At 37.5% G+C, this 241,218-nt stretch overlaps 1 long non-coding RNA gene across 1 annotated transcript; it reads left to right on the top strand.

Moving 5' to 3' along the window:
- Positions 1-18,113: 18,113 nt before the first annotated feature.
- LOC140850564 (uncharacterized) lies at positions 18,114-240,374 on the top strand. The gene is made up of 4 exons (XR_012133503.1): positions 18,114-18,348; positions 25,975-26,041; positions 194,628-194,749; positions 240,211-240,374. It is a non-coding gene; the product is annotated as an uncharacterized lncRNA (long non-coding RNA).
- Positions 240,375-241,218: the final 844 nt, after the last annotated feature.

Here is a 241,218-nt window from a genome sequence, read left to right as displayed (position 1 = left end):
GGCCTTTGCTTCCGAATGTCAGTATCAGCTCCCTTCTGATCAGGCATTGTCACTGTAGATTGTGTGGCATTAGTCCAGTTTAATAGAAGACAAAAGAAAAAATTAGAACACAAATAAATGACTTTGAAATACAGATATATTTTAGACACAGAAGATATCTATATATTTAATATGGAATCTGCTAATGCTTTCAAATCTTTCTCCCTACTATGTCTTCATTAAAATTGTATCATTCTTCCTACATACAAGGGTCCCTGTGATTTCTAAGTACTCATCCCCATAGCAGCATTTCAGTACAAAAGAAACTACAGAAATGGATTTAAAAGCGAAATGACATGTGACTATTAATTCTTTGTAGACACAGACATTTTTCTAGTACCACTTTTTTCCAAAACTAGCCATAGTGCTCAAACATTGATCCTTTTACCTTTTAGAGGTCTCTAGGTATTTCCTTGGATTACATTTATTTTTCTAAAGATAATACTCTTCAAATACAAACATGCCTTAGAATCAGAGTAACTGAATAAATTTGGATACTTGAGAGTAATGGACTTCTACTGATAATTATGCCAGGAAAACAAGTGTAAACCATAACTGTCCTAATCAAACTGGTATCTACAGTCACTTGTTGCTGTTCTTTTTACATTATTTCTTCTGAAGTTATACATTAAGGGTTTTTGTAACTGGCTATGAATGCAGCCTCAGAGTAAATTCTGATAATGACTTCTGTTAAGAATATCAGCTTAACTTTGCTTTGACCTCATCTGTTGGATATTTTCACGTTTCTGTGAGATAAATCAGGAGTCTGAATTTATGATATATTAAGACATTTCTAGTTGCAAGGGGGAAAACATCCTGTGAAAATTTACTTAGTAAAGGAGAAATTTAGAGGTAGTGTGGCAGTTTTAGGGTAGGAATGACCCAGATGCTCTAAAGATCCTGTTTCTTTGCAAATATATCTGTATTTTTTCATATATATATATAAATTACTTTTAACTGAAGAATATCTGATGAAAGACACATAAGTAAACTTCATGGCTGTGTGGTTCTGACTATGCTTATGGTTGAATTAAGAATTTAGAGAAAGAAAAATAAAGACTCTGAACCCATTTTAAGTGGCCCATGAGTTGGACTTTAAGTCTGAGGTACATTCACATAAGCAGAGGAGGAAAGAAGGCATTGCAGGTCATGAGAACAGCCTGAACAGACACAAAGAGACCATGAGGCCAATCTGGTTAACACAGAAGTTTACACTCTGAACTGAATGTTAGTGGATCCCCTGTCAATTCATATTTTAAAGCCCTAATCCCCCAAAGTGATGGTATTTAGAGGTCAGGCCTCTGGGAGGTAATAAGGTCATAAGGGTAGAGCCCTCATGAATGGGATTAGTGCACCCAAAAGAAGAGACAAAGAGAGATGATCTCTCAGCTGTGTAAGGATTCAACAAGAAGGCAGCCTTATGCAAATCAGGAAGGAGGGGTCTTACCAGACATCAAATCTGCTGGCTCTTTGATCTGAACTTCCCAGACTCCATAACTGTGAGAAATAAGAAAGCCTTAACTTTCTATTAACTGTTAGATGCCTGTACCTATATTATGAACTCTCATGCAAAATAGTGTAACAAAAATGAGAATCTGGTATGGAAAAATCATAACTATTGAGATCTAGTTTGGTGCTTAACTAATGCCATGGATCTGGATTTTATATATATAATAGTGGGTATGCTACTTAATTTCTTTAAATTACAGTGTTTATCTGTAAATGAGAGAAAAAAGCATACTATATTGATGTGAGAATTAAGTGAAATCTAAGTTAAAAATCCTAAGAACAGTACTTCAAGGCTATTAAGTGAAAATGATTTTCTTCCCTACTTTGACATTGTGCATCTACATTGCCGCCCATCAGTGTTGAAGCACATCACCGATCATCATCTAGAAATAGTACTTTAGAGTAATAGTGACTGTTATTTTTAACTGAACACTGATATAAAAATATGCATGATGAACATTATGCTTAAGATTTTATGTTTTCCATTATTTAATCCTTGTGACAACTCTGAGAAGGAAAATTCAGCACAGATTTATTTGTATTTGTATAGATTTTCCATGTGGTTATTCCTGGGATTATGGCCAGTAGTTTAGAGTCTGGACCAGTGAGTACATCTGCACTATGAAATAGAATTAAGTTCTTTTATGGAAAGAGATGCTGTTCCTCAGACCAAGTCAAAGAATATTAGGTGCATTCAGTGAAAGTCATACAGCAAGTTCAGAAAACATGCATTTATTCTCTTGGGAGGTGGTGATTGAGTGTGTTGGGGAGTGGGCTTCAGAAAACATTGACTGTGTCATTATTTGGTGGTGTAAGAAGAAAGAATTTATGTCAAAAAGCATTATGAGCCAGGAAATTTGGTCAACTATTTACAACACCTAGGTGACTAGCTTGAGTTTCTTCCTTTCTTTTTTTTCAATGATAAGCAATTTTTTAAATTTAAGGTATCACTGATCTTATGGAGATACCACATGAGCAACTTTGTGCTGTCAACATACATCCACATTATCAAGTCTGCCCCTCCCCATTGCAATCACTGTCCATCAGGGTAGAAAGATGCAAGAGAGTCATTACTTGTCTTCTCTGTGTTCTACTGCCTTCCCCATGACCTACCAGTATTGTGTATAGTAATCATAATGCCCCTTAAACTACTTCTCCCTCCCTCCCCCACACCTCCCCTTTGGTAACTGCTAGTCCCTTCTAGGAGTCTGTGAATCTGCTGCTGTTTTGTTCCTTCAGTTTTCCTTCGTTGTTATACTCCACATATGAGGGAAATCATTTGGTACTTGTCTTTCTCTACCTGGCTTAGTTCCCTGAACATAATACCCTCTAGCTCCATTCATGTTGTTGCAAATGGTAGGATTTTTTTTTCTTATGGCTGAATAATATTCCATTGTATATATGTATCACTTCTTTATCCATTCATCTACTGATGGTCACTTAGGTTGCTTCCATATCTTGGTTATTGTAAATAATGCTGTGATAAACATAGGGGTGTATATGTCTTTTTGAATCTGAGAACTTGTTTTCTTTGGGTAAATTCCTAGGAGTGGAATTCCTGGGTCAAATGGTATTTCTATTTTTAGTTTTTGAGGAACCTCCATATTGCTTTCCACAATCGTTGAACTAATTTACATTCCCACGAACAGTGTAGGAGGGTTCCCCTTTCTCCGCATCCTTGTCAGCATTTGTTGTTGTTTGTCTTTTGGATGTTGGCCATCCTAACAGGTATGAGGTGATATCTCATTGTGGTTTTAATTTTCATTTTCCTGATAATTAGTGATGTGGAGCATCTTTTCATGTGCCTGTTGGCCATCTGAATTTCTTCTTTGGAGAAGTATCTGTTCATATCCTCCACCCATTTTTTATAGGATGATTTGCTTTTTAGGTGTTGAGGCACATGAGTTCTTTATGTATTTTGGATGTTAACCCTTGTCAGATACGTCATTTACAAATATATTCTGTCTTACTGTAGGATGCCTTTTGGTTCCACTGATGGTGTCCTTTGCTGTACAGAAACTTTTTAGCATGATGTAGTCCCATTTGTTCATTTTTTACTTTGTTTCCCTTGTCCAAGGAGATGTGTTCAGGAAGAAGTTGCTCATGTTTATATTCAAGAGATTTCTGCCTATGTTTTCTTCTAAGAGGTTTATGGTTTCATGACTTATACTCAGGTCTTCGATCAATTTTGAGTTTACTTTTGTGTATGGGGTTAGACAATAATCCAGTTTCATTCTCTTGCATGTAAATGTCCAGTTTTGCCAACACCAGTTGTTGAAGAGGCTGTCATTTCCCCATTGTATGTCCATGGCTCCTTTATCATATACTAATTGACCATATTTGCTTGGGTTTATATCACGGCTCTCTAGTCTGTTACATTGGTCTATGGGTCTGTCTGTTATTGTGCCAGTACCAAATTGTCTTGATTACTGTGGCTTTGTAGTAGAGCTTGAAGTCAGTGAGCATAATCCCCCTAGCTTTATTCTTCCTTCTCAGGATTGCTTTGGCTGTTTGTGGTCTTTTTGGATTCCATATGAATTTTAGAACTATTCACTCTACTTCACTGAAGAATGCTGTTGGTATTTTGATAGGGATTGCATTGAATCTATAGATTTCTTTAGGCAGGATGGCCATTTTGACAATATTAATTCTTCCTAACCATGAGCACGGGATCTATTTCCATTTATTATTGTCTTCTTTAATTTCTCCCATGATTGTCTTGTAGTTTTCAGGATATAGTTCTTTCACCTTCTTGGTATTTTATTCCTAGGTATTTTATTCTTTTTTGTTACAATAGTGAATGGAATTCATTTCCTGATTTCTCTTTCTGCTAGTTTATCATTAGTATACAGGAGTGCAACAGAGTTCTGTGAATTAATTTTGTATCCTGCAATATTGTTGAATTCAGTTATTAGTTCTAGTAGTTCTGGGGTAGATTCTTTAGGGTTTTTATGTACAATTTCATATCATCTGCAAACAGTGACAGTTTAACTTGCTCCTTACCAATCTGGATGCCTTTGCTTTCTTTGTGTTGTCTGACTGCCATGGCTAGGACCTCCAGTACTATGTTGAATAAAAGTAGGGAGAGTGGGCATCCTTGTCCTGTTCCCAATCTTAGAGAAAAAGTTTTTGGCTTTTCACTGTTAAGTATGATGTTAGCTGTGGGTTTGTCATATATGACCTTTATTATGCTGAGTTACTTATCCTCTATACCCATTTTTTTGAGAGTTTTTTATCATGAATGGATGTTGAATTTTGTTAAATGCTTTTACAGTATCTATTGAGATAACATGTGATTTTTGTCCTTTTTATTTATGTGTTATATGAAGTTGAGAGATTTTTGAATATTGTCCCATCTGTGCATCTCTGGAATAAATCCCACTAGATCATGAGAGATGATCTTTTTGATGTATTCAGTTTGCTTTATTGAGTATTTTTGCATCTGTGTTCATCAGGAATGTTGGTCTGTAATTTTCTTTTTTTGTGGTGTCTTTGCCTGGTTTTGCTATTAGAGTGATGCTGGCCTCATAGAATAAGATTAGAAGAATTCCCTCCTCTTTTGCTTTTTGGAAAAGTTTAAGGAATATGGGTATTGGTATTCTCTCAATGTTTGATAGAGTTCATCAGTGTGGTCATCTGGTACAGGAGTTTTATTTAGATAACTTTTGATTACCATTTCAATTTCATTGCTGGTAATTGGTCTGTTCAGATTTTCTGTTTTTCCCTGGGACAGTCTTGGATGGTTGTATTTTTCAAGAAAATTTCTTCTATGTTATCCAATTTGTTAGCATATAATTTTTCATAGTATTCTCTAATAATTCTATGTGTTTCTGCAATGTCCATAGTAATTTTTCTTTTTTCATTTCTGAGGCTGTTTATGTGTGCACTCTTTTTTTATTGTTAATAAGTCTGCTATTTTGTTTATTTTCTCAAAGAACCAGCTCCTGGTTTCATTAATTCTTTCTCCTGTTTTTTTTTCTTTTCAATTTTATTTATTTCTGCTCCAATCTTTATTATTTCCATCCTTCTACTGACTGTGGGTCTCATTTGTTCTTTTTCTAGTTTCATTAATTGTGAGTTTAGACTGTTTGGGATTATTCTTTCTTGAAATAAGCCTGTTTTACTATACACTTTCCTCTTACAACTGTCTTCACTGCATCCCACAGGTTTTGGGATGTTGAGTTGTTTTCATTTGTCTCCATATATTGTTTGATCTCTGTTTTTATTTGGTCATTGATCCATTGATTATTTAGGAGCATGTTGTTAAGCCTAATGTGTTTGTGGGCTTTTTTGGTTTTTTTGCATAATTTATTTCTAGTTTCAGACCTCTGGTCTGAGAAGCTGGTTGGCACAAGTTCAATCTTTTTTAATTTATTGAGGCTCTTTTTGTGGCCTAGTATGTAATCTATTCTTGAAAATGTTCCATGGACACGAGAAGAATGTGTATCCTGCTTCTTTTGGTTGCAGAGTTCTGTAGATGTCTGTTAGGCCCATCTGCTCTAATGTGTTGTTTAGTGCCTCTGTGTCCTTACTACTTTTCTTTCTGGTGATCTGTCCTTCAGTTTGAGTGAAGTGTTGAAGTGTTCTAGAATTAATGCATTGCATTCTATTTCCCCTTTTAATTGTTAGTATTTGTTTCACATATGTAGGTGCTCCCGTGTTGGAAGCATAGATATTTATAATGGTTACATCTTCTTGTTGGATTGACCCCTTTATCATTATGTAATGTTCTTCTTTGTCTCTTGTGACTTTCTTTGTTTTGAAGTCTATTTTGTCAAACAAAATTACTGCAACTCCTGCTTTTTTCTCCCTATTAGTTGCATGAAATATATTTTTCCATCCATTTACTGTTAGTCTGTGCATATCTTTGATTTGAAGTGAGTCTCTTGTAGGCAGCATATAGATGGATCTTGCTTTTTTATCCATTCTGTAACTTAGTTTCTTTTGACTGGTACATTCAGCCCACTTACTTTAGGGTGATTATCAGTAGATATGTATTTATTGCCATTGCAGGCTTTAGATTCTTGGTTACCAAAGGTTCAAGGGCAGATTCTTTACTATCTAACAGTCTAACTTAACTCACTTATTATGGTATTACAAACACAATCGAAAGGTTCTTTTTTTTCCCCTCCCTTCTTTTTCTTCCTCCTCCACTCTACATGTTATATGTCATATTCTGTGTTCTTTTTCTATCCCTTGACTGACTTTTGGGGTATCTGATTTAGTTTTGTATTTGCTTAGTAATTAATTAGTCTACTCCCTTTACTGTGGTTTTATTTTCTCTGGTGACAGGTATTTAGCCTTAGGAGCACTTCCATCTAGACAATACACTGTAGATATGGTTTGTGGGAGGTAAATTCCCTCAACTTTTGCTTACCTGGAAATTGTTTAATCCCTGCTTCAAATTTAAATGATAATTTTGCTGGTTATTCTTGGTTGGAGGCCCTTCTGTTTCATTGCATCATTGCATTAAATATATCATGCTACTCCCTTCTGGCCTGTAAGGTCTCTGCTGAGAAGTCTGCTGATAATCTGATTGGGTTTCTTTTATAAGTGATCTTTTTTCTCTTTGGCTTCTTTCAATACTCTGTCCTTGTTCTTGATCTTTGACATTTTAATTATTACATGTCTTGGGGTTGTCTTCCTAGGGTTCCTTGTGTTGGGAGATCTCTACTTCCATGACCTAAGAGACTATTTCCTTCCCCTGACTGGGGAAGATTTCAGCAATTATTTCCTCAAAGAGACTTTCTATCCCTTTTTCTCTTTCTTCTTCTTCTGGTACCCCTATTTTGCAAATATTGTTCCATTTGGATTGATCAGACAGTTCTCCTATTATTCTTTCATTCCTAGAGATACTTTATTGTCTTTGTGCTTCAGCTTCTCTGTTTTCCTGTTCTTTAATTTCTGTTTCATTTACCATCTCCTCTACCTCATCTAATCTACTTTTAAATCCCTCCATTGTATGTTTCATTTCAGATCCTGTATTTTTCAAAGTTTCTCCCTCTTTCTTGATATCCTCCCTGAGATCTTGAATATTTTTCTGTAGCTCCATGAGCATGTTTATGATTTTTATTTTGAAATCTTTATCAAGAAGATTGGTGATTTCAGTTTCACTTAGCCCTTTTTCTGGCATCTTCTGTTGTATATTTGTTTGTACAAAATTTTTTGTCATTTCATTTTCTAGTGATTCCTGTGGAATAATAACTTTGGGTAGGCATCACCCTCTAGTGCCCCAAATCTCTACTCTCTGGAGCTGCTGAGCACCTGTAACTACGCTGGGGTTGCAGGTGAGCAGAACTAGTGCCTGCTGGGAGGAAAGAGCTCTTGCCTTCCTGTTTTAGCTCCTGCCTATACTACCTGGTCCATGGGCCAAGCACACAGGGAATAGCCTCTGTGCTATACCCCTGTAGCTGCTGTAGGCAGGGCCACACTCTGGCTGGCCTGGCATGATGGCTGGGGCAGCAGATGTGCCAGACTGGTGCCTGCCAGAAGAATGCAGGCTCCATACTTCAGGAGGGGGTCCTCAGGGCTGCATTGCCAGCCAAATGGGTGGAGCACCTTAAGTTACTAAGAGTTACAAACCTCCTGGGCTGAGTTTGCTGGGATGGTTCTCTGTGTAATATTTGTCCCTTTAGTACCCCTTTCACTGTTGGGAAGTCTTTCAAAGTGGCCACATTTCTTTTGTACTGGGGGGCCTGTTTTGCATACCTGTTCTCCATAAGCAGCTTGAATCTCAGTGTCTCTGAGTATTCTGCCTGTCTTTGCTTTCCAACCCCTCTAATCTCCAGAGCACCATATAATGTGGTTTCATGCTCTCTGAGCAGATCTCCAGGGTTGAGTGTTCAGCAGTCTTGGTCTTTCACTCCCTCCCTGCTCTGTTTCTCTTCCTCTCCCCTGTGAGCTGGGGTAGGGGGAGGGCATGGGTCCTGCTGGATGGAAATTTTGCTACTTTATACCCTTTTCTTGGAGGTCTTCTCTTTTCCCCAGATGCAGGCAGTCTATTCTGCAGTCTTCAGGTCACACTTTCAGGATTAGTTGTATTTGCTGTATTTTCATGTAATATTTGGTTTTGGGATGAAGCTTCTGACTCACTTCTCACACTGCCATCTTTTTCACTTCAGTTTCTTATTGTAACAGATATTAAGTTTTTTCATATGCATAATACAAGAAGGTTGCTCTAGATAAATGATTCCCCAATCTGGCTGTATATTATAATCATCTGCTAAGTGTTAAAAAAAATGATGTGTAGGCTTTAGCAAAATTATTAAATCACAATCTCTGTATGATGGTGGCTGGTCATGGATAGTCAGGTTTCAGAACTACTGAGAAGGATGGTTTAAAGATATATATTTTAGGTCTAAGATTCTTAGTACAAGATATCTGTGGGAAAACATGAAAAGACCAGCATATCTTTTATCACTTGAAAATCAATGGAAATAATTCAATTCAAATAGAGTTAATGACAGCCTGATTATTTTGTGTAACTATGTATGATGCTAATACCAATCTGGTGAAACTTTTTGTGGTTCTTGATAGATAATTCTTAATGACCTAAACATGGGTCTACTAGGAGATTTGTTGAACCCATTCACTCAATAAATATTTACAGAATGGCTACTGTGTGTGTTTCCCTATTGGGCTCTGTATTGTAATCAGAAATAGTAATTTATTATAATTCTACTTGCAAGAAATTTGCATTCTCTTTAGTAAGAATTAGCTATGATCATAAGAGAGGTGTTTTACAGGGAGATCCAAACCAGAGGTGTTAGGAAATGTTTCATGAAGTAAGTTGTTATTGCCTCAACGTATATGCCCAAATTCATATGTTGAAACCCTTACTCTGGTTGTGATGGTATTTGGTGACAGGGTCTTTGGTAGGTAATTAGGGTTAGATCAAGTCATAAAAGCAAACTCCCTTGTTGAGATTAGTGCCCTTAGAATTATGACTCACTCTCCTGGAATGTGCAAAAACAGGAGGTCATGTGAACTCAGAGCATGATGATGTCCACCTATAAGTCAGGAGAAGAGGCCTCAGGATGAAACCCACTTTGCTGGTACTGTGACCTTAGACTTTCCATCCTCCAGAGCTATGAGAAATAAATGTCTGTTATTTAAGAAGTCAATGGTATTTTGCTATGTTATCCCCAAAAGACTAATACAAAAGTGGTATTTGAATTGAACATTAAAAAAACGGTTGGGGACCACATGCACATATGGGACTCAGGACTAGGGTAGACAGGCTCACACAATAATGCTGAGTAACAGAACTTTCACATCTGCCTGACTTATCATGTAAGTTCTGTTAGAGCAGGAAGGTCATCTTTCTGTCTTGTTCATTCTTATAACCTCAGCACTTAAAAGACCTAGCTCATAATAGACCATCAATATTTATTTCATAAAAAATGAAAATAATGCATGGGAAATGGAAGCTTTGGTCTCCCACCGTGTTTTAAAGTAGATAGGAGCCAGGAGTGGACAGTTTGTCTTCTGCCTAATTATGTCAATATAACTTTTGTGGAGTGATAAATAGTCCAACATATGAAATAGGATGGACTACCAAAATAAAAGTATACATTAACTTACATTTTAGAAAAAAAAATCTTAAAAAACAAATATTCCCTTCTTATGGTTTTGGCCTTCCCTGTAAAAGACGATGTGCCAGTGGCATGCATTTGAGCTTCCTAAGACCCATATCTATAAACAAATCAGGAGATATTTACATAAAACTTTGACATTTCAGCCCCACACAGAATGTTTCTGAAAGAAGATACCCATTTGCTCAGTATTTTTAGAATGTTTAATATGTGTGAACCCCTACTGGGTTTGTAAGTATGTAAATGAGAAAGTAGTAAGTATGTCTTCTCTTGTCATTAAGTTACAGATATTACCAATAATAATGTGTCTTGGAAGATATATTCAAATATTTTATTACCATCATGATAATGATGATGTTGGTGTTTGCCATAGTTAATATTGGAGGTCATCTTGACTGGGCCACAAGGTACTCAGCTATTTTGTCCAACTTTATTCATGGAGGTTACTTTCTTTTAGATTAACATTTAAAAGATAGACTGAGTAGAGCAGATTGCCCTACTTAATGTGGGAGGACCTCCGCCAACTAGCTGAAGGTCTGTACAGAATAAAATGTCTTATCCTTCCTTAAATAATAAATCTTCTTGCCTGAATGCCTTTGAATTGGGACATTGCCATTTCCCCGCCCTTAGACTCAAACTGAAATAGCTCCTTTAGGTCTTGAGCCCCCACCAGTCTTTGGACGACACCGTTGGCACTCCTGTTCTCAGGCCTTCACACTCAGAGTAGAGCTGTTTTCTTGTATCCCCAGCTGGTCAACTCGCCCTGCAGATCTTGGGACTTGCCAGACCCCATCAGTGCATGAACCAATTCCTTATAATAAATCTTTCTCTCTCCCCCTCCCCATGTGTGTGTGTGTATACACACACATACATGTATACATACATATGTACATGTGTTTATATGGTATACATTTATATACAGATGTGTGTATATATGTGTGCATGTGTATCTTGTCCTGTTTCTCTGAAGGACCTTGATCAGTGATGATGATGGTGATTATGTGTTTTTCAGTAACCCCTTGGTGTGAAGTTTGAGGTAAAAACAAAAAATGAAGAAAAGTATTGTTTTTCCCTGAATTTTTCTGAGCTGAAAATACTTAATCTGAATATAAGTGTACCAATGTCTACACTTGGGTCTCTAAGAGCTGGGTCTCTAAGAGCTGACCAAGGTTCAGGATTCTTTTCTGTTAATACAATAGGGCAATCCTAAGTGTAGACATTGGTACACTTATATTCAGATTAAGTATTTGCAGAGGTCAATTTTTTCTCAATTGCAGATGATTAATGTACATAAATAGGGGTTCTTCAGTGTTGGGGGTATTCTTCCTTGGGGACAGGGATAAAAAGAAGAGGGTATTCAGGCTGAATTATGTCTAAGAACTCATTCTAACTATGACATACATTTATGTAGCTTGTGGAAAAGGTAGAGTAATATAAATCTTTGAGTTGATTACAAGTAAAGAAAAAAAATTTTTTTCCCTGAGATTCTGACATGGATTCTGTGCTCATGTGCCTGTAATAACAGATGTTATTTATTGAGTCTTCAGCACCAAGCACCATATCTCATTTAGCTGTCACAGTACCCCTAATGCTCTCTGGCTTATATTCCATCACCATTCCAAAGGTGAGAAAATAGAGGCCCAGGAAGGTTAAGTAACTTATTTTAAGTCACATGGTGGTGATTAGTTTAAATGCAGGCTTGCCCTATAGCCTCTGCCTTTAATATGGAGAAATGTCTTATTAGAAAATACAATTATGTTATCAGAAACTGTTACCATAATACAAGTTCTGCTTATCTCTGAGCACATTACTCACTTCAAATCCTTTCTTTTAGTTGGACATGGCCATTTGACAGAGTTCTGAACAGTGGTATGTGAGCAAAGTGATATAAAAGACTTTTGAAAACTAGCTCATAAAATAGCCTCTGAAGTATGGTGTTCACCTTCTTATCATTCTGTGGTTGGTGGGAATCCAGACAAGTGCTAAGAAAATCTTGAAAGCCACATCTATCAATCTTGGCCCCTAAGTGACTGTGGAGGAGGTTCCCACCACTAACCTGCTCAGTTGCCCAATACTGTTATGCGAACATAAATGTTGATTTTATTCAATCCTTCATATACTTGGATGTCTATATTTTCATACCATGTATTCTATTTTAATACTATGTTCCTGGTTTGAGATTTTAATGGGCAGTTCACTCACCTCCTCTGTCTAGGCCTCATTTCCCTTCCTGAGGTGTCTATGATGTGCTCTCCCCATCTCCATCTTGAGAAGATGATGAGACTCAGTGTATCTTTGGGATGATCCAGGGTGCCACGGACACAGCCCATTGGGAGCCACCACTCAGCTTTATCCTCAGCTCCTTGGAGCAGCCAAAGCAAAAGATCCTGTGCTGGCTGTTTGGTCAAAATAGTTATTTCCTGGAGGATGTTGGCTATCACATCTCCTCAGGTGGCTGTGTTCAGGTGAAAGCATTCCGGCACTTTGAACAGTGCAGACTTGTAGTCATTATTTAAAAATGACAGGAAGATCATTACCATCCCCCTCCACCTGCAACATACCAGCAATTAATAAAATGTGTGGGAAATGAGTACAAATATTCTTGCTTGGGAAATCAGGAGTAAGCGTCGTGAGGTATTACCTTACCACCAGCAGTTAGTGGTAACTTTGAATGTGGACAGTTTCTGGCTTCCTGGAATTCATCATAGCCCAACAGCTACAATCTCTTTTCACACTTCTCAATTTCAAAGGCCAGTTTTGGATGCCACTCTCAGAGAATCAATGAAAATTATAACATTGAGATGTTAACCAGTACATGTGCATTCCTAATAAGAATGATTATTGCAGAGAGTTGAGCTGAATGTTTGCAGGGGTAATCTTGACTCTCATGTACATCTTATACAATCCTTTTACAAATAAAAGGAAATGGAGGCACAGAGGTTAAACACAATAAATGAAAGAATGGGATGTCAACCAGGGAGGTTTTGATTACGGAGCGCACACCCTTAATCTCCGTGTCTTTTTTACCACCTGTCAAGGATGCTGCGAATAGTAAAGCACTGGAGAACACCTGTCCGTCCCTTATACATCTTCATTTCTACAAAGAACGTGGTTCTTAGCAGGCAGCCCCAAATTTGTGTGTGACTCTTCACCTTTACACAGTTATTGATTCTGCTCTCCAATTCACTTGAATTGGTTCTTACAGACTGAGGGATGTTGTGAAGGGGTTTTGAAACTGCCTGGATTTTATCTCCCTTATAGCTCTCTCAGAATAAAGTGCTTGCATTAACTTCGGTGTCAGGAGATAAAGAAAAGACTTCATGTAACAATATGTCTGGGTAATTTCTCGTTGGACCACAAATAAAAGGCAAATCCTTATTTTGGCTTTGAGGACCAAAATAACCTTTCTGGTCTAATCCTGAACACTCTTCTTCATATACCATGCCTTGCAATTTTATCTGGATTTCCAGGAGGCCAGAGACCCCAAATGACTAAAGAATTAGGCGTGGTTGGAATTAGGCGTGGAGACAACTACATTTGTTGATGTGATTGTTTATTTGACTAAGAAGCCAATGCTTTCACAACTTACTAACCTGTTTTAAAAACGAATAGTGGTTTGTTAATATCTAATACAAAAAGTACTTTGTCCCATGAACTGAGAACTTTATGCCATTTCTTTTAAGGTGCTGGGTGGTCAGGGGACCCGGACTCAGGTTCTGCTAGTGTTGTGAAGAGGGCGTAGTCTTGGATCTGTTGTCTGAGGAAGACTTAGCTATTGGCTGAGCTAAACATTCTTTCCTGCTTTAAAGCATTAAGCTATAAATGAACATATATATATGTGTAATCATAGTAAAATGTCAAAGCCATGAAATATTTACAGTGCCATGCCTAAAACAAGTGACATATAGTATATTATTCAATAATTTAGTAAATTATGGATGCAGACACAAATTGATGCTTTCAAGTGATCATGCCAGCATAAACCAACCTTTCCTTATTAGTCTTGCATCTGGAAATTTTTTATTCTTATCTTGAAAGGTGGTGTTTCTACATACCTTTTAGAAGGCAAACATAAATCCAGGCTGTAACACTTTCTGACAGCCATTGAACATATCCTGTTTTTTGTCTATCATTTCTCTAGATTCCTGCTGTTCTTTACAGAATATGGCTTCCTCATAAAAAGACATTTCTAAGAGCATTTGCTAAATAAATAAAATATTTTTAAGATGAATTTCACAGTGTTCTGAACAGCTCCCCTACCGTTTTGGTGTCTTAATGAAAGAGGTGACTACATCAATAAATTCTTAGTTCCTGGGAAGTAACAAGTACGTATTCATAGGCCTGCTTAATTTGGAACATGTCAGGGGCCTTTCTTTGTGGATTGCTGAAAGTGTGTGTACTTGTTTTTATGATTTATTCATTTTCTCTTTAAATCATATTACCTCTGCTACTTCTAAAAGTATTTTTGTTTTTCTTTCTCACAATATGCATAATTATCAAATTGTTTATAGATTTTAGTATGTACTTGTTTACTGAAAATGATTTATGAAGCTTTCTAATTGGATTCCAGGTCCTGTGTTAGTGACTAGAGCTAAAATAATGAGGGCAAAATAACAGAAAAAAAATTTTCTGCTATCATGCAGTTTATAATATTTTAGAGGTGACAAATTATCAAGCAAATTACAAAGTAAAACCAATGAGAAATTATTTAACACCAAGACAGAATAAAGTGCTCGCATTAACTTCAGTGTCAGGAGATAAAGAAAAGACTTCATGTAACAGTATGTCTGGGTAATTTCTCGTTGGACCACAAATAAAAGGCAAATCCTTATTTTGGCTTTGAGGACCACTGGAAAAGTGAGTAAACTTTTCCAGTATGATGCTAGATAATAAATATTCTATGCTTTGCAGGCCATACAGTCTTCGACACAACTGTTTAATCTGCCACTGTAGTATGAAAGCAGCCATAAAAAATACATGAAGCAATGAACATGGATGTGTTATAATAACCTTATTTGTAAAACAGGCAGAAGGATGACACATAGGCCCAAGGCTTTAGTTTGCTGATCCCTTGATTGCAAGTGGAGACAGCAGCCTGACTCCGATGAAGAAAGAGGGAGCAGAGGGTAGTGTTAAATTCCCTTTGACTGATCACCTACTCTGTGCCAGTCACTGCAAAACAGACACATCTGTTCTTAAAGTACACTACAAACCAGCTCCATATAGATACTCTGCACCCCAACCTCATGTATTGGCCCTCAGGTCTTCAGAGAGAGAGTACCTGTATTGTGCAAATCATGGGAACCAAATGATGGAGAAAATAATTTCCATAAGTGACTAGACATTTGAGAGTTCATGATGTATCTTAGCAATTAATTCATATACAAGAAATCACTCAAGTGGCTAGTTCCATTGCCACCTGGATTCACTGTTTTTGCAATCTCTCTAGCTTCCCAAAATGATTCTGACTGCAGGTGACCATGTTAGGGCTCCCCACACTCCTGCAAATACCCACACCAGCAATTTATTGATTCTAGGTCAACAGCATTATTCTTCCAAAGTAATAAAAACATGTTTGCTTCCTCTGCAGTTTTTAATGATAGTGAGACATCACTACAGCACTAAAATGATATTAATGACAGTTTGTATTATAGGATCATATGATTCAGAAGACAGTTTTATATGTAAGAATTGTGTATGCTTGCATATTAATCATCATTGCATGGATTACAAAACTGTTTTGACTAACCATTTATTTATAGATATTCTGTAAATACCCAAAGCATTCTAGTAAGTCTTTGAACTTATTACTCATATTCCATATAAACCAAATTAGACTGAAGTGGTCTAATTGCCAGATATGCCATGATATTGAATACAAATACTACTCATTAGCTTTCTGTCATCATCTTAGAATTGAAACTACATAATTTTTTAGGTTTATCTTTCTAGTTATACTCCATCGGGCTTTTCCTGATTACTGTCCCTCAAATGACTAACTTTTTTCCTTCTAAGAATCCTTCATATATATATGTATATATATACATATATATATGTAAAATACATATTTAATTGGGTGTATGTGTGTCTGTCAAGTTGCCTAAGAAGAAATTTTAAAGACAACTTGACAGAATGAAAATAAAAATGAATAAGTAAATTATAGTTCGACTTATTGTATATGTGATCTTGGCGGTTTGCTTATAATTCAAGTCTGAGTGTTTTCATCTTTAAAGAGAAATAATGTCTATCTGAATAGGTTTGCTGAGAATCACATACCCTCAAATGAGTAAAGGTCCAGTCATATTGCCAAGTCCTGTTCACATGTATGGTATAGAACGTCTCTTCTTGCTACTAACCCCAAGCCTGAGGATCTACTTAGGAGCTTTTATGATTTCACAGATTTCCTCTCTCACTGGATAAATCCCCCACAATCTCTCAGGGCACTTATGTCACACACCCACTGATCTTGTCCAGTTTTTAAAATTGAAAGTCTTCACTAGAAAGGACTACTGATTTCAATATATTAAAGATGCACATGTATGGCAATAAGCTGCCCATCATTTTTCTCAGGAATTCTGGGTGGCGGTCTTGCATAACTTCTTTTTATTTACTGTTCCTTTATGGGTAGACCTACTACAATTGTGTCAAGTAATGCAATGGATGCATGTGGACTCCCCTATGCTGTAGCCTTAGTTGGACTGTTGGCCTGGTAAGAGAACACGTGTGGAATCTTTGGGCATGAAAGACAGTATATATGCCTTATTTTTCATGAGCAAAACTATTCTGCCACACTCAGGCATGATATGCAATGTTCTAGTTCAGTTTTATAGTGATACTTAATGTGTTAATGTATGTACATGTGTGTGTTTAGCATATTCTTACTCCTGGGAGTTCCAAAATGCCATTTCATCAGCAGCTCATCAGTCCTTTCAAAATTTTTATTAGGTAGATAGCAATTACTAGTATCTCTTAGTATATCTTTTTCACATGTTTATGCTGCGGTTCATTTAAGAGTTTTTCACTGGCAATGCATTTATAAGAAATGGTCACCTAAGAGAATCACCTCCTTGACTCCTCTTAATACTATTATATTCTTAGTGCTGTATATATGAGAAAACATGATGGATTATTTTCTGTGTACCTTCTTCTTTGAGTTGACATGTATCCACCCAGTCTTTCCTGTTCAACTGAGTGCCCAACCAGGATCCGTTTTGTTTTTTTTTTAGCTATTCTACATGAATGGCCTCATTTAATTTTTCAGCCATTTTGAAACATTATAATTCACATTACATGGAAGAAAGTGCTGAAGCTTAGAGAGGTTCATTGGCTTCACCAAGAAGATAAAGGAGGTAAGGAGCAGAACAATGACAAGATCTTCATTGATTTGTTACCAAAGACTAGAGAAAGGCTTTTTAAGGCTTTAATGTAGGGTGAGGAAAAATGGATTTTGAAGAATTTATTTTAAACAATTCAATCTTAATAGACCCCATTGGGAGGTAGGAACAGGCATATCTAACTCAGAAACTCCATCTCCCTGAAGAAAGGAAAGTACTGTACTATGTGCCTATCCTATTACAGTCGTCTCCTTCTATCTGTGAGGGATAAGATCCAAGACGGCCAGTGGATGCCTGAAATCAAGGAGAGTACCAAACCCTATATATACTGTGGATTTTCCTAAGTATACATATCTATGAAGAATTTTAACTTGTAAGTTAGGCACAGTAAGGGATTAACAATAACTTAATAAGCTGATGATAAAATAGAATAATTATAATAACAGTGTGCTGAGATAGGTCATATGAACGTGGTTTCTCCCTCAGTGTTGTTGTACTCTACTCACCTCTCATCTTGGGATGATAAAATGCCCACATAATGAGCTGAAGTGAGGTGAATGATGTAGGCAGTAGGCATTGTGATGTAGCATCAGGCTACTACTGACATTCTGAAGATACATTAGAAGGAGGATCATCAGCTTCCAGACCATGGTTGACAGCAGGCAACTGAAACCATGGATAAGAGGGAACTAGTATATTTTCCTTACTTGAAATGGTGATTTAGTGGTTCTTTTGTCCACCGATCTGATCATTTCGAGTGATGGAATCTACACCTGGTGATTCATGGAGCACAAGCTACCCTGCAGTCATTCAGGTTATTCAGTGAACCATGTAACCCATGAGCTGTTCTTCTGCATTAGTCCTTCCCTGAGGTAAGAGTGAAATTTGATTATATTATGAGGTTAGAAATGAACACTTGACATGATTTTAAAAAGTTTTTCACTTTTTTAAAATATAAGGGTAGGAAATGTAGTGTTCTTTAGCTTGTATATATATGTATATTTTTCATTTTCTGTGCTTCGGCAATAATCATAAATGAAGTGGAATGTGTTAAGGAAAGCAGGACATTGTATTAGATAAAGCATAAGGTTTGGTAGTGAATGGACCTGGTTTTGAATCAGATTTCCTGTATATTAGCTCTGTGGAGCTCAGCAAGTCACTTAACTTACATGTACTTTGATTTTATATTTGAAATATGTAGATTGTATCTGCATGACTTGCTAGATATTTAAGATGATGTGAGATATGTATCTAAGATGATTTAAGATATGTAAGACATGTAAGATAAAGATATAGTAGGTACTTAATAACTGATACTTGTTTTTATTAGAATAACAAGTTTTCTTCTGGGAGACAGGAGCCTTAAGTCTAGTGCTGGTTCTATATACATATTAGCCATATAATCATAGCAATCAGTCTTTCTTGGACTCAATTACATTTGCTAATATTAGCATATAATATAGTGAATAGGGTGGAGCTTTCTGAAGTGCCATCCATGTGTGAACCATTGTATCAGTATTTTGGCTCTAGATATTGAGCACCTAGGACCTCTAAATGAAGTATACTAAGCATGCTGGGAGGTACAGAGATGACACAGATCCATACCTTTTGTAATATTTCATATGTAATTGTTGCTCCATACAGTTGGGGAACAAGATTCCCCATTGTTGATAACATATATATTTGTAAGAATTCCTGAAATTTAAAATTAATGGTGGCTTTAATTTAAAACAAAATGAAAACCTGACTGTTCATATAGAAAACAACCCATGACTTGTCCTGCATGTGATAGATTCATATGTAGCAATATGTTTATTGACTTGGAATAGGTACCTGCTATTACCAAGCAAAAACAAAAAAGATAGTAGTAAACTCACGCTCCATGAATACAGCTGTCAGTATGTCCTGTCCATCAATGTATTCCAGGGAGCAAACAGAGAATCTGATACTGTGTAAGAGATCAATAACTGTATGATGTGGATAGATACACCTACACGTAGATACAGATATGTCTGCTACGTAGCAAGATCGTTTGTTTTGTCACTTCCAGAGGTGCCAGAAGAAGGGGCCAGCAGACCTTGTTTAGGAACTACTTTGTTGATTAGAGGAGAGAGATTTGAAAATAATTATACAAATCTTCATTTTCTGGATATTATGTGGGCCTCAACTCCAAACAAAAGATCATTTTAAGCATTTTCTTTATGTTATGTGTGTGTGTGTGTAACATATATGTATAGATTATACACGATAACTATATTCTAAAGTACTATTGATTCACTTATAGTTTTGGTTATTTAGGCTGTGATGGGAGTTCTCCACAATTATTCAGTTATGTTTTTATTCAATTTATTATTCAGCTTCTGCTTTTGAAGAAGGAAACCGTGTTTTTATCTTTTGGGTCAAGAAACCCAAATTCAAGTATATGATAGAGTGCATTATGCCAAATTGGTTGGTGACCACTTTTATTGTGTTTCCTGAATAGTGCTTTCTTTAGTCAACTAAGTTTAAACATGCAAATAAGAGACAGTGGTTATATAAATTAAGGCAATTGATAATCTTTCAAAATTCTAATCTTCACAAATATTTATACAAAAAAAGAAATTTATATTGTCATTATTATAATTGTTATTTATTACAGTAATTTGAGGGAAATAAAAATGATAGGTTGAAGCTGCTCAGGGAGAAACACTGAATCTCTAAGTCAAGCATCATAGGCAGTTTGATGTTACCTCCTGGCTTGGTGAGTCAGGGAATTTGATGTCACATGTAATCAGAATTACTGACCCTCTTCACCGTGTTGCTGATGAAACAGAAAGCACTGGTTCAGTGTTCCACATTTTTCCTCATCATCACTTCCTTTTGATTAGTGTCTAAAAGGAAAGGAACATTTGTTATTACCAAATCACTAAGTTCATTCCTCTCTACATTAGGTAAGTTAGACATATAACCATTTAAGCTGGGTTATTATCAACAAGTATAAGTTTATGAGCCAGGATATGAAAGTGCAGGCTCAGGAATCAAACAGCCTGAATTGAAATCCTGGCTCTGCCTTTTAATAACAATGTGATTCTTGACACATCCCTTAGCATTTCCAAGCTTCAGTTCTCTGAGCTGTAAAATGGGGTAAAAATAGTTATCTGCATCCAGGGTGGTTATGAGGATTAAATAAGACCCAAATAAGGCATTTAGCACAATACCTAATACATAGTGAGAAGTCAATAAAAGTTAGCTCTTTTGGTTAATAACCCACTTTAAAATTCTCTTACTGACAGTGTGCAACAGCAACTTAGTGGCACATAAGTTTATTCCTGGGAAGCAGTAAATACGTACATAAAATATGGGGGAGCACAAATTGCAGTAGATATTTAAAGCATTCAGTATTCACTGTGTCTCAGGTATCAGAAACTTCATTGTCAGTGGAGCTTGGATGAATAAATACTTTGCATGAAAGGATGTATACAGCACACTTATCCTTCAACTGAAACCCATTCTTGCTTCTTGATAGTGTCTGGCTCTTCAGGAAGTCTGAGTTCCTGGGTTCAGTTGATGGCATTTTCCTTCATTCATTGGTTACAAATTTCCTTGGTGGGTAGTAAAGGATATAATTTACTGTGCAGCCATCCTTAGTAAACTATATAGACCATTGAAAATATTTCCTGATGGAATCCATGAAACCAAATCTACTTAAGACTCCTCAGCATAACACTGAGAACTAAGTTTGCCTGAGTTTCCTCCTCATCTGTCAAGCAGAAGGCGCTCAGTGTTCACCTGCCACAGTGGGTTTTGCTCCAGAAGCCCCAGGTGTACTGAAGCCGAAAAAGCATAATGGGAACCCATGTGTACTTTTGATAATCCAAATACCCAATGGATATTTTACATTTGAGTTTGGTTGGCTGCCAATTCCATTTTTCACACTTTTAGATGGGGCTGATGATCTGCCCAGTGACTCTCAAATTTTTTAGCATGGTTGATTATAGGCCAAGTAGGAAGGAACAAAAGGTAGGCAAGGGAACTTTTTGTTAGCATTTCCCAAATGATCTGTATGCGTATTTCTCTTATTGCTTACTTGGAACATAAATCTGACCCTATTGACACAACAAGCATTTGACAATAGAAGTACAAGAAGGGCGTCAGGACTTGGGGAAGGGAGTGGGAAGGAAGAAAATGGTGTGTAACTTTTCCTGGAGGTTTACTTTGATTATCATAAAGATAGGGCTATCCCTCTACAGAGGGCATGGTATGCGGGGGCCTAAGTATGCATGTGATTTCAGCTGGACCACACCTTCTCATGACTTTACTCTCCCCCAGTACATGGCTTCTCTGCAGACTGGTCATCAGTAGGGACTATACAAGCGTCTCCTCCAGTGGGACTTTCTGTACTGATGACAGTATACCTCTGCTCTGTCCTCCGCAGTAGCTTCGAGCTACATGTGGCTATTGATCATTTGAAATGTGACTAGTACAATAGATGAACAGCCTTTTTAGTTTTATTTACTTGCAGTTTAAATTTGAGCATTAATGGCCATATGTAGTCAGTGACTCACATATTGAATATGCAGGTATATATTACTTCCTGTGGATAGACTTCATCTGACAGCCATATACGAAATTCAAGCGGTCTTTCTAAGTCATCAGTTAAAGATTTTCAAGTATAAAGCACTAATTTTTTCCTGAGGGAAAAGTGAAAAGCCCAATTGTGCCATGAGGGAGGCCATCTTCAAATCCAGTTTCTCCTGAATGGCCACCTGCATACACTTGTCATCCTATGATGGCTGGGAGTGCTTCCAAATGCTTTTTAGCTCTTGCAGCATCAAACCTGGACTTGGAAACCCTAGAAGAGTGTGTCTGGTTAGCCAGATGCCCAGAAATACCTGTCAGGCAGAAGCAGCCATTCTGCTTGAATCAGTCCATTAGGCTGGATTCTCAGGATTCTCAGAACTGCGTGTGACACTTGGTGCGTAGAACCTTCAGAAGCCAAGAAGCTGAGTGTTTTCCAAGCATGGTTCACGTAATGCCACGGTGTGTGAGATGATTTTAGGTGGTGTAATGATGTACTTTGAGGTACTGTTTTATTTTAATTTCATTAGCTCAGCTTGTTTCAATGTGTACTCGAGTTAATATTTGGCTGGTGTCTTTCTCTGTCTTATGGTCTTTGGTGATGCTGTTCTTACCACTTGGTCGCATTGTATAGGAAAAGGGATCACTTTTAAAAGTGCTTTTCAAAATTTGAAAAATGTATTCTAATATGAAGGCATCTGTGACTCATTTGCTTTTTGGCAGAATGAAATCATTCTATCACTCTATCAAAGTGGGAAATAATTCACATATTTCTTACCTAGTGTCCCGGAAAACAAAAATGGATACATCTGATGGAGTTAGCCCTGAAGGAGTGAGCTTTGGCTGGAGTGTGGGGCAACTGGAAACATGTGGTTGTGGATTTGCAATTCGTGCTTTTTTGTCCCCAGTTCCCATGACAAACTAGCTCAGTTCTTTTTTTCCTTGAAGTAGGTCCTGCAATTAATTTTTGAGTCCTTGATTTGATTTAGGCACATATTTATGGAGATATAAAGAAACACATTATCATTCTTTCCCTTGAGTTCACTGCCTGGTTGGAGAGATAAGTTGCCTGGTTCTTTGAACAGCATGAGAATAAGTATATTTGAATTAATTAAGTTTAATTACATTTCTTGGGTCTGTCTTTGAGTCTGTCGCTCAATGAGGTGCACCTCATTGACTCAGTTGCTCGGTACAGGAAAGTGAACCAGGCCTGCAGTAAATCCTAACCATCTTGTTGAAATATCACAGATGTGTTTCTGATCCCACAAGTGACTGGTTAACATACATGTTTATTCCCAGCAAGGAATCATTCCATGTTAAGGAAAGCAGGTTTACTGGAACCATTTTAAAGGCTTATACTTTGGCCTGTCAGTTGTCAGTCTGCTTCTCGTTCTTGGGATTGTCCTGCACCCCTGTGAAGTGAGGGATTCATTTACTCAAGGGTGATTAAATAAACAGATCAGAATGGATGGCTGCTCCTTATTTGCTTTGTTTCCTTCCCATCTTGCTTTATCACAGTCATCTTCCATGATAGGATCATGGAGAAGAATCCAGGACTGGAAATCGATCTTGATATGAGGGCCAGTAAAGGTGGGGGCAAGAACAGGTGCGTAACTAAGGAGGGAAAACAGAATGTATGACTGATCATGAGTGCTTTGACAGAAGGCCCCGAGCTGTGACTTTCCCTGTTAAGTTAGCAATGTGGCTAATGGAGAACCTAATTAAGAGGTGAGTTTAGCCAATTATGTGGAAACTATAGCTTGGGCATTAAATGGATGGATGGACTTCTATGACTAATAATAACAGCTTCAGCTAGAAATATTAGGGTCATTTATGTAATTGCATGAACTTCTGTTCATATGTAAATTATATCAAAACACCAAAATACCCTTTCTGTTGCAGGCAGCATGAGCACAGATGTTGTAAGTGATGGCGTGCGTGCAGTGTCCTCAGAGTCTCTGGCCCATAGATAAATACAGTCTCCTCCCGCAAAGTAGGAACAGGCTTATAGTTCTAGTCCACTTTGTACAAAACTGAGTTCTGTTTCACTTTGATCTGCAACTCCAGTTGCCTCCCAGGTGGTTTCAGGGATAGCATCTTCTAGAAACAAAAGACCCCATGAAACCAGACACTGTGTCAGAAGCTGGCTGAGTTCATTTCTACCACATGGGGCCACCCAATGCAGTTTAAATTTAATTTCACATATTCTTCAACAGAGGCTTATTTTGACTTAAACAATTTTTATCTTTTTTTGCTAAAGAGTTGGCATATCTAATGTGACCTGATTGTGTATTTCTGGGACTCTTCTCCCCCTACAAAAGGCAAAGTAGAGGCAAAACCTCAGCACTCACTCTGCTTTCTTAAGCAGGGCATTTCTATTATAAAACAAGTTTGTAGGAATCAGTAAAATTATATGAAGGGCAGTAAAACAGCTTATTAGTGTGGAGTCAGGCCTATCCAGTTTATGAGGTCTGTGTAATTAATTACTAAAGGGTAAGACATTTACAGAAATTGTAAAAGCATTCTGTTAAGGTCAAGGTGGTTAAGATTCAAGTTTAAAGCTTTGGCCTTTGTCCTGATACTAGAATTCTATTCCATTTTGACAGATGAGGTGGAGGACTGTTTGCCATACAGTATCTAGACAAGACTGTAAAATCCCCTTCATTCTTCTTTCAATCCAGTTTCCTAATCTTAGACAACTTTCTGAGGTATCCTCTTAACTGGCACCCACTGCTCAGATTCTGATGTGTTCTAGACTGAAAGGGAGAGTCCTGAACCAGAAATCAGGAGATCCAGCCCCACGTCTTGTCTGTACTTTATCAGCCCTGAGACCTGAAATCAGTTGTTTATCTTGTGTTGATTTCTCTTCCCTTGTGTAAAAATTGAATGTGCTACTATCCACTTTCAAGGATGTCCTAAGATATGAGAGCAGGTTGGCACAGGGCATTTCTAGCTCACACTAGGTGCACAGAGTTGTAGTGCTCAGAGATTGAATTTCTATATAGTTTTTTTCCCAAAAAAGTAAGTCTTAAGAGTCTCCAAATAAGTAGGTTTCATGTTTACCAATAGGAAATAGCTGCGTTTCTCAGCCTGTCTATGGGCTGCATGTGTGCAGCAGTACTTTAGAAGAGCTTGGACTTTGTGTCTGGCATAGTGTTTGCATGTTGAGGAATGAGCACTGGACCAGATTCAGGAGAATAGAGTTTGATCCTTACTCTGCTCCATGTTAGCAGTGTGATTTTGAGCAAATCGGATAATCATCTTTTGAACATCAATTCCTTGTTTGGCAAATAAACAGACAGCCTTCAGTGTGGTATGGTGGTACTCGGAGTAAGACCACTTGAGTTGAATCTTAGCTCTACTTCATGCTGTGTGACCTTGGACAAGGACATAGCTAGGTGAACCTGTTTCATCCTGTGTAAAGGGAGCATCATAATCATATCTACCTCCTAGGTGTGTTTAGAGGGAAACCTGCACTGATAGCAGTAAAATCTGGTTTTGCTGATCTTCATGCTTAGCAGAGTGGGTGGCACAAAAGGTAATCAAAAATCTTAGTTGGTATAATTTTCTTTTCCCTCAAATTACTTTTTCCAAGGCAAAATCTTTGCTATGCTGTAATGTAGGGGCACAAAAGAGACAGTTCTGTCATGACTAAGTCCCCCTCTTAGAAGATCCAGGGGAATTTGTCCCACAGCGCTTTGCTTCCCCGCACCCCCCGCCCTGATTATCTGTGTGGCATTGTAAAGTACCTGAACACACTTTACGATGTATATGCGGAGGATGGACAGCTAGGAAGAAGAGGATAAAAAGGAAGAGGGGGAGCTGCCAAAGGAGGAAGAACGGGTGGAGGGGAGGAGACAATGGTGGTGGTGGCAGCGATGATGATGGTGGAGTAGATCCATCCCCTGATACGTAACTGTGACCCTGTGGACTTTTGACAGGAGCACGGCACATATGTCTTCAGGACCCTCACAGCTGAGTGCTGAAGCCTTCTTGACTGGAACCAAGGTAGGTGGTTTCTCCTACATAGAATCATTTTCTAATTCATGGAATGCACTCTTGTCTAGTTTGGAATGGAAGCGGGTCCTTTCCTTCCTTGTGTCAGCCCCGAGCCTATCCCAGACGCTGCCAGGCCAAGGGGATCTACTGCATGGGATGATTGAATTGAGAGGACCTTCCAGGTACTTAGGAGTGGGATGTGGTCTCAGCTGGATGGTCTTTCTGAGAAATGATACTGTTGGGTGAAATATGAGGTCACAATCCTGAAGAGAAAACAATCTGCCACGGAATCCGAAGGAACAGTGGGAGCGGCTGCCAGTCTCGCACATCTATCCTTCAACACAGGTCAGTGCCACCTTTCTTAATCTTTGCTGGGTTTTGTTTTGTGCATGTCTTGGCTTTGGACATGCAGCCTTTTGCTTGAAGATGGTGAGAGGATGGGGCTGCAAGTTAACAAGGAATTGGCTGGCTCTGGTTATGCTGCTCTTCATGCGTGACTTACGTTAAGCTGTTAACTGTAACCATTTTATTGCTATTGTGTTGTTATGAGTGATTATTAAATCACAGCTTTGTTACTGTGGAGTCTTAGATCTGAGAGAGTAGAGGTAAAATTAGAGGTCATCCAACATGGCCTTCTCTGGGGCAGGGAACCCTCCATGCATTGGCATCTGGATGAGTGAGCGTCTAGCTTCTGAACCCTGCCTGGGGAGCATGCTGCCTTAGGAAGTAGCTGATCCTACATTTGGGGGACTGTGATTGCTATAAGGGCAGGGCACATGCTTAATATTAAATGAGAAAAGCAATGCTTCTGGAGGTTTAACCATAAACAGGTCTTAGTAACCAATGACTAAGCTTAGGCACACCTGTGTCTGGCCTGCGCATTCCCTTCAGCACAGGGAGATACTCACCTAGGTGGTCCAGGTTCAGGAATCCTCCATGCTCGTGTTTTCCTGGTAACACAGGAGCATCTAAGGATAATGTAATTAGCTGTGCTAATCGTATACTTCATGTGTCTTTAATTGGTGAAACACTGCATTGGTTCCTATTTACAGAAGTCCTTTGTGAATTAGTATTGAGAGGAGTTTCTGGTAAACTGGAGTTTTTGGCAGTTAATGTAAAGAACCATATAATCTGTTTTTTTAATTCCCTTACTTATTTTCAAAGTCCAGAAAATTCTGATCTTTGAACCCATAACTTTGGTTCTAGTACAATGACAGGAGTGGATTATTCTCTGTGGAAAAAAAAGCTAGAGGAGAGGTACAAGGAAGCAGTCTTGCGGCAGGTGAGGGAGGCAGGACTGTCCCAATCATTCCCATTTTTGAAATGTAGAGGTTCACAAAAATCAATGAAAAGTGACAAGTCACCTGAGGGTGGGAGTATCTTTTATTTGTTGGGCCATCATTGAGACAGGCTTTCTTCCACAGCTGTGAAGAGGCTCTTAAATTTTGCAACTGGGAGTGTTACGTGATCGGGGCAGCAGGGCAGAGGCCTGTGGGCAGCTCCACAGAGGTGTACGTAGCAAAAAGAGCAACGTGGGACTTTGTATGAAAAGCCAGATGGACACTGGGGCCTCCAGACACTATACATAAAAGAGTCTCTCTACCTTCCTGTGTTCCACGAATCATTCAGGAACTGAGAGCCGTACATCATGTTCTGGTTCTCCTGCAGATGATAGGAGAGGTGGCAGTGCCTCTCTCTCGTAGCTACAATGGCCAACAGGAAAGTCAAGACCTTCCAAACAAAATCCAGGGGACCAGAAGCCACACCTTGATCTCTGTCCTGCTGGTGTGTGTGTGTATGAGTGTCCAGAGTGCCTGATGGATGCGGCCCAGGGGCCTGGAACAGGCATCAGAGGATGATTAAGGTGCTTGCTTGAGATTAGATGAAAGCCGGGGGTCTAGACTGGGACAGACACGCACAGACAGGGCAGACAAGCTGGGTCCTGACTCAGACAGACAGGGGCCATATGGACACTGATGCCAGATGACAGGGCAAGGCAGGCAGTCAGTCAAAACTGGAAAATCTCAATTGTCTGGCAGGAACTAAAGCAGAGCCAAGTAGATAGGTATCCCTGAAAAAATGAAATAAAACAAAATCTGTTTATTTGAGACAGACACTTGCTTTATCCCAGGAATACATGTGTCCTCTTGAGGAGGGGATATATCCTCAGCTGGGGCCTGATTGGGCCCTTTGAGTGGTAATGAAAATGCCTCTGAGGAATGAAGAGCAGCACAGACACCTGCACTGTTGACTCTGCTGCAGTCACAGAGGCAGAGATCCTTCTAGGTGGAAACTCTTGCAGTTCACTGACGTTGGCAGACCAAGGTCAGTGGCTTCCAAAGGATCTTAGCTCCTTAATGTTTGTCATTTCAGTGTCAGAATGTTGTTCTCAGTGTGTCACCTGCAGTGATTTTTCCATAAAATTTGGTAGTGAGCAGTCGGTCTGGATTCTGCCACCTTTCAGTGTCAATGACTCAACAACGAGGGTCTCTCCTGTAGAGTCGTGCCCAGGGAGGAACTGAGGAACAGGCCACTAGGAGGTTGCTGGTGGCTCATTAAAGACTGAACCTATCTCCAAACATCACTGACAACTCTCTCCATTTTTTTTTTTTTAATCTGGGAGAAGGAAGACACATGCCAGCGTCCCGACACATTCTATCCTCCTCTCCTTCCCCTCTTGACTTTCTGTTATTTTTCTTCCTTTCAGAATCTAAGAAGAACCCCAAACCACCTTCATATTTTTGCAACATTGTCTGCCTCTTTTTATTTTAATTATTGGAGAATAGTCCAAAAATAATATTGCTTCATCAGAGACATGAACCACATGAAGCTGAAAGCTTGGGCACAGGCATCCCCCTAACCAGAACCTGGGTTCTCTGGCTGGTGATGGCCAAGTGGTCAGTGTTCCATCTAACCAAATTTCAGCTGTGAGCATAGTAATCAAGATACCTTTACTGTTATGAGGGCCTATTTATGATTGGTGAATACTAATATCAAAGCCCTCCCAGTCATCGCCCTTTCCCACAGCGCTGTCTCTGGGAGTCAGGAGAGCTGATTCCAGGCCTGGGAGGTGGATGTGCTGTAGCAGCTGGTACTGGTGCCTCTTAAGGAAACTTCACTGGCAGGAGGATTTCTGGGCAGAGGCTTTGGGAATTCCAACATTTCACCTGGGTTTATTATAACCAGTACTATTTATCATTACGAAAATAATTTTTTTTTTTTAGGTTTTAAACTACTAATTAAATTGCACACATACATTAACATAATAGGAATACAGGTACATAACAAAAGCAGACCTACAATTACCAGCCATATCCAGTGAAACCAAGAAAACCAGTTAGGCACCTTAGGCATTTGTGAAAACTTATCAGTGATATGATGGATATTGTCTAGCTGAATTTGAATAGTTTGAGAAAAATCAGAAAAATTAAAACAACACATTCCTGGGAACTGTTCACATCCCATGTTTTCTTTTAACAGTAGATAGTCTATAGTCACACAATTTTGGAGCACTGCAACTTGCACTTCTCCTAATTCTTGGTTGATTTCTGACAGTATAGATCCAGTCAAATTTGTTGTTTTACTGTATGCACAGGACAGCTTAGATATCTCCTTCTTCATTCCAATGGCAAGTCCAGGAACTGGTGGGATGACTGCAGCTACAACTGCAGCAGCACCAGGATCTTTGTTGAAGTTTTTTGATGTTCATCTTCTGGAATGACTCTTCCAGAGGATGTTGATGTTGGAAGTTCTTCTTCATATCATATCTTAATTTGTTTTCTGGGTAGCCAAATTAGGCTTTGATCCGCTGTATAAACACAAACAAACCCTTTGCCCACACTTTGATATGACCTTTATACCATTGTGAAGAACCTATTGGAGATCACCACACAGGAACTGCTGGTAGTCCATTCTTGGGTTCTGTGATTCTGCTGCTGTTTTGTTCCTTCAGTTTTTCCTTTGTTCTTATACTCCACAGATGAGTGAAATCATTTGGTATTTGTCTTTCTCTGCTTGGCTTATTTCACTGAGCATAATACCCTCTAGCTCCATCCATGTTGTTGCAAATGGTAGGATTTGTTTTCTTCTTATAGCTGAATAATATTCCATTGTGTATATGTACCACATCTTCTTTATCCATTCATCTACTGATGGACACTTAGGTTGCTTCCATTTCTTGGCTATTGTAAATAGTGCTGTGATAAACATAGGGGTGCATCTGTCTTTTTCAAACTGGAGTGCTGCATCCTTAGGGTAAATTACTAGAAGTGGAATTCCTGGGTTAAATGGTAAGTCTATTTTGAGCATTTTGAGGAACCTCCATACTGCTCTCCGCAATGGTTGAACTAATTTACATTCCCACCAGCAGTGTATGAGGGTTCCCCTTTCTCCACAACCTCGCCAACATTTGTTGTTGTTTGTCTTTTGGATGGTAGCCATCCTTACTGGTGTGAAGTGATACCTCACTGTGGTTTTAATTTGCATTTCTCTGATAATTAGTGATGTGGAGCATCTTTTCATGTGTCTGTTGGCCATCTGAATTTCTTCTTTGGAGAACTGTCTGTTCAGCTCCTCTGCCCATTTTTTAATTGGATTATTTGTTTTTTGTTTGTTGGGGTGAGTGAGCTATTTATATATTTTGGATATCAAGCCTTTATCGGATCTGTCATTTACAAATATATTCTCCCATACTATAGGGTACCTTTTTGTTCTATTGATGGTGTCTTCTGCTGTACAGAAGCTTTTCAGCTTAATATAGTCCCACTTGTTCATTTTTGCTTTTGTTTTCCTTGCCTGGGGAGATATGTTCAAGAAGAGGTCACTCATGTTTATGTCTAAGAGATTTTTGCCTATGTTTTTTTCTAAGAGTTTTATGGTTTCATGACTTCCATTCAGGTCTTTGATCCATTTTGAATTTACTTTTGTGTATGGAGTTAGACAGTGATTCAGTTTCATTCTCCTACATGTAGCTGTCCAGTTCTGCCAGCACCATCTGTTGAAGAGACTGTCATTTCCCCATAGTATGTCCATGGCTCCTTTATCAAATATTAATTGACCATATATGTTTGGGTTAATGTCTGGAGTCTCTAATCTGTTCCACTGGTCTGTGGGTCTGTTCTTGTGCCAGTACCAAATTCTCTTGATTACTATGGCTTTGTAGTAGAGCTTGAAGTTGGGGAGTGAGATCCCCATCACTTTATTCTTCTTTCTCCGGATTGCTTTGGCTATTCGGGGTCTTTGGTGTTTCCATATGAATTTTTGAACTATTTGTTCCAGTTCGTTGAAGAACGTTGTTGGTAATTTGATAGGGATTGTATCAAATCTGTACATTGCTTTGGGCAGGATGGCCATTTTGACAATATTAATTCTTCCTAGCCAAGAGCATGGGATGAGTTTCCATTTGTTAGTGTCCTCTTTAACTTCTCTTAAGAGTGTCTTATAGTTTTCAGGGTATAGGTCTTTCACTTCTTTGGTTAGGTTTATTTCTAGGTATTTTATTCTCTTTGATGCAATTGTCAATGGAATTGTTTTCCTGATTTCTCTTTCTATTGTCTCATTGTTAGTGAATAGGAAAGCCACAGATTTCTGTATGTTAATTTTGTATCCTGCAACTTTGCTGTATTCCAATATCAGTTCTAGTAGTTTTGGAGTGGAGTCTTTAGGGTTTTTTATGTACAATATCATGTCATCTGCAAATAGTGACAGTTTACATTCTTCTTTACCAATCTGGATTCCTTGTATTTCTTTGTTTTGTCTAATTGCGATGGCTAGGACCTCCAGTACTATGCTAAATAACAGTGGGGAGACTGGGCATCCCTGTCTTGTTCCCGATCTCAGAGGAAAAGCTTTCAGCTTCTCACTGTTAAGTATGATGTTGGCGGTGGGCTTATTGTATATGGCCTTTATTATGTTGAAGTACTTGCCCTCTATACCCATTTTGCTGAGAGTTTTTATCATGAATGGATGTTGAATTTTGTCAAATGCTTTTTCAGCATCTATGGAGATGGTCATGTGGTTTTTGTACTTCTTTTTGTTGATGTGGTGGATGATGTTCATGGATTTTCAAATGTTGTACCATTCTTGCATCCCTGGGATGAATCCTGCTTGATCATGGTGTATGATCCTTTTGATATAGTTTTGAATTCGGTTTGCTAATATTTTATTCAGTATTTTTGCATCTACATTCATCGGGGATATTGGTTTGTAATTTTCTTTTTTGGTGGGGTCTTTGCCTGGTTTTGGTATTAGGGCGATGTTGGCTTCATAGAATGAGTTTGGGAGTATTCCCTCCTCTTCTATTTTTTGGAAAACTTTAATGAGAATAGGTATTATGTCTTCTCTGTATGTCTGATAAAATTTCAAGGTAAATCCATCTGGCCCAGGAATTTTGTTCTTGGGTAGTTTTTTGATTACCGTTTCAATTTCTTCACTTGTAATTGGTTAGTTTAACTTTTGTGTTTCTTCCTTGGTCAGTCTTGGAAGGTTGTATTTTTCTAGGAAGTTGTCCATTTCTTCTAGGTTTTCCAGCTTGTTAGCATATAGGTTTTCATAGTAGTCTTTAATAATAATAATAATAAGTCGTGATTTTTCCATTCTCAGTTCTGATTCTGTTTCTTTTTCTCTTAATAAGTTTGGCTAGAGGCTTATCTATTTTGTTTATTTTCTCAAAGAACCAGCTCTTGGTTTCACTGATTTTTTCTATTGTTTTATTCTTCTCAATTTTGTTTATTTCTTCTCTGATCTTTATTATGTCCCTCCTTCTGCTGACTTTAGGCCTCATTTGTTCTTCTTTTTCCAGTTTCGATAATTGTGATGTTAAACTATTGATTTGGGATTGTTCTTCTTTCTTTAAGTGTGCCTGGATTGCTATATACTTTCCTCTTAAGACTGCTTTCACTGCGTCCCACAGAAGTCGGGGCTTTGTGTTGTTGTTGTCATTTGTTTCCATATATTCCTTGATCTCTATTTTAACTTGTTCATTGATCCATTGATTATTTAGGAGAATGTTGTTAAGCCTCCATGTGTTTGTGAACCTTTTTGTTTTCTTTGTAGAATTTATTTCTAGTTTTATACCTTTGTGGTCTGAAAAGTTGGTTGGTAGGATTTCAATATTTTGGAATTTACTGAGGCTCTTTTTGTGAGCTAGTATGTGATCTATTCTGGAGAATGTTCCATGTGCACTTGAGAAGAATGTGTATCCTGTTGCTTTAAGGTGTAGAGTTCTATAGATGTCTATTAGGTCCATCTGTTCTAGTGTGTTCTTCAGTGCCTCTGTGTCCTTACTTACTTTCTGCCCAGTGGATCTATCCTTTGGGGTGAGTGGCGTGTTGAAGTCTCCTAAAATGAGTGCATTGCATTCTATTTCCTCTTTTAGTTCTATTAGTATTTGTTTCACATATGCTGGTGCTCCTTTATTGGGTGCATATATATTTAGAATGGTTATATCCTCTTGTAGGACTGAGCCCTTTATCATTATGTAATGTCCTTCTTTATCTCTTGTTACTTTCTTTGTTTTGAAGCCTATTTTGTCTGATACTAGTACTGCAACCCCTTCTTCTCTCTGTTGTTTTGCATGAAATATCTTTTTCCATCCCTTAATTTTTAGTCTGTGCATGTCTTTGGGTTTGAGTTGAGTTTCTTGTAAGCAGCATATAGATGGGTCTTGCATTTTTATCCATTCTTTTACTCTGTGTCTTTTGACTGGTGCATTCAGTCCATTTACATTTAGGGTGACTATTGAAAGATATGTACTTATTGCCATTGCAGGCTTTAAATTCATGGTTACCAAAGGTTCAAGGTTAGCTTCTTTAGTATCTTTCTGCCTATCTTAGCTCACTTATTGAGCTGTTATATACGCTGTCTGGAAATTCTTTTCTTCTCTCACTTCTTGTTCCTCCTGCTCCATTCTTTATATGTTGGTTGTTTTAATCTGTGCTCTTTTGTGCTTTCTTTAACTGCTTTTAGTGGGTAGTTTATTTTAATTTTTGCCTTTAGTTAGTATTTGGTTGGTCTGCTTTCTTTGCTGTGATTTTTTTTCCTGGTGACATCTGTTTAGTCTTAGGAATGCTCCCATCTAGAACAGTCCCTCTAAAATACCCTGTAGAGGTGGTTTGTAGGAGGCAATTTCCCTCAGCTTTTGCTTGTCTGGGAATTGTTTAATCCCTCCTCCATATTTAAATGATAATCGTGCTGGATACAGTATCCTTGGTTCAAGGCCCTTCTGTTTCATTGCATTAAATATATCATGCCATTCTTTTCTGGCCTGTAAGGTTTCTGTTGAGAAGTCTGATGATAGCCTGATGGGTTTTCCTTTATAGGTATCTTTTTCTCTCTAACTGCCTTTAAAATTCTTTCCTTGTCCTTGATCTTTGCCATTTTAATTATTATATGTCTTGGTGTTATCCTCCTTGGGTCCTTTCTGTTAGGAGTTCTGTGTATTTCTGTGGTCTGTTCAATTATTTCCTCCCCCAGTTTGGGGAAGTTTTCAGCAATTATTTCTTCAAAGACATTTTCTATCCCTTTTTCTCTCTCTTCTTCTTCTGGTACCCCAATAATATGGATATTGTTCCCTTTAGATTGGTCACACAGTTCTCTTAATATTGTTTCATTCCTGGAGATCCTTTTATCTCTCTCTGTGTCAGCTTCTATGTGTTCCTTGTTCTCTGGTTTCTATTCCATCAATGGCCTTTTGCATCTTATCCATTCTGCTTATAAATCCTTCCAGAGTTTGTTTCACTTCTGTAATCTCCTTCCTGGCATCTGTAATCTCCCTCCAGACTTAATCCCTTAGCTCTTGCATATTTCTCTGCATCTCCATCAGCATGTTTATGATTTTTATTTTGAAATCTTTTTCAGGAATACTGGTTAGGTCTGTCTCCTTCTCTGGTGTTGTCTCTGTGATCTTTGTCTTCCTGTAATTTTGCCTTTTCATGGTTGTAGAGATAGTTTGCAGAACTGGCACAAGTGATGGCTGGAAGAACTTCCCTTCTTGTTGGTTTGTGGCCTTTCTCTCCTGGGAGAACAGCGACCTCTAGTGGCTTGTGCTGGGCAGCTGCGTGCAGAAAGGGCTTCTGATTCTTGCCCAGCTGCCCCTTCGTGAGGCACTGGGTTCTTGCAGGTGTGGATGTGGTCTGGCTGTTGTCCTGTGTCTTCTGGTCTCTCTTTTAGGAAGAGTTTTCTTTGTTGTATTTTCAAAAATGTATGTGGTTTTGGGAGGAGATTTCCGCTGCTCTACTCACGCCGCCATCTTGGCTCCACCCCTGAGCAGGAGCGGACCAGAAGTGGGGTGCTGGGAAACACACCTTCGTTGCCTTCACAGCTACGGGTGGGCCATCAGATGGAGTAGAACCTTTAGCAATTTAATAAAGGATTTCATTAAGGATACAAGTTAGCACCAGATGAAGAGAGACAGAGGGTACTTTCGAATAAAGGAGATTCTTTCCTCGTGGAAGTTGGGGCCTGGCTCGGTGGCACATGGAGGCATACTGGCTCCCCAGGCAGAGAAGCAGGATCCAGGAGAGCGATTTGTTCTCCTCAGAGGTTTTTGTGAGGGCTTCATTGCACAGTCATGACTGACTCGAAAATAATTTTTGATGAATCATTTTTATATATTTTTATGACAATGGCTCCATAAATTTATTCATGTGCTCAAACTCATAGAACTTCCCACCAAAGATATGAATTTTTACATATAAATACTTACAAATACAATTAAGAGAAGATATGCAACATGTAAAACAAACACATGATAAATTGTAAGGTGAAAACCTTTAATATATGACTTATATGTATCCTAAATCCTTATATATATCCTTCCTGATCTGTTTCTGCTTATGGATAAACAGTTGAGTATATGTGTTTAAATTAGATATATATGTGTGTGTGTATATATATATATATATACACATACACATTATATCATAATATACATATTTATATGACCTGATATTTTAATCTGGTATTTGTTTAGCTATCTTTCCATATTGATACATATAGGTCTACCTCATTCTATTTCAGGACTATATCTAACTCCGTTAGATAAACTTATCTGGCTATTTTCATTAAACCCCAAACTCTATCTTTAATTTAATTACTTTTAAATAAAGGTAATTTAATGGCCAAGTTACCTTTGGCCATTCACTAAAGCAAGGTTGGCCGTGTCTGTTGCTTACTCCTGGTGGTGTCCCAGAAAGTAAAATGAACTAATCTATCAGGTCCAAAAATAGGAAACATGTGACAAAGTAATTTTTAAACAGCATATTAAAGTTTGAAATAATATGCTCAACATGTTTTTCTTTTACCTCTTCTAGGCATTTCTAAATCTAAAGCAATATGGTTAATCTAAAAAAATTACTCTAAGTGCTATATAAATGTCCAGAATGTCTAGAAAATGTATTTACGTACTGTGGATCAAGTCTATGTATCATCCAGAGCCATGATGAATAATGGAAGCAGTGTTTGTTGTGCTAAGAGTATGAACTTAATCTTATATAAATACTTAAGCATAATTTAGCCAAATTATCTTTTTCCTCCTTTCAAGAATCCTTAATTCCAGCTTGACACTGAGGTAGAAGGAAGTTTCAGAGCTAGTTCTCAACTACATCTTTTATGGGACAAGGAAGAATGGAAATGATACTCTAAACTTGTAGTATATAGTTGATTCACTAGACATCAGTCGTTGGATGCCTTCAGTTCACAATAGCTTGTATTTCTAATATGTTCCATCAGAGTGTGCTTAAAGAAAAGCTTTTGCCCTGAATTATTAGACACATAGCAATGGTATCATTCATCCATTACCCCTTTCAACTCTCCAGCAGGCTAGGGGCTGCCTCTTTAGAACTCAGCTGTTATCTCCTCTATGATATCCCAAAGGTTTCTCTTAGAAATGGAAGCTATGAATTGAAGCTGATTTGTAGTTTAAACAGACTATAACTCAAGCATAATGTCAACTCCAATGTTTGTCCACCAGGGCATTGAGCCCGTCACTTCCAAAGGCACACTTCAGAGCAACATTTAATTGGCCAAATCCAAGAACCAGAAGTTTCCAGGAGCTTTATGCCTGAAGCTTCATGCTTAGGCCTGCCTTGGCTTTTGGCACTTAAGTTCACAAAAAATAAACTAGGAAACATGGCCCCACAAAGACTGAGAACCAGAATAAAAACATAACTCTGCAAGAGCACAGAAGGAAAACTGGGTAATAAAAATGTGGGTCAAAATAAGTGGTCTTTTTTATAAATGATACAAATTTGGTGGAGGAAAAAAATGGACACTATACAAAAGTTAGAGAGTAACCCCACTGAGGTAGATCTTCTTTTATTTGTTTTCTTCATTCTTCTTAGGAAGTTTATATCCATTGAAGCGTGTTCACAAAGGGCTTCAGATAAGGGGATACATTCCTTCAACATACCAATTTCTGGGTATTCATTTCTGCCATCCACAGAACATGAGCCAGAGAGAGGTTCTTCTCCCCACCTCTTCTTTAGTCATTGCTTCTCTGTCTAGAGACATGGGGTCTTTTTTAATGAGAAATTGGGCAACTTTTAAATGTTGGTAACTGATCAACATTTTAAAAACTGTGCAGTTAATGATATAACTCATGACTTGAAATTTCGCCCATGGGTTATGACCTCTTAGATTGCAAGCTTTTTGAGGAGGTGCACAACTACCTTCTATTCACCAAGGCCTATTACATATGGTGCTGACTGAATGTTTGCACCTCCACAAAATGAGTGGATTATTATCAAGAAGCAGCTGCAGTGACAACTGAAGTGCCTAATGGTGGTCTCTAAGATTTAGTTGTTCTAGTCATGGTACCTTTGAAAGGACACACTGACCAGAATATATCTTGTCTCAGAGAAGAGGGATTCTTTTCCAGCTGGAATGTTCTGTTTCTGATTGCAGTGTTGGTGTCTAAATAACAGTATGTTCTGGAGTAGGAAGTGACCATCTGTGTCATCTAGACAATCTCACAATCTCCTGGTGTCACAGCTGAGGAAACTGAAGTCAAGTCTGCAGATGTAGTTCAATGTCATATTGATTCCTGGTCTCCTGGCTTTCAGTGCAGGACTCTCTCCAGCAGGTGGTGATGGCTATTCTGCCCTAAAATTCTCAAAGCCTGGCTTCTAAGCAAAGCCTGTCTCTACTCATCCTCCTGGAAGGCCAGCTAAACCTATTTATCTTTCCAGATCCTTCCTGTTGAGTCTAGTTCATGTCTTACTTGTGTGTTTAAAATCTTTCCTGATTGCTCCAATTGGAAATCCCTCCCTCAATCTCCTTAGCATTTAATTTCCTTCTGAATCTTAATGAACCATTCCATTTCATTGTTGGGTAACTTTTCCAAGTCTTTCCAGTGACAATAGTAGTGTCTTGAATAGTGGGACAAGAAGTCTCACAGGCTCTGACATATAAAAGATACTTGACAAATAAGCACTTCACTCATTCACTTTATTTATAAGTACTTAACATACTTACAGAACAGCGGCAGTGAAAGTGTGCAGAACTGCCAGTGATTACTAGCTGTGTGATCTGGGACCAATAGCCTAAATGTCTCTGAACTCCAATTCTTTCATTTGTGAAATAGAGATGAGAATAGTACCTGTATTAGGGGGTTGTAGTTAAGGATTAAGTGAAATGGACTGCTGGGTGGCAGGCCTGACCTCTGAGTAGGGCAGGCTGAGCTAGCTGAGTGAGCATTTCCGTTTACCCCATGCGTCCCAAGGGCAAAAGCCTCTGTGTCTGGGATTCCTTTCATTTGGAGGTGCAGTTTGCTAAGATGAAAAACAGCCTCCAGAGGCCCCTGATGCTGAACTAGGTTAGTGTTTAATTTAGCAGCCCATAAATGATCCTGGGTCAGCCAGGAAGAATTTTAATACTGCAATTATAGTCGCTCTTTGTATTTTTATATTTTATGCTCCTTCAGGATTTGCAAGGTCCCCAGGGTAAAGTTTACATTCTGTTTAGATTCTTAGTCTCATAAAGTCCTGAAAAGAGTTGGGGAAAATGGGTTTAGTCCTAGACATTGGTTCTTTTATTGGTAATTTACAAGGAATGCAAGAATAGCACGGTTGCTACATAGTTGCAGTTTGATTTGCAAGAACAGCATCTTCAGGTTTAATCTCTGACTTGACTACAAATGACCTTAAAATATTTTTAAAAATTAAAATGTCACCTTCAAAAGGCCAAGTGCTTTTTTCTACTTTTTGCATTTTTTACCATTCTTTTTCTACTTTTAACTTCTTAGCCAACTGCTGCTTTCTACCTCACTGTTCTCCCAAACTACTTAATAGAAGATGACCAGTGCCCTTTTAGTAGGGTGACTATACATCCCGTCTTATACCTACAGTCCTGGCATTATCATTAAGAGCACCTGCTGTTGGTCACCAAATTATCCTGGCATGGACAATAACTTACAGGATGACCTGTCTTAGTCACCAGCGACAGAGGTCCTTACTCAGTCTTCAGCCCCACTGACCCTTGTCATTGTGCCACAGTGGAGAATATTGATGTAGAAAACATTTTTCTTTACATCTTATTTTTAGAAAACACTTTTTTTTAACAAAGTGTTATAGATTTAAATCCTGGCTCCTTCACTTATTAGCTCTGTGACCTAGAAGTTACTTAACCTATGCTTTCTTCTTTTGTGAAGTGGGAAATGATAGTGCCTTCCTTACAGGATGAATGGATGGGCTAAAAAGTAAAAGGTTCTAGTGTAATCGACATGATGCTCAGTGCCGAAAAAGGAAACCATCCCTGATTGTCTCTTCTGGCTCTTGTTCGTGGGCTGTGATGACTTCTCAGTCCCCTCTTGTCCCTGTAATATGTCTTTGTCTCCTTTTGTATCACCCGCCACTTTTTCTCTCTGTGCTTGTCTCCCTGCCCTCTGTTATCGTTGTCTGTGGCAGTTGTCTGTGGCTTGTTCTGTGTACATGTGCACACACACACACACACACCACACACATACACACACACACACAGGCATGACTGAAGAGCATTGCCCGAACAGTACATACAGGTTCCCCAGGAACTGGTGGGAGCTGAGGGGATGCAGAGTCGGGACTGCCCACCCATGTGCTAACATGGGAGAACAGAGGAGGAAGGCTCAGAGGCAAGGAGAAACAAACTGGCAAGGGCAACAGGAAAGGCTGTGCTTTAGGTGAGAAGACAGAGGCAGGGGGCAGCGATGCTGCTTTCTCTCTGCCTGAGAGACAAGGATCCACACTGGAGATAGTCAGGTATGAATGGTTAAAATAGGAATATCTTCAAGGTGCACCTTTGAATTGGGGGATTAAGCTCTCATGGGTAAGAGGAGGAACAGGGACTCTGGGCTCAGACTGGTTTAGATTCAAGTCTTTTCCTACGTGTGGGCTGTAGGGCAAGGTCTTCTAATTATCCTGAGCCTCACTCTTTTTCATCTGTGCTGAAGAACAGAGACTTTGGGGACAGTTTGACTTTGGTTTATATTTTGGCCCTTCTAGTTAATTTTGTGCCTTCAGGAGGTTTGCTAAACCCTCAAAGCCTCCATTCCTCAATTGTAAAATGGGGATAATAATGGTGCCTCGTCCTAAGAATATTGTGGGGTTGAATGAAATAGTGTGAGTAATACTTGGCATATCTTATAGGCTCAGTACATCTTAGATTCTATTAATATTGTTATTGTTGTTATTTCATATTTTGGACCTCTCCCCATCTATGAAATGGGAATAGTGACCCATCCTAGGGATGTTGAGTGAATGTATTGAACTACCATTTGTAATTCTGGGTACAAAATGGTCACTAAAGAAATCACAAATTGAAAGAAGCCTAAGGTAAGTCATAACTGGGGTTGATTAAAAATTACTGTCACTAATTACATACTTGTATACTTCTTGCTTTTTTTCCTCCTCCATTCCATTTTACTTTGTCTCTCTCCCCTGCTCCTATCCTCCTAAAATATGAAATCCCAAAAGCTAAGGACTGTGGCTGTCTTCTAACAACACTGTGCCCAAGTGCTTGGCACAGTTTCTGGTGCCACAGATGTACACCTTTTAGTTGAATTAACACAAAAAATGAAGAGAGAAGAAGCAGGAGACAAAGCTCAGGGGGAGATGGGACACTGGAAAATGTAGATTGAGTGGCTGGTAAAAAAATGCAGGTAAATAAATATTGTCTATTATTTACAGAGCCACTAAAGTGAAGGCTAATCTGTTTAATTCCTGAGTCATAGTCCAGCTATTTGACACAAAATCATTGGTTGATACAGAGGGACCACCTACCACTGGGGTCCAGGGCCACTGAACTAATTTGCATACAGTGAAAGATGGCTTTGATAATTAGGAGGCATGATAAAGGATGTAGGCTTAGATTTGAACCTGAAAGAGTCCATGGGTATCTAATGCAGGGTTAATTTGCAGGTTAATATATGGGATGCTGAAATTCTCTAATGTTTTGTGCTTATTTTGTTCATTATTGCAACACATGGCACTGAGCTTTGGCTAGGAACCTAATTGGCTATTTGACATTAGTGATGGCAAATTCGGGTTTCCCTGTTTTGTGGATGGTGTGTTAGATATCCCACTGTCATACTGAAGTATCTCACAGAAGTCACCTTTACAAAGAAACACGTAAGATAATTATTACAATAAAGCCCTTCTTTGGTCTTGAGGATACAACTTGATGAAGCAAAGTGAGTTTGATCATTCATTTGGATGGGGGCATATTAGCTTCAGAAGATTTCTCTGCATTCTACTGTGACCAGTTTCTTGCACCCCCTGCCCATGAAAGCCTTTAACTTGGCTTTGAAAACAAACTTAAAATTTAATGAAATACAGGCAAGAGAAGATATTATGCTTATTTTTTTCTTTTCTTTTTTTAATTTTGTTATCATTAATATACAATTACATGAAGAACATTATGTTTACTAGGCTCTCCCTACCCCAAGTACCCCCAACAAACCCCATTACAGTTACACAGTCACTGTCCATCAGCATAGTAAGCTATTGTAGAATCACTACTTGTCTTCTCTGTGTTGCAAAGCCCTCCCCTTTCCCCCACCTCCCAACATTATACATGCTAATCATAATACCCCCTTTCTTTTTCCCTGCCCTTATCTCTCCCTTCCCTCCCATTCTCCCCAGTCTCTTTCCCTTTGGTAACTGTTAGTCCATTCTTGGGGTCTGTGATTCTGCTGCTGTTTTGTTCCTTCAGTTTTTCTTTTGTTCTTATACACCACAGATGAGTGAAATCATTTGGTATTTGTCTTTCTCTGCTTGGCTTATTTCACTGAGCATAATACCCTCTAGCTCCATCCATGTTGTTGCAAATGGTAGGATATGTTTTTTTCTTATGGCTGAGTAGTATTCCATTGTGTATATGTACCACCTCTTCTTTATCCATTCATCTACTGATGGACACTTAGGTTGCTTCCATTTCTTGGCTATTGTAAATAGTGCTGCGATAAACATAGGGGTGCATCTGTCTTTTTCAAACTGGACTCCTGCATTCTTAGGGTAAATTCCTAGAAGTGGAATTCCTGGGTCAAATGGTAAGTCTATTTTGAGCATTTTGAGGAACCTCCATATTGCTTTCCAAAATGGTTGAACTAATTTACATTCCCACCAGCAGTGTAGGAGGGTTCCCCTTTCTCCACAACCTTGCCAACATTTGTTGTTGTTTGTCTTTTGGATGGTAGCCATCCTTACTGGTGTGAGGTGATATCTCATTGTGGTTTTAATTTGCGTTTCTCTGATAACTAGCAATGTGGAGCATCTTTTCATGTGTCTGTTGGCCATCTGAATTTCTTCTTTGGAGAACTGTCTGTTCAGTTCCTCTGCACATTTTTTAATTGGATTATTTGCTTTTTGTTTGTTGAGGTGCGTGAGCTCTTTATATATTTTGGATATCAAGCCTTTATCGGATCTGTCATTTACGAATATATTCTCCCATACTGTAAGGTACCTTTTTGTTCTATTGATGGTGTCCTTTGCTGTACGGAAGCTTTTCAGCTTGATATAGTCCCACTTGTTCATTTTTGCTTTTGTTTTCCTGGCCCGGGGAGATATGTTCATGAAGAAGTCACTCATGTTTATGCCCAAGAGATTTTTGCCTATGTTCTTTTCTAAGAGTTTTATGGTTTCATGACTTACATTCAGGTCTTTGATCCATTTTGAATTTACTTTTGTGTATGGGGTTAGACAGTGATCCAGTTTCATTCTCTTACATGTAGCTGTCCAGTTCTGCCAGCACCATCTGTTGAAGAGACTGTCATTTCCCCATTGTATGTCCATGGCTTCTTTATCAAATATTAATTGACCATATATGTTTGGGTTAATGTCTGGAGTCTCTAATCTGTTCCACTGGTCTGTGGCTCTGTTCTTGTGCCAGTACCAAATTGTTCTAGATTACTATTGCTTTGTAGTAGAGCTTGAAGTTGGGGAGTGAGATCCCCACCACTTTATTCTTCTTTCTCCGGATTGCTTTGGTTATTTGGGGTCTTTGGTGTTTCCATATGAATTTTTGAACTGTTTGTTCCAGTTCGTTGAAGAACGTTGTTGGTAATTTGATAGGAATTGCATCAAATCTGTACATTGCTTTGGGCAGGATGGCCATTTTGACAATATTAATTCTTCCTAGCCAAGAGCATGGGATGAGTTTCCATTTGTTAGTGTCCTCTTTAACTTCTCTTAAGAGTGTCTTATAGTTTTCAGGGTATAGGTCTTTCACTTCTTTGGTTAGGTTTATTTCTAGGTATTTTATTCTCTTTGACGCAATTGTGAATGGAATTGTTTTCCTGATTTTTCTTTCTATTGGTTCATTGTTAGTGTATAGGAAAGCCACAGATTTCTGTGTGTTAATTTTGTATCCTGAAACTTTGCTATATTCCAGAGTTCTAGTAGTTTTAGAGTGGAGTCTTTAGGGTTTTTTATGTACAATATCATGTCATCTGCAAATACTGACAGTTTAACTTCTTTTTTACCAGTTTGGATTCCTTGTATTTCTTTGTTTTGTCTAATTGTTATAGCTAGGACCTCCAGTACTATGTTAAATAACAGTGGGGAGAGTGGGCATCCCTGTCTTGTTCCCAATCTCAGAGGAAAAGCTTTCAGCTTCTCGCTGTTAAGTATGATGTTGGCTGTGGCTTTATCGTATATGGCCTTTATTATGTTGAAGTACTTGCCCTCTGTACACATTTTGCTGAGAGTTTTTATCATGAATGGATGTTGAATTTTATCGAATGCTTTTTCAGCATCTATGGAGATGATCATGTGGTTTTTGTCTTTCTTTTTGTTGATATGGTGGATTATGTTGATGGATTTTCGAATTTGTACCATCCTTGCATCCCTGGGATGAACCCCACTTGGTCATGGTGTATGATCCTTTTGATATAGTTTTGAATTCTGTTTGCTAATATTTTATTGAGTATTTTTGCATCTACATTCATCAGGGACATTGGTCTGTAATTTTCTTTTTTGGTCGGGTCTTTGCCTGGTTTTGGTATTAGGGTGATGTTGGCTTCATAGAATGAGTTTGGGAGTATTCCCTCCTCTTCTATTTTTTTGGAAAACTTTAAGCAGAATGGGTATTATGTCTTCTCTGTGTGTCTGATAAAATTCTGAGGTAAATCCATCTGGCCCGGGTGTTTTTCTCTTGGGTAGTTTTTTGATTATAGCTTCAATTTCTTTGCTGGTAATTGGTTTGTTTAGATTTTGTGTTTCTTCCTTGGTCAGTCTTGGAAGGTTGTATTTTTCTAGGAAGTTGTCCATTTCCTCTAGGTTTTACAGCTTCTTAGCATATAGGTTTTCATAGTAGTCTCTAATAATTCTTTGTACTTCTGTTGGGTCCATCATGATGTTTCCTTTCGCATTTCTGATTCTGTTGATGTGTGCTGATTCTCTTTTTCTCTTAATAAGTCTGACTAGAGGCTTATGTATTTTGTTTATTATCTCAGAGAACCAGCTCTTGGTTTCATTGATTTTTTCTATTGTTTTATTCTTCTCAATTTTGTTTATTTCTTCTCTGATCTTTATAATGTCCCTCCTTCTGCTGACTTTAGGCCTCATTTGTTCTTCTTTTTTCAATTTTGATAATTGTGACATTAGACTATTCATTTGGGTTTGTTCTTCCTTCTTTAAGTGTGCCTGGAACGCTATATACTTTCCTCTTAAGACTGCTTTTGCTGCGTCCCACAGAAGTTGGGGCTTTGTGTTGTTGTTGTCATTTATTTCCATATATTGCTGGATCTCCATTTTAATTTGGTCATTGATCCATTGACTATTTAGAAGCGTGTTGTTAAGCCTCCATGTGTTTGTGAGCCTTTTTGCTTTCTTGGTACAATTTGTTTCTAGTTTTATACCTTTGTGGTCTGAAAAGTTGGTTGGTAGGAATTCAATATTTTGGTATTTACTGAGGCTCTTTTTGTGGCCTAGTATGTGGTCTATTCTGGAGAATGTTCCATGTGCACTTGAGAAGAATGTGTATCCTGTTGCTTTAAGGTATAGAGTTCTATAGATGTCTATTAGGTCCATCTGTTCTAGTGTGTTGTTCAGTGCCTCTGTGTCTATACTTATTTTCTGTCTGGTGGATCTGTCCTTTGCAGTGAATGGTGTGTTGAAGTCTTCTAAAATGAATGCATTGCCGTCTATTTCCTCCTTTAGTTCTGTTAGTATTTGTTTCACATATGCTGGTGCTCCTGTGTTGGGTGCATATATATTTATAATGGTTATATCCTCTTGTTGGACTGAGCCCTTTATTATTATGTAATGTCCTTCTTTATCTCTTGTTATTTTCTTTGTTTTGAAGTCTATTTTAACTGATACTAGTACTACAACACCTGCTTTTTTCTCCCCATTGTTTGCATGAAATATCTTTTTCATCCCTTGACTTTTAGTCTGTGCATGTCTTTGGGTTTGAGGTGAGTCTCCTGTAAGCAGCATATAGATGGGTCTTGTTTTTCTATCCATTCATTGACTCTATATCTTTTGATTGGTGCATTCACTCCATTTACGTTTAGGGTGGTTATCGATAGGTATGTACTTATTGCCATTTCAGGCTTTAAATTCATGGTTACCAAAGGTTCCAGATTACTTTCCTTGCCTTCTAAGAGTCTAACTTAACTCACTTAGTATGATGCTACAAACACAATCTAAAGGTTCTGTTCTATTTCTCCTCCTTTCTCTTCCTCCTTCATTCTTTATATATTAGGTATCAAATTCTGTACTTTTTGTCTATCCCTTGATTGACTTTGGGGGTAGTCAATTTCATTTTGCATTTGCCTCGCAATCAGCTGCTCCACCCTCTCCACCATGATTTTACTACCACTGGTGACAGCTATCCAACCCTAGGAACACTTCCATCTATAGCAGTCCCTCCAAGATAGACTGCAGAGATTGTTTGTGGGAGGTAAACTCTCTCAGCTTTTGCTTATCTGTTAATTGTTTAATCCCTCCTTCAAATTTAAATGATAATCTCACCAGATTAAGTAATCTTGGTTCCAGGTCCTTCTGCTTCATGGCATTTAATACATCATGCCACTCCCTTCTGGCCTGTAAGGTTTCTGCTGAGAAATCTGAAGTTAGTCTGATGGGCTTTCCTTTGTATGTGATCTTATTTCTGTCTCTGGCTGCTTTTAACAGTCTTTCCTTATCCTTGGTCTTTCCCATTTTAATTACTATGTGTCTTGCTGTTTAATTACTTGTGTCTTCCTTGGGTCCCTTGTGTTGGGGAACCTGTGGCTCTCCATGGCCTGACAGACTATGTCCTTCCCCAGATTGGGGAAGTTTTCCGAGACTACCTCCTCAAAGACAATTTCTATCCCTTTCTCTCTCTTCTTCTTCTTCTGGTATCCCTATAATGCGAGTATTGTTCGGCTTGGATTGGTCACACAGTTCTCTCAATATTCTTTCATTTTTAGAGATCCTTTTTCTCTCTGTGCCTCAGCTTCTTTGTATTCCTCTTCTCTAGTTTCTATTTCATTTATTGTCTCCTCCACCGTATCCAACCTGCTTTTAATACCCTCCATCGTATTCTTTAATGATTGGATCTCCGACCTGAATTCATTCCTGAGTTCTTGGATGTCTTTCTGTACCTCCATTAGGATGTTGATGATTTTTATTTTGAAGTCCCTTTCAGGAAGAGCCATGAGGTCCATATCATTTAAATCTTTCTCAGGAGTTGTATTGACAATTTTACTCTGGACAAGGGTCCTTTGGCTTTTCATGTTTGTATATGGCACCCTCTAGTGTCCAGAAGCTCTATTCTGGAGCTGCTGAGCCCCTGAAGCAATGTCGGGGGTTGCAGGAGAGTGGTACTGGTGCCTGGGGGTAGGAAAGAGCTGTTCCCCACCTCCTGGCTGCTGTGCCTCTCTCTGCTGCCCGAGCCAGTGGGCCAGTCACACAGGTATAAGGTTTTGTCCCAGAGCAGCCAGATATGGATCCCTGCTTTCCACAAGCAGCCAGAGTCCCAGTCTCCCCAGGAACTCTGCCTGTATTAACTTTCCAACCCAGTAGTCTTGCGAGTCTCATGAAAGCACCATGAAATTTAGGTTTGTGCTCCCAGAGCAGATCTCCGGAGCTAGGTATTCAGCAGTCCCAAGCCTTCCATTCCCACCCTGCTCCATTTGTCTTCCTCCCGCCAGTAAGCTGGGGTGGGGGAGGGGCTCGGATCCTGCAGAGCCACAGCTCTGGTACGTTACCCCGTTTGCTGAGGTCGGCTCTTTTCTCCAGGTGTGCAGTCTGACACCGTCCTCTTTCCTGTTGCTCTCTCAGGATTAGTTGCACCAATTAAATTTTTCTGATTGTATCCAGTTTTAGGAGGAAGCCTCTGTCTCTCCTCTCATGCCACCATCTTTAATCCCTCTATTATGCTTATTTTTTAAATAGGAAAACCACAAAGAAATGCAAAACATATCCAGATTTTTTTGGCCCCTGGGAGAGATTTGTCTCCAGAAGTGAGGATTCATTGAGAAAGGTATACCCATGGGGCAAAAACATGACTGGGATTATGAATTTCCAGTTTTTTCTCCCCCACTGTGCACAGTGCCAGCTGTCCATTGCCAGGGACCCTATGTTCTTATCATTGCCTTCAAATATGTCTTAGAACCTTTTCAAGAAAAAGGAAATAATTGCAGACACAATGTTTATAACTGCTGAAAAAAGTTTGTTGAAATTGCTTTTACCAGTCTTCAACAGTGCCTCATTCTTAACTTTATTATCCATAAACAGGTGTATGTCAGCTTTGCTCTAGAGGATAAGGAGATGAGATGGACATAGTAGGTGTAGTTCCTGCCTTCATGGAGCTGACTGAGGGTATTAATTCTGTGCATCTCTGTCCCTTACCTTTTATCTCCTGTTCTATTCTCCCTTCCTAGTGTGTCCTCTGGCATCTCTGGATTTCATCCTCCTCTCTGTGGCATCTCAATTAGGAGTCAGTGGGGTCCTACAAATGAAAACTCTGTGTCTATAGAAAAATATTATATATCTATTTGTGCAACTGTGTTAAAATATCCAATACCCTGAGAAGGACTCAAATTTTATTTCCCCAGAAAAACCATAAGTGTGCTGGTGGAGACAGACAGGAGGGAGGCTTGAAGAAAGGAATGCAAGAATACAAACCATTACTTACATATGGTGATCTCAGTGCATATTTGCTGAAATAAAGCAGGTGCAGAAAGCCAGAAAGGGTTTATGTCTCAGGATGTGCAGCCTGAAACCCTGCCAGCATTTTTTCTCTTTTGAACCAAAAATCCAGCCTCTTCCCTTTCACACTTATGGAAACCTATGTTTTCACTTGGAATCTAGAAACTCACACACTCCAAGAAAAGCCTTTGTTGAGGGCTCTTTCCCATGCCAGCCTCTGTGCTAAATGTTTTTCCTTTTTTTAACATGCATTTTGTTATCCTACTAAATCTTCATGACAATGCCAGAAGGTAGGTATAAGTAGGTATCGTTTCTTATTTTTATAAGTGGTAAATTAAGGATCAGAAAGGAAAAGTAATTTTCCAAGGTTTTGCTAATATATAAAAAAGCTAGACATGCAATTCCCGTCTGTTAAGTCCTTTCCTCCCCATGCCTTAATACCTAAATTTTTATACTCACATGCTAGGAGACATTACATGTCAGTGTTTTCTCTTTTCCAAGGTAAAGTTAGGGTGTTTAGACATAGCAGGCTCATATGTGTGTGGCCCATGCACACACTTTCATGTGTGTCTTAAAAGATACATGATCATCTCATCTCAGAATATAGCTTTTGGCCAGAAAAGGAAATTTTCTCAGAATAGTTTGAATGTCTCTCACATAAATAGATGGGGACCTGTGGTCAGACTTCTCAGTGGAGTCATAGTCTCTCATTTCATTTTTAAAAATAAGGACTTATCCTGCAGTTTATGAGCACCACCTTTCCAACAGGCAACCACAGTGGCTTATGTTAATGACTTCTCACTCCCACCCCTTCAGAGTGGGGCATTGGGAAGGCATCACGGGGAGTGTAGTTACAACCCAAGAAGGGACCTTTGGAAGTTGACACCTTTGTCATCCCAGCTGCTCCCCTGTGTTTCCGACCTCCTTGGTCTCTATAAGTCACCTGGTTCATTCTGGGCAGCAGCCCAGTGAGACTCCCATGGTCACGGCTTACTTTATGACTGGGAATTAAGATCTAGATAAGATACTGATTTCAGTCCTAAAACTTTGCTGCAAATTTAAAAATACGTACTTTTTAACGGATTTTCATATCTGATAAATATGAATCTAAAGGTTGATAGTAGCAGGACAAAAGAAATGAACTATTCATAGAATGTGGATTCGGGGATGAGAGAGACCTGAGTGTGAATCCTGACTCTTCTCTTTCCTGAATCTGGGAAAAGTTCTGAGCCTCAGTCTTTTCATCTGTAACATGTTGATAATAATACTTAAGCTCATAATGTTTTAGGAAGATAAAGTGAAATAAGAGCTAGTGTCCAGCATAGCATTTACTTCCAGTCTGCACTCACTAGTGATAATTAATACTGACAACCACCTACTTTTTAATAATTTACCAGGCACTAACATCATGTCATTTTATCTTCACCACAGAGACATATGAAGCTCTATTTGCTTATATGAAACACAAGTAGAATGGCTGATTTATCTAGATCCTCAATACTTGGTTTTTTATTTTTTCGGAAGAGAATCCCTTAGCCCTATGAGACTTGGATGAGTTTGAACACTATATCTGAAGCAGTCTCACTGACCTCATAAGATAGAACAAAATTTCTTTGTGAAAAGTGACCTTTCCTGAGTGTCCCAGCTCATTCCTGGGTCTTGATCATGGATCATAGAGAACGGGGTCTCAGCACAAACCATTTAGCCTGTGGCTAGTGCTTCATGCTTACCATGGGTCTGGCTCTGCTACCTTTATTAGGCATTTGGTTTCCTTTCCTGTTTCATTAAAAAATAGTTTTCTATATGTTAATAAGGATTTCTAGAGACGCTCTTGAACCTGGACTGTTCAGGTGCCAACTTCAGGGCTATGCTTTTGTGTCTCTGTAACAGGAGTTGGGTTAGCTAACATAATGATGTGATTTCAAGGCTTTTGACTTTTCACCTGAAAAATATTTATGGAGAACTTTCTCTGCCAGACACTGAGCTTAAGGGCAGAAGACTCACTATCTCTCTGAAGAGAGAAGATATAATAAACAGAGAAACTAAGGTATGCACAAGTTCAGAAAATACGTATTTCAAATGAAAGAAAAGTGTTTCAAAGGTAGAAAGTGCTTGAGATTCACAGGAGAGTTTATTCATTACATTCCCAGAATTTTGCCTGGATATTTAGTTTCAGTGGCAAAGCACATCTTCTAATGAATCTGGATTCTGTGAATCACTGGTGCTTTGAGGTAGGGAGAGGAGGAAAGGAAAATAGGTTGAGAGCCTTGATCTCATGAGATTAGGGGATGAGAAACATAGAAATGAAAAACAAAGGGTCAACTTCAGTCTTTTTTTAAAATAAGGTTCAGGTATACAGTATAATTCGATATCTTTATACACTACAAAGTACAAACTTTAATTGTCTTTTTGTAATCATGGTGTCCAGAGTGGCTTGTGCTCTCATCTGAAGGTAAACTCGAAAAGGTTTGCTTTCAAGCTGACCTGATCGTTGGCAGTGTTTAATTCTCCCCGGCTGTGAGATTGAGGGCCTCATTTGCTTGCAGACTCCTGGTCTCCAGCCAACCTCAATTCCTCGTTACAAAGCCTTCTCAGCAAGACTGCTTGTTTCCTCCAAGCCAGACAGGGAGAGTGTGCCTTTATGATGGAGTTATAATTTTATGTAATGTATTCAAGTATACATAATTATATGCATCCTGTCACCTTTGTCATATTCTGTTGGTTATAATCAATAGCAGGTCTTCCCCATACTCTAGGGAATAGAATTACACAGGGTTGGAATACTGGGAGGCAAGGGTCACAGAGGCCATCCTGAAATCTAACACAGATATTAAATTTTTGATCTTTGGAATATTGCCTTGATTTAACAAGAATGCATTCAGTTAGTTCTATGTTTTGGGATCATCTCTGAACATAGTGTAACCTATAGAGATGAACAAACCCCAAGATGCTTATGGGAAGCTTGTAGTCTCAGAGGAGATGCAAAATAGATAAGTAATTAGAATAAAGTACCTAGGCTAAGAGTCAACAAAGGACAATGGTGGATGCAACCGGGGATGGATTTCTTTCAGAGGATAGAAGTAATCTTTTTAATGAGGTTTATAGGATGGATGGGATTCAGGGTAATGAACAGAGAGAGCAGCACAATTGTAAAACTGAGCCAGAATGATTTCAGCATAGCTATTAGAAATATTGTTGTTGGAAAAGTAGGAGGAGCTTTTCTTTCCTGAAAGTTAATAGATACATTGATAGCTGCTATGAAGATAAAATGAGGTGGTGCCAGAGTTAAAGCACAAGTAAATGCTTTTGCAAGGTGTCCTGTGAGATCGCTAAATTATGTAGTAGTCACAGTTCAAAATCCCTCACTAAATTTCAGAGGGACATCCCTTAAATTCATATTTCAGTTGTTTACAATCCACAGTCATGAGAGTTAGCATCCCTGGAAAGTGAGCACAGATGGAAATGGTCTCCACGGTATAGATTTAAAAGCTGGGCTCTTAGTCTCGGAGTGGCAGCTTTGCTTCCTCCACCCAGGACAGACGGTGGGCTTCCCCCGGGTGAGGCATTGTACAGACAAGGGTGGCTTTTGTTAAGAAGCTGTGATTAGTCCTGAAAAAATATAAAATGTTGCATTTCCCTGAAGTGTTTTGTCTCATGAGTATTTCTCTTAACTTTTATTTTACTTCTTACATATTTTCTGTAACTGAAATTGTTTAAAAGTAAGAATAATGTAACAAAATCCCCTATGATGCTGACACTCCTAACATTTACCACCTTTGCTTTTGTAATTCTCTAGATGCGCCATAAATACATATACATGTGTGTGTGCCCTATTTTTGAACCACTTAAAAGAATAAGTACATGATGCTTCACTACCCTAAATACTTTCATGTGAATTCTTTACATCAAAGACATTTTCTTACATACCTACAAAGCCCATTAAAATCAAGAACTTGATATTATTAATTATAGCCATCTAATCCATAAATTCTATTAATAATTTGGCAAATTATTTCTAATACTGTTTTTTTGAGGAAATATCATACTTTGATATTCCCTTAATTTTGGAAGTCTATTATTTTCAAGGCTGATGAAAAGGCTTCTTAAAAACCTGAAAATAAGTATCATATTCCTGTGTATCATAGTGTCTATTTTTTGGAGGGTTATATTATTTCTGTAAGGCTGTATTTTTTGGAGAACTTTTAGATCTACAACAATATTGAGAGGGAGACATAGAGATTTTCCATTTATCATCTTCCTCCAGAAATGTACAGCCTCCCCCATTATCAACATTACTCACTACAATGCAATACTTCTTACCACGGGTGAACCTACATTGACACATCATAATCACCCAAAGACCATAGTATGCCTTACGGTTAAATTGGTGGTGTACATTTTATAGATGTGCACAAATACATTCTTATAATATCATACAGGATATTTTCACTGCCCTGAAATTTCTCGGTGGTCTGCCTGTTTTTCTGTTCTTCCTCTAACCACTGATCTTTTTATTGCCTCCATAACTTTCCTTTACCAAAACATCATATGGTTGGAATCATGCAGAACGTAGCCTTTTAAGATTGACTTCTTTCACTTAGGAATATGCATTTAAGGTTCCTCCTCTGTGTCTTTTCATAGCCTTTAGTGCTGAATAATATTACATTTTATGGCTGTACCACAGTTTATCCACTTTCATACTGAAGGACATCTTCGTTGTTTCCATGGTTTGAGGATTATGAAGTAAGCTGCCATAAACATCCCTGGGCAGGTTTCTCTGTGGACATCAGTTATCAGTTCTTTTGTTAAGTACCAAGGATCTTGACAGCTGAATTTTAGGGTGAGACTATGCTGAGTTTTGTGAGAAACTGCCAACCATGTCTTCCAAAGGGGCTGTACTGGTTTGCATTCCACCAGCAGTGAATGAAAGTCGCTGCTACTCTCCATTCTCACCAGGAGTTAGTGTTCCCTGAGCTGAGCTTCCTTCAACCGTAGTTTGGTATCTGACATCAATTTAGGGAAATCAATCCTCAGACATTATTTTAAAGGTGGCTTTTGTTTCTTTCTCTTTCTTCTCCTTCTGGTATTACCACATGCATATGTTCCCCTTTTTGTAGTTATCCCACAGTGCTTGGAAATCGTTCTGTTTTGTTTTTGTCTCTGTTCTTGTTTTTTTGTTTTTTGAGGATTCTATTCATCTATCTTCTAGCACAGAGATTCTTTCCTCTACCATGTCTAGTCTACCAATAAGCAAATCAAAAGCATGCTTTGTTTCTGTTTCAGTAGTTATCAGGTTGAGCGTTTCTTATTGACTCTTTCTTAGCTTTCCATCTCTGTCTGGACACTGCCCATGTGTTCTTGCATGCTGTTTACTTTATCCATAGAGTCCTTTGCATATTAGTTGCAGTCATTTTAAATTCCTTGTCTGATAATTTCAACAGCCCTGCATGCATAGTTCTGATGCTTGCTCTGGCTCTTCAAATTGTTTTTTGCTTTTTGCTATGCCTTCTCATTTTTCCTTAATAGACAGACATGATGAGCCAGGTAAAAGGAACTGCTGTAAACAGGCCTTGACTAATGTCATGGTGAGGTGTTGGGGAAGGGGTCCTGCAATCAAGTCTCTGTTCCTAGTGAGTCTGCCTCTGAGCTAAGAACTTCATAAGTGTTTCTTAGTTATTTTTCTCTTCCCTTATGTGAGAGTTGAATGTTTTCCTTCCCTCAGGTCATTTAGGCTCTGATGATATCTCAGTAGGTTAGGCTCTGGTTAACTAGTTTTCCATGAGGACAGGCCTTGCTAAGAACAGAGTGCTCTGGACACTTGAAAATGGTTCCTTTTCCCAGATCCCTGCTGGAAGCATGAGGGAGTTTATCTCTGATATTTACCATGAGAACCTAGTTGAGGTCCTAGAGGTAAATCTTCTAAAATTGTGGGGCCCCTCCTATGACTGGGTCACTCAGGATGTTTTAATTCAGAGTTGTCTGCACTGAGCCTCCAGTAATTTCATCAGTAACAGTTCAGTTGTTCCCACAGCAGTCTGAGCTCCTAAGCCTATGTTCCAGTAAGCTGTGACTCACAGTCAATACATGTCTGTCTATTTCCCCAGTGTTGGAGGCGGCGGTTTGCCCTGTGTCTGCCCTGAGGTCTCATGGATCTAAGAAGAACTGTTGATTATTCAGTCCGTATAGCTTTTTACTTATTAGGATGGAGTGGTGACTCTGTGCCAGTCCGGTGATCCTCCTGTGCCAGCTGGAAACCAGAAATGTTCAATATTACTATTTTTAGAAAAATCCAGTTCAGAGTAATGCATTTAGTTTAGTTGCAAAATCTTTTTAGTGTCTTTGGGGTGGTTTCTCTTTATTTTCCTAATGTTTCATGATTTTTTTTAAGATTACAAGGAAGTTACTTTCTCAAATATCGCTTGGTATGCAATATTTTTCTTAGTGATTGGTTCCAGATTACACATTTTTGCCTCAAATAACAGAGAAATGATACTGTGTTCTTACAGAATCCCATATGGTGTTTCTGCATATGGATTTGTCTCATAATTAGCGCTGCTAACATTGGTGTCATTTGATTAAGGTTTGTCTGTTAGATTCCTCCTCTATATAATTATTTTCTTTTCTCTTTGAAATAAATATTTTGTGGTGATATACCTTGAAACTGTGTAAATATCTTTTTCTCATTATGTTAGTTTTGACATTTATTGATTTTTCTTACCTGAATAATCATTCCTATGTTTAAAAACATAGGATTTTTTTAAAAATATCACCATTCCTCCAACACTTATTATTGAACATTTTTCTCTAAAGGAGAATTTTTCTCTTCATCTGCTTAATCATGCATTTATTTTTATCAGCATGGGCTCATGGATTCCTATTTTATTTAGCGGTTTTTAATCTGTTGCTATCATCATTTATTCTTATGCACAAATTACCCAAATTGACCAATGGAAGCCTCTTGTAAGGAGACTTCTATGTCCTTTAGATGTTTTCCTGTTATTCTCTGAATAATTTTTTCTGGTTGGCACAATAAGTTGTTCCAGTTTCTTCCAGAATCGTGGGGTCCCCCTGAATTTTTAACGCTCACTGTTTCACTCTTCATGTCATTTCTCCTGTGAGCTCTGGTTCATTTTAGTAGAGTGGTCTTGAGAAATCCAGATCTGAGTGTTCAGTGTGCCCATTGCTACTGAGAGATCTGGAAATAGCCATATATCTTACACAGTCTGGTTTATCTCTATATCTATCGGTATTTACTGAAAACTGTGATTTTGCATCAGTACTTCCAATTCAAATATAACAACCTGTGTTTCATTCTAGGCTCTTCCTTCTGTATTAAGTCCCTTCTCTGAAAATAAAAACCTGTCTCCCATTATCTCAACAGTTTTCTTAGTTGCTTATTCCCATGTGTTATTAATCTGCTACTTAGTCTGCACTAGGACAGCCGCCTTACGTACATGTGTTCTTGCTGGACGCTGAGCGTGTAAAGTGCTACCTACTCAAACAACCACTTTGCTCAGCCTCACACCTGATGCTCTTCTCCCTCACGCAGCCGCCTTCCTTATTTGGCTCCAAATCCTGCCATGCTACCGTTTTTCTTAGCTGCCTTCTTCCCTTGGTTCTAAATCACATGAAGCCACCACTACACTCACCCACATTCTTCTCTTGTTCCTGAACGTCATCAGCTGCCTCCAGCAAGTAAAGAGGAAGCAGAGAGCATGTGGGAAAGACTTTGAATCATAGTCTAATTGGGCTTTGAATCTAACATGATAGTATCTCCTTGCCTAGGACATTTTTGGAGTGCAAGTTTGGAACTTCAGTAGAGCCCCTGGTTGACTTTCTATTTTATGAATGTGTCACCACTTGGCATGTCAGTTGTGTGGGTTCTTCCTGTCTCCTCCTAAATGTCTGTCACCTCTCACAAATACATTAGTTATTTCATTTTGAGGAGGGAGAGACTGTGTGCTGGAGGATGTAATTTCACTATCCAGAGTCTGACGACCAACTTGAGGGGTTTTTCTGGAGGTCACAGTGGTAAAGTGATGAAGGATATGTATGAATGTTGACCTTGGGCTCCTGCCTTAAAAGCCCAGCTCCATCTACTTGGACAGGAAGGTAAGTATATGGAGAGCATGGAATCTGTCAGACAGATGGTGTTTGACTCCCAAATCTATCCTCAATATCCAGATGGCCTTGAATGAGACCCTGAGCATCCCTGACCCAAGAGGTGGGGGAACATGAGGAAGTTTGGTTCAAGAGCTAGATGTTTGAGGGGAAACTACTGCAGTGAGGAAAGCAAGGGAATTTGAGATTCTGAGGAAAGAAAGACACTCACTTGCTGTACTTGGTGAACTGTGATGGCTTCTTAGGCTGCTGTGGTTGCTTGGGGAAAAGTACCTTGCGGTGAGTAGGGCCTTGGCCACTTCAGCAGTAGAGTTAATTCCTCAGTGCCCTCCATCCTTATGTGTGCTCACCAGTTGGCCCACAGAGCCCAATGGGAGGTGCCTCTTGCAGATAAAGGAGGAAAGGAGAGCATTTCACAGACCGTTTGGAATTAGAAGTGTCTCGGGAAATGTCCACACATGGGTTCTGAGCCCTAAAATTCGTATCTATCACTCTGCTTGCCCTTAGAATTGAGAATAGCATGCTGCTAGGTTCTAAGATGGAGGTCTTATCCATGAGATCTGAGCGTATAACTTGTGGGAGAAGCCTTCCAGCCACAGTGAAGGATCCTGGTAACTTAGTATACGTAGCACTGTTTCTGTTACAAGGCTATCCAAAAGCTTGTCTCTCTCAGTTACTGGAGTTTGAAGAAGTTTCTGAAGGAGTTGTGCTGGAAACCCTTAGGGACCCAACATTTTGGTTCTGGTCCTTTATCAGCTCATTATCTTCTGATGGATCTGTCCCAAGTTTGATCTTTCTCCTTATGTCAGAAAATTACAGCAAAAAAACCCACTTTAAAGGTGGCTTACTGACATTCTGACACATGCTTCAACATGGATGAGCCCTGAGGATATTACGCTAAGTGAAATAAAAAACAGTCACAAAAAGACCCTGTGATTTGACTTATATGAGATACCTAGAGTAGTCACATTTGTAGAGACAGAACTATAATGGTGATTGCCAAGGGCTTGGGGAGGGGAAATGGGGAATTTTTATGTACCCATTTTAATGGGCACAGGCATACCTTAGAGATATTGTGGGTATAGTTCCAGATAGCTGCACTGATGCGAATATTGCAGTAAAGAAATTCAAATGAATTTTTTGGCTTCCCAGTGCATATAAAAGTATGTTTACACTATAGTCTATTAAGTGTGCAATAGCATATGTCTAAAGCAATGTACATATATTAATTAAAAATACATTATTGCTAAAAAATGCTAACCACCATCTCAGTGTTTGGGGAGTTGTAATCACTGATCAGACATCACCATAACAAATTTAATATTAATGAAAAAGTTTGAAATATTGCAAGAATTATGAAAATATGACACAGACATGAAATGAGCAAATGCCATTAGAAAAATGGCTCCAATCAACTTGCTTGATGCAGGGTTGCCACAAACCTTCAATTTGGTAAAAAGCACAGTATCTGTGAAATGAAATAAAGTGAAGCCAGAAAAACAAGGAGTACCTGTATAGAGTTCCAATTTTGCAAGATGGAAAGAGTTCTAGAAATAAATGATGGTAATGGTTGTAAAGTAATGTGAATATACATAATGATTCTAAACTGTACACTTAAAAATATGGTGGTAAATTTTAAATTATGTTTGTTACAATTAAAAATAAAGGATAGTATGTATAAGATATGTCTTTGTTTAGAGTGGCATTTTGATATTTAGAAAAGAACACATTTTCTGTCTATCAATGTGTCTGATCATGAGAGTTAAGATCGATATTACTGATTCCTAGGACAGTGTGACGCCCACTTGGCATTTTTAGATCCCGGTTTGGCTAGAGGTTGCACACTCTAGGACAGTACTTTCTGGAAGTTGGGTAAGAAGCAGGAGAGGAGGGCAGAGGAAGGCATGAAAAGCATGAAAGGGTAGAATTTTATGGTCTCTGGAGCATCATATTTTTTCTTCTTCCTCTTGAAAACTGCTCAGCTAGGATTTATACAATATTGTTGCTCAAAGTCATTTCAATGAAAGCTGCATATGAAACAAATATAACTTGAATCACCATCTCCACTAATCATAATCCCTCCAAATCTCACCTAACTTTGTTTGTGTATGACAATTCAAGATGCCAGCAACTTGATTTTCAATTTTACCTCAGCTTAAACTCATACATTTCTGTCAAAGCCTCTCTGATGTGGTTAGTCGTTGCTGCCTGATTCATATCTTGTTCAGTCTGGAGGAAGAAAAGTATAAGGCAAACACAATGCGACAGCACGATTAGCAATGAGCTGAAGCATCCTTGGTGTATTAGACCTTCCCTTCTTAGCAAGTACTAAATGCCCAAGCAATATCTTGTCTGCTTTCTTTAGAACACTGAAGGGAAAGGTGGCCACCCCCCTTTTTTTTCTGTTTAGGTGCCTATTATTTATGTTTTGTATTAAAGTATCATTGACATACAATCTTATAAAGATTTCATATAAACAACATTGTGGTTTCAACATTCACCTATATTATCAAGTACTTACCACCCACCCACTGCAGTCATTGTCTATCAGCATAGTAAGATGCTGTACAGTCATTACTTGTTCCATGCTGTACTGTCATCCTTGTGACCTACCTATATTATGATTGCTAATTATAATGTCCCTTAATCCTTTTCTTCCTCCCCACCTGCTCTCCACAACCCCTTTCCTTTGGTAACTGCTAGTCCCTTCTTAGAGTCTGTGAGTCTGCTGTTATTTTGTTTCTTGAGTTTTGCTTCTTTCTTATACTACACAAATGAGTGAAATCATTTGGTACTTCTCTTTCTTTGCTTGCCTTATTTCTCTAACCATAAAACCCCCTAGCAACATCCATGTTGTTGCAAATGGTAGGATTTGTTTTCTTTTTATGGCTGAATAATATTCCATTTTGTATATGTACCACTTCTTTATCCATTCATCTATTGATGGACACTAAGATTGCTTTCATATCTTGGCTACTGTAAATAGTGCTGCAATCAACATAAGGGTGCATATGTCATTTTGAATCAAGAATCGTATTTTCTTCAGGTAAATTCTGAGGAGTGGAATTACTGGGTTCCCCTTTCTCCACATCCTCACCAGCATTCGTTGTTTCTTGTCTGTTGGATGTTGGCCATCCTAACTGGTGTGAGGTAATATCTCATCGTGATTTTAATTAGCATTTCCCTGATGGTTAGTGATGTGGAGTAACCCCTCATATGCCTTCTGACCATTCGGATTTCTTCTTTGGAAAAGTGTCTGTTCAGATCCTCTGCCAATTTTTTAATCAATTAATTTGTTTTTGGGTGTTGAGGAGTGTGAGTTCTTTATATGTTTTGGACGTTAACTCCTTACCAGATAAGTCATTGATAAATATATTCTATCATATTGTAAGATGCCTTTTTGTTCTGCTGCTGGTGTCCTTTGCTATACAGAAACTTTTTAGTTTGATGTAGTCTCATTTGTTGATTTTTAATTTTGTTTCCCTTGCCCGAGGAGATGTGTTCAGGAAAAAGTTGTTCATGTTTACAGTCAATAGATTTTTGCCTATGTTTCCTTCTCAGAGTTTTATGGTTTCATGACTTACATTCAGGACTTTGATCCATTTCGAGTTTACTTTTGTGTATGGAGTTAGACAATAATCCAGTTTCATTCTCTTACATGTAGCTGTCCAGGGTTTGCCAACACCAGTTGTTGAAGAGGCTGTCTTTTCCCCATTTTACATCCATGGCTCCTTTATCATATATTAATTGACAATAGATGTTCTGGGTTATGTTGGGCTCTCTTCACTGTACCTTTGATCTATAGGTCTGCCCTTGTACCAGTATCAAACTTTTCTGATTACTTTAGCTTTGTAGTAGAATTTAAAGTTAAGGAGCATAACCCCTCCCCAGCTTTGTTCTTCCTTCTCAGGATTATGTTGGCTATTTGGGGTGTTTTGAGTTTCCATATGAGTTTTAGAACTATTTGTGCCAGTTCATTGAAGCATGCTTTTGGTATTTTGAAAGGGATTGTATTGAATCTGTGGATGGCCATTTTGACAATATTAATACTTCCTATTCATGAGCATGAGATGTATTTCCATTTATTGGTGGTGCCTTTAATTTCTCTCATGAGTGTCTTGTATTTTTCAGAGTATAGTTCTTTTACCTCTTAGGTTAGATTTATTCCTAGGTATTTTATTCTTTTGATGCAGTTGTGAATAGAGTTGTTTTCCTGATTTCTCTTTCTGCTAGTTCAGTGTTAGCATATAAGAATACCACAGGTTTCTGTGTATTAATTTTGTATCCTGCAACTTTGCTGAATTCAGTTATTAGTTCTAGTAGTTTTGGGGTGGATTCTTTAGGGTTTTCTATGGACAATATCTTGCCGTCTACAAACAGTGGCAGTTTAACTTCTTCCTTACCCTTTTGGATGGCTTTTATTTCTTTGTGTTTTCTGATGCCATGGCAAGGCCCTCCAGTATTATGTTGATGAAAGTGGTGAAAGTGGCCATCCTTGTCTTGTTCCCCCTCAGAGAGGAAAAGCTTTCAGCTTTTCACTGTTATGTATTATGTTGCCTGTGGGTTTGTCATACATTGCCTTTATTATATTGAGGTACTTACCCTCTATATTTATTTTGTCAAGAGTTTTTATCATGAATGGATGTTGAATTTTGTCAAATGCTTTTTCAGCATCTGTGGAGATGATCATGTGATTTTTGTCCTTCTTTTTATTGATGTAGTGGATGTTGTTGATGGATTTACAAATGTTGTTCCATCTTTGCATCCCTGGGATGAATCCCACTTGATCATGATGTATGATCCTCTTTATGTATTTTTTTATTTGGTTTGCTAATATTTTGTTGAGGATTTTTGCATCTATGTTCACCAGAGATATTGGTCTGTAATTTTCTTTTTTTGTAGTGTCTTTGATTTGGGTATAGAGTGATGCTGGCCTCATAGAATGAGTTTGGAAGTATTTCCTCCTCTTTTACTTTTGGGAAAACTTTAAGAAGGATGCCTTTTAGCTCTTCTTTATTTGTTTTACCACTGATAAAATTCAGTGGTGAAGCCATCTGGTCCAGGAGTTCTGTTTAGGTAGTGTTTTGATTACCAGTTCAATTTCATTGCTGGTAATTGGTCTGTTCAGATGTTCTGTTTCTTCCTGAGTCAGTATTGGAAGGTTGTATTTTTCTAGAATATTGTCTGTTTTTTCAAAGTTATCCAATTTGTTGGCATATAATTTTTCATAGTATTCTCTAATAATTTTTGTATTTCCATGGTGTTTGTAGTAAGTTTTTCATTTTTCATTTCTGATTCTGTTTGTGTGTAGACTCTCTTTTTTTCTTTTCAAGTCTGGCTAGGGGTTTTATCTATTTTGTTTATTTTCTCAAAGAACCAGCTCCTGGTGTTATTGATTCTACTGTTTTATTTTTCTCAATTTTATTAATTTCTGCTCTGATCTTTATTATGTCTCTCCTACTGACTTTGGGCCTCATTTGTTCTTTTTCTAGTTTCATTAATTTGGAGTTTAGACTGTTCATTTGGGATTTTTCTTGTTTCTTGAGATAAGCCTGTTTTGCTATATACTCTCCTCTGAGAACTGCTTTTTCTGTATCCCACAGGTTTTGGGTTATTGAGTTGTTTTCATTTGTCTCCATATATTGCTTGATCTCTGTTTTTATTTAGTCATTGATCCATTGATTATTTAGGAGTATGCTGTTAAGTCTCCATGTGTTTGGAATTTTTTGTTGTCTTTGAATAATTTATTTCTAGTTTCATATGTTTGTGGTCTGAAAAGCTGGTTGGCACAATATCAATTGTTTTTAATTTACAGAGGGTCTTTTTGTGGCCTACTATATGATCTAATGTGGAAAATGTTCCATGGGCACTTGAGAAAAATGTGTATCCTGCTGCTTTTGGGTCAAGTGTTCTGTAGATGTCTGTTAGGTCCATCTGTTCCAATGCATTGTTCAGTGCCTCTGTCTCACTTATCTTCTGTCTGATTGATTGGTCTTTTGGATGAGCGGTGTGTTGAAGTCTCCTAAGGTGAGTGTGTTGCATTCTCTTTCCCCTTTAATTCTGTTAGTATATGTTTCATGTATTTTGGTGGTCCTATATTAAGTTCATAGATATTTATAATTGTTATATACACTTGTTGGATTAACCCATTTATCATTATGTAATGTCCTTCTTTGTCTCTTGTTACTTTCTTTGTTTTGAAATCTCTTTTGTCTGATAGAAGTACTGTAACTCCTGCTTTTATCTCCCTATTATTTGCATGGAATATCTTTTTTCATCCCTTTACTTTTAGTCTGTTTCTATCTTTGGGTTTGAAGTGAGTCTCTTGTAGGCAGCATATAGATGGATCTGGCTTTTTATCCATTCTGTAACTCTGTCTTTTGATTGGTTCATTCAGTCCATTTACGTTTAGGGTGATTATCGATAGATGTGTACTTATTGCCATTGCAGGCTTGAGATTTGTGGTTACCAAAGGTTCAAGGGCCGCTTCCTTACTATCTAACAGTCTAACTTAACTTGCATGATATGCTGCTTCAAACACAGTCTAATGGCTCTTTTTTTTTCTCCCCTGCTTCCTCTTCCTTCTCTACGCTTTATATATTAGGTGCCATATTATGTGCTCTTTATGTAACCCTTGACTACCTTTTTGAGTAGTTGATTTAATTTTGTTTTTGCTTAGTAATTAATTGGTCTACTTCCTTTACTGGAGTTTTATTTTCTCTGGTGACAGCTAATTAGCCTTAGGAGCACTTCCATCTAGAGCAGTCCCATTAAGATACACTGTAGAGATGGTTTGTTGGTGATTTATTCCCTCAACTTTTGCTTATTTGGAAGTTGTTTAATCCCTGCTTTAAATTTAAATGATCTTGCTCAGTAGAGTGTTCTTGGTTGGAGGCTCTTCTGTTTCATTGCATTAAATATATCATGACACAGCCTTCCTGCCTGTAAAGTTTCTGCTGAGAAATCTGCTGATAGCCTGATGGGGTTTTCTTTACAAGCAGTATTTTTTCTCTCTCTGGCTGCTTTCAGCATTCTCTCCTTGTCTTCATTCTTTGCCATTTAATTGTCATATGTCTTGATGTTGTCTTCCTAGGGCTCCTTGTGTTGGGATATCTCTGCACTTCCATAACCTGAGTGACTATTTCCTTCCCCAGATTGGGGCAGTTTTCAGCAATTATTTCCTGAAAGAGACTTTCTACATCATTTTCTCTCTTCTTCTTCTTCTGGTACCCCTACAATGTGAACATTGTCCCATTTGGATTGGTCACACAATTCTCTTATTATTCATTCAATCCTAGAGATCCTTTTTTCTCTCTATGCCTCAGCTTCTTTGTTTTCCTGTTCTCTAATTTCTATTCCATTAACCATCTCCTCTATCTCATGTCATCTGCTTTTAAATACCTCCATTGTATATTTCATTTCAGAGACTGTATTTTTTACAGTTTCTCTTTCTCGAAATCCTTCCTTAGTTCTTGAATATTTTTCTGTAGCTCCATGATCATGTTTATGACTTTTATTTGAAATCTTTATCAAGAAGATTGGTGATTTTAGTTTCACTAAGCTCTCTTTCTGGCATTTTTTCTTGTAATTTTGTTTGGACCAAATTCCTTTTCCAGTCATTTTTTTTGTGTTTCTTATGGAATAATACCTTTGTGTTGGCAGCACCCATTAGTGTCCAGAAGCTCTGCTCTCTGGAGCAGCTGAGCACCTGCAGCAATGGTCAGGGTCTCAGGCAAGTGGAACCAGCACCTGCTGGGAGGGTTTCCTTCCTTCCTGGCTATAATGCCTGCCTCCACAGCCAAGTCCAGTGGGCAGTGTGCACAGGGAGGAGCGTCTGTGCTATGCCCCTGTAGCTTCCATGGGTGGTTGGCCTGGCATGATGGCAGGGGCTGCTGGTGAGCCAGACCAGCACCTGCCAGGATGAAGGAGTGGCAGGCTCCATACTGCAGTGGTGAGCCTCAGGGCTGCATTGTCACAGGCATGGAGAGTCTGAAGCTCTTGAGAATTCCCAACCTGCTGGTCTGAGCATGCTGGAATGGTTTTGTCCATGCACCCTTTCTCCTGAGCTGCAACTCTGTGTAATCTTTGCCCCTTTAGTGCCCCTCTCACTACTGGGAAGTCCTCAAACTGCCCATTTTTCCTTTGTTCCAGTGGGGCCAATTGTGCTTATCTGTTCTCCACAAGTGGCTGGAATCTCAGTCTTTCCAAGTATTCTCCCTGTCTTTGCTTTCCAACTCCAATAATCTCCAGAGCACCATGTAATGTGGGTTTGTGCTCCCAGAGCAGATCTCTAGGTCTGGATGTCCAGCAGTCTTGGGCTTTTGCTCCTTCCCTGCTCTGTTTCTCTTCCTCCCACCTGTGATTGGGATCAGGGAAGGGCTTCGGTCCTGCTGAGTCATGGCTTAGCTACTTTACCCTTTTTCATGAGGTCTTCTCTTTTCCCCCATATGTACGCAGTCTGTTCTGCACTCTTTGGGTCACTTTTTCAGGATTAGTTGTAGTTGCTCTATTTTTGTGTTTTATGTGATTTTGGGAGGTTTCTGCTTTGCTCATGCCATCTTTTTTCTCCCTCCCAGAAATATGGTCCTTTTAACAAAGTGGCCAAGAGTTTGGCTGAATTGTGTTCACATCATAGTGTCTTGTGGAAGGTAAAACTCTTGAGTGGTGAAGCTAGATACCTGTGGGAATTTCTAAGGAAAATGTTGCAGGAGCAGCCTCATTCTTCCTGCCTTCTTCATAAAATGTGAGAGAAGAGAAATGACTTAAAGACAGAATTGTTGATTAAATAGGAAACAGAACTAAAAGTTTTGGACAATCCCAGTCTATCTATATGGAAAAAATGAGAGCCTGTTCAGGAGAGAAATGAAGGGCGTGACCAAATCTGGTAAGTCAGCTATCTATATAGATTTCATATCTGTTTTCCAAAACAATGGAAGAATGACCCCAAAGGGATTCAGAAATCAGCAGGGTTGCCCAGAGGACAAAAGGGGGTAAAGAATGATTTTAAAGGAGTGGCCAGTCTACTGCAATTTGTTAATTTATTATAGCAGCCTAAGTCATATAGGAATTTCCTAATAAGATCTATAAAAACATCCATTTCTGGTTTATACTTCTTTGAATATGAGGAAGGATAAGATTTCCTATATTTGTTGACTTGTTGAAAATTCTACGGGTTTTTCTATTCATGAAGAAAGAACTTTTAATAGAGATATCTAAGAGAGAGATGAGCTGCTGAGCAATGTGACATTTTCAACCTCCTGGGTTTCTTTAAATTTAGACTGGATAATGGTTTGTGGAAATGTGGGAAGAAGGGAATTCAAGAAGGGAAGTTTGAATGAGTAGCCTTTGAGTCATTTTCAATTCTGAGAATTCAGCAGTTGTAGTTGCAGGGGAAAGGCTTCCCCTGCATATACTTGTGTCTGGAAGTGCTAAATTCAGATTAGAAGACTCTTCAAGGTGACTTTCCTGATTTTTTTTCATTGCTCTCATGTCCCAATTTTCTCTCCTTTTTTCTATTTTACTGCTTTATAGAGTACTCTTGATAATATTTCTCTAATGGTCACCTTCTGATTAGTTCTTTTATGCTCAACCAAGTTATAACCAGGCATTGACTTTCCTTTCTCTCTAAGGTCTAGAGATCTTGCATTGTTGCTTCACAAAGCTGAATTTCTAACAAGGAGTTGCGTTTTTGTGTACCAATAAGTGGAGATAAGTATGGGGGAAATGTGGTGTGTAATAGATAACTAAAAATATTTGTCAGATAAAAGGCTGCTGAGTCTCCTTTATAGCTGGGCCAATTTCATAGTTTGCTTTACTTAGATGCAATGATAACATAATTTAAAGGTAAACTTATTGAAGAAATACAAAAGTCTCTTTATTTTGAACTGTTTTTTTTGGCATTCCTAAATTTGAAAATGCTTTGATTTGTTTTTCCTTCACATTTTCATGGAGTGATTAGAACAAATCATAGTGCAAGAGCACCTAGCATGTCTCTGTTTTCTCCTAAGACTCTATCACCCTGAGTATGAACCACAACAGTGACAGCTGATGAAGGCTATCACACAGCATTCATGCTAACACCTGTATACACATGTATATAAGCATTTTCCCCATATTGGAATGGTGGGGTCAAGAAAAAGGAAGAAACCTTTCTGGTTCTCAGAGAAAAATAGTTTTTAATTGAAAAATGTGTCATTAATCATAACTCTTTTAGGACAGCAATGGCCAAAGAATACCAAGGTCAATAAATCTATTTTTCTAAACAGATGTGCATAAGTCATTCACAAGGAATACAAAACAGCATGCCATAGTAGAATATGCAGCTTAGTCTATATATAAAAGAGATTGTCCATGAGATTTCCAAACAACCCCATCTTTGTGTTTCCACATTTATTGATTTCTCTGTGACCAGTTGGTGGTAATACCTGTTTTTGTGATTGAGCAACTGAACACTATCCTAAGTGAACATGTGGGTCCTGGAAACCTATGACCTGAGTTGGAATTCTGGCTTCTTCACTTGTTAGTTTTGTGAACCAAGGTACTTACTTATGCAGCCTCCTAGGCCTTAGTTTACTCAGAGTGAAATTTGCATGTTATATTTAGGAACTTAATTAGGTAGTCAAGAAAATAAAATGAGACAGTCATATGAAGCCTAGTACCATGAAATTAATGTGCCTAGCACACAGTGGAGACTAAACAAATACTAGCTTAGTATTCTTATGCATCAATATTGGTTATCTCGTTTTGCTTCACAGATCACTCCAAAATTTAGTAGCTTTGAACAATGATCATTCTTTTTTTTTTCCCATTGTTTCTATGGGTCAGGAATTTTGGAGGCTCCATACTATATATTTCATGAGATTTCAATCAGATGTTGATGAGGCTCACTTAGAGGGCTGGCGAGTTTGTACTGACAAATGAGTTCCTCTCCATGTGGGCATCTCAGAGCTGCTTACATGTCCTTGGCAGCTAGCTTCCCCCAGAAATTACAACACCTTTTATGACAATCTCAAAAGTCATACACCTTTGTATCTGCAATATCATAATGTCCATACCATTAGCCTTAGTGCAATGCTGTAGAGCATGAATTCCAGGAGGTGACAATAGTTAGGAGCTATCCTATAGGCTGGCTCCTAGACTCATCCTTTTGGCCCCAGTGTTTTACAATCTCCCATCATGAAAAATAGGGTCATTATCTCTCAAAGCCTCCAAATGTCTCATCTAAGTCTCATGTCTATTCTAGAAATCTTTGATCCCATCATCTGAATCAGGCCCTGGTATAGACAATGCTCCTCAGATACAATTTCTCAGATACAGTTCCTGTACATTTGGAGATCTATAATCTCAAAAGACATAAGCTGCCTTCAAAATATGCAGTGCTCACATGTGAGATAGATATAAGATAATCATAACAGATCTTTTCATGCAAAATTGGTAACACAAGGAGTCCTTAGATAATAGCAGTTCTGCAATCCAGCAGAGCACAGGTTGGTAATCCTTTATGTAAGGCTAACTTCTATTACAGGGAATTATGTCCCAAAGCTCTTGACTCTGCTTTCTGCTTCCTGGTTCCAGTCTCTGTGTCATACATAGGAAACGGCTAGTGTCTGAAATGTAGACACTCAGCCTTCTTTTGTGTAGAGTTGGCATGATGTATCTTTCTCATCCCTTTGCTTTTAATTTAGCTAAGGCTTTTTTATTTAAGGAGTTTTTGTTTTTTATTCAATCTGACAAAATCCTCCCTATAATTGATATGTTTAGACTATTTGCACTTAAACTGATTACTGGTATGCCTGGAGTAACATTGGCTACCTTGCTGTTTGCTATTAGTTGTATTCTTTGTTTTTTCCTCTTTTTCTGCTATAATTTAACTAAATCTATCCCTAATGCTGATTTCCTCAGTTTTTGTCTTTTTCTATTCCAGCATCTCACCTAGGATATCATATTACATTTTGTTGTCATGTTGGCTTTTACATCTCTTGGCAGTGAGGATTTCTAAAATACCTTCTTTTTGATGATCTTGACAGTTTTGAAAAGTATAGTCATATCTTGGAGATACTGTGTATTTGATTCCAGATAACCTCAATAAAGTGAGTCAAATGAATTTTTTGGTTTCCCAGATGCATAGAAGTATGTTTATACTATAGTCTATTAAGTGTGCAATAACACTGTGTCTTCAAAAATGTATATTGAAAAAAATGCTAATGATTATCTGAACTTTCAACAAGTCACAATCTTTTTGAGGGTAGAGGACGTTGCCTTGATTTTGATGGCTACTGACTAATCACAGTAGTGCATGCTGAAAATTGGGGTGACTGGCAATTTCTAATAATAATAAAGAGGAAGTTTGCCACATCAGTTGGCTCTTCCCTTCACAAGTGATTTTTCTGCTCATTGCAATGCTGTTTAATAGCATCTTACCCACAGTAGAACTACAAAATTGGAGCCAGTCCTCTCAGACCCTGCTGCTGCTCTATCAACTAAGTTTATGCAATATTCTAAATCCTTTGTTGTCTTTTCAACAATCTTCATAGCATCTTCACCAGGAGTAGATTTCATCTCAAGAAACCACCACTTTCTTTGCTTATCCATAAGAAACAATTCCTCCTTCATTCCAATTTTGTCATGAGATTGCCGCAATTCAGTCGCATCTTCGGGCTCCACGTCCAACTCTAATTCTCCTGCTGTTGCCACCACATTTACAGTTGCTTCTACCACTGAAGTTTTGATTCCTTGAGAGTCATCCCTGTGGGTTGGAATCAAGTTCTTCCAAATGCCTGTTAATGTTGGCATTTTGGCTTCCTCCATGAATCATGAATGTTCTTAATGGCATTTAGAATGGGAAATCCTTTCCAAAAGGATTTTCAATTTACTTTTCCCAGATCCATCAGAGAAATTACTATCTATGGCAGCGATAACCTTACAAAATATCTTTCTAAAGTAATAAGAATTGAAATTCAGAATGACTCCTTGACCCATAGGCTGGAGAATAGATGTTGTGTTAGCAGGCATGAAAACAACATGAATCTCATTGTACATCTCCATCAGAGCCCTTGTGTGGCTGGGTGCATTGTCAGTAAGCAGGTACCTTTAAAAGGAATCTTTTTTTCTGGGAAGTACGTCTCAAAACTGGGCACAAAATGTTGACCATGTGGTCAACAGATATGCTGCCATCCAGGCTCTGTTCCATTTATATAGCATAGGCAAAGCAGTTGTAACATAATTCTTTAGGGTCCTAGGATTTTCAGAACAGCAAATGAGCATTGGCTTAGACTAAAGTCATCGGCTGCATTAGCCCCTGACAAGATAGTCAGCCTGTCCTTTGAAGCTAGGCTTTGACTTCTTCTCTAGCTATAAAAGTGCTATTTCATCTGTTGTTTAGTGTAACCACATTCATTAATACTCTTAGATCTCCTGGATTACGTCCTGCAGCTTCTACATCAGGACTTGCTGCTTCACTTGCACTTTGATGTTTCTTTCCTTAAACCTCTTGAACCAGCCTCTGCTGGCTTCCAGCTTTTCTTCTGCAGCTCCCTTACCTCTCTCAGTCTTCATAGAATTGAAGAGAGTTTAGGGCCTTTCCATGGATTAAGTTTGGTTTAGGGGAATGTTTTGGCTGGTTTGATCTATCCAGGCCACTAAAACTTTCTCCATATCAGCAATAAGTTTGTTTTGCTTTCTTATCATTTGCATGTTCCCTGGAGTAGCACTTTTCATTTCCTTCAGGAACTTTTCCTTTGCTTTCACAACTTGGCTAACTGTTTGGCACAAGAGTCCTAGTGTTCATCCTATTTCAGCTTTTGGCATGCTTTCCCCGCTAACTTTAATCATTTCTAGCTTTTGATTTAAAATGAGAGACATATGACTCTTCTTTTGAACACTTAGAAGACATTGTAGGGTTATGAATTGGCCTAATTCAATATTGTGGTGTCTCAGGGAATAGGGAGACCTGAGGAGGAGGGAAACAGTTCACAGCTGTTCAGCTGGGCAGTAACAACACAAGACTTTAAAGTTCACTGTCTTATACAGGTGTGGTTCAGGGTTGTCCCAAAATGATTACAGTAGTAAAGCATCAAAGATTACGGATCACAGATTACAATAACAAATACAATAACAATGAAAACATTTGAAATGTTATGAGAATTTCCAAAATGACACATGAAGTGGGCAAGCTGTTGGAAAAATGGTTCCAATAGACTTGTTTGATGCAGAAAAATAGTAGTTTGCCTTGATGAAACAAGTAAGTTTTTGTTTTCCTATTTTTTTCTAGTTGTTCTTGTTATAAGGGTAAGAATGTTTACTTAAATATCTTTAAACATCTGAGCTGAACAAGGTAGACCCTCACTAAGCTTTTAAATACCTTTCTCTGTTGTATAGCAAAACAGGTCTGACATTTCAAATTTATTCAATATAAGCCAGATAGAGGTCAAATTTCTTTCAGTTATCCAAGCAAACAATTAGAACCCTCCACAAAGCAACACACTAAATCTAGAATATCCCCTTAAGGAACTCAAGTTTTTCCTTTTCCAACACTATATTACTTTAACCTTAATCCAACATCCTTAAGACTCATGTCAACACATATTTCCTAGGTATTTTGTATACAAATTTTAAAAATAAGCAATGCATTTGGTGCATACTGCACCTTCCCAGGTGTCACACTTTGTACCTTACCCTTATAGTATGCAGAGACTTGGGTCTTATTATAGGTCTTAAAGCAATAATGAGTAATATGTATATCTAATGTAAAAGATAATCATTTTCTTGCACCACATCTACTTCATAGGAGGCATTTACAGGTTTTTCAGGCAATAGGAAGGCTATCCTACTTAGAGGAAGAAGATCTCCTACCAGAAAGGAAAGCTAAGCAGAATTTACAAGTCACATTCATCAGAATCTTCCCAGATGCCCCCATCCCAAACTCCATAGTCCCATTCCTTCCCAATGAATGCCTTGACTTTTCCATAAAATACCTTGCAAAGTTTGAATTTTAATCTGTGTTGTCATCCAGGCCTACATGATTAGACTTTTAGTTTGGTTTTCAGAATTCTAAGTCCAGCAGCCATAGGTAGCAAGGGTTTTGTTTTGTTTTGTTTTGTTTTGTTTTGTTTTGTTTTGTTTTGTTTTGTTTTGGGAGACCATCACAGAAGCTTCTGTGTCTCTTAAACTATCCTTGAGGTAGAAAAAATTTAAAAGCCTGAACTCAGTTTTTTTCCAAGATTGCCACTGAATTTAAAGCAACAGATCAACCACATTATACTTGTTATTTTCACTAAAATGTTCTGAGACAGCTACTTCCATAGGTATTTGATTACTAGCATTAACAGGTGATCATTTAATTTGTTCTTTGGCAACAGCATGTCATAGACTAATGGTGTTTCATTTACCACTGGAAATATATTAAAGACTCTAATCATATCTAATCAAAGGAACCCTTTCAAGATAACCTGTAATCAATCCTGAGAACTCATCCTTAAAGTTCTTTTCCTCTGTAACTATTTTCGGTATTAGCTTCAGGGTTCAACCAGAGAAAGAGAACCACTAGGAATGACATAAAATAATGTATTTATTATAATAATTTGGTCACATGCAATTGTGCAGGCTGATAAGATGCTCTCAGGTGTCTATTCCTTCTACCCCTGCTTATGAACCTGAAGACAGGATAAATGATCTGGACTGACAGATATGTTTGAAGTGGGAAATCAAAAAAGGTACAGCTGGATCCTGCAAGTAAAGGGCAAGAACCTGCAAGTCATTTGCTCTCATAGGAACCTGTGTTGGTCTGTTCTGTCTACCATGCTCCAAACTCACTTCCATGGATGACTTTTAAAAGAAGATGGAGCTCCCTCCACAGATCTTGCCCTCCCTATCTGGCCCAGGACTTATATAAGCTAAGGGAAGAGATTCCTTTAAAGAAAGAGATACAGAGGAATCAATTGGCATGGCTGTTACCTACAGCAATGAGATGAACTAAAAGATTTGAAAAATTGTGCATATCCTGCAGGCCCTGACCTACACTGACCTCTGAGAGTGTAAAGGACATCTGCTTTAATCTTATCTTCCAAAACTCTGGCACAGATCCTTTTCTAGTGTTAAGATGAACCAGGAACATACAGGGATTGAGATTTGGGGAAATAAAGTTCAGCATAGTGAACTTGACACATTACATATCTACCACACCATTCCAGTCACTGAAAAATGCATATTTAGGAGCCCTGAAATAGTGTTAATCACTGAATGGACATATCTGGGAGAAAAACAGCATTAAATTTTTATTTGTTTTATTTTTTATTTTTCCTCCCTTCTGGGTTGAATGTCAGCGAGTAATGCTGATAAGCGCAGTCTTGTGTTCTCTACCTCTATCTTGCTGGTGATTTTCCCAAACTACTTTGTTCCAAGGAATGCTCCTTACTGACAAACTTGGAGACAAAGCTTTCTCATTGATCCTTTGGTTCTTTATCTGTTAGGAGAGATCTTTCATCTGACTTGTGCAATCAGATCAAATGTCTGATTCCTATCATTGCACAGTAATACATTCATTCATTAAATAAACATTTATTGAGCACCTGCTGTGTTCTTAATGTACTGCTCAGTGTATTTTGTGGAGACTGAGAAATATTTTAAAATCTAGCCTGATAAATGTGGGTGACAGAGTCCAAATCCCCCAGTCTTCTGAGTGTCCTCAAAGGATGTGAGATGGAATCTGGGAGTGGGGAACGGTCACATGGATACCCAGGCAGTCTAACCTGCTTATCGTCCCCTGCAGTCCCCTGAGAACACTCATCCAATGAGGCAGACAGGGGCAGAAACTTGGAGAAGATAAAACTTTCCTCTAATTTTCACAAAGCTGTGTTATGCCCTAGAGCCCTGCTTCCCACACTTTATGTACCTGAGAGTTTCTTCTGTTCTTTTTGGATTCTGACTCTCTCCAAGGTTAGCAATTTTGGCTTACTTCCTGCCCTTCTCTTTTTATTCCTCTGTAAAGAATGCTCCAAAACACACATTTGAATTTTTACGAAGTACTTGTTTTATTATAGCCATCTATCCTCTTTCTGTTTGTCAAACACACGCAGTAGATGTAAAGGGTTTATATGGATATTGAAGCAGAGTTGTAGCTTGTTAATTAGAACATCCTATAAATGAAAGTGAGTTATGTGTGAGCTGAAATGAAGGAAGGTGAGCTGAGGGGCACTTTCTCCTGTTTCTGTGGGTTAATCCAGAAGTTTTGATTGACAGGCTCCTCTGATGGTTCATCTTCCTCTTGATCAGGGAAGAGAAGAATCCACCTTCAGGTACATCAGATAAACTAATTTATCACAAGTCAGTAGTGGGGATAATTTATATCATATACAAGGGAAATAAGTGAGTTGATTTTTTTTCCCTAGGGAAGACAGCAGAGGATTAGCTTTGTAGCTGGCACATTGGTCAATTCCAGATGTATGTTAGAGTCACCCGGGAAGCCTTTCAAGCAATGCTGATGCCTGGGGCACTACCTTCTCACATTTTCTAGTATTTCAGAATATCTGAGTGTGATATCCAGGTTGTACTATTTTTAAAAACTCCCAGGTGATTTTTTTCAGCTACAACCAAGAGCCACTGGTCTGCATTTCCATAGGGCTTGATAGTAGTATAATTTAGAAGCATTGTTGGGCCAAATTGAAGCTTTTTTTATATTGTTCTTTGTCCAATAAATATTAGGCCTTTATATACAGCCTAGCAACAGTCACACAGAGATACACATGCACAGAGAAGTGGCCACACAGACAAGTACAAACATACTTAAAGAATTACACATACATGTACAGATACATTACCAGAGACTCATGAACCATAGACATACACACACATACACACAGATAGGTATAAGTCCTGGCACACAGATATGTACACACAGCAATACAGAGAGATTCTGATAGACCACAGAGATGTATCCAGAAACCTTACTGCGAAATGGAAAAGATCAGAGAGATACACTCACATGTGCCCTTTGAAGCGTTCACTTCATTGCTGGATGCAGGGTGCAGGTCACCTTCATCTGCTAGTTCTCTGGATGTGATTTAAGTCACTTTAGTGCCACATGCCCTTCCCGTCACATAGGTTGTGTATTACAGAAGATTAGATAGGACCTGTCACCCACAAAAAAGGCATGGCATTTCAATGGGAAAGGAGATTTTTACTGAGAATTTTTCCCCTCCTGCGACCTTGCAGTGTTGGGACAGGGATTTAAAAAGTCACCTGGTTTGGGGTGCTGACAGAGACCTGGTTGGAAGATCATACTAGAAGGCCACAATATTAATTTATCGTTGGTCCCCTTTACATTTACAAAGTAAGTTCATACTTACAACTCATTTTATCATACCTACTATTTATACAGAGCTTTACAGCTATGATCTCACTTGATCTTCAGAAAATCCAAATAAGTACTATTATACCTTTTAAAAAAGTTGTTACTACAAAGGCTCAAAGAGGTTAAATATATCTCTGAGGTCAACTAGTTTATTAGTTTCCTGTAGCCGCCATAACAAATTACCACGAAGTGGCTGTGAAGCAGCATAACTCTACTCTCTTATCATTTCTGGAGACCCAAAGTCTGAAATCAAGGCATTGGCAAGGGTTCGCTGCCCCTGGATGGTCTACAGGGGAATCCATCCTTGCTTCTTCCCACTTCCGATTCCTGTTGGCTTTCTTTGCTTATGGCCACATCACTCCCATCTCTGTTGCTGTCCTCACATCACCTTCTCTGTGTCCCCGTCTCTTTTATTTTTGAACACACCACATAATCCAAGACGTTCTCCTCATCCCAAAATCCTTACTTACATCTGTACAGCCCCTTTTTCCCAATATGCTAACATTCACAGATTTTGGGGTCTAAACTTGAGCATATCTTTTCAGGGAACATGACTGTCATTCATCCCATTCCACACAGCTACTAAGTAGAATGAGACATAGTCGCATATGTGACTGGCCTGGCAGGCCATCAGCCCTGTGCTCTTAACTATCAGCCCCGCTTGTGTACTCGCTGAGGCAGCAATTGACTTGATGTCACAGAGGCTGAGCTCATCAGCCACATTTCCTCAAGAGGAAAGCCAACCGTGGGTTCGGTGCTCTGGTTCCAGCCCTATGCCTGCTGTCTCCAGCAGGGTGGACCTCACATTATCCTCCTGGTTTACGTGAGCTGGGCCAGGAAAGAGAGGCTTGACGCTGAGGGCAAGAATCCAGGAGCACCAATGTAGCTGCAGTGGGGATGCTTTGAATTCCTCTAAAAACAAGGTGGTTTTTTTCTCCCAGGCAGTGTGACTGCTCTTTCAGCCTGATGGTCATATCTTAAAACTGGGAGTTGACTGCATCTAAGCTACCTGGGTGAAGACAAGAGGTGGGATTGGGAGATGTGGTCAGGTTCACCATTTCTGTGGATGTGAGTTTGACTGGAATGACAAATATGAAGTAGGTGGACAGACTTGGTCATTTTGACTCACTGTGGAATCCCCTGTGACACTCACCTTAGTTGAGGTATTTGGCTATGAGGAGATCTGTATACTCAAATGATTATAAAGTCTCTGTCAATCAGCATTCAATGAAGATACGTTGCTCATTTTCATGCTTTTGTTTATGTGATAAATTTTGTAGCAGGTACAAAGTGAGTATTCCTGTACACAAAGGGATTATAGTTTAATTGAGGAAACTGTTTACAGGTCAATGCATAACTAGAAAAAATTATAGTTGGCAGCTAAAAAGTTAAATCTTTCCTGAGAGATACATTTTATTTTGACCCACATAATACTTTTTAAAAATGTTTGTACTAGCTGCCAATATTTAAAAAGCAGGAGATTTCACATTAAAATTTGTATTTCTAGCAGGAAAACAAAATTATCCAAAAGTTTGGCAGAGCTATGCCCATATTCTCTCAGAGCAATATTTGGCTTTTTTAGCAGGAACACTTGCTCTACATTTTAACACAGTCTCCAAAACTCCCAGTTGTGTTAATTTAGGCTCACTTTATCCATTTAGATTGCCTGTCTAGTTGCTGCAAGTATCTTGACTTTACAAGTCTGTTAGGCAAAAATTAAGTCATTAATGCATTGACAAATATTTTAAGATTCTAGGGAGAGATGGAGCAATTAGGAAGCTTCCCGAAGGAAGGGGGAATTAAGTTGTCCTACAGAGAGTTAGGAGTTAGACAAGGTTGGGGAATTGGAAGGAAATTATGTACAGAGCCTGTGAGAAGAGGAACAAAAAATTAATGCAAAATTCATTTCTTGGAACCAGAATTTCAAGGAATTAACAAGGGTATAGGAAGGAAAGCAGTTCTTGTATCCTGAAGGTTGTGTAAGTGATGTGACAGTCTTTGAAGGCAATATCTGAAAGTAGAATATTTTCCTACTCTGGACCCAGCAATTCTATGTTCAGAAATTTAGAGGTTTCCTAACAGAAGGAAACGTATATAGGTATGTTCAATATGAAAGATGAAAAAAATAAGCATAGAAGTAACTGAAATGCTCTTCAGTAGGAAATATTTAAATGTTCTGGTACACACTACTCACAGAGTGGAAAACTATACAGCCATTGTAATGGATGAATTCAAGTTGCATATTACTTTGGCTAAATTCCCAAATCAGATGTTTACAGGAAAAAGTTGTGATACAGCATATACAATATGGAACGATTTATAGCAAGGGTAAAAACTTGTGAAACAAAACAAATACACAAACTGAACACACATGATGCATGAGGGTGGTGCAGAGGTGGCTTGAGAAACTAACAGGTTTGGGTCGAGGTAAGATTGTTTGTTCTGGCCCAGGGACAGGGAGCCTGGGGAACCCAGGTATATGGGTCTTGGTGCTTTTATCATCTTATCAAACAGCCATCACCACTGTTCTCTTTTTAAAGCCATTAATTACCTCTGGGAGGGCAGGTTGGGTGGGAGGGAGAGGGTGGGTAGGCATTGTAGATCCATATGAAAGATGCTGGTTAGAAAAACATTATCTGAAGGAAGATGAGAAGTCTGCCAATGAACTGGTTCCAAGAGGTGGAGAAAAGGAGAAATAAAAGAGACATAATGCATTTGCCATTCTTCTTTTTGTTGTGATTATGCAAACTCAGAATCCTTCAGATAATTTGCTCCACTGGCAAACACAGCGTTTCACCTGGGCGTTTGCAGTGGCCTCCTGCCACTCTTTCAGTTCTCACCCACTCTCTCCTCCTACACACGGAATGAGTCAGTCTCCCAAAAGCATAGCTCTGACAGTTTACCCTCAGCTCTTTATTCTCTTAGACATAAAGTTTGGATTCTGCATCTCCCACCTTCTGGCTCCTGCTTTTCTTTCTATTCGTGCTCACCCACTCATTCTCTCCACAGAGATTTACTGAGAGCCTGCTTCTTGCAGATGCCTGGGTGGCAGTGGCAATCAGGTGCCAGATGAGTGGGACACCTGTTTCAATGGACCTCATGGGGCGGTGGAGGAGGCAGACTGTAGAGCAGTGAACCAACAATTTAAATAATCACACCTGGCAGAAGAACCACAGAGTCAACACAGCAAATATATGCCAGTGAGTGACTGGGGACTTTGGGAAGGATGGTCAGGAAAGTCTCCTTTGAGGATATAGCTTTTGAGCTGAGATCTGAGAAATGAGCAAGTTCAGCTGTGGAAGCATCTATGGGAGGATGTGTAAGTCTTCTCTCCTGTGCTCTGACCAAATTGGTTCTGTCCTGAATATGTTCTGTTTTCCCTGGCTATCCTGTCTTTGTCCATATTATTTCCTGTGCTAGGAATATGTCTTCCCCTGTTTCCTCCTGTGGGATCTTTGCTTTGCTTTAAATGCTGCCTCTCCATGAAGCCTTACTTGATTTCCTCAAGCAAATCCTCTCTTACCTGTAATGCTTTAGTGTTAATACTGCAACATTCTTTGTTTTGCCAAGGGCTATCCTGACTGCAAGTAAGAGAAGCCTAGTTGGAATAAGGGTGAGTGAAAATAAGGCTCAAATTTGTTGGCTTAGGTGAGTTACAAACAGAATAGCCACCTGTCAGACTGGCTTCAGGAAAACTGTATGCCATTGTTCTAACAGTGAGTTACTATGTGTTCCTCTCTTGGGCTCTTCTCTTTTCTCCTTTCTGGATATTACTTTCCTCTTTCGGGCTGCTTTTCCCCATGTACCTGGACCTATGGTTGTGGTTAGTTCAGTACTGAGACATTTAGGGCTTCTGAGTCTAAGGGAGAAACTTTCCCCACCCTCTTAAGTGAGACATCCTAGGGGAAGGACTCTTTTCCAGTCTACGTTGTGTCACCTGATGATGGTTGGGAGTAGGATGGCAGGGGGACAAGAACGCAAGCTGGATCATTCAAGAGTCACATGCCCACCCTAGTGTGGTGAGTGGCAACTCCATAAGCAACCATTTGGTTGGAGTTGGGGAAAAATTTGTATCCTGCGGGAGGCGGACAGTTGGTCTGGGCTAGCAAAGCAAAAAGAATTTGCTGTGTCTTTTACAAATACATGCAGAGTAGAAAAATACCATATGGACAGAGGTTGTATGAAAGTACGTGGCATTAAGTGCTAAGCGCGCTCTGCCCCACGGTGCTAAAAGAGCACAGAGGCATGGCAGGGCTGTACACACAGCACATCTCACATCCTCCTTAACTCCTGCAGGGCCATAACTTCAGCCACGTTCCACATCACATTCTTGCCCAATCTGTGTTTCCATCATGTTTCTGTGGCCAACTCATCCCAAAGGCAAATAGGAGTGAGTATTAATGGCACTCTAGAGAAGTCAGCTTGCAGTTTGCAGTGTCAGGCCTCTCTCTCAGGCTTGCTGTTAACTTAAGGGCAATTGCTGTTATCTTCAGCTTCTTCTTAGCCTACTTTTTTGTCATTTCCTTTGTAATTAGGAAGCATGGCCTTCCCTGAACAGGATTCAGTCCCAGTCCCTCTTTACTGATTTGGGTGGTGCGATGATTAACCCCACTCTCCTGTCTTTGCCACCCTCATTCAACACCAGTACTAGCTGCCCCCGGGCAGCCTCAGCATGCAGGGACATTTTTTTTTTCCTCATGATTGTAGTGACATGTATCACTTTGTACAATTTTTATATCTTTCACTTTTTAATTCACAAGTATTTGAAATCTTTCCACCATCTTCCTGTTTCCTTCTTTAAAAGAGGAACTGTTCTTTCCTGTATCAGATGCTGAATCTTTTATAGTGCAGAATCTAGGAGTTCAAAAAAAAAAAACTGTGGGAAAAAAGCCAGAAGACTAAGTTTTCCTGTGCTGAGTTAAAAAGAGATTTTTTTTCCAGAGTAATTTGAATTAAAGGAAAAAAGAACATAGTGAGTCTATGCCACAGTGAATGTGGAGATGTGTGAGAGAGATTTAAAAAAAAATTAATTTAAGACATTTTCTCAGTGGTTTTAGTAACTTGTTCTGGTATTCATGAAAAGACCATAAACTCAATGTAAATTAATTTATAATCGTTTTTGATTCTCATGATCAAATTTCTTTAAAAAGGGCCTCCATCTCAGGACTGTAGCAAAAATCTGCTGAGTTGGAAAGATTAACTTAATTGGAATTTGTCTTGGTGCTCCTAAAACTCTCCCCTAAAACATACTGCATGTGCCTGAATAGCAAAGGCTCAATACTTCCCACAGCACCTATTCCTGGCCTTGGATATATTACTGACTTTCTAATCATTTGTTCTAGTTAATGATTACATTTTGCATTTTATTGTTATGTCATCTTATTAACTAATCAATAATGAGCCCTGATTATGTGTCAAGCACTATGCTAAGATTTGTGAAGGTCAGATGTCATTTATTCCCCAGAATCAGCCTGGAGTCACCAGGGGTTTTTGCAATAACCCCTATTAGGAATGATCAGTTTCTGAGTTAGGCCATAGTCTAGTGGCTTCAACTTAAATAAGTATATACAATCAACTAAGTTTATCTTTTAAGCAAACATTTTTTGAGCATTCATGAGTACTTACTGTCTTTCAGATGTGAATATTATCTTGTAATTAGTAAATGGTGGAATTGAAATTTGAACTCAGGAAATATGTGTAGTCTTAATGCACTAATATTAAAAAAAGAAAAAGGGAGAAGAGAGATAAAGGAAGGAGGCAGGAAGCCTCAAAACCTCAGGACCAATTTCCAGGAGAGACTGCAGATTCTCCAGAGATTACATTGAACAAGCCATTGCTGTCCAAAATTAGGGTCAATTGAAGGCTTCCCTGAAAGTCCCTCTAGCTCTTAAATGGCTAATATTTCCCTATAAGGTAGGAAAAGACAACTAATTTCATGAAATTTTTGCTATGTGCTATCCCCTCTGCAATATAAACTTTCATTTAAGCTACAAAGAGTAGTATTTGCTCATTTTTGCAAAGGCAACAGAGGCTCCATACTGCTGGACACAGTGGTATTTTCTGTAGGAGTAAATGTGAGGGAACAATACAAATGACCAATAATAAGAAATAATTATATAAATGATGATATATCTATCAAAGTTATATAAATGATGGTATATCCATCATAATGGATAGTTCAACAGCCATTAAAAATTACACTTTCAAAGGCAATTTAATACCATATGAAAATGTTCAGGATATATTGAGTGAAAAATAAAACAGGGTACCCAATTGTATGCATGGCATTATCTCACCTTTATTAAAAAAATAAAGAAAATCATCCACTTTCAACAAGGAAAATAAAATGAAGCTAAAGATGACTCCACCCTAGAATGAGCACTCATGTGTCATGATTCCTGAGCAGTAAAAAATGTTAGTATTCTCTGCCCTTTGGATGTTGCCCACTTATATTTTCCGTGCCCATGTGACTTCTTTTTCCAGCTGACATCCCTAAATGCAGAATTGCTTCAGCACCCAGGCCACCTACCAGACTCCTGACAGTGTCCTTAGCTCTGTCTAGATCTTTTCTGGTGATCTGTCCTTGCCTTATCTTGTACTAACCTGACACACATCCATCATCCATCTTTACTGTCTTTTTTTTTTCCACATTCACGTTTTGCAGAAAAGGCAGCTGATGAGTTTGAGCCATGACAAAAGTATGTTCTCTCAATAATCACCATGATTAAATAATAAAGCCAGCAACTTCATAACACAATTGACCACTTGGACATTCTCAATTTGCATTCTTTCTTTGGTTTTAGGAAACAACTTTCTCATTTAAAAATGTTCTGAGGTATATTTGGGATACAACATTTATTTCATATGTATAGCATGATGATTTGATATTTGTATATATTGTAAAATGATGATCAAATAAGTTTAAAATCCATCACCTAACATAGCTATAGAATTTTCTTCTCTTATGATGAGAGCTTCTCAGATTTATGCTCTTAGCAACTTCCAGCTATACAATACAGTATTATTATTAACTTGGTTGCTATGCTGTGACTTACATCCCCATACTAATGACTTCTTTCTTTCATAACCATAAGTTTCTACCTTTGACTACCTAGACACACTTCACCCACAAAACACTCCCAGCCTCTGTTAACTGTCATTCTGTTCTCCATTCCTATGAGCCTGAGTTGTTGTTTTTAGATTCCACATGAGATCATATGGTATTTGTCTTGTGTCTTATTTATTTCACTTAGCATAATGCCCTCAAGGTCCATCCATGTTGTAGGAAATGGCATGATTTAATCTTTTTAATGACTGAATAATATTCCTATTTGTTTGTGTATACCTTTTTTTTTAATCCATTCATCGGTTGATGTACATTTACGTTGTTTCCATGTCTTGGCTGTTGTAAATAATGCAGCAAGAAATAAGGGGTGCATATATCTTTATGACTTACTGTTTCATTTTCTTTGCATAAATACTCAGAAATGGGATTGCTGGATCATATGATAGTTTGATTTTTAATATATTGAAGAAACTTCAGATTTTTTTATTAATGTATTTGATATACACTCATATGAATGTCTCACATGAAAAACAATGTGGTTACTACATTCACCCATATTACTGCGTCTCCCTCATACCCCATTGCAGTCACTGTCCATCAGTGTAGTAAGATGCCACAGAGTCATTATTTGCCTTCACTGTGCTACACTGTCTTCCCCATGATCCCCCCAACACTAGATAGTTTTTTCATAGATTCTGCACCATTTACATTTCCATCAACAATGCATAGGCATTTCCTTTTCTCTGCATCCTCACCAACACCTGTTATTACTTGTCTTTTTAATATTAACCATTCTAACAGGCATGAGATATTTTTTTGGTTTTGATTTGTATTTCCCTGATGATTAGTGATGTTGAGCATCTTTTCATTTACCTCTTGGCCATCTGTATATCTTCTTTGAGAAAATATATACTCAGTTCCTCTGCTCATTTCTCAGTGGGATTGTTTATTTTTTGAGGGGAGGTAGGTATTGAGCTATATTAGTTCTTTATATATTTAAGATATTAATACTTTATCAAAAATATCATTTGCAAATGTTTTTTCCTATTTAATAGTTTGCTTTTCTTTTTCTTGGTATCATTAATATACACTTACATGAATCACACTGTGGTTACTAGATTCCCCTGATTATCAAGTCCCTACCACATACCCTATTACAGTCACTGTCCATTAGCATAGTAAGATGCTATAGAGTCACTAGTTGTCTTCTCTGTGCTAAACAGCCTTCCCTGTACCCCCTGCTACATTATGTGTGCTAAACATAATGCCCCTTTTTCCCCTTATCCCTCCCTTCCCACCCATCCTCCCCAGTCCCTTTCCCTTTGGTAACTGTTAGTCCATTCTTGGGTTCTGTGAGTCTGCTGCTGTTTTGTTCCTTCCTTTTTTACTTTGTTCTTATGCTGCACAGATGAGTGAAATTATTTGATACTTGTCTTTTTCTGCCTGGCTTATTTCACTGAGCATAATAAATACCCTCTAGCTCCATCCATGTTGTTGCAAATGGTACGATTTGTTTTCTTCTTATGGCTGAATAATATTCCATTGTGTGTATATACCACCTCTTCTTTATCCATTCATCTAGTGATAGACACTTAGGTTGCTTTCATTTCTTGGCTATTGTAAATAGTGCTGCGAAAAACACAGGGGTGCATCTGTCTTTTTCAAACTGGAGTGCTGCATTTTTAGGGTAAATTCCCAGAAGTGGAATTCCTGGGTCAAATCGTATTTCTATTTTGAGTTTTTTGAGGAACCTCCATACTGCTTTCCACAATGGTTGAACTAATTTACATTCCCAACAGCAGTGTAGGAGGGTTCCCCTTTCTCTACAACCTCACCAATAGTTGTTATTGTTTGTCTTTTGAATGGTGGCAATCCTTACTGGTGTGAGGTGGTATCTCATTGTGGTTTAATTTGCATTTCTGTGATGATTAGCGATGTGAAGCATCTTTTCATGTGTCTGTTGGCCATCTGCATTTCTTCTTTGGAGAACTGTCTGTTCAGCTCCTTGGCCCATTTTTAATTGGATTGTTTGCTTTTTGTTTGTTGAGGTGTGTGAGCTCTTTATATATTTTGGATGTCCACCCTTTATTGGATATGTCATTTATGAATATATTCTCCCATACTGTAGGATGCCTTTTTGTCCTATTGGTGGTGTCCTTTGTTGTACAGAAGCTTTTCAGCTTGATATAGTCCCACTTGCTCATTTTTTCTTTTCCTTCTCTTGGCCAGGGAGATATGTTCATGAAGAAGTTGCTCATGTTTATGTCCAACAGATTTTTGCCTATGTTTTTCTGTAAGAGTTTTATGGTTTTATGACTTATATTCAGGTCTTTGATCCATTTTGAATTTACTTTTGTGTATGAGGTTATACAGTGATCCAGTTTCATTCTCTTACATGTAGCTGTCCAGTTTTGCCAATACCATCTGTTAAAGAGACTGTCATTTCCCCATTGTATGTCCATGGCTCCTTTATTGTATATTAATTGACCATATATGTTTGGGTTAATATCTGGACTCTCTGTTCTGTTCCACTGGTCTATGGGTCTGTTCTTGTGCCAGTACCAAATTGTCTTGATTACTGTGGCTTTTTAGTAGAGCGTGAAGTTGGGAAGCGAGATCCCCCTGCTTTATTCTTCCTTCTCAGCATTGCATTGGCTATTAGGGGTCTTTTGTGGTTACATATGAATTTTAAAACTATTTGTTCATTGAACAATGTTGTTGGTAATTTGATAGTGATTGCATTGAATCTGTAGATTGCTTTAGGCAGGATGGCCATTTTGATGATATTAATTCTTCCTAGCCAAGAGCATGGGATGAGTTTCCATTTGTTAGTGTCCTCTTTAATTTCTCTTAAGAGTGTCTTGTAGTTTTCAGGGTATAGGTCTTTCACTTCCTTGGTTAGGTTTATTCCTAGGTATTTTATTCTTTTTGATGCAATTGTGAATGGAATTGTTTTCCTGATTTCCCTTTCTGCTAGTTCAGGGTCTTATTTTTTTATTCATTCAGTGACTCTGTGTCTTTTGATTGGTGCAGACCATTTACATTTAGGGTGACTATGGACAGGTATGTTCTTATTCCCATTGCAGGCTTTAGATTTGTGGTTACCAAATGTTCAAGGGTATCTTCCTACTATCTAAGAGTCTAACTTAACTCACTTAGTATGCTATTAGAAACACAATCTAAAGGGTCTTTTATTTTTCCCTCCTTTTCTTCCTACTCCATTCTTTATATATTTGGTATCATATTCTGTACTCTTTGTCTATCTCTTTATATTACCTCTGGTGACAACTATTTAACCTTAGGAATACTTCCATCTATACCAGTCCTTCCAAAATACAGTGTAGAGACGGTTTGTGGGAGGCAAATTCTCTCAGCTTTTGCTTATCTGGAAGTTGTTTTCCTGATTTCCCTTTCTGCTAGTTCAGGGTCTTATTTTTTTATCCATTCAGTGACTCTGTGTCTTTTGATTGGTGCATTTAGACCATTTACATTTAGGGTGACTATGGACAGGTATGTTCTTATTCCCATTGCAGGCTTTAGATTTGTGGTTACCAAACGTTCAAGGGTATCCCTCCTTCAAATTTAAATGATAATCTTGCCAGATAAAGTATTCTTGGCTTGAGGCCCTTCTACTTCATTGCATTAAATATATCATGCCACCCCCTTCTGGTCTGTAAGGCTTCTCTGAGAAGTCTGATGGTAGCCTGATGGGTTTTTCTTTGTAGGTGATCTTATTTCTCTCTCTGGCTGCTTTTAATAGTCTTTCCTTATCCTTGATCTTTGCCATTTTAATTATTATATGGCTTGGTGTTGTCTTCCTGGGGTCCCTTGTGTTGGGAGATCTGTGCACCTCCATGGCTTGAGAGACTATCTCTTTCCCCAGATTGGGGAAGTTTTCAGCAATCACTTCCTCAAAGACACTTTCTATCTCTTTTCTCTCTTCTTCTTCTGGTACCCCTATAATGTGAATATTGTTCCTTTTCAATTGGTCACACAGTTCTCTCAGTATTCGTTCATTCTTAGAGATCCTTTTTTCTCTCTGTGCCTTAGTTTCTTTGTATTCCTCTTCTCCAGTTTCTATTTCATTTATCATCTCCTTCATCATATCTAATCTGCTTTTAATACCCTCCATTGTGTTCTTCAATGATTGGATCTCCATCCTAAATTCTTTCCTGAGATCTTGAATATTTTTCTGTACCGCCATGATCATGTTAATGATTTTTATTTTGAAATCTCTTTCAGGCAGATTCATGAGGTCGATTTCTTTTGAATCTTTCTCAGGTGTATTCATAATTTTTCTTTGAACCAGGTTCCTTTGACATTTCATAGTTTGTCTGTGGTGCCCTGTAGTGCCCAGAAACTCCACTCTCTGGAGCTGCTCAGTCTCTGGAGCAATGTCGGGGGTCACAGGGAAGCAGTGTTGGTGCTTGGGGGGAGAAAGAGCTGTTTCCTACTTCCCAGCTGCTATGCCTGAACTCCACTGCCAGAACCAGTGGACTGAAAACATAGAAGATGTAAGCCTCTATGCTTTGTGTTTGTAGCTGCCATAGGCAGGGGTTCCCTCTGGCTGGCCTGATGCCAGGGTCGGGGTTGCTGATTTGTGAACCTGAGTCAGGTGCAGGCTTGCTGGGAGGAAGGCATAGTAGGCTATGTACCATGGTGGAGGACCTTGGAGCTGTGTAACCAGCCAGGGGGATGGAGCACCTGAAGATTGTTTAAGCTCCCAACCTGCTGGGCAGAGTGCACCCAGACAATTTTGTCTACCTATCCTTTCTCCTGCACAGTAAGCTCTGTGTAATCCTGGCTCCTTTAGCAGCCCTGTCACTTTTAGGAAGTCTCTCAGACTGTCCACCCAGATCAGCCAGATATGAATTCTGCCTCTCTTACCTTTCCAACTGCACTAAATCCCAGAGCACCATGCAATGAGGTTCATTCTCCCAGAGAAGATCTCCAGAGCTAGGTGTTCAGCTGTCCCAGGCCTCCACTCCCTCCCTGCTCTGATTCTCTTCCTCCCGCTGGTGAGCTGAGGTGGGGGAAGGACTTGAGCCCTGCCGGGTCACAGCTTTGGTACGTTCCCTGCTCCATGAGGTCTTCTTTTTTCTCCAGGTGTATGCAGTCTGGTGCAGCTTTCTTTCCTGTTGCTCATTCAGGATTAATTGTATTAAATTATATTTTCATATTATATGTGGTTTTAGGAGGAGGTCTCTGTCTCACCTCTCACAACACCATATTTAATCCAATGCCTAATAGTTTGTCTTTTCCTTTTGTGGATGATTTCTTTTGATTTTCAGAATATTTTGCTGTTTTTATGACTATGACTTTCCAATATATTTTGAAATCAGGGAGTGTGGTGCCTCCAGCTTTGTTGTTCTTTCTCAAGATTTCTTTGGCTATTTGGGGTCTTTTGTGATTCCATACAAATTTTAGGATTTTTTGTTCTGGTTCTGTGAAAGTACTGAAATTTTGTGCCATTGGAATTTTGATAGGGATTGCCTTCAATCTGTAGATTGCTTTGGTTATTATGGACATTTTTACAATATTAATTCTTCTAATCCATGAGCACAGAATATCTTTCCACTTATTTGTGTCTTCAATTTCTTTTATCAATGTCTTATAGTTTTCAGTGTACAAGTGAATTTGAATAGCAATACAGTATCAACGAAGGCCCCAGTCATCCCTATGAGGAAGTTTGGTCCTGAAATAGACTTCAGAGTTTCTCTGAGTAGGGCGGTATGGACTTTCTATCCTGTGTCAGCCAGTCATTAGATACAGGCTGTCTCAGCCAGTAAGGTGGATCTCTTCAGCCAAGGCATTTCTAAAAAGGGGTGACATTCGAGGATCCCAATAAATAACTTGTCCTGATGGTGGATTCAGGCAGTTCCTCAAAGTGTCTACTACACAGATGCACAATTATGAACTCTGATAGGTGCTATGAACAAGTAGTATCCATATACATGGACGTGTGTAGTAGGAGGATCTGACCCAGTTTGAGTAGGAAGGAAATTTTCACCTTGGAGAAGTTATAATTGGGTTAAGATCTGAAAAATGTAACTAAGCAGAGGGATAAGGGGAAAAGCATTCCCAGCAGTGACCTTACCAATGCAAAGGCCCTGGGGCTACAGGAACATGCTACACTCAGAAATCACAATATAAAACAGTAGAAGACAGAGAACAAAGAATGGGGGAAAAGTTATCACGGAATCATTGGCAGGGACAAGACTGCAAAGGGACTTGCAATCCAAGTTGAGAATTTAATTGTAACAGCAGCAGACAGTCAGTCAAATGGATTGCTTGGCAGTGGGTGGGTTTTGTGTTATTTTATTTTATTATTATTTTATTATTTACAATGCAATTATAAATAGGATAGTTTCCTAATTTCTCTTTCTGATAGTTTATTAGTGTATAGAAACACAATGGATTTCTGCATATTGATTTCATTTTTTGCTACTTTACTAAATTCATTAGTTCTAACAGTTTTTTGATGGAATCTTTAGGGTTTTCTATGTGTTATATCATCTGCAAGTAGTGACATTTTTACATATTCTTTTCCAATTTGGATGATTTTTCTTTTTCGTACTTAATCACACTAGCTAGGACTTCCAATGCTTTGTTAAATTAAGTGACAAGAGTGATTCCCCTTGTCTTGTTCCTGATCTTAGAGGAAAACTGTTTAAGTTTTCATCATTGAGTATGATGTTATTATGGGCTTGTCATACATGGCCTTTACGATGCTGAGGTATGTTCATTCTATACCACTTCAAGACTTTTTATCTTAAATGGGTATTGGATTCTTTTCAAATGCTTTTTCTACATCTATTGAGATGATCATATGATTTTTATCCTTTATTTTGCTAATATGATATATCATTGATTATGTGGATGTTGAACCATCTTTGCATCTCTGGAATAAATCTCTCTTGATCATGTTGAATTTGTTTTGCTAATATTTTCTTGAGAATTTTTACACTTGTTTTCATCAGGGATATTGGTCTGTAATTTTTTCTTGTAGTGTCTTGTCTGATTTTGATATCAGGGTAATGATGTTCTCATAAGATGGGTTTAGAAATGTTCCTATTTTTCTATTTTTTAGGAAGAGTCTGAGAATGATTGGTATTCTTTGAATTTTTGGTGGGATTCACCAGTGAAGCCATCTGGTACTGGGATTTTGTTGTTGGGAAGTTTTTGATTACTGATTCAATCTCCTTACTAGTAATCAGTTTGTTCAGATTTTATATTTCATCATGATTCAGTCTTAGAAGTTTGTATATTTCTTGGAATTCATCCATTTATTCTAGGTTGAACAATTTTTGACATATAATTTTTTACAGTGATCTCTTATGATCCTTTGTGTTTCTGTAGTGTGAATTGTAAATTGTCCTCTCATTTCTGATTTTGAGTCCTCTGTTTTTTTCTTGGTGAGTCTAGTTAAAGGTTTGTCAATTTTCTTTTCCAAGCATCAGCTCTTGGTGTCATTGATATTTTCTTTCTTTTTTAGTCTCTGTTTCATTTGTTTCTGCTCTTATCTTAATTTATTCTCTTCTACTAACTTTGGGCTTGGCTTGTTTTCCTTTTTCTAGTTCTTTAAGGAGTAAAGTTAGACTATTTGAGGTTTTTCTCATTTGTTGAGATAGGCGTTTATTGCTATGAACCTCCCTATTAGAACTGCTGCATGTCATAAGTTTTTGTTGCATCTCATAATTTTAGCATGTTGTATTTCCATTTTCACTTATCTCAGAGTATTTTTAAAATTCTCTTTCAATTTCTTCATTGACCCATTGGTTGTTCAGTAGCCTGTTGTTGAATCTCAACACATTTGTGAATTTTCCAATTCTCTTCTAATTGATTTCTAGTTTCATACTATGAGATAGGAAAAGATGCTTGATATGATTTCATTCTTAAATATTAAGATTTGTGGGGTAACATATCTTTCCTAGAGAATGTTTCATGTGTACTTAAGAAGAACGTGTACTCTATTGCTTTTGGATAGAGTGTTCTGAATTAAATATTTTAAGCCCACAAGGTCTAACATGTTTTTTATGATTTTCTGTCTCGATATGCTCATTGATGTAAGTGAGGCATTAAAGCCCCCTGCTACTATTTTATTGCTATTTCACTCTTCTGTCTTTTAATATTTATATGATTAGGTGCTCCTATGTTGGGTTCCTGAATATCTATGTTTATATCTTTTCACTGAAATCCCCCCCTTTATCATTATGTAATGCCTTGTACTGACTTTTAATTTCATATTCATGTAACTGTAGAAGGTCTATGTTAGCATTATCCACTGGAAAAATGCATGTCACAAATGCATTGTACATATATAGTTTTACATTTTCTGTTATCCACATTATGACATGGGACTATTTTTAAGAAAAAAAGAAACAGATAAATTTAATTTTAATAATGCATTATTTGACTTAATATTTTCACATCATCATGTCAATGTATAATTAATATTGGTATTATGAGATCTTTTACATCCTTATTTTTGTACTAAGGTTAAGAATTCAGTTTGTTTTTATACTTGCAGCACCTCTCAACTTAGACTAGCTATATTTCAAGTGCCTGGTAGGCACGGGTAATTTCTGGATATTCTTTAAAATAGCACAAATCTATACCTAATGTTCTTTTCAGATATGCTTTATAAACTGCTCAGCCTTGTGCAGTTTAAATTTAGGTGAAAGGCTCATCAGCACTCAATCTGAAAGTGAATTGTCAGAAAATTGTTTCTCTTAATGGATAATTCAGCCACTGAACCTCTGTTAATGACTTAATTGGCAAGGGATAATATATTTGGCAGGGGGACAGTTTTCCATTTGTCTAATTAAATAAAGATGGAGATTAAAATTGCTGTCTCCTTGAGTTACTTCAGGCTGTAATTATAGAAGGCTTCACTTCTCTAAAACATGAAAGACACCAGAGCTGAGAACTTATTAAGAAGAAATGACAACCACCCAAGCCAATGGCAAAAGGCCAATGGGGCATTTTTAGAAAGGCAAGTTCCCTGTCTCTGGTGATCATTGTAAATCAATTAGTCTTTTGTTTACACAGCTCTGCAAAGTTCTGGGATGACTTTGACTACCAGTGATTATGTAGGGTGGGCTTTCCTTTTTTATTCCTTTTGTGTGTACAATGTGCTAATATTGTCACAGCGATAAAATTATTTTCCTCCATTATGTTTCGAGGGTAGGACTGCTAGGCAGCTGGAAATGGGAAGGAGTGGGCTGATTTAGTACTGATATTTCCTCTGGGTCAGAGCTACTTGCTCATGATCTCTAAGCAAGTCTGAGTTATTCTGATATCAACACACATCTGGCATACTGATATTTATGATCCAGATAACTTTGTATTTATAAACATCCTTTTTTATACATTCCATCATTTTTGCTGTCATTTCCAACTTTTTGAGTTATATTAGGCACTTATTATTATATTCATTTTAGAGATAAAGAAAGTGAGGCTTAAGAGTTTTGAATGACTTAACCTACTTTTGTCTCTCATTTCATAAACTGTCCTCCACACTGCAGCTAAAACGATATCACATGATAAAAAAAACAATCTGACTGCCATGCCCTGACAAAAATACTCCCTGCCAGTATCTGGCCATACTACAAACTCCTTGATGTGACCCGTGGTCCCTCTATGCTCTGGTTCCTTGTCTCTCTTTCCAGCCTAATGTCTTACCTCTGTACTGAGTATTCACTGTATTCTAAGCAATCATTGTAAATGGTTTTAATTTATTAGCTTATTCATTAAAAAACATATGAGCTGTTTAGTGTTCTTAGCCCCACTAGTTTTAAAGAGTTCCATCAGGTGTATATACCCAGGTAACCACTATGGAAACCAAGGTATAGAATACTACCACCCCTCAGGAATTTCCCTCATGCCCCATTTCAGTCAATTCAGTCAATTCCTTATTAAAATAACCTCTTCAGATCTTAAGATCTCTGCATTTCAATATATGATTATTTTGATTTTAAAAGCATAGCACACGTGGATAGCATATTGACCTTGTAAATGCCTCCAGCAACTGGATTTCCTATTCCATCACTTACTTGCCCTTGTTTCTCCCCTCTTCTCCACTCTTCAGTCCCAGGATTAAGTGATTCCCACCCAGACTACCTTTAGCCTCTGAGTGTGATATATTATTGCTAAATTTAATCACTTATCACCTTGATCAATTTTGGACTAATATTCAAATATATGAAACAATTATATTTTAAATATTATCTGCATTGATGAGTATTAGGCACACTTAATGTACAGCAGGACTATGTAAATCTAGGGTAAGGGTCAAGTGTGTGGGCTCTAAGGAAATGCAAATCTAAACCACAATCAGATATCACCTCATACTTGTTAAAGTTGCTATCGTGAAAGAGACAAGAGATAACAAGTGTTGGCATTGGTGAGGATCTGAAGAAAGGGGGACACTTGTGTACTGTCAATGGGAATGTAAATTGGTGGAGCCTTTATGGAAAACAGTATGATGGTTCCTCAAAAAATTAAAAATAGAACTACCATATGAACCAGCAGTCCTACTTCTGGATATATATCCAAAGAAAATGAAATCGCTATCTCAAAGAGATATGTGTACTCCCATGTCCTTTGCAGAAGTATTAAGGGTAGCCAAGACATGACAGCAACTTGTGTCCATCAACAGAAGAATAAAGAAAATGTAGTATATAAACACAGTGAAATATTATTCAGTCATGAAAAAGAAGGAAATCCTACCTTTTGCAACAAAATGGATAAACCTGAAGGACATAATACTAAATGAAATAAACCAGAAAGAGAAAGACAAAGGCTTCATGGTATTGCTTATATGTAGAATCTATTAAAATTGAAGTTATAAAAACCAACAGTAGATTGATGGTTGCCAGGGGCTGGGAAAAATAGGAGATGTTGATCAAAGGGTACAAATTCCAGTTATGAATAAATTCTGGGGATCTAATGGTAGAGCATGGTGACTGTAGTTAACAGTATTGTGTTATATGCTTGAAAGTTGCTGAAAGAGTAAATCTCAAGTGTTCTTACAAAGAAAGGTAATTATATGAGGTATGAAGGTATTAATTCATTTCATTGTAGTAATCATTATGCAATATATAAGTATATCAAATCACATTTTGCACATTAGACTTACACAATGTTACATGTCAGTTACGTCCCAATAAAGCTGGAAAAAATAGTGTGCACCTGGGGTCATACTATGTGGGTGTGAATCTGGCTTTCCACTTTGTATGCTTTCTACATCCTCAACACAATGCTGTGCGCATATATCATTATACTCACTTAGCAGAGGAGGGAGCAGGGGCTCAGAAATGCCAAGTAATCAGCCTAAATGACACAGCCAACAAGGAAAAATAGAGGGACTTGGCCCAGATCTTCCTCAGTTCCAAGGCCACGCCCTTAGCTGAAGGGGCTATGACAGTGCTCAGACTTGCTAGCTCAGATTCCTTTATTTTTGTCACTGTTAACTCTTCTGAGGGCTCTTTCCTCTAAAAGCAGAACGCTGTTGGCTAGAACAATTCATGTCATGCATAGCTGACAATTATAAAGGTTCTCTCAGGGAGATTTTGAGATGCTGCTGAATGTCGAATTTAAATGTTTACTCAGTTTCTTAAAGATACTAAGGATCCTTTTTTATTTTTAATTTAGCTCTCATATTCAGGGTTTCTGATTTTCAAAATCAAATGTTTCTTTAGATTTTTTAAACAATTATAGGATCTTAATAGAATTTTCTAATAATTCTACACTTAATATAAATAACATCATTGCTGCCACTTTAAACATTGTCTTTATCTCCAGAATCATACCGCACTTCTATATTTCACAGGCTCATGTGGTCCTTTAAATGTCCCTCCCTCTTGCTGTAGCAAATTGGTTGCATTCTGATAGTGATGTTCCTTATAAAATAAAACTTTGTTTTCTTTTAACAAAGAAAGAGGTTTTTCTCTTTTTTAGACTTTATTTATAAGAGTGACTTTAATCTTACCTCAAGGAGAATTTAGCTATGCTTCCACCTCATAGATTTATAAAAGATTCCATTTATTTTAAAATTATTGAGCATTGTTCTCTGCTATTACTAATTAGATGCTAATTAATGGTCTTTTTCTTGCTCATTTATTGGGAATCTTTTCTTCATGCCAAGGGCCCTGAAAGGGTGTAAATTTCATTAATGGCTTTTACCTTGCTCTTTAAACAGGTTGTGGAACAAAGGAATCATTTAAAAAATTATAGCAGGCCAATATCTACTTTAGACAAAGACACAAAATTCTAGGGGATTTTATTAACTTGCCAGTAAATAATTTCAGTGAGCATGCTTCAAAGCAGGATGCATTATGAATTTCTTAACTGACATTAAACAATGCTTTAAAGTTTGCCTTTAACACTGAGACTCTTGAGAAATCACAAGGAAAAAATTAAAGGACAAAACTTAAAATGCTACGACAAATAACATAAGTCAGGTGTATGCTTATTTTATTTCATCTTTAAGCAACCTTTCCCAATGGCAGATTATTCCCCTTTCATAGATGAGAAGACCAAGACTTCACCTGAGAGATGACCTGTGTTTGTTGGAGGGAGAATATTGTGCAGAAGGGGGCAGCGTGCACAAAGGTTAAAAACGCAGAGAACTATGGCAAGTTAGAGGAAGTGAAGAAAGAGAGGAGCTGAGGCCCCTGTTGCAGGCAGGGTTGGCATCTTAGAGATCCAGGATCTCTAAGGAAAGGTTGTGTACTGGGAAAATCACTCTCACCACAATGAATTACAAGAGATAAGAGGGAAAGGAAAGATTCATAGTAAAAGCAAACATGATGGGTTCCAACCAGGATATTGGCAGTTCAAGTGGAGTATAGGTAGTTCTGAGAAAGATTTTGTAAGTGAACTGTTAAAGCTCATTTGTAAGTTGGATGAGGACGACCATACTAAGGGAGAGGCAGGTGCTGAGTATGATTTTTCAGGTATTCAACTTTCAAACCTGAGTAGATATGCAGACACTTTTTTTTTTAAACAAAAAGCTTTGGAAAGGGAAAATAAAATCTAAGGAACTAACATAAGTTGGGTTGACCAAGAAAGAAGACTCTGAGACTGAGATTTGCTTATAGGAAGTTCACTGGGGAGTTTTCAAGGAAATACATGCATAAGGGAGCTGGGAAAAGGGATACACAGACAAAGAAGGTAGACAGGCAGCAGGTGCCACAGAGGCCTCAGCCATTTCCATAAGGCAGTCTGATGCTGGAATGGCCCTTCAGAGATGTCCGTAGTTGAGGCAAATAGGACAGATACATTGGCAGATGATTGGTGGGAGACTGCTCTGGGGAAATGTCTACCTCAGATAGGTCAGCACCTGACATAGTTCCTGGGAAAAGACTCAACTGTGAACTTTCAGCAAGCAAATGTTCTGGTAGCTGAGAAAATGAGTGAATTGATCATAAACGTGATTTAAACATGAAGTGAATTGAACATAAAACAGCTTTTACTCCATTCTATGCTTTGTAGCTCTCAGACCCTTTCTAAGCAGCTTCTCTAGGATTCTGGTGGGATTTTCCTGATAAGATTTTCAGGAGAAAGATTATTGGGACAGATCACATCTCCTGTGGCTAGAACTGGTGTGGAGCCTACAACTGACAAGGAATCTTTTTCTTATCTGCACATTTAGATTTCTCTCATCTTTGTTGGTACTTCTGATGATTTAAGAGGTGTATCTGGTTGGGTGATCCAGATCCTCGCAGATGAGGTGCGCACATCCCTGATCAACACACCCTGCTCAGGTCATGGTGACTGCACTTGTCAGTTTGCCATAAAAATTGGGTAGAGGAGTGGCAAGAACTGTCACATAGAAACACTGAATGATCTTCCCACCCAATCAGGTGACAGAAATCTAAACTCTTCTTCCCTGTCTCCATATGTCACAACAACCCTGAATCCTTTTGAGGATAGGAGTCAGTTACCCTTCCTTTCTTCATCTACTGGTCTCTCTGCACAAATTGCTTAGAGTGACGTATAGTGATTGGGCAACAGCCAAACCCTAGAGTTTGCCTTCTCTGATGGAAGCTCCCTTCTCCTTAAACCAGAACTTCTCTTTTTCTGCCCTCCAGCTACAGGAGATAAGACTTTCATTAATGCTACCCCAAAGACCTTCTGATTTTGAAACCTCATCTTAAATTGTCCTTAGACAATCAATAACCCTGTTTTATAAAATATAACAATGCTGCTTCTAAAACATTACTTAAGACCATTGAAAAGCATCAGAACCAAGCAGTTTAGACATATCTACTTTGGAATTATATATTGGTCAAAATTACATAGTGGTTAAACATGAAATTCATACATTTTTTTTCTGTTCATCTTGATAGCTTAAAATGTGGTTCATATTTCACAGTTGCGGTCCTGGGCACAGAACCCTCAATTGGTCTATCTTGTTGAAGACAGTAAGCAAACAGCACAGGTTGAAATTGCAAATTGATTTTTACAGATAGAGAAAGGATGTGTTGGACAGTGACCAAGGCTTGAAATTAGAATGTCATGAAGTTTTTTCACATGGCCTGGGAAACATGTAGTATATTTGTGTCCTCTCAGAAGAGAGTTACAGCCTGCATATTTTACTTATTGATGCCGTATGTCAGATGCCAGCTTTTGATAAGCTTCACCTAAGATTTTTCTTTGCCTAAAAAAATCTTCCTATTGCTGGAAGTTTCTCTCTCTCTCTCTCTCTCTCTCTGCACATGCACATATATATGTACTTAAGCTAGGTATAACCTAACAGGCAGTAAAATTAAACACCAAAGCCTTGTGTTTTAGATTTTTGTTTAACATGGCTTTTTTGCTTGTGATTTCATAAACTAAAGCCAATTTTTTTGTTGACTTTGTTTTTAAAGCCATGTTATGTTGCATAGTCAGGTTGTTGACAGGCATTCACCTCTTAAGAACTAATCAGCTGTGTTGTAGAGCTGGACTCCTCACACTGAAAATTAAAAACCTCCAATTCACCATGACTTCTGCTCCTGCCCATGTGTAATATCACTTTCTCTTAAGACCCTTTTCAGCCTCTTCTTCCTTACTCTTAAGTGTGGGATCTTGAACTGTAACTTGTGTTGTCCATATTCTAGTTTCCTCAACTATTAAACGATGAAGGTCAAGTGTTTCTTTGCATGCCATTATAAAAATAATAAGGTGATAAAACTCTTCTTCTTTGGACCTATTCCTTCTGTCACTCTGGCTTCTTGTCAGGGAGGACCAAAGACACATTTTTCCTCTTAGAGAGGTAACCTTTCCATCTGAGGCCAGTTCATCCTCACATGTAAGATGAAGAGAAGATTTTATAAAGGTGGTGGGTGGGGAACAGAAGTGAGTGGACTCAAAGAGCAGGAACTGATGACCAATGAGTGACTCCCAGCCACCAGAATGACTTCAGATGATGACTAAATCTGGAGATTCTTCAGCTTTACCCCACACACATTGAAGTGGAATTTTGTGTAGAAATTTTGCTTACCTTTACTAAACCTTACATCTGAGGTTCACAAAATCTTAACCACTAGCCTGCTTTATGCTTTTTACTGTAGGAGTCTTAAAGGGGGTAAAAAGAAGAAAAAATTCTGTTTCTACCTTTAGTGAATTTTAGTTTTGAAGGATAACTGTGACAATCCTTGCCATTCCTCCCACACCCAGTGCTACCCCCCAACCCCCCGGGTTGGAATGACTGAATCAGCGCTAGCTGGCCCCCAGGCTGCACCTGGGTCACACAGTACACAGATACATGCTCCTTAAACCACTTTGAATAAGCTGGTTATAGCTAATAAATAAATCATAAATTATAGCTAATAAAAGTAGCTACAAACTTGTTTACTCTAAAAGGATCCTTATGTTCCAGCACTCAGATCTGTAAGAATGAGGATGCCCACAAATATGAAGTCATACTCACCAACAGCTTCCCAGATGTTACCAGCTCTGCAAAACAGGTGTAAAATGAAAACTTTCTCATAGTAGATAATAAAATCATATTAGTTCCAAGCCAATAGCAAAACTGAAGCGCCTTATTAATAATGCCCACTTTTATATGTGTTCTAACACCTGTGAGATGTGTTTCTCTTTCGCTCCAGTGGTTCAAACTGACTGGTATTGCGTTATTGATTTTTATTTTCCATTTAATAAGAAACATGCAACAAAAGAGCCCATAAATGTGTCCTGCACCCTTTTAAGCCAGGCATAAAATCCTTTTGCAAAACACAAAGAGAAAATGATAATTTTTTTCATAACTAGAGTTTTGAACAGAGCAGGCAGTGATCTATAGGGTTGCTAAATAGCCCACTCATTTCAGCCACTTTCACACTATACGCATTTCCGCAGATGTTTTTGGAACGAACACGCACATAACACACAAACACACACACACACACACGCACACACCACCACTTATATCAAAGCTGACAAATCACAGTAGGGAAACAAAATTTGTGATTGAACTCTCTGATTCTTGGTTCTATGAAATAAAATTTAAACTTATCATTATTCCTTATAAGCCTATTCTTTCTATTAGGGAGTCAAAGATTTAAACAACCCCTTTTTGCATTTGCTTCTTCTTGTGCGTTTGCCTTCGTGCCTACTTTTTGCTCTTTTCTAATGCATCTCTGTCTGCTTTACAAGCTGTCTCTTCCCAGAGTATAATCACTATTTTTCCTTTCTTTCTGAGAGATGCTTGATGGAAAATTTAACAACTTCTTGCCTTATTCATCAACCTCAGGTTTGGTTTTCCCTAAGGGGTATTATATGGTTTGCGCATAAGAGATAGCTTTATTATTTTTAGATTTAGGTTATATGCCATGCCAAACTTAGTCTCTTTTGCCTATACTCATATTTTAAATCATCACTAATATAGGTTTTATCAAAGCCATGCATACTGATGGTAGATACATATATGTGTGTGTGTGAGTTCATAATTAAAAGCAATGATTTTTCACCAGAGATGAAACCACTCTTCACCATTTCTGACTCTAGTTCTTTGGTAGTTAACTCATAATTCCTGATATTATCCCCCTATCTCTATACTTTTGTTTATCTATGTACAAACTGTCTTTATTTTTCTCATCTCTCTTTCTTGTTATATGTCTGTTTCTTTTTATTTTAATATTGTGCCCAAAGAAAGAAACTTATAGGAAATGAGGGTCTCTCCACCTCCCATTCCACTGCCCTGGTCATCTTAGGATAATGTCCAAAGCTAACACTGCCCCAAGACCAAACAAAGGTTTTAAAGCAATCTCAGGGATGGGAGCTAATGGATATGCACTTTGTCACTGCTTTTAATCATTTATTCCACTGTAGGATAAGACATGGAAAATCATTCAGAATCTCCTACATGATCACCAGTCTTAGGAAAAAATTCAGTGATCTTTGAGATGCTGTGAAAATTGCTCTGACAATAACATGTCTTTCCTTTTCTCTGCCCTCTGCCTGCATCTTAACAGCATCAACATGTATAATCAGACCTGGAATTTTACAACTGTCAAAACAGATGAGGTGTAGCATAAATCCCATTGTTTTATGCTGCTGCACTTGAGGTTGGTTTTCTAAACCAATTATGAAAAAATACAGCATTATTGCCATGTTTCCTTAGGGCAGTGGATGAAGGCTTACTATAAATCAATGCCCAAATTTCATCTGGAGTCAGCCTGTGGCTGATTGGAGATGTGAGTAGTAAAGCAGTATTTCTTATGAGGAAAAGTGAAAAAGACTGTTCAAGAATCAAAGAAAGAGATGCAGAGAAGGTAACTGAAGAATACGTATTAATGACTAGTGTGGAGAAAGCCAGTAGAACACCCAGGCCTAATCAGAAGGAAACCATTTTTAATTTGAATGTAAATAAAACCTCTCATTGAGTACAAAATTTAATCTATGACAGCCTTACCTGGAGGATTAGTTAGCAAACATAGTTTCATGAGGTTTTGAATAGAAGGAGGAAGAAAAGGAGAAGGACAGGAGGAAGAAGATGGCAGTGACAATAACAATGAAATTAGAGGAATTGAGGAGAAATTATTTGGATTAAGATCTGCTTGTTTATAAAAGCTATAATAATTTGGTCTTTCGTTCTGACTTTTGGAAAAGTGTTAAGACTTTTGGAAGTGTCAATAGACTACGGTTATGTGCTTTACACATAGAAGACATATGATAATGCCAACTATCTTTTGGGAGAAAGTATTTCTAGTTTTTCAAAACACTTTGATGTCTGTTATAATTTTTTTTTTCTTGGTATCATTAATCTACAATTACATGAGCAACATTATGTTTACTGGACTCCCCCTCTGCATGTAAGTTATGAAACCATAAAACTCTTAGAAAAAAACATAGGCAAAAATCTCTTGGACATAAACATAAGCAACTTCTTCATGAACATATTTCCCTGGGCAAGGAAACAAAAGCAAAAATGAACAAGTGGGACTATATCTGTGTCATAATTTTATCGTTCAAATGACTGCATGAAATACATGGGACAGGAGGTTCACATAAGAAAAAAGACAGAATGTAAATGACTTGTACTGAGCCTGGACATGATCTCCCTTCTCTTTAAGGCTTAGCACTCTCCATTAAATTCAAGATTCAAAACATCTAAAACAAACAAAGTCTCTGATTGTCTTTCAAACATATTAATAATATTTAAAAAGTAGTCATTTCCTATTTTACTGATTATCAAATTCTGAACCCTTCGTCAGGTCCATTTCAGTTTCTTTCCTCAAAAAAGTGCCCTATAATCCATATTATATTTTGTATACTACCCAAGTTGTGTAGTATACAAAGAGGAGTATGGAATACACACACACACACACATACACACTGCTTTGATAGTCTTCCCAGTGATGTATCTCCAAGTCAAAATTTGGAAATACAGCTCAGCCTGGTGATTTAGAGCATGCATTTTTAAATCCATCAAGTCTGGGTCAAATCTGCCCCCAAACTTATACATGGATGATATTAGACAAATAACTTCTCTGAACTTCATATCTTTGTTAAACATAATATACAGAAATAATAAGGCCTAGCTGTAATGAACATATCAATTTTTGTCTGCCTCCTTTAATAATTTTCTATTTTCTGATGTGGCCAAAAATAAAGGGACTTACTCCTTAAACTGTTAGGTTGGCCTTAGGAAACAGAATAGGCCAACCAGAATATTTCTTTCCCCAAACTAACTATGGTATTGGCTAAATAACGGCAATGTGAACCAAAGAAAGCCAATTAGTGTTCTTCCTTGACAGTTCTAAGAGGAAGAAGGGGTACATTCATCATTCCTCATCCCTGCCATAGATGAGTCATGTTCTTGAAAGAAGAGAATGATGCCATATCTAGAGGGGGACAGGGATTGGGGAAGAGAGAAAGAATGAATGGATGAGAATGAATGACTAAGTTTTCTAAGTATAATGGATTAAATATTAACTTCTCAGTGTCTTGATTTGTTCTTATTTGATAAGTACCCTAACTTCAAGCTACATTGAGTTGGAGTTTTCTCATAGAAATTGGAAGAGTTCTGACTACTATAATACCTTTTAGGTTTGTAGGGTTTAACATCCAATGAGCATTAAATTAAAACATGTAAATATTTAATACATTGTCCAGCATACAATAATCATACAATAAGTGTTGGCTCTGTGATGATGACAGTGATGCCTTCTCTTTCTTTTTCATTCCTAGCATTGCCTTGTAAAGCACCATGAAAATAGTAGGTGCTCACTCAATTCTGTCTGGAAGACCCAAAAAGTTAAAGAATTAGGACTGGAAGAGAACTTTGAATGACATGGGTGAATAATTGGTTTCTGTTGTCAGATCTAACCACCCTTTACTTTCTATCACTTTTATTTTCATTCATTCTTATCATTGTTAACTCAGATTGAAAGCTCAACTCAGCCTCAGACTTGAAAAATAGTTCAATTTCTGCTCTTGTGTTTCTATTTGGAGAAGCAAATGCATTTGTTATCTCAGGGACACGGTGACTGTGTGGTACTGATTGCAGCTGCTGTCATTTACGTGAAGTTGAAGTCCTGGTTCATGCCACTCACTCTCAAGTATTCTTTGTGGCTGTCTTGAGGAAAGGAAAGCCCAGAGGTAGTTCAGAGTAGAGGATATTTGGGACATTAAAAAAAAACATTGATACGGTTAATTCCTGAAGAGAACTATGTTAGAAGTATTTGAAACAATTTGGAAGAAATACATGATAATCATCAAAGATTGCTATTACTTAATGCTAATTGTCATCATGGTATTCATGTGTGGCCTACATTATCAATGATCTTATTGTGATTAACTCCTAAACCCTATATTTGAAGCACATAAGTGTATTTGCATCACATATCCAGGAGTTTGTTCAATAATTTTTAGGTATGGGCTTTAAGCAAAGCAGAAACCCTATTGAAATCAAAGAATATGTCAGCTTTGAGAATAGAGTAATGAAAAGTACATTCTTAACAGTCATTTCCTCACTGTGGACTTTGGTCATAGTTTGGGCTTTAGGTTCAGTGGCTACTCTGGAGAATACATAATTAGTATCCAACTGAGGGTTTGGCATGGGGATTCATTTTAAACTTTTCCATACCTCCATGAGAAGAAGTTCCACAGAAAAAATGGAATTTAGGAACTTAAAAGTTGCTTTTATGAGTGAGTATTATACAACTTTTTGACTTGTAAGTAGCTTTTATAATTGTAACACTGTTATGGAGTCATTGGCATCTACTTCTGCCTCCCGAGCACATAGCTAGTCTATATGCCTTTGATCCTGCCCATCAGATGTGGCCATGGGATTATGTTCTTTTCAATGGCAAGTGGACAGCAGTGATGCAGTCCACTTCCATGCTTTCCCTCTGCCTCTAGAACCTAGAGGAGAGAAGAGCCTGAAGGGTGGAAGAGATCTGAATCCCTGTTTGGGATACGGAGGGCACCTAACAATGAGGAACGCTGACATTGGAGAGGGCTCATGAATTACTAATGCATTTTTTGTGTTAAGCTAGAATGATTTGTAGGTATACTTGTTAGAGCAGATAGGAATATTTACCTTAAGTAACATAATAGTGATATGAAAACCTTTGGACCCCTTAAGAATTACCTGTATTTAACACTTTGAATATTTTCTGACAATAAAATCTATTTTAGATTAGTAAAGCATTAATATTGCATAACAAATCAAATACAAAATATATAGTTTTTGTTACATTTAAGAACACATTTTTAACATACTTTAACAAATAATGGCTGCTTCTTAGTTTAACTAAAGTATATGATAGTTTGCTAATAAATGTATGTAGATAATATTGCATTTTATCTCTGGTTAAGGCAGTCTAGCATAATGTTACCTGTCTTGAATCACTGACTAGCTGTGTGAAGTTGGGAGATGTAACAACTTTAAAGTTGAAACTCTCCAACTAGAAAATAGGGATAATGATATTTACTTCATAAGGTATTTCCTCATCCATGAAATGAGATCTCATAGCACTTATCTCATGGGTTATTGATAGAATTATTAGTTGATACATATAAAAGACTTACATTATCATCAATAATATTCTGACTGCTATATTATCACATCTCAGAATCTGGGACAAGGTAATAATTTTTTTTAGTTAGTGACACTGCTTCTAAGTCTTGTAGAAACTTAGAGTTTGATGGCAGTTTTAGAGAGCAGCTCTACCTTTCAGTTGTTTCTCCAACTTAGCTGCCAGGTTATTTGTAAAATGCAATCCTGATCATATTACTTTCCCTCTAACACAAAACCCACCCACTGCCAAGCAATCCATTTGACTGACTTTCTGCTGCTGTTACAATTAAATTCTCAACTTGGATTGCAAGTCCCTTTGCAGTCTTGTCCCTGCCAATGATTCCGTGATAACTTTTTCCCCATTCTTTGTTCTCTGTCTTCTACTGTTTTATATTGTGATTTCTGAGTGTAGCATGTTCCTGTAGCCCCAGGGCCTTTGCATTGGTAAGGTCACTGCTGGGAATGCTTTTCCCCTTATCCCTCTGCTTAGTTACATTTTTCAGATCTTAACCCAATTATAACTTCTCCAAGGTGAAAATTTCCTTCCTACTCAAACTGGGTCAGATCCTCCTACTACACACGTCCATGTATATGGATACTACTTGTTCATAGCACCTATCAGAGTTCATAATTGTGCATCTGTGTAGTAGACACTTTGAGGAACTGCCTGAATCCACCATCAGGACAAGTTATTTATTGGGATCCTCGAATGTCACCCCTTTTTAGAAATGCCTTGGCTGAAGAGATCCACCTTACTGGCTGAGACAGCCTGTATCTAATGACTGGCTGACACAGGATAGAAAGTCCATACCGCCCTACTCAGAGAAACTCTGAAGTATATTTCAGGACCAAACTTCCTCATAGGGATGACTGGGGCCTTCGTTGATACTGTATTGCTATTCAAATTCACCCCAATTCTGCTTCCTTTATCAGCTTCCCACATATGGTGGTCACAAGACAAATCTTCATAGTAATCTCCAGCTTAGAACCACTTCCTGGGGACTCACTTCATAAGAATCTACTTGGGTGTTTTGGACTGTTGTTCATCTCCCCCACTCTCAACTCCATAAGGACAAGAACCACATATTTGTTTTTCCCACTTCTGTATCTTCAATATCAGGTTTGAACACAAGTCCTCAAAAATTTTTCATGGATTAATAACATCTACCCTCCTCATTTTATGAATGAGTCAAGATGTCACATTCCGAAGGAACACAACTGTTCCTCCCTATCCCACCTCCCCCAGTATCCTGCTGTTTTATGTGTTCTTCTCAGGGACCCAAGAATTTGTGCAGCTCCATCACTAGAAAGGAGAAAGATTATATATATATATATATATATATGCACACACACACACACACACATACATATCTTACAAAAGGCAGCTTTTCTCTTTGTAGGTAGAAGTTGGTAAGTCCAAAGTAATTCTGGTGAGTGTCTGATACACTGGAAGTATCAGTGTTAAGTGTACTCCTTCCCCGATCTTCGGGATATTCCCCGACAGCCCAAATCCAAAAATCCATCATCCTGACTTTGGTGAAAGGAACTCAGCTGACACCAACATCCTTCAGTACTATTTAACATCATTACTGAGTAACAGAAAAATCCTTTAAATGGGCCGAGGACCATGTCAGGGGCTGTTCGCTCTCCATATAATTTAGGTTTCTTTTTAGACTGTATAAGATTTTAATAAGTCTTCTTTTTATTATTTATTTTAAGTATAGTTGACATATAATATTATATTGGTTTCAAGTTCGTAACACAGTTACAAACATTATTAAATCCTCACCTCAACTAGCGCAATTACTGTCAATGTAAGAAGATGTTACAGAACGATTGGCTATATTCTCCATGCTGCATTTCCATCCTTGTGACCAACTTATATTATGATTGAGATTTTTAGGCCCCTTTATCCTACCCACCTACTCCAACCCTTCCCCAATGGTTACCACCAGTCACTTCTTAGTATCTCTGAGTCTATTGCTTTTTGTTCATTTTGTCTTGTTTCGTTTTGTTTTTAGATTCCACAAATAAGGACATCATATGGTATTTGTCTTTCTTTGCCTGGTTTACCTCACTTAGCATAATACCCTCTAGGTCCATTCATGTTGTTATAAATGACAGGATTTCTTTCTTTTTATGGCTGAATAATATATTCCATTGTTTATACATACCACATTTTCTTTATCCATTCATCTATTGATGGACACTTTGGTTGCTTCCATACCTTGGCTATTATAAATAATGCAGCAATAAACATAGGGGTACATATATCTTTTCGAATCAGATATTTTGTTTTCTTTGGGTACATCGCTAGAAGTGAAATTAGTGGGTCATATGGTATTTCTAAGTTTTTTGAGGAACCTCCATGCTATTTTCTGTACTGGATGCACCAATTTACATTCCCGAAAACAGTGTGGGAGGGTTCCCTTTTCTTCACATCCTCCCCAACACTTATTTCTTGTCTTTTGGATAGTGGCTATTCTGCCTGGTGTGAGGTAATATCCATTGTGGTTTTGACTTACATTTCCCTAATGATGAGCAATGTGGAGCATGTTTTCATATGGCTGTTGGCCATCTGTATTTCTTCTTTGGAAAAATGTCCTCTGCACATTTTTTAATTAGGTTATTTGTTTTTTTGGTGTTGAGGCATTTGAGCTCTTTATATATTTTGGATGTCAACCCCTTATCAGATATGTCATTTATGAATATGTTCTCCCATACTGTAGGATGCCTTTTTGTTCTACTGATGGTGTCCTTTGCTGTACAGAAGCTTTTTAGTTTGATATAGTCCCACTTGTTTATTTTTGCTTTTATTTCCCTTGCCCAGGGAGATATGCACAGCATCTCAAAGGAGAAAAACTCCAAGCATTTTGGAGAGGTAATTTTCTTCTCATGTGGAAGCAAGCACAGGATGACTTCTTATCTGAAGAAGACAAGATGAAATAGCACAGAAGTTGGCTACTTTGGGATTCTGTCTGCTTTCTAGAATACAGTTGCATAGGACATGGGAGTTTTCAGACCACTGTCTGGGGAAAGATACTTAAAGAAGACTTGCACTTGGATTTCCATTTTCCAGTGATAGCTGTTGCCTACACCTCACGTTTCTGAAAACTCATTAACATCTGAAGACATGGGTCATAGTAATAAGTCTACAAATATGTGATCAATTTGATTCTCTACTGACAGAACCCAGGAAACAACCCTGGATATATAGATGTTCACTGGTTTCAGATGAGCCCAGAATTTCCATAGATAAGACCCTGTGTCTGTATTTTTAATAATTGCCCCCATGTAATTCTAATGCACCACCCCGCTTTGAAGAAAACTTCCCCGGTTCAATTGTTCTGACTTTTGTAGGCATCAAAAGTGGAGGGCTAGTTAAAACCCAGATTGCTGGGCTCCATCGTCAGAGTCTCTGATTTGGTAGGTTTTTTGCAGGGCCCAAAATCTGCGTGACAAGTCTCCAAGTGACACAGATGTTGCTTGTCTGGGGCCATGTTCTCTGTCTTACTAACGCATTTTTTGTGTTAAGCTAGAATGATTTGTAGGTATACTTGTTAGAGCAGATAGGAATATTTACCTTAAGTAACATAATAGTGATATGAAAACCTTTGGACCCCTTAAGAATTACCTGTATTTAACATTTTGAATATTTTCTGACAATAAAATCTATTTTAGATTAGTATAGCATTAATATTGCTATACTATACAGTCATTGCTGTAGAGCAAGGGTTCTGTATATTTAAAATCTAAAATAAATCTAAAATATACACTGCTAGATTGTTGTCCTCTCTGGCATTCCTAATGTGTACTTCACCAGTATGTATGGCCACACCTTCATTACCTTCCTTCTCACTGGTACATAGGCTATTAGGAGTTCAAAAGCGGTTCTTACCAGCCTGAGCCTGACAAAGAGGTCCGATATATGCGTGATGAAGATGTGGGGAACAACGCCCCTTGATAATAGAGTGTGGGGGAATGTATTCTCTTGTCTGTGCTCAAACCACCAAGAGCAAGGGTGGACAGATACTAGTTAATTCTCCATGAATAAAACAGAATCTAAAGAATGGTTTCTCAATTCAGCATTATTGGTACTTTGGGCCTGATGAGTCTTTGTTTTGGAGGGCTCTTCTGTGTATGATGGTCAGCATCTCAGACCTCTCCAACTAGATGCCAATAGTCCACACCAGGTTGTGACAAAGGAGAATGTCCCCAGACATTGCCAAATGCCCTCTGGGGCACAAAATTGCCCCAGCTGAGATTCATCATCTTGGACCACAGTAAGTATAGCTACCATGACCTTGACCTTTTGCAGGATAACAGCTGCGAAATCCTGACTTGTCAAACCACTCAGTCTTTATTAAAGACCTAACATGTGCCCACAATTTGGTGGAGGCTGAAGTGAAAACAAAAGGAAGCAGAAGTCATATTCTCATTTTCTTAGCAAAACTTTGTTGAGAGAGGCTTTGAAATTAACCATCCTCTTATAACTGTCCTTAGGCTTGTTTTCTGTTGTACATAGGGTGGTTCTGCTTGTGGTGGATAAGGAAGGCTATTGGATTTGGTAATTCCAATGTTCACTCTATCTCAAATATTCTACTTGGAAATGTTTAGTATATGAGTATAAAACATTTTTCTATCCTAAATATTTCTACCAAACACACCTTGAATTTCCAGAGCATCATCATATTGAGATGTTTACCTGGATGTCTCATTGTGCTGGTCATGTTCATGTCAGTATCCTTAAAATTTTCCACTACATGCCAACACTTAATTTTTCTCAGTATGTCTTCTGTTAGTGTAGAAGAAGTCGTAAATGCCACCTAGTAAAAGAATACGGATTTCTTTAGGGTGTCACTGAGCAGCAGATTGCTGAGGACTTCCTGTTCCATCATGCTTAGCTGGTGAGGTTACTGTTGTAATGATAGGAAATTAAATTATACAGTGAAGTGGATTGATGGAACAAGAGATGATGAGAACTGTGCTCTAAATCCTAAAAATGTATGAATAATGTTGATCTAGGTGGGAATTTATTGTACCAAGAGAAAAGTATCAAGATTAGTTGGTAAGAATAAATTACATTGGATAGTAAAAGAAAATCTTATTAAATGGTAGTCAATATAAGGAGACGACAGTTGTTGAATTCCTGAGAAACCTAAGACTGGGGTGAAACAAGACTTCAACTAAGTGTATCTGAAGTCAGGATTCATGTTGAATGGTCTGTGTCCCCGTATTCTGTCATTTTCAGAGGTCTCCTACTCCTGATGATAATTAGAAAAGATACAGCTCAGATGCAACAAAGCTACTCCTTGAGGGGTGGTCTGGGGATCTTGTCAGCAGGGTTTCAGGCAGCAGGAGAAAAATGAGATCACCAGGACACATTGGAGAATTCTGTGGGTAAGGGAGTTCCCTGTTTTAGGGTGGACATCTTTGACTTCCCAGGGACTTTATTTGGGTTTTCTGGAGGCAATATCCTAAAAGTTTTGGGCAACCACTTTATGTGTTTTAAATTCTGTTTTATATCATTTCTACACAGTAGAAAAATCAAGAGCATCCTTTGAAATATTTAGTATCTGTGGCTAAAGGACTTGACCAAAATGGGAAATGTCTTTGATCCTGACTCAGAATTGAGAACACTTGGTTCTAGATTTGTTGACTGAGAAGTGACTGACTGTTACATCTACTGCAGAGTGTGTATATGAGGACAATAATTTTGCTACGCAACCTCTACTACTGACAATAAGACTAGAAAACAATGTTGGTTATATTCCTGATTATACCAACATGTATATGTTGTAGAAATTTAGAAAATGGAAAAAAGAATAAAAAAATTAAACGCACATCTTTTCTATGTGAAAACAAGGTTAGTTAATTTTGATATATGTAGCTATATTTTGCAAAATTGGAGCCACACTACCTCTATGATCTTTTAAAATCTCTTCCTCACTATCAAATATTAACAAATGTTAAACATTTTTGTGATCTTGATTTTTAATGAGGCATATTATTTAGTCCTACCTTTTATTTAGTCAATCACCTATTATAGACATTCAAACTGTTTTCCATTGTTCAATATGATCATTTTTCATAAATATTTACATACATTTATGACTGTTTTTTTAAGGTAATTCCCATAGTTGGAAATAGAGCCAAAGGTATGGACATATCCATCATTTGAAATATATTGATAAGTACATACTCCCTTGCTTAGTGACCAACACAGCATGTATATATTTTTAATGATAATAAAGTTTTAGAAATGTAATGGGCTATAAGTGCTATTAGAGTAGTAAATGATTTCTTTGATTACTACATACACACATGCACCCACACATTGGATTTCTATAACCGTTCTTTTGATTACTATTGATATGCTTTTAATTTGGAGTTTTTCATTTCCTAAATTACTCATTCATGTCCCTTTGAACATTAATACAGTTTGGCTTTAATTTAGCACCTATATTTCTCTTAAATCAGCAGTTTTTCTGGCAACTGAAGTCCTAGATAACTTGAAGTTTAGCTTTAGCTGAATTGACACTCGCTGGCTGTGTAATTTAGTGTAAAGTTTTTCACTTCTGTGCCTTGGTTTCCCCATTTAAAAAATGGATGTAAGACTTAGATAGATTTCATTGAAATGTCCTTATATTAAATGAAATTATGACCATCTCTTCTGATGCCTCTCAGATGACTATGGAAGGTGGTGATTTGAGGCTCACACATTTCCATTGTGTTATGTATTGTTTGTTCACTTTTAGCTTCTTACTGTTTCAGCTGTCCTTTACTTACACACTTAGACATTCAAAGCTGATGAAGGCTTTGGAGATTCCATTCCTAACTCTCCTATCTTACTAATACACAAAATGAGAGAGTAGTGTGAGGAATGAATGAAACCAAGCCTGGAATTAGAATCTAGGTAACCTGCTGTTTCCACTAAGCCTTTATTCTCCTTGGAAAATGCCGGCTGCTTTTTGACTCAAGGAAATAATCACACAGACGCGAGAAGGTATACACATGTTCAACTAGGATAGTTTTGAATATCAGGAAATGGAAAATGACCTATTTCCTCAGTAGGAACTTTACAAATAAATCAGAGCATACAAAACAAGGGAATATGATCCTCATTTGAAATTATGATATAAAACCCTATTGACCTAAGTGTATGTCCACAATGACTTATTTTTAAAAAACCTGATCATAAAATAACATATGCCATAGTCCTCTATGTTTAAAATCATATGCATGCACCGCCAGGGGAATTGAATACAGAGAAATGGCTGGAACAATGTTGAAAATGTTGGTATGTGCAATTATTCTGTAAGATTATGAATGCTATTTTAACTTTATAAACTCTGAATTTTTCAAATATTTATAATCATAATTTATCATTTTACAGAAACAAAATAACGTTATTTAAAACAAGACAGCAGTTCTGAATCTGTGTGTTTTCTTTAACTGTTCAAACTGGTTTTTGTTGGCCTTTTCATTTTTACTCCATATGCAGTTTCTGACAGTTCTGACCAGAAGACATTTTTTCCCCTATTCATTTGTTTTACATATTTCTCGGTAAATGGAGCCCTCGAGTTTCTTACATTTTATTGAAGTTAATAAACATAGGTTTTGGGAATCATTTTCTTAATGTTGAAGCACACAGTTATACAGCAAGGAGCGCTGCACCATAATCACCTCCCCCAAGAGAGATCTTTTATCTTCATACCCTTGATGGAGGATGTTTTCTGATTTTATGGCAATGTTATCTGTTTAAATGTATGACCAACTTGGGAGTAATCCTGCTGCTCAAGAAACAATGGTAATTGTGAGGCTCTTCAGCATGTGAAATGAGGTCTTAGAATGTTAATTTTAAACACATTTCCTTTGTGTATTTTTATAAATAAAATGTCAACTTTGGGAGAGCATTTCATTTCTCAGAGTTAATATAAAGGGGTTAAACATTCAAATACTTGCTTTATATTAGTGTTAGGAATGATAAGGTATGAGAATGGATAAAGCTTTCACCAGTAGATGCTCTGCATGGGTAAGACTCTGAACTTAAAAAGAAAGGTGGTTGATTTTGTTCCTAGCCTGGGCTTAGTAAATTTCTTTTTTTTTTCTTCAGTATTCAGCACTGATATTCAAGTGAAATAACAGTAACTTTGAGTTATTAAACATTTAATGGGTCAGACCATGCACTTGAATTATTTACACCCCCATTGTTTCCTTTGATTTCCACAGTGATCCTATATGATTAAAACTACAATTATCTTCATTTTGCAGATGAGGCCACTGAAAGTTAGAGTTCAGCAACTTTCTCTAAATTAAAAAAGATAGTAAATGGTGGATGGTACACTGACTCACATTTACCTCACTACAACACCCAAATTCTTAATAATTAGACTATTATCTAATATTTCCAAATAATGGTTTTAGAACCTGTGGGTAAAATTGCAGTATTTGCAGAATCTCTCACCTGGCCTTAGTTCATCTCCTTATCAATAGGTGTTTCCAAGGGGTGGAGAGTAGTAGTCTATCTCCATACCAGTAGGTAATTACTAGGGGGAGCAAGGTATATCTGGACAGGAGAGGTTGAGTAGGGTCCCTTCTTCTGCAGCCAGGTTGTGAGAGACATGGAAGAGCAGAAATGGATGACTGCATGTAAGCAATAAATGGGTTTCTCCCACTGTATTTCCCCCTTTGACTGATTTTGGTTTCAAAGGTATTTTGCCCCAGGATTTCCCCCCTGGATTTACAGTACCACTGGGTTTTTTGTTTGTTTGTTTTTGCTTTATTATATTTTAAATGTTTATTTTAAAGGACCTTGTGATTATCTACCTGCTTTTGAATTACTTGGATAATGGATTGGAGTGTGTGCTCTCCACTTTCTGTGTAGCCATTGGCAGTCTCCTAAAACACATTCTGATCAACTCTTAGATAATAACTTATTTTCTATTTTACGGAATATTGATTATTATGCTTCTTCCTGTTTTAGCAATGGAAACTCATGGGCTTACTGATGTCAGTAAATGACATTTTGCTCTAACAACATCTGGCAGGGTCCATGTAAGTCCGGGGAGAGGAAATCCCAGGGCAAAATACCTCTAAAAACCAAAATCAGTCAAAGGAAGAAATAAAGTCTAAAACCCGTTTTTTGCTTACAAAACTGCAGTCCGGCCCATCTCTCTCTCCTGGCAGCAGCGAAACTGGCCCTCCCCCTCACCTCTCAGGTACAGATGAGCCCTCGGTTGCCCAGGTCATTACCCACTGATATGGAGATGAAATTCTCTCCACCCCTGAGGAATGATGCAAATGCACTAAAGCCATGCTTCTTTCCACCTCTGAACGCCACAGTCCACCAACACACATCCCCAATATTGGCAACCAATTAAAACTTAAAATGAAGATCATTGTCATAGCGTGTCCAGTGAAACTGAATAAGTGAAATAACGCAGGGCTGGCAAGATCTTGCAGGCTCACTGTGAGCTCTCATGCTGGCTTGACAACAATAATTAGAACATAACAGAACTTATTGCTGGGTGTGTCTGTCCTTCTCTCTGCATATCCCCAGCCTCTCCAATCCTCTGTGCTTTTCCATCTCCAGCTTTACCTCCTTTCTTCTCTTCAGGTTCTCAAATCCTGATGCTCCCCTTCTGAGTAATCATTGACTACTGAATGTCAGAGACTCTGCCAGATGTTTGAAATTTTATCCAATTTTGATAGCAACCCTTCAGGGTTCAGAAAAATTAAATGGTTAAATGGCTTCCCAGTTCTCAAGCTCAAAGGAAGCTAAAGTAAGATCTTCATTGCAGGTTAGCTGATGGCAAAGGTGATATTTTTGGTTCCATACAATGCTCTCTTTTGCTAAATTCCCACAATTGTCACACATTCTCAGGAAATATTCTGGCTCTTAAGTATTTTTCTAAAATGTGAATTTCAGTAATGATATGATACTCCACTTCCCATAGGGATCTGTTTATATTTTAAAGGTCTCATCTTACTGGTGTATGGAAATTTGTATCCTTTCCTAGACATTTTGTACAGCAGTTGGCATTTAGGAAAGTATTTTTTGAATAGGTAGAACCCTCCTATGCTTTTGACATGGACTTCAGTGGGAAAATACCTGTTTTATATATGTATAAGGACTTTTTTTATCATGGTAGGAGAATAGGGTTGCTTACATTTGGGGATACATTCTTACATAAAGGAGGATCTACCTTCCCTTGGGGATGTAAAATTTTCTGTCTCTGAGGGATCCTTCAAATGGACCATCTCACCTTTTCTTCCATCTAAGCTCTTGCTTGAAACCTCTACTCCTCAGAGTAAACTTGAAAGGGAGGAGATTTATTTTACATTTTGATGCAATATATGGATGGATGTGTCCATGTATTCATGCAGTATGCATGTATGTATGACTTTAGTATTATCTTTAACGCATTATAAATTGGGAAATATCACATATTGATTAGAAGTTCAAAAAGAGATGGAAGCTCACAAAAGAAGGAAGCTTTATGCCAGTTTTGTTCTTTTATTCTATTCCTTTATTATTAAGGCAGCTGGATCATTTTATTCTAATATTGTATACATTTAGAGAGATCGTCCAGGAGCCATCTTAATTAGCATCTCCAAAAAAGTTGGGAACTTTCTATTGTTTGTCATGTAAATTGGTTTGTTGAGACAACAATCTAGGAGAGCAATCTAGGTTGGTCCCTTGATTGAAAAATAAAATAAAAAATTTTATTTGAAATTGATATAATTAAACTTATCTAATGATAATAATGTACAGCACATAATCGTGGAGTTGCTATTTAGCAGTTCTGTGACTAGCCAATCCCATGTCATAAATCACTTTGTTTCTTTATGTAGGGATGTTAGAATTTCCTTATGCCAAAAAAAAAGAAAGATAATTCAGGTCTTCTATGATGGTTCATGGAATCATAGACTTAAAGTGTTAGGGGATATCTTTGTGAAAAATCTGATTATTTGTTCAAACATTTTTATTTTGTGAATGAGGAAAGCAAGTCTAAGGAAAGCCTCACTGGATGGGTATGGTTTTTTAACAGAATTATTTTGGATAACAGGAAACCATCTCATAATTGTTTAAACATGGTCAGAGGTAGGATGGGATTCAGATTTTATGCATTCAGAATGCCAGCTGCTTTTTTCTGAAATATTTTCTCCCCTGAGGTATATACCCTTTTCCATGTGCTGGGTGTATTCTTAGGATGCTTCCCTTGTGATTGCAATGAGTCTGACACAGGAAACCAAAATGTGTTCCTCCTCTTTTACTCCTGTGGGTAGTAGCGATCCACTCCTTATAACTAGTAACAGAAAGTTCTGAATTTTAACATAATTAGAAAAAGAAAATTATGCCAGGGTAATTCAATGACCCTATTCTCATAGCCTTGCATTACAAATCTCTTAAACTAATATTGTAGGAAAGTAGATTAAATTATTCTCATTTTCCTTTAACCACCACCCAGTGGAAAATGAGATAAAAAAGTGTTGAATGGAGACCAGTAGGCAACAAAGCACTGCCCATTATATTGGAGGAAGAAAACTTCAATATTTTCCATAGTCTTCCATATTAGCTTCCTTCCTTCCATTACTGTGGTAAAATACAAGTTACACAAAAATGACCATTTTAACCAATTTAAGAATTCACTGGCAGTAGGTATATCCACAATGTTTTGTGTCTGACTTATGTCACTTAGCATAATGTTTTCAAAGTTCATTCATGTTGTCACAGGCATAAGAATTTAATTAATTTTAAGGTTGAATAATATTGCATTGTATACATATACCATATTTTATCTCTTCATCTGTTAATAAACATTTGGATTGTTCCCATATTTTGGCTATTCTGAATAATGCTGCCAAGGACACTGGTATACAAGTATTTGGTTGAGTCTCTGCTGTCAGATTTTTTTGTGTATGTCCCTAGAAGTGGAAATATTGGATCATATGGTAATTCTCTGTTTAACTTCTTAAGGAATCGCCGAAGTGTTTTCCACAGTGACTATATCATTTACATTCTCACCAGTAGCACACAAAATTTTTAATTTCTCTACATCTTCACCAATACTTAATGTTTTCTGTTTTTGTTTTGTTTTGTTTTAATAATAGGCATCTTACTGAGTGTGAAGTGGTATCTCATTATGGCTTTAATCTGCATTTTATCTAATGGCTATTGACATTGGGCCCCTTTCATAGTCCTCTCCTTTCCCACACCCTCTTCCTTCTCTTCTCTTCTCAATTCACTATTCCTGTTTTTCTGCCTTTAACTTTCTTTCTCCCACACTTTCTTCCCTTCCTTCTTCCTTCCTCTCATTTTTCTTTGAAGGACGTGACAAAATGTGGATTGATGTACACCCAGAGCTTTGTCACTCTTCTGTCCAATGAAAACCCTGACTAGCCCAGGGTTGCTTGTCTAGTAGGTAGTGACCAGTTCAGAATTGAATATTTGGCTGATTTTAAGCTCTTGAAACTGTTACACTAACTTCAACAACAGAAACCTTTAAGGTATATTCACACACGTTTAATAAATGACTATTACATTTCAGGCATTGTTTTCAGTACTGGGGATACTTCCTAGAACAAAACAGATATTCCACGTCTTCCTTGAAATCACCATATAGTAAAAGTAAAGAGATAGAGGATTTTATGCATTTTATAATAATCACTTCTCCCTGGACCTCAGTTTTGTTGCTATAGAATTACTGTAGAACATTTTACTCTGAATTACTTAGCTCTAACACTCTAGAACCATGAGAATTCTCTTTTAAAATGCATTATTTTTTTCCTTCAAGCTATTCTATCTTTAGTCCACTTTTAGTTTCTTCAATTGCATGGCCTTCCCTAGGTTTCATTTTACATGATCTTACTTGTCCCAGTCTGTCAATGACCATGAGTGAAACAGAGAAGGGCGGTTGTGAGAGGTGATCGAACTGCTGCTGTGAATACCTTCTTGGGATCAGCCGTGTCCTGCCAGCTCCCCTCCACCCACCATCTATCTGTGCCAGACTGCTCACGGCCTGTAGCTTGCGACCATGCTTGAGGGCTCCCTGCCATTTGCACAGATGGGCTCAGATGATGGGGTCAGGACATCATGTGTCAGAATCAAATGAAGCCATTAGAAATTATTGCCAACAGCTGTTCACGGGTTTCTATAAAATGAATTGATCCACCTACCTGGGCCTCAGAAGATGTCATGGGTCAATATTGTTGAGCTCTTAAGCAACGTGCTACAATTTAGGCATTTCGAATATGGATTTCTTTTTGCCCTGGAATGGGGATAAGAGGATTCTGGGTGTGGATTGACTGCATGATACCATTGCTGAAAATAATTATTATAGAGTCCTCTCATATTTTCTACAATTAATTTTCAACATGCAGTTTATTCAGTTATATACATTGATACATTTTAATACTCATAATGACACATTTTTAGTGTCCATACTGGTAAATTACCAATAAATGTGTCATCTTGTCCTTAAGGAGTTCATGTGACTTACAGACACAGGACTTAAGTGATTTTTCTCCGTTTTAGATAAAAATTGAGATTGGTATGTAAGGTCAATAAATCTAGATTTTCAGAAATACAAATACAAATAATGTAAATATACAAAGGCCTTATTTTTGGGTGGCTAATAATGTATAAAATATTTAAAGGAAAAGAGCATAAAGCTAATGGAGGGCAATTTTGTAGAAAAAAAGGAGGTATTGTTGACTTTCAGATTTTGAAGATCTTGCAAAACCTGGCAGTTCAGACCACATTTTAGTAGAGAATATAATCTTACTGATTATTCTCACTTATGAAGGGAGGTGGTTTTAAATTGCAAAGATATGTTATATTCCTATCAAATTGGTCCCAGACACCCAGCATTAATTTTTCTTCCATTTTGAGGAAAACAGCCTTTCCTTTTGAAGAATCTAGTGCATCGCTGAGCAGCAAATAAGTAATTGACAGAGGCAAGATTAGTCTCTGGTTGCCAGAAGATTAGTCTTTGGTTTGTCAGAAGTCTCAGAATTTTACAATATGTCTGAGAAAGTTCACACTTTATAAGAAATTAAGCAAAACGTAACTATGTAAGCTGTGTCAAGAATCATCTTCAATGTACACTTCCTGTTCAGATGTTCTGTCTGGTTCATTCTCTAAAACTTTCTAGATGAATGGTACATTTTATGATCACTATACATATAGGCCACAGATCTTTGCATTCTCCCTACAAATGCAAGTCCTAAGACAAATATGGTGCTCCAGCACTTTCTAGGAAGAGACTGGGTCAACATGGGAGGAAATTTCACAACAGAAACTGTGTATCTGTTCCCTGTAGGTAAGTTCTCTTAATAACTTAAGTATTTTCATATGCTCTAAAGCCAACTAACGTATTTGCCTTATTGCTTTAGAGAAAGGGATGGGTGGAGGGGACTTAGACAGAACATTAAATAACGATAAAACAAAATTGCTTATTTAAATGGATTCCCATTTCTGGCACAGAAGAATGTGATGTATATTTAATAGGCCATGACTAAACATTATGTGGCCATGAACAGCAAATTGCTGAAAACAGGCTGGAACATTTTTTTTCTAGGTAAGCAAGTCCGACTGCTCCTGGAAAGGCTAAGATAGTAATTCTAACAAGAACTGGATGGAATTTTTTTTAGAGGACAGCATAGTAATTAAGATTTAGAAATAATGTTGGTATACATTATATATATACATGCATACTACATATAGTACATATGTGGGTGTACATATTCATATACACAGCATTTATTAAATAGCATCTGCTATCTGGTAGGAACTTAGTAAACTTTGTAATTTGTGCCACTCTTCTAATTAAGACTAAAGCTTTTCGTTGCCTTATTTTTCCTCTTTGTTTTGGTTTTAGCCAAGTACTGGCTGTGCCTGAAGAACTTCATTATTTCTTTGCTATGTGTAGCTTCAAGGTATTTAGACAACCCTTTGAAAAAGTCTGTGCTTGCATTATATACAGGACAGCTTCTCTGTGTTGTTTTGTTTTAGTCTTTTTGATGTCTTCATTCAGCAGAGAAGGGGCAACTGTGCAGTGTTTTCAAGTTTGATGTGTAGATTTTTTTCTCCAACAATTACTATTCAGTGTTTTCCTTGCACACACAAGCAGGAGAAAGGAGAATGCTTCTACATTTCAGAGGCTCTTTCCTCTGTCTATTCCTTTGCTTCACATCCTGAAATATTCTTTTGGTTCCCTTTTTATCCTCCTTTGCTCAGATTTCATGCCAGGCTGCATCTGCAATTGCTGGTATAACGACAGCAACCCCAAACATAGTTTTTGAAAGGTTTTATTTCCTGATTTTAGATAATTCTGTATAATGAATTCAGAAACCAGAAGTTCCCAATGGTTTAGGAAAGATAACAAAGGAAAAAGAGAAATAAAGAACACTGAGCATCTTAAAAAATAAATAAATAAAAACTAAAGGGTAGAGACAAAAAGTTTTATTTAATCTCTGTCGGAATTCAGGACAGTATAGATATTTGTGGAATATGAGGGAAATGGGAAAAGGAACCAGCATAATCATGTGTGGGGCACAGAGCACAGTATATGACTTGCATCATGTCTTCTACCCCTTCACAGAGAAATACTCCGGAGTTAAAATCTTATACTTAGGAGTTACAATCTCCTTAGGCTGCTTCCTAATCCTGTGACTTGGAGTAATTCATTTATCCCCCTATGGTCTTTTTTCTTCTCACATATAAAATGTGGATAATAATTCCCATCTCATCAGATTGTTCTGTAGAATTAAAGAGATAATACATGCAAGATATTATGTATTTGCAATATGGTAAGTAGTCAATAAATTTTCATTATGATTGGTAATATTATGGATTGACTTTTGTTTTAGGTATGATCATAGCCCATTATTTTATCTTTACAATAAAATGGTAGATGTTGTCATCACCATCAAACCAAGATTAACCAACTAGAGTTAAGCAACATGCTCATGTAAAGGACAGAACTGGATTTAATCCCATGTTTGATTCCAAAGATTTTTTTTATCATAAGATATCCAATAGAAAGTAAATACATTGTTACTAGACTTATAGTAGCTCCAAAACTGTTTCCTGAAGCATGAAAGTATACAGAGAATTTGAATAAAATAGAAGCTGTGAGCATTTAATATGTATAAATATGAAACAGTGCAAGTGCTATATGCAGTCATGCTAATTGCAGAAAGGGAAACTCTCCTAAATGTTTGCTTGGGGAAGCTTCCAATGTTCATTCCTATGCAATTTTCTAGGGGCTCGGGATACATCAGTGAACAAAAGATATAAAAACATTCCTGCTGACCTTTGTCTTACCTTTCAGTGAAGAAAAACAGGCAATAAACAACACAACAAATAAATTTAAAATGTGTATTTTAGAAAATTGTATTTTGTAAACAATGGCATCAGTAATAACCAAAATAATGGTCCAGGAAAAGAGGGAATTCATGACTGGAGAGTTAGGGCCTTTTCACATGTGGTGATAGGTAGGACTTGTTAAAGAAATTTGAGAAGGAAGTTCTGCAGGTGAATAAAGAAACCAAGTATATCCACAGAAAAGTCTAGAGAGAGAAAATAACCTGGAACACTGAGGAGGACAGGGTGGCTACCTGGGTGGCCAAGGGTAGAGCAGACTAAGCTCAAGGTCAGAGAGACTACAAGGACTGAGTCACGTAAGGACATTGACATTACAATGAGAGAAATGAGACCCTATGGGGAATTTTATTTATTTTGTTATAATTAATCTACTATTACATGAAGAACATTATGTTTACTAGGCTCTCCCCTACCCCAAGTCCCCCCAACAAACCCCATTACAGTCACTGTCCATCAGCATAGTAAGATGTTGTAGAATCACTACGTGTCTTCTCTGTGTTGCAAAGCCCTCCCCATGCCCCCCCCACATTATACATGCTAATCATAATACCCCCTTTATTCTTCCCCACACTTATCTCTCCCTACCCTCCCATTCTCCCCAGTCTCTTTCCCTTTGGTAACCGTTAGTCCATTATTGGGTTCTGTGATTCTGCTGCTGTTTTGTTCCTTCAGTTTTTCCTTTGTTCTTATACTCTACAGATGAGTAAAATCATTTGGTATTTGTCTTTCTCCACTTGGCTTATTTCACTGAGCATAATACCCTCTCGCTCCATCCATGTTGCAAATTGTTGGATTTGTTTTCTTCTTATGGCTGAATAATATTCATTGTGTATATGTACCACATCTTCTTTATCCATTCATCTACTGATGGACACTTACGTTGCTTCCATTTCTTGGCTATTGTAAATAGAGCTGCGAAAAACATAGGGGTGCATCTGTCTTTTTCAAACTGGAGTGCTGCATCCTTAGGGTAAATTCCTAGAAGTGGAATTCCTGGGTCAAATGGTAAGTCTATTTTGAGCATTTTGAGGAACCTCCATACTGCTTTCCACAATGGTTGAACTAATTTACATTCCCAACAGCAGTGTAGGAGGGTTCCCCTTTCTCCACAACCTCGCCAACATTTGTTGTTGTTTGTCTTTTGGATGGTAGCCATCCTTACTGGTGTGAGGTGATATCTCATTGTGATTTTAATTTGCATTTCTCTGATAACTAGCTACGTGGAGCATCTTTTCATGTGTCTGTTGGCCATCTGAATTTCTTCTTTGGAGAACTGTCTGTTCAGCTCCTCTGCCCATTTTTTAATTGGATTATTTGCTTTTTGTTTATAGAGGTGTGTGAGCTCTTTATATATTTTGGATGTCAAGCCTTTATCAGATCTGTCATTTATGAATATATTCTCCCATACTGTAGGGTACCTTTTTGTTCTATTGATGGTGTCCTTTGCTGTACAGAAGATTTTCAGCTTGATATAGTCCCACTTGTTCATTTTTGCTTTTGTTTTCCTTGCCCGGGGAGATATGTTCATGAAGAAGTCGCCCATGTTTATGTTGAAGAGCTTTTTGCCTATGTTTTTTTCTAAGAGTTTTATGGTTTCATGATTTACATTCAGGTCTTTGATCCATTTTCAATTTACTTTTGTTTATGGGGTTAGACAGTGATCCAGTTTCATTCTCTTACATGTAGCTGTCCAGTTTTGCCAGCACCATCTGTTGAAGAGACTGTCATTTCCCCATTATATGTCCAATTTATTAATTGGCCATATATGTTTGGGTTGATGTCTGGAGTCTCTAATCTGTTCCACTGGTCTGTGGCTCTGTTCTTGTGCCAGTACCAAATTGTCTTGATTACTATGGCTTTGTAGTAAAACTTGAAGTTGGGGAGTGAGATCCCCCCCCCCACTTTATTCTTCTTTCTCAGGATTGCTTTGGCTATTTGGGGTCTTTGGTGTTTCCGTATGAATTTTTGAACTATTTGTTCCAGTTCATTGAAGAATGTTGTTGGTAATTTGATAGGGATTGCAACAAATCTGTATATTGCTTTGGGCAGGATAGCCATTTTGACTATATTAATTCTTCCTAGCCACGAGCATGGGATGAGTTTCCATTTGTTAGTGTCCTCTTTAATTTCTCTTAAGAGTGTCTTATAGTTTTCAGGGTATAGGTCTTTCACTTCTTTAGTTAGGTTTATTCCTAGGTATTTTATTCTTTTTGATGCAATTGTGAATGGAATTGTTTTCCTGATTTCTCTTTTCCTATTTGTTCATTGTTAGTGGATAGGTAAGCCACAGATTTCTGTGTGTTAATTTTGTATCCTGCAACTTTTCTGTATTCCGATATCAGTTCTAGTAGTTTTGGAGTGGAGTCTTTAGGGTTTTTTATGTACAATATCATGTCATCTGCAAATAGTGACAGTTTACATTCTTCTTTACCAATATGGATTCCTTATATTTCTTTGTTTTGTCTAATTGCCATGGGTAGGACCTCCAGTACTATGTTAAATAACAGTGGGGAGAGTGGGCATCCCTGTCTTGTCCCTGATCTCAGAGGAAAAGCTTTCAGCTTCTCATTGTTCAGTATGATGTTGGCTATGGGTTTATCATATATAGCCTTTATGATGTTGAGGTACTTGCCCTCTATACCCATTTTGCTGAGAGTTTTTATCATGAATGAATGTTGAATTTTGTCGAATGCTTTTTCAGCATCTGTGGAGATGATCATGTGGTTTTTGTCTCTCTTTTTGTTGATGTGGTGGATGATGCTGATGGGTTTTTGAATGTTGTACCATCCTTGCATCTCTGGGATGAATCCCACTTGATCATGGTGTATGATCCTTTTGATGTACGTTTGAATTTGGTTTGCTAATATTTTATTGAGTATTTTTGCATCTACGTTCATCAGTGATATTAGTCTGTAATTTTCTTTTTTGGTGGGGTCTTTGCCTGGTTTTGGTATTAAGGTGATGTTGGCTTCATAGAATGAGTTTGGGAGTATTCCCTCCTCTTCTATTTTTTGGTAAACTTTAAGGAGAATGGGTATTATATCTTCCCTGTATGTCTGATAAAATTCCAAGCTAAATCCATCTGGCCCAGGGGTTTTTTTCTTGGGTGTATTTTTGATTACCACTTCAATTTTTTGCTTGAAATTGGTTTGTTTAGATTTTGTGTTACTTTCTTGGTCAGTCTTGGAAGGTTGTATTTTTCTAGGAAGTTTTCCATTTCTTCTAGGTTTCCCAGCTTCTTAGCATATAGATTTTCATAGTAATCTCTAATAATTCTTTGTATTTCTGTTGGGTCCATCATGATGTTTCCTTTCTTGTTTCTGATTCTGTTGATGTGTGTTGATTCTCTTTTTCTCTTAATAAGTCTGGCTAGAGACTTATCTATTTTGTTTATTTTCTCAAAGAACCAGCTCTTGGTTTCATTGATTTTTTCTTTTGTTTTATTCTTCTCAATTTTGTTTATTTCTTCTCTGATCTTCATTATGTCCCTCCTTCTGCTGACTTTAGGCCTCATTTGTTCTTCTTTTTTTCTTCTTTTTCCAGTTTCTATAATTCTGCTGTTAGATTATTCATTTGGGATTGTTCTTCCTTCTTTAAATATGCCTGGATTGCTATATACTTTCCTCTTAAGACTGCTTTCACTGTGTCCCACAGAAGTTGGGGCTTTGTGTTGTTGTTGTCATTTATTTCCATATATTCCTGGATCTCCATTTTAATTTGGTCATTGATCCATTGACTATTTAGAAGCGTGTTGTTAAGCCTCTATGTGTTTGTGAGCCTTTTTGCTTTCTTTGTACAATTTATTTCTAGTTTTATACCTTTGTAGTCTGAAAAGTTGGTTGGTAGGATTTAAATCTTTTGGTATTTACTGAGGCTCTTTTTGTGGCCTAGTATGTGGTCTATTCTGGAGAATGTTCCCTGTGCACTTGAGAAGAATGTGTATCCTGTTTGCTTTGGACGTAGAGTTCTATAGATGTCTATTAGGTCCATCTGTTCTAGTGTGTTGTTCAGTGCCTCTGTGTCCTTACTTATTTTCTGTCTGGTGGATCTGTCCTTTGGAGTGAATGGTGTGTTGAAGTCTCCTAAAATGAATGCATTGCAGTCTATTTCCCTCCTTAGTTCTGTTAGTATTTGTGTCTCATATGCTGGTGGTCCTGTGTTGGATGCATGTATATTTATAATGGTTATATCCTCTTGTTGGACTGAACCCTTTATCATTATGTAATGTCCTTCTTTATCTCTTGTTACTTTCTTTGTTTTGAACTCTATTTTGTCTGATACTAGTACTGCAACACCTGCTTTTTTTCTCCCTATTGTTTGCATGAAATATCTTTTTTCATCCCTTGACTTTTAATCTGTCCCTGTCTTTGGGTTTGAGTTGAGTCTCTTGTAAGCAGCATACAGACAGGTCCTGTTTTTTTATCCATTCAGTGACTCTCTGTCTTTTGATTGGTGCATTCAGTCCCTTTACATTTAGGGTGATTATCGATAGGTATGTACTTAGTGCCATGTCAGGCTTTAGATTCGTGGTTAACAAAGGTTCCAGGTTACTTTCCTTACTATCTAAGAGTCTAACTTAACTCACTTAATATGCTGTTACAAACACAATCTAAAGGTTCTTCTTTATTTCTCCTCCTTTTTCTTCCTCCTTCATTCTTTATATATTAGGTATCAAATTCTGTACTTTTTGTCTATCCCTTGATTGACTTCAGGGATAGTCAATTTAGTTTTGCATTTTCCTCACAATCAGCTGCTCCACCCTCCCTACTTTGGTTTTACTACCTATGGTGACAGCTATCCAACCCTAGGAACACTTCCATGTGAGCTGTCCCTCCAAAATAAACTACAGAGATGGTTTGTGGGAGGTAAACTCTCTCAGCTTTTGCTTATCTGGAAATTGTTTAATCGCTCCTTCAAATTTAAATGATAATCTTGCTGTATAAAGTAATCTTGGTTCCAGGCCCTTCTGCTTCATGGCATTAAATACATCATGCCACTCCCTTCTGGTCTGTAAGGTTTCTGCTGAGAAGTCTGATGTTAGCCTGATGGGCTTTCCTTTGTATGTGATCTTATTTCTGCCTCCTGCTGCTTTTGTAAGTCTCTCCTTACCCTTGATCTTTCCCATTTTAATTACTATGTGTCTTGGTGTGTTGTCTTTCTTGGGTCCCTTGTGTTGGGAGATCTGTGGATCTCCATGGCCTGACAGACTATCTCCTTCCCCAGATCGGGGAAGTTTTCAGCAGCTACCTCCTCAAAGACACTTTCTGTCCCTCTCTCTCTCTCTTCTTCTTCTGGTACCCCTATAATGCGAATATTATTCTGCTTGGATTGGTCACACAGTTCTGTCAATATCCTTTCATTCTTAGAGATCCTTTTTTCTCTCTGTGCCTCAGCTTCCTTGTATTCCTCTTCTCTAGTTTCTATTTCATTTACTGTCTCCTCCACCGTATCCAACCTGCTTTTAATACCCTCCATCGTGCTCTTCAATGATTGGTCTCCGACCTGAATTCATTCCTGAGTTCTTGGATGTCTTTCTGTACCTCCGTTAGAATGTTGATGATTTTTATTTTGAAGTCCCTTTCAGGAAGAGTTACGAGGTCCATATCATTTAAACCTTTCTCTGGAGTTGTACTAATAATTTTACTCTGGACAGGGTTCCTTTGACATTTCATGTTTGTATATGGCACCCTCTAGTGTCCAGAAGCTCTATTCTGGAGCTGCTCAGCCCATGAAGCAATGTCGGGGGTTCAGGGGCAGATTACCTGGGGGGAGGAAAGAGCTGTTCCTCCCCTCCTGGCTCCTGTGCCTGTCTCCACTGCCTGAGCTGTGGGCCAGTCACAGAGGTATGTTTCTGTCCCAGAGTAGCTGGGTCTGGATCCCTGCTTTCCACAAGCAGCCAGAGCCCCAGTCTCCCCAGGAACTCTGCCTGTATTAACTTTCCAACCCAGTAGTCATGCGAGTCTCATGAAAGCACCATGAAATGTAGGTTTGTGCTCCCAGAGCAGATCTCCAGAGCTAGGTATTTAGCAGTCCCAAGCCTTCCACTCCCTCCCTGCTCCGTTTCTCTTCCTCCTGCCAGTGATCTCGGGTGGGGGAGGGGCTCAGGTCCCACAGAGCCACAGCTCTGGTACGTTACCCCGTTCAGTGAGGTCTGCTCTTTTCTGCAGGTGTGTGCAGTCTGACGCCATCTTCTTTCCTGTTGGCTCTCTCAGGATTAGTTGTACCAATTAAATTTTCTAATTGTATCCAGTTTTAGGAGGAAGCCTCTGTCTCTCCTCTCATGCTGCCATCTTTAATCCCATCTGGCCTGTGGGGTTTTGAGCAGAGAAGTAGCACCATCTAAAGTGTGTTGTGTGTGATTACTCCGACTTCTGTAGAGCCCATAGATTCTGTTTCCCTTTGCACTGTTTCTCCCACTTCTACAGTTGGCTCCATCCAGAATCTAGACCACTCCTCACTTAACCCTTTAAAGGGTTCATGGCCTGGATTGTTAACTCTTTTAGAGGGAATGGGATTTTTCCCACCCCACGAATTGGACATTTTAATAATACTTGAAGCATTTTATTGCTAAAACAATACAGCAGAATAAACATGTCAAATCAAAAAGATAAAAAAAATTAGCCAGGAGAGAAGGTATCAAAGTCCAAATTAATTCCTATGTAATAGTATTGAGAGTCTGTTTCTGTCTCTTTCTCCTTTGTGATTGTTACTGGAATTTAGATTTTCTCACAATGGATTGAAAAAAAAATAACTTTCTTCAAAATGGTCCATATACTTCCCAGAGGAAGGGAACAGTAGGTTTGTTAGTCATATTACAGAACTGAACTGTTCACTGTGTTACCACAGTCTTTAAAGGCAGATTACACAATGCAGTGGTTAAGCATCTGTTATGCTTTAAATTGGGATATAATTTAAATATAATAAAATGAACACTTATTATTGACTGCAACCACCAACACAATATGTAGAACCTTTTTTCTATCACCACAGTAAGTTCCTTTGTCTCATTTGTATCATAAATGCAGGTGAATTGTTCTTGAACTTCATCTAAATCAAATCACACAAGCATTTGTTAAATGAGTAAACATTTAAAATTGTCTTCTTGATGAATTTTTTCGACTTCAGCATTGTGAAATATCACTCTCTCATAATATTCAGTGTTTGCATGGAATATATTCCCTGTCCTCTTGTTTCAAAACCTATTATTATGCTTTTATATGAAAAGTACATCTCATACCCAGCATATAGTTGGGTATTTTCTTCAATTCATTCATAAAATATTTCCTTTTTAATTTTAGTAAATACCCTGTTTATATTTAATAAAATTGTTGTGTATTTGGGTTTAATACACCAGCTTGCTACTTGTTTTCTATTTGTCCCTCTTCTTCTTCATTTCTTTGATCTCCTTTCCTGCATTCTTTCATGTTAATTATTTCTTGCTACTTAATTATACCTGATTTATTAGCATTTTAACCTATGCTTCTTTGCCAGTTATTGGTGCTTTTGTGGTTACAATATGCATTACAAATTTACCCAGTCTATCTTTAACTATGAAAAAAATTTTAAAACAGTGTAATTCCTTTTACAACCTTCTTCTATCTTCATGGTATTGTCATACATTTTACTTCTATATTTTAAAATAACATTTATATTTTACTCTTAATTTTTGCTCTAAGGAGTCAGTTTCTTTTAAAAACTTTAAGAAGAAAGAGTAGTGTACTATACTTAACTATGTATTTTTCATTTCCAGTTATATTATTCCTCCTTGTAGAACCATCTTCTTTCAATTTTATTTATCTTCAGCTTGAGACACTTGCTTTACCATGTCTTATATAGTTCACCTTGGCTGGTGATAGATTGTCCAAGGTTCTATTGATGTGAAATATTTCATTTCTTTACTTTTATTACAAAATATTTTTGCTGGATATAGAATTCTAGTATGACCACAATCCTCTCCACATCCAGTTCTTTTAAAGAACCTGTTCTATTGTCCTTTAGCTTCTATTGTTCTGGTGAGAATTCAGCCATCATTCTTACTGTATTTTCCTTGTATGAAAAGGATATGATGCACACTTTGGTTGCTTCCATATCTTGGCTATCATAAATAATGCATCAATACATATGGGGGTTCATATATCTTTTTAGATTAGGTTTTGTTCCTTCGGGTAAATTCCTAGAAGTGGAATTATTGGGTTGTATGGTATTTCCATTTTTAGTATTTTGAGGAATCTCCATACTGTTTTCCACCATGGCTGCACCAATTTACATTCCCACCAACAGTGTAGGAGAGTTCCCTTTTATCCACATGCTCACTAGCACTTGTTATTTCTTGTCTACTGGATAGTGTTCATTCTGCTTGGTGTAAGGTGATATTTCACTGTGGTTTTGATTTGCATTTCCTTGATGATTAGTTATGTGGGGCATCTTTTCACAAACCTGTTGGTCATCTATATTTCTTCTTTGGAAAAATATCTGTTCAGGTCTTCTGCCCATTTTTAATTTGGTTATTTGTTTCTCTTGTTGAGTCATATGAGTTCTTTATATAGTTTGGATGTTAACCTCTGATGGTATAAATCATTTATGAATATATTCTCCATACCATAGGTTGCCTTATTGTTCTGCTGATGGGGTCCTTTGCTGTACAGAGCTTTTTTGATGTCTTATTTGTTCATTTTTGCTTTTGTATCCCTTGCCTGAGGAGATGTGTCCAGAAAAAAATCGCTTATGCTTATGTTCAAGAGATTTTTGCCTATGTTTATTTCTGAGAGTTTTATGGTTTCATGTCTTAGATTTAGGTATTTAATCCATTTTGAATTTACTTTTGTGTATGCAGTTAGACAGTAGTTTAGTTTCATTTTATTGTATGTAGTTGTACAATTTTATCAGCACCAGGTACTGAAGAGACTGTCTTTTTCCCACTGTACATTCAAGGCTCCATCAACATATATTAATTGACCATATTTGTGTGGGTTTATATCCAGGCTCTCTATTCTGATCCTTTGATAGATAGGTCTGTTCTTGTGCTAGAGCCATGCTGTTTTGATTACTCTAGCTTTGTAATAGAGCTTGAAATCAGAGAATACAATACCCCATATTCATTCCTCTTTCTAAGGATTGTTCTGGCTATTGGTGGTCTTTTGTGGTTTCATATGAATTTTCGGATTATTTGCTCTAGTTCATTGAAAAATGCCATTGGCAGATTTTAGGATTCAACATGGCGGCATGACAGGTAAGACATAGAACTCCTCCCCAAACCACATATATTACAAAAATATAGTTAATACAACTAATCCTAAAAGAGCAACAGGAAAGAAGGCTGCACCAGACTGCATATACCTTGAGAACAGAGCAGACCTCATGAAACAGGGTAATGTAGCAAAGCCCTAATCCGAAGGGACCCAAGCCCTTCCCCCACCATAGCTCACCAGAAGGAGGAATAGAAACAGAGTGGGGAGGTGGTAGAAGCCTAAGACTGCTGAACACCCAGTCCTGGAGATCTGCTTTGGGAGCACAAACTTACATTGAATTGTGCTCTGGAGATTGGTTGGGTTGGAAAGCTAAGATAGGTGGAATACCTGGAGAGACTGAGATTCCAGCCATTTGTGGAAGACAGGTATCCACATCTGGCTGCTCTGGGACAAAGGAAAGGTAGGCAGTCTGAGCGGCATCCTACCAGCGAGAGGGCTGCACAGAGCTTGCTACATGGGAGAATGGATAGGTGGACAAGTTTGTCTGGGTACGCTCTGCCCAGCAGGTTGGGAAATTTCAGGAGCTTCAGGTGCTCCATCCCCCTGGCTGGTACTCAGTTCCAAGGCCCCCCATTGTGATACACAGCCTGCTGCACTTTCCTACTGGCCTGCTGGCACTGTATTGCAAACCGGCAGTCACTGCCCTGGCATCAAGCCAGCTAGAGGGAGGCCTGGCCTATGGGAGCTACAGATGCAATGTACAGAGGCTTACACCTGTGTGCTCAGCCCACTGGTTCTCACAGTGGAGACAGACACTGTAGGTGGGAATGAGGAAACATCTCTTTCTTCCACCCAGGCACCAGCACTGCTCCCCTGCAACCCCTGACATCACTTTAGGGGCTGAGCAGTTCCAGAGACTAGAGCTTCTGGCACCACATACAAATATGAAATGTCAAAGAAACCTCGTTCAAAACAATCTCGCAAACATCAGAAAAAGAGCCAGATGAAACTCAACTCACCAATCTTCCTGAGAGACGAAAATAAAAATCATAAACATGCCCATGGAGGTACAGAAAGTTATTCAACAGCCCAGGGATGAATTTAGGATGGAGATTAAATCATTAAGAAATTCCATATCTGAAGTGAAACATACAATGGAGGGATGTAAAAGAATATTAGATGTAATAGAAGAGATGGTAAATGGAATAGAAATTAGAGAAGAGTAATACACAGAAGCTGAGGCATAGAGAGAAAAAAGAATCTCTAGGAAGAAAGAATATTGAGAGAAATGTGTGACCAATTCGAAAGGAACAATATTTACATTATAGAGGTACAAGAAGAATAGAGAGAAAAAGGTATAGAAAGTGTCTTCGAGGAGGTAATTGCTGAAAACTTCCCCAATCTGGGGAAGGAGATATACTCCCAGGCTATGGAGGTTCACAGATGTCACAACACAAGGGACCCAAGGAAGACAACACCAAACATATAATAATTAAAATCAAGGATAAGGACAGACTTTTAAAATCAGCTAAAGAGAGAGAAAAGATCACGTACAAAGGAAAACCCATCAGGCTATTATCAGTCTTCTCATCAGAAACCTTACAGGTCAGAAAAGAATGGCATGATATGTTAAATGCAATGAAGCAGAAGGGCCTTGAGCCAAGAATACATACCTGACAAGATTATCATTTAAATTTGAAGGAGGGATTAAACAATTTTCAGAAAAGCAAAACTGAGAGAATTTACCTCCCACAAACCACCTCTACAATGCATTTTGGAGGGATGGCTATAGATCTAAGTATTCCTAACTGTAAATAGCTGTCACCAGGGGAAATAAAACCACAGCAAAGTAAAACAATTAATTACCAAGCAGATGCAAAATCAAACAGATTATCCCCAAAGTCAACCAAGAGATAGACAAAGAGTACAGAATGAAGGGGGAAAAACCAAAAGAACCTTTAGGGTGTGCTTGTAATAGCATACTGAGTTAAATTAGATTGTTAGATAGTAAGAGAAATACCCTTGAACCTTTGGTAACCTCAAATCTAAAGCCTGCAATGGCAATAAGTACAAACCTATCCATAATCACCCTCAATGTAAATGGTCTGAATGCACCAATCAAAAGACATAGAGTCACTGAATGGATAAAAATACAAGACCCAACTGTACACTGCCTACAAGAGACTCACTTCAAACCCAAAGACATACACAGACTGAAAGTAAAGGGATGGAAAAAGATATTTCATGCAGCTAATAGAAAAAAGCAGGAGTTGCAGTACTTGTATCAGACAAACTAGACTTTGAAACAAAGAAAGTCACAAGAGACAAAGAAGGACATTACATAATGCTAAAGGGTCAGTCCAACAAGAGGATATAACCATTATAAATATCTATGCACCCAACACAGGAGTACCTACATATGTGAAACAAATACTAACAGAATTAAAGGGGGAAATAGAATGCAATGCATTCATTTTAGGAGACTTCAACACTCCAAAGAAAAGATCAACCAGAAAGAAAATAAGTAAGGAGCAGAGAAATGGAAAAACATATTAGAACAGATGGACCTAACAGACATCTACAGGACATTCCTTCCAAAAGCAACAGGATACATATACTTCTCAAGTGCACTTGGAACATTTTCAAGAATAGATCATATACTAGGCCACATAAAGAGCCTCAGTAAATTAAAAAAGATTGAATTTGTTGCAACCAACTTCTCAGAACACAAAGGTATGAAACTAGAAATAAATTATACAAAGAAAATGAAAAGCCTCATGAAAACATAGAGGCTTAATAACATGCTCCTAAATAATCAATGGATCAATGACCAAATGAAAACAGAGATCAAACAATATGGAGATAAATGACAACAATAATTCAACACCACAAAATCTGTGAGGTGCAACAAAGGCTGTGCTAAGTGGGAAGTATATTGCAATACTAGCCTACCTCTGGAAAGAACAACAACTCCAAATGAACAGTCTAAACTCACAATTAATGAAACAAGAAAAAGAAGAACAAATGAGGCCCAAAATCAGTAGAAGAAGGGGCATAATAAAGATTAGAGCAGAAATAAATAAAATCAAGAAGAATAAAACAATAGAAAAAATCGATGAAAGCAGGAGCTGGTTCTTCAAGAAAATAAAAAAGTAGATAAACCCCTAGCCAGACTTATCAAGAAAAAAAGAGAGTCTGCACACATAAACCAAATCAGAAATGAGAAAAGAAAAATCACAACAGACACCACAGAAATACAAAGAATTATGAGAGAATATTATGAAAAATTATATGCTACAGGAAAACCTAGAAGAAATGGACAACTTTCTAGAAAAATACAGCCTTCCAAGGCTGACCAAGGAAGAAACAGAAAATCTGAACAGTCCAATTACCAGCAAGGAAATTGAACTGGTAATCAAAAACTACCTAAGAACAAAACCTCTGGACCAGATGGTTTCACTGCTGAATTTTATCAAACATTTTGTGAAGACCTAATACCCATCCTTCATAAAGTTTTCCAAAAAGTAGAAGAGGATGGAATAATGCCATACTCATTCTATGAGGCCAGCATCACTCGAATACCAAAACTAGGCAAAGACACCATAAAAAAAGAAAATTACAGACCAATATCCCTGATGAACATAGATGCAAAAATACTTAATAAAATATTAGCAAACCAAATTCAAAAATACATGAGAAAGATTATCCATGATGATCAAGTAGGATTTATTCCAGGGATGCAAGGTTGGTAGAACATTCAAAAATCCATCAACATCATCCACCACATCAACAAAAAGAAGGACAAAAACCACATGATCATCTCCATAGATGCTGAAAAAGCATTTGCCATAATTCAACACCCATTCCTGATAAAAACTCTCAACAAAATGGGTACAGAGGCAAGTACCTCAACAAAATAAAGGCCATTTATGACAAACCCACAGCCAACATTATACCTAAAAGCAAGAAGCTGAAAGCTTTTCCTTTAAGATCAGTAACAAAACAAGGATACCCACTCTCCCCTCTTTTATTCAACACAGTACTGGGGGTCCTAGCCATGGCAATCAGACAACACAAAGCAATAAAAGGCATCCAGATTGGCAAGGAAGAAGTCAAATTGTCCCTGTTTGCAGATGATATGATATTGTATATAAAAAAATCCTAAAGAATCCACTCCAAAACTACTAGATCTAATATCTGAATTCAGCAAAGTTGCAGGACACAAAATTAATACACAGAAATCTGTTGCATTCCTATACACTAATGAACTAGTAGAAACAAATCACAAAAACAATTCCATTCATAACTGAAACACATCCCATGCTCATGGGTGGGAAGAATTAATATTGTTAATATGGTCATCGGCTTAAAGCAATCTACAGATTCACTGAAATCCCTACCAAAATACCAACAGCATTCTTCAGCAAACTAAAGCAAATAGTTCTAAAATTCATATGGAACCACAAAAGACCACGCATAGCCAAAACAATCCTGAGAAGGAAGAATAAAGCCAGGGGGGATTATGCTCCCTGACTTCAAGCTCTACTACAAAGCCACAGTAATCAAGACAATTTGGTACTAGCACAAGAACAGACTCATAGACCAGTGGAACTGAATAGAGAGCCCTGATATAAACCCAAGCATATATGGTCAATTAATATATGATAAATGAGTTATGGACATACAATGGGGAAATAACAGCCTCTTCAATGGCTGGTGTTGGCAAAACTGGACAGTTACATGCAAGAGAATGAAACTGGACTATTGTCTAACTCCATACACAAAATTAAACTCAAAATGGATCAAAGACCTGAATGTAAGTCATGGAATCATAAAACTCTTAGAAGAAAAAAGGCAAAAAATCTCTTGAATATAAACATGAGCAACTTCTTCCTGAACACATCTCCTTGGGCAAGGGAAACAAAATAAAAAATAAACAAATAGGACTACATCATGCTAAAAAGCTTCTGTACAGCAAAGGACACCATCAGCAGAACAAAGAGGCATCCTACATTGTGGGAAAATATATTTGTAAATGATGTATCCAAAAAGGGGTTAACATCCGAAGTATATAAAGAGCTCATGTGCCTCAACACCCAAAAGGCAAACAACCTGATTAAAAAATGGGCAGAGGATATGAACAGTCAGTTCTCCAAACAAAAACTTCAAATGGCCAACAGGTACATGAAAAGATACTCCACATCGCTAATTATCAGTGTAATGCAAATTAAAACCACAGTGAGATACCACCTCACACCAGTTAGGATGGCCAACATAGAAAAGACTAGGAACAGCAAATGCTGATGAGGATGCTGAGAAAGGGGAACCCTTGTACACTGCCAGTGGGAATGTAAACTAGTTTAAACATACTTTGGAAAGCAGTTTACTAAAAATAGAAACACCATTTGACTCAGGAATTCTACTCCTAGGAATTTACTCTAAGAATGCAGGATTGCAATTTCAAAAAGACATATGCAGACCCTCTGTTTATTGCAGCAGTATTTACAATAGGCAAGAAATGGAAGCAACCTAAGAGTTCATCAGTAGATGAATAAAGAAGAGGTGGTACATAGACACAATGGAATATTATTCAGCCGTAAGAGGAAAACTAATCCTACCATTTACAACAGCATGGATGAAGCTAGAGAGTATTATGCCCAGTGAAATAAGCCAGGCAGAGAAAAACAAGTAACGAATGACTTCACTCATCTGTGGAGCATAAGAAGAAAGCAAAAACTGAAGGAACAAAACAGCAGCAGACTCACAGAACCCAAAATTAGACTGATAGTTACCAAAGGGAAAGGTACTGGGGAGGGTGGATGAGAAGGGAGGGAGAAGGGGAAAGGGGGCATTACAATTAGCAGACATAGTGTAGAGGGGTGGGCATGGGGAAGGCAGTATAGCACAGAGAAGACAAGTAGTGACTGTAAAACATCTTGCTATGCTGATGGACAGTGACTGTAATGGGGTTTGTAGTAGGGACTTGATAGTGGAGGGAATCTAGTAACCACAGTGTTGCTTATGTGATTGTATACTAATGATACCAAAAGAAAAAAAAAGAAAAATGCCACTGGGATTTTTGATAGGGATTGCATTGAATCTGTAAATTGCTTTGGGTAGTATGGGCATTTTGACGATATTCTTCCTGTGTTTGAGTATGAGATAGATTTCCTTTTATTTGTGTCTTCTTTAATTTCTCTTATCAGTATATTATAGTTTATTTCACAATCTTGTTTAGGTTTATTTCTCAGTGTTTTATTCTCTTTGATGTGAATATAAATGGAGTTGTTTTCCTGATTTCTCTTTCTGTGAATTCATTGTTAGTATATAGGAATGCAATGGATTTCTGTGTATTAGTTTTGTATCCCACAACTTGGCTGAATCCAGTTACTATTTATAATAGTTTTTTGGTCAAGTCTTTAGGGTTTTCTATATATAGTATCATGTTGTCTGCAAACTTAACTTCTTCCTTACCACTTTGGATGACTTTTATCTCTTTATCTTGTCTGATTGCCATGGCTATGACATCCTTGTCTTTGTCTTTTTCATGTTCTTAGAAGGAAACCTTTCTGCTTTTTGCCATTGAATATGACATTAGCTGTGGGCTTATCATATAGCCTTTACTATGTTGAGGCATGTTCCCTCTATACCCATTTTGTTGAGAGTTTTTAACATGAATAGATGTTAAATTTTGTCAAATGCTTTTTCAGCATCTATTGAGATGAGCATATGGTTTTTATCATTTTTTTTTGGTTAATGTGTTGTATCACATTGATGGCTTTATGAATACTGTACCATCCTTGCATCCCTAGAATAAATCCCACTTTTGATGGATCATTCTTTTGAAATCCCACTTGTGATAGATGATTCTTTTTATGTATTTTTTAATTTGGCTTGCTAGCATTTTGTTGAGAATTTTTGCATGTATGATCATTAGGGATATTGGTCTCTAATTTTCTTTTTTCATAGTTTCTTTGTCTGGTTTTGGTATTAGAATGGCATTAAACTCATAGAAAGAGTTTGGAAATATTTCCTCCTCTTCTACCTTTTGGAATACCTTGAGAAGGATGGGTATTAGCTCTTCTTTAAATGTTTGGTGAAATTCAGCTGTGAAGTCATCTGTTCCTGGAATTTTGTTTGTTGGGAAATTTTGATTTTTGATTATCAATTCAATTTTTTTTACTGGTAATTGGTCTGTTTAGATTTTGTGTGTCTCCCTGGTCAGTCTTGGAAAATTGTACTTTTCTAGGAATTGGTCCATTTCTTCTAGGTTATCCAGTTTATTGTATATAATTTTTCATAGACTTCTCTAATAATTCAAGTGTAAGTTCTAATTCAATCTCCCATTTTCTACTATTTGTTGGACTAGATCTGAATATCAGGATAGAAACTTTGGCCTGCTGTTGTAGAAGAGAAGCTATACTTTGCCTCATAAGCATTATAGCTAATACAAGATTGTGTGGTTTTCGTGACATCTGTCCTACTAGTTGAATATTTTCCCTATTATTTGTCTTCTCCTTTATTAACAAGGCCTCATATTTCTCCCCACCTTGAAGGTTTTCATAAAAGAAAGTAATACTGAGAAATTAAAGTGATCATTATGACTGCATTTATCCAGTCTCCACGAATACTTTTATAGATACATTTTCAGTAATATTATAATAAAAGTAAAATTGTAACTTAATGCCTTTATCCATAAACCATCTCAACCCTGATTTCCCTAAAATTTTGTTTTCCTTTGTAGACTCCTGCTGACTATGCTCGTGTTGTTGAATATATGCAGAGGAGGGTGAAAAGATGTGCAGTGCTTGGAAATGACTTTGAAAATGTATTTTGCCACAGAGGGCTTTATAGTTTTTCATCTTAAGTATGGGGATTTACTAAATAGCATCTGAGTCTTTACTAAGTGTTTTGGCTATAAAATCATTCTCAATTAAGCTGAATATAGATATTAATTATGTACAGATATTGAAACCTCAAAGTTGGAATAGTCTTTGAATTAAAGGGCAGTGTCATCTTGACGTAGTGTTATGATTTTCAATTAATGACAAACATGTCAATGTTGTCTGTGTGAAAAAATATTTTATTCAAATGTTTGAATTTGGCCGTAGATTATCCAAAATGCAGGTAACAAATTATAATGAAAGCTCATTGCTAGCAAGACTGAGTTAATAGATCATTGATCTGTTTAATGGTTAGTGGAAAACTAATTTTTACATCAGCTATGCTATTGCACATTTATCCCTTTTGGAGTCCAATCCAATAAAATATCTAATTTGACATAAACTCCTTATATTGAGTAGCATAAATCTTAGATTGGATAATTCTAATTATTACTGCAATCACTTGCTGTGTTGGTATCAGTGCCATTGTAAAGTCTCCCTCTTTAAATGTTTCATTTTCTTTGCTTATATCAAGACTGATTAATCATATACACTATGGAATGACTTTGATTTACAAGCACAAAATAGGATGGTATTCAATTGATTATACTGTCACCTGCTAACCACCTGTCATGCTTGACTAAGCTTCCAATTATGTTGCTCTATTCAATATTGTGATGAGGTACATAAAATAACATTGTTTTAGTAATCTCACCTGCTCTATAGGAGTTCTAATCTTTGAATAAACATGAAATGAAATATTTTGACAACATATAAGCCTTGAATTCCCCATATTTTTTAATGAGAAGATAGGAGACTTAAAATAACAGATTCCATATCCCCGATTACATGTGTTTTAGGATTTGGTGAAATGGAGGTTGTTGATTTTCTTTTGACTTATAGAAAAATGGTTTGGAAAGTCTTTTCTGTAAATAGAGCAATGTGGTGTGATGGAATAGTGTATTGAGTTTATACCTCTTATTTTCTCACCTACCTTTTCTCTAGACTTACTGGTCTACTTCACTTCTTGAACAAGTTTTTCACTCTTGACAAGCAAAATAGAATGAAGTATATTATAGATTATAGTAGATTCTGGAGTCAGGCAACCTACAGTTATGTTCCAGTTCTGCCACTTGATAATTCTGTGTCCTTGAGTAAGTCATATAACCTGTAAAATAAGGTTGATATTAGTACTATTTCTCCTAGGGTTATTATTTCAAGATATAGAATGGTGTTGGGCATATGTTATACATAATTTTATGATTTAACTATTATCAACCTGTAATAATCATGTGTAGTGGACCACAGTTTAATTGCTTTTGTGTACCGCTCCCTCCTTCCTTTGGTAAAAGTCCCTTGAATTTCCTTTGGAGCCACTCTACCTTTATACATGGCTCTCATAGCATCATCAGTTGAGATGTCTTTCCTTTCCTAGGCAAGAGTGAATAAGGGACCCTCTTAGGCAAGTTAGAACTTTTTTCTCCCAAGAGTTTGAATATAAAGGCAGACTTTGAAAGTACAGATGGGAGCTAATCTATACCATGGATGGTGTTCTAAAAAGAATGTTCTTTTGTCCCTGCCACTTAGATCCTCCTAGTTGTCCTGTAGCTGCTGAACTGTTTGTTCAGCCTCTCCTTTGATTTTCTAAACTAAAGTCCATATCCTTCCAGTGAATTCCCCTTTATCTTTAGCCAAAGCTACTTTCTGTCCTTGCAATCAAAGAATCCTAACTGGGCCACAGTGTTCAGTTAGATCCTATTTGTAATTCCTAATTAGCCCTCTATTCATACTCTGCCCTTTCTTCAAGCTCTGATTTATGATATTTACTCATGAAGTAATCCCTATCAGCCACAAGACTCCACGACCTCTTCCATTCGGCCTATAATTACTTTTTTTTTTTTTTTTTGGTCTGTGCCACTTAATCAAGTATCATATATTTCCCTGCAAGACTAGCTTTCTTTGCTAACCATATATTTATCAGTGTTTTGTTGCAGTATAACAAGAAAAGGAGTTTTAGTGTCTTAATGGAATACCTATTTATTTACTTAGTTCTAGATTCTGTAGATTGGAACACATGTCTGGGTTTATATGAGAAGCTGGTGATACCCTGGACTCAATCATGTCTTTGTGTCCTGATGCTGGTTTAGCTAGATGATGGTCCACTGTGATGTGGCAGTGGGGATGCAGAGCTGGGATGGCTCATCTCTTCCATGTAGTAACATCAGCATCTAGCAGGGTATCATGACCTTGTTGTTCACACAGCAGAGGGTTCCAAAAGCAGCTCACCCTACTGCTCAAGTCCTTTCCAAGCCACTTCTTACTAACATCCCATTGGCCAAACCAAGTCATATAACCAAGCCCAGAGTTGGTGTATAGTGGAAAATAGACTTCATGACTTGATAAAAGGAGCTATGATGTATTGTGGCCATCATTACAGTCTAGTACATACAGACTCTTAGAGCTGGAGTATATCAGGAGAGCTTAAAGATTCACACTCTTATAAAAGAGATCTGGTAAAATGACTACACAGCTTTTGACCACTTAGATTACAAACTTGCTACTTCAAGAATCAGTCTATCCACATTTAGAATAAATGTAATCATTATTTTTTTGTAGTTTTAATCTTTCTTTTTTATAATTCTTACGTGTGAGTCCTAGTTTCTGAAGAGTTAGAATAAGCTTACCCCTTTTTCCCCACAGAGCAATTCTTTAAGATTTTGGAAGAGCAATTATGTCTTTAATGAACTCTCTCTTCTCTAAGCTAAATACTTTTTATTCCATTAATTATTCCATGTAGGAAATTATTTCCTTGTTAGCCTTGTCACAGTCTCTGGATGTATTCCAATTAACCTCTCTTTCCAATTAACTTATAAAATGACAAAATAAATAGTAGTAGGTTACAGTAGAACTATTACTTAACATGCAGAGACTATTATAACTTGTAGTTCTAAAGGAATCATTGTATAGGCTACAAAGAGAGTAAAGTACAAAGGACTGTTATAAAAATAAGACAGGTAAGGTCTTTCTAGCAACCTAATTTTAACAGACCCAAATTTTAATATTCTACACATTGTAAATGGGAATCTGTGGGTCATGGCATCCTGTTCTCTTGACCAAACGGCCTCTATGGGTGGCTGCATTGAAAAAAGAAAATCTGTCTATAAAATTAATGTATGAATTATATAACTTAGGAAGAGATCATACGTTTCCCCAAAGGATGTGCCACAACTTTCTTCAGAGTCCATTAAACTATTGTGTATTTAAAAATCAATTTATGTGTAAATTTCAAGAATATGTCATGCATTTATTATGTGAAATGAAGTCTAGTAATCATTAATGTGATTTGAAATTGGAATCTCAGTATGATGGATTCATTAATCAACTATTTAGGAAGCCAAATTCTGAATTCCACGAAATCTCATTGAATATCACATACCGTGAAAGGGATAGATCAAAAGATGAGTGGGGATAAGAGGAGTGAAGCAGCAGAAACTGCAGTTTGAGTCTATGTTGTATTCACTGCTGGGATTTAGATAAGCTTGAACATAGCTAAAGATAGAGTGTGATGGGAATGTGAACCCCCATTCCTTTCTCAGACAGATAATAGAGCAGATACATGAAACCGACTTTTCAGAGTGTAATAAACCTTGCTTATCGGTAATGTATATTCAAACCTTTGTTGCAACATGCATAAGTTCTTATTACTTGGTTAGAAGTGTTACTAAACCTAGTTGTAACCACTAAACATAATAAATATTAAGTTTATAATTTTCTTCTGCCAGGTCCACTTAAAATGTATATTATTTTATGCTAGCATTGAAATTAACCAATTTTTCAAGTTGCATCTCCAGTCATGGATAATAGCCAAAGTTTGGCCTTGAGCTGTGGCTTTTGTACCATTAATATGAGTACTCAGATATTCATTAAAAGCTTCTGCAACGTCTAGCCATTAAAGAAAGAGTTGAAGGTGGACATTTTCTAGGAAAGATATGATTTTGAACATTGAAGGAAAGAGGTACTATCTGTATGACTTAGTCATTCACTAAAACATAGTTAAAGGATCCTGCATACCCCAGGTTCTTTTCACGTCTTGCCTGAACTGCAATCAGAGCCTCCTAGTGCTCTTTCTTCCTGGAATCATATTTCCTTGAAATCCATCCCCCATGATCAGCAGTGTGATCTATTAAAAAAAATAAGTTGACCCTATGTTTCTCAGCTTCACTCACCTACTTAGCTGTTGTTAGATTCTGTCTTTGCTATATACTAGACATTTTTTTTATGTTTCTTTCTCATTCTATATCTTAACTATAGTTCAAGGCTTAGTTTTGAAGACATCTCTAGAGAACATTTATTCATTCCCAAGTAGCAAAATCCTCATTATTCTCTAAGCGTATTTGTATGGCCAAACTTCCACAATGTATTTTATTGTTTCCTTAACAGGAAATACCCTGAAATGTATTAGAATTCTAGGGCAAATATGAATACATACATTTTCTAGTGAGAGACCCCATATTTTCTTCAGGTCCTTTAGTTTCTATGGAGAGTCTAGGGCCCAAAGAAAGTTAAGTTCTGACATCCCCTGTTTGGCTCTCTGTCTTAAGAGTGAGAACAAAATTGTATTCTTCTCTGTATCTTCAATCCCTAGCAATAGGCCTGATATGTGCATAATGGGAACATACTAAATGCTGTTGAGTGTGTGAAAAATGTAATTCTTATATAATATGATTCAATTGGTGGATATTCACACTGTTCATATTAGCCCACTCTTGCTAAGAAATATCTTCCTAGGATAAATCATACCCACTATTCCAATGGCATAATTTCTGCTTGGGCCATGTAGATGTCACTAGATGACTAGAAAGTTATTCTTAAGAGTCTCTCCTATTAAGAATAAGGATCAATCACTTGCTCCCTAAATGGGATGGTCTCACAGGCAGCTTCTACCTAGGCTTCAGTGAGACATAGAGTCTCCAAAGAACACATAAATTCAATGTAATTTCTATTCCATGACAATTAAGTTATGAGTAAGATTTATTTTGTCTAAGTGACCACATATTTCAGAGTACCAAAAAAAAGTCTGCAAAATATAACAAATAGGCAAAAACATATCAAAAAAAGGAGAGAAAAAGACAATGAAAGAAAGAAAAAGGAAAGAAAGAGGACTAGCCCTGTCAGCTATTTAAAGAGTGTTATACTCTTATAAACTTGGATATGACAGTATAACACTTTGGGATAAACCACCAACACTCATTGGAAAACTCCAAATATAGGTGGGATTAGAGGTGTGATAAAGGGATAATGCACACCCCTGGGGAGCCTGCTGCAGAATTCATCCTTGTGTATTAACACAAATTCAACCCAGTCCCTTCATGGTGTATTTTCAGAAATTGATCTTAAATACAATTCAGTTTCACTAATTTATCAGCTGAAGTTCAAAGCCATGCCTTATGGAAGATCCACTCTGCTTTTGTTCTACCTGAGAAAATTACAAAGAGAATTTTTTCCCTCTTTAGTAATAGCAAATGCTGAGACTTTTGAACATGTAACATATGCCTGGTGTTGTGTTACATTCTTAAAACATTTCAACATTTTATTCTTACACAACTCTTCATGCACTATTATTCCCATGAAAGATGGAGAATTTGTTGTTCTGATTTCAAAGTTAGGCTTTGGAGAATGGGTTCTACAATTTCTGAAAAATCTGTGATGCTATGACTCTGAGGGTCCCTTTCCAGTCAATGTTGTATAGGACCTTCAAGTTCATTCCCTCACTGTCCACTCTGGTGCCAAACTCTCTGCCTAGCCCCTGCAGGTGCAGACTTAAAGGAGGGCTGTGCGGGAAGCTCTCCCACGCCCCTGTTTAGATAGCTGTTTCAGGCATTGACATTCTGCTACTCGATATAACACAAAAGCTTCTCTACAAAGGGCTGCCTCCTGCAAGTCTGTTTTGTGACACAGTAAAGCCTAATAATACTTCTGTCGGTTTCCTTTATCTTCGGGAGTGTGTGTGTGGGGGGGGGTAATGTCTAGAGAACACCATTTTCTAATCCCTGGTCACTCTTCTGATTCTTTATTTCCCTATAACTGTTCAAAATTGTCATCTTTGGGTGAGAAATTGGTTATGTCATTAGGCCTTTTTTCTCTCACTTAGCATTCTATTGTTTAAACTCTGTTTTGAAGTCATTGGCTATTTATATTTTAAACCAAATGTAGAAATTGAAATAAAATTGGGATGCAGTGAAAAAACAATACCATTTTTTATTCCCAAAAAATTCTTAAAGAATTCATATCTACAAATTTACCAAAATGTCACCAGTAGCTTGAAAGCTGAGCTCTGACTCCTGTTCTTTGTGTTGTATACCTACCCTGACGATAGTTCACATTTTAGGCCTTCATATACTCTTGGAGAGGAGTTAGAGAGAAAAGTTATGGTAAAGAGAGAAAAAAAAAAGAATTGAAAATAAAAATCCATAATTTATGACCAAAGAATTCTATCCCTGCACATGAAGTTTCTCATTATCTTACCCCCCCCCCAAAACACTGCAGAGTTTATACTATTATCCCATTACTGAAGAGGAGACTAAAATTTTAAAGTAGTCAGATATCTTGCTCTAAGTCCCACAACTGTGACTAGAGCCAGGATTTGTTGTGGATTCTCTGATTCCAACACCTGGGCTCTAACCACTTAGAGCAACAGTCCCATTGATGCTACTATGTAAGCAATCTTAACTGTAACTAGAAACTAGAACTTATTGGCTCTTTGATAATAAAGACTGAAGTTCCTTTTAAAATTCATCACTCCAAGTCCAACATTCAAATTATTATAGCTCACTCTAATTAAGCATTTATTGTTTACCAGATTTTTTTGGAAAAACCTTATGGATATTAACTACTTTATTGCTCACAATAAGTACAGTCAGGTATTTTTCTAATTATATTTCTATTTTACAGCTTAGAGACTAAGTTAGAAAGAAATTGGAACTCTCCTGAGGTTATACAGCTGCCTGATGGTGGAGACAGGATTCAAACCTATTCAATAGATTCAATTGATTCAAACCGATTCAAATCTATTCAAGATCTTGACTCTGCTGCCCCCCTTGCATGTCCAATACTGTCTGAGGTCTAGAATTTAGGGGGATATTGCTGGACCAGCCTTTCCTGATTTATTCAGTTAGTCATGCAGTTGAGTTTTACTGTTATTGGGGTAAGCTCATGTGAGACTAACATCTTAGGTCCTAAAGAGACTGGGTACTTTAATATCATGAAGGTACTAAAATTTCTTTCAAGAGGTAAGTAGCAAAATATACCAGATGGCACTGCACAGGCTTACAGCATTAAAGCACCCATGTGTAAAATATGGCCCATTAGCCATTTGAAGCCAATGAAGGTTTTTCCTTTGGAAGCACCCTGCCCTTGACAGAGATTGCTTTTTGGCATGCTTGCAACACATGTCCAGTTGGAAATGGTGAATAATGGCTCCCAATAAATAAAAGGCACCCACACACAAATGTATACATGTGTGTAGACACCAAAAAAGGGCATTATTTTTTTCTCCACCACCCGCGCTCTCACTCTCTTTCCCTTGATTTGTTAAGAGAGTTGTCTTTACACACTGTTCTCCCAGTTTCACTGCCTCCTGTTTTCTGAGCATTCTCCAAGCACCACCACCTTCTGAAATTAATTCTTACCAGGGTTACTAATGGTCTCTACTTTGCTGAGCTTAGTGATCAATTTTCAGCCCATCTAAGTATATATCTTTATAAGTAGTTTGCTAATACACCCTGTTTTTCCAGGGACAATCCTACTTTGTGTCTGTTGTCTTGTTTTAATTATTCATAGCATCCACTTTTGTTCTCCAATGCATCCAAGTTTGAATGATAAATTATAAGGTTGCCCCAACTCTCTGAAGTTTATGAGCCCATCAGTCCTCTAGGAAATGCTTTTTGCACATGGCTCCCAAGTCACCTCACGCCCTGTTTCTTCTCCTTGCCTCTTTGACTTCTTAATTTTTCCTGAGTGCTCTTCACATACTTACATATCCAACGAGTACCACTGGACTCAGCAATTGGAACTCTTTCCTATAAATCCCTTCACCTGGATAATCTAATTTAACTTGTGACTTTATGTAGATAACTCAAATTTCTACTTTTAAAACAGACCTCTTCACATTAACTAGAGACTCTTACATCTACTCTTCTACTTGACATATTAGCAAATGTCCAATAGGCATATGTCAAAATGTAATATGTCAAAAAACAAATGTTTATTGTCACCTCATATCTTGTCCTTCCAAGCCTGCTCTCTGCAAACTTGTTCAGTTAATGACAACTTCATTTTTTCAAATTCGCAGGCTATGAATCTTCCAGACAATCTTCAGTCCTCTTTCTATGATACACAGTGTACACATCTGTGTCAAGCAAGACCCAGATTTTTTTTCCCTCTTTGTTAGCTGTGAAATACCTGATAAGCCTTATCTGATCCATTATTTCCTCTGTTAATTGAACATGTGTATTATCCCCAGGGGACTGATGTTTAGCAGAATACATCATTGCTGCCTCTGCGTTTGAAATATTAAAATATATCCACATTATTTAGCAATGTCAGTCCATGAGTTCACCCTCTTGTCTTCTGTCTCTGCTGGCCAGCAGCCACTTTTCCCCTCCCCCTCACAGCCTCTCTCTAGTTCAGAGTCAGAAAGCCCCCACCATCTCACTCAGAGCTTGGATTTGCATCTCTGGAGTGGTCAGTATTCAAGCCATTCTGTCTATAAAATATCATGACTCTCATGGTTGTTCATGCTCAGTGGAATCAGAATGAAACACTGTAAGTACCTCTGAATAAGTCACCAATTACCATTGGATAAACTTTTTAAGCTCCCTTTAATTCACTTTTAACAGGTACAGCTGCCACTTCATGTGAATGATTCATTTCACTGTGCTTTGCTATGTTTTTAAAAATAACTGAATTCTTTGTGACTCAGTAGCATCTCCACACTGCAACCTCAAATAGCTGTTCTGCTTTATACCCACATTCTTCCTTAATACTCTGATGGAACCTCTTCCATCTGTCCCTCTTAGGGTCGAAGTCAGTTGCTGATACTCTGTACTTAATTCAATTTCTCTTTTGCTTTTGATTGTTCCTTCGGAACAAAGATGATTAAAAAAGGAAGCTGATGGAGATGTCTCTGGATTCAACAAGGTTCTATCTTGATGTCTGGGAACGGAGGCAGAGGGCCAAAAGCTACTTCAGTCGAGGTCTCCCATGAGGGAGAGAAGAAACAGTATGAAGCAGGCCTGAACTGGGAGATACCGTCATACTCCTTACCAAGTTTTGAATAAGAACCTCTGAAACAAAACCTCACTGGCACGTTATTTGCCATAAATCACTTTGAAGTTGTGACCATTGACTGTCAATTCATTTAAATTTTGTTCACTTGGTAAAATCCACTGTATACTCTTTACTATACAATATTGGAAAATCAGATATGTGGGCCAATAATTTGTCAACTTATTCAAACTAATATTTTTACTATTATTTTAATTCATTTTGTTATCATTAATCTACAATTACATGAAGAACATTGTTTACTAGACTGCCCCCTTCACCGAGTCCCCCCAACAAACCCCATTACAGTCACTGTCCATCAGTGCAGTAAGATGCTACAGAATCACTCCCTGTGCCCCCACCACATTACACATGCCAATTGTAAGGCCCCCTTTCTTTTTCCCTGCCCTTATCCCTCCCTTCCCACCCATCCTCCCCAGTCCCTTTCCCTTTGGTAACTGTTAGTCCATTCCTGGGTTCTGTGATTCTGCTGCTGTTTTGTTTCTTCAGTTTTTCTTTGTTCTTATACTCCACATATGAATGAAATAATTTGGCACTTGTCTTTCTCTGCCTGGCTTATTTCACTGAGCATAATACCCTCTAGCTCCATCCATGTTGTTGCAAATGGTAGGATTTGTTTTCTTCTTATGGCTGAATAATATTCCATTGTGTATATGTACCACCTCTTCTTTATCCATTCATCTACTGATGGACACTTAGGTTGCTTCCATTTCTTGACTATTGTAAATATTGCTGCGATAAACATAGGGGTACATCTGTCTTTTTCAAACTGGACTGCTGCATTCTTAGGGTAAATTCCTAGAAGTGGAATTCCTGGGTTAAATGGTATGTCTATTTTGAGCTTTTTGAGGAACCTCCATACTGCTTTCCACAATGGTTGAACTAATTTACATTGCCAACAGCAGTGTAGGAGGGTTCCCCTTTCTCGACAACCTCGCCGACATTTGTTGTTGTTTGTCTTTTGGATGGTGGCAATCCTTACTGGTGTGAGATGATATCTCATTGTGGTTTTAATTTGCATTTCTCTGATGACTAGCGATGTGGACCATCTTTTCATGTGTCTATTAGCCATGTGAATTTCTTCTTTGGAGAACTGTCTGTTCAGCTCCTCTGCTCATTTTTTAATTGGATTATTTGCTTTTTGTTTGTTGATGTGTGTGAGCTCTTTATATATTTTGGATGTCAAGCCTTTATCGGATCTGTCATTTATGAATATATTCTCCCATACTGTAGGGTACCTTTTTGTTCTATTGATGGTGTCCTTTGCTGTACAGAAGCTTTTCAGCTTGATATAATCCCACTTGTTCATTTTTGCTTTTGTTTTCCTTGCCCGGGGAGATATGTTCATGAAGAAGTCACTCATGTTTATGTCCAAGAGATTTTTGCCGATGTTTTTTTCTAAGAGTTTTATGGTTTCATGACTTACATTCAGGTCTTTGATCCATTTCTAATTTACTTTTGTGTATGGGGTTAGATAGTGATCCACTTTCATTCTCTTACATGTAGCTGTCCAGTTTTGCCAACACCAGCTGTTGAAGAGACTGTCATTTCCCCATTGTATATCCATGGCTCCTTTATCGAATATTAATTGACCATATATGTTTGGGTTAATATCTGGACTCTCTATTCTGTTCCACTGGTCTGTGGCTCTGTTCTTGTGCCAGTATCAAGTTGTCTTGATTAGGAATTTACCCAAAGAAAACAAATCCCTGATTCAAAAAGACATATGCCTTCCCATGTTTATCACAGCACTATTTACAGTAGCCAAGATATGAAAGAAACCCAAGTGTCCATCAGTAGATGAATGGATAAAGAAGAAGTGGTACATATACACCATGGAATATTATTCAGCCATAAGAAGAAAACAAATCCTACCATTTGCAACAACATGGATGGAGCTAGAGGGTATTATGCTCCATGAAATAAACCAGACAGAAGGGACAAGTGGTTATGAAAGGGAAGGATTTGGAGAGGTTGGGTGGAGAGGGAAAGAGAGGAGCATTAAGGGACACTATAATTAGCACACACAATATACGTAGGTCACGGGGAATGCAGTGTAGCATGGAGAAGACACATAATGACTCTAAAGCATCTTACTATGCTGATGGACAGTGATTGCAATGGGTGGGGGGAAGGACTTTATTATATTGGTGAATGTTGAAACCACAATGTTGCTCATGTGAAACCTTTAGAATATTGCATATCAGTGATACCTTACTTTTTAAAAAAGTGCCTTCCAGTTATCCTAAACATTCTCTTCACTGAACTGTGACACTAATTCGAGCAGGATTTAATCTTACCAATGTAGTTTACACTTGTCTTGTCAGAAATAAGTATTTAAAATAGGAAAGTGTACTTATAACAGATGCCATCTAAATTCCTTACAATGTGGGACTCACAGGTTTCCTCAACCTTTGCCCTGATCTCTCCTGCCCACATTATTCTTCCTTTTTTTTACATGTCTGCTACAATGACATGGTGGGCAGGGAACTCTCATTTTCTATAGAGGGTATGTAAAGTAGTATTCCATAAAAGCAAGAATTAATAGCATAGAAAACAACAACAAAACTTATTGGTCTTGGCTAGCATTTAAGACATCTTGAGAAGGCATTGGTTCAGGTCATGATATTTTTCTATAGTACTTTCTAGAACTTTGATTTCCCCACAGTTTAATTACTAATGCAGCCATATGGGTAATTGTGATTAATGACAGTGAGTTTCAGTATTGAATGGTGTGAAGTCAAGGAGACATATCCAAAACATGCAATTCTATTTCTGGCAGAAGGTACGGTGGTTTTCTCCATAGACGAGACTTAAGCAGTCCATCCAGTCTGCTTTTCAATGTCCTCAGTCTGCTCCTTATTTTGTCAGCCCCTTTTTAGAATAACACCTATTTCATCATCTGAGTTGAAGCACAAAAGCACTGTGTACTTTTAACTACACCTTTGATGTTGCCTAGAATCTAGGAGCCAAATCTATTCCATGTCTAGTCACTCAACAAATTCCATTCTTTATAGTTTTTAATGAAAGATGAATGGGTAAGCACAATAGTTATTACTTGTGAGAGAAATTAAGATTCTAAGCTAAATATAGGATGGGACGGAGGGTAGGAGCACGGAGGTCAGTGAGTCTCCTTAGATTTTGAAACCAGTTTCACCAAACCCTTCAGACATTACTGTAGGAAATAATCTGCATTGACAATACACTATTGCTGAGTCAGGTGACTTATTGTAATAAATCATGTTTCCTCTTTACTCACTTAAAAAAAGTACCATTATGATGAAATGGACTGGTTGAATGAGCTCCAATTGCATCTAGTCTTCAGAAGTCACTTTACTGCTGCTTTGAACCTGGCCATTTAAAAGCAGAATCTCCAGATAAATTTTGCAGTCCATCTCTATTAAAGAACTAGTGATTATTAATGTTGAAAGGATAATCATTCCCATAAACTCTCTATCACACAGAATCATTAAATTATTCCTCTCTTCAGTATTTAAGATACATTGTGCATGTTTCCATATTATAAATACAACCCTGCCTTTTTCTTCATTTTAAGGAGTCTCTCCAGACAGCACTTATTCATTTCTTATAATCAAATATTCAAATATATGTTTAAGAAACATTAAAACAACTCTAATAGGGTGGAAATATATTTCTTTTCCAATATATGGTGACAATTTTAATAGAACCAAGGAAAAAATTGAATGAAGTAGATAGAATATAAGTCCGTCCTTACTGACTTCTAAAGCCTAGTGTTTCCTGGAAATCTTGTCTGAAGAATGAGTAAGAGCAAAGTCCAAGAAGCAAAGCCACATGGCAGTACTTTTACTGAGCCTTTAGCGACAACGATCTGCCCCTGGTATTTTCTCCTTCCCCCTCCTCCTCCTCATCTTCTCTCCCCTTTCCTTTACTAATTTTGCTTTAACAGTAACCCATGCTTATCCTCTCTATATATTGAATATCTTTTTTTTCCTCAAGATCAGTAAGAGTCGCTATAATTTTATATGTATATATGCAATAGAGCAGGGTATTAGGACTCTTATTTTGAGTGTTGGATCATTTTAGCTTGGACCCGTATGTCAAATCAAAGTCCTAGTGATTTGTAAGCAGAGTAATAAATTCTCTCGGTCCTTGAGGTAAGACACTCAACTTGAGCTCTTAGTCAGATTTGATCTCTCAGAGTTTGTGGCAACCAAGTGGCCCTACTACCATGTAAGGTGTGATACAGCACTCTCCTCTATTTTGAGGGGTCATTGGGGGCCAACATACTACTGCACAGTAAGGACAGGGCAGATTGGCAAAAGGCACCCCTTATTGGGTGAAAATAATATTTGCAACAAGGGAAAATATTGGAAATTCTGGCAAGTTCCTCTATTGAAAGTGTAGTTTACATATCTCTACCCCTTTCTCACTTGGATGATATTTTGCACTGGAGAATGTTATGGCTAATAAGCTTTTTAAATGAAAAATGCTAAATTGAAAAAGCATTCTACCTCTATTAAAAAACATCAAAGCCCAGATTCCTGCCTTGGTAATTAAACCCCAATACAGAATATTCATTATTGTAACAGTTCCTTCATTACCTGTGCCTGAGTCTATGAATGTCCGTTCCTACCCAGAGGTTGACTTCAAGTTAATTATTCTGCTCTTATATTAAAATATTAAAATAATAACTTTTATCCAAAGAATGACTAACCATGGCAAAAATGTTAGCCCCATACTATTTGTGAATCTCTAGAACTGTACATACGATGCACCCTGAGATGAATTACCTTGAGTTTCAACTTACTAAGGCTTTATTTTGATAATCAGTTACTGAGCAAGTAAAATAAAAGAAACAATGAAATAATTATTATTGAGATAGGTCACATATGTGTCTGCTTGAAGGTTGTTCTTATCCCCTCTGCTAGAGGAATTTTACGCTCTTAATGGAGTAAAATAACGGTATGAAAAAGCTACAAGGATGGCATAAAGATGTAATTAATTGAACTACTTAAGTATTCAGTTTAGAGCGCCTTATTTTGTTTTATTGACAGCTGCTTTGCAATTATCCTTCTATTTTTTAATGTACACATGTTTAGTTCTACAACCACATTGTGAGCTCTTTGAAGGAAATTTTCTTTCTGTCTCAGTGTTTGAAAATCTAGAATATCTGGAACTTTACCAGCTTCTTCACTAATGCAAGGACAAATGTAAAGTCAAAATTAATGTAAAAAAGTGAGTCGGTGTAAATTATATAGAAATTACAGATGATGCTAATAAAGAGTTTGAAGTGATAGAAAGGAATAAAAGTAGAATGGAAGCCATACAGTGATTCCGTGGTACATCTTGCTAGCGTTTCATTGTGGTTTTATGTATAAGATCAGAATAGGATATGCTGTTATTTTTCAGGTGTGAGTAAATAATGCACTTCAAAGACTGGTATCCATGTTTTTTCCACATAGTTTTACTAAATTCCATGTATGCTAAGATCTGTAGCATTACTATTAAGCATAATATATGATGCAGAGTGAATAAGTTATGTTGTTGCTTGGTACCAAAGGTTGTTTTTACATTACATTCAAGTATGTGTGCTCACCATCCTTAAAAAAAAAGAAAAAGACAGTATTTCAGCATTTGTACTCTGTAAAAGTTATATCTAATAATGAAAAGCAAAGTTTTTATGAGGAAATTGAGGGCTGGGTTAAAAAACTTGGTAATTCTTCATTTCTCATGTTTACAAATGGCTTATGACACTATATACGTAGGGGAATGATTAAACATCTTGCCTAGGTGTCTTGGACCTGGAAACCTGGGAATGTAGTTATGTTTGCCAGATAGTAACATGAAAAAACATATATATATATGAGATTTTTGTATCCTGGATCCTCTGAGATTGTTTTATTATCTCAGGTCTCTTTCCAATGATGAAACTAAATTTCCCTGATGATATAAAAGCTGTTGAGGAGTGAGAATATTCCATGTTGTGTTTCTTTCTAATTATCTGAGTTGTCCCTGAAGCAGGCCATTAGTACCGGAAAATTGGAGAACATGAAATGCTTATTAGTTGCTAATAAGGTATATAGATCCAGTTCCAGGACTCACAGGGAGGAGGGGTTCCTCTTGCAATTGTTTTTACCTTTTATCCTCTGGACGTCATAGCTGTATGGCTCAGAAACTCATCAACTGAATTCCAGTCCTGTGACCTCACCAGAAGCTTGAGAGACTGTTAAAGTCAGAGGTTAGGGAAGCTTTATATGTATATATGCAATAGAGCAGGGTATTGGGAGGGTTTCTATACATCACAACCTCTCAAATAACTCTGGTGGCTGAATCTTGTCCTGTTGTAATAGCAAATAATTTCTAGTAGTGGTCTATTTGCTTGCGATTGCTATCTCTAAGCCCTGCTCTGTGTTCATTTGTTTAGTCCACCAGTCTTTACTGAGTGCTAGCTATGAGCCAAGATTTGTGTTAGGTGTCAGGATTATATGCAAAATAATTTGGTTGAATTGATAAGAGTCCTTGAGTTCAGCAAGCTCAGAGTCATCTGTGGGGCTTACAGATGTGCTAAGCACTCTGCACTGTTAGTGTGAATTAGGGAAAGTACTTTACCCTGGGCCTCAGTTTCCTCATATGTAAAATAGCAAAAAGTAAAAAAATCTATCTTAAGAGTACGTGGTATTTTTTTTAAGTGCATACAAAGCACTTAGAGTACTTAAATATTTCAGGGTTATTAACTGTTTTAAATATTTTTAATGAATGTCAACTGTCTTAGGCCCTATACTAAGTGCTAGAGTGACAGCAATTAATGATTCTATCATTTGCCCTTGGGAACATTAAATAAATTGAATTCGAATTTTTAGTTTAAAATGTTTCAACAGAGAAAAGTCCAAACCAAGATGGTCTCTCTTGGGAAATGAGAGAAAATTTTTAAATTCATTTTATGAGATCAGCCTCCTCCTGATATTACAAGAAAAGGAAACCACCAATGGGCTTTATAAATAGAAAGGCAAAAATCCTGTACAGAATGGTAGCATATTAAATCCAGCAATATAAAATCCAGCAATATAAAAAACAATGTATGTAATACATTAGTAGTGACTCTGTGGTATATAAAGTTACATCATGCAATTTAAAAATTCATCACAGAGTAGGGTAAAAAATATACATCTTCACAAGTATTGATTTTTGAAAATAATTTGAGTGTTCTTGGCATGTTTTTTTTTAAATCAAGTGTACACACAGTGGTTCAACAGTCCCCCTCCACCTCCCCCACATAAGTAAAATTGTATGGTATTTGTCTTTCTCTACCTGGCTTATTTCACTGAGCATAATGCACTCTAGATCCATCCATGTTGTTGCAAATGGCAGGATTTCTTTTCTTTTTTATGGTTGAATAATATTCCATTGTGTATATGTAGCACATCTTCTTTATCCATTCATCTACTGATGGACACTTAGGTTGCTTCCATATCTTGACTATTGCAAACAGTGCAGTGATAAACATGGTGTTTTCCAATCAGGGATTTTAGTTTCTTCAGGTACATTCTTATGAATGGAATTACTGGGTCAAATGGTATTTCTAGTTTTACGTTTCTGAGTAACCTCCATATTGCTTCCACAGTGGTTGCACCAATTTGTAGTCCCACCAACAGGGTAGGAGGTTTTCTGTTTCTTAGCCTCCAAGCCAGCATTTGTTCTTTCTTGCCTTTTGGATGTTGGCCATTCTAACTCGTGTGAGGTGATATCTCATTGGGGTTTTAATTTACATTTCCCTGATGATTAGTGATGTGGAGCATCTTTTCATTTGCCTGTTGGCCATTTGTATTTCTTCTTTGAAGTGTCTGTTCATGTCCTCTGCCCATTTTTTAATCAGGTTATTTTTTTTGGCTTTAAAGTATATTCTTTATATATTTTGAATGTTAACCCCTTATCAGATGAGTCATTTATCAATATATTCTCCTATACTGTAGGATGCCTTTCAGTTGTGCTGATGGTTTCCTTTGCTGTACTGAAGCTTTTTACTTCGATGTAGTCCCACTTGCTCACTTTTTATTTTGTTTCCCTTGCCCAAGAAGATGTGTTCAGGACAAAGTAGCTCATGTGAATATTCAAGAGAATTTTGCCTATGTTTTCTTCTTTTTCTTAAACATTTTTATTAAGATATCACTGATATACACTTTTTTGAAGGTTTCACATGAAAAACATTGTGGTTACTACATTCACCCATATTGTCAAATTTCCCCCCATACCCCACTGAAGTCACTGTCTGTCCATCAGCATAGTGAGATACCACAGAGTCACTATTGCCTTCTCTGTGCTACACTCTCTTCCCCATGACCACCCCCACAAACCATTTGTACCAATCACAATACCCCTCAATCCCCTTCTCCCTCCCTCTCCACCCACCTTTCCCCACCCCTCCCCTTTGGTAACCACTAGTCTCTTCTTGGAGTCTGTGAGTCTGCTTCTGTTTTGTTCCTTCAGTTTTGCTTCATTGTTATGTTCCAAAACTGAGGGAAATCATTTGTTACTTGTCTTTCCCTGCCTGGCTTATTTCACTGAACATAATACCCTCTAGCTCTATCTGTGTTGTTGCAAATCGTAGGATTCGTTTTCTTCTTATGGCTGAATAATATCCATTATGTATATGAACCACTTCTCCTTTATGCATTCATCTACTGATGGACACTTAAGTTGCTTCCATATCTTGGCTATTAAACAGTGCTGTGAGAAACATAGGGGTGCATATGTCTTTTTGAATCCTAGATCTTGTTTCCTTTGGGTAAATTCCTAGGAGTGGAATAGCCAGGTCAAATGGTATTTCTATTTTTATTTTTTTGCAGAACCTCCATATTCCTTTCCACAATGGCTGAACTAATTTACATTCCCACCAGCAGTGTAGGAGGGTTTCTGTTACTCTGCATCCCCACCAGCATTTGTTGTTCCTAATCTTTTGATGTTGACCATCCTAACTGGTGTGAGGTGATATCTCATTGTGGTTTTAATTTGCATTTCCCTGACAATTAGTGATGTGGAGCATCTTTTCATGTACCCGTTGGCCTTCTGAATTTCTTCTTCAGAGAAGTGTCTGTTCATATCCTCTGCCCATTTTTTAATCAGGTCATTTGCCTTTGGGTGTTAAGGCATGTGACTTCTTTATATATTTTGGATATTAACCCCTTGCCAAATACATCATTTATAAATATATTCTCCCATACTGTAGGATGCCTCTTTGTTCTACTGATGGTGTCCTTGCTGTCCAGAAGCTTTTTAGTTTGATGTAGTTCCATTTGTTCATATTTTCGTTTGTCTCCCTTGCCCAAGGAGATGTGTTCCAGAAAAAGTTGCTCATGTTTACATTAAAGAGATTTTTGCCTATGTTTATGTCAAAGAGTTTTATGGTTTTATGACTTATATTCAGGTCTTTTATCCATTTTGAGTTTATTTTTGTATGGAGTTAGACAATAATCCAGTTTCATTCTCTTGCATGTAGCTGTTCAGTTTTGCCAACAGCAGTTGTTGAGGAGGCTGTCATTTTCCCATTTTCCCATTGGATATCCATGACTCCTTTATCGTATATTAATTGACCATATATGCTTGGGTTTATATCTGGGCTTTCTATTCTGTTTCACTGATCTATGGGTCTGTTCTTGTGCCAGTACCAAATTGTCTTGATTACTGTGGCTTTGTAGTAGAGCTTGAAGTCAGGAAGGGTAATATCCCCCACTTTCAGCTTTATTCTTCCTTCTCAGGATTACTTTGGCTATTCAGGGTCTTTTGTGCTTTCACATGAATTTTAGAATGATTTGTTCTAGTTCATTGAAGAATGCTGTTGGTATTTTGATCAGGATTGTGTTGAATCTATAAATTGCTTTGGGCAGGATGGCCATTTTGACAATATAAATTCTTCCTATCCATGAACATGGGATTGATTTCCATTATTGGGGTCTTCTGTAATTTCTCTCGTGACTGTCTCATAGTTTTCAGAGTATAGTTCTTTCACCTCCTTGCTTAGGTTTATTCATATGTATTTTATTCTTTTTAATGCAATTGTAAATGGAATTGTTTTCCTGATTTCTTTTTCTGCTAGTTCATCATTAACATATAGGAATGCAACAGATTTTTTATTTTGTATCCTGCAACTTTGGTGAATTCAGATATTAGTTTTGGAGTGGATTCTTTAGGGTTTTTTATGTACAGTATCACGTCATCTGCAAACAGTGACAGTTTAACTTCTTATTTACCAATCTGGATGCCTTTTATTTCTTTATGTTGTCTGATTGCTATGGCAAGGACCTCAGAACTATGTTGAATAAAAGTGGAGAAAGTAGGCATCCTTGTCTTGTTCCTGATCTTAAAGGAAAGGCTTTCAGCTTCTCGCTGTTAAGTATGATGCTGGCTGTGGGTTTTTCATATATGGCCTTTATTATGTTGAGGTACTTGCCCTCTATACCCATTTTGGTGAGTGTTTTTATCATGAATGGTTATTGAATTTTGTCATGCTTTTTCAGTATTGAGACGATCATGTGTTTTTATCCTATTTTGTTAATGTGGTGTATGATATTGACAGATTTATTAATTTTTTACCATCCTTGCATCCCTGGAATAAATTCCACTTGGTCATGATGGATGATCTGTTGGATGTATATTTGGATTCAGTTTGCTAATATTTTATTGAGGATTTTTGTATCTATGTTCATTAGAGATATTGGTCTGTAATTTTTGTATATGTGTGTGTGTGGCTTCTTTCTCTGGTTTTGTTGTTATTAGAGTAATGCTGGCCTCATAGAATGAGTTTGGAAGTATTCCTTCCTCTTCTACTTTTTGGCATACTTCATGAATGATGATGAATAGCTCTTTAAATATTTAGTAGAATTCAGCTTGAAGCCATCTGGAAATAGAGTTTTGTTTTGGGGGAGTGTTTTGATTACCAATTGGATTTCAGTGCTGGAAACTGGTCTGTTCAGATTTTCTGCTTCTTTTTGGGTCAGTCTTGGAAGGCTGTATTCTTCTAGGAAGGTGTCTGTTTCTTCTAAGTTGTCCAATTTATTGGCATATAATCTTTCATAGTATTCTCTAATAATTCTTTGTATTTCTATGATGTCTGTTGTGATTCTTTTTCATTTCTGTTTCTGTTTATATGTGTACATTCTCTTTTTTTCTTGATAAGTCTGGCTAGCAGATTATCTATTTTGTTTATTTTCTCAAAGAACCAGCTCCTGGTTTCATTGATCTTTTTTCTACTGTTTTATTCTTATCTATTTTATTTATTTCTTCTGTGATCTTTATTATGTCCCTCCTTCTACTGACTTTGAATTTCATTTGTTCTTCTTCTTCTAGTTTATCTAATTGTTATTTTAGATTATTTGGAATTGTTCATGTTTCTTGAGGTAAGCCTGTATTGCTATGTACTGAATGTACATAGAACTGCCTTTGCTGTGTCCCTCAGATTTTGGGCTGTTGTGATTTTGTTTTCATTTGTCTCCATGTATTGCTTGATTTTTTAAAAAATTTTGTCATTGATCCATTGATGACTTAAAAGCATTTTGTTTAGCCTCCATGTGTTTGTATGTCCTTTTGTTTTATTTGTGTAATTTATTTCTAGTTTCATACCATTGTAGTCTGATAAGCTGCTTGATACAAATTCAATCTTCTAAAATGTATTGGGGTTCTTTTTGTGGCCTAGTATGTGATCTATTCTGGAGAACATTCCATGTACATTTGAGAAAAATGTGTATCCTTCTGTTTTTGAATGGAGTGTTCTGTAGATATCTGTTAGGTTCATTTGATATAGTGTATTGTTCAATGCCATTTCCTTATTTATTTTGTGACTGGTTGGTCTATTGATGTGAGTGGTGTGTTAAAGTCTCCTGAAATGAATGTGATGTAATCTATTTCCTCCTTTAATTCTGTTAGTATTTGTTTTACATGTTTAGATGTTCCTTTGTTGGGTGCATAAATATTTATAATCATTATATCCTCTTGTTGGACTGATCCCTTTAGCATTACATAATGTCCTTCATTGTCTCTTGCTAATTTCTTTGTTTTGAAATTTATTTTGCCTGATATAAGTATTGCTACTCCTGCTTTTTTTCTCCCTATTATTTGCATGTAACATCTTTTTCCAACCCTTCACTTTTAGTTTGTATATGTCTTTGAGACTGAAATGAGTCTCTTCTGACAGCATATAGATGGATCTTGTTTCCTTATCCATTTTGCCACTCTATGTCTTTTGATTTGTGCAGACCATTTACACTTAAGGTGATTATTGATAGTTATGTACTTATTACCATTTTGTTAATTTTTTTTGCTGTTTTTATCTCTCCTGTTCCTTTCTTCCTCTCTTATTTTCTTCTATTGTTATTGATGGTTTTCTTTAGTATTTTAATTAGACTTCTCTCTCTTTTAAAAATGTATTTATTTGTGTGTGTGTGTGTATGTATTTATTGTAGGCTTTAGTTTTGTGGTTACCAAATGTTCAAGGATAGCCTTTTTACAATATAACAGTCTATCCTAAATTGCTGATTACTCTATTTCAAACACAATCTAAAGGTTCTTTACTTTCCTTCTTCCTCCTCCATATTTTTCATGTAGATGTCATAATCTGCACTTTTTGGGTATCCCTTGACTGATTTTGTGTATAGTTGATTTTGCCTCTTTTGTTTTGTTTTAATTTCATACCTGTTGGGACCTTTTGCCTCTTTTAGGCTTGTAACCAAGAAAAGGCTGCAGGCTGGAGATTTCCACTCTCCCTCATTAATTCCACAGTTGTGGCCCAACTGAGTTCCCACATGCGTGCTCTTAACCCTAACTCCGCCTCCCCACCTAACCTAAAATCTGCCTAAGACCCTAGTGACAGATGAGATAATCAATTCCCATTGGTTTCTGTTACTTCCTTATCTTCCCCTATATAACTAAGCCTCTGATGCAATAAAGCTGGGTTTTGCTGCGCCTCCAAGGCTGACACATCTCCCAGCTTGGTGTGGTTTTGTTTTCCTCAGATCTCTGGGGAGGGTGACCGAGCCATCTACACTTGCCCTCTCGCTCAGCCCCCAGGGATAACAGGCTGGTCCTGCTTTTCGCCCCAACCCCCACCCACCTTCTCGTTGCTGAGGAGCAACACATACCTGCTTGGTAATTAGTTGGTCTAGTACCTTTACTGTGAGTTTATTTTCACAGATGAGAGCTACTTAGCCTTAGGGTAATTTCCATTGACAGCAGTTGCTTTAACATATCATGTAAGACTGGCTTAGTGGTGGTGAATTCCTTCAATTTTTATTTATTTGAAAATTGTTTAACTCTTCTTCAAATTTAAATGATAACCTCACTAGTTAGAGGATTCTTGATTGGAGGTCCTTCTGTTTCAGTACGTCAAATATATCATTTAATATTTATTAAATTCCTTCTGGCCTGAAGAGTTTCTGTTGAGAAGACTATTGATAGCCTGATGGGATTTCCTTTATAAGTTATTTTTTCTCTCTCTCTGGCTGCTTTCAACACTCTCTCTTTATCCTTGAGCTTTGCCATTTTAATTATTATATGTCTTAGTGTTGTCTTGCTGGGGATCCTTTTGTTAGGGGATTTCTGTGCCTCCATGACCTGAGTGGCTATTTCCTTTCCCAGATCAGGGAAGTTTTCAATAATTATTTCCTTAAAGAGACACTCTATCCCTTTGTCTTTCTCTTCTCCATCTGGTACCCCTATTACGAGAATATTGTTTCATTTGGATTGGTCACATAGCTCTCTTATAATTCTTTCATTCCTAGTGATCCTTTTTTCTCTCTGTTTTTCAGCTTCTTTGTTTTTCTGTTCTCTAATTTCTATTTCATTTACCATCTTCTCTACATGACCTAATCTACTTTTAAATCCCTCTACTGTATGTTTCATTTCAGATACTGTATTCTTCAGCTTTGAGTGGCTCATTTTCAGGTCTTCTATCTCTTTGTTGAAGTCTTCCCTGAGAGCCTGAATACTTTTCTGTAAATCTGTGAGCATGTTTATGACTTTGTTTTGAAATATCTATCAAGAAGATTGGTGATTTCTGTTTCATTTAGGCCTAATTCTGGGGTTCTGTATTGTAGTTTTGATTGGATAAAATTCCTCTGCCTGCTCATTTTGTTAAGAATTCTGTTTCTTCCTTCGTATTAGATGTTTCTGCTGTGCTTTCTGGTCTAAAGAATAAAGGCTTTATGAGAAAGGTGTGCTATCATGCCCAGAAGCTCAAGATTCTTTACTGTCTAGTGTCTGGTTCTATTTTTTAGGGACCCCAGTTGTTGGCATACCATGGGTGTGGCACCTTTCTGTATGGCTTCTGTAATGGTCTAAGTCTGGGTGGGAAGTTTTCTTGAGTTGTTGCCTTTGTGATAAGCTCAGGAATCTCTGTTGAGCTTGCTATAGGCAGGGCTGCCCTCTTCCTGGCCTGCAGCAATGGCAGGGCTGCAGTGTTAATGGGGTAGGCAGACCAATGTGCCCCAGGTGAATGCACAGCACTGCATTTGGACACCTGCATGGAGGAAGGATCTCTTGGAGTTGGCTCCTCTAGGCACCTCTCTGGTTGGGCTGAAATGGAGCCAAGCAAGCTGGGAGAGTCTCCCTCTACCTGCCAGGTAGCAAAGTCTGATGCTGCCACTGGGACAAGTGGGTTGGTTCCCAGCAGTGTGCAGGCAGGTGCCTTGGGGCTGTGTTGACAAGGGGATGGAGTATCTGGACCTCCTGAGAGTTTCTGATCTGCTGGGCTAAGGTAGGGCTGAAGAGGCATCCTCCACCTGCCCTTTCTCTTGAGGAAATATTTCCATCAAAACCCTGTCAACTCTGGTACCCCTCCCACTGCTGGCAAGTCTTTCAAATTGCTGCCTCTGCTTTGGGTCTCAGGACTGGTAGGGCATAACTGCCCTCCAAACTGGCTGGAGTCTCGGCCTCCCATAGTATTCTGCCTGCCCCTGGTGTTCAGCCCCAATAATCACCAGATTCTAATGTAATGTGGGCTCATGCTCCCAGAGCAGATTTCCAGGACCAGGTGTGCAGTGGTCCTGGGGTCCTATTCCCTCATCACTCCATTCTTCTTTCTCTTTCTTGTAAGCTGTTGTTGGGGGAGGGCTTGGGTCCCACTCAATCTCAGCTTTGTCACCTCACCTTTTTTTGTGTGGTCCTCTCTTCTTCCTCAGATGTAGGAGGTCTGTTCTGCAGTTTTCAGGTCATTTTCATGTCTAGTTGCATTGGTATATTTTCCTCTTTTATGTATTTTTGGGAGGAGGTTTCTGTCTTTCCTTCCTAGTCCACCATCTTTAATCTGATCTCCTGGCATGGTTTCTTCATATTTATTTTGCTCATGCTACATTTTGTTCTTTGGTTGGGCATTTAGTAATTACCAAACTCTTTCTGTAAAGGACCACATAGTAACTATATCAGCTTTTGTAGCCACATACACATCTCTACCATATGTCTTTTCCCCTTAACCTTTTAAAAATGTAAAAATGATGAATAGATTGGGAACTGTACAATGCAAGCCATATTCTGGGTTTTTCCCTTAGTTAGCTTTCCAACACTTGGTTTATAATGTTTATCATAAAATGATTTTTGTTTCTACAAATATTTTCTCCATCTTTCCCTAATTTTCTGATATTCTGGTTTCAAGTAAGTTTTACCACACATCATTTTCTCACTAATTACTGATAGTTTGTTCATTTCCTTTCATTTTTTCTCTATGCTTAATTTTTATACTTCCTATTGCTATGCTTTGAGGATTTGCTTTTTTTAGTTTTGATTTACATTGTCTATCTTTTCTTTTTCCGATCCAATATATATTTTAAGGTACTTTTTAAATACTTTCGTTTTGGATCTTCTTTACATTTGGCCTTACTTTTTATCATGTTCATGGTTCCCTCTGCTCTCTTTATTATACGGAGCACATTTATAATGGTTTTTTCACTATTGTCATTTAATTTCATCATGTTTATCATTTCGGTACCCATTTCTATTGAATATTTTTAATACATATAAATGATACCTTCCTAGTTATTTGCAAACCTAGTAATTTTTTATTAGATAATAGGCATGTTAAAATTTTACTGTGAATACTAGCTTGAATGCATTCCATTGAATAAAATTGACTTTTGTTGTGATGTGTAGCTAGGTTATTTGGAGTCAGTTTAGTCCAAGACTCCCTTTTAATTTTGTTAAGTTTAAGAGTGGTTTTAATTTAGGGCTAATGTTTCCCCCACAATTAATTCACTACTTCTTTGATGATTTTTACCTAATGTCTATGTATCATGAGATCTTATCACTGTGGTTGGTAAACACCTAGACAATTCCCAGCCCTACCTGAAAGCTGAGAATAGTTCTATGTTCTCTGTTCTTATGGTTATTTCCTCTCACAAATGTGAATTGCAATACTCAAAGATTCATGGAGGACCTTCAGATCTCCAGAACTTTCTTTCCAAACTGTTCCCTGTTATATATAGTAGTCTTTCCTACATATTCTAGCTACTTTGGATTTTCTGAACTCCAATCTCTATCTTATAAATTGATAAGATTGTTTGGCTCTGTTTAGATTCCCCCTTCCTATATACTTCAGGTTGGAAACTGCCTCTATACAGGTCAATCCTAAGGCTGACCTCATGTTTAATTTTCACTCAGGAATCACAGTAGTTCACTGCTGTTGAGTTTCTGAAAACCTTAGTTTCATATATTTTGTTTGATTTTTTTACAAGTTAGGAGGAAGGGCATTATTATCATTACAAACATGCTGTAGCTCAACACCCAGTGTTCAGGCTTTTTCATAATGTTGTGCAGATAGTTCATACCCATTAGTGCTTGATGATTTTCTGCCAGCTCTGGTTACTGCTGTAAGATTAGATCTTCTACAACATGTTTCTCTGTGCCTACTGCTTGAACTGCTGAGTCTTTCAGGTCACTGTTGCCACTAGAATCATCCATATAAGTGCTCCAAATTGTCAGATTATGACACCAATGCCTACCAAATTCAGTGGACCCCACTACCCTCTTAATATATAAAACCATTATTTATTTAAAATTACAGAAGACTGCATAATGAAAAGCAGTTAACTACCCATTTTTTACATTACTGTAATTGACATGGTAAATCAAAACAGGGTGTTTAATGGAATTATTAATAGGATGAACAAAATTCTCTCAATTTTATATGGCCATGTCAATATAACTCTGTCTTTTTATTAGGAATCACTATATTGAAAAAAAAGGTTTGTTCTCCCTGTAAAAATAATTAAAGTCAATATAAGGTCTATTAAGAAAGTTCTGATCCTCAACAGAGACTCTGGTTTGATTGTTCAAGTTTTACACTCTGTCACACCTTATGAAGTAAGTGTTCTCTGATTCAAAGCCCATGGGTAAACCAGCCTAATTACATTGCTGGTTTTAGTCCAACAGTGATGTATCCTTGCAACTTATTAGTGAGTTTATGGACTGCTAAATAAAGAATTTTTAAAGCAAAGCGTGCCTCTTTAGTTTTGTCAAAGCATTAGGGCTATAAAGTAAGATGCTTTAGGTTAAAAATGTTAAATAAAAGATAATAAGGTTCAGTTACTCCAGAAAGCAAAGCTGGATTTAAAATTAGGAAAACTTTATTTACATTTTAAGGGCTTAGCAAATCAACTATTACTTACTTAGAGATCCTTCTGCAACATGAGAGAAAACCTATATCTAGAGTTAAAGTAAGAAAGTACAAAATGTGGAGAAATAGTTAAAGCTCAAATGGCATAGAAGTAGAATTCTTATGTTATGGATTTTAAAGGGGCAGGCAGCTTCAGGATTATTGAACAAGGCTAAGTTTTTCACCTTGGTGATCCCGAACTGCCATTTTAGCCTACCTTTACTACTACCTGACAGATGGAGTACTAGTAATTAATTCTAACCAAGGAAATCTGAGTCAATTGATATTTTTAAAATAAGAAAACGTCATTTTCTTCCTTTGGAATGTATACCCCAGTCTCTCTCTTAGCTATCTAAGTTTGATGGCTACTTTAAAACTCTGATCTGTTCATTTCCATGCTAGAAACTTCTGACTATTAAAAATCCCAACACATTCCCATAGAATGACAATTCATTCTAACCAATCGAGTACTTGATTCTCTGCTACTCAGATGTTTGCTTGTATTCCCAGGGGTGACAATTTTCCTACTAAGTTAATGGAAAACTGACATATGGCAGAGACAGTGCTGTAACAAAGCAAATGAATGTCTTTTATTAAAAGACCATGCATCATTAGAACTGATGGAGGTGCCACTGTCTTCCGGTTTTCAGTTTGATCTGTTGCTCAACTTGCATGATGGCAGCTGGATTAGCTGTACAACCTACGCTTATTGTCCATTTTCAAAGTGGGCTGAACCACTAGATAACTAATCACCAAAAGTTTTCTTCTATGGTATTTCTATCAAATTAACTGATCTAACTAATCCTCTATTTGAGATCAATCATAAGGTTAATGGGAAGAAATAAAAGCTAGGAAAATGTAGTAGCTGTTTCATGTTAGTAGCAGGGGAATAGGAAAAACAAATGATTTGGTGTTGACAATATTAATTTTAAAGGAATTTCCATACTGTTTACCATATGGCTGTACCAATTTACATTCCTACCAACAAGGTACAGGATCCCTTTTCTCCATACCCTCTCCACCACTTTGTTATTTCTTGTCCTTTTAATAATAGCTATTCTGATATTATGAGGTGATATCTCATTATGGTTTTGATTTTTATTTCCCTGATGATTAGTGGTATTGAGCACCTTTTCATGACCTTGACTCTTTTTATGTCTTTGGAAAAATTCAACTCTTCGGTCTGATATGTCTCTTGCAAATATTTTCTCCCAGTCTGTGGCTTGTCTTCTCATTCTCTATACATTGTCTTTCATAGAGCAGAAGTTTTTAATTTTAAGAATATCCAGCTTAGCAATTATTTATTTCATGGGTCATGTCTTTGGTGATGTATCGAAAAAGTCATGGCCATATGCAAGATCACTTATATTTCCTCTTGTATTATCTAGGAATTTTAAAGTATTTCATTTTAAAGTTAGGTCTGTCTTCCATTTTGAGTTAATTTTTGTTAGGTCTTGGTCTAAATTCATCCTTTTCTATGTGAGTGTCTAGTTGCTGCATGATTTGTTGAAAGACGATTTTGCTTCATTATATTTTACTTCTTTGTCAAAGATCAGTTGACTATGTTTATCTGGGTCTATTTATGGACTGTCTATTCTGTTCTACTGATCTATTTGTCTCTTCTTGCACACCACACTGTCTAGATCACTATAGCTTTGTAGTAAAGCTTAAAGTTGGGTAGTATCAGTCCTCCACCATTGTTATTTTCCTTTAATATCATGTTGGTTGGTCTGGGTCTGTTGCCTCTCCGTATAAGCTTTAGATTCAGTTTGTTGATTTCCACAAAATAATTTTTAGGACTTTGATTTGGATCAAGTTCATATGTTCTACACATCATGTCAGTTTTCCTTCTTCCTTCCAATCTGTGTATGTTTTTTAAAAATTCCTTTTCTTGTCTTATTATATTAGTTTGGAATCCCAGTATGATATTGAAAAGGAGTGTGGAGATGAGGTATCCTTGCCACAATCCTAACACAAATAGGAAAGCTTTGGGTTTCTTACCATTAAGTATCATGTTAGGTGTAAGTTTTTTTAGATAGTGTTTATCAAGTTGAGGCTTCCCCTGTATTCCTATATTACTGAGAGCTCTGTCATGAATGGATGTTGGATTTTGTCAAGTGGTTTTTCTGCATTAATTGATGTGGTCAAGTAATTTTTTCTTTTTAGCCTACTGATATGATAGATTTCATTAATTGATTTTTGAATGTTGAATAAGCCTTGTACTTATCTTGGATGAATTCCACTTGGTCATAGTGTATAATTCTTTTTATATATTGTTGGGTTCAATTTGATAATATTTTGTTGAGGATTTTTGCATTTATGTTCATGAGAGACATTAGTTAGTAATCTTTTCTTTTAATGTGTTTCCTGGTTTTGGTATTAGGGTAATATACTGGCCTCTTAGAATGTCTTAGCAAGTATTCCCTCTGCTTCTATCTTCTGAAGGAGATTGTAGAGAATTTGTGTAATTTTTTTCCCTTACATGTTTAGTTGAATTCATCAGTGAACCCACCTGGGCCTGGTACTATTTTCAAAGCTGATTGATTCAATTTCATTAATAGATATAAGCCTATTTGAATTATCTATTTCTTCTGTGAGTTTTGGGAAATTGTGTCTTTCAAGGAATTGGTTCATTTCATCTAGGTTATCAAATTTATTTCATAAGGTTATTCACAGTATTCCTTTATTATCATTTTAATGTCCCTAGAATCTGTAGTGATGTTTCCTCTTTCATTTCCAATATTAGTAATTTGTGTCTTCTCTCTTTTTCCTTAGTAAACTTGGCAAGAAGCTTATAGATAGAGTACCAGCTTTTGGTTTCATTATTTTGTTTTCTATTTTTAATTCTATTGACTTCTGCTCTAATTCCTGTTATTTCTTTTCTTTTTATTTGGGATTGAATTTGCCCCTCTTTTTCTAGTTTCCTAAGAGAAACTAAGATAACTGATTTTACTTATTAATTTTTATTTTTATTTTTTTAGGAGAGCAAGGCAGAGGCTTTTATTTAGAGAGAAAGCAAGAGGACAGAGCTCCTGGCTCAGGCAAGGAGGGGACAAGAGAGCCCCAGACAATTGATTTTAGATCTTTCTTCTGTTATATACATTCAATGTTATCCCATATCTCACAAATTTTGATAAATAATATTTTCATTTTTATTTATTTCCAAATATTCTTTAATTTCTCTTGAGATTTCTTTTTTGGTCCATGTGTCATTTAGAAATGCATTGTTGCTCTCCACATGTTTTGGAATTTTTTACTTATCTTTTTTTATTGCTTCTAGTTTAATTCCACTGTGCTCTGAGAGCAGACATTCTATTTCTATTTTTAAAAACCTGTTAAAGTTGTGTTTTCTGTTCCAGAATGTTGTCTGTCTTGTCTTGGTGAATACTCCATATGAGCTTAGGAAGAAGGTGTATTCTACTTTTGTTGAATGAAGTATTCTGTAGATGTCAATTATAAGCAGTTGACTGATGGGGTATTGAGTTCAACATTGTCCTTACTGCCTGCTTGATGTGTCCATTTCTGATAATTTACAAATATATTATTTTGTGCCTCATTGTTTGATGCTCTATTGTGAGGTACATATGTGTTAAGGATTGTTATGTCCTCTTGGAGAACTGGTCACTTTATCTTTATGTAATTCTCCTCTTTATCCCTGATAACTCCTTGCTTTGAGGTCTTCTCTGTATGAAATTTCAATAGTTATTCCAGCTTTCCTTTGATTAGTGTTAACATGGTATATATTTTTCCATTCATTTACTTTTAATATATATGCATCTTTATACTTAAAATGTCTTGTAGACAACATATAATTGGGTCTTGTTTTTTGTACCATATTCATTACTGTTTTCTATTTGTTGTCCTTATTCTTTATTTCTGTTTTGGTCTTCCATTCTCCCTCCCTCCCTTCCATCTTTCTTTCCTTCCCTTCTTGTCTTGCAATTTTACTTGACCATTTTATATGATCCCATTTCCTTTCTTAATGTATCAGTTATTCTCCTTTTGTCTTACCTTTTTAGGGGTTGCTTTAGATTTTGTGAAATAAATTTAAAGCTAATGCTAGCCACTTGCAAATAATACTATACCTCTTCATGTGTATTATGAATACCTTGTAATAACAAAATCCTAATTCATTCCTTCCATCCCTTGCATCATTACTGTCATTCTTTTCACTAGAAACATATGTAAATTGAATGTATTCTTGGTGGTAATACTTTGAACTCTTATCTGTTAGATCAATTAACAGAAAGAAAAATAAATGTTTGTGTTTTAACTTATCCCTTTCCCAATGCCCTTCCTTACTTTATGCAAATATTACCTTCTGGCATATTTTTTCTTTCGCTTTAAAGAACCTATTTTAACATTTCTTGCAGGGGAGGTTTACTGACAACAAAATATCAGTGTTTGAGATTATTTTTCTTTCACTTTAATTTGTAGTTGTTAAGACTGTTAGAACAATTTTAGTTTCATCTCCTTCATTTCTGAAGGCTGAATTTTGGGTTGGTGATTTTTTTTCCCTCACACTTTAAATGTTGTACTTCATTCTTGCTTGTATAGTTTGTGAAGATAAGTCAGATGTAGTTCTTATCTTTATCTCTCTTCTTAAGTTTTTTTCCCTGTAGCTTTTTTTCAAGAGTGTTTTTATTCTTTGTCTTTGATTTTCTGTAATTTGAAAAGGAAATGCCTAGGTGTTGTTTATGGCATTTATCCTGCTTGGTATTCTCTGGCTTCCTGGATCTGTGGTTTGGTGTCTGATATTAACTGGAGGAAATTCTTAGTCTTTACTGTTTCAAATATTTCTTCTGTTCCTCTTTCTTTCTCCTCCTTCTGGTGTTCCCATTCTATGTATGTTTTATATTTTGTGGTTGGCCCATAGTCCTGACTATTCTGGGTTTGTTTGTTTGTTTTCGATCTTTGTTTTCTGCTTTTTGACTTTTAAAGATTCTATTGACCTACTAGCACTGAGATTTTTCCTCTTTGTCACACCAGTAAGCCCAATAAAGACATTCTTTGTTTCTGTTATAGTGGTTTTTCTTCCTAGCATGTCTTTTTGGTTTGTTCTTAGGATTTCCATCTTTCTGCTTATATTGCCCATCTGTCCCTGAGCTATTTTGTCCATTATAGCTGCTAGCATATTAATTACAATTGTTTTAAATTCCTGCTGTGATAATTATAACGTCCTTGCCATGTCTGGTTCTGATGCTTGCTCTATCTCTTAAAATTGTTTTTTTCCTTTCAGTATGCTTTGTAATTTTTTCTTGATAACCAGGAATTTTATACTGAAGAAAAGGAACTGCTATAAATAAGTCTTTAGTAATGTGGATGGGAAGGTATTGGGGAAGAGAATGCCTTTTAAAGTTCTACAGTTAATTCTTAGCCCCTTAGTAAGTCTCTGCACTGTGAATTGCACAAGTGTTTCTCTATTCCTCCTACCCCCACCTCACCCCTTAGGTAGGGCAGTATGGCTGGAGTGGTATTTCCCTGCCCTCAGTTCGTTAGGATCTGATAATGCTCAAGTGGGTTAGGCTGCAGTTAGTTTGTCTAGAGGGCAGGCCTTGGTAAGAAAAAGTGAGGGATCCGGCATATTTCAAAATGATTTCTCACCCTACCTCTACTAGAAGCATGAGGGGATTTCTCTCTGATAGTTATGGTGAGAACCTAGTTGAATTTTGGAGTTAAATCTCAAATATTGTGGAGACTTATGACTGGGTCTTCCGGGAGTTTTTAATTCTCTGAGTTATTCACACTGAGTCTCTAGCATTTCATCAGTTTTTCATTTTCCTACCCTATCACTGGTTCCTGAGGTTCTTTCTGCTGGTGAGCCAGCTACAATAACTTGTGACCTTCTTTATTAGCCTACTCTTAAGTCTTGAGGGCAATGGTTTGTGTCTTCCCTTCTCTTATACATCCAAGAAAAGTTGATTTTTCATTCAGTTCAGCTTTCTACTTGATATGATGGAGTGGTGACTTCTGTTCCCTATATGTGGAACCAAGATGCTGTCATTTTTAATGTAGAATTTTGGAGGAAAAATATTTTCAGATATTAGTTTGTTATATAAAGATATGAATATTTCTAGTTTCCTCCATAAAGGAACCTCCTGTGTTTAATAATCCATAGATACTCTCCTATCTCCCACCAATCTATAATCTAAACAAGCTGCTATCTTCAATGTGCCTATGAAGGCTGGTCACCATATTCCGTTATTTGTTCTCAGTTGCTTAAAACTCTGAGTTGCCTATACTCCCCTTAAAGCAGACACCTACATTAAACATAAAATACACTTCAGACCATTTTATGTCCCATTTCTTTCATGAAATTCAAGATAATTGTAGTTCCATTTGAAATTATCTTTCTCTGAAACCAGTAGTTTAAAATTGTTGACTGATTTACTGATACAGGCATTTAAATGATCACATTTTGTTTTCTGCATCTCCAACTTCTCTTGACTCCATTACAACAACCAGTCATAGTAGATGAACCCATATAAATTATAGGATCAAAAAAGCATAGCTAAAGATGAGAGGGTTAACCTATACTATTAACAAAGACATCCCTTTGAAATTGTGCCCAACTGTGAAATATGAATTTTCCTAAGATATTTGAAATTCAAAATGGGAGACCCCATTTGTATATAATAATCTCTCTGATTACACAAGATAATCCCTAGTATAAACACTTTTTTTTCTGTGCTCTTGGAATACTTAAATTTCCTGTACTATTTCCTAAATAAAGATTTTCTATAATGAAATTGGCTCCAGAATGAGATTAAAGTTGATGAGAATCCTCCAAACAGGATATCAATAATAAACCATGCAGCTTAACTTTCCACTTTTATAGGATTTCAAGGGAAATAAATTTATTTTTTCCTAAGACAAATGTATTGAAATTAAATTAAAACTATTCAGAGAAGAGTATTATGGAGAATAAGAATTTTGCATAAAGTCCTTTTATATTTTATAAAACCCACTAAATTGAGAATTATTACCCTCTAGGCACGAAAGAGGCGTGGGTAAGGAAAAACATGGGGCTAAAATTTTTGATTGAGCTATAAAATATCAAATTAATCCACATGAAGGAAATAGATGAAACATTTACCTCAGAATAATTTTCTTTATAACCATAGGCTTGTGTTAGCAAATACTCCCAGAAATTTCCAGCTACCTACAGAAGAACTAATCTACCATAAGACCTGATATAGCTATAGCCACAAGACATACAGAAGACATTAGGTATGTCTTTACTGTTGTTTTGGGAAATGATTCCTCTAAACATTCTGTTTATTTATAGCTCATCCAAATAGGATATGAAACCTGTCTTGGCCCAACAGATTATCCTATACCCCAGGTCACTGAGCTTATTTCAGATATAGGTATGTGACCCAAATCAGTATTGGAATTTATGCTAAAACAATTGGGAAAGAAGTGCTTGTATTAATGAAGTTTGGCTAGCCTATGCTTTGGTAACAAATAAACACTGAAATCTCAGCGCTTCACACATTAAAGGCTTATTTCTCATTTATGCAAAGTCTAATATGAAATGGATGACCTTCATATATCGTGTAGCTATCTTACCTAGAACATGTACATTCCCAAGGTTACCATAGTAGTGGATAAAGAGCTGAGTGATCCAACAAGAGGTTCTTAAGACTAGGCTGTGACTTACATCACTTCTGACTACATTCCAGTGGTCAGCATTTAGTTGTAACCCTAAATTTACTACCAGGGAGGCTGAGAAATTTATCTCGTATGCCCATGAAGAGGACACAGTGTGGTAAACATATGACACTGTCCCTGACTCAGTCCTCTTATACTGGGATTGCTAGTCTCACAAAATATAATCCTGGATTATCTGGTGATATATTTTATAAACCATAAAAGAGCCTTCATTTGAAGTCAACATCATAAATAAAGGCTGAATCGAGACATGAATAAAATGTTGCATTGATCTAATGTTTCAGACTTTACATCTGCATACTTGAGTTAATTATTGCTATCATTTTATTATTGATTTAAGTCAGATTGAGTTGGAATTCTGCCTCATGCAACCAAGAGTTATCACTAAGTCAGAAGGTTTTACCCCCCATACATCTTGAACCTTAAATAAGGTTTATTAAGCAATTAATCAGTCTATCAATAAAACCACTGGCAACTCTTTCTTGGGTGTCAGCTCAGTTCCTAGCATTCTACTCATCTGTCAAACTTTGTTCCAGTGTCAACTCCTCAGTGAAATCTTACCATAAATCTCCATAAAGAGCCTATCATCAGTTTCTTTATGATAACATGGGATATTGGATAAAGCAGAGCTCTGGAATTAAACTATGTAGTTCCAATCTTAGTTTTGCTTTTTACTTAATTTGATGCCCCAAAATGACATTTAATCTATCAATTTCTATAATAACAACATGGGGATGATATAACTTGTTGTGGGGACTAAAGGATTAAGACATAAAAATCTTAGTATTCTGACAATAGGTAAGCATTTAATAAATGTTACTATTTAGTCAAAAAATGAATTTATTGTTAAAACACAGACTCCTTAATTAACAGTGCCTATTTTATTTTTACTGATTTTTAAAATGTCCACTGCCTATAACTGTGCCTGAGACATATAAACACTTGATTCTCTTCTTCCCTTAGTACTCCTACTGAGCAAAATTTAACATCAGTTTATTCAGAAGCAGGTGAATTTTCTCATATCCAGCTTAAATTTGGTTGTCTTCATTACATTCTCCAGTTCTTGGTCTAACCATTCATGGATGGAGTTAGCAGGCTCAGTGTTATTCACTAAGATAGTATAATGTCAACCCTTACAATATATTTGGTAAAGAACAAGTTAAGAGTAGATTTCTGAGAAGTTAAGACTTGTTTTACAGTAGCTTGATCAAATTTACTCAGAAGACAGGATAATTATCAAGGATGATTCTGATATTTACATATTTCAGAAAATACCTTTTCCCACATAGAGGGATACATACACATTTCATGCTCCTAGTGGTGTCCTTGAGTAAACCAAATTCCTTAACATAGTCCAAATTATTAGGCTACTTCTTTATACTTAACACCTCATTTGTCTTTTTAAGGCCATTAAAATACCCTATGGTCTTGAAGATGTTCATCTATGTTTTCACCCAAAGCTTCATTTTACCATTGGCATTATTTTACAGTGTCACTTTTTATTTACCATTCAGATCTACAATCGCAACTTCTGCTAAAACAGAACCTTCCTTGAACAGAGATGAGAAATATGGTGTGACATGGTTGATAAAATCTCTGGAAGCATCAGACAGGTGATAGGTGGGAAGAAACAGAGAGGGAGATTGTAAAAGGCAAGCAGGCAAGAAGGAAATCCTGTGTTTACCTTTGACAGTTTTTTCTGGAAAGTGAGGAGATAATCATATTTAGGGATGTGATAGGTCCACAGGCCATCTGTGCCTGGCTTTCACTCAGCAAAGACGTCCCTAGTGAATGGGTCTGAGGTGAATGGCACAAAGTGAGGCACAGTAGGCCTTGCATGTGTAGCCAGAGAAAACATGTGAAACAAACATACAAGTAAACAAAAACAAAAATAAACACTGGTGATCTTTAGAAAGACAGAAGTCCTTTAACTTTACCAGTAGATTCTACTTGGGCATGTGAGACCATCCAAAGTTCCAAATACATATAGTGCTATCACAAGTCCCTGTGGTTCTTGTTAAAAAGAGAGATGCTAAGGCCTCACTCTGTAGCCTCAGAATTTAAAAGTTCTGGGTTGGAACCTAGATTATTGGCATTTGTACAGAATTCTTCATGAAATTCTGAGGTTCAGCCAAAACTGAGAATCATTGACCTAACCCAATCCCCTTGTCAACATAGAACACAAATCCCCCTAAACTAGACCTGTTTGTGCATGTGGATGGGATCACAGACTCAAATGTAACCAAGGTGACTGACTCTTACCCTCACTTCTGAAACAAGACCTCACTTCATTGAGAAAACCTTTACAAAAGTTTTTGGGAGTCCATAATGTGTATCTTATATGTGTTCATGGTCTGGAGAGAACCATGTACGTTATGAGGAGGGCTTATTGAAGACGCCATGAGTGGAAGCACAGAGACTGCCAGGAAGCTGTAACACTCATCTCAAGGAGAGGCCTGGGCAGGGCTGTGGGAGAGTCCAGAATTAGTAGGCCCAGCTAACTCTGACCTTTAAGTCCCTGAGCCTGGCTCTTCAGATGTTAAATTGCTCTTCAACCTTCCGTGATTCACAGCTCCCTCTCTTGATTAACTTTAGGCTAATCTAGGAAGTTGTTTTTTTATGGAAAAATACTGGTAATTTTTCTTTCTCCTTTTAAACAAAAAAGGTTCTAAAATGTAAAACTTGCTTTATGGAAGGAAGCTATATCTCAGTTTCCTTCTGAAGAAAGATATCTTAGCTATCCAGAAAAAAAGATACTAGAAATTAAAGGCAAAAAAATTTCAACTCTTGCTTACAAATGTAATTTAGGTCATTTGATTCATAAGTTGAAATTAAAGATATCTTTACTGGAAAAGCCATGTGCGATTTTATGTCCCAATAATTTATTTGTTCTCTCAAGCTCTAGGCAGTCATCTCTGCAAACTACAATCTGTTCTCTTCTATATTTCATATGAAAAGCATTAGTCAGATCTATTTTATTAGAGAAATAAAATGAAGAGGAGCCATCTTCTGTGTCTGATATGTGTCACCTTATTGATATTAGGTTGACATTGCTTAATAACAGATGTTATGATACTAATTCTGTACTCCCTCCAATTTCTAGTGCAGAAGTGATGCCATACTAGAAAAATTAATTTCTAATAATTCGTTCCAATCCCTGTAGAGCTTTTAGAGCCAATTTTTAAAAGCATATTTGCAGTTACAGGCATCATGGGCTATGAAAGTGCTGTTTCAGAATTACAGTTTTTCCTGGCATCTTCATTGTCATAAGAAGGCTTTTAAGGACTGGCACATGGTCAACACAACTAATATTAATATTATCTATCATTCGATATAGCACCATAATCCTCTCTCTTCATAATAATAATAATGGCATAGTCTTTGTGGTTATAAAAGATATCAGACCAATCAGAAATACCAGGATGACAGAAACTGATTTAAAGTAAGCAAAATCAGATAATCTGAAAAGTATTTTTAAAATTAATTAGGCAGAAGATCAGCAGGGAAACAATACACTTAAACTACTCTATAAATCAACCGGACTTCACGACTATGGAACATCTGACCAAATGTCTGAAGAATTGACACCGGTCCTTCACAAACCCTCTCTAAAAGCAGTAGGGAACCTTCTCAATTCATTCTATGAGACCAGTAATACTCTGATAGCAAAACCACAACATTTTATGGCAGGAAGATTAGAGGCCAGTATCCCTTATGAATCCATAAGCTAAAATTCTCCACAAAATATTAGCGAACTGAATTTAGCTACATATAAAAAGATTATATATCATGACCATGTGGCATTTATCCCAGGAATATAAAGATAATTCAACATACAAAAAGCAATTACTAATAATTAGTAATAATACAGCGTATTATTAGAGAAGGTGCAGACTGCTTAATCTTTACAAAAGAAGATGCAGTAAAACATTTGAAAAAATCTAACATTTCATGTTAAAAATATAATCAACAACCTAGGAATAGAAAGGAATGCCTCAAACTGATAAGGTACATCTATGAAAAACCTCCAGCTAACATCATGCTTACTGATGACAGCCTGAAAACTTTCCCCCTAAGATAAGGAACAAGACAAGGATGTTCACTTATCACCTTGAGTCAACATTGCAATGTAAATTCTAAATATGAAAATTAGACAAAGCAAGTAAGAGCCATCCAGATTAGAAAAAAACTAAATCTCCATTTGTAGAAGATGTGATCTTGCCTATAGACTATTTCAAGTAATCTCCCACAAAATCTATTAATGGTAATAGACAATTCAGCAAAGTTGTCTTTGCTGAATATATGATGTAAGATCAATAAATGATGTTTTTCTACACTCTAGCAATGAACAGTCCAAAATTAAGTTAATAAAACAATCCTATTAACAATAACATCAAAAAGGATAAAATATTGAGAAATAAATTTAATCAAAGTAGACTTGTGCACTGGAAATTAATAAAACATCATTGAAAGAAATGAAAAAAAACTCATATAAAAAGGTATCCCATGTTAACAGATTGGAATACAATTATCATTAACATAGCAATACTCCCCAAATTGATCTACAGATACAGGAAAATATTTATTAAAATCTCAGCTTCTTTATTCATAAAAACTGACAAGGTGATCCTAAAATTCATATGGAGGTTCAAGTCACCCACAATCTTGAAAAGAAAGAACAGTTAGCATACTCACACTCGCATGTATCAAAACTTACGGCAAAGCTGAAGTATTCAGGGCTGTGTGATAGACATACATAAAACATAATTAACAGAACAGGAATAAACCCAGACATTTATGGTCAACTAATATTGAACAAGGGTTTCAATGAGAAAAGAATAGGTTTTTCAATAGTGTTGTAATAAATGGATAGCCACATAAACATAATAAAGTCAGACCCCTACCTCACTCCACATACCAAAATTAACTCAAAGTTGATGAAAGACCTAAGTGCAGGAGCTCAAACTATTAAACTCTTAGAGGAAAATGTAGATAGAAATCTGTGTGACCTCAGGTTAGGCAAGAGATTCCAAGACATGAAACACACATCACAAAGGAAAAATAAGCTGAAAATATTGAGAAATCAGATATGTGATTGGATGTTGAAAATCCACCTCAATGACAAGTATCTCTTCACTATGTTGTTCAGGTAACTAACTGCAAACTTTTGAGATGTAGTGGTTTTTATGATTCCAAATCCCAGATGAGGATATATTTTTTTGACCTTGGTTAATGCTCTGGTGGTGGTCTCTAACCTAAGCCAGCTGTTCCCTCTTACATTTTACCAAGTAAGAAGCACCCTGTGCTGCTGATTAATAAGCTCACTTAGCTCTAATTATGTACCTTGTTCATTCAGCAAGGATAATTTCTATAATTACAGATACAAGTAAATTTTATGTTACTTTATTGCTTTTGCTTTATCCTCTGTTGTTTGAGACACACTGTCAGTTGAACATAAACCCAATTTTTTCCTCACCTTCCTCATGGAAATGAATTATATTTTCTGTCACTCTTAATCTATCATAGAAGGACCAAATGCAAAACAGGTCTGTTACCATGCTGTTCCAGGGCCATTCCGCATCAGGTTGATAAATCATAGAGGCACAAGTCATTTGTCAGAAATACATTTACTTGAATCAAATTTGCTTTGCATACAGGGGGTGCTGGATTCATACCTAGCTTTCTCTAAATAATTTATCAAATTCTGATTTGCTTGAAATACAAAAAGAAATTCGTAACGAAATTAAACAAAAGTTTCTGTACATGGGAATTGCATATTGGTTGAAGTGTACAGCTCATCACAATATTGCACCCCCATTGTAAATTCAATTTAATATAATTTTACAAATTACTGTTGATTTCAAAATGCTGATATTCTTTATTTCTTCCTATTTTTTGTACTTTTCTACCCACCTGTGCCTCTTTCTGCTATGAGGGGAGGAAAAAATTATGATAATCTCATGCATTGAAGACGAAGTTTTGTTTTTTTCTTTGGTCCTAACTTCGGCACCAGAGGAAATATTATGTCCAGTCCATCAGTGAAATGCTTTACCATACAAAAGGAAGACAGTACTTACTATTAATAAACTTATAAGGATACTCCTGGATTTTGACAGAAAAATCTTGTCCTAGTTTGAAATAATGGGTGTTTAGAGGACTAAAACTGCCTGTAGGGCTGGTGAGCTGCTGTGTTTCCCTGATCCCAGTCAAGATGTCCCAGCAAGTAGAGGGGTCACTGTAACATAGTGGCTAAATATGCAGGCTCTAGAATTTGGCAGTTCAGCTTTGAATCATGGTTCCGTTACATCTTAGTTACGTGCCCTTAGATAGTTTACTTTTCCATATGACTTAAAATTCATGGGCGAATTAAATCAAAGAATCATGCATCTGACCCATAGAAGGCCCTCAACTAGGAGGGTCTGTATCTTGGCTCTGTGCAACTCTTTCATCTGGCTGTTTCTGAACTATAATATGGAGGGATATGGTTTTCTGAGTTTTGTAAGCCACCCTAACAAATTAATTGAACCCAGGCTGGCAATGGTGGGAACCTTTGATTTATAGCCATTAGGTCAGAAGCACAGATAACAACCTAGACTTGCAATTGGCATCTGAAGATGTGTGTGGAGGAGGACGGTCTTGCAGGACTGACCCCTTGACCTGTGGCATCTGATGCTCTCTTCAGGTAGATAGCGTCAGAATTGAGTTAGATTGTAGGACACCCAGCTGGTGTCAGAGAATTGCTTGTTGGCGTGGGGAACCCTGCCACCCCCCCACACACTTACATGTGAGAATTGGTGAGATTTAGGTTCCCTGTGAAATATCTCTCTCCTACTCCTTCAGCCCCCTTGCAGACAACCCTGATTTGTTTTCAGTCACTAAAGATTTGTTTGCATATAAATAGAACAATGAAGTGTACACTTTTTTCTGGCTTCTTTAACACAGCATAACCATTTGAGATTCATCCATGTTGTTGGTGTATCAATAGTTCTTTCCTGTTTATTGCTGAGTAGTATCCTACTTTTCCATTGTAAAAATATATGACAGTTTGCTTATTCATTCACTTAATGAGAGACATTTAGAGTGTTTCCAGATTTTTGCTATTATAAGAGAAATTTCTATAAATATTCTCTATAAAACTTTTCATAGATAGTTGATTTCACTGGGCCTAGACCATATTGTAAGCGTATTTTTACCCTTTTGAGAAAATGTCAAACTGTTTTCCAAAGTGATCACATCATTTTACATTCACACCCAATGTGTAAGAGTTCCAGTTGCTCCAATTCCTTGCCAACACCTTGTTATAATTGGTCTTGTCAACTTATAGAATTTTAAGTGTTGAGTAGTATATCGTATGGTTATAATTTGAATTTCTCTAATGAGTAATGGTATTGTGCATGTTTTCATGTGCTTATTTGCCATCTATATAACATTTTTAGTGAAATGTGTCCTCAAGTTCTTTGCCCATTTTTGTAGTGTTATTTGGTTGCTTAGTATACAATTTTGTGGATTCTTTATATATTCTGGGTATGAGTCCTTTATCAGGTATATGCTTTGTAAATATTTTATCCAAGTCTGTAGCTTATCTTTTTATTTTCTTAATAGTGTATTTTGAGGAGCAGAAGCTTTTAATTTGATGAAGCCCAATTTATCAACTTATAGTCTATAATGGATAATGATTTTTATATCATAACTAAGAAATACTTGCCTAATCCAAGGTGACAAATATTTTACCTTATATGTTCTTCTAGAATGTTAGATCTAGTGTCAATGTAGAGGTAATTTTTGTATATGGTGTGAGTTATGGATGACATTCACATTTTGGCATATGGATATACAATCATTTCATTACCTTTTGTTGAAAGACTATGCTTTTTTCCACCACTGAATAGACTTTGCACCTTTACAAAAATTAGTTTTCCACATATGTAAGAATCTACTTCTGAGCACTATTCTGTTCCATTGATTTATTTGCCTATCTTGGCACCAATACTATATTCTCTTGATTTCTATAGCTATATAATAAACCTTTGAGTCAAGTATACTTAACCTTTAAACTTTGTTGTTTCTCAAAGTTATTTTGGCTACACTATGTTCTCTGCATTTCCATATGAATTTTTGAATCAGCTTGTCAGTTTCAATGAAAAAAAGTCAGAAGAAATACTGACTGGGGATTGCATTGACTATGTAGGTAAATTTGGGGAAATGACAGCATAACAATACTGAGTCTTCTAACCCATTTACAAGGTATACATCTCCTTTTACATAGGTCTTCTTCCTCTCAGCAGTTTTTTATAGACTTCAGTTTACTGATCTTTCACATCTTATGTCAGATTTATCCTAAGGTTTTAACATATTTTGAAGCTAATATAAATGGTATTTTAATTTCAGTTTCTGATTGTTCCCTGCTTACATATAATACTTTTTTTGCATGTATCTTGTATGCTGAAATATTGTTAAAGTAAGTTAGTAGTTGTATTAGTTCAGGCAATAAAATACCCCGTGCTGAGTGTCTTAAACAACAGAGATTTATTTTCTTGTGTTCTGGAGGCTACCACTCCAGGGGAAAAGTGTTGGCAGGTTTATTTTACTTTTGGTGCCTGTCTCCTTGGCTTGCAGACCGCACCTTCTCTCTGTGGGTATGTATCTCTAGAGTCTCTGTGCCTCCAAATTTCCTCTTCCTATAAGGACACCAGTCAAATTAGGGTCTACCCTAAAAGCCCATCTTTTCTTAACTAAATTAGCTCTTTATTCCCTATTTCCAAATACAGTCAATTTGAGGTACTGGGGATTAGGGCTACAGCATATGAATTTGGGGGAAGAAATAATTTATCCCATCACAGTATTTTTTTTAGTTTTTATGTAGATTCCATCAGATCTAGATAGAAAATCATGTCAGAGGCAAATGAGAACAGTTTTTAATTTCTTCCCAATTTATATGCCTTTAATTTTTTCCTAGTAGTTGTAGGCAGAGGATAAACCCAGTCCCTGTTATTCCATATGGCCCAGGTAAAAAAACTATTTTTCCCAGGACTCCGGGAGATACTCAAAGTTGACAAAAGCTGTTTTCCTAGTGTATCCCACCAGAGAGAAGGAGGGAATAAAGAATATCAAAGAATAACAGAAATGAAAGCAGGTTAGCTTAAAAGCAAATTCAGGACTTTGTGGGATGCCAATATGAGAAGAATAGATGGTGGGAATGAACAGACTGGATATGGATCAAGCTGAAAGTGTATCAGCTTGTAATCAGGAAAAAAAAAGCTGTAGGGTTCTCTATGCCTTTGGTTTGGTTACCATGAAAAACCGAAGAACTTTGCTTTTGCATACAATGACAAAGGCATATTCAAAGAGTAGAACAAGAACAAAAATACCCACACTGTCATTTCCTGAGAACTTGGTATGTACCCAACCCATGGCTAAATACACTGCAAGTCCTGTCTCACATTACCTCCGCCATAAACCCAGTTTATAGATATTGTTTTCACTTCACTTATGTAGATGAGGAAACTGAGCTATAAGATTTGAAGGTAGGTCTGTCTATAAGATTAGGAACCTCTTCATTCTGTGGTTGTACATCTAAGATGTTATTATATAAACAAATACTTTTTGCATTATCTAACTAATATGTTTTTATTAGAAAAAGAGCAGGTTTTCCAATGCTGTATTGTGTGCAGTCAATAAATTATGTCATTTGGTTTTCACCAATGGCTGTGTTCAGAAAAGCAACTGTCCTGTGTTAAAATGAACTCTGGATTTGAATCTGAGAAGTATGTGAGAAAAATATCGGAGCGTCTGAAATACAGAGGTAATCATTTTAAAATACAAAGGAAAAGTTTAAAAATAAAATTACATTCAAGTTACCACCTTTCCATTAAGGTAAATTTAAAAAAAGAGCTTGCTGGACTAATGTAATACTAAAAATGAGTTTCAATAGTCATCTGTTTTTCTTGCTTTTATTGTGCTTATACCTGAGGACTTTTTATTTGATTATTATTTTATTAATGATTTTAAGCCAATGAACAAGCTGGTGAGAGCTTCAGGCTTTGTAAATTTAGAAGGACTGAATTAGATAGATGAAGGTAGATATGATAGACAGACTGGTGTTCTGGTGTTACACTTCATAAAAGTCAATTTGACAAGGATGACATTGATTAGTGGTTGATGGTAAGGAATCTTTGAGAAACTAAGTACCAACAGATAAATTATTCATAGAAGAATAAAAGGACAGGGAGGAGAGGAGAGAACGTGGAGGAATACTCCTTTCTAGTGTTTCCAATGTGTGTTTTGCTATTATATTTTCACCAGCTCTAGTCTTAAGACAAATCTTAAGAATACAGCAAATTAGTTTCCTATCATTTACATCATGTGTTGTGGATTGTGCATTTAAGATCAGAAAATTTCATGACCATTCTGTGAAGTAAATTAGTAAATTATCAGTTTACTGATAGCTAGGTTTTTGAATGATTCAACAAAATGAACACTACTGGGCCAAAGCAGAGTGACTAATTCAAGGCAGCGGTATAGAGGGAGCTAACTAAATTTTAGAATCCTCAGGGTTAGCATTTACAGCACGTGTCCAATAACTCTGAATGCATGAAAGAGGAAAAAAGAAAAGACTGAATGGGAGAAATGGATAATATCAAGAGTCAGGCTTCTTGTGCTTCTTCTTGACCAGTAGAGTGATTGTTTTATATTCAAATTTGATCTAAAAAATTGTATGCCAAGTGACATACTTTGGTACACCACATATATAGATTGCCAGTTTTAATTCTGCAAAGCATTTTAGGTAGCATCCATCAGAGTCCATATTTTACAAAAGAGAAAATTGAGGTTCAGCAATATTAATGATTATTTGAGATCATGCCATTAGTTAACAGGAGAGCTTGGATTATAATTGAGATTTTCTGACAAACCATCAGGCATGATCTGCTTTTCTATTAATTAAAACCCAGGGGATCAAGATCAATAAGATTCTGATTTTATTTCCTTTTTCTTTATAGCCTAATTTATACCATGTCTTATCTATTTTAATCCACCTTTTAAATATTTACCGTGTGCCCCCAGGAAATGATCAAATACTTAAACAAGAAAGACATGGTCTCTGCCCTCCTGGAGTTTGCATGAGGCAGACATTTAAAAATGCTAATTATAAAGACTCCTTGAGAAGAGAAGTATAGGAGGCTCTTTGGCCTACCAGAGATGTTAACATTCCAACTTTAATAGATTCAGACATTGAAACCCCTCAATGAGTTGTTACGTATTAGAATCTGAGACATTTTTATTTCCATTTCAGTATCCCTGCCCATCACATCTATCTTCAGAGTTTTATAGGACCATTGCTTTATATCAGTTCTTCACCATTTTAAGGAAATCAGATCACAATGAAAATCTGATGAACACTATAGACTCACTTCCCAGAAAACAAAACTTCTATTATTTGTAGCGATTTCTAGTTTTGGCCTGAACAAAATCCATTCCCACTTCTGGTAAAAGCAATTTGATTTTCTTTTCAGGAAATTATTTCTCCACTCATCTGCCATTAAGATTTGGTTCAGGGATATTTTCAATGCTCTGGCCATAAAAAGAACAATTCCTGATTGTCCAGGAATGATCCTAGATATAAGTTGGCACATTCTGGAGTTGCTATGAAAGAGAAACCTTCTCTTCCTGCTGAACTTGAAAAAGAAGGTCCTATGTCTTGAGCCACTGGAGCTGTCACGTGGAGAGAACTACCTCTGTGAAGCCAACTCATAGGGAAGCAGGAGCTAGAGAATATCAGGGATCTGATGAGAACTCTTAAGCCTGTGACTCTAGCCCAAAGCTGGCATTCTCCTGAAATTATCTTAAGTGGGTGTCATTGCATTCCCATTTTACTTAAACCAGTGTGATTTGAGTTTTCTGACACAACACAGTGTCCTCCTTAGCTGTTATCTAACCTGTACCTCTCAGTCCTGCTATAGAAATCTTACTAGGCTCTCCTGTGAGGTGCTTTCAGAAAGAAGAAAACACAATGGAGCTGTCCAGCTTTGGAGGAGACTAAGAGTCTTTCTAAAGAGGTTTAAGGAAGGAAAACCAGTTAGAAATCAGCAGCAGTCACAAGAAATTACCACGAAAAGAGCAGCTGTCACAGTTCCTCAGAGCAAAGAGCAGGAAAATCACAGCCAGGAGCTGGAGGGAGTTGACCAGAGTCACCACAGACATTTATAAGCACTGATGGTGTGCAAGACTTTTTGCTGGTTTGATGGAGTCAGAAAGATAAGACATGGTTTCTGCTCTAGAAAACCCTATAATTTGGAGGGATCGTGAACATGGAGATGCAAAACCATGCAACAGGGGTGAGAACCAAATAGTGGGATAGATGAGGTTCCATATAAGAGTTGAGGGTAAAAAGTAGAGAAAGATGTCATTTGAATGAGGCCTTGCAGGGGAGGCACAATTTAAATCACTTAGATTTTAAAAGGGGTATTTGAGGTAAATAGCATGAGCAGAGAACCAGACACAGAAGAGCACAGGCTTACGTGAAGACTAGCACAAATTATGCACTTATACAGAGGAGCCATGAAAATAGTTATTTGAGTCATTAGTAAGTGACCTGAATTTCAAACTATGGCCAATGGAGATGACTCAAATATATCTGAGCAAGGGAGATGTGAGGTTCTGGGTAAATTAAGGTAGTAACAGAAGACTCTAATCAGTAAGGAAAAAATATAGTGCCATACCTAACTTTGGGGAAAAACCTTGAAAAAAGGGCACTCTTTTATTTCTATTAAAGTTAAGAGAGCACATTTTACCTAGTACAATCAACCCAGATCAATGTCTCCTGGATGTATTTTTGAAAAATGTATTCTTTATTCAAATGTTTTCTTCTTTATTCAAATGCTCAGTAATTAAAATATGTTTTTTTTTCAAAACTAGAAATGCAACTGAGCTTGTTCCAGAAACCCCATTCATGGGAATTCGTATTCTGGCATTGCTTGCACTGTGTGAAATGATATATATACAAAGAGTTTCATGGAAGCATTTCGTGTAATAGCCACCAAATTAAGCCAAGTGTCCTTTAACAAATGACTGGTGAAATAAATCATAGTAAATCTATTTACTAGAGTAGCAAGCATTTATAAAATAAAGAAGCTTCCCATGAACATAATAGAAGTATTGTAAAATATACATCTAAATAAAAGCATGCAGAATAAGTGCATCATATGTAATCTTTGTTTAAAAGAGGTAGTAATAATTATTATTCATGTTTGTTTGCATTTGTATGGAAAATAGAAAAAGATACCTAAGAAGCTAATTAAAGTGGTTATACAAAATAGGAGGGTATAAATTGAATAAGAACAAGGGAGATACTGAGTTTTTTGCTGTATAGTTTTAAAAGTTATATGTAATGTTTTTCTAATATTCAAACCATATATAGTCAAACACTAAATATAGAAAAGTGTTAATAAGCAGACTATATGAGCAGGGACCTGAACTGTGTGTGTGTTCGGGCTCCAATTCACAGCTCAACATAAAAGCTCTGAAGGAGGAGAACAGAGGAGCATGTCGATCCATAAACACATGGGCCCACCTAATCATTCATCCTTTTAAGTGTCTTTAGAGGAATCTGTCTAATTCTTGCTCTTTACTATCAGGCAAAGTTCACTGTTCTCCTGAAGTATAATGTGTCTCTGGTAAGGCTTAGACTGTGGTACACTGGGATGTGTTCGAAGACTTAAGATGCCACTATCATCACGCAGCACTCCTAGCATCCAGCTCTCCTGGCAGAAGGGAGCGGCACGAGTCAGTGCCCCAAGCTTCACTGGTGCCTGCGACCCGTGTCGAAGGTGTCCCTTCATTGTGCTCTGTCAAGGGGAACCAGATTAGAAGTGAGAAAAGCCAATCAAGTAGCATCATCGAAGGTTATGAAGTTGCCTCGTTAGTTTCCCTCTATAGATACAACAACACTCGAGGTCTCAGTTGCCTTCAAGCAAATTGGGACAATAACATTTAACTAATTAATTAATTCAAAAAAATTAAAGTGCTTAACCCTGGGCATGGCAGAGAGCAATCATGGGGAGACTTTGGAGGAGGAGGAAGAAGAGGTGGGGAGGAGAAGGCATTTCCCATCTCCTGGTTGTGAATCTTCGGATGCACAGCAATCTGAAAGCCCTTGATAGTGCAAATATCATGTCACCATTATAAAAATACTTAGTGAATTCAGAGTAATGGGATTTAAGTTATTTTCATGAATCCTAGGAAAAGTTCTTTTTCTAGATTAGGCCTACTTTCCCTGGGGAAATTTGCAGAAACCTGCCTCAAGGTGAGCTGGCTCCAGTTTGGCTAGAGACACCAGAGATAGGGTGTGCTGATGGAAGAGAGGTGCCTTCAGAACTGTCTGTGGCCGTGGGAAGTGATAACAGACCCAGGCTGGGGCTGAAGTGTTTCCCCTACAGATCTGCGGGAATGAGCAGTCACACTGGCTAATGATGGTCATTTCACTGTCATTATTCTGTCTTGCTATAATGGCCCATTTCCCTACAAAACCCCACCTAACTGTGTCTTTTATTGCCCTGCACAGAAAAACATTCAGCTTCAAACTCTCCAGAATCCTTTATTTCCCTCTCTCTGGGAAAATAGGTTTCCTTTCAACATGTACACAAACACACACGTGGACATGCTTACACACAAAACTTAGCAGAAAAGGCTGCTGTTTTTGTTTCTTTTCCAAATTCATATTTTTCTTGTTATATTTTCAGTGAAGTTCAGAGAACAAGAAATAGCTCCTTTAATGAACATTCTTAACCACAGGAAGGATTTATTCCACTAGGTGATAGGATTTTGAATAAAGAATTGGTTTAAGAGTCTTTTTAATCTTTCACTTTCTTTTCTGTTTCTTTACTATTTAATTTTTAAAGGTAAATTTATTGTTAATAATCAATCATCTTTGTAATAACTCTCAGAGTAGGTATTCCCATCTCTGTTTTAGAGACTAGGCAAATTGGCAGAACAATGCTCTATGATTCATCAACTGTAGGTTGGCTGGGATCAGCGGGACCGTTCATACAGCAGCAGCAGCTGGAGTTATCTGAAGACTGTATTGGTATGAAGACCAAGACAGCTCTTCACTCACATGTCTAGCAGCTCATTTGCAGTGAGTGGAACAGTTTTTGGCTAGTTGCCATCTCTTTTCCTTCATAGCAGCATCTTTATGTGAGTAGCTTGAGCTTCCTCAGAGCATGGTGGTCTTGGGCAATTCATACTTCTTAACTACAGACTATAGAAGAAGCCTTTCAAAAGTCTAAGACACCAGCTAAAAAAAATCTTAGGACCTAGTCTCAAAAGCCCAAGGTGTCTCTTTTTTACCATATATTTCTATTCAAAAACAAGTTACAGGTCTGGCAAAATTTCAAAAAAAGGAACTACACAAGGGCATAGATATTATAAGGCATGATTCCTTGATAGGTCAAGCTTGGAGATTATCTACCCTGAAAATATGGGGAAAGCAATCCTTTTTCCCTTTAATTCTAATGCTTTTCTTTTGGTCCAAATCAGGTCTCAGCAATTCTCCATGAACTATAAATGGAATTCATTACATTGATAGAAAACATAAAACGCTTGTAAAAAAGTTTTGCCGAGATGAGGTGTTATTAGTTATATGGGCTAATGTATTTCACCTTTTTATAGTTTCACAAACTTTGAAGTCTCTACGAGTTTATTCAAATACATTTTCTAATCCTAATGGGTGTTGTGTGTACTTCTATTTGTGATACTCTGTTTTTTTTGCTAATATGAGCAAAATCAACGCCCATGAAGGCATGCCGTTGCCAGCTCTGTGTGGGTCTGGTGCTTTGTATATTGATGAAACACCACCTCTCCTGCCGAGGAGGTGGGTGCTAATGGATGAGATAGGATTCCCTGGTTCAGGAACCCCAGAGTCAGTGCCTTCTGTTACTGGGGAATTTGATTCCCCCGAGTGATTTTAGGCTCATTGAGGGGGCTTTTACGTGGGAGGCCTTCCTGGGAGGACTTTGTTTCTGGCTATCCAAGACATTTTTTCCCTTTACTCTATTTGCATAGTCTTCCAATGCTTCGGAGATACCTTGATCATTTTTTTTTCCCTCAAGCATCTGAGCTGTTTGCCCCAATCCTGGCTGCATGTTGTTTATTCTAAGATAATGAAGGTAGAATCTGGTTGGTGTAGATGCTCCTAGTGGTTCTGTTTCTCTGTTCTAATTCTGATATGATATAACTAGTGATCAATTGAAAGGTAGGCTAAGAGCTCCATGCTTAGTCTTTCAATGATACAGGATTTCATGGAAGGGGGAAACTCTATACCTAAGCATTAGAGAAAGATTCCTGAAGGAGAGATCTGGAGTTGGGCCTCGAAATAGGGGAAAGAATTAAATAGGTATAGAGATGAACCAATGGCTCAGTGAATCAGAGATGCAAAAATATATTTCAGTAATTCTTAATAATACTAATTGTTAACAGCTAAATTGTTCCCCTCCAAAAATGGTATGTTGAAACCTAAGTCACAGTACCTGAGAATGTGACTTTGTTTTGAAATAGGACTGTTGCAGATATAGGAGTTAAAATGATATCATACTGAAGCACAAAAAGTCCCTAATACAATATGGTTGCTCCTGAAGACAGACAGGGACAGACACAGGACACTAGAAGAACACTGTGTGATGATAAAGACAGAGATTAGATGTATGAAGCTGTAAACCAAAAGGGTCCGAAGATTGCCAGTAAACCACCAGAAGTTACGAAGAGGCAAGGAACAATTTCCCTACAGTTTTCAGAGGGGTCATAGCTCTGCTGACATCTTGATTTTGAAGTCCTGGCCTCCAGAACTGAGGTAATAAATTTCTGTTGTTACAAACCACCCAGGTTGTAACACTTTGTTACAGTAGCCGTAGAAAATTAATAGAGTCATAGAGAGGCTGCTCTTAATTATTGAGGGAGTAAGGCAGGGTGAAAGGTCATGGATAAATCCAAGCCATATTCAGGATAAAACTGGTAACACTGTTGTACAAAATGGATTATGTGTAAATGCATTTATTTAAGGTTGCACCAAATATTTAGTATGCATCCTTTCTGAGAAGCCTCTGCATGCTTTCTTGCTAGTGCATTGAGCCATCCAAATGGTCAGGCACAGCCCCAAGACTGTATTAGCATAAGCCAACAGCAGAGACCTCAGACTGGAAAATTGCACAAACACAATAGTAGAGTATTTTTTTCATTTAAGTGATAGTCCAAGGTGCTTATTTCTGACCAGCTGATGGCTTTCCTCCTCATGATAATTCATCAATCCAGAACCTTGCATCATGTGATTTTACTGTCCCTTAGGGTCTAATTTTGATATACGTATCTGGTCAGTGGATGGAGAAAGAACATAGAGATCATCGTGGGAGGATTTCTATTAATCAGATCTAGTGTGGGGCACATGATTTCTGCTCAGGTCCATCGTCTAGAATGGTCACACCTAAATGAAAGGCAGTGTGGGAAAGTAAGTTAGCTGTGTATCCAGGGTGGGGGAAATGAGCAGCCAGCAGCCTTTGCCACTCATGACATCTTATTTTAATCAGTGATCCCTGCCCTCTCATTCTAATAGGCATTGTCTTCTGTAACTCCAAATGACCACACAACAGTGCCATCATTATTCCAGGTCTAGAACCCTACTGTTTGTTCATCACAATCAAAGTATTAACTGTGTTATTTTCATGGACATATTTTCCCCAAAACTGGCTGCATGAGTTAATACAGTATTCTGCGGATCTAAGACTGAATCTTGTCCTATTTTAAAGAAAAGTTGTTATCTATACTAGAAATAGTTCAATTGATGTGCAATAATTTTGTATTTTTCTGAAAATAAAATATCTATAACTAGTAGTGTTTAGCCACTGTTAATTACTAAAAACATGAATAATAGTGATTTGACTATAATCCCATTACTTCACTGGGACTTCATTTTTATATGTAAATCTTAAATTATGTGCTGTTATTAAACTTTTCTAATACTGCAGTGGCCCAGAGATTTGAGTTCATTTTCTTTTTTTTCTCTTTTTTACTTTAGAGCTCACACTGTTGTAGACGGTAATTCATTCTTTTCATATGCTAGTTATGTTTTTTTAAATGTCATATTTTAATTATGAGTTTTCTTGGGTCACACAGAACATGCAAACTGCATATTTTTGTCTAACTGAACAACCATTGAGTTTAGGGTCAGGATTCATGTATATCAGTTTCATAGAGGGGCAATGAGATTCATAGTTAATTCCTTTTGGAAAAGAAAAGTACATCTTTTGGCGTAATTATTCTGCTTGCTTTAATACTGAGAGATTTGTGATTTATAATTGGCATATGGTATCAATACTAAGACAGAAAAGAGAAAGTTGATGATTTGCCTGGGAAAATAGAGTTAATGTTTTGTTTTGGGGGGGGGCAGAGATTGAATTGAGGTTATTCTTTGAAGTGGTAATGGAAATTATTTTAAGGAGTCAGAAAGTGTTTCCATGAATTCTTCATGATTTTTCAGTCATGAGGATAAGGTGGCCTCTGAAGATTCCCAAATTACTTCTAGATTTTTAAAAATTCAAACAAGATTATATATTGATTTGTAGAATTACCTGAATTGGTAGAAATGTTCATTCATCAATATTAAACTTGAATGCCATTATTAAAACATACTGTCTGTGCTGCATGATCAAATAATATTTTGTATTAGTCCTCAAATGATCTTTGAATAGGATAATTACATTGCAGTTTTGGGTATATGTGTGTATGTAGAAGTATTCTTTGTAAAATGTGAATATCTAAAGTATGCCATAGTTTTGTAGGCCTGTCTGGACCATTAATAAATTAAAGTATTTCTACATACTGGCATTCACAAAAAGTGGAGGTAGGCCAAGCTTACTTTGACACTAAGAAGTCCTGGTTGTATTTCCAGATACTTGGAGATACTGAAAGTTTTTTATGTGACCTTTTGTCAAATGTAGATGTTATCTGGGTGCCCTGGAAAGAGCACAGCTGCAAGACAGTCCCTAGACTGTGATTTATCTGTGATCTGGGGCCACCAGGTGAACATACTGTATCCTCAGAGCATCTGGGGTCTGAGAACAGGTGACTCTGTATCCTGCTCTAAGGCCAACTCAGCACTGTGAGGGGGACAAACCAGGACCTGAAGATGAAGTAAAAAACTCTACTGTATTATTTGAAGTTATTTATCTACTCTAATAACCAGTCTGCTTTGGAAAACATTCTTATATGCTCCCCTAAGATGAACTCTTTTTAAGGGAACTGCAGTAAACATTCATCTGTTTTATTCCCTTTATTGTCATTTCTGGGATTTTATCTCAGAGGAGTCTTGGGACCACAGTATATATTTGAATTTCCAAATGACTCGGCATATGTTGAGACCATATCATTTTTTTAGCCCTGCATGAAGATGTCGCAGCAGTGCCATCTCTCCCAGTGAATCACCCCTACTCGTAAAATTGACATTAATACATCAAATTATCCTTTGGAAAGAAGTGAAGCCCTACCATGCATCCAGCATCAATATCAATAGCTCCTAATAAAATATTAAACTTCTAAAATGTCACCAAAGAGGATTATCAGCAGGTCTCACTTGAGGGCAGTAGTTCTGTCTGTCTTCCTGGAATGAATCTGGGAGCTTAACTACTGTTCTTACTTTTCTTCGGAAAGCTTCTAGATATCAGGACCTGCCACAGACCCAAACTGACTTCTCCATGTTCCCTAGTTAGCGTAGGGCCCATTCATTATTAATGGCCATTAATACACAGAAGAGACTTTGTCCAGTACTTTCGTCAGCAAAAAAATTTACATAGCAAATATCCTTTGATGCTGCTTTTTTGTTTCTTTTCAGCAACCAGTTTTCATTATAGGGGAGGGTGATACGTGTTTCATGCTTTTGTTTGCTGTGTTGTTCAGTATGTCTCCATTGCTTTATATACTTCCCATTACTCTCAGAGTAATCATGAAATGTAGGTAATAGTATTCTCATTTTGGGAAAAAATATATAACTGAGGCTCAGAAGGATCAAATCCCATCTCAAAGGTCATCCTTATTAAAATAGCAGAGTCAGGATTCAAAGCAAAACTGAGACTCCACAGCCCCCATGTTGCGTTTTGGTCCAGTGACTGCCCATTTGGTGTGAAAATATGAATTCATATCCAGATGCAGAAGAATTGCTGAGAGGGAGGGGAAAAGTGGAGCTAAGGAGGAAATAAAATGACAAGCAGCCAGGTGGAGATTGTGGGCAGAGTAGGGGGCAGAATGCAAGAGGGATGAAATCAGGGCCCAGGGCTGTGGAGAGGTTTCTTACTTTCCTAAAGCGGCCTCGGCAGTGCCCTGGGGAAGGAGGACGCCCTGATGCAGCGCTGTTTGTTCCCTGCATGCCCGCGTCCCTCCCTTCCTCTGTACTCAGTGGCTTGAGCTACCGTAATTCAGTGGCGATGGAGGTCCTCAAAGGAAAACGGTGCCGCAGAGTCAGGCAAGGAAGGCTTCATCTGTGACTACTGGAGCAGGCAAGAGAGAATGAGCTCAACTTCCCTGAAACAAAAGGCAGATGGGTTTTTAAGTGCTGGGGTGAGCTAGTGGAAAAGTACCGGAGGACTCTGGGGGGGAAGCTGGTCTATGTGATTAGACCGGCTGTATTTGCTAATCTGTGCTCATGGAAGCTAAGCTCCTATCTTCCCCCACACAGTGAGATCACTATCCTTGCTGATTACATTTCCAGGGAATACGCACTGGTCCTTGAGAAGGACTTTCCTGGGCTGTCAAACTGAGCAGAAGCAGGGAGAAGATTCAAATCTCAAAGGCGCACAGAAAAAAATTTACAATTTCAAGTTTTCTAAAGTATGTGCTTTAAGAAAAGAGATGTCAGGGCCTTTTGTCAAGAAGAAACTTGTTTAAACTTCCCTCAAGCTGAGGAGAATGTTAAGGCTGACATGGTCAATGTCTTCTGTCTTCTGTTTATCTCTTGAGATTGGAAGGACAGATGATATCAAATGAATTGTATTTCAGATAGTTATGTGGGAAGAAACAACTTACTGAGTTGAAAACTGTTGTTTCTCAGGAACCAGAGTGAAGGGAGAGAGAGGTGGAAAAAGAAATGGCTGAATTTTTGTTGTTAATAAAATTTGAACAACTTACCATTTAAAAATGTGCTAGAAGTAATTTGATAAAAACAAATGACTGTCAAAGGAAGAGAAAAATAAAAATATCTGCTCCTGCCTCAAGAGGTGCCAGCCCCTGAACCACGACCAATGTCCTAATATGTGTTGCCCACCATGGGTTTTGAAGATGTGACTATCAGACTTTTCTTGCCCCCACCATTAACCATATGTAATTTCCAGACTAGTTCTCCCAACTACCTAACATGTTTTTGGTCAAAATTCAACCATTTTAGTCACATGTGGATGTCTGGGAGTAAGAATTGATTTCACATTACCTAGAATGAAATCTAATTAGGAAAGTACATCTTCTATAAATAGAGTAATCCAAAATCAAATAAAAAGGATGTCCCTGATCTTAACAATTCCTACCAAGTAAACATAGTGCTGTGGCCTCATGCCTGTCAGATCTCTAGTCAGTCAGGAGCTCCCGTTGTGTGATTTCTGAGCTGAGGGCTGGGCTGAGGCTGAGAAGAGAAAGATTCTAGAAACATATTTGAGATATAAAGTTCTAAAGGTGGTATGTGAGGAGCAACTTAACATTTCTCCTGAAAACTGCTGGGAAAGATGCCACAGTGGAGAACAAGGTACCATCTCTCTGGGAGACCACCACAGTTGGCTTTCCCACCAGGGATATGATGGTTCTTTGCTTTTAGGGCTGAATTTTTGCTTTGAGTGATTTAATCCTGGTGAGGCCATGTTAAGAGGTCAGGATAAATGGATAATTAATATATTTCAACACCAAGATAATATACAGAGTGGCAACATGCTCACAATAGAGGAGCATTTGTGAATCACTCCAAGGAAGTAAATGGCAGAGTTGGTTCTTATTTCCATCTAGAGTCCGAGAAAGCACAGTAAGAGGCAGTGTCATGCACTGTTTGAATGTCTCAATAGTGTCTCTCATCATCTCTGTCTGTCTCTCTTCATCTTTTTCCCTCCCTCCCTGTCTTTCTTTCTCCATACTTGTCCCCAAATAGATTTTGTTGGAAATTTTCATAGGCATAGCATAAATTCTACTTATGCATAATGGTTAAAAGTTCTATTTACTAACTGCACTATTGGAGTCTAATGCAGGCTCCTTGAGTTTCTTGTGAGGTCACTGTGGGCAAGATCCTTAGCATCTACAAGCCATAGTTTCCTCCTCTACCAGGATGCTGGAAGATTGAAGAAGATAGCAAACACACAGCACTTAGCACAGTGCAGCCCACTTAGTAAGTGCTCCATAAACATCTGCTGTTATAATCAACCTCCCGTGGTCCATTGGCAGATCTTTGTGCTCACTGGAGTCTTGAATCCAACAGCCTCTCCAGCTCTTGTATCTCCTTCAACGTGAATTCCAACGTCTGCCAGGGCCCAGGACTTAGCACAGGTTGTCTAAAGAATGGGTTCCTTCTATTTAGCTTGACATTTAATGCTAGTGAATTCTGACGATGTCTATTCAATGTTCACAGAGTTAGATTTCGTGAGAATCATTGGTGGTCTGGGCTGGGATTGTGCTCATGTTTAAGGTGTGTCTCTTAGGTTCTGAATGCACTTGTGAGAAAAACAAAGTAATGATGGGTGAAGTAAGAATCTTAAAGATGTTTCTGAGGGCTTTCATATTGCCAGCTGATATTTTCTTTTTCTTAATATTTTGCCTTCCTGGTCCTTTCTTCTGTACTTTCTCAGCTCCTGGTGAGTGAGTGGGCAGTGGGGCCAGCACGATGCGCGCTACAAAGCTTGAGGAAACGGAACTGAGTACGTGCAAGAGTCATGCACCCTGCTGTGTACTAATCAAGTAACTCCTTTGGGTAAATGCTGCTACCTTGAAAATATTATCCCCCTTCCCAAATACAGCTTGAACAAGACTACACACACACACACACACACACATACATTCATTCCAGCACTGCTTGTAAATAGTGGAAACATATTAAATGTTTATATATAAGGGAATACTTGAACCATTGTATACAAACCCAGGGAAGTACTCTGCGGCTTTATTAAGAAGGAAGTTCTCCATGAACTGATGAGGAATTAGTCCCTGGGTATATTTCTGATTGCAAAAAGCAGAGTGCAAAGGAGTATTTTTATATGTTATCTTCAGTATAAAAAATGAGAAAAATATGTATATATTTATTCATTTGTGCAAAAAGAAACACAGGCAGGACAAATTAGAAATTCATGAGATTGGCTACCTAGAGGGGCGTGGGAACCATCTAGAAAGGATGGGGTAATGGAAGCATGGCGGGATGGGTGGAGGGAGAGGACTGCGACAGCAGGGAACTGAGCAGTACGGCTTCTGAGAGTACACCACTCTAAAAAATATTATTGGCTATTAGAACCATGTTGTCTTTTACATACTTGATCAAGTAAATAAGTAAAATCAAAGATTTGAGGGAAAGGGAATATGAACAGAAACACATCAATCTAACTGTATTTCGAATGGCTAACAAACAAGTTGGGGGTGGGGAAATAATCCTTGAACACAATATTTTGACCGCATGTCCTTAGGCTAAAGACAAAAAGAATGTTCTTTTAAATGACTGTTACTAGGTTTGTTTTCTACAACAGTATGCACTAGACATTCTGAGATGACTTGATGTATATTTTAGAACTGAGCATATAAGTCAGTAGTGAGAGTCTCTGTCAGAGAAGAAAATTAAAATTGTGAAAAGCTGGAAGCTGAAATAAACTCCATGGTGTTAGAATTACATTATAGGTATTAGTGTGAATATGTTTTTTTCTGTTTTTAATATCTAAGTTATAGATATTAAATATGGATTTATATTTAGATTTATAAATAAGAGAACAGATATAGAAATACAGGTGTATATATAATAATTATCTGATTTAATGCTTGGCAATCTTACTAAAAACACTGCACAAACCCCAAATATTTAAAGTATAATTTTTTATGTTAAAAAATTTTTTCATTGGAATAACGTTGACATACAATATTATATTGGCTTCAGATGTACAACATGACTCAGTAATTATATTATTAGATGCTTGCCATGATATGTGTAGTTAACCCATTACCATACCAAGATATTACAATATTATTGGTTACAGTCTCTGTTGTACTTGCATTCCTATGACTAACTTATTTTATATTTTGCAATTTCTACTTCTTTATCCCCTTCACCTATTTCACCCATCCTCCACAAGCCCCTTCCTATCATAACCAGCTGTCTCTTGTCTGTATTTGTGGGTCTATGTCTTTATTTTTTAGATTCCACACATCAGTGAAATTATATGGTGTTTGTCTATCTCTGCCTGGCTTATTTCATTTAGCATGATACCCTTTAGGTGCATACATGTTGTTGCAAATGGCAGGATTTTTCTTTTTATAGCTGAGTAATATTCCATTGTGTACACATACCACATCTTCTTTATCCATTCATCTATCAATGGGCACTTAGGTTGCTTCCATGTCTTGGCTATTCTAAATAATATTGCAATGAACATACATGTGCATATGTCTTTTTGAATTAGTGATTTTGTTTTCTTCAGGTAAATTCCCAGAAATCAAATTGTTGGATCATATGATATTTCTATTTTTAGATTTTTGAGGAGCCTCCATGTTGTTTTCTGCAGTGGCTGCACCAGTTTAGACTCCTACAAACAGTGTAGGAGGGCTCCCTTTTCTCCACATCCTCACCAACACTTGTTATTTCTTGTCTTTTGGATAGTAGCCATTCTGACTGATACAAGATGGGTACCTCATTGTTTTGATATGCATTTCCCTGATGATTAGTGATATTGAGCATCTTTTCATGTTTCTGTTGGCCATTTGAATGTGTTCTTTGTAAGAAAGTCTGATCAGATCCTCTGTCCATTTTTTAATTGGATTGTTTACTTTTTTTGGTGTTGAGTTGTACAGGTTCTTTATATATCTTGGATATTAGGCCTTTGTCAAATATATTATTTTCAAATATATTCTCCCATATGGTAGATTGCCGTTTTGTTTTGTTGAGGTTTCCTTTGTTGTGCAAAGTTTTTTACTTTGATGTAGTCTCACTTGTTTGTTTTTGTTTTTGTTTCCCTTGCCTAGGGAGAAATATCCAGAAAGAAATTTCTGTTGCTGATGTTCATGAGATGCTTGCCTACATTTTCTTCTAAGAGTTTTATGGTTTTATATCTTATATTTTTATCTTTAATCCATATCAAGTTTATGTATATGGTGTTGAGTAATCTAGTTTCATAGTCTTGCATGTAGCTCTTAGGTTTTTCCAACACCATTTATTGAAGAGACTTTTTTCCATTGTATATTCATGCCTCCTTTGTCATATATTAATTGACCCTATGTGCATGGATTTAGTTTTGGCCTGTCTATTGTTTCATTGATCCATGGGTCTGTCCTTATGTCATTATTACCATACTATTGTAATCACTGTAGCTTTGTAGTATAGCTTGAAACCAGGGACTTTGATAACTCTAGTTTTGTTCTTCTCAGGATTACTTTGGCTATTTTAAGTTTTCTGTGGCTCCATATAAATTTAATGATTATTTTCTCTAGTTCATTAAAAAATAACATTAGTATTTTGATAAGGATTGCACTGAATCTATAAATTGCGTAGGGCAGGGTAGCCATTTTGGTAATATTCTTCCTAACCATGAACATGGTATAGGTTCCCATTTATTTGTGTCTTCTTCAGTTTCTTCCATCAGTATCTCATAGTTTTCAGAACACAAGTCTTTCACCAACTTGGTTAGGTTTATTCCTTGGTATTTTATTCTTTTTGATACAATTGTAAATGGAATTGTTTTCTTGATTCCTCTTTCTCCTAGTTAGCTGTTAGAATGCAAAGATTTCTATATATTGACATTGTATCCTGAGTCTTTGCTGAATCTAGTTATTCTAATAGTTTTTTTGTGTGTGGAGTCTTTAGAGTTTTCTATAAATAGTATCATGTCATCTTCAAATAGTGACTGTTTTACATTTTCTTTACAAGTTTGGATGCCTCTTATTTCTTTGTCTGATTGCCATGGCTGGGACTTCCAGTGCTATACTGAATAAAAGTGGTGAGTGTGGGCTCCTTGTCTTGTTTCTGATCTTAGAGGAAAAGCTTCAGCTTTTTGCCATTGAATAAGATGTTAGTGTGGGTTTGTTGTATATGGCCTTTATTATGTTGAGGTATGTTCCTCTATACCCACTTTGTTGAGAGCTTTTATCAGGAGTGGATGCTAAGTTTTGTCAAATGCTTTCCCAGAATTTATTGAGATGATCATATGGTTTTAAAATAACATTTCTAAAATCTGTTTCTCCATTCCCTTCTTCCAATACTTTAATTTTTCCCTTAATTTCTTGCAACTGAAAAATTAACAATTCTTGTGGTAGCTATAGCATTCTGAAGACACACAATTATAAGTTAAAATTGGCAGAATGGAATACAGGGGACTTTCAGTGCATAAATTGTTTCTACGATCTTAATCAATAGATTTCTCAATGTAACATGGGTACAGAGTGGAAAGGAGGGCAAAAGGAGACAGAGAGTTGACATTATTTGAAGTATTTGATGGACTATGATACAATGAAAGCAGAGCTTATGAGCTGAGTATGTGTTTGGACTGTGGAGGAACACGACCTGCTCCCTTGACAAAGCCTTATTATTTTTTGATTCTCACTGTCACATCCAAGATTATAATCACCCAAGAATGGTTTCCTCATTTTTCTGTAAATGCTTGAGAAGTCTACCTGTACAAAAACATTTAGAAAAATGCCATTCAGCAAAATGCCAACAGTTTTTAATTTTAAAAAGCAATAATAAAGATCTGCATCTTGTAAAGTGTTCGATACAGTGTTTTACATAAGATTGAGAAATTGAAGGAAAATCAGTGTTCCCAGCAAGCAAAATATTACTGACATTTTTTAATAACAATGAAACATAAGACTTAGGGCAAAACAAAAATCCATTTTGTATGTCGGAGACTTGTTTGAAACATGCTTGTTTAGGTTACTTCATTAGTGTTTGTGAGTTTAATGGAATAAGTTCAAGGTTAAGAAAAGTATAATAAATGCCTAAATGATTGCTAACTTTTCCAACAAGCCTCTGAAAGATGAAAAATCTTTAGGCAAGAAAGGACTTCTTCATCTTTGCTTCATAAATTCAGTTTTGTTTCACTTTAAAGACAAAAAGGAAATGGAAATGTCTGCTTACTTGGCTTTGTAAGTCTCTGTTTTCCTGGCTATACAAAATTTTGAGGATTTAGGCCCTCTTTCTTACATCTAGGGGTAACTCTAAAGACATCTATTTTAATTAAATGAACAAGCAAACTAGCTTTTATTTACCAAACATTATCTCAGATCCTGGTAACTTGAGAAATATCTGGTTTAGATTCTATTTCTCTGAGTTTTAATATGTCCAGTCCTTATAAGCACCTGTCTTCAAACCAACCAAACAGATTTCTTTTACAAATTAACTTTAGCAATACTATCTAGAGGTAGAAAAGTATCTCACATTTACAACATATATATGTATATATGTGGACACACATATAGGAACACAGATGCATACAGATCTTATTTTATTGCTTTTATTTTTACTAATGTTTGTGAAGAACATTATAGGCCCAATTTCCAAATACCTCCGTCTCTTTTTTTTCTTTGTGATGAGAATCTTCTCTTTAAAGTTTTCATTTCAAAGAATAGTTTTCTGGTCCTAGAGAAGGGAATAGAATATTTACATCATGAAGGCACAGATTAAGGGCAGAACAATTATATTTCTAACATCCTGATCTTTTCGATCATTCTGAGCGTAATAGGCAAGATTTGGGGATTTGAGAAAAAGAGTGGGTGAACTTCGAACTTCTAGAGCTACAAACTTTGACCCTGCCCAGATTTGCAAGACAAAGATCATTGTTTCTGATTCCTCAAAGACTTGTGTTAGAGCTTTCATTTTAGGTACCTTTATGTCTACCTTTTCATTAGCTTTTTATAATGAATCTTCCAATGATGCTATTTCGGAACTTTGAAAACATTTGGACACACTAATTAGAATAGGCATCTTATTCTGTTTGTTTGATTTGGGAGCCCTTGATTTTAAGATAATTTAAAAAGTGCATTTATCTACTTGGAATGTTCTCTACAATGGCCACTGTAATTACAGGTTGTTTTTAGTCAAATTGTACCATCTTCCTAGATATTTGCAACTTCTGGGACTATAGTTCTCATATCCCAAATAAGCAGGTATGCTGGACAGTAGCATGCTCAACTATCTGGCCATAAAGTATCCCATTTCTTTTCCCTAAGATTTCAGGTTTTCTGGAGCCACACTGATAGTCTAAGGAGTGGGGAAAGCACTGAACCTGCAGACCTCTAAGGATGGGGACTATGGCCTGATTCAAAAAAATGGGCAATTGCAGCTGCCACCAACAGTTTACAACATGACATCCCAATGGGCTGGGTTTGTTTTTGGCTTCCAAGATGCCCTCTTAGGAACAGCCTTTATTTACCCCAAAGAAAATTAACAAGCATATGAACCTTAAAGCATCAGCAGGAACTGAGATGTTATTGTGCCCTGGCCACAGGAAGGCCCTGTGTGCACTAGCACTAACAAGTCAAAAATTGTGAAATGTCCTAAATTAAGTGACATAATGGCCAGAGAATGAGGGATGGGGACAAGTGAAGGTCATCAGTCAATAGCCACAGGCTGCAGCTAACCAGCAACTCCATATTCCTGGAAGACTACCCCACTCACCTTGTGTGTGGCGTCTGACCATCATCTACACTCAATCCATAGGCCTTCTCTATGGACTAACCACTCATCCCAGGACTTTCCCTACTTTGTGTTAGCCTGCTTTCCTTATCTATAGCCAATGTGAATTTAAAGAACTTTCCTTAAGACCACTCATAAATGTATCCTCTTTGAGTCTGGTGGACAAGTTTCTGTGAACTGGCCTTGCTGCTGGTGAAGCAGAAATTTGCTGTCCCAGGATTCAGTCCTTATCTGGCTGCATGTGTAAAGGCTGAATAAACCCTTTCGTTTCAGAGATCTCTCCGTCTCTAGAGTCTTTGATTTGTTAGCAACAATCCCCACGGAACCTTGGAGAGTGGAGAGGATTACACCAGCAAACCCCAAGGAATGGGGGGTGGCCAACTGGCTCCAAAATAACAGTGAACAGCAGTTGTCCCCAGCAGTTCCCCATGTGGAATCTGGGGAAGGGTTCCAAACATACGGGGAATTATACAGACTGAAGTGTCAGCAGTTCCCAATGTGGAATCCAGGGACAGAGCTAAAGTCTAGGGTTTTCCACTTGGGGAATTTTGAACTGGAAGGCTAAGGGGTTGGCTCTGGGCAGGCCTTTCTGCCAGCTCAGTTGGGCTCTGAGCAAAAATGCCAGTTCAACTGGGGTTCCAGGCACAACCAACTGCCAGCTCAGGCTAACCTGCCCTGTGAAGGGAAGCTGATTAAATCAGGAGCTCAAATGCAAAAAAGAAAAGAGGAGCTCCACCATGGGAAAGTCACCACAGGCACTGAGAAATGAAGAGAAAGACAATAAACTCAAAAGCATTTGTGGGGCGTTACACCTGTTTTTCTCACTGCCCTCAAATGCTGTTAGAGGTTTGCTTCAGATTCCACCACTACCACCAAATCTGTTAAAAATCAAAATTCAACTGAGTAAATTTAAAGATCAAATTGGCTTTATCAAAAGATTCATGAATCTGGCAGCATCTCATCTATCAAGCTGAGAGATGCACAAAATAGAAGAATTTTATAGGCAGGAGAGTTGGGCAAGGAAGTTATTAACAAAAGAAAAGGGTTGTTTCAGACCAGGAAATTTCAGATTGACTATTAAAAGGCCACATTCTTGAGAGAAGTTGAAAGTATAATTAAGATTTGTTCTGCTGTCATGAGTGGGTGGGTGGAGGAAGAATGACTCCATTTGGGTTTCTTGTTTTGTTTTAACAGTAGCAATATTGATACGAAAAGAATTATTCTAGATTCCTGAAATGGGATGGCTTATTTCCTGAAAGATTTTATATAAAATTGGTATTATTTATAAATGGTTCATCAAATTTAAGAGTGAAGCCATCTCAGACTGTGGCGTTTTTCTTTGGTGGGGTCAGGATTACAAATTACGATTTTCACAAGTTTAGGACTATTCAGATTTTTTACTTTTTGTACTAGTTTTGCTAATTTGTGTGTTTCAAGGATAATGTCCATTTCATCAAAGCTGTTAAACTGGTCAACCTAAAAATTTTAATGTCTGTAAGATATGAGTTGATGTCCCTTCTTATATTTCCAATATTGATCATTTTGTCTCTTTTTCACTGCATAGTCTAGCTAGCAATTTATCAATTTCATTGATATTTTTAAAGGAATTGCATTTAAAATTTTTTTTCTGATGGACTTCTGCCTTTATCTTTATTATTCTCTATTTAATTTGGGTTTAACTTTATTTTCTATTTCTATGTATATAAGGGGGAAATGTAAATCACTTAATATATCTATTCTTTTCACATATATGCATTTAAACCTTACATTTCTATGTATTTCCTTATATACATTCCACAAATTTTGATGTTATTCTTTAGTATTAATCATCAAATTTTTAACATGTTTATGATCTCCTCTTGACCCATTAATCATTTTAAAATATATTGTTTAATTTCCATACTGGGATATTCTCTAGATGGCTTATTGTTATTGATTTCTAATCTAATTCTAATCTAAATATTATGGGGAGAGAATTTACTATGTAATATTTCAAACTATTGACAACTTTTCTTATTAAAATAATACATTTGGTGATTGTTTTGTGTGCATTTGAAAATTATATGTTACCTGAGTTATTGTCTCTTATCAGTTTATATCAGGCCAAATTTGTGGATGAGGTTGTTCAAATCTTGTGGTTTTTGGTTTTGGGATTTTTTTTCCCCATAGCTGTTCTATCAAATATTTAGAACTAAGTTTTAAAATCTCCAACTGCATTTGTGGATTTATTTACTTCTCTTTAATCCTATCAGACTTTCCTTCAAACTTTACATCTCTCTTGTAAGTGCTGACCATTTTAAGCATTATTATGCCTTCCTGATAAGTTGACCCTGTTTGCCTGATATTAATACAGGCAATATTTTATTGTATTTAGTGTCTGCATATATATTTTACCATTTTTTTGACCTATCTAAATTTTGTTATCTGTCTCTTGTATACACAGAATATAACTTGGCCTTCCTTCATATCCAATCTGAAAATATCTCACTAAAAATTAGAGTGTTTAATTCACTTATATGTATTGTATTCATCACTGTAGTAGGATTAGAAATTAAGTGTTGCTATTTATGTTCCATCTGTGTTCAGAAGTGTGTTTTTGTTTTATCTTTGTGTTTCTCCTTTATGGATTGTTTTGGATCATTTCTTTTTTTAATCTTACATTTTAATTCCTCAATTAGCTTCTTAACTATATCTCTTTATATTACTTTTATTCTTGTTGTAGTAACTATGATAACCACCCTTAAGCTGTCACAGTCTACAAAGTTAGTAACGTACCATTTCACATAAAATGTAAGAATCTTAAAATAGTAAACTTTCATTTATTATCTATATCTGTGTCACTGTTGTTATATATTTTACTATGTAAATAATAAATCTCAAAATTCAGTGCTGTTATTTTTGCTTTAGCAGTTGCCTTTCAGATAAATTAATTTTAATAAAAAGACACAGCCTTTTATAAAAATCCAAGCATTTACCCTTTCTGATGTATTTCATTACTTCCTATAAAATTATTACAGTTTTATCTGATTCTCTTTTTCTTTTTTCTAATGAAACTCCTTTGACATTTCTTGTAGTTCTAAAAAAATCTGCTATGAATTTCTTAAAGCCTTCTGTTTGCTTGAAACTATATTTTTATATTTAAATTTTATCTATCTTAAAATTTTACCCTTTAAATTTTATTTTTCTGGATGGATATACAATTATTTTTGTTTCACATTTGCTTTTCTTAGAGTAGTTTAAAGATGTTATTCTATGTCTTCTAGCCTCCATTGTTCCTAATGAGAAGTCAACTATAAATTGCATACTTTTCCACTGCATGTAATGCCTTTTCTTCTGGCTGCACTCAAGGTTTCTGTTTTCCTTTGGTATTCTGCATATTGAAAATTATATACTTAGGGTTGTTTACTTTGTCCTTATTCTGCCGTTATATTTTTTTAATGTGGGCTCAACATTGTGGACAACATAAGATAGGATGTCTGGTTATGCAGTCTTTCCTTCAGAGTTATATTTTCTTCTGTCATGTATTTACATTTCTGTTGGATCCTTTTAGGCTCAGTGATATTTGGTTTACTTCTTTGTTGGGGTAAATTCACTTTGGTTTGGAACTTAGTTTAGGGTTGTGACACTTAATCTAGGAGTCCTTAATCCAAAGCTTTCACATTGCCAGGGCCTTAACTAAATGCTTAAACTGTTCAGCATGGCCTCCCTACTACTGCTAATTCAACATTCCAATATCTCCATGCACGGCAAAACCTCTGATGTCACCAAACCAGGCCTCAACCTTTAAGCAGGCAATCTCTATTAGACCTCATGAACTTATATCTTTCCCACAGCAGCCAATAGATTAAACATGCATTAAACATCCATTAAAATGCATGGGCAGGATCACTCAGAATTGACAAATAAAGAGGCCTTTATCCTAGTTGACTACTTTACCCTAGTTATGTGAATGTTAGTGTTCAGAAGCTCCGGCTAATCATTTTTTTTCCTTATGTCATATGACAGCAGCTTATGCCAACTTCTTAAGTTATTGAAATATTCCGCACTGCAGCCAACATGGAAATACCTGGCCATAGCTGATTTTCATTGTGTAATGGTTTCTTTCCTCCCATGAAAGCTTCCTTCCTTCTTCTCTATTAAAACAAAAAAAAATTGTCCTAGGAACACACAATAAGGGGAAACAATGAGTTGAATAATCATCTTCCCAGCCATTTCCTAATATCAACTACCTGTAGTTACTTTTTGACTCGGATTTAAACTTTTCTTGAGAAGCAGGTTTTTATGAGCAGGTCTCAGCATTTTGGTCCAAATTCCATAGTAGCTTATTTTTCTGGACTTCTCTTTCTAATCTGTTATATGGAGCTTTGAGCAATAAAAAAAATGGAATAAATTAGAAAACTTAATTTTTTGGTGCTTACAACTACACAGAGCACTACAACTATGTAAGATTTTTCTCCTGTATTAATTTCTATCCCAAATATATGGCTTTAGTTGGACATATATTCACAGAAAAAGTATGTTAAACTCCATGCCATAGAAAAGGAGGGCTGGCAGCATTCATTGTCACAATTAATGATAATTTATTAAGCACAGAATGAGTCACAGATAATCCCTATGGATAGAGTAGAAGTAAGCAAAGGACACTAAATTAAAAGATAGGGTTTGGGAGATCTTGTTTTTTACTTTGTTTTTGCAAGCTTTGTTGGCTTATGCATGTTACATAACACCTCTGAATCTCAGCTTTCATATCTATATGATTAAATAAATGATTAAAGGGGTTTTGGAAGAATAGAAAAGAAATATGTAATAGATACCTCCTAGAAGCATTTCTTAGTTCAAGTCAATCACCATAATCTTATTCTTCATGCCAGTAATTGGTTTAATCATGTTCATACACCTAACCAAGAAGATGTGAGGAGCTTTAGGAAAGTTATCAGAAATAACTAAACAGGAATAAAACATTCTGAAATATCAAAGTAGTCTAAATGTTATCCAACATGGTCCTGGTTAAATAAACAATTGGTATGCAGGTTTTGATAACAAAGACAACAATACATGTATTTTTTGAAAAGTAAATAGTATTATATCATCTCATTTTAAAATTGTCTTGTATATGAAAAACTAACAAAGTCTTAGCAGTTTTTCATTATGTGATAAGAGTATATGTCATTTTAACATTTATTTGAATTATTTAATTTTATATATGTTTCATACTTAAACAGATTTCTTAGGTGGAAAAATACTGGCAATAGGTATTTAAAATTTGAGTTACTCATCCACATTTCCCTTAAAATATTATGAATATTTTGCTCCTCTGTTGACTGAAGAAAAGAAAGTTTCTTGAGCAGAGAAGTTTAAAATAAAAAATCCTTGAAATGTGGAAAATAATTTTTGTTACTTTTTTTTACAATCCCATATGTCATCTCATGGCAAGATAATTATAAGTCAAGGAGGAAACTTTGTGCAATATTTAATTAGTTCCAAAGGCTATTGTCTATCTCAACCTTCATCTCTGAATAATATTAACATAGAAATTTTATCTGGATGTGTAACCTGTGTGAATTTTTCCTATCACATTGTAAATGGCCACCAGGCCAATAGTTTATATAACATACTATTTTAGCAGTCATTAAAGCCATGGGACTTAAATGTGTTTTAGAATATTTCAGAGCAGGAGATTGTCTTGGGCCATTTACTACATACCAATAGCAAATTGCTTAATCTAAGCCTCAGTTTCCCCTCGTATATAAAATGGGTTATAACAAATTAATAGTGCTATCATAAGGATTAAATGACTAACACAAAAAAGCTCCTTGGATAATGCCCGACACATAGTAGGTATTTCACAAACATTGTCTGAATGGAGTCCTCAATGTAGATTGCAGATACTGTTTTCTTAATTACACAGGTGAGGAAGTTGAGGCTCAGAGAGCTTAAGGAATTTAGCAAAACTCTCAGAGTCAGAAAGTGACAGAGCTGGGTTTCTAACCAAGGCCATTTGACTCAAAGCCCATAAGTATAACACCTTCCTCTCTTGCTTTGGGTAGAAAGTACCAATTAGTATTACACAAATTCCCCTTTGACATTCCTTTGATAAGCAACATTCATCTTCTCCTTCCTTCTCATATCTAAATACACTGCACCAATATAATAACTTTCTATTTTTAGTAAATTAATTGAGCCCCATCGATGGGAAAGACATCATAACAGGTACTGCACAAGAAAGAAGAATAAATTTTCAAAATACTGAACAGTCAAGTTCATTGTTCTATGCATGCATGTGATTTTTCTTTCTATGAATTTACTGGCATTTATTATAATTAATTCTCAGGTGTTTTTGAAAAGGATTTGAGGAAACAAATAAAATAGAGATACCAAAGCAACACAGTCCTCCCCCAAATCAATCATAATTAAAATCCTTCAAACAAAGCAAGAGTGAAAACCATAGTAATCACCAAAAATTATATAACAATGATTGAGTGGAAATCAAATAAATATGGCCATATTACAACGTTTAGACTTGTTGGAAGGTTGTGTTCTTGGACATTAAGGCGAAGCTAAGAGCAACCTGAAAACCAATTCAAAAACTATTACAGGATATTTAACATAGTTCTTCCTGTCTAAAGTAATTTAATCCAAGGTTTAACAATTTTTAACAGTTCTGAACTCAGCTATTTCTCATTCTTTTTTTATTCATTTTATTATCTTTAATCTATAATTACATGAAGAACATTATGTTTACTAGACTCCCCTCCTCACCAAGTCCCCGCCCACAAACCCCATTACAGTCACTGTCCATCAGTGTAGTAAGATGCTGTAGACTAATCATAAGGCCCCCTTCCTTTTTCCCTGCCCTTATCCCTCCCTTCCCACCCCTTCTGCAAAGTCCCTTTCCCTTTGATAACCATTAGTCCATTCTTGGGTTCTGTGATTCTGCTGCTGTTTTGTTCCTTCAGTTTTTCTTTGTTCTTATACTTCACATATGAGTGAAATCATTTGGTACCTGTCTTTCTCCACCTGGCTTATTTCACTGAGCATAATACCCTCTAGCTCCATCCATGTTGTTTGCAAATGGGAGGATTAGTTTTCATCTTATGGCTGAATAATATTCTATTGTGTATATGTACCACATCTTCTTTATCCACTCATCTACTGATGGACACTTAGGTTGCTTCCATTTCTTGGCTACTGTAAATAGTGCTGCAATAAACATAGGGGTGCATCTGTCTTTTTCAAACTGGGCTGCTGCATTCTTAAGGTAAATTCCTATAAGTGGAATTCCTGGGTCAAATGGTATTTCCATTTTGAGCTTTTTGAGGAACCTCCATACTGCTTTCCACAATGGTTGAACTAATTTACATTCCCACCAGCAGTGTAGGAGGGTTCCCCTTTCTCTACATCCTCACCAACATTTGTTGTTTGTCTTTTGGATGGTGGCCAACCTAACTGGTATGAGGTGATATCTCATTGTGCTTTTAATTTGCATTTCTCTGATGACAAGCAATGTGGAGCATCTTTTCATGTGTCTGTTGGCCATCTTAATTTCTTCTTTGGAGAACTGTCTGTTCAACTCCTCTGCCCATTTTTTAATTGGATTATTTGCTTTTTGTTTGTTGAGGTGCGTGAGCTCTTTATATATTTTGGATATCAAGCCTTTATCAAATCTGTCATTTATGAATATATTCTCCCATACTGTAGGGTACCTTTTTGTTCTATTGATAGTGTCCTTTGCTATACAGAAGCTTTTCAGCTTGACATAGTCCCACTTGTTCATTTTTGCTTTTGTTTCCCTTGCCTGGGGAGATACATTCATGAAGAAGTCACTCATGTTTATGTCCAAGAGATTTTTGCCTATGTTTTTTTCTAAGAGTTTTACGGTGTCATGACTTACATTCAGGTGTTTGATCCATTTTGAATTTGCTTTTCTGTATGGGGTTAGACAATGATCCAGTTTCATTCTCTTACATGTAGCTATCCAGTTTTGCAAGCACCATGTCTTAAAGAGACTGTCATTTCCCCATTGTTTGTCCATGGCTCCTTTATTATATAATAATTGACCATATATGTTTGGGTTAAAATCTGGGGTCTCTATTCTGTTCCACTGGTCTGTGGCTCTGTTCTTGTGCTAGTACCAAATTGTCTTGATTACTGTGGCTTTGTAATAGAGCTTAAAGTTGGGGAATGAGATCCCCCCCACTTTATTCTTCCTTCTCAGGATTGCTTTCTCTATTCAGGGTCATTGGTGTTCCCATATGAATTTTTGAACTATCTGTTCTAGTTCGTTGAAGAATGTTGTTGGTAATTTGATAGGGATTGCAACAAATCTGTATATTGCTTTGGGCAGGAAGGCCATTTTGACTATATTAATTCTTCCTAGCCAAGAGCATGGGATGAGTTTCCATTTGTTAGTGACCTCTTTAATTTCTCTTAAGAGTGTCTTATAGTCTTCAGGGTATAGGTCTTTCACTTCCTTGGTAAAGTTTATTCCTAAGTATTTAATTCTTTTTGATGCAATTGTGAATGGAATCGTTTTCCTGATTTCTCTTTCTATTGGTTCATTGTTAGTGTATAGGAAAGCCACAGATTTCTGTGTGTTAATTTTGTATCCTGAAACTTTGCTATATTCCAGTATCAGTTCTAGTAGTTTTGGAGTGGAGTCTTTAGGGTTTTTAATGTACAATATCATGTCATCTGCAAATAGTGACAGTTTAACTTCTTCTTTACCAATTTGGATTCCTCGTATTTCTTTGTTTTGTCTAATTGCCATAGCTAGGACCTCCAGTACTATGTTGAATAACAGTGGGGAGAGTGGGCATCCCTGTCTTGTTCCCAATCTCAGAGGAAAAGCTTTCAGCTTTTCACAGTTCAGTATGATGTTGGCTGAGAGTTTATCATATACAGCCTTTATTATGTTGAGATACCTGCCCTCTATACACATTTTGCTGAGAGTTTTTATCATGAATGGTTGTTGAATTTTGTTGAATGCTTTTTCAACATCTATGGAAATAATCATGTGGTTTTTGTCCTTCTTTTTGTTTATGTGGTGGATGATGTTGATGGATTTTCAGATGTTGTACCATCCTTGCATCCCTGGGATGAATCCCACTTGGTCATGGTGTATGATCCTTTTGATGTATTTTTGATTTCGGTTTGCTAATATTTTGTTGAGTATTTTTGCATCTACGTTCATCAGGGATATTAGTCTGTAATTTTCTTTTTTGGTGGGGTCTTTGCCTGGTTTTGGTATTAGGGTGATGTTGGCTCCATAGAATGAGTTTGGGAGTATTCTCTCCTCTTCTATTTTTCGGAAAACTTAAAGGAGAATAGGTATTATATCTTCTCTGTATGTCTGATAAAATTCCGAGGTAAATCCATCTGGCCTGGGGGTTTTGTTCTTGGGTAGTTTTTTGATTACCACTTCAATTTCTTTGCTGGTAATTGGTTTGTTTAGATTTTGTGTTTCTTCCTTGGTCAGTTTTGGAAGGTTGCAGTATTCTAGGAGGTTGTCCATTTCTTCTAGGTTTTCCAGCTTCTTAGCATATAAGTTTTCATAGTGGTCTCTAATAATTATTTGTATTTCTGTTGGGTCCATCATGATGTTTCCTTTCTCGTTTCTGATTCTGTTGATGTGTCTTGATTCTGTTTTTCTCTTAAGTCTGGCTAGAGGCTTATCTATTTTGTTCATTTTCTCAAAGAAACAGCTCTTTGTTTCATTGATTTTTTTCTATTGTTTTATTCTTCTCAATTTTATTTCTTCTCTGATGTTTATTATGTCCCTCCTTCTGCTGACTTTAGGCCTCATTTGTTCTTCTTTTTCCAATTTTGATAATTGTGATGCTAGACTATTCTTTTGGGTTTTTTCCTCCCTCTTTAAATATGCCTGAATTGCTATATACTTTCCTCTTAAGACTGCTTTCACTGTGTCCCACAGAAGTTGGGGCTTTGTGTTGTTGTCATTTATTTCCATATATTGTTGAATCTCCATTTTAATTTGGTCGTTGATCCATTGAGTATTTAGAAGCGTGTTGTTAAGCCTCCATGTGTTTGTGAGCCTTTTTGCTTTCTTGGTACAATTTATTTCTAGTTTTATACCTTTGTGGTCTGGAAAGTTCATTGGTAGGATTTCAATCTTTTTGAATTTACTGAGGTTCTTTTTGTGGCCTAGTATGTGGTCTATTCTGGAGAATGTTCCATGTACACTTGAGAAGAATGTGTATCCTGTTGCTTTTGGGTGTAGAGTTCTATAGATGTCTATTAGGTCCATCTGTTCTAGTGTGTTGTTCAGTGCCTCTGTGTCCTTACTTATTTTCTGTCTGGTGGATCTGTCCTTTGGAGTGAATGGTGTGTTGAAGTCTCCTAAAATGAATACATTGCATTCTATTGCCTCCTTTAATTCTGTTAGTATTTGTTTCACATATGCTGGGGCTCCTGTGTTGGGTGCATATATATTTAGAATAGTTATATACTCTTGTTGGACTGAGCCCTTTATCATTATGTAATGTTCTTCTTTATCTCTTGTTACTTTCTTTATTTTGAAGTCTATTTTGTCTGATACTAGTACTGCAACACATACTTTTTTCTCCCTATTGTCTGCATGAAATATCTTTTCCATCCCTTGGCTTTTAGTCTGTGCATGTCTTTGGGTTTGAGGTGAGTCTCTTGTAAGGAGCATATAGATGTGTCTTGCTTTTTTATCTGTTCTATTACTCTGTGTCTTTTGATTGGTGCATTCAGTCCATTTACATTTAGGGTGATTATCGATAGGTATGTACTTAGTGCCATGTCAGGCTTTAGATTCATGGTTAACAAAGGTTCCAGGTTACTTTCCTTACTATCTAAGAGTCTAACTTAACTCACTTAGTATGCTGTTACAAACACAATCTAAAGGTTCTTTTCTATTTCTCCTCCTTTTTCTCCCTCCTTCATTTTTTATATATTAGGTATCAAATTCTGTACTTTTTGTCTATCCCTTGATTGACTTTGGGGATAGTCAATTTAATTTTGCATTTGCCTCGCAATTGGCTGCTCCACCCTCCCTACTGTGGTTTTTCTACCTCTGCTGACAGCTATCCAATCCTAGGAACACTTCCATCTATAGCAGTCCCTCCAAAGTAGACTTTGGAGATGGTTTGTGGGAGGTAAATTCTCTCATCTTTTGCTTATCTGGAAATTGTTTAATCCCTCCTTCAAATTTAAATGATAATCTTGCTGGATAAAGCAATCTTGGTTCCAGGCCCTTCTGCTTCATGGCATTAAATACATCATGCCACTCTCTTCTGGCCTGTAAGGTTTCTGCTGAGAAGTCTGATGTTAGCCTCATGGGCTTTCCTTTGTATGTGATCTTATTTCTGTCTCTGGCTGCTTTCAACAGTCTGTCCTTATCCTTGATCTTTCCCATTTTAATTACTATGTGTCTTAGTGTTTTCTTCCTTGGGTCCCTTGTGTTGGGAGATCTGTGGATCTCCATGGCCTGAGAGACTATCTCCTTCCCCAGATTGGGGAAGTTTTCAGCAGCTACCTCCTCAAAGACACTTTCTATCCCTTTCTCTCTCTCTTCTTCCGGTATCCCTATAATGTTAACATTGTTCCTCTTGTATTGGTCACACAGTTCTCTCAATATTCTTTCATTTTTAGAGATCATTTTTTCTCTCTGTGCCTCAGCTTCTTTGTATTCCTCTTCTCTAGTTTCTATTTCATTTATCATCCCCTCCACTGTATCCAACCTGCTTTTAATACCCTCCATCGTGCTCTTCAACAATTGGATCTCTGACCTGAATTCATTCCCGAGTTCTTGGATGTCTTTCCATACCTCCATTAGAATGTTGATGATTTTTTTTTGAACTCCCTTTCTGGAAGAGTCACGAGGTCCATATCATTTAAAACTTTCTCTGGAGTTGTATTACTAATTTTACTCTGGACAAGGTTCCTTTGGCGTTTCATGTTTGTATATGGCACCCTCTAGTGTCCAGAAGCTCTATTCTGGAGCTGCTCAGCCTCTGAAACAATTTTAGGGGTCCTAGGGGAGTGGTACTGGTGCCTGGGGGGATGAAAGAGCTGTTTCCCACCTCCCGGCTGCTGTGCCTGTCTCCACTGCCTGAGCCAGTGGGCCGGTCACACATGTGTAACTTTTTGTCCCAGAGCAGCCGGATATGGATCCCTGCTCTCCACAAGCAGCCAGAATCCCAGTCTCCCCAGGAACTCTGCCTGTATTAACTTTCCAACCAGGTAGTCATGCAAGTCTCACGAAAGCACCATGAAATGTAGGTTTGTGCTCCCAGCGCAGATCTCCAGAGCTAGGTGTTCAGCAGTCCCAAACCTTCCACTCCCTCCCTGCTCTGTTTGTCTTCCTCCTGCCAGTGAAGTGAGCTGGGGTGGGGGAGGGGCTTGGGTCCCACAGAGCCACTGCTCTGGTACTTTTCCCCATTCGGTGAGGTCTATTTTCTCCAGGTGTGTAGTCTGATGCCGACCTCTTTCCTGTTGCTCTCTCAGGATTAGCTGTGCCAACTGTATTTTCTAACTGTATCCAGTTTTAGGATGAAGCCTCTGTCTCTCCTCTCACACTGCCATCTTTAATCCATCTCTCATTCTGTTTTTATAGAGGACACTGGGCAGCCTACAGGTAATATTTTATAACAGGTTTATTCAAAATGTAAATATGTATCTTTGACACCTCTCTAAAAACTCTTTAAAAAATATATTCCAAATTTGCACAAATCCAGGACTCATAACTAACAGAGCAAACACTTTGCAAGGTCTTTTTTCTCTGCAGCAGAAGTCAAGGTCTTTTGGACCTTAACCAGTTGAAGCAGCAGCAGGTGAGATGGAACTCTGAATACGACAGATACTGTCCTGCTTTGAGAGGTTTGCAGTCTACTCTTGAGAGGGCACGTATTGCACAATGATTAGAAATGTGCAACAGAAATGAGGGGGTGAGTTCACAGATATGCGTAACAAGGACACTTGATCTTTTGCAAGGCAGGAGTGTTTCAAAACATACAGAAGAATGAGTAGAAGTATACTAGGAATTTACTTCATAAAGAACTATGAGGGACTGAGTGTTGATGTGCAATGATGGAAAAGAGAAACTGGATAAATGATAAATAAACAACACCAAAAAGTAGGAAAAATAGGCTCAGTATCCATTAACAGAAAAGAGCAAAGTATGTATGAGAAATGTAAAGAAATCCTGTGGTTAGTCCTGAGGAAAATGAGACTAGAGAAATTAGCATGGGTTATTAGAAAGGATTTAATAAAGGGCTGAATAGTGCAGGACAATAATGTTCAACCAGTGGATATTATTATATTTATTATTATTCTGCTGTAGACTTAAAATTGTGTGACTCATTCATGATAGGTTTATAAAGAAAAATAATCTCCTCTGCGTTGGTTTTATAAGGAGTAAGAAAAAAGTTCATGCTGTGATAAAGGACCCCTGTCAGGACTCCAGCCAGTTGTGGCCTTCCAGCCAGTTCCTGTGCAGGGAAGAAAATAAGAAGTCTTTTCTGGAGAAGGGCCTGAGCTGTTTCTTTAATATAGAATATTGTTTCCAAATATTCTTATGCAAGAGACTTGAATCTTTGAGAAACAAAGCTTGTTTTACAGCCATCTCATTTGATCGAGGAAAGGCAATAAATATATAAACCTGGGATATGGAATCAGAACTGTTTTCAAATATTGCTTTATTAAAGTTTTTCTTTTTCTGGGTAACAATGTCTCTTTAAAGTACGTATTTATTCATTGTATTCGGTTCTCAGGGAGATGACTGCTAAGTGCAGTGCCTCTGCAGGAAAGAACAATTCTGTGAATTAAAGAAAAGCCTGAGGAGTGTGGGATGAGTTCTCAAGTGGATGGATTGTCTAAATGAAGGATAGGAAAGTCATGCCAACAAAACAGACACAGAAAAATAACTGCCATGTCTGTAACAGGAGAAGAGTGAACTGGATTTAGAAGTAATATTATCTGTGAATCAATGACTGAGGAAGGACAGTTGAAGAAAGATATTTTAATGAAAATACATAACAAAACTCTTGGCCCCCAGTTTTAACATTTGTTTATTTATTATTTGAGGGTGAAGGGAATCTCACTTTACCTAGTTTTACTCAAGGCAGCTGGGCTTGCAATTTGCATGCGACTGTCTGGCAAACTTGTTCAGGAAATCTATTGGTATTCAAACTATTAGGAAGATCTGGAGAGCAGCATTACTGACTTGCACCCAGAGGAGAAGAATACTGAGGGTCAGAAACTGCCTTAAAACCACAGGGCAGGTGGAAGGAAGACCGGAAAGCCAGAGCAGGTTGGGAACCCATGGGCAAACTTGGCTGCATCCTAGGCTCTCCAGACATAGTGATTATTTCTGTGTCACTTATAATGTGCCACGTATCAGTACAGTTGACCCTTGATCAACATGGGTTTGAAGCATGTGGGTCCACTTATATGCAGATTTTTTCCAACCTAATGGCACCATTTTTGAAATACATCTCTAATTGCCTTGTATATTTATATTTTTATGAATATTATTATGTTTTACCTAGGTACATATAAGTTGTGACTTTCCCAAGTGACAAGGGTGAGAACTGCAGCTTGCCTGATCAGAGAGCTTCATGGGAAATTATAATGAAATGAGGCTGGAGAAGAAAGTTGGGGCCAAGTGGTAAAAAGATTTATGTCTCAAGTAAAGGAGACAATACTCTAAAAGTCTGTTTTGAAACCCCCCTTTTTTTAAACTAGGGAAGCTAGCTACATAACCAGTGTTTAAGGTAGTATAAGAAGGACTTCAAGTTATTGAGTGCTTCTTAAATTTCTTGACCTTTTGGTAGGGGCTTCACAGTTGTAATCCTATAAAATTAATGCTCCAGAACCACACTATGAAGTAGATATCATGAATCTCATTTTGCATGTGACCAATGAACCCAAGTTATGAAACTTGCTTCTGTCTATAAATCTGCTAGACACTGGGTTTTCTTCTGCATCAAACCCTAAAGACTCCTATCAGGGCTGGGAGGGGGCATTTCAAGGAAGGTGCACAGGGTATGAAATTTTAACATTTAAAGATGCCTTCATTCTCAAGGACTTGAAGTACTGCCCTTAACACTAGCATGATCCTGAGAGCAAGGACTTCCTTACATTCACCATCACTCCTGCTTCTCGTAAGTCTGCTGGAAGTGAGGAGCCCCCTCTCTTCCCATAACAACACAGATGTTGGGAAACTTCTATATCCAGAAATTTCCAAAGCATAACTCACGAGAGATTCCTAACCCCTGTGCCTGCTTCCACTCAACTCCTCCAATCCATTTTCCACAAACCTACCTCAGAATGCTTTTGAAAAATCCTATTGTATCATGTCTCTTTCAATATCCATCTGACTTAGCAATGAGTCTAAAATCCTTCTTCTGATCATCAAATTCTTGCCTATTTTCTATCAAATGCATGATTATTTTTCCCATTTTCCTGGCACTTTCTACCCTTTAGCCACATTTTATCAGCACTAGTTTTATCCAGCTCTTCTAAAATAATGAACTCTTTCAGACGTCAGAGCCTTTGCCTGAATATTCTTCTTCCTGGGATATTCTTCTACTTTCCACACTCCATCAAGACTCATCATTAATAGCTTAGCATCCTTAGAGATGACTTTTCTTTTTTAAAAACAGCTTTATTGAGGTACAGTTTACAGAAGACACATCTCACCCACTTAGTATACAATTCATTTGTATATGTAATCCCTATCTTCTCACCTCCACTCTCAGCCCTAAGCAACCAGGAATCTACTTTCTGCCCCTATAAATTTCCCTATTCTGAATTTTCCTATAAATACAATCACATAAAATGTGGGTCTTTGTGGCCAGCCTATTTACTTAACATAAATAAGTTTCCATCCATGCTGTGCCATGTATCAGTACAGTTGACCCTTGATCAACATGGGTTTGAAGCATGTGGGTCCACTTATATGCAGATTTTTTTCGAACAATTATATTGGAAAATTTGGGGGAGATTTGCAACAATTTGAAAAAACATTTTCTTTAGCTTATTTTGTTGTAAAATGCAGTATATAATACACAAAATAGGTATTAATTGACTATGTTATCAAGGTCCAGTCAACAGTAGACTATTAGTAGTTTAAGTCTTTGGGGAGTCAAAAGTAGTATGTGGATTTTTGATGGATGAGGGTCCCATGTTCAAAGGTCAGCTGTACTTCATTTTTATGACTGAATAATACTTCACTGAGTTGCTATAACATATTTTTCTTGCCCATTTTTCCAAGGATGGAAATTTGGCATGTTTGTATCTTTTAGTTATTATGAATAATGCTGCTAAAATATTCATATACAAATTTTTGTGTGCACATATGTTTTCATGTATCTTACCTGGAAATACATACCTAGATGTTAAATTGGCTATCTGTACATCTTCTTTAGAGAAACATCTATTCAGATTCTTTGCCCATTTTTTAATTGAGTTATCTTCTTATGACTTAGTTTTAAGAGTTCTTATATGTTGTAGATACAAGTCCCTATCAGATATGTGAGGAGCAAACATATTATTCCATTCTGTGGGTCGTGTTCTTTCTTTATGGTATCCTTTGAAGTACAACACCTTTTTTATTTTAATGAAGTTCAGTTTATCTTCTTTATTTGCTTGTGCTTTTGGTGTCATAGCTAATTCTTTGTCAAATTAATGGCCAGGACGCGGCAGAGGAATTTTAAAACTACTTACTTAACATTTTATAGAAAAAGGTTATATGAATAAGGGTGTTTTCAACACTACTGAAACTGGCTTGTTTTGTAAGGTGCTGGCAATGAACCTATATAATGCCTTTGTGTTTTGGTCAACAAAAATATTGTGACCAGAGGTTCATAGAAACCTAAACCTGTATTTCCTCTCAGGACTGTAGTTCCACATTTGTTAATTCAGTGTTCGTGGTGACTTAATAGGGCATAACTGCCACGAACCGTAAGAACTGACTTGTGTTACCCACTGCATTCTGGCCTCCATTATTTCTGCTGAGAAGGCAGCTGTTAATCTTCCTGGGGCACCTTGTAAATGAGGAGTCCGTTTTCACTTGATACTTTTAAGATTTCCTCCTTGTACTTGACTTCCAGAATTTTTGCTATAACATTATAGCAATATAATGTATATGAAATAAAGTTTGTGGATCTCTGTGTTTATCTTTTTTTTTCTAGCTTCCTGGATGCATAGGTAATTATCAATAACTTTGGAGCTTACTGCCATTATTTCCTCCTTCTATTATTTTTTAATTCTCCTTTCTCTTTTCTCTCACTCCCATCATGTACATGTCGATGATGCCACACATTTCTCTGAGATCCTCTTGAGTTTTCTTCATTCTTTTCTCTATTTTTTGGCTTAAATAATCTCTTATCAATCCACCTTCAACTTCATTAATTATTCTACCAATTCAAATCTTTTAATCCCTGTAGTGATTTTTCTTTAATTTCAGTTATTTTACTTTTCAACTCCAGAACTGCCATTTTTTAAAACCATTTTTATTTATCAGTATCCTCTGTTTGATGTGACTTTGTCATCATAGTTTATTTTTTAAGCATGCTTTCCTTTAGTTACAGGAACATATTTATTCACATACATTTGAACTCTTTTTCTGCTAAACCTGATACCAGGTTGCTCTAGCAGGCAGTTATTATTGTGTGCTTCTTTTCCAGTGTAGATTGTACTTTCCTGTTTATTTCCATGCCTCGTAATTTTCTGTTGAAACAAAATAATAATTTAAAATAACATATTGTAATATGCCTTCTCCCTTCCCACCAAGGATTGTTGTTATTTGCTAGTTTATTTTTAGTGACTGCCTAGATTATTTCAGTGCATGTTCATGGAGTTAAGCTTTTGATGTTTTTCCTCAGGTGGGCACAGCTTTTAGTATACTCACTGTTCACACCAGGATGACAGCAGCATTTGTAGGGCCATTTTTCTCTTTCCTAACAACAACCAAACATAAATTCCTCTACAAATGAATCTAATCAAGTGGTGGCTCCTTTGAAGAAATAATCTGAGGCCCATGTTAGATGTTTATTCTTACTCCAAGAGGGCTCTTTCCAGCTGTCTTATTCTCCACGTCTCTCTTTCCTAAGAACTAGCTGACCTACCATCTAGGCTGAATCTTCACCAAATCCATGAATCTCTTCCCAGTTGCCTTTCTTTGTAATCTCCCTGTTCTTGAGAGCACCTTTAGTTTGTTTCTCCACACTCTTTTGCAAATGAAGTCCGTTCTTTTGGGACAAGATTGGGAGCAATCTCTTGCCACCTGCTTCTTCCTCCCAGATACTCCCACTCTAGTAGCTGAGAACTCAGTGGAAGGTTGGCAATAGGCTGAGGTCCTTTCCGTTTTCCTTTTTCACATGGAGTCATGTGATCACAAGCCAGGAGCAAGGGTTATAGGGGCCCCAGAATTCTTGAATTATTATGCCCAAGGAAGACCCTCATTCCATTAGAGACTGGAATGAGGAAAGGAGCTCCCACCTCTTAAATGCACTTACCCAGGACTTAGCCTCAGCATCACAGTAGTTGACAACAAGATGAGAAATGCTGTTCCTCTCGGGAAGACAACTCTCCAACTTGGACTGCTGGGAAGAAGGTTCTCTAGGTCCGTGGCTCCAATGGTCTGGAGTGGTCTCTTCCTTGCTGAGCTAAAGGAGTGAAGAGAGAATAGTCTTTGCTCAAATGTCATAGACTCTTTCCTTTCTTGCTGAATTTTCATAGATTTTCTTGAATGAGTGTATATTCTCTTGCTGTTTACTCTCAGTACCATTTCTGGAGGTTTGCAATTAAAAAAAAAATTCACTAGTTTCCCTGGGGCGTGGCTCAACTGAGCTTTTCTCAGTATGTGCTGATAGTCAATCAAGAAGTCTTTTCTGATATGCTGTTCTAAATTAGAACCTTTGTGATATTACCTCATGTATCTCTGTTAAATTTTCTTCCCATATATCATCATCATGACATAATTATAAATTTACATAATTTTTTTAATATTAGCCTCCTCAGTTAACCCTGACTTCTTGAGGTCAGAGACAAGATGATTTATTCTACAACTACATCATTATTGACTAAACTAGTTCCTGGATCCTAAAATATTTGAGTGAATGACTGAACACAGTAATCAGAATGAATAGACTGTGTTGATCACAATGTGTTGGGGGGGACAGGGCAGAGGGGAGAGTAGGGATTTTAAAATGAGTTCAGGACCTCAAACCTGATAGGGTGAATAATGACCCTATTGAGTGGGTGGAAAATATTGAAGACACATCACATTTATGGTGAACTTCTTTCATCTGAACACCGGGAAACTTTTTGCAATATAATTAAATAGGCTTTACTTTTTAAAAGTTCTTATACATAAGAGACCAGGGTGAAACACCAATTTTCAGAAAACCCTGGTTGGGATTAAAAGAGACCATGCTGCCCGCCCTGACGGGCATCTTTCCGGGAGGAGGCATCTCTCAGCTATGAAAACAATTAGTTCCCATGTCATTTTGAACAGAGAATTAGAGCTGAGGGACTGGAGTTGGACTTCTAGGTAAGAACCATAAAGCAGGAATGGTGTCTTAATTCTGGACACAGGAGTTAAACCAATGACTAGAATTAGGTCAAAATAAGAACATAGTTAAGAATGTTAATTCTGAATATGCAGAGTTTTGGAAAAAAAATAAGACTCCTATCTTATGTGACCCCAAATCCTTTGGAGTCCTGAATTAAACAAAAAGGAGAGTAAAGAAAAATTCATTTTTTTTTTGCTTGACTATCTTTGAGCAGAGACACCATCATTCTTCTGCTTTCAGATGTGGAACTTACAACACTGACTCTCCTGGTTCTCAGCTTCAGATCTTTTAGATAATTGAAATTTGACTCTGGAATAGGACATCAACCAATAAATATTGGTTGTGTCTCCTCCACACAAAACATAGGGTTAGGCAGAGAAGTGGCCAATACAATGGATTTTTCCTGCATGCTGCTAACAATCCACAAAGGAAAATGGGTCATGGAAAAAAAATAATAACTTAAGTCATATGCCATCAGTCCCTAATGAGGCATTGAGGAGTAAGTGCTGCGGAACATAGAGCAGGACCCCTGTACAGAGTAGGCAGCCTGTTTATGCATTATTTCAACAAACAATTCATTAGTGATGCTTCTCTGCACTCAGCGCTGGGAGTACAACAGATTTATTAATGTAAAAACACATCTGGTACCTGACCTTTTGAAAGTTCCAATAAACTGATATAAAAACAGTAATAACACAAGCAAAAGATATATACAATGAACAACTATACAATTGTGAAGCCAAGTATAAGCTCCTAAGAAAGAAATACCTCAAGGTCCAATTTATTTTAAGATCATGAATATTCCCTCAGAAGGAACAAAATCTAAAGCAAAGGATGTGAAAACACCAGTTGGGTGAAGGGAGAAAGGTGTAGTTTTGAAATAAGAGGTAAAAAGAAGAGCTTTGTAGGAAGAAGGAATACCTTGTGAAATTGTTTGGTTCATTCAGATAACAGAAAAAAAGTGCAACATGGCTGGTATAGGAGAGACAAAGAGAGAGAGGGAGAGCAAGGAGAATGAGCCTGGGCACCGGGGAGGACAGGGCTGGGGTGGTGTGCAGGGGTTTGTGGAGGAAACAGAGTTTGAGAGTTGATGCTATACTGAATGGTGTCCTTAATATCATGAGGTGGGAGAAACTTGACTAACTGTCCCCCATGGGACGAAGGCACTAAATTGTTTTCTCTAGAAACAACTCAGAGCTCAGCAACAGCCTGTAAGCCAGGCAAATTTTATTCATGAGTTATATTCCACCCATCCTGAAAAAATATCTAAGAAGCCTCTTGCAAAAGCAGAATATGACAGAGATTAAATCAAAATGTTCCTCAGAGAAGGTCAGATATGTGCTTGTAAATCTTCCTGAGCTTCCCACAAGAAAGAATATTTCAAATCATATTCCTTCAGATTCTCTTGTTCAGGGCAATATTGTTGTTGGTGAAGGAAGGCTTGTGGAGGTTACAGAAGTTGGTTTTTGCAATATCCAATTTTTCAAGCTTCATGTAAAACTGTCAGTGAGTTGATTCAAACTTACTATTTCTGGGTAGCAGGATTCACAGGTAGGAAAAGGGCTTTGCGTGGGCTACTGTATTATTGTCCAGAGACTTACCCACCCCCATGTTCCCACAGAGAAGACCAAATAGGAATGTCGGCATATGTACCTGAGAACTTTCTTCCTGGAGCTCTTTGTAAACCACTCATTATTCTTTGGAAACCGTGAGAGCACCTCAGCTGCCCTTGCCTGCCTTGAAGTGACAAGTTTTGCCCCCAAACAATCTTCTTGAATTAATTTTACAATCTTTTTTTCTTTTTTCAACTATACAGTTCATAGGTTCTGCAGTAGTAGAGTAATTCTGCTTTGGAGGGTTCTACATCCTGAACCAGCCTGGGCTTGTTCTGATTACGGCATTGATAGCTCTCGTTGGAAATAAATGAGAACTTAACATGTACTGCTTGCTCTCATTAACCATGCTATTAGATATATTTAGTTCAAATAAGGAGTTACTTCACTAACCTCAGGTTAGTTTAGACCTCAGTCTGGGGAAGACGCCGTTAATGAATTTACTACAATTGCTCCACGCAAATACCTCCAGAAAGTTCAAAGCTCTCTCCAATGTTTCTGAAGTAATTTCAAGCCTGAGTGGAGTATGACCCTTGAAGGTAACAGAAAGGTATGCTGTGCTGTGGTGTTGATGTTAGGATTTTAACTAATCTCATTGCAGGATATTACAACACAGCTACAATCATCTCAGTCCTGTTCCCTTAGGGGATCTTTCTCTCCAACAGTTACCTATACCCAGCACACCTGATGTTCACTTCCCGAGGCCAAGTCACCTGTGACTCTTCCAAATTTCAAGTGTCAACTATTAATATAGTCTTTCAGGTTTTAAATCACCTTTCAGAGAAAGAAGAATAACAGTTATTTGTTCAGCATTTACTTTAGATAAATGAGTTACTGTACTAAGTACTTTGTACGCACTATTGTATTAAATTCTATATGTTATTACTTCTATTATCTGTACTGGGGTATGGAAGATTTTAGAGACTAGTCAACTTTCCCAAGGTTTCTCAGCTGGTATTTGGTAAAAAAATATTTGAAACTAGTCCATTACACCCACGGTACCTAAGCTTTCAATGTTCCCATGGAAAGGCTGGTGAGGAGAGGAAATATAAGAACAGGAGATCAGTTTGTTTTTTATTTCTTGATTCCCAATACCAAAGGTGAAATGTCTGCATATAGTAATCATTCAATATATATGTGGACCAGCTGGCTTATTTAATAAGAAAATCTAGTATTTCTGAAACCCATACAAGTAAGGATGAGTTCCTCAAGTTTCAAGGTTAATTACTGGGGTTGACTTTGAATAAAACAGTGGATATGAGGCATGGCTAAAGACTACCAGACAATAATAACCATACCTTCACACCAACAATAAATACACTTGCACTTAGTGTTTACCATGTGCAATTCACTATGCCAAGTGATGTGCTTGTGATACTACATTTAATCATAAGCAGTCCATCATTTTACTCCCAATTATTAATATGAAAAATAAGGCACGCAAGTTTAAATAACCTGCTCACACATAAAGCTAGAAAACAGCATAAACATAAGTTTCACCTAAGCCGTCTATGGTCAGACCCCCATTCATAACTCCTACATACTGCTTCCCAGTCAAAAGACATAACTCAACAGGGTCTGTAATTAATCTCCCAATTATATGAGACATAGTCCCAGAATGTGTGATTACCTCAGCTTTTCTCTGGCATTTGTTCCAAATTAGTGTAACATCTATCTAGCTTGCACACCTTTTCTTTTGGCAGCCTGGACAAGTAGTAGACAGGATATTTAGAACAGTATGAGAGTTCCTGCTCAGTCTTATTAGCCATGTTACTTGGGGCAAGATTGTTAACTTCTCCCAACTAAGTCCCTGATTTGGTAACAGTAGCACCTACTTCCAAAATCTGTGAGAGCCTGACTTGACAGAATGCATGCAGAGTGCTTAGGAGGGAACTGAGAAGACGAGGCACAAAATAAATATGAGTTGTTGTCATCATCAGGGATTCTTGGGGCTTCTATCTTAAGGTCCTTTGGGAGCATTAAGAGACTTTGACTGTAATTTCTGGCTCATTTCAATCAAAAGTACCCTCACATTTTTTTTCTTCCCTAAGTGGGTCACCAAAATAAATTATGTGATTAAAGAGGTTGTATTTCCTCAACCAAAAAGTGGAACATATGGTCTGATAAAGAACATTCCTTTAATTAATTATACTTAAAACTAAAGGCTTACTAAACATTAAAGATAAAAAGCACATTTATTAGGATTTATTTCTATTGAACTTCCCTTAATGAGATGACTAAGTCACAGTAAATCATGACTCTCTGTAATGTGTGGTATATACAGGGGTGGATCTTTGTTCTCAAAGACTCAGTTTTACTTTATGTGAAATACCTTCTTCATTATGGTATCAGATCTGCCTTTCAGGAAGGGCCTGCTTCCTAGATGACAGAGTGAGATCTGCAGACAGCCCTGGGCTGTCGCCTTTCCCTCGGGGTCTGCAGAGCCCGCATCGCCCACAACCCTGCCTTCCCAGGGAGCTGCCCACGGTTACTCAGCAGTGCAGGGTTACAGAGGCTTGGCTGACCAGGATACTCTGAAGGGTGTATATTCACTCGAGAGCTCCCCAGCTTTCATTCAGATGCTGTCTCAGCTTGTTTGTTGTTCTGCATGAGCCCAGCTAATTTAGTGAGCGACAAAGGCGCGGTGGTCTGAGAAAGCAGGTACTGTTGCTGGGCTTTGGGACCTGAATCACACACTTCTGAGGTGGTGATGAGAAACCCATCCCTAGTGGTGGGTGGATGATGATAGATTTCTCTGGTGATAAACTGGGAGGTTGTCCTGGTGGATGGAGTGTACTGGCAGGAGGAACGTACCATAGGCACTAAGGCTGGAGGAAGCAGGGGCTGCCAGGGTACAGGATTGAATGGTTGCTGCTACACATCCCTGATGACCGAAAGAAAGGAAACAAACAGCTGAAATAAAGCAGGGAGCTGAGAAACAGATGTGAAAGCCAAGTGACTTTTTATTTACATACCAAAAAGCTCTCTTACTGCAAAAGCAAGGAAAGAAGTTCAAGGACAGAATGGGGACATCCCCACTCAAAAGGTTAGAAGCCCAATTAAGGGAGATCTGTTATGCCAAAATCAGTACTTTGGGTGGGAAAAACTGGAACCCTGACACATGAGATAATGGCATGTGGGTAGATATTCCAAAATATTTCACATATCCAGCCTCCTCAGAACTTTTAAACCCTCAGAGGTATGCTACCCTTCTAAACAAGAGCTGGTAGTCCCTAGGTTTTATAAACTGCTGCAGAGGACTGTATTCCTCAAAAAAAGCAGGTGCCCCCCTCAGGCTATTTATTTGGTAATCATATCTGAGAAAAGGAGATTCCTAGACATTAAAAAGTAATAATAACAAAGTTTCTATTCTAGAAAACTTTTAAAATTTCATAAATATTGTAAAGATAGAGCAGAGAGTGCTTATATACTCCACATACAGTTCCCCTTGTCTTACATTATGTGATCCATTTGTGAGATCAATGAATCCAGATTGATGTATAAACTAAGGTTCATATTTTAGGTTCCTTTAGATTTTCCCCAGTGTTATATGTTCCATGATTCCATTGAAGACACCAAATACACTTAGTCATCTTGTCTTCTTAGGTTCCTATTGGGTGTGACAGTTTCTCAGACTGTACTTGTTTTTAATGATTTTGACAGTTTTGAGGAGTGCTGGTCAGTTATTGTAGCGATCCCCCTGCCCCAGCCTCCCGAGTAGCTGGGGTCACAGGTGCGCGCTAAGCGATCGCTATGGTGTAAATGGGAATGAACAAAAAACACAGACAACAAAGACAGACAGACAATGGCTGCAGCAGCCGTGATGTGGCGCAGCACCTTTACTTTTATACTGTCTTTCTCGGACCTCGGCCAAATGCTATACTTACCTTTCCCTACTCAGGGGGAACAGGCCAGAGCATTCTGTTGATTCCTTAGAATCTGCCCAGTAAGCAGGGGCAGTGTTTTCACACATCCCCAGGGCCTCCCTGTTTGCAGCGTGAGGCGTCCTGGCTCGTTTGCGAGAACAAGATACGCTTTTGAGGGCAGGTAACGTCCAAGGACTGCACCAGTTGTTTTCAAGCTGGCGCTACAGGTGCTTCCCCGTTCTGCGTGCAGACATGGGGGAAAACAAAGGCGCTCCCCTTCAGTTATTTTATAGAATTTCCTTCAGTTAGGGTTTGTCTGATGTTTTTCTCATGATTACACTGGGATTGTGGGTTTAGGGGAAGAAGAACTCTAGAAGTAAAGTGTCATTTTCATCCTATCATAGCCAGGGTACATATTATCAACATGATTTATGACTGGTGATGTTAAACTTGAACACCTGGCTACCATAGTGTTTGTGAGGTTTCTCCACTGACGCTTCTCCACTCCCCTTCATTTGCTGGTCTCTTTGGGGGGACATTAACTTGCACAGACCTTACTTAAATAGTGGAGTGTTATGTTCCTCCTCGAGTGCAGAGAATCTTCATAAACTACTGGGAGTTCTTCTGCTTGGAAAATATGTGTGTTCTTCACCAATTATTTATTCATTGTTAATATTACTATAGATACCTGTTTCATATTTTGGGTTGCAATCCACTATTACTTTATATATTTTGTTCTTCCAATTGGTCCAGCTTTGGCAATAGGGAATTCTTTTAGTTGATTTCCATATTCCATTATCATGTTTCCATCAATTTGTGTGTATGTGTGCTTGCACACACATATCTATGTTTTGAGTGCTCTGATTTCTGTTGCTACAAGGAGCTCTAGGCTCATCTTGTTTAGGTCCTGCCCCAATCTTAGAATGAGCTATTCAGCTGTTTCTCCAGGGAGCCCTGGTTCCTTTTGTTGGGTAACAGAACTAAAATTCAAAATGTGGTGCTAATTATAATAATTGTTAATGGAGATATCATTACTCCTAAACTTATTAGCTCACAAAACAAGGAAATATATTAAGCTGAGTGTATACTGATGTCTCCAGTTCTGATTCATTACCACATGGACAATTCTAGCCCTTTCCTTTTGCTTATCTGGAACTTCTATTCCAACAGTAAGAAACCTAGCCCCCAGCATCTGCTGTCCACTTACTTTATTGTTTAATTCCAGTGTATGCACACATGTAGAGTAGCTTCAGAACTGTTAGCCAGTATCTCTGTGAGAAACACCTTTTTCAACCAGAGCGTGTAGTGCTACGTGCAGTTCAGTTTGCTTTTAGTTCTATGACTTCAGTCATTTAAAAAATTACATGGGCTACCACCCTTTTCCCTTGCACCCTTTAGATGAGGTTGTTTCATACATTTGTAGTAGTTACACTTTATCATATTCTGTATTTAATCCTGGGAATCTCCAAACTCCTAAATTATTGCATACATTATCATTCCTTGTATTGTAAAGCTCATTTATTCCTCCTCCATCACTTCCTTCCTGTATACAGATTTGAGTTTCTGGCAAATACCATCTTTACCCTGAAAAGCTTTTTAAAATATGTTTTGTAGGGTAAGGGTGATGAATTCCCTTAGATGTTACTTGAGTAAAAAGTCTTTATTCCTCCTTCACTTTTGAAGGATAATTTTACTGGATATGAACTTCTAAGCTGGTTAGGTTTTTTTCTTTCAACACTTTAAATATTTCACTCCATTCTCTCCTATGGTATTTTTGGAATCCCTCACCTGGATTCCTTCAAATTTTTCTCTGTCTGTTTTCTGTAATTTAAATATGATATGCTCAGCTGTATTTATTTGTGTTTATACTGTGGAATGTCCTCAGTCATTACTACTTTTCCTGCTCTATTCTTTCCTCTCCTTCTGGAAGGTGTAATTATGTACCTTATAACTTTTGAAATGTTATATGTAGTTCTTGAATATTTTCTTCTGTTTCTTCCTTGACTTTCAATTTGGGAAATCTCTATCAAACTACTTATAAGCTCAATGGTTCTCAACTTGTCTAGTGTACTGTTGAGCCCAAAGATATACTTCATTGCAGCTACAGTTTTTTTCCCACAGCATTTCCTGTTGATTCCTTTTTAAGTTTTTATTTCTCTGCTTAAAGTACTCATATGTGTTTGCATGTAGTGCACTTTTTGATGAAAGCATGTATTGGGTTGAATAGTGATTCAGATTCACCTGTAACCTGTGAATGTCTGACCTTATTTGGAAGTGGAATCTTGCAGGTATAATTAAGGTCATGCTGGATTAGAGTAGGCCCTGACTTCAGTATGATTGGTATCCTTATAAGAAGGGAGAAATGGAACACAGAGACTCAGAAACACAGGGAGAAGGCCTTGTGACAACAGAGGCAGAGATTTGAGTTATGCTGCCACAAACCCAGGGAACATCAAGGATTGCTCAGAACCACTAGCGACAGGAGGCATGGAACAGATTTTCTGGTTCTCCAAGAGGGAATCAACCCTGCCAGCGCATTTATTTTGGACTTCTGGCAAACGTATTTTTCTGTGAGAAAATACATTTTTGTTGTTTTGAGCCACGTAAGCTGTGGCATTTTGTTACAGCAGCCCTGGAAAACGAACATAGCGCTTAACGTATTAATCACAGTTATTTTAAATTTGTGTCATATCTGAGTCTGGTTGTCATGTTATATATAACAATTTCTTGTTACTGCTGAAAGCCAAACATGTTATATTTTGTAATAGGCATTGAAGTACATAGGTCTTTAGTATGATGACTTGGATAGGACTTGGGCTGTGTTTAATGTTTACTGCAGTTGGAGATGCCAAAGACTTCAAAATCCCCTGTGTCTTTGTGTTTGTCCACCCTCTTGACTTTGGACTTCTCTAGGAAATTCCAGTCAGAAAGAGTGTGCATCATGCATCTCTGTTGTAATCCACTAGAGCCCTCTTGAAGTAGTGTTAGTGAAAACATTCTATAATTTTATGATTAAAACTCATTCTTTACTGTGCCTGTTTCCCTGGTCCACTTCCTACTGGAGTAGTTTTTTTTTTTAACCCTTAGGAGAGACAGGAAAATGAAAAGTTGTTTAAACAGGAGAAATGTCCTTCCTCCAGATGTGCTAATCTCCAGAAAGTCCTCCACCCTGGAGATAAGTTCATTATTATGGAGAATTTTGGGGGTATATTTCACAATGCTTACTCTTCCCTCCTCCTGCCAGAGCCAGGAGGAAACGTTCTTGCATTTTCATCATGAGAAGTTGGTGGGATTCCTACAGCCAAAACCCACAGTAGTATGGGAGCTCCTCTGCACAGGCAGCCCCCAGGAGTTTCTTACTTTCAAACCATACTACAATGCTCTAACAATGAGAACAATATCATACTGGTACACACATACTTATACACACAGGACATACAGATCAATGGGACAGAAATAAATCCATGCTTACATGATGAATTGATTTATGTCAAAGGAGGCAAGAACATGCAATGGGGGAAAAGACAGTCTCTTCAATAAATGGTATTATGAAAACTGGATGGATACATGCAAAGGAATGAAACTAAACCACTTTCTTATACCATACACAAAAAAGATACAAGACTGGAAACCATGAAATTCCTAGTAGAAAATGTAGACAGTAAGCTCTTTGACATCACTCTTAGCAATATTTTTTTTGCATATGTCTCCTCAGGCAAGGGTAACAAAAGCAAAAATAAATGGGACTGCATCAAACTAAAAGCTTTGCACAGTGAAGGAAACCATCAAGGAAACGAATATGTAACCTAATGAATAAGAGAAGATAATTGCAAGTGATAAAAACTAGAAGGGGTTTATATCTAAGATATATAAAGAACCCATACAACTCAATAACAAAAAAAAATCAACAACCCAGTTGAAAAATGAGCAACAGACTTGAATAGATATTCTCCCAAAGAAGACATACAGATGGCCAACAGGCACATGAAAAGATGCTAAACATCCCTAGTCAAAACCACAATGACATACCATCTCTCTCTCAGAATGTCTATTATCAAAAATACAAGAAATAACAGTGTTGATGAGGATGTGGAGAAAAAGAAATCCTTGTGCACTGTTTGTGTGAATGTAAATTGGTTCAGGCACTATGGAAAACAGTATAAAGGTTCCTCAAAAACTTAAAAATAAAACTACCATATGATGTAGCAATTCTACTTCTGGATATTTATCTGAAGAAAATGAAAACAATAATTCAAAAAGATATATACTCTATGTTCACTGCAGCATTTAGAATAGCCAAGATATGGAACCACCTAAGTGTTCATCAATAGGTGACTGAATAAAGAAGATGTGCATATATACATACACATGTATATGTGGATACACACACAATGAATATTAATCAGCCATAAAAAGGATGAAATCTTTCCATTCTGCAACAATATGGATAGACCTAGATATGCTAAGTGAAGTAAGTCAGAGAAAGACAACTACTGTGTGATTTCATTTATTAGTGGAATCTGAAATAGCAAAACAGAAACACACTCACAGATACAAAATATTAAATAGTTGTTGCCAGTGGTAAATGGGGTGGGGGGATTGGGCAAATTAGGTGAAAAGGATTAGAAGTATGAACTTCCAGTTATAAAGTAAGTCACAGGAATGTAATGTATAGCATAAGGGATATAGTCAGTAATATTGAAATAGCTTTGTATTTTGACACAGGGTAACTAGACCTATAGATGTTATCATTTCATAATGTATAAAAACATGAAATCACTGTTGTATATATGAAACTAATATAATGTATTTCAATTACAATTCAGTAAACTATGGTCAATTAAAAAATTGTTGGCTGGCATTTATGGACATAACCTGAAGAGACTTGCTGTATGTATGTTTGAGAGATTATTCTTTTAAATTTTATTTTGAGCATGTGGAAGTAGGACTTGGTGTCTAGTCCATTTCCATGAGACTCTTTCCCTGAGGGCCAAGGCAGGAACACTGGCTGCAAGTAGGTCCCTCTGCAAGGTCTCGTCGCCCATCATTCAGATTTGCAAGCAAGGGCTCTATCACCGTGCCCTTTAAGAATTGTCATGGGTTGGTAGGTGCCTAAGGCCTGGATGTTTTTTTTCAGAAAAACAAAGAAAAGAAAGGAGGGGAGGGAAGGAAGGAAGGAGGGGAGGGGAGTGGAGAAAAGGAAAGGGAAGAGAAGGGGATGGGAAAAAGGGAAAAGCAGAGGAAAAAAAGCCCTCAGACCACAAAGTTCATCTTAGAAGTACTGAAACCAAATACTGTGTATTAGGTTTATAAAACTTTGTTAACCCTTAGACAAAACCCTCAAGGCCCCTCTTATACTAAAACAACTTATGTTAACCTGAATATTAAGTTTGGGTATCTACTACCCAGTTCTCTTCAGTCTTGATATTAGAGTCAGAAAGTACCTACTTTTAGCAGGAATAGTCAGAAAACTAAATAACAACTTTTAAGTTGTAAAAGAAAAAACAAAGATGTTATAAAAATGAGACACAAAATGCAAAAACAAATTGGGAAATGGAAATATATTTATATATATTCAAAAGCCCTGAAGGAAACTGCTCAAATACCACACTACATCATTAACAAGTCATAATATTCATTCACTATTCCAACACAAAACACCTGTGTCAAGCACTGTTCTAGATAAGAGAAGATTCTGGAATGGTCAAGATAGCTAGAGTGTTTACCATTGTGAGTTTAAGTTGTCACAGCAGAGGCAGATGAGTTACAAGAAAACAAATACAAAAATAATATGCATATATGTATTTTATGTACACACACACATTAATGGCTTTGTTAAAAAAGATATTCATTTGAAGAAAAGGTCCATTAAAACAGAAACAGAGAATGATCTCATATGTGGAATCTAAAAAAGTCAAATCCATAGATGCAAAATGGTGGCTACCCATGTGAGGGAGGTGAGAAAGTGGGGAGATTTTGGTCAGAGAGTACAAAGTTTCAGTTATAAAGGACAAGTAAGCCTGTAAATCTAATTACAGCATGATAGCTATTGTTAATAATACTGTATTGGATAGTGGAAATTTGCTAAGAGTAGATTTCAGTGGCTTTCACCACATACACATACAAAGAGGTAACTATATGAGGAGATGGGTGTATTAGCTTGATTGCAGTCATTTCACTATGTCTATGTATGGAAACATGTGTACCTTAAACACATACAATTTCATTAAAATTTTAAAAATCTTCATCCACATTTGGATTATAAATACGTGCATGCTGCTTCATTGATCAAAGATTATCAGTATCTGAAATTTGGCTGTATTTCCCTTACACATTTTATGTCTGCTCCTTCTATCATTCAGTGTGAAAAATTTTAGCAGTAAGGTGGTCAGTAGAGAGTCAGCAAAAGAGAGAAAGATAAAGGCCAAACACGCTTAATCCTCAGACCGGCTATCTAGACCAGGGAAACAGAGTTAACTCTGCACATGGTACAAGACGACAACTGAATTGTAGTATAAAGCACTTTGGAGTTCGGTAGATCTGACTTTAAAACCTAGCTCAGCTACCTAGTGATTGTGCACACTGGCGCAAGTAAATTTGTCTCTCTGGGACCCAAATTCTTTATCTGAAAATCGTATTTATAGTAGCACCTCTCTGAAAACATTACAGGGACATTTATTTGAGCATGAGCTAAACATTTAATTTAACCAGTACCTGAATAGAAGTATCACCAGTGGTAGCTTCCTTTTACTTTCTTTCATTCTTCTCTTATTCTGCAAAGCCTTGAAGAAAAGTCAGATAGATTGTCCACTCTGCAGTTCACACACACCAAGTAGGGTATGTGTGATTGGCTGGTCTGAAATGGGAGTGTAGGAGCTGTGTGGTTTATAAAACATAGGTTTGATCTCTGAGAAAGGACCTACCTGGGAATTTCCACTCTACGAATCCCAGACTAATTTTCCGTCATGCTGAGCTGCACACAGACTTAACCACCCAACGTTAGGTGCTGTCTTGGCTTTGGAAATGAAGGGAGTGCTTTGCCTCTGAAGTCTATCCTCGGTGCACTGGGTCATTTGCCAAGTGCTCTTTTTTAAAGTCCCCCAAACCCTAATGATCCTGAACATGAAAATATGTATTGAGCTGCCATAATCACTAATGGCCACGGCAAATAAGAGGAAAATGAGAGCATTAAAGAGACCTGACCCCATTTTGGATCCTGGCCAGATGTTCAAGGAGTACCAACTGCTTTCAGCACAGGTCACACCTGCTTAATTAACAGTAATAAGAGCTTTTGGAAGATCACAGGGAAATTAAATAGTTACAGATAAATGAGCTAGCAATTGTTTCTCCACTAGAGAAAGGACAGGATGATATTTAATAACATGATCACAAGTGGAATTGTAGGTTAATGACCTTGCACTTTATAATTTAATGGGGCACACACAGTACCAGGCTGAAAATAAATGGATTTTCAAATGCAAATGTATATACACTGGCATTTTATAAATAAATTGAAGCACTAATTGCAATTAAATTGCTGTATTTTAATGTGGCCTAGTAATTAAGTCATGAGTGTCTTACTCCCTGGTTCATGCCTAAGTAGCTTAATATACCCTCTAGCTTTTGTGTAGGAGTGGAAATAAATAGGAATCCCAACTATATAAATAAGGATTGTTTCTTCTCATCTTTGCCTTTTTGATGAGGATTTTCAAAGGAAAACGATACCACAGTGAATTAGATAAACTCCTCTTGCATCTCAAGAAATACTGTCAATTCTGACTTAGTCTTCTTCTGAAATGACTTTGTTCTCCTAGAGCCTAGGGCCCTGCTCAGGTCGTCTGGTTTCACCACCCATGTGTTCTTGAATACTGGACGGATACCACCCCCGTCAGAAATGCCCCGGCTATTGAGTGTTCTCACTGTGTGTCTGAGGATTCCTTTGGGTCATCCGTCCCTCTCTCTGCTCCCACCGCCCCTGTGTCAGCCATGTCATAGCACTGTTCTCCCCACATTCCAAACAGTCATTCTTGGATCTATTTATGTGATTTTCTGAGGGCAGGACCATGACCCTCTGTATTTCCCCAGATCCTGAAATACACTATTGTGCTCAAAAATATCGATTGGATAAATGAAGAAAAGAAGAACAGGATGGTAACTCACAACTCATCACAATTACTAAGAACCCATCTGTATTGATTAAGTAAATCAATTCTTGTTTATTTGAATCTCTGCCATCTGCAAGGGTTTCTGCAGACACAAAGATATATCATTACATTCCCTGTAAAAGTACAGTCCATGTAATAAAAAGTACACCCACATAAAGGGAAAAGTCACTTAGCAGGCACTATGTTGAAAACAATACGAGCTTTCTGATCCTCACCATGATTACATGAGATAGATACTATAATTATCAGTACCTTGTATGTGAGAAAACTGAGGCATAGATTGATTAGGAAACTCCTGAAGTCTCTGTCCTAGTAAATGACAGGGGTCTGTCCCAGGCCAACTGGCTCCACAGTCTGCATACTTATTACCACAAAGTTTAACTTCAAAAATACTGTAGGTTTAAAGGAGACAAAGGTCAAAGCCTTTATGCAGTAGGACAACTGGAGATACTGTCAGACCAGAATTCGACAGTGTCTTAAAGGTTCGGAGGACTCACGTGGAGAAAGAGGAGTCTGGGAGGCTCCCCAGCGAGGGAAGTCAGCCCAGAGGCAAAATGAACGTGACGTGGCTGGAGCAGAGGACTTGGGTGGTTCACAAGCTACAAGTTAAATTGTGGAGGGCTTCCCCATCAACAATGGAGAAGGCTTCAGATGTTTTTGACATCCAATATTTGCAGCCAGAAGCTGCTGGTCACCTGGCATATCTACAAGTAAGATTTCCTGACTAAATGCCCACTGAAGCAGTAACATTTTGCTTCTCCCCAAGCCTGTCCTGTGGTCTTTTGAGTAAGGTGCACACAGCAAGTAGATGAACTCTGCCCCTACCTTTTCATGCCCAACCACACACAGTAAGTCTACAGAGGGCGGAATGGCAGGCTCCAGAGTTCCTCCCTTTCCTTCTGCAGGGTCCCATTGGGAATGTTTCCTCACTTGCTAGTGCTTGTACAGCAATGCCTGCCTCCTTTGGCTGAGCCTCTAGGCGTGGGATCGACAAGGCAGGGAAATGCTTGGGCACTCACCCCCTTTTTCAGTGTTCTCCCCTATTAACCTGGCCAGCACAGTTGAGAACAAAGGCTGTTTCATGTATCACTATTTTCATCAACAAGATACTTTATTAAATTAAGGTAGTTAGTGATAGGGGTGCTTTGGGACCTATCAATCATGAATGAACTCTTCTTTGAAGAAAACAAGATGGGCCCTCCCTTGCTAGATATCAGTCAGATTGCTTCTCTGGAAGGACTGAATTTCTGAATTACTCCATCACCAGATTCTGCCTTGATGATTCAGGCTCTCATCTAATGTAATCCCAATCCTTTGTGCTCAGCCTGACTCCTTGAGGAAGAGAGCCCCCTAAGAGCAGACCCTGGCCTCAAGAAAACCATGGGGAAATTACACTTAACATCAATTTTCTGGAAAAAAAAATAAAGGAGGGAAAGGGTCCTATAAAGCTGTTTGAAAGATGCAGTTACCTGGACATTATGGATATGCAAAGATTTTTAACAATTTCAGGTCAATAGTATCACCAGTAATAACTAATCATAAAAGCAAAGGTATTATAATAACTACAGTTATCACCATTTTTTTTTATTATAACTTCTGGGAAAGAACTATGACCATTGGGCCCTTGGCCATGCTTTGGGACTATTAGTGACTCTTGCTAAACTGATTATCAGAAGACAAGCAAAGTTTGAGCCCAGAGTGATTGGAAAGTATTTGAGATGAAGTTTAAGCACCTGCTACCCATGCACCTAATGGGTGCTCCTAACACCTCATGCTCCCATGAAGTCATTATTTTAACACATAACTAACTCACCTCACCTGTATCACCTTAACTGGGTGATGGATTGACATCACAGTAAGGGTAGGTTGTCCATAAACTGGCTATTCCTTGGCCTGGAAAGGTGAGCCAAGGTAATTAGACTCCCAGGCTGGAGTGCGAACCAGAAGGCTCAGAGGGAATTTGAGATTGTGATCTTGAGTTGAGGCTGCCATTGCCAACCTATGTGGATGCACAGTTAAGAAAGAGGAGAGTCTCGGAAAAAGTGGATGAAGAGAAATAGAGCAGAAAGGAGCATATGTGCAGAGGGCCTACCAAAAGAAGACTGGAGGAGGTGAGATTAAAAGAATATCACAGACCAGAACTGCCCTTCCAGAGCTTTGCTTCTTCACCTCCCTGAGGCCTGGGTTCAGCTGTTCTCAGACTGTCCTGAGAACTCTCCGTAGCCATACAATGGCCCCTTCTTCTACCACTCTTACTTGAGCGTGCATGCCTTCCTTGTTGTCAAAGTAGCCCTAACTCTATGTTCGCTCAGGAAACAAAATGCTGGAGAAGCCAACTAAATGCAAACGTAGCTCTCCTAACTTTTCACTTCACACTGCTGATGCTATGAGAATGAACCAGAAAAACCGTAAGAAAAAATATGCATAACACCTGGAAAGTCCTCCAGAAGACACTTTGAATCTAGCTGTACTTAGGGAAAACACAGTGCCTTTTCCTCTCCACTGACTTATCCTGCAATATTAGCTCACTGTCCTGAGCCTCAGTTTCTGTATCTGTGAAGTAGGGATGATAATGTCCAACTTGCACAGCTGTGGGGCAGACTAAATACAGTAGTGTCTATATAGCTTCCAATATAATTCTTGCCATGAATTTGAAAAATTTAGTCCTTTTATTTGCTGAACAATTTGTCAAGTGGAGAGCAGCCTGGCCTTTAGTCTCTATTTGCCCTTTTTTAGTATCTATTTACTCCCTTAACTCTGTGAACTTACATACAATATAATTGAATACATGGTATTAGTTAGTGGTAATTACCATCATGTTGAAGTGGGTGATTTGTATCAGGAAAACAACATAGACTAAGTTAAAGAGGTTAAAACTAACATTATTTTCCTATAGAGAAAGCTGCACAACTGTTAAGAGTAGTTGGGATAAAAAAAATTTTAAATAATCACCATCAAAGATTTCAGTTGATTAGGAAAAACAGTCCAGTTCAGTGATTTGTTGAAAGAACTAATTAGATTTCATTGGTTATAATGGAAAGTAGTTTGTACTTAACTTAGATTAAGTTTTTAACCTGGTAACTGACCAAATTCACCCCAAGCACCACATCAGAAATAGGTTGACATGGAAAGAAAACACATGCCAGACGTCCAAAACATAAGCCACCAGCCAAGAAATAGTTGACCTGTGCATGATGCAGAGTGCATAATTCAAAATGACATTAAAGGGGAAAGAAAAGTCTTGTGTAATTTGATGAACATGGAAGATAAATTTTGCTGATAGATTCATGAGTTATAACCAGCTGACGTCCTTCTGTTGAAATGTTCACTTGTTTCCTTTGAAGTCAAAATAAGTTAATCGTAAGGTCCTTCAGATGATCTTTCCCAGGACTTGATAGACTATAAATCTGAGAGGAATTTATTCAATCTGCTTTGATACTATAGATGATAGTGGTCTGGGGATGTGAGTTGTAGCAGCTCTAAACAGGACACAAACCTGTCCAAGTGGTGCTTTACATGGAGGACAGAAAGCCCACTATAAATTAATACAACCCAAATTAAGAATAGGATGGAGGCATTATTTGCAATCCCTGATCCCCTTTGAGAGAAACCCCTTATGAAATTGCAGGGCAACTCAAACCTCAGAACATTGTGACAACTGCTTAGTTGCCCTGTGTTCTTTTTACAGTTTTCAGGAAAAGTGGAAATAAAAGAACTTAGAACCATATGATTTCATTCTCAAAGCAAGGGAATATGACAGGTAAAAATAGTGCCTTAAGTAAACACTGAAAATGGGTTAAAAAGTTTCACCCAAAAGGCAAGTCAAAGGAAATACTTTTATTTCCAGGGTTGGCAGGTCTCAAGCATGTTTTAAAGTTTCAATGTTTTCAAGTACAGGAAAAACTTCAATTTAGTATTGACAGTCATGAAAAAAAAAAACCAAGAATATTTAAAGTTCCACAAAAATGAGTTACCTTAGTTTTGTTTTTTTACCACTCTGTTTTCTCTATCTGAACCTTGAAAAAGTGTTTAGGCACAATAATGGAAAATAGGAATGAAATTCCTATGATTTAAGGCTGGAAAAGTCTAGCAAACTGCCTGACCCATAGTAAGTTTTCAACAAAATGTTCTTCGCTTCTTCCTCACATAGGAGGTCTTGGTCCTCTCTCTGAGATGCCTACTGAGTGGTAGGAGGGGAGTGGCTAATTCTGTCCAAGAAGACCTGGGCCTGAATATTATCTGAGTCCCTGAAGAAACCTCTTCCCTCAGTAAGAGTGGAGTTTCAGGAGTCTGTCTCAGCCTCCATGCACATTCAGTACTCACAGATAGATACCCAACCCAAATGGGAGGGCATCATTCCCACCTGAGTAGTGAGGGGAGGCCCCAGGCTAAGTCTCTCTCAGGACCAGCCTTGTGCAGACAGTGGGTGGTGCCCTGCATTGGGCAAAAGGTAGTGATCATCTGGAGCTAAACAGCCCTGAATTTGAACCCATGGGGCAAGGTACTAGCTTTTTCTGAATGATATTATTTTTTATTATTAGAATGGAATACAAATAGTTACTATGTAAGGCTGAGGTACGATAGAGATTAGATTGGCCAACATGGGAAGGTATTAGTGCAGTGCCTGGCACTTAGAAGTATGCATTAAAGGGGAAAACATCATTAGAAACATATGCATGAATCAGTATCCTGGGTCTCTTTCCTACAGGAGAGGAAGTTTCTGGAAAATCTGGGCCCACTGATGAAGGAGCAAAAGACTGGGTACATAAAAAAGAGTCAGGGATTTCCAAGCACAGACTTTAATACATTTTGCAGATTCTCACAAGTCACCAAAAGTATAGTATTCTTTAAGAATAAAAAAAAAGTTGGTCATTGGCCATATGTTCTCCTATTCTCTCAGATGTGTGCTGAAATAAAAGTACTGCAAAGTCCACTCTATGCTCAAACTATGGGGTAGCAGGTACTGCATGATGACATAAGAAAAACCCAAACTCCAAACTAGACAGAATAGTATTAAAGCTCTGGCCATCATTCTTGATGGTAATAAATAGAAAAACCAAAAGAAATGGTAAGAGAAAAATTCACATCCCATCCTGAGGGCAATTCTCTTTTAGCTCTGAGCATCAGGGTCATCTGAGTGCATGGAGATTTGGTAAACAGCCCATATATGTTTCTGTTTTCAAACTCTTACATACATTCCTCCAGACTGTGAGACTCAAGAGAATATGAGGATAACAAAAGTGATACAAGGGCTTGACTTAGAGGCCTTGGGTCAGACAACCTGAGTTTGAATACAGATTAAACCCTCATTAGCACTGTGACCTGAGGAGACACCCAGCTTAAACTCCAGCTCTTCTCAAGAAAAAATAACATTGTCCACCTTGTAGGACTGACGTGAGGATTTTAATGGGATGGTGCATATTAAATCCTAAGCTGAGGACTTGATTTTGGGTAGGAATGAAATTAAAGTTTTTAACTTTAATAGTTATAAAAATAATTAGTATTATTATTTCATTAAGCTTACCTTCCTTCTCAGTAGCATCTAGAAATATCATAAATTATGACCACATATTGAAGAATACTGCAAGAGTGACTTTAGTACAAACCAGACTCTACCCTTACTAGCTCAGCTAAACCTTCAGACAAAAAAGTCCGGTTAATGGAGCTCTGGTGCCTCAGACAAACAAAACACAACAAACTACAGCAATAAAACCTAAGTCTAATAAAAGATTTTGAAAATAAGATTGAAATATATCTTTGCAGCCTGAAATAGATACCCGCCTCCTCCTGCCACATACATCCCCATCCCCTTGAAGGAACAACTCCAAACAATCCTCCCTTGCCCTCTTGTCTCTCACTAAAATGTAGCATGCTGCTGTGTTGTGAAATGCTGTATGGACGGGTCCACAGGCCTCCCATGGCTCCTGAAAAATCGTGTCCTGTCAACTGTCTGTGGATTGTGAAGAAACTAGAACCAAACAACCCAGCTAAGCTACACCTAGATTCATGACCTACAGGAAATGAGAGATGATAAATATTGTTTTCTTAAGCCTTAATGTTTTGAGGGCAATTTGTTATGCAGCAGTAGGTAACTACTACATGGAGATAGCACTGTGCCAGTGGCTGTAGATACACAGCTATTGTGTATAGTAATTGTCATGATCCTGCCTTCAGGGCACCTTCAGTCCAAGGCTGCTGGTAACTCTGCAGGAGTCCATTCCCACAGTAGCCCTGAGGCCTGATTTGCAGCCATGAATATGCAGCAGCATGAGCCCCTTGGTCAGGATTTTTGTTTTAGGTTGGGCCTCAGTGTTGTGTGAATGACTGTGAATTTTCCTCTCCTAGACTGAATGTCCAATTCAGGAAATGAAGCCAGGGGCTAGCAGCTCCACTTCCATTTTCTTTCTATTGCAAAAGCTCATATTGGCCTCAGCAGTGAACTGCTTTCACTTCTGCCTAAATTCTGGGAAAGTTGATGCAACTTTGCAGCTTCCTCCAGCCCTTTGGTTGAGATGGTGAGTAAACTATTTAACTGTAGTCAATTGCTCTATTAATGCACTACTCAGAATCAGAAAGAAAATAAAAACACAAATAAAGAAAAATAAGCAAACACTGAAATATCTGATGATATCTAAAAGACAAATATTTCCAGAGATCCAAAAGAGATAAGAGATAGGGTATAATATTTGATCATTTCAAATAATGCTATTTTCATTTGATTGGCACTTATCATTTAGATAAGAATCCTTTGAAATAAACTAAGAAAAAATGTCTGGGGCCCTTTTTGATTTTTGTAGGAAAGATGACTGTCATTTCTTAGAAAAGAGTACCAGCTGACATGATCTACTGAAATCACCACCATCTCCTTCATTATCACTACCTTCATCTCCCCCTTGGGTTCCTCTGATGGGGCCCCAGTGATTTCCACCGTGTAACGGGGACCTTCCTGGAGAAGAAGGAGTCTTATGGCCCAGTCTGGATTTGGTGCTGGCTAAGCCTCATCACCAGGAAATGAGGTATAATTTCCTCCCAGGTCTCAGAACCACTGCCTGGGCCGCTTTGGTAGCAGGCTGAGAAGTTGGGTATCTCATCCCAACTCTGTAAGATGCTCAAAACTAAATTTACAGTTAGTGGAACATTGCTTTGAACATGTCAGAGGACCTTAAAAAAGACAGTATATAGTTTGGGAAACAAGAGAATCATTGCTGACAGACTAGATGAGAGAAGTACAGACTCAATCTAAAAAATAGTCTGAAAAGGTGAAAGGGAACCAGTATTCACAGAGCACTCACTATTCACAAATGTTATCTTAAAATCAGCCAGCTGCCCCATGAGATACGTTGTTAATCCCCA

Source organism: Manis javanica, chromosome 7, assembly GCF_040802235.1.
Source record: "Manis javanica isolate MJ-LG chromosome 7, MJ_LKY, whole genome shotgun sequence".
Classification (NCBI taxonomy): domain Eukaryota; kingdom Metazoa; phylum Chordata; class Mammalia; order Pholidota; family Manidae; genus Manis; species Manis javanica.
The sequence above is the reverse complement of the archived record's forward strand: the minus strand, read 5'-3'. Positions and strand labels throughout refer to the sequence as shown.